The sequence below is a fragment of the Heptranchias perlo genome, unplaced genomic scaffold (genome assembly GCF_035084215.1).
Source record: "Heptranchias perlo isolate sHepPer1 unplaced genomic scaffold, sHepPer1.hap1 HAP1_SCAFFOLD_217, whole genome shotgun sequence".
In the NCBI taxonomy this organism is placed as follows: domain Eukaryota; kingdom Metazoa; phylum Chordata; class Chondrichthyes; order Hexanchiformes; family Hexanchidae; genus Heptranchias; species Heptranchias perlo.
Window position 1 is genome coordinate 61,806 of NW_027139231.1, and position 253,229 is coordinate 315,034.

Genomic DNA, 253,229 nt, shown 5'->3' on the forward strand with positions numbered 1-253,229 from the left:
AGTGATGGAGAGTGTGTTGTGGGAATGTAACTCAGGGATGGACAGTCTGTTGTGGGAATGTGACTCAGTGATGGAGAGTGTGTTGCAGGAATGTAACTCAGTGATGGAGAGTGTGTTGTGGGAATGTAACTCAGTGATGGAGAGTGTGTTGTGGGAATGTAACTCAGTGATGGAGAGTGTGTTGTGGGAATGTAACTCAGTGATGGAGAGTGTGTTGTGGGAATGTAATTCAGTGATGGAGAGTGTGTTTTGGGAATGTAACTCAGTGATGGAGAGTGTGTTGTGGGAATGTAACTCAGTGATGGAGAGTGTGTTGTGGGAATGTAACTCAGTGATGGAGAGTGTGTTGACAGAATGCAACTCAGTGATGGAGAGTGTGTTGTGGGAATGTTACTCAGTGATGGAGAGTGTGTTGACAGAATGTAACTCAGTGATGGAGAGTGTGTTGATAGATTGTAACTCAGTGATGGAGAGTGTGTTGTGGAAATGTAACTCAGTGATGGAGAGTGTGTTTTTGGGAATGCAACTCAGTGATGGACAGTGTTTTGTGGGAATGTGACTCAGTGATGGAGAGTGTGTTGTGGGAATGTAACTCAGTGATGGACAGTGTTTTGTGGGAATGTGACTCAGTGATGGAGAGTGTGTTGTGGGAATGTAACTCAGTGATGGAGAGTGTGTTGTGGGAATGTAACTCAGTGATGGAGAGTGTGTTGACAGAATGCAACTCAGTGATGGAGAGTGTGTTGTGGGAATGTTACTCAGTGATGGAGAGTGTGTTGACAGAATGTAACTCAGTGATGGAGAGTGTGTTGTGAGAATGTAACTCAGTGATGGAGAGTGTGTTGTGGGAATGTAACTCAGTGATGGACAGTGTTTTGTGGGAATGTGACTCAGTGATGGAGAGTGTGTTGTGGGCATGTTACTCAGTGATGGAGAGTGTGTTGTGGGAATGTAACTCAGGGATGGACAGTCTGTTGCAGGAATGTAACTCAGTGATGGAGAGTGTGTTGTGGGAATGTAACTCAGTGATGGAGAGTGTGTTGTGGGAATGTAACTCAGTGATGGAGAGTGTGTTGTGGGAATGTAATTCAGTGATGGAGAGTGTGTTTTGGGAATGTAACTCAGTGATGGAGAGTGTGTTGTGGGAATGTAATTCAGTGATGGAGAGTGTGTTTTGGGAATATAACTCAGTGATGGAGAGTGTGTTGTGGGAATGTAACTCAGTGATGGAGAGTGTGTTGAGAGAATGTCATTCAGTGATGGAGAGTGTGTTGTGGGAATGTAACTCAGTGATTGAGAGTGAGTTGTGGGAAAGTAACTCAGTGATGGAGAGTGTGTTTTGCGAATGTAACTCAGTGATGGAGAGTGTGTTGGTGGAATGCAACTCAGTGATGGAGAGTGTGTTGTTGCAATGTAACTCAGTGATGGAGAGTGTGTTGATAGAATGTAATTCAGTGATGGAGAGTGTGTTGTGGGAATGTAACTCAGTGATGGAGAGTGTGTTTTGCGAATGTAACTCAGTGATGGAGAGTGTGTTGGTGGAATGCAACTCAGTGATGGAGAGTGTGTTGTTGCAATGTAACTCAGTGATGGAGAGTGTGTTGATAGAATGTAATTCAGTGATGGAGTGTGTGTTGATAGAATGTAACTCAGTGATGGAGAGTGTTTCTTGGGAATGTAATTCAGTGATGGAGAGTGTGTTGTGGGAATATAACTCAGTGAATGAGAGTGTGTTGTGGCAATGTAACTCAGTGATGGAGAGTGTGTTGTGGGAATATAACTCAGTGATGGAGAGTGTGTTGTGGCAATGTAACTCAGTGATGGAGAGTGTGTTGTTGGAATGCAACTCAGTGATGGAGAGTGTGTTGTGGCAATGCAAATCAGTGATGGAGAGTGTGTTGTGGGAATGTAACTCAGTGATGGACAGTGTGTTGTCAGAATGTTACTCAGTGATGGAGAGTGTGTTGTGGGAATGTAACTCAGTGATGGAGAGTGTGTTGTGGGAATGTAACTCAGTGATGGAGAGTGTGTTGTTGGAATGCAACTCAGTGATGGAGAGTGTGTTGTGGGAATGTAACTCAGTGATGGACAGTGTGTTGTCAGAATGTTACTCAGTGATGGAGAGTGTGTTGTGGGAATGTAACTCAGTGATGGAGGGTGTGTTGTGGGAATGTAACTCAGTGATGGAGTGTGTGTTGTGGGAATGTAACTCAGTGATGGAGAGTGTGTTGTGGGAATGTAACTCAGTGATGGAGGGTGTGTTGTGGGAATGTAACTCAGTGATGGAGAGTGTGTTGTGGGAATGTAACTCAGTGATGGAGAGTGTGTTGTGGGAATGTAACTCAGTGATGGAGGGTGTGTTGTGGGAATGTAACTCAGTGATGGAGAGTGTGTTGTCAGAATGTAACTCAATGATGGAGGGTGTGTTGTGCGTATGTAACTCAGTGATGGAGAGTGTGTTGAGGGAATGTAACTCAGTGATGGAGAGTGTGTTGTGAGAATGTAACTCAGTGATGGAGGGTGTGTTGTGCGTATGTAACTCAGTGATGGAGAGTGTGTTGAGGGAATGTAACTCAGTGATGGAGTGTGTGTTGTGGGAATGTAACTCAGTGATGGAGAGTGTGTTGTCAGAATGTAACTCAATGATGGAGGGTGTGTTGTGCGTATGTAACTCAGTGATGGAGAGTGTGTTGAGGGAATGTAACTCAGTGATGGAGTGTGTGTTGTGGGAATGTAACTCAGTGATGGAGAGTGTGTTGTGGGAATGTAACTCAGTGATGGAGAGTGTGTTGTGAGAATGTAACTCAGTGATGGAGGGTGTGTTTTGGGAATGTAACTCAGTGATGGAGAGTGTGTTGTGAGAATGTAACTCAGTGATGGAGAGTGTGTTGATAGAATGTAACTCAGTGATGGAGAGTGTGTTGTGGGAATGTAACTCAGTGATGGAGAGTGTGTTGATAGAATGTAACTCAGTGATGGAGAGTGTGTTGTGGGAATGTAACTCAGTGATGGAGAGTGTGTTGATAGAATGTAACTCAGTGATGGAGAGTGTGTTGTGGGAATGTAACTCAGTGATGGAGTGTGTGTTGTGGGAATGTAACTCAGTGATGGAGAGTTTGTTGTGGGAATGTAACTCAGTGATGGACAGTGTGTTGTCAGAATGTTACTCAGTGATGGAGAGTGTGTTGTGGGAATGTAACTCAGTGATGGAGTGTGTGTTGTCAGAATGTAACTCAATGATGGAGGGTGTGTTGTGCGTATGTAACTCAGTGATGGAGAGTGTGTTGAGGGAATGTAACTCAGTGATGGAGAGTGTGTTGTGAGCATGTAACTCAGTGATGGAGGGTGTGTTTTGGGAATGTAACTCAGTGATGGAGAGTGTGTTGTGAGAATGTAACTCAGTGATGGAGATTGTGTTGTGGGAATGTAACTCAGTGATGGAGAGTGTGTTGATAGAATGTAACTCAGTGATGGAGGGTGTGTTGTGGGAATGTAACTCAGTGATGGAGTGTGTGTTGATAGAATGTAACTCAGTGATGGAGGGTGTGTTGTGGGAATGTAACTCACTGATGGAGAGTGTGTTGTGGGAATGTAACTCAGTGATGGAGAGTGTGTTGTGGGAATGTAACTCAGTGATGGAGAGTGTGTTGTGGGAATGTAACTCAGTGATGGAGAGTGTGTTGTGGGAATGTAACTCAGTGATGGAGAGTGTGTTGTGGGAATGTGACTCAGTGATGGAGAGTGTGTTGTGGGAATGTAACTCAGTGATGGACAGTGTTTTGTGGGAATGTGACTCAGTGATGGAGAGTGTGTTGTGGGAATGTAACTCAGTGATGGAGAGTGTGTTGTGGGAATGTAACTCAGTGATGGAGAGTGTGTTGACAGAATGCAACTCAGTGATGGAGAGTGTGTTGTGGGAATGTAACTCAGTGATGGAGAGTGTGTTGACAGAATGTAACTCAGTGATGGAGAGTGTGTTGTGGGAATGTAACTCAGTGATGGAGAGTGTGTTGTGGGAATGTAACTCAGTGATGGACAGTGTTTTGTGGGAATGTGACTCAGTGATGGAGAGTGTGTTGTGGGAATGTTACTCAGTGATGGAGAGTGTGTTGTGGGAATGTAACTCAGGGATGGACAGTCTGTTGTGGGAATGTGACTCAGTGATGGAGAGTGTGTTGCAGGAATGTAACTCAGTGATGGAGAGTGTGTTGTGGGAATGTAACTCAGTGATGGAGAGTGTGTTGTGGGAATGTAACTCAGTGATGGAGAGTGTGTTGTGGGAATGTAACTCAGTGATGGAGAGTGTGTTGTGGGAATGTAATTCAGTGATGGAGAGTGTGTTTTGGGAATGTAACTCAGTGATGGAGAGTGTGTTGTGGGAATGTAACTCAGTGATGGAGAGTGTGTTGTGGGAATGTAACTCAGTGATGGAGAGTGTGTTGTGGGAATGTAACTCAGTGATGGAGAGTGTGTTGTGGGAATGTAACTCAGTGATGGAGAGTGTGTTTTGGGAATATAACTCAGTGATGGAGAGTGTGTTGTGGGAATGTAACTCAGTGATGGAGAGTGTGTTGAGAGAATGTCATTCAGTGATGGAGAGTGTGTTGTGGGAATGTAACTCAGTGATGGAGAGTGTGTTGAGAGAATGTCATTCAGTGATGGAGAGTGTGTTGTGGGAATGTAACTCAGTGATTGAGAGTGTGTTTTGCGAATGTAACTCAGTGATGGAGAGTGTGTTGTGGGAATGTAACTCAGTGATGGAGAGTGTGTTGATAGATTGTAATTCAGTGATGGAGAGTATGTTGTGGGAATGTAACTCAGTGATGGAGAGTGTGTTGTGGGAATGTAACTCAGTGATGGAGAGTGTGTTTTGCGAATGTAACTCAGTGATGGAGTGTGTGTTGGTGGAATGTAACTCAGTGATGGAGAGTGTGTTGTGGGAATGTAACTCAGTGATGGAGAGTGTGTTTTGCGAATGTAACTCAGTGATGGAGAGTGTGTTGGTGGAATGCAACTCAGTGATGGAGAGTGTGTTGTTGCAATGTAACTCAGTGATGGAGAGTGTGTTGATAGAATGTAATTCAGTGATGGAGTGTGTGTTGATAGAATGTAACTCAGTGATGGAGAGTGTTTCTTGGGAATGTAATTCAGTGATGGAGAGTGTGTTGTGGGAATATAACTCAGTGAATGAGAGTGTGTTGTGGCAATGTAACTCAGTGATGGAGAGTGTGTTGTGGGAATATAACTCAGTGATGGAGAGTGTGTTGTGGCAATGTAACTCAGTGATGGAGAGTGTGTTGTTGGAATGCAACTCAGTGATGGAGAGTGTGTTGTGGCAATGCAAATCAGTGATGGAGAGTGTGTTGTGGGAATGTAACTCAGTGATGGACAGTGTGTTGTCAGAATGTTACTCAGTGATGGAGAGTGTGTTGTGGGAATGTAACTCAGTGATGGAGAGTGTGTTGTGGGAATGTAACTCAGTGATGGAGAGTGTGTTGTTGGAATGCAACTCAGTGATGGAGAGTGTGTTGTGGGAATGTAACTCAGTGATGGACAGTGTGTTGTCAGAATGTTACTCAGTGATGGAGAGTGTGTTGTGGGAATGTAACTCAGTGATGGAGGGTGTGTTGTGGGAATGTAACTCAGTGATGGAGTGTGTGTTGTGGGAATGTAACTCAGTGATGGAGAGTGTGTTGTGGGAATGTAACTCAGTGATGGAGGGTGTGTTGTGGGAATGTAACTCAGTGATGGAGAGTGTGTTGTGGGAATGTAACTCAGTGATGGAGAGTGTGTTGTGGGAATGTAACTCAGTGATGGAGGGTGTGTTGTGGGAATGTAACTCAGTGATGGAGAGTGTGTTGTCAGAATGTAACTCAATGATGGAGGGTGTGTTGTGCGTATGTAACTCAGTGATGGAGAGTGTGTTGAGGGAATGTAACTCAGTGATGGAGTGTGTGTTGTGGGAATGTAACTCAGTGATGTAGAGTGTGTTGTGGGAATGTAACTCAGTGATGGAGAGTGTGTTGTGGGAATGTAACTCAGTGATGGAGGGTGTGTTGTGAGAATGTAACTCAGTGATGGAGGGTGTGTTGTGCGTATGTAACTCAGTGATGGAGAGTGTGTTGAGGGAATGTAACTCAGTGATGGAGTGTGTGTTGTGGGATTGTAACTCAGTGATGGAGAGTGTGTTGTCAGAATGTAACTCAATGATGGAGGGTGTGTTGTGCGTATGTAACTCAGTGATGGAGAGTGTGTTGAGGGAATGTAACTCAGTGATGGAGTGTGTGTTGTGGGAATGTAACTCAGTGATGGAGAGTGTGTTGTGGGAATGTAACTCAGTGATGGAGAGTGTGTTGTGAGAATGTAACTCAGTGATGGAGGGTGTGTTTTGGGAATGTAACTCAGTGATGGAGAGTGTGTTGTGAGAATGTAACTCAGTGATGGAGAGTGTGTTGATAGAATGTAACTCAGTGATGGAGAGTGTGTTGTGGGAATGTAACTCAGTGATGGAGAGTGTGTTGATAGAATGTAACTCAGTGATGGAGAGTGTGTTGTGGGAATGTAACTCAGTGATGGAGAGTGTGTTGTGGGAATGTAACTCAGTGATGGAGAGTGTGTTGTGGGAATGTAACTCAGTGATGGAGAGTGTGTTGTGGGAATGTAACTCAGTGATTGAGTGTGTGTTGATAGAATGTAACTCAGTGATGGAGGGTGTGTTGTGGGAATGTAACTCAGTGATGGAGAGTGTGTTGATAGAATGTAACTCAGTGATGGAGAGTGTGTTGTGGGAATGTAACTCAGTGATGGAGAGTGTGTTGATAGAATGTAACTCAGTGATGGAGAGTGTGTTGATAGAATGTAACTCAGTGATGGAGAGTGTGTTGTGGGAATGTAACTCAGTGATGGAGAGTGTGTTGTGGGAATGTAACTCAGTGATGAAGAGTGTGTTGTGGGAATGTAACTCAGTGATGGAGAGTGTGTTGTGGGAATGTAACTCAGTGATGGAGGGTGTGTTGTGGGAATGTAACTCAGTGATGGAGAGTGTGTTATGGGAATGTAACTCAGTGATGGAGAGTGTGTTATGGGAATATAACTCAGTGATGGAGAGTGTTTCGACAGAATGTAATTCAGTGATGGAGAGTATGTTGTGGGAATGTAACTCACTGATGGAGAGCGTGTTGTGAGAATGTAACTCAGTGATGGAGAGTGTATTGTGGGAATGTAACTCAGTGATGGAGAGTGTGTTTATAGAATGTAACTCAGTGATGGAGAGTGTGTTTTGCGAATGTAACTCAGTGATGGAGAGTGTATTGATAGAATGTAACTCAGTGATGGAGAGTGTGTTGATAGAATGTAACTCAGTGATGGAGAGTGTGTTTTGCGAATGTAACTCAGTGATGGAGAGTGTGTTGTGGGAATGTAACTCAGTGATGGAGAGTGTGTTGATAGAATGTAACTCAGTGATGGAGAGTGTGTTTTGCGAATGTAACTCAGTGATGGAGAGTGTGTTTTGCGAATGTAACTCAGTGATGGAGAGTGTGTTGATAGATTGTAACTCAGTGATGGAGAGTGTGTTGTTAGAATGTAATTCAGTGATGGAGAGTGTTTTGTGGGAATGTAACTCAGTGATGGAGAGTGTGTTTTGCGAATGTAACTCAGTGATGGAGAGTGTGTTGATAGAATGTAACTCAGTGATGGAGAGTGTGTTCTGGGAATGCAACTCAGTGATGGAGAGTGTGTTGTCAGAATGTAACTCAGTGATGGAGGGTGTGTTGAGGGAATGTAACTCAGTGATGGAGAGTGTGTTGTGAGAATGTAACTCAGTGATGGAGGGTGTGTTGTGCGTATGTAACTCAGTGATGGAGAGTGTGTTGAGGGAATGTAACTCAGTGATGGAGAGTGTGTTGTGAGAATGTAACTCAGTGATGGAGGGTGTGTTTTGGGAATGTAACTCAGTGATGGAGAGTGTGTTGTGAGAATGTAACTCAGTGATGGAGAGTGTGATGTGGGAATGTAACTCAGTGATGGAGAGTGTGTTTTGCGAATGTAACTCAGTGATGGAGTGTGTGTTGTGGGAATGTAACTCAGTGATGGAGAGTGTGTTGAGAGAATATAACTCAGTGATGGAGAGTGTTTTGTGGGAATGTAACTCAGTGATGGAGAGTGTGTTGTGGGAATGTGACTCAGTGATTGAGAGTGTGTTGTGGGAATGTGACTCAGTGATGGAGTGTGTGTTGAGAGAATGTAACTCAGTGATGGAGAGTGTGTTGTGGGAATATAACTCAGTGATGGAGAGTGTTTTGTGGGAATGTAACTCAGTGATGGAGAGTGCGTTTTGCGAATGTAACTCAGTGATGGAGTGTGTGTTGTGGGAATGTAACTCAGTGATTGAGAGTGTGTTGTGGGAATACAACTCAGTGGCAGGGGGTTGGGAACCTGAGCAGGGAGAGAGAGGAAAGCGTAACAGGAAGGGACAGAAGGTATGGAGTAATAGGTAAAGTGTTAAAAAAGGAAAAAGCAGGAACTAAGCGTCACAAAACAGATTTGAAAGTTCTTTATCTGAATGCACGTAGCATTCGTAATAAAATGGACGAGTTAACGGCACAAATAACTACGTATGGGTATGATCTTGTGGCCATTACAGAAACATGGCTGCAGGGTGACAACGACTGGGAATTAAATATGCCAGGGTATTTAACAATCAGGAAGGACAGGCAGGAAGGAAGGGGAGGTGGGGTGGCTATGTTAATAAAGGAAGGAATCACTGTAATACAGAGAAATGATATTGGGACAAAGCATCAAGATAATGAAACAGTTTGGGTGGAGATAAGGAATAATAAGGGAAAAAAAACATTAGTGGGCGTAGTATATAGGCCTCCTAATAGTTGCAACTCTGCTGGAAGAAGTATTAATCAGGAGATAGTCGGGGCATGTAATAAGGGAACAGCCATAATTATGGGGGATTTTAATTATCATATTAACTGGACAAATCAAATTGGGCAGAGCAGCCTTGAGGACGAGTTCATTGAGTGCATCAGGGATGGATTTCTTGAGCAGTATGTAACTGATCCTACAAGGGGGCAGGCAACCTTGGACCTGGTCCTGTGTAATGAGTCAGGATTAATTAATAATGTCCTAGTTAAGGATCCCCTTGGAACGAGCGACCACAACATGGTTGAATTCCATATCCAATTAGAGGGTGAGAAGGTTGATTCTCAAACAAGAGTACTGAGCTTGAATAAAGGAGACTATGATGGTATGAGAGCGGAATTGATTAAAGTGGACTGGGAAAATAGATTAAAGGGTAAGACGGTACATGAGCAGTGGTGTTCATTTAGGGAGTTATTTTACAACTTTCAAAATAAATATATTCCACTGAGGAAAAAAGGGTGTAAAAGAAATGACAGCCACCCGTGGCTAAGTAAAGAAATCAAGGATAGTATCCGACTAAAAACAAGGACATATAAGGTAGCCAAACTTAGTGGGAGGATAGAAGATTGGGAATTCTTCAAAAGACAGCAAAAAGTAACTAAAGGATTGATTAAGAAAGGGAAGTTAGATTATGAAAAGAAATTAGCAAAAAATATAAAAACAGATAGCAAGAGTTTCTATAGTTATATAAAAAGAAAAAGGGTGGCTAAGGCAAACATAGGTCCCTTAGAGGATGAGACCGGGAAATTAATGGTGGGAAACATGGAGATGGCAAAAATGCTGAACAAATATTTTGTTTCAGTCTTTACAGTAGAGGACACTAAGAATATCCCAACACTGGACAAACAGGGGACTCTCGGGGGGGAGGAGCTAAATACGATTAAAATCACTCAGGAGATGGTACTCAGTAAAATAATGGGACTCAAGGCGGATAAATCCCCTGGACCTGATGGCTTCCATCCTAGGGTCTTGAGGGAAGTGGCAGTAGGGATTGTGGATGCTTTGGTGATAGTTTTCCAAAATTCCCTGGACTCAGGAGAGGTCCCGGCAGATTGGAAAACTGCTAATGTAACACCGTTATTTAAAAAGGGTAGTAGGCAGAAGGCTGGAAATTATAGGCCAGTTAGCTTAACATCTGTGGTGGGTAAAATTTTGGAGTCTATTATTAAGGAGACAGTAACGGAACATTTAGATAAGCATAATTTAATAGGACAAAGTCAGCATGGCTTTATGAAGGGGAAGTCATGTCTGACAAATTTGCTTGAGTTCTTCGAGGATATAACGTATAGGGTGGATAAAGGGGAACCAGTGGACGTAGTGTATTTAGACTTCCAGAAGGCATTCGACAAGGTGCCACATAAAAGATTATTACTTAAGATAAAAAATCACGGGATTGGGGGTAATATTCTGGCATGGGTGGAGGATTGGTTATCAAACAGGAAGCAGAGAGTTGGGATAAATGGTTCATTTTCGGACTGGCAACCAGTAACCAGTGGTGTTCCACAGGGGTCGGTGCTGGGTCCCCAACTCTTTACAATCTATATTAACGATTTGGAGGAGGGGACCGAGTGCAACATATCAAAATTTGCAGATGATACAAAGATGGGAGGGAAAGTAGAGAGTGAGGAGGACATAAAAAACCTGCAAGGGGATATAGACAGGCTGGGTGAGTGGGCGGAGATTTGGCAGATGCAATATAATATTGGAAAATGTGAGGTTATGCACTTTGGCAGGAAAAATCAGAGAGCAAGTTATTTTCTTAATGGCGAGAGACTGGAAAGTACTGCAGTACAAAGGGATCTGGGGGTCCCAGTGCAAGAAAATCAAAAAGTTGGTATGCAGGTGCAGCAGGTGATCAAGAAAGCCAATGGAATGTTGGCTTTTATTGCTAGGGGGATAGAATATAAAAACAAGGAGGTATTGCTGCAGTTATATAAGGTATTGGTGAGACCGCACCTGGAATACTGCATACAGTTTTGGTCTCCATACTTAAGAAAAGACATACTTGCTCTCGAGGCAGTACAAAGAAGGTTCACTCGGTTAATCCCGGGGATGAGGGGGCGGACATATGAGGAGAGGTTGAGTAGATTGGGACTCTACTCATTGGAGTTCAGAAGAATGAGAGGCGATCTTATTGAAACATATAAGATTGTGAAGGGTCTTCATCGGGTGGATGCAGTAAGGATGTTCCCAAAGATGGGTGAAACTAGAACTAGGGGGCATAATCTTAGAATAAGGGGCTGCTCTTTCAAAACTGAGATGAGGAGAAACTTCTTCACTCAGATGGTGGTAGGTCTGTGGAATTTGCTGCCCCAGGAAGCTGTGGAAGCTACATCATTAGATAAATTTAAAACAGAAATAGACAGTTTCCTAGAAGTAAAGGGAATTAGGGGTTATGGGGAGCGGGCAGGAAATTGGACATGAAGCTGAGTTCGGATCGGTCAATGCCCTGTGGGTGGCGGAGAGGGCCCAGGGGCTATGTGGCCGGGTCCTGCTCCGACTTCTTGTGTTCTTTAGATTTGTGGTTGGGATCAGATCAGCCATGATCTTATTGAATGGCGGAGCAGGCTCGAGGGGCCGATTGGCCTACTCCTGCTCCAATTTCTTATGTTCTTATGTTCTAATATAACTCAGTGATGGAGAGTGTTTTGTGGGAATGTAACTCAGTGATGGAGAGTGTGTTTTGCGAATGTAACTCAGTGATGGAGTGTGTGTTGTGGGAATGTAATTCAGTGATGGAGAGTGTGTTGATAGATTGTAACTCAGTGATGGAGAGTGTGTTGTTAGAATGTAACTCAGTGATGGAGAGTGTGTTAGAATGTAATTCAGTGATGGAGAGTGTGTTGATAGAATGTAACTCAGTGATGGAGAGTGTGTTGTGGGAATGTAAGTCAGTGATGGAGAGTGTGTTGTGGGAATGTAACTCAGTGATGGAGAGTGTGTTGTGGGAATGTAACTCAGTGATGGAGAGTGTGTTAGAATTTAATTCAGTGATGGAGTGTGTGTTGATAGAATGTAACTCAGTGATGGAGAGTGTGTTGTGGGAATGTAACTCAGTGATGGAGAGTTTGTTGTGGGAATGTAAGTCACATCGTTTCACATCGTTCACCTGACGAAGGAGGAAGCCTCCGAAAGCTTGTAAATTTAAAATAAAATTGCTGGACTATAACTTGGTGTTGTAAAATTGTTTACAATTGTCAACCCCATTCCATCACCGGCATCTCCACATCAGTGATGGAGAGTGTTTTGTGGGAATGTAACTCAGTGATGGAGAGTGTGTTGTGGGAATGTAACTCAGTGATGGAGAGTGTGTTGTGGGAATGTAACTCAGTGATGGAGAGTGTGTTGTGGGAATGTAACTCAGTGATGGAGAGTGTGTTGTGGGAATGTAACTCAGTGATGGAGAGTATGTTGTGAGAATGTAACTCAGTGATGGAGAGTGTGTTGTGGGAATGTAACTCAGTGATGGAGAGTGTGTTGTGGGAATGTAACTCAGTGATGGAGAGTGTTTTGTGGGAATGTAACTCAGTGATGGAGAGTGTGTTGTGGGAATGTAACTCAGTGATGGAGGGTGTGTTGTGGGAATGTAACTCAGTGATGGAGAGTGTGTTGTGGGAATGTAACTCAGTGATGGAGAGTGTGTTGTGGGAATGTAACTCAGTGATGGAGAGTGTGTTGTGGGAATGTAACTCAGTGATGGAGGGTGTGTTGTGGGAATGTAACTCAGTGATGGAGAGTGTGTTGTGGGAATGTAACTCAGTGATGGAGAGTGTGTTTGTAGAATGTAACTCAGTGATGGAGGGTGTGTTGTGGGAATGTAACTCAGTGATGGAGGGTGTGTTGTGGGAATGTGACTCAGTGATGGAGAGTGTGTTGTGGGAATGTAACTCAGTGATGGAGAGTGTGTTGTGGGAATGTAACTCAGTGATGGAGAGTGTGTTGTGGGAATGTAACTCAGTGATGGAGAGTGTGTTGTGGGAATGTATCTCATTGATGGAGAGTGTGTTGATAGAATGTACCTCAGTGATGGAGAGTGTGTTGTGGGAATTTAACTCAGTGATGGAGAGTGTGTTGATAGAATGTACCTCAGTGATGGAGAGTGTGTTGTGGGAATGTATCTCAGAGATGGAGAATGTGTTCTGGGAATGTATCTCTGTGATGGAGAGTGTGTTAGATGTGGGAATATAACTCAGTGATGGAGATAGTGTGTTCGATGTGGGAATGTTAACCAGTTGGGCCTTTTTCTGCTTCCCTTTTAGGTAATATTTTTATGAATACCAGGATTCCTGGCCACCAAGATCAAGTTTGAAGATTTTTGTCTATTTTCCAAGAAGGGTCTTGGTTTTAATCAATATTTTGATGTTCCCATGTAGTCACAGTTTGGTCAATAGATGTTTAACTGGCAGGAACACACATGCTCCCTGGGAGATTGGAGTACAACCCATTGCAGCATTGTATTTCTCACATATTAGATTAGTTTGAGAAATTCGGACTAATCTTCCACCTCCGAGAGATTTGTACCTGTAATGTTGGATTGGTTTCATTCATTGAGCACAGCAGGAGGCCGAGAAACACTGAGGTGAGTCTTATTCAAGGTAGTAGTTTTGATATGTAGCCCAGCAAGTAAATTCTCAACACGGGGAGTAGAGGGAGGGGTGGGGGTTCATGTTTTGGCTTTCCCTCTCTAAGTAGAAAACAAAAGTCTGCAGCAGGTTTGAATTTGCTAGAATGAGTGAGTGAGGTAAAAAGAGAGAGAGAGAGAGAGAGAGACAGAAAGAGGTCTTCATTCATATGCTGCATGTAAAATAAACCAGTTTGTTGTTTTATAATCGACTTATGAGAATGTTTATCAGTGCGGCTCACGAAATCTAGGAGAAGTGCACATGTGGATTTGTGCGGGATGACAATTAATAACTCAATACTCGACAGTAAATGTATACGCCAGATCACAGGGGACCTGAGCTCTGCGTATTTCAGTGTCTGATATTGCCGAACCCAAGAATATCCAGTGCAAAGCCAAAATGTGTATTAGCCATAAGCATTAATACAATAAATAAATCGACGTGTTGCTGATCATCACAAACTGACTTTCACAAGAAAGGGACGACAGAGAATAAATCTAAATAAACATGTCTTTATATTATCTACTGACTCGGAGAAGCTCATTGGTTTGTGTTAAGCCAGTTGATAGTTGCTATCTATCAATAAATGTTTTAAACTCAGGCAAAGCTGTGCAGAGATAACTGTTCGTGAGTTATGATTTGGTCCAAACCTGTAAACAAAATAAATCTGTGTGGGGGATATTATATCAGTCAAGAGAAACCCCACACCTTCTCTGATGAGTTATTATAGGACAGAAGACTAAATCTTTGTTGCATTCTCCCTGAATTAACTTTGAATTGAAGTTATAAGTGTCTTTGCTCAGAGAGACTTTCCAATCAGTGTTGACTGAACCAGTAGGAAGGGCTTAGCTTGAGACTCAAAACTGTAAAACAAAGTGAGGTGAAGAGATAGAGTGACCTTCTCATGATGCCAGCCATCTTGCTAAAGTTCCCAAAGATGGGAATTTCATCCTCATTTTTACTTAATTGTCAGCTAGTTCAATTCTTTGAAGTTTGTTCTGAGGCAAATTCCCTGTTGTTCACACCCCTCGCAGATGAGACTGAAAGTGATGTTAGAATTGTGGAAAGTCTTCAGTGTAAATGGGCAACACATGACCTCGATAAGGAAAGAGAAATGTCTTACAATCAATAATATGGAGGCCATGTATTGGTGGTTGATTAGAATCCTCCAGGATAACCCTTGAGAGAAACATGATAGAATCACAGAACCATAGAAGTTTCCGGCTCCGAGGGAGGCCACACAGCCCATCTAGCTTTTTGCTGGAACAATCAAAATATATTCCCGCTGCTCTGCTCTCTCTCATAGCAACAGGAGGAAGCCATTCAGCCCCCTCGAGCCTGTTTCACCCTTCAGTTAGATCATGGCTGATCTGTATCCTCAACTCCATTTACACATCTTTGCTCCATATCCCTTTTTCTTTATTCATTCATGGGATGTGGGCGTCGCTGGCAAGGCCGGCATTTATTGCCCATCCCTAATTGCCCTTGAGAAGGTGGTGGTGAGCCGCCTTCTTGAACCGCTGCAGTCCGTGTGGTGACGGTTCTCCCACAGTGCTGTTAGGATGGGAGTTCCAGGATTTTGACCCAGCGATGATGAAGGAACGGCGATATATTTCCAAGTCGGGATGGTGTGTGACTTGGAGGGGAATGTGCAGGTGGTGTTGTTCCCATGTGCCTGCTGCCCTTGTCCTTCTAGGTGGTAGAGGTCGCGGGTTTGGGAGGTGCTGTCGAAGAAGCCTTGGCGAGTTGCTGCAGTGCATCCTGTGGATGGTACACACTGCAGCCACTGTGCACCGGTGGTGAAGGGAGTGAATGTTTAGGGTGGTGGATGGGGTGCCAATCAAGTGAGCTGCTTTGTCCTGGATGGTGTCGAACTTCTTGAGTGTTGTTGGAGCTGCACTCATCCAGGCAAGTGGAGAGTATTCCATCACACTCCTGACTTGTGCCTTGTAGATAGTGGAAAGGCTTTGGGGAGTCAGGAGGTGAGTCACTCACCACAGAATACCCAGCCTCTGACCTGCTCTCATAGCCACAGTATTTATGGTCCAGTTAAGTTTCTGGTCAATGGTCACCCTCAGGATGTTGATGGTGGGGGATTTGGCGATGGTAATGCCGTTGAATGTCAAGGGGAGGTGGTTAGACTCTCTCTTGTTGGAGATGGTCATTGCCTGGCACTTGTCTGGCGCGAATGTTACTTGCCACTTATAAGCCCAAGTCTGGATGTTGTCCAGGTCTTGCTGCATGCGGGCTCAGACTGCTTCATTATCTGAGGGGTTGCGAATGGAACTGAACACTGTGCAATCATCACCGAACATCCCCATTTCTAACCTTATGATGGAGGGAAGGTCATTGATGAAGCAGCAGAAGATGGTTGGGTCAAGGACACTGCCCTGAGGAACTCCTGCAGCAATGTCCTGGGGCTGAGATGATTGGCCACCAACAACCACTACCATCTTCCTTTGTGCCAGGTATGACTCCAGCCACTGGAGGGTTTTCCTCCTGATTCCCATTGACGTCAATTTTACTAAGGCTCCTTGGTACCACACTCGGTCAAATGCTGCCTTGATGTCAAGGGCAGTCACTCTCACCTCACCTCTGGAATTCAGCTCTTTTGTCCATGTTTGGACCAAGGCTGTAATGAGGTCTGGAGCTGAGTGGTCCTGGCAGAACCCAAACTGAGCATCGGTGAGCAGGTTATTGGTGAGTAAGTGCCGCTTGATTGCACTGTCGACGATACCTTCCATCACTTTGCTGATGATTGAGAGTAGACTGATGGGGCGGTAATTGGCTGGATTAGATTTGTCCTGCTTTTTGTGGACAGGACATATGTGGGCAATTTTCCACATTGTCGGGTGATTACTCTTAACCAACAAAAATCTATCAATCGCAGTCTTGAACATTTCAATTGGCTCCCAGCATCCACAGACTTTTGGGGGAGAGAGCTCCCCCAGATTTCAACTACCTTTTGTGTGAAGAAATGCTTCCTGACATCACTCCTGAACGGCCGAGCTCTAATTTTAAGGTTCTGCCCCCTTGTTCTGGACTCTCCCACCAGAGGAAATAGTTTCTCTCTATCTACCCTATCAAATCCTTTAATCATCTTAAACACCTCGATTACATCACCCCTTAATCTTCTATACTCGAGGGAATACAAGCCTAGTCTGTGCAACCAGTCCTCATTATTTTAACCCTTTTAGCCCTGATATCATTCTGGTGAATCTCTGCTGCACCCCCTTCCATGGCCAATATATCCTTCCTGAGGTGCGGTGCCCAGAACTGAACTCCAGATAAGGTCTATCCAAGGCTCTGTACAGCTGAAGTGTAAGTGTGTCAGTTGGACTGCTCACGTTAGCCTAAGCAAGACCAGGTCAAAGTCCCTGAGAGGCTTCTCAGGCTCATATCTTTACAGGGTTAATTACATCTTCCTAGTGTGAAGCTGTTATGTCAATGGGTTGTGCCTAAGTCTGGTTGATACCTGAGTATGCTAATTTAGTTACCCACCATCTCAAGTGACATTCCTGTTTCTCCTTTCAATGGGTCTGTGCAATGCCATCGATCTTTTGCTCATTGTTCTCTCTGCCTGAGAAACCAGTCATGGCCTTCACCTCCTTATCTCCTATTGGTATATCTCAAACCTGGCTCTATTCAGTCTTTGTCTCCTGACTATCTGGCCTTAAGCCCAGAACATTTCTCATCTCTTCCCATAAACAGTTAGTGATTAATGTCTGTTATGCACCAGGTCCTGGCCCCGTCCTGTGTATGACCTCCGACAACTACTGCAGAGTTAGTTTAATCTGTGTGTGTTTTACATTAGCAAATGCTTATTCGGGTAATTCTTACTGGTATGCCTAGTCTTACAATCCCTTTATCCCTGCTTTCTATCTCCTATCTTCCAATTAATTACTGATCCATCTCAGTTTTGCCAATAATCTCTTGTACGGTACCTTATCAAATGCCTTCTGGAAGTCCATATAGACAACATCCACAGACACTCCCCCATCCACCATGCTGGTAACCGCCTCAAAATATTCAACTAGATTAGTCAGACTCAGCCCTGCATCTTACTCAACTACGAATATTTAGCCAGTCTTCACTTAAAAGATGCAATGGTCTCTGCCTCAAACACTTCCTGTGGTAAACCAGTCCCCGTGGTAAACCAGTCCCCGTGGTAAACCATTCCCTGTGGTAAACCAGTCCCCGTGGTAAACCATTCCCTGTGGTAAACCAGTCCCCGTGGTAAACCATTCCCTGTGGTAAACCATTCCCTGTGGTAAACCAGTCCCCGTGGTAAACCATTCCCTGTGGTAAACCAGTCCCCGTGGTAAACCAGTCCCCGTGGTAAACCAGTCCCCGTGGTAAACCATTCCCTGTGGTAAACCATTCCCCGTGGTAAACCAGTCCCCGTGGTAAACCATTCCCTGTGGTAAACCAGTCCCCGTGGTAAACCAGTCCCCGTGGTAAACCATTCCCTGTGGTAAACCAGTCCCCGTGGTAAACCAGTCCCCGTGGTAAACCAGTCCCCGTGGTAAACCATTCCCTGTGGTAAACCATTCCCCGTGGTAAACCAGTCCCCGTGGTAAACCATTCCCTGTGGTAAACCAGTCCCCGTGGTAAACCATTCCCTGTGGTAAACCATTCCCCGTGGTAAACCAGTCCCCGTGGTAAACCATTCCCTGTGGTAAACCATTCCCTGTGGTAAACCATTCCCCGTGGTAAACCAGTCCCCGTGGTAAACCATTCCCTGTGGTAAACCAGTCCCCGTGGTAAACCATTCCCTGTGGTAAACCATTCCCTGTGGTAAACCAGTCCCCGTGGTAAACCAGTCCCCGTGGTAAACCATTCCCTGTGGTAAACCATTCCCTGTGGTAAACCAGTCCCCGTGGTAAACCATTCCCTGTGGTAAACCAGTCCCCGTGGTAAACCAGTCTGTGCTCCAACACCATCTAAAGGAATGTTTAACAACTCTCCTCACTGGCAGAGTGTGGTCAGATATCAGAGTGGCCGCAGTGATGGGGAATTGGCAGGTGCAGCTGTTTGAGGCGATCTTCTCTGTGAAGTATTGTAACCTTGAGTATAATGAATAGAATCATAGAATCATGGAAGTTACAACATGGAAACAGGCCCTTCGGCCCAACATGTCCATGTCGCCCAGTTTATACCACTAATCTAGTCCCAATTGCCTACACTTGGCCCATATCCCTCTATACCCATCTTACCCATGTAACTGTCCAAATGCTTTTTAAAAGACAAAATTGTACTCGCCTCTACTACTGCCTCTGGCAGCTCGTTCCAGACACTCACCACCCTTTGAATGAAAAAATTGCCCCTCTGGACCCTTTTGTATCTCTCCCCTCTCACCTTAAATCTGTGTCCCCTCGTTATAGACTCCCCTACATTTGGGAAAAGATTTTGACTATCTACCTTATCTATGCCCCTCATTATTTTATAGACTTGTATAAGATCACCCCTCAACCTCCTACTCTCCAGGGAAAAAAGTCTCAGTCTATCTAACCTCTCCCTATAAGTCAAACCATCAAGTCCCGGTAGCATCCTAGTAAATCTTTTCTGCACTCTTTCTAGTTTAATAATATCCTTTCTATAATAGGGTGACCAGAACTGTACACAGTATTCCAAGTGTGGCCTTACTAATGTCTTGTACAACTTCAACAAGACATCCCAACTCCTGTATTCAATGTTCTGACCAATGAAACCAAGCATGTTGAATGCCTTCTTCACCACCCTATCCACCTGTGACTCCACTTTCAAGGAGCTATGAACCTGTACTCCTAGATCTCTTTGTTCTATAACTCTCCCCAACGCCCTACCATTAACGGAGTAGGTCCTGGCCCGATTCGATCTACCAAAATGCATCACCTCACATTTATCTAAATTAAACTCCATCTGCCATTCATCGGCCCACTGGCCCAATTTATCAAGATCCCGTTGCAATCCTAGATAACCTTCTTCACTGTCCACAATGCCACCAATCTTGGTGTCATCTGCAAACTTACTAACCATGCCTCCTAAATTCTCATCCAAATCATTAATATAAATAACAAATAACAGCGGACCCAGCACCGATCCCTGAGGCACACCGCTGGTCACAGGCCTCCAGTTTGAAAAACAACCCTCTACAACCACCCTCTGTCTTCTGTCGTCAATCCAATTTTGTATCCAATTGGCTACCTCACCTTCGATCCCGTGAGATTTAACCTTATGTAACAACCTACCATGCGGTACCTTGTCAAAGGCTTTGCTAAAGTCCATGTAGACCACGTCTACTGCACAGCCCTCATCTATCTTCTTGGTTACCCCTTCAAAAAACTCAATCAAATTCGTGAGAAATGATTTTCCTCTCACAAAACCATGCTGACTGTTCCTAATTAGTCCCTGCCTCTCCAAATGCCTGTAGATCCTGTCCCTCAGAATACCCTCTAACAACTTACCCACTACAGATGTCAGGCTCACCGGTCTGTAGTTCCCAGGCTTTTCCCTGCCGCCCTTCTTAAACAAAGGCACAACATTTGCTACCCTCCAATCTTCAGGCACCTCACCTGTAGCCGTCGATGATTCAAATATCTCTGCTAGGGGACCCGCAATTTCCTTTCTAACCTCCCATAACGTCCTGGGATACATTTCATCAGGTCCCGGAGATTTATCTACCTTGATGCGCGTTAAGACTTCCAGCACCTCCCTCTCTGTAATATGTACACTCCTCAAGACATCACTATTTATTTCCCCAAGTTCCCTAACATCCATGCCTTTCTCAACCGTAAATACCGATGTGAAATATTCATTTAGGATCTCACCCATCTCTTGTGGTTCCGCACATAGATGACCTTGTTGATCCTTAAGAGGCCCTACTCTCTCCCTAGTTACTCTTTTGCTGATAGTTTTTGATTGTGCTACAAGTAATGAACAGAGAAGATATTCTCCCCGAATGTTACTTGGGAGCATGTGTTTTTTGTTCTGTGACTTGCCTCTAATACCAGGGGGCCCTGGCTAAGGTGGGCCTCCATTCCAGTGTAGGGTTACTCACACCTGTCACCTCAGCTTTGTCACATTATTGCTGCTCGCTCTTTCTCTCGTTCTCTCTCCATCTCGTGCTCTCTCTCTCTCGCTCTCTCTCATTCTCTCTCTATCTCTCTCCATCTCGTGCTCTCTCTCTAGCTCTTTCTCTTGTTCTCTCTCCATCTCGTTCTCTCTCTATCTCTCTCGTGCTCTCTCTCTCTCACTCGCTCTCGTGCTCTCTCTCTCTCACTCTCTCTCATGCTCTCTCTCTCTCACTCTCTCTCGTGCTCTCTCTATCACTCTTCTCTTGTTCTGTCTCTATATCTTGTGCTCTCTATCTTGCTATCTCTCTCTATTGCTCTCTCTTTCTCTCTCTCTATCACTCTCTATCACTCTCTCTCTCTCTCTCTCTCACTCATTCTCTCTCTGGCCCAGATAATAACGGGGAGCGGGGGAGGGAGCCGGCCGGGGGGGGCGGGGGGGGGATGATTTAGCAGCCGGCAAACCTGGAAATCCCAGTAACGTGGAAGTCCTGCCGAATTTAACAGCAGGTCCTGCTTTAAATTTTCAAATTGGTTTCCTGACCACAGCCAGATTGAGAGGAGACGGGGAGCAGTGCGGAGGTGAGTCATACATGGGGGGAGGTTGGGCTTGGGGGGAGGGGTTCAGGCATGAGTGGGGGAGTCAGACATTGGGGGTCCAATTGTGGGGAGGGAAGCAGATTAGCTTGGGGGGCCAGGGGGGGCATCAATCCTGCTTCTCATGGCCCACAAGCTGTGCTGGAAAGGCACTCACCTGCTGGATCTGGCCATTCTCGCCTCCCATCAGCAGTCAGGTTTCCTGAGGCCTGGAGTTAAATGCGAAACAGAGGTTAAATTTGAGGCATGGAGCCTCATTAAAATATTTTAAGGACGGTGGTACGTCCCTCCCTCCAATCCGATCCATTCAACTGGAAGTGGGCGTGTTGGACGCTGGTTTGCCATTTTTCTATTTTTAACCCCCCACCTGTCCTGGGGTTAAAATTACTCCCTCTCTCCCTCTCTCTCTCTCTCACTCTCTGTCCCTCTCACTCTCTGTCCCTCTCTCACTCTCACTCTCTGTCCCTCTCACTCTCTGTCCCTCTCTCACTCTCACTCTCTGTCCCTCTCACTCTCTGTCCCTCTCCCTCTCTCTCTCTCTCTCACTCTCTGTCCCTCTCACTCTCTGTCCCTCTCTCACTCCCACTCTCTGTCCCTCTCACTCTCTGTTCCTCTCTCACTCTCACTCTCTGTCCCTCTCACTCTCTGTCCCTCTCTCACTCTCACTCTCTGTCCCTCTCCCTCTCTCTCTCTTGCATCTCTCTCTCTCTTGCTCTCTCTTTCTCTCCCTGTCACTCTCCCCCTTCTCCCTCTCTCTCTATCTCTGTCCCTCTCCCTCTCTCTCTCCTGCTCTCTCTCTCTGTCCCTCTCTCTCTCCCACTCTCTATCTCTATCTCTCTCTGTCCCTCTCCTGCTCTATCTGTGTCCCTCTACCTCTCTCTCTCCTACTCTCTCTCTCTGTCTCTTTCTCCTGCTCTATCTCTCTCTATCTCTCCCTTTCTGCCACTCCCTGTCTCTATCCCTCTCTCCTGCTCTATCTCTGTCTCTCTCCCTCTCTCTCTCCTACTCTCGCTCTGTCTCTTTCTCCTGCTCTATCTCTGTCACTATCTCTCCCTCTCTCTCTCTCCCACTCTCTGTCTCTATCTCTCTCTGTCTGTCTCCTGCTCTCTCTCTCTCCCTCTCTCTCTCCTACTCTCTCCCTCCCTCTCTCTCTCCTACTCTCTATCTGTCTCTTTCTCCTGCTCTATCTCTGTCTCTATCTCTCCCTCTCTCTCTCCCACTCTCTGTCTCTATCTCTCTCTGTCCCTCTCCTGCTCTATCTCTCTCCCTCTCTCTCTCCTACTCTCTCTCTGTCTCTTTCTCCTGCTCTATCTCTGTCTCTATCTCTCCCTCTCTCTCTCTCTCCCACTCTCTGTCTCTATCTCTCCCTCTCTCTCTCTCTCTCCCACTCTCTGTCTCTATCTCTCCCTCTCTCTCTCTCTCCCACTCTCTGTCTCTATCTCTCCCTCTCTCTCCCACTCTCTGTCTCTCTCTTTCTCCTGCTCTATCTGTCTCTATCTCTCCCTCTCTCTCTCCCTCTCTCTCTCCTACTCTCTATCTGTCTCTTTCTCCTGCTCTATCTCTGTCTCTTTCTCTCCCTCTCTCTCTCTTCCACTCTCTGTCTCTATCTCTCCCTCTCTCTCTCTCCTACTCTCTGTCTCTATCTCTCCCTCTCTCTCCCACTCTCTGTCTCTCTCTTTCTCCTGCTCTATCTCTGTCTCTATCTCTCCCTCTCTCTCTCTCTCACTCTCTGTCTCTCTCTCTCTCTCTCTCTCACTCTCTGTCTCTCTCTCTCTCCCACTCTCTCCCTCTCTCTCTCCCACTCTCTGTCTCTATCTCTCCCTCTCTCTCTCTCCCACTCTCTGTCTCTCTCTTTCTCCTGCTCTATCTCTGTCTCTATCTCTTCCTCTCTCTCTCTCCCACTCTCTGTCTCTATCTCTCCCTCTCTCTCTCTCCCACTCTCTGTCTCTCTCTTTCTCCTGCTCTATCTCTGTCTCTATCTCTCCCTCTCTCTCTCCCACTCTCTCCCTCTCTCTCTCTCCCACTCTCTGTCTCTATCTCTCCCTCTCTCTCTCTCTCTCCCACTCTCTGTCTCTATCTATCCCTCTCTCTTTCTCCCACTCTCTGTCTCTCTCTCTCCCACTCTCTCCCTCTCCCACTCTCTGTCTCTCTCTCTCTCCCACTCTCTCTCTCTCTCTCTCCCACTCTCTGTCTCTATCTCTCCCTCTCTCTCTCTCCCACTCTCTGTCTCTCTCTTTCTCCTGCTCTATCTCTGTCTCTATCTCTTCCTCTCTCTCTCTCCCACTCTCTGTCTCTATCTCTCCCTCTCTCTCTCTCCCACTCTCTGTCTCTCTCTTTCTCCTGCTCTATCTCTGTCTCTATCTCTTCCTCTCTCTCTCTCCCACTCTCTGTCTCTATCTCTCCCTCTCTCTCTCTCCCACTCTCTGTCTCTCTCTCTCCCACTCTCTCCCTCTCCCACTCTCTGTCTCTCTATCTCTCTCTCTCTCTCTCTGTGTCTCTCTCTGTCTCCCACTCTCTCCCTCTCTCTCTCTCCCACTCTCTGTCTCTCTCTGTCCCCCACTCTCTCCCTCTCTCTCTCTCCCACTCTCTGTCTCTCTCTCTCTTCCACTCTCTGTCTCTCTCTGTCTCCCACTCTCTCCCTCTCTCTCTCTCTCCCACTCTCTCTCTCCCACTCTCTGTCTCTCTCTGTCTCCCACTCTCTGTCTCTCTCTCTCTCTCTCTCCCACTCTCCCTCTCTCTCTCTCTCTCCCACTCTCTCCTGCTCTCTCTATGTCACTGTTACAGGCTGCTAACTAAGTGAGATTACTTGATATTTAAGTCTCAGGTCTAGCTTCTAGACAGATATGGACTGATATTCTGTTGAAGAATATTCTCTGACCAAGTGCGGACCTGTGGGGTCTCAGGGCGTGCTGTGCATTGCATTTGTGTTCAAAGCCCAACCTGAGCAAGAGCAGTGCTGGAAGCAGAATGCAGAACCCACCCTCTCCCAATGTGATAGTTATGATGTGGAGATGCCGGTGATGGACTGGGGTTGACAATTGTAAACAATTTTACAACACCAAGTTATAGTCCAGCAATTTTATTTTAAATTCACAAGCTTTCGGAGATTTTCTCCTTCCTCAGGCAAATGTTTCAAGATCTCCTTGAAGCGTAAATGCGTAGGCTTCAAGGAGATCTTGAAACATTTGCCTGAGGAAGGAGAAAATCTCCGAAAGCTTGTGAATTTAAAATAAAATTGCTGGACTATAACTTGGTGTTGTAAAATTGTTTACAAATGTGATAGTTAACACTTCTCTTCATTGATGAAATGATGGGATATAAAATTCTTTCTTATGTTACCTGAGTGATCTCACTGACCTTACCCTGCACCAGTGATATAAACAACTAAATGTAACTACCCACTGATCAAAGTCTAGGGCCTAACTCACAAAGGTCACTTGCCTATTGTGTCGGTTGTAACTATATAAATTATTATTTGATGTGCTGCCTAAAGTTTCATAGACAAGAGGTGAAGACTGGTGAACAGTGATTTACCACAGTGAGGCAGTGACTGCAGACAGGATCATTTGTCGCACATGGTAAATTATTACTGGCTCTCGAATCCTTTATCTAAATGAAGACATTTATTGCATTGGGCAGGTAGAGATACAAACACTGAGATTGCTGCGGGCACTTGGAAGCTGTTTCCAGTTAGTACTCAGTGTTTACTCAGCACACACCCTCTCAGGACTCCCCGTTTCACTCGAAGCACTGGGCCACCTTCTCCACTTAGTTATAGCTATAAAGTACACAATTGTATCATATTTCACAATTTAATGTTCACTCTGTCTCAGTGGACAGGTTGTGGCAGGGTTCCATTATACACAAAGATCTCAGAGCAATTATTCCAAACCTGAAGAATCCACCCTGTTTAATGTTTCCCAATCTTGATCCTTCAGGGAAATGTATCAGTGCCTCTCAAACAATGGGAACAAATATAAAGATCGCAGCTACTCACAGGATGATGTGAATTGTATGTTTTATAGCGGGGGTAAACGAGATAACAAAGTGTGCTCGAGGAGTGTAGGATTCACAAGTCCTGTGATTTCCATGTTTCTAATTCAGTCGCTTATACTCAGAATGTAAACAATTTTGCAACACCAAGTTATAGTCCAGCAATTTGATCTCCACACTCAGAATGTAAATAGAGGTCAGTTTTTCAGTACACAAACAGCGGCAGAATGTGTTAACAAGGTTCACAAAGGTTGTTTTGATGTCACCAGTTATTCGACCTTTGGTATTGGTAAGTTAAATTGTTGATTAATTCATTAATTCATTCACACTTAAATTGCAATTTCTTTAAAGGTGCTGCCCTTTATTTTTAACTACGTTTAACCTGCAAACCACAAAATGTGGAGCACAAGAGCTATGCAGAAAGTGCCACACAGCTCCTGCAACTAGTCCCACCGCCCGATCCACTTTCACATCTCATCTTCCCATTACCCTGGGGTTTCTGCCTTTTCGAATAGTTTTATGTAGGTTAGTCCAAACATTTATCATTGTGTAAAATCCTATTTCCTGATATCCATGCTTGCTTTTCACCAATTTCCATTTATGACCCTGGTTTTATTTGGTGTATTTTAAAGTAACAGGCTGGTGTCACCGTATCAACCCATTTGAGAGTTGATGTACTTTGAGATGTCCATTTAACTGCCTTCATATTCAGCAAGATATAAACTTTCATCATCTTTTTTTATCCATTCTCGGGATGTGGGCATCGCTGGCGAGGCCGGCATATATTGCCCATCCCTAATTGCCCTTGAGAAGGTGGTGGTGAGCCGCCTTCTTGAACCGCTGCAGTCCGTGTGGTGAAGGTTCTCCCACAGTGCTGTTAGGAAGGGAGTTCCAGGATTTTGACCCAGCGACGATGAAGGAACAGCGATATATTTCCAAGTCGGGATAGTGTGTGACTCGGAGGGGAACGTGCAGGTGGTGTTGTTCCCATGTGCCTGCTGCTCTTGTCCTTCTAGGTGGTAGAGGTCGCGGGTTTGGGAGGTGCTGTCGAAGAAGCCTTGGTGAGTTGCTGCAGTGCATCCTGTGGATGGTACACACTGCAGCCACAGTGCGCCAGTGGTGAAGGGAGTGAATGTTTAGGGTGGTGGATGGGGTGCCAATCAAGCGAGCTGCTTTATCTTGGATGGTGTCGAGCTCCTTGAGTGTTGTTGGAGCTGCACTCATCCAGGCAAGTGGAGAGTATTCCATCACACTCCTGACTTGTGCCTTATAGATGGTGGAAAGGCTTTGGGGAGTCAGGAGGTGAGTCACTCGCCGCAGAATACCCAGCCTCTGACCTGCTCTTGTAGCCACAGTATTTATATGGCTGGTCCAGTTAAGTTTCTGGTCAATGGTGACCCCCAGGATGTTGATGGTGGGGGATTTGGCGATGGTAATGCCGTTGAATGTCAAGGGGAGGTGGTTAGACTCTCTCTTGTTGGAGATGGTCATTGCCTGGCACTTGTCTGGTGTGAATGTTACTTGTCACTTATCAGCCCAAGCCTGGATGTTGTCCAGGTCTTTCTGCATGCGGGCTCGGACTGCTTCATTATTTGAGGGGTTGCGAATGGAACTGAACACTGTGCAGTCATCAGCGAACATCCCCATTTCTGACCTTATGATGGAGGGAAGGTCAGATTTCCAATGGTGCCAATCTGGATTTCAAAGACTGGATTTGGAGAGGAAGTGGCGCCACCTGCTCGTGAATAAATGTAGTGCAGGTAAGCTAACCCAAAGTGAAATTTGTGCTATTGTCCTTTGGTTGCATTGCAGTAGGGAGCAGCCGAATGTAACAAAAACAAGGCCTGGCATCTGATTCATTTCAACCTGGTGGGTAATAAACAGTGAGGAGGATAGTGATAGACTTCAAGAGGATATAGACAGGCTGGTGGAATGGGCGGACACGTGGCAGATGAAATTTAACGCAGAGAAATGCAAAGTGATACATTTCAGTCGGAAGAACGAGGAGAGGCAATATAAACTAGAGGGCACAACTCTAAAAGGGGTACAGGAACAGAGAGATCTGGGGGTATATGTGCACAAATCGTTGAGGGTGGCAGGGCAGGTTGAGAAAGTGGTTAAAAAAGCATACGGGATCCTGGGCTTTATAAATAGAGGCATAGAGTACAAAAGCAAGGAAGTCATGATGAACCTTTATAAAACACTGGTTCGACCACAACTGGAGTATTGTGTCCAATTCTGGGCACCGGACTTTAGGAAAGATGTGAAGGCCTTAGAGAGGGTGCTGAAGAGATTTACTAGAATGATTCCAGGGATGAGGGACTTTAGTTACGTGGATAGACTGGAGAAGCTGGGGTTGTTCTCCGTGGAACAGAGAAGGTTGAGAGGAGATTTAATCGAGGTGTTCAAAATCATGAAGGGTCTGGACAGAGTAGATAGAGAGAAACTGTTCCCATTGGCGGAAGGGTCAAGAACCAGAGGACATAGATTTAAGGTGATTGGCAAAAGAACCAAAGGTGACACAGTGAGTGGTTAGGATCTGGAATGCACTGCCCGAGGGGGTGGTGGAGGCAGATTCAATCATGGCCTTCAAAAGGGAACTGGATAAGTACTTGAAAGGAAAAAAATTGCAGGGCTACGAGAATTGCTCTTGCATCGAGCCAGCACGGACTCGATGGGCCGAATGGCCTCCCTCCGTGCTGTAACATTTCTGTGATGCTATGGTGCTTTCTTAGAACAGAGAAAAATATAAGATTCGAGGAGTGCTGCGGGCTGCAGGCACACAGTCCTCCTGCTATTGATATAAACATCCCAAGCTCAGGGAATCAGTGGCATTGGAGCTCCAGTAAAATGTTCATTTCCAATGTCCATCGAATGACAGCCGTCTGCTCCAACAAACTGAAGTCAGGTAACTGTATTTACAGCATTCTGGTCTTCATATGTTGCACTGAAGCCCAACAAACATATTTAAAAGAGAGAGCGCAGCACGCATGGGTCAGAGCATTCACCCGCCCAACACCAAGGGAAATTAACCACCTTTGGAGTCATCGTACTGGGCAACCAGCGGCCTTGTCACACATCTCCCACACTTCAACTCACCCAGCAGCAGGCCTGCTCCAGGAGTCGGTTAAATCTGCTTACAACTTTCTGAATTCAATATTCCACAACCAGGACGAGCAAGTCTGGAAAACTTTGCACCGGTTTTCTGCACACTTTTTGGAATAGGAACATAGGAGGAGGCCATTCAGCCCGTCGGGCCTATTCTGTTATTCAATTCGATTCTGGCTGATCTGTATCTGAACGCCGTCTACCTGCCCTGGTTCCATAACCCTTAATACCCTTAACCCAACAAAAATCGATCAATCTCAGTTTTAAAATTTTCAATTGACCCCCAGCCTCAACAGCTTTTCGGGGGAGAAAGTTCCAGATTTCCACTCCCCTTTGTGTGAAGAAGTGCTTCCTGACATCACCCCTGAACGCCTGGCTCTAATTTTAAGGTTCTGCCCCCTTGTTCTGGACTCCCCCCACCAGAGGAAATAGTTTCACTCTCTCTACCCTATCAAATCCTTTAATCACCTTAAACACCTCAATGAGATCACCCCTTAATCTTCTATACTCGAGGGAATACAAGCCCAGTCTATTGATACAGAATGCTCATTACTACTTTCAGTCCCTGATTGGAGTCCACAGATTACTCCTCCAGAAGTTACACATTGAATCACAATCTTCCTGTCCAGCCAGGGCTGAGGTCAAACTGATTGATATCTTCAGTGCATCACTGAGGATCTCAAAACTCACACTCCCAAAGATGGTCTGTTCACATCTGCTGCACCTTCAATGGTGGCTGGCTGGACATACGCAGCTCTAAGGCAAGCTGGTCAACTCCTGCATTTGGTGGGAGTCTCATGCATGAGATCAAAGTCTCATTCCTCTTTTAATGGTACTACTAATTCCAGGCATGTTACTCTGGAGAATGAGAGAAAGCAAGAGAACATTATCAAGGTAAGTTTATCCCAGCATCCATAGAGGAAATGAACGTTCCCTATTAAAGCTACAGGCTGTTACTTGCTACATCCTGTAAAAAGAAGCAAGAGAAACCCCTTGTACATTCCTGACGCAGATAGTTTGTCAAAAGAGAAAGAAAAAGGAGAGTGAGAAAAAGGATAGAGGGAAAGAGAAAAGGTCATAAGAAAAAAAGAGAGAAAAGGAAGACAGAGAGAACCAGAACCAGAACCAGAACCAGAGAGAGAACCAGAACCAGAACCAGAAAAGAGACTGAGAGAAGAGGGAATATATTAATACCCCCTGAGGTAGGGGTGAGATGGTGGAGAAGATATGGGGTCTGAAACTCAGATCAGGTTAAACAGAAGACATGGTTGCAGTCTACTTGAGCGCGAGACTGTGGCCAAGAAATGGGGTGGAATCATTGGCAAGAGAGTAGATTTTATATTGGAGACCAAAAGCAATGTCTTTAGTCTTCCAAATGTTTAGATGGATAAAGTTGTGACTTAACTTGATGTTGGACAAGCAGTCGGACAGTACAAGGGCAGTTAAGGTGTTCAGAGAGGTGATGGAGAGGTAGAGTTAGCTGCCATCAGCGTACATGTGGAAACTGACCCTATGTCTGTGTGTGATGTGGCCAAGGGGCAGCATGTAGATGAGAAATTAGCGAGGGCCAAGGATGGAGCCTTGGGGGATGTGGGAGGTGACAATGCAGGTTGGCAGAGAAGCCATTTCTAGGATCAGATAGTTTGGAATAGAACTATGTGAGGGAATTCCCAGGGAGCTGGAGAACAAAGCCAAGACATTAGAGGACAATGGAGGGAGAGAGAAAATAGGGAACTACAGACCAGTTAGCCTGAAATCAGTTGTCAGAAAAATGCTGGAATATCCTGGAAGTGGTAACAGGACGCTTAGAGAATCATAATATGATGAGGCAGAGTCAACATGGTGTTATGAAAGGGAAATCATGTTTGACAAATTTATTAGAGTTTTTTGAGGGTGTAATTAGCAGATAAAGGGGAACCAGTGGATATTTGGATTTTCAAAAGGCATTCGATAAGGTGCCACATGAAAGGTTGTTACACAAGGTAAGGGCTCATGGGGTTGGGGGTAATATATTAGCATGGATAGAGGATTGGTTAACGGACAGAAAACAGAGAGTAGGGATAAACGGGTCATTCTCAGGTTGTCAGGCTGTAACTAGTGGGGTACCAAAGGGATCAGTGCTTGGGCCTCAGCTATTTACAATCTATATTAATGACTTAGATGAAGGAACCGAGTGTAATGTATCCAAATTTGCTGACGATACAAAGCTAGGTGGGAAAGTAAGCTGTGAGGAGGACACAAAGTCTGAAAAGGGATATAGACACGTTAAGTGAGTGGGCAAGAAGGTGGCAGATGGAGTATAATGTGGGGAAATGTGAGGTTATTCACTTTGGTAGGAAGAATAAAAAGCAGAATATTTTTTAAATGGTGAGAAACTGTTAAATGTTGATGTTCAGAGGGATTTGGGTGCCCTTGTACATGAAACACAGAGAGTAAACATACAGGAACAGCAGGCAATTAGAAAGGCAAATGGCATATTAGCCATTTTTGCAAGGGGGTTGGAGTACAAGACTAAGGAAGTCTTACTACAGTTGTACAGGGCTTTGGTGAGACCTCACCTGGAGTACTGTGTACAGTTTTGGTCTCCTTATCTAAGGAAGGATATACTTGCCTTAGAGGTGGTGCAACCAGATTGATTCCTGGGATGAGAGGGTTGTCCTATGAGGAGAGATTGAGTAGAATGGGCCGATACTCTCTGGAGTTTAGAAGAATGAGAGGTGATCTCATTGAAACATATAAGATTCTGAGGGGACTTGACAGGGTAGATGCTGAGAGGCTGTTTCCCCGGCTGGAGAGTCTAGAACTAGAGGACATAGTCTCAGGATAAGGGGTCGGCCATTTAGGAACGAGATGAGGAGGAATTTCTTCACTCAGAAGGTTGTGAATCTTTGGAATTCTTTACCCCAGAGGGCTGTGGATGTTCAGTCAGTGAATATATTCAAGACTGAGATCGATAGATTTTTGGACTCTAAAGGAATCAGGGATATGGGGATCGGGCGGGAAAGTGGAGTTGAGGTCGAAGATCAGCCATGATTTTATTGAATGGAGGAGCAGGCTCAAGGGGCCTACTCTTGCTCCTATTTCTTATGTTCTTATGGTGTGGTCGACCATCTCAAACACTTGGCAGAAATGGAGAAGGACGATGAGGAATAAGGCCACGGAGGATGTTATTTATATAAAACAAAATACTCCAAATGTTAGAAATCTGAAACATGCATGGAAAAATACAAGAGGTCAGTCAGCACCTGTGAGGAGAAGAGATGGTCAGTGTGTCAGGGCTTTATCCTTCATCAGAGGTGAAAAATAAAAGATGGACAGACATAATAATAGAATCATAAGAAGGGGAGGGGAGAGGATGAGAGTGGAGGGGAGGGGAGGGAAGGGGAGGAGAGTGGAGGGGAGGGGAGGGAAGGGGAGGAGATGGGAATTATAAACACAGAGGAGGTATGAGTGGGATGATGTAGCGGGGCCTCCCATTACCCCCACTATTCACAGGTCGTGTTTCTTTAATGTCTTTTATTTCTTTAAAGCTTCTGGACGCTAAATTGGGCCGTGGACCCCCCTTGTTTTGGCGCTACACGGCCCCTCCGACATCCAAGATGGCGTCTTGCACGCGCACGCACATTTCCTGCGTGACGTGCGCCAGACGCCATCTTGGTATAGGAGTTTGCTCAGGCGCAGATAACGAACGCTGGAATCATGTAAAGTAGGAAGAAAATGGCTTCAATCAGTGAGCAACACTGATTTAAAGTGATAGACACCATTTTGGGACTTAACGCTCAACTCAACACACAGTCTTAAGCCCGACCATCTGAACGTGACTCAGAGTGCCTGGAGGACCCCCCACCGGTGCTATTTAAAGGGACCACGCACCGAACACCCGCAAAGGCTGGCTCCTCGGGGACAAGGGATACCCCCTGCACACGTGGCTCATGACACCTCAGAGGAACCCCACACCGAGCAACAGCATCAATACAACGACAGCCACATCGCCACCAGGTCTACAATTGAGCAGGCTATAGGGCTGCTCAAGATGCGCTTCAGGTGCCTTGATCGTTCTGGGGGAGCTCTTCAATACGCGCCACACAGAGTGGGACGCATTATAGTCATCTGCTGTGCCCTGCACAACGTGGCACAACAGAGAGGGGTGCCGCTGGAGGAGGCCCCATCCACATCTGCCACCCATATTGAGGAGGAGGAGGAAGAGGACGAGGAGGCAGAGGAGGAGCAGCCCATGGGCAGAACAGCGGCTCACCTGGCTGCTCGTGAGGCTAGGGAATCACTGATATGTGAACGGTTCTCCTAACATCAGGCAGTGTGAAGAGTCCAGTCCTCAGCACCTGGACAGAGGAGCGCCCACACCAGCCCCCTCCCCCGCCCACCCACTGTAGAGTGACTCAATGGGTGGCATCAAGTGTGCGTGTTCATGGTGAACCTCATGAAAGGGACTTATTGCACAAGCCAGTCAAGAATGGCCAAGACGTGGCAGTAGTGGTGACAATAATAATATTTAATGTGCCATTAACAAAAATCAAATATAAATAAAAAACATGACAAACCGTCAAACACCCTTGTGCATCCCCTTTGTGCTCACAAAACCTTCGCCTTATGATTACGACTACTCCTACATGGTGCTTCCCCTGTGGCTGCAACAGAGGTAGTGGCAGGTTGTTCATGCCCTGACCGATTAGATACTTTGGGCCTACGCCCCCTACGCCCGTGAGGGCCCCTCCAAAGACTGTTCCACCTGCTCCTGTGCAGGGGCAGACTCAGCCACCTGGAGAGGAGGCAGCATTGCAGGTACTGGTTGAGAGGGGGGCAACGAGTGAGACGTGGGAGACTCTTTGAGTGGTGTCCCCACTTCCATGTCCCCTTTCACCATCATCCCTCTCCTGGGCCAGGCCCACATCACTCCTACCACCCTCTGGATGACAGTTTGGAGGACATGTGTGAAGCCTGGTAAGACCAGTGCCTGTTTAAGGTGGCAGAAAGTTGCACACCCTGAGTCCAAAGGGCCATTGTTAGGGCCTCAATGGACTCATTGTTGAGCCATGCTTGAAGCTCGATGGAGGCTAGCCTGCAGACATTCCCGCACTTACCCGCTACACTATCTCAGAGATGCCCTCACGTCCCTGTGACAGTATCTCGGAGATCCCCTCCTTTACCTGTGCCACCATTCCACTCATGCAGGAGTTGGACTCCTCCATCCTCTGCGTGATTGTAGAGAGTGCGCCTGGCACCTGTTCCAGCATCTCGCAAATGTGCTGCTGCCCCTCGATCATTCTCCTTTTAAAGGATGGCCCCCAGGGTTCAGGATCTGTGTCCAGCTGAGCAGAGCCTGGAGAAGAGTGCTCCCACCGACACGGACTCTCCACAGCTGCCCCTGCCACCAGTGTCTGCTCGTGCTCACGTGTGTGTGGTGACTCACCATGTGCAACTAACTGGGGACGGGGACCCACCGAGGTGTGTGTATCTGCGCTGGTGAATGGCTCGCTCAGATGTGACGGTGCCCCCTCAGAAGCCGGCAGGCCCTCCGAGGAATCGCCCTCCGCTGAAGGCCCTGTAACAGAACAAAAGGCAATATTAAGCATGATGACAGATATTGAGGTGCTGAAGATTTGCTAAGGTGAGTGCTGAATGTTAACGATCTGTCGGGTGTTTCCGATCGTGTGAGGGTCATCCAGCCTTGCTGGTCACAACCAAACTCACTTATTTACGGTCGAAGGTTTGAGCTTATCCTCAGGAATCACACTGAAGGATGATGGGTAATGCAATCGAGACAGGTTTCAGATTTTGAACAGTAAAAGTATGTTTAATATTTACAGCAAATCTCAATATGGTCAAACCGATGCTAACGTTTCGAGAGGACTAGGAACAAACAGATTACTTCCCATTGGACTTGTTAAACTAAACCCCTCGTGTTCCCTCACTCATGGCTGTTAACTCCCAACACCACACTGCTGAGGTTTGGTCAGGACATGCAGAGGGAACTCTCCACACAGCTGTGAGTTGAGTATTCTACAGGCTGCGGTTGATATTCTCATCCTGCTGACTTTGGCTGCCGGGTCGTGTCTTTTACGATCGAAGTCCTTGGGGCCGTACCCGTTCCTTGGGGCATGTGACTTCCTGCGGTCCTGGTTGCAGAGAGAGCGGCCTGCTCTGATCTTCTGATACTGTAGAGCTGTGTGGCTGGTGTCCCTTTGACATCCACTGTTCGACCCCCTCCTTCCTGAGCCTGCAACAGTTATACTGTTTTCTGGCTGATCTAGTCAGACGGTGCAAAATGCTACGATTGGTCCCTGGAGAGAAAGCTTTGTTTGAATGTGTATTATTTTCCCGCCTCTCATCTAGCTGGTTTTGGGGGACGATGGGAACTGCTGACCTTGCGCACTACATGAGGTGTGAACTGTTTCCAGATAGTTTCTGTTGTCCCGACCGATAGAATTGAGTCAATCAACTGGTGGATTTCATTGTCTCCTTAGCCAACTTGGAGCCGGTGATGATGTACGGCAATGTCTCTGTTGGATGGGGTGGGTTTAGCTTGTCCTTTCTGGTCTGGGAATTGTGTTTTAAACAGGGTCCTTTTCACAGCCATTTTCCCAAAACTGGGGTTTTCCCCGGCGAATAAAATCTTGGATTAAAAATGATAATCCTTCATTCTGTCACCAGCCGTTTGTCGGGTGGCAGTCTCGACGTCCCCGATGGACAGGCACTCGAGGATTTGACTCACTTCAAGAGCCTCCTGCTCCGCGTCTGTGAGGACGACCTGATGTTGCGGCCCCCTCCGGTCTGCACCCTCTCCCGTGCATTCTGGGCTCTCTTCTCCTATAAGGGGAGAAAGTAGAGAGGCGTGAGTGAGGGATGGTGACATAAGAACATAAGAACATAAGAACATAAGAAATTGGAGCAGGAGTAGGCCAATCGGCCCCTCGAGCCTGCTCCGCCATTCAATAAGATCATGGCTGATCTGATCCCAACCACAAATCTAAAGAACACAAGAAGTCGGAGCAGGACCCGGCCACATAGCCCCTGGGCCCTCTCCGCCACCCACAGGGCATTGACCGATCCGAACTCAGCTTCATGTCCAATTTCCTGCCCGCTCCCCATAACCCCTAATTCCCTTTACTTCTAGGAAACTGTCTATTTCTGTTTTAAATTTATCTAATGATGTAGCTTCCACAGCTTCCTGGGGCAGCAAATTCCACAGACCTACCACCCTCTGAGTGAAGAAGTTTCTCCTCATCTCAGTTTTGAAAGAGCAGCCCCTTATTCTAAGATTATGCCCCCTAGTTCTAGTTTCACCCATCTTTGGGAACATCCTTACTGCATCCACCCGATGAAGACCCTTCACAATCTTATATGTTTCAATAAGATCGCCTCTCATTCTTCTGAACTCCAATGAGTAGAGTCCCAATCTACTCAACCTCTCCTCATATGTCCGCCCCCTCATCCCCGGGATTAACCGAGTGAACCTTCTTTGTACTGCCTCGAGAGCAAGTATGTCTTTTCTTAAGTATGGAGACCAAAACTGTATGCAGTATTCCAGGTGCGGTCTCACCAATACCTTATATAACTGCAGCAATACCTCCTTGTTTTTATATTCTATCCCCCTAGCAATAAAAGCCAACATACCGTTGGCTTTCTTGATCACCTGCTCCACCTGCATACCAACTTTTTGATTTTCTTGCACTAGGACCCCCAGATCCCTTTGTACTGCAGTACTTTCCAGTCTCTCGCCATTAAGAAAATAACTTGCTCTCTGATTTTTCCTGCCAAAGTGCATAACCTCACATTTTCCAATATTATATTGCATCTGCCAAATCTCCGCCCACTCACCCAGCCTGTCTATATCCCCTTGCAGGTTTTTTATGTCCTCCTCACTCTCTACTTTCCCTCCCATCTTTGTATCATCTGCAAATTTTGATATGTTGCACTCGGTCCCCTCCTCCAAATCGTTAATATAGATTGTAAAGAGTTGGGGACCCAGCACCGACCCCTGTGGAACACCACTGGTTACTGGTTGCCAGTCCGAAAATGAACCATTTATCCCAACTCTCTGCTTCCTGTTCGATAACCAATCCTCCACCCATGCCAGAATATTACCCCCAATCCCGTGATTTTTTATCTTAAGTAATAATCTTTTATGTGGCACCTTGTCGAATGCCTTCTGGAAGTCTAAATACACTACGTCCACTGGTTCCCCTTTATCCACCCTATACGTTATATCCTCGAAGAACTCAAGCAAATTTGTCAGACATGACTTCCCCTTCATAAAGCCATGCTGACTTTGTCCTATTAAATTATGCTTATCTAAATGTTCCGTTACTGTCTCCTTAATAATAGACTCCAAAATTTTACCCACCACAGATGTTAAGCTAACTGGCCTATAATTTCCAGCCTTCTGCCTACTACCCTTTTTAAATAACGGTGTTACATTAGCAGTTTTCCAATCTGCCGGGACCTCTCCTGAGTCCAGGGAATTTTGGAAAACTATCACCAAAGCATCCACAATCCCTACTGCCACTTCCCTCAAGACCCTAGGATGGAAGCCATCAGGTCCAGGGGATTTATCCGCCTTGAGTCCCATTATTTTACTGAGTACCATCTCCTGAGTGATTTTAATCGTATTTAGCTCCTCCCCCCCGAGAGTCCCCTGTTTGTCCAGTGTTGGGATATTCTTAGTGTCCTCTACTGTAAAGACTGAAACAAAATATTTGTTCAGCATTTTTGCCATCTCCATGTTTCCCACCATTAATTTCCCGGTCTCATCCTCTAAGGGACCTATGTTTGCCTTAGCCACCCTTTTTCTTTTTATATAACTATAGAAACTCTTGCTATCTGTTTTTATATTTTTTGCTAATTTCTTTTCATAATCTAACTTCCCTTTCTTAATCAATCCTTTAGTTACTTTTTGCTGTCTTTTGAAGAATTCCCAATCTTCTATCCTCCCACTAAGTTTGGCTACCTTATATGTCCTTGTTTTTAGTCGGATACTATCCTTGATTTCTTTACTTAGCCACGGATGGCTGTCATTTCTTTTACACCTTTTTTTCCTCAGTGGAATATATTTATTTTGAAAGTTGTAAAATAACTCCCTAAATGAACACCACTGCTCATGTACCGTCTTACCCTTTAATCTATTTTCCCAGTCCACTTTAATCAATTCCGCTCTCATACCATCATAGTCTCCTTTATTCAAGCTCAGTACGCTTGTTTGAGAATCAACCTTCTCACCCTCTAATTGGATATGGAATTCAACCATGTTGTGGTCGCTCGTTCCAAGGGGATCCTTAACTAGGACATTATTAATTAATCCTGACTCATTACACAGGACCAGGTCCAAGGTTGCCTGCCCCCTTGTAGGGGGCAGCCACTGAATGCATTGGTTTGGGTGAGGCTGACCGTCAAAGAGATGCATCAGAGGGTGAGTATGAGACAGAGCCATGACATTGTATGAGGATTGGGTTGAGTGGTAGTGGTGGGATGAGTACTGGGGTGGTGAGGAAGTGCAGGTAAGTTGAGGATGAGGTTTGAGTGGGTGTGAGGAGTGATGTGATAGAGTAGTGTTGGCAGTGCAGAAGGAGTTGTGGGGTGGGGGCGGTGATGTGGAAGATGGAATGTAGGAGAATGAGTAAGTGTACTCACTTTGACTGACCTGGTTAGGTCACTGAAGTGCTTCCTGCACTGGATCCATGTACGGGAGATGTTGCTGCTGCTGGTGACCTCCTCTCCCACCTATAGCCAGGCCTTCTTGTTGGCAGAAACAGGCCACTTCCTCCCTGCCGCCGAGTAGAAAATCTCCCTCCTCCTCCTCACCCCATCCAGTCGGACCTGGAGTGAGGCATCAGTAAATCTGGGGGCAGCCTTTCCCCTGGTCTGCTCCATGCTGTAATTTTGGTTGTTTGCTGCAGGAGCAACATTGGAGGACTGCCCCTTTAAATAGGGCACCTCCAGCTGACAGCCTGTGATGGGGGTGTGCAGTCCGCCCGCTGCGCAGGTTGACGCCGGGAAACCCGGAAGCCACGGTGAGTGGTTTCAATTTACCCGCGATCGCGTGGGGAACGGACGGATTTCACTGGACAGGTTACCCACACACCCAGTCACCCCCCCCCCCCACCCCGCTGCCATCCCGCCTCCCTGGTAATATCGGGGCCAACGTATAATTTACCGTTTGATTTACCGTTTGATTTTACTGTTAGATTTTCCTGTGTGATTTTCCTGATTGATTTTCCTGTTTGATTTTCCTGATTGATTTTCCTGATTGATTTTCCTGTATGATTTTCCTGATTGATTTTCCTGATTGATTTTCCTGATTGATTTTCCTGTTTGATTTTCCTGATTGATTTTCCTGATTGATTTTCCTGTATGATTTTCCTGATTGATTTTCCTGATTGATTTTCCTGTTTGATTTTCCTGTTTGATTTTCCTGATTGATTTTCCTGTATGATTTTCCTGTTTGATTTTCCTGATTGATTTTCCTGTTTGATTTTCCTGTATGATTTTCCTGATTGATTTTCCTGTATGATTTTCCTGTTTGATTTTCCTGTATGATTTTCCTGTTTGATTTTCCTGTTTGATTTTCCTGTATGATTTTCCTGATTGATTTTCCTGTTTGATTTTCCTGTATGATTTTCCTGATTGATTTTCCTGTTTGATTTTCCTGTATGATTTTCCTGTATGATTTTCCTGTTTGATTTTCCTGATTGATTTTCCTGTTTGATTTTCCTGTATGATTTTCCTGATTGATTTTCCTGTATGATTTTCCTGTTTGATTTTCCTGTATGATTTTCCTGTTTGATTTTCCTGTTTGATTTTCCTGTATGATTTTCCTGATTGATTTTCCTGTTTGATTTTCCTGCATGATTTTCCTGATTGATTTTCCTGTTTGATTTTCCTGTATGATTTTCCTGATTGATTTTCCTGTATGATTTTCCTGTATGATTTTCCTGTTTGATTTTCCTGATTGATTTTCCTGATTGATTTTCCTGTATGATTTTCCTGTATGATTTTCCTGTATGATTTTCCTGATTGATTTTCCTGTTTGATTTTCCTGTATGATTTTCCTGATTGATTTTCCTGTATGATTTTCCTGTTTGATTTTCCTGATTGATTTTCCTGATTGATTTTCCTGTTTGATTTTCCTGTATGATTTTCCTGTATGATTTTCCTGTTTGATTTTCCTGTATGATTTTCCTGTTTGATTTTCCTGTTCAATTATTTGTTTGATTTTGCTGTTTGATTTACTGTTTGATTTACCGTTGGATTTTGCTGTTTAGTTTTCCTCTTTGATTTTCCTGTTTGATTTGCTGCTTAATTTTGCTGTTTGATTTTGCTGATGAATTTGCTGTCAAATGAGAGACAGTGGAGGGGTCGAGGGAGGCGGTGGTGAGGTAGAGCTGGACGTCGTCAGTGTACATGTGGAGCCTGATGTTGTGTTTTCAGATGATGTCACCAAGGGGGAGCATGTAGATGAGAAATAGGAGGGGCCAAGGATAGATCCTTGGGGGACTCCAGAGGTAACTGTGCATTAGCAGGAAGAGAAGCCATTGTAGGTGTTTCTCTGGATAGTATCGGTGTGAGTATCAGTGTGACCATCAGTGTGAGGATCAGTGAGTAATAGTGTGAGGATCAGTATTATTACAAAGATCAGTGATGCATTAGTGTGAGGATCATGAGTATTAGTGTGAGAATTAGTGAGTAATAGTGTGAGTATTAGTGTATCAGTGAGTATCAGTATGAGTATCATGAGTATTAGTGTGCGTGAGTATAAGTGTGTGTATTAGTGTGAGTGTTAATGTGTATTGGTGTGAGTATCAGTGAGTATCAGTGTATAAGTGTGGGTATTAGTGTGAGTATTAATATGTATTAGTGTGAGTATCGTTTTGAGCATTAGTATATAAGTGTGAGTATCAGTTTGAGTATTAATGTGTATTAGTGTGAGTATCAGTTTGAGTAATCTGTATTAGTTTGAGTATTAATGTGTATGAGTGTGAGCATCAGTTTGAATATTAATGAGTATTAGTGTATCATTTTGAGTATTAATGAGTATTAGTGTGAGTTTCAGTTTGAGTATTAATGAGTATTAGTGTATCATTTTGAGTATTAATGAGTATTAGTGTGAGTTTCAGTTTGAGTATTAATGAGTATTAGTGTATCATTTTGAGAATTAATGAGTATTAGTGTGAGTATCAGTTTGAGTATTAAGGTATATTAGTGTATCAATTTGAGTATTAATGAGTGTTAGTGTGAGTGTCGGTTTGAGTATTAATGAGTGTTAGTGTGAGTGTTGGTTTGAGTATTAATGAGTATTAGTGTATCAATTTCAGTATTAATGAGTATTAGTGTATCAGTTTCAGTATTAATGAGTATTAGTGTATCAGTTTCAGTATTAATGAGTATTAGTGTATCAGTTTCAGTATTAATGAGTATCAGTTTGAGTATTAATGAGTATTAGTGTGAGTATCAGTTTGAGTATTAATGAGTATTAGTGTGAGTGTCGGTTTGAGTATTAATGAGTATTAGTGTATCAGTTTGAGTATTAATGAGTATCAGTTTCAGTATTAATGAGTATTAGTGTGAGTATCAGTTTGAGTATTAATGAGTATCAGTTTGAGTATTAATGAGTATTAGTGTGAGTATCAGTTTGAGTATTTATGAGTATTAGTGTGAGTATCAGTTTGAGTATTTATGAGTATTAGTGTGAGTATCAGTTTGAGTATTAATGAGTATTAGTGTATCAGTTTGAGTATTAATGAGTATTAGTGTGAGTATCAGTTTGAGTATTAATGGGTATTAGTGTGAGTATTGGTTTGAGTATTAATGATTATTAGTGTGAGTATCGGTTTGAGTATTAATGAGTGTTAGTGTATCAGTTTGAGTATTAATGTGTATTAATGAGTATCAGTTTGAGTATTTATGAGTATTAGTGTGAGTATCAGTTTGAGTATTAATGGGTATTAGTGTGAATATCAGTTTGAGTATTAATGAGTATTTATGTGAGTATCGGTTTGAGTATTAATGATTATTAGTGAGATTATCGGTTTGAGTATTAATGAGTATCAGTTTGAGTATTAATGAGTATTAGTGTATCAGTTTCAGTATTAATGAGTATTAGTGTGAGTATCAGTTTGAGTATTAATGAGTATTAGTGTGAGTATCAGTTTGAGTATTAATGAGTATCAGTTTGAGTATTAATGAGTATTAGTGAATCAGTTTCAGTATTAATGAGTATTAGTGTATCAGTTTCAGTATTAATGAGTATTAGTGTATCAGTTTCAGTATTAATGAGTATCAATTTGAGTATTAATGAGTATTAGTGTATCAGTTTGAGTATTAATGAGTATCAGTTTGAGTATTAATGAGTATCAGTTTGAGTATTAATGAGTATTAGTGTATCAGTTTCAGTATTAATGAGTATTAGTGTATCAGTTTCAGTATTAATGAGTACCAGTTTCAGTATTAATGAGTATTAGTGTATCAGTTTCAGTATTAATGAGTATTAGTGTATCAGTTTCAGTATTAATGAGTATTAGTGTATCAGTTTCAGTATTAATGAGTATTAGTGTGAGTATCAGTTTGAGTATTAATGAGTATTAGTGTGAGTATCAGTTTGAGTATTAATGAGTATCAGTTTGAGTATTAATGAGTATTAGTGAATCAGTTTCAGTATTAATGAGTATTAGTGTATCAGTTTCAGTATTAATGAGTATTAGTGTATCAGTTTCAGTATTAATGAGTATCAATTTGAGTATTAATGAGTATTAGTGTATCAGTTTGAGTATTAATGAGTATCAGTTTGAGTATTAATGAGTATCAGTTTGAGTATTAATGAGTATTAGTGTATCAGTTTCAGTATTAATGAGTACCAGTTTCAGTATTAATGAGTATTAGTGTACCAGTTTCAGTATTAATGAGTATTAGTGTATCAGTTTGAGTATTAATGAGTATTAGTGTGAGTATCAGTTTGAGTATTATTGAGTATCAGTTTGAGTATTAATGAGTATTAGTGTATCAGTTTCAGTATTAATGAGTATTAGTGTATCAGTTTCAGTATTAATGAGTACCAGTTTCAGTATTAATGAGTATTAGTGTATCAGTTTGAGTATTAATGAGTATCAGTTTGAGTATTAATGAGTATTAGTGTATCATTTTCAGTATTAATGAGTATTAGTGTATCAGTTTGAGTATTAATGAGTATCAGTTTGAGTATTAATGAGTATTAGTGTATCAGTTTGAGTATTAATGAGTATCAGTTTGAGTATTAATGAGTATTAGTGTATCAGTTTGAGTATTAATGATTATTAGTGTATCAGTTTGAGTATTAATGAGTATCAGTTTGAGTATTAATGATTATTAGTGTATCAGTTTGAGTATTAATGAGTATTAGTGCATCAGTTTGAGTATTAATGAGTATCAGTTTGAGTATTAATGAGTATTAGTGTATCAGTTTCAGTATTAATGAGTATCAGTTTGAGTATTAATGAGTATCAGTTTCAGTATTAATGAGTATTAGTGTATCAGTTTCAGTATTAATGAGTATTAGTGTATCCGTTTGAGTATTAATGAGTATTAGTGTATCAGTTTGAGTATTAATGAGTATCAGTTTCAGTATTAATGAGTATCAGTTTGAGTATTAATGAGTATCAGTTTGAGTATTAATGAGTATTAGTGTATCAGTTTGAGTATTAATGAGTATCAGTTTCAGTATTAATGAGTATCAGTTTGAGTATTAATGAGTATCAGTTTGAGTATTAATGAGTATTAGTGTATCAGTTTGAGTATTAATGAGTATTAGTGTATCAGTTTGAGTATTAATGAGTATTAGTGTATCAGTTTGAGTATTAATGAGTATTAGTGTATCAGTTTGAGTATTAATGAGTATCAGTTTGAGTATTAATGAGTATCAGTTTGAGTATTAATGAGTATTAGTGTATCAGTTTGAGTATTAATGAGTATTAGTGTATCAGTTTGAGTATTAATGAGTATCAGTTTCAGTATTAATGAGTATTAGTGTGAGTATCAGTTTGAGTATTAATGAGTATTAGTGTATCAGTTTGAGTATTAATGAGTATTAGTGTATCAGTTTGAGTATTAATGAGTATCAGTTTGAGTATTAATGAGTATTAGTGTATCAGTTTGAGTATTAATGAGTATTAGTGTATCAGTTTGAGTATTAATGAGTATTAGTGTATCCGTTTGAGTATTAATGAGTATTAGTGTATCAGTTTGAGTATTAATGAGTATTAGTGTATCAGTTTGAGTATTAATGAGTATCAGTTTGAGTATTAATGAGTATCAGTTTGAGTATTAATGAGTATTAGTGTATCAGTTTGAGTATTAATGAGTATTAGTGTATCAGTTTGAGTATTAATGAGTATCAGTTTGAGTATTAATGAGTATCAGTTTGAGTGTTAATGAGTATTAGTGTATCAGTTTGAGTGTTAATGAGTATTAGTGTATCAGTTTGAGTGTTAATGAGTATTAGTGTATCAGTTTGAGTGTTAATGAGTATTAGTGTATCAGTTTGAGTGTTAATGAGTATTAGTGTATCAGTTTGAGTGTTAATGAGTATTAGTGTATCAGTTTGAGTGTTAATGAGTATTAGTGTATCAGTTTGAGTGTTAATGAGTATCAGTGTATCAGTTTGAGTATTAATGAGTATCAGTGTATCAGTTTGAGTATTAATGAGTATTAGTGTATCAGTTTGAGTATTAATGAGTATTAGTGTATCAGTTTGAGTATTAATGAGTATTAGTGTATCAGTTTGAGTATTAATGAGTATTAGTGTATCAGTTTGAGTATTAATGAGTATTAGTGTGAGTATCAGTTTGAGTATTAATGAGTATTAGTGTATCAGTTTGAGTATTAATGAGTATTAGTGTATCAGTTTGAGTATTAATGAGTATTAGTGTATCAGTTTGAGTATTAATGAGTATTAGTGTATCAGTTTGAGTATTAATGAGTATCAGTTTGAGTATTAATGAGTATCAGTTTGAGTATTAATGAGTATTAGTGTATCAGTTTGAGTATTAATGAGTATTAGTGTATCAGTTTGAGTATTAATGAGTATCAGTTTCAGTATTAATGAGTATTAGTGTGAGTATCAGTTTGAGTATTAATGAGTATTAGTGTATCAGTTTGAGTATTAATGAGTATTAGTGTATCAGTTTGAGTATTAATGAGTATCAGTTTGAGTATTAATGAGTATTAGTGTATCAGTTTGAGTATTAATGAGTATTAGTGTATCAGTTTGAGTATTAATGAGTATTAGTGTATCCGTTTGAGTATTAATGAGTATTAGTGTATCAGTTTGAGTATTAATGAGTATTAGTGTATCAGTTTGAGTATTAATGAGTATTAGTGTATCAGTTTGAGTATTAATGAGTATCAGTTTGAGTATTAATGAGTATCAGTTTGAGTATTAATGAGTATTAGTGTATCAGTTTGAGTATTAATGAGTATTAGTGTATCAGTTTGAGCATTAATGAGTATCAGTTTGAGTATTAATGAGTATCAGTTTGAGTATTAATGAGTATCAGTTTGAGTATTAATGAGTATCAGTTTGAGTATTAATGAGTATTAGTGTATCAGTTTGAGTGTTAATGAGTATTAGTGTATCAGTTTGAGTGTTAATGAGTATTAGTGTATCAGTTTGAGTGTTAATGAGTATTAGTGTATCAGTTTGAGTGTTAATGAGTATCAGTTTGAGTATTAATGAGTATTAGTGTATCAGTTTGAGTATTAATGAGTATTAGTGTATCAGTTTGAGTGTTAATGAGTATTAGTGTATCAGTTTGAGTGTTAATGAGTATTAGTGTATCAGTTTGAGTATTAATGAGTATTAGTGTATCAGTTTGAGTATTAATGAGTATTAGTGTATCAGTTTGAGTATTAACGTTGACTCCATACACCTATCATTACGTCACTGGACCTGGCCCAATCGCAGTCGCTGTGGGTAGAGGTCACGGCGCAGGCGCGGTGCCGAGTGTTTGAGGTGCGGTGAGGGAGCGGGAACGATGCGGAGCTGGAGCTCGGTGTACCGGCAGCTGGTGAAGGTCAGGCGGGCCGGGGGGGCCGGGGGGACCGGGGGGACCGGGGGGACCGGGAGCAGCGGCCCGCGGGAGGGGCGGCCCTCACTCCGGGCCCTGTAACCTTGGGAAGGCCGCGGCTCCGCCTGGGCCCGACCGCTGTGGACGCCGAGCCGCCGGGCCGAGGTTGCAGGAGGCGGCGGGGTGCGGCTCAGCGCCCAGTCCCCCCGGGGGTCGGGCCTGTGTCCCACTGACTGTCACTGTTGGTGGTGCAGTGATTTACCGCTTTACTCGCTCACTGTCGGGCAGTTGTAAAAGTTTGAAAACACTAAGGATTATTATATTTCATGATTTCGTTAGCTGAATAATTTTTGAATTTATAAAGTTAAATATTTGAAAAAAATGTGTATAATAAAACAAACAGTGCTCAAATAAAATGTCAAATATTTTAATGAATATCCTAAAATCTTCAGGTCACAGACCCAGTGTGAATTTGCAGAAATATGTACAGTTTTAAATTATACAATTGGTTTTGTTGATTTTTTGTAGTTATATATAAACATACAGATTTAATCAATCCCACCTCTGACAGGTGCAGCATCTGAACTCAGAGATTGGACAGTGGGAATAACTGGGACACGAGCCAGAGTCTGCTCTGATCCTGCCTGGTGCAGTTGTTGACCGAGGTTATCTTGGTGGATTTTATATAAGAGGGAGTCTAGAACCTAGAAGATGGTGTATGGGATGATGGCAGAACTCTGAACATATACTGACTTATTCACCTTGTTTCTAATTTTACTGATATGGTGAGAAATTGTTTTTCCTAATGCAGAATGGACACGCTCGTCACAGGCTCCGAGGGCTTTCAGCAGTCACGCTGCGGACCTATGGTGATGTTGCACCAGGTATGGTATGTGCTGTTAAACCCTGTTGGGTGCAAATTTCTCGCCCTCCATGTATTCAGAGGTGCTGACTCTCCTGTCATTTTTCAACCTTTGTAACTTCAAGCTGTGATAGTTCACCAAATGACTTTTACTAGGGACCTCGTGACCCTGATTGGAAAATGATTACGGTTTGCAAAGGAGACAGAAAAATAATGTGGACATGTAAAGAGTGTGTGTGTTGGGGGGGTTGTGTACTGGGAATTAAGTGTTGACTGGTAGAAGTAAAGATGTAAGCACAGTTCCATTAGTGCTATTCTTTTTTTAAAAAAACAAAATAGTTTGCAAGAACATTTCTCAGTTTTTTTTTATTCGTTCATGGGATGTGGGCGTCGCTGGCGAGGCCGGCATTTATTGCCCATCCCTAATTGCCCTTGAGAAGGTGGTGGTGAGCCGCCTTCTTGAACCGCTGCAGTCCGTGTGGTGACGGTTCTCCCACAGTGCTGTTAGGAAGGGAGTTCCAGGATTTTGACCCAGCGACAATGAAGGAACGGCGATATATTTCCAAGTCGGGATGGTGTGTGACTTGGAGGGGAACGTGCAGGTGGTGTTGTTCCCATGCGCCTGCTGCCCTTGTCCTTCTAGGTGGTAGAGGTCGCGGGTTTGGGAGGTGCTGTCGAAGAAGCCTTGGCGAGTTGCTGCAGTGCATCCTGTGGATGGTGCACACTGCAGCCACAGTGCGCCGGTGGTGAAGGGAGTGAATGTTTAGGGTGGTGGATGGGGTGCCAATCAAGCGGGCTGCTTTATCTTGGATGGTGTCGAGCTTCTTGAGTGTTGTTGGAGCTGCACTCATCCAGGCAAGTGGAGAGTATTCCATCACACTTCTGACTTGTGCCTTGTAGATGGTGGAAAGGCTTTGGGGAGTCAGGAGGTGAGTCACTCGCCGCAGAATACCCAGCCTCTGACCTGCTCTCGTAGCCACAGTATTTATATGGCTGGTCCAGTTAAGTTTCTGGTCAATGGTGACCCCCAGGATGTTGATGGTGGGGGATTCGGCGATGGTAATGCCATTGAATGTCAAGGGGAGGTGGTTAGACTCTCTCTTGTTGGAGATGGCCATTGCCTGGCACTTGTCTGGCGCGAATGTTACTTGCCACTTATGAGCCCAAGCCTGGATGTTGTCCAGGTCTTGCTGCATGCAGGCTCGGACTGCTTCATTATCTGAGGGGTTGCGAATGGAACTGAACACTGTGCAGTCATCAGCGAACATCCCCATTTCTGACCTTATGATGGAGGGAAGGTCATTGATGAAGCAGCTGAAGATGGTTGGGCCAAGGACACTGCCCTGAGGAACTCCTGCAGCAATGCCCTGGGGCTGAGATGATTGGCCTCCAACAACCACTACCTTTGTGCTAGGTATGACTCCAGCCACTGGAGAGTTTTCCCCCTGATTCCCATTGACTTCAATTTTACTAGGGCTCCTTGGTGCCACACTCGGTCAAATGCTGCCTTGATGTCAAGGGCAGTCACTCTCACCTCACCTCTGGAATTCAGCTCTTTTGTCCATGTTTGGACCAAGGCTGTAATGAGGTCTGGAGCCGAGTGGTCCTGGCGGAACCCAAACTGAGCATCGATGAGCAGGTTATTGGTGAGTAAGTGCCGCTTGATAGCACTGTCGACGACACCTTCCATCACTTTGCTGATGATTGAGAGTAGACTGATGGGGCATTAATTGGCCGGATTGGATTTGTCCTGCTTTTTGTGGACAGGACATACCTGGGCAATTTTCCACATTGTCGGGTGGATGCCAGTGTTGTAGCTGTACTGGAACAGCTTGGCTAGAGGCGCAGCTAGTTCTGGAGCACAAGTCTTCAGCACTACAGCTGGGATGTTGTCGGGGCCCATAGCCTTTGCTGTATCCAGTGCACTCAGCCGTTTCTTGATATCACGTGGAGTGAATCGAATTGGCCGAAGACTGGCTTCCGTGATGGTGGGGATATCGGGAGGAGGCTGAGATGGATTATCCACTCGGCACTTCTGGCTGAAGATGGTTGCAGGCTAGAAAGCAGAGAGCAGTTTAGGAAGGATGTGAAGGCCTTAGAGAGGGTGCAGAAAAGATTTACTAGAATGATTCCAGGGACGAGGGACTTCAGTTACATGGATAGACTGGAGAAGCTGGGTGGTTGTTCTTAGAGCAGAGAAGGTTGAGAGGAGATTTGATTGAAGTGTTTAAAATCATGAAGGGTTTTGATAAAGTAAATAAAGAGAAACTGTTCCCATTGACGGAAGAGTCGCGAACCAGAGGACACAGATTTAAGGTGATTGGTGAAAGAGCCAAAGGTGACATGAGGAAGAGCTTTTTTATGCAGCGAGAGGTTCTGATCTGGAATGCTCTGCCTGACAGGGTGGTGGAAATAGATTTAATCGTGGCTTTCAAAAAGGAATTTGATAAATACTTGAAGGGAAAAAATTTTCAGGGCTACGGGGAAAGAGCGGGGAAGCGGGGCTAACTGGACTGCTCTTACAAAGAGCTGGCACGGGCTTAATGGGCCGAATGGCCTCCTTTTGTGTTGTAACCAATCTATGATTCTATCCTGTGAATCTGCTGCCAGCTTACTTTGCAATCCCTGTAAGAGAATAAATTGCTTGGAATCAGGTAACATTTGAAGTCCGAGGTAAAGTGTCAGGCCCCAAGTTATCCAACAAAGTTATTTATTTGAACCGAGTTTAATTTATTGGCTGACTACACTTGTTCCTCCTGTATCAGAGGGTCTTTAGTTGTGAGAATCCGTTAGGGCTCCAGTGGTTAATATGACCCTTCTACCCTCCCTCTCATTCTCCGATCTAGGGGTAAACCTAGAGTGTGGAATTGATGCTAATCCAGGTGTGACTTCGGGGATACCCAGTGATGGGGGGGGGGGTCATGGGGTCACTGGCTGGGGAGGTCACAGGTTACAGTTTTGGGGGGTGAGTCACGGGGAGGGGGGGGTCGAGATATGCAGGGCCCCTTTTATTATTGGCACAGTACCGGCACATTCCCTGATTGCTCCACCCAGTAATATTTCGAGAGCATAGGGCTAACAAACACCCTTGTCATTATCCTAAAGTGTGGTTTATACATTGAGGTGATGGCTCAGTTCTGCCCCATTTGTGTAAACGTACTTGTCTAGCATGAAATACTTGTTATCTTCCTAGTTAACTGTAGTGGTGACACCTGAGCACACATTGACTGCAGCATTGACCTATTCCCCTGAGCTGCTTCATGCTTAGCAACAGAGGGCATTTCAAAATTATAAAATATGTGAAACTGCAGGCACTGATTTAGACAAGTTACTTCCATCAAAAATTTTATCACTTAGCAGGTACTTCAAAGTAAGTTATTCCTCAGAAGGAATCTTCAAAGAAGCATAATAACAATAAGTAAATAATTTTAATTATTCAGCGATAACTTGATATGCGTATGTCAGGAGTCATAAATGTGATTTGTTTTGGAGAATGGGGAAACATGATTTCTATCTTACTGAATTTCAGTTTACATTTTACAGCAGAGGAGGTTTAAGATCGGTTGACCCTGATTACCTCTAGATTTAGTTTACCTATAGATTATTACACAGATCCTTATTGTACTTAACTCTAACCCACAGAAGTGTGTGCTGTTAAATAGCGTTCTGTTCATTTTGCCGTGCTTTAAAGTTCTTGTCCTGTTCCTGCTTCCTGTGGACTAGATCCCACCCTCCCTCATGATGCACTCCACGGCCGTGCTTTTGATGCTGCCATTATGTCCAAGATTGTGTCTGATGCACAAAGCTTTGTGTGCTCTGTCGAAGAGTGTTTGAGTAATGTTGGTTTGTTGTATCTGTTTAAAACGGCAGTGATGAAAGCTTCTGTTGAAAGGATTGTGTTTTTCATTCCAGTTGATGCAGATGTCACGGTTGTCGGCTCGGGCCCAGGAGGATATGTTGCTGCCATTAAGGCTGCACAGTTGGGCTTTAAGGTAAGTAAACGAATGGCTAGCTGAATATGAATTGGCATCATCTTTAATAGGAATTAAATGTGCAGTGTCTTGGAAAAACAACCAAATATGTATTTACGTTAATATCTAATATCTGACCTCTTCCAACTGCACTGTGGTACATTAAAGTCCTGTGAATATATAACCAGGAAGTTCCTCCTGGCTAGTTTAGCACCTGGAGTGCAGACTAAACATGATGGTGCTGTGGTGAATAGGGAGCCTTGGTCACATTTATAATAGTCTGTATGTTTTAAAATCTTGGTACAGGAGACCTGCAGCTCCTTGAAATGTTAGTTTTGAGGACACTAGTCGTGCCCTCGGGCTGCAGAGAATGCATGTTACAGTCTCCAAGTGAAAGGCCATTTCAGAGAGACATACACGAATCTTTACTGCTACCATCATTCCAAGATAACAGAACATGTTTCATTCAAAGTGTTTCTGGATCAGAAAAGGCAGAAGTACTACTGATATGGCCTTCAATGCTAGACAATTTCAAGAATAGAGTCGAGAACAAAACTTGGACCTTTCCCCTGTCTCTGGTGTTCCTCCTGGCTCGATTTGCACCTGGAGTGGAGATTAAACGTGAGTGGAAAATTGTACATTCTCTGCAGTCCAAACCTCGGACTTCTGGCGACCTTGATTGGGATCTCTTGTTTGCTGATGACTGTTCCCTTATTGCCCACAAAGGAGAGGACCATCAGGTTATCATGGACCATTTCTTGGATGCCTGTAAGAAATTTGGCCTCAATAGTAGCCTGAAGAAGACGGATGTTATATATCAGCCTGCTGCTGGAAAAACTTGTATCCCATTCATTATTACTGTGGAAGGCCACAGGCTGCCTGCAGTGGATGCCTACCTAGGATGGACCATGTCATGTGATGAGGTGACCCACAGATTGATTAAAGCCAGTGGTGCTTTTGGAAGGCTGTGTGTGAGGTTATGAGATAACGGGAGCATTAAACTGGCAACAAAACTTAATGTCTACGAGGCAATAGTTCTAACATCCTTACTGTATGTGTGCAGTAGCTGGACCACTTAGTGTCTACATCAGAAAACTCAATCACTTCCACAGGCTGCCTCAAAGATCATGAAAATTCGATGGTAGCACAAGGTTCAGGACACAGGTCCCCAGAAGAGTAAATGATAATAAAGGGGCAGCTAAGGTGAAAGAAAGAAAGACCTGCATTTCTATAGCACTTTTCACCACCTCAGGACATCCCAAAGCGCTTTACAGCCACTGAAGTATTTTTTGAAGTGTAGTCACGCTTGTAATATAGGACGGTGAGGTGGTCACTTAGTACGAATGCCTGATACAAGACGACTTGAGAAGGTGTTCTCCGGTGGGCTGAAGCTTGGGAAATGCTCTCATGGTGGTCAGTTCAAAAGATATACGGATTGCCTAAAGACTATTCTAATAAAATGAGGCGTCTCAACTGACACATGAGAGCATGATGCTTGTGGGAGGAAAAAGTGTCAAAAGATCATTCACGATGGCACAACAAAGATTGAAGCAAGTCGTATCCAGCTGGCCTACCATCGCTGGATGGAGCGTTCAGCCATCTTTGCCCCACCCTCAAACACTCTCCCAACACCCCCCCCTTACAATATCTTTCCTCACCTTCAAAAGCCTCTTTAAAACCTGTGACTTTGGCCAGCTCCCTCTAATTTCCCACCTACTCCAGCTCTGACCCCAACAGTGAGGCACTTTGGGATGTGTCCCTACATTAAAGGCCCTGTATAAATAGAAATTATTGTCCCCCTGAATGTTTCAGTTACATTCATAGTGGTAATTGAAATATTTTAATGATGTGAAGGAGATGTTGGTCAAATCTGGCAGGGTCATAGAGACTTGATGCAATAGCTGAAGGTCACTACTTCCCAAGCAGGCCGAGGGAATGAGAGCAAATTAATCTGTCTACATTTTTAAATTATAAAATATTTTGGAAAATTGAATAAAACAGTCTTAAAAGACTATTCACTTCCACAGGTACTGGTATCATGCTCATAATTACAACCAGATCCTAAAAGTGATTGACAGAAACAGCTTAACAAAGGGGAATGGTTGTCATAACATTGTGTAGTTACAGGCTAAGGGCTGATGTTACTCCAACTCACATTTTTAAAATACTTTCAATATGTTAACATTTATTTTTAAACCTTTTAGACTGTCTGCGTGGAGAAGAACGATACATTGGGTGGAACGTGTTTGAACGTGGGGTGTATCCCCTCCAAAGTAAGTCCTCGCTCAATGTGTGACATACTGCGCATTTTTAATTAATGCTGTATTGACGGGCCGCCGTGCGGGGCCGTGCGTTGGTACTTTATATATTGCCTGTAAGTTTAGCTGCTTAATGAAAGTTGTGGTTATTGTTCTAAGGCTTTATTGAATAACTCCCATCTCTATCACTTGGCCCATGGGAAAGACTTCGCCAGCAGAGGAATTGAAAGTAAGTAGATTTCTCATTCATTGCCCTCTGTCTTCCCTTCCCCTACCTTCTCCTGGAAAGTTAATAACTATTAGTTTTAGTACAATATTGAGATAGTAATTGAAAGTGAGTAGATGGAGTAAGTTGGGCTCAGTCCCAGCTCATCCTGTCCCTCACCCACTAATGGTTCCTCTTTATCATTGCTCTGTTTTATGTCAAATTTGGAGAACAACTTATTTTTTTCTTTAAGTGTTTCTTGCTATGTTACCCTGTCTCCCTGATTCTAAAACATAAATGAAAAGATTGAAGCCAGACATCTCATGGGTTACTTCATCACCATTGTTGTTAACTGGGAATGAGTGATGTGAGGGAGCTGATTTTGAACAGTGGAGGATGTCGAGGCAGGGACTGAGTTTTATTCGCATCCAGTTTGTTCAATTGAGGCAGATGTAGTTTGACAATATTGCTGACATCATGCAAGTATTTGCCATGGGAAATGCACCCCCAAACATCCCCTCCCTTGCAAGTTATGGTCTGGAAGTGTCAGTGGGAGGGGGATATTTTCAAACGTAACAGTTAAGCAGTGCAGAGTAGTTATTTATTTCATTCCTTACAATCTGTTTCATATTCACGTGCATTTGATAAAATATAGCTTAATGCACAATATTGAAGGTGTGTGAGAAGTGTTATTTTGATCTTTTAAATTACTTCATTTTGTTCTAAAGTCACCGGAATGAATCTTAATCTGGAGAAGATGATGGAACAAAAGAGCAGTGCGGTGAAGTCATTGACTGGTGGTATTGCTCATTTATTTAAACAAAATAAGGTTAGTTTCTGATAGCTGGCCTATAGATTCTCCAACTGTGGATTTTGTTTGTATAATTAGGCCCTCTACAGACAGTGTTTGGGGCGAGTCCCTGATCGGCCTGCTCCCCCGCCCCGTATTTCACCAACGAGTCGTGTAATAGAGAAGGCCACCCACTGTCGACCAGGGAGTTGTGACACAACATGTCTGAGTTTGATTAACTGCAACTTTTATATTTTCAATACCTCTGGTCTTTGTGTCCCTTGAGCACAGAACAAAATTATGCCTTTTAAAGATCAGAATTCAAGTTTTGTTTTTTACATTTTGGAATATATTTTAAAAATTCTTATTTCTAATTGGAGGAAATTCTGGCTGTTAAATTTTGCAATATTTGCAAATTTTAAATTTACCATAAAAGTTTTGGGCATGAGTGCAGAGAAACTCAGGTTGTACATTTATTTGTACTAATATTCCCAGATCTGTACTGTATGATGCTTCATTGCAGTGGGGCAGTCTGAAATCTCGAGCATGCTGTCTGCCTTATTTTCATTCACTGCACCTCATCCACACACAGACCATTCTTGCTGCAATTTTAGTGAGTATGATTGGCCAACTAGGAGAAGGAAAAGCACATCCGAATGATTGCTTCCAATGCTTCACTGTCCCAGACCAAACACAAACCTTTTAACTTGGATTATCAAATATGCTTTCTTTCTTTGTCACTAGGCAGCCATTAATAAATTGATCCTCCCACTCCCTACAAGGGGATGACGTTTTAAGCTTTGCTTATTTGAAAAGTTTTGACTCGCGTTTGGATAGAAGAATGAAGTGTCTTGATATTTGTCTGCGTCTTTCCATTTCTCCACAAGGTGACACATGTACAAGGGCACGGTAAGATTACCGGGAAAAACCAGGTCACAGCTCACTGCAACGATGGCAGCACACAAATCATCAACTCCAAGAATATCCTCATCGCCACGGGCTCGGAGGTTACACCATTCCCTGGGATCCAGGTACGTCTATCAGCTCTTCAACTAAAGGGAAAGAAAAACCTTTTCTTGAGTTGGTTTGAAAAGTTATAGAATCATAGAAGGTTACAGCACGGAATGAGGCCATTCGGCCCATCGAGTCCGCGCCGGCTCTATGCAAGAGCAATCCAGCTAGTCCCACTGCCCCACCCTATTCCCATAGCCCTGCACGTTTTTTTGTTTCAAGTACTTATCCAGTTCCATTTTGAAGGCCATGATTGAATCTGCCTCCACCACCCCCTCGGGCAGTGTATTCCAGATCATAAACACTCACTGTGTGTAAAAAAAAACAGTTTTTCCTCATATCACCTTTGGTTCTTTTGCCAATCACCTTAAATCTATGTCCTCTGGTTCTTGATCCTTCCACCAATGGGAACAGTTTCTCTCTATCTACTCTGTCTGGACCCTTCATGATTTTGAACACCTCGATCAAATCTCCTCTCAACCTTCTCTGTTCCAAGGAGAACAACCCCAGCTTCTCCAGTCTATCCACGTAACTGAAGTCCCTCATCCCTGGAATCATTCTAGTAAATCTCCTCTGCACCCTCTCTAAGGCCTTCACATCCTTCCTAAAGTGCGGTGCCCAGAATTGGACACAATACTCCAGCTGTGGTCGAACCAGTGTTTTATAAAGCTTCATCATGACTTCCTTGCTTTTGTACTCTATGCCTCTGTTTATAAAGCCCAGGATTCTGTATGCTTTTTTAACCACTTTCTCAACTTGCCCTGCCACCCTCAACAATTTATACACATACACCCCCAGATCTCTCTGTTCCTGTACCCCTTTTAGAGTTGTGCCCTCTAGTTTATATTGCCTCTCCTCATTTTTCCTACCGCAATGCATCACCTTGCATTTTTGTGTGTTAAATTTCATCTGCCACGTGTCCGCCCATGTCACCAGCCTGTCTATATCCTCTTGAAGTCTATCACTATCCTCCTCACTGTTCACTACCCTTCCAAGTTTTGTGTCATCCACAAATTTTGAAATTGTGCCCTGTACACCCAAGTCCAAGTCATTAATATATATCAAAAAAAGCAGTGGTCACCGACCCCTGGGGCACACCACTGTACACCTCCCTCCAGTCTGAAAAACAACTGCTCACCACTACTCTGTTTCCTGTCACTTAGCCAATTTTGTATCCATGTTGCTATTGCCCCGTTTATTCCATGGGCCGCAATCTTGATGATAAGCCTACCGTGCGGCACTTTATCAAACGCTTTTTGGAAGTCCATATATACCACATCAACTGCATTACCCTCATCAACCCTCTCTGTTACCTCATCAAAAAACTCCATTAAGTTGGTTAAACACGATTTGCCTTTAACAAATCCGTGCTGACTTTCCCCAATCAATCCACACTTGTCCAAGTGACTTAATTCTGTCCCGGATTATCGTTTCCAAAAGTATCCCCACCACCGAGGTTAAACTGACTGGCCTATAGTTGCTGGGTTTATCCTCACACCCTTTTTTGAACAAGGGTGTAACATTTGCAATTCTCCAGTCCTCTGGCACCACCCCCATATCTAAGGATGTTTGGAAGATTATGGCCAATACCTCCGCAATTTCCCTCCTTACTTCCCTCAGCAACCTAGGATGCATCCCATCCAGACTGGGTGACTTATCTACTTTAAGTACAGCCAGCCTTTCTAGTACCTCCTCTTTCTCGATTTTTAGCCCATCCAGTATCTTAACTATATCTTCCTTTACTGAGACTCTGGCAGCATCATCTTCCTTGGTAAAGACAGATGCAAAGTCCTCATTTAGTACCTCGGCCATCCCCTCTGCCTCCATGAGTAGATCTCCTTTATGGTCCCTAATCGGCCCCACCCCTCCTCTTACTACCCGTTTACTGTTAACATGTCTGTAGAAGACTTTTGGATTCCCTTTTATGTTGGCCGCCACTTTATTCTCATACTGTCTTTGCCCCTCTTACTTTCTTTTTCACTTCCCCTCTGAACTTTCTATATTCAGCCTGGTTCTCAATTGTGTTATCAACCTGACATCTGTCATATACCCCCTTTTTTCTGCTTCATCTTACTCTCTGTTTCCTTTGTCATCCAGGGAGCTCTGGCTTTAGTTGCCCTACCTTTCTCCCCCATTGGAATGAACCTTGTCTGTACCCGAATCATCTCCTTAAAGGCCGCCCACTGTTCACTTACAGTTTTGCCTGCCAATCTTTGATTCCAATTTACCCGGGCCAGATCTGTTCTCAAACCACTGAAATTGACCCTCCTCCAATTGAGTATTTTTACAAGTTTTTCTTGTTTTGACAGTTGATACTAAGTGCAGCATGCTGATCTGATAAAAAGCCCAGAAGGTGGCCATTCAGCCCATTGTGCTGGTACTGGCTGGAGTTGGCACTATCTACATTAACCCCGTTTCTCTGCCCATTCCCCAAGTTTAAGCCATCCTGTCCACTTTGAAGACTTGTGCTTGTATGTGTGGAGCCTGTTCATGTTCTTTACCTGAAAGTAAATTTCTTAAGAGTCTAAATTAACGATATAATATGTCGTACCCACAGATTGATGAAGAAACTATTGTGTCTTCGACGGGAGCCTTATCATTGAAGCAGGTTCCTGAGAAGATGGTGGTTATTGGCGCTGGTGTTATTGGTGTGGAGTTGGTAAGAAACTGAAAACGGAATAGATGAAATGTATTCTTTAAATGATGTCAGTGCACATGGAAACTGCAGAAATGAGGGCCCTCTGTTTAAGAATGTTTAACCATAGAATCATACAGCACAGGTGGAGGCCATTCGGCCTATCGTGCCTATGCTGGCTCTTCGAAAGAGCTGTCCAATTAGTCCCAATCCTAGCCCTGAGCTTTCCAATTATTCCCACTCCCATAGCTCTGCAATTTTTTCCCCTTCAACTATTTATCCAATTCCCTTTTGAAAGTTATTATTGAATCTGATTTCACCGTCCTTTCAGGCAACACATTCCAGATCATCATAACTCGCTGCGTAAAAAAATTTCTTCTAATCTCCCCTCTGGTTCTTTTGCCAATTACTTTAAACCTGTGTCGTCTGGTTACCGAGCCTCCTGCCAGTGGAAAAAGTTTCTCCCTATTTATTCTATCAAATCCCCTAATAATTTTGAACACCTCTATTAAACTGCCCATTAACCACCTTTGCTCTAAGGAGAACAACCCCAGCTTCTCCAGTCTCTCCACATAACTGAAGTCCCTCATCCCTGGAATCATTCTAGTAAATCTCTCTGCACCCTCTCTAAGGCCTCGACATCCTTCCTAAAGTGTGGTGTCCAGAATTGGTCACAATACTCCAGCTGAGGCCTAACCAGTGATTTATAAAGGTTTAGCATAACTTCCTTGCTTTTGTACTCTATGCCATTTATTAATGGAAGTAGAGTGTGGCAAAACGGTGTTTTGACCAAGACACTAATGTTAAAAATGCTGCTTGTCTGTCAGTAACCCCCTTTAATAATGGTTCATGTCAGCATAGTGTGATTCCCAGCCCCTGTGGGACAATGTTAATCTGCAAATCAAAACCACTCCTGGTCTCATGGATACTGGTATTCTGAAAATCCCAGTCTGGAATCTTTGAAACAGATATCCAGGCAAACAGTCATTGGTGTCATGGGTTTTGTCGGCAAGCTCCCACATTTAATAAAGGTGTGAATAATACGGAAAGTAAATCAGTAAATTGATGAAAACCTATTTAATGATTTAAAATAATGTATCAGGAGATCAATTTAAAAAAAAAAAATCTGTGCCCCTAAACACCAGGAGACAACATGTAAACTTTCACTTGTAAATTGAATGCTTTTAGAATCATCGAAAGGTTACAGCACGGAAGGAGGCCATTTGGCCCATCAAGTCCGTACCGGCTCTGTGCGAGAGCAATCCAGCCACTCCCCCGCCCCATCCCCGTAGCCCTGCAAATTTTTTCTTTCAAGTACTTATCCAGTTCCCTTTCGAAAGCCATGATTGAATCTGCCTCCACCACCCCCTCGGGCAGTGCATTCCAGATCCTAACCACTCGCTGTGTAAATAAGTTTTTCCTCGTGTCACCTTTGGTTCTTTTGCCAATCACCTTAAATCTACGTCCTCTGGTTCTTGACCCTTCCACCAATGGGAACAGTTTCTCTCTATCTACTCTGTCGAGACCCTTCATGATTTTGAATACCTCTATCAAATCTCCTCGCAACCTTCTCTGTTCCACGGAGAACAACCCCAGCTTCTCCAGTCTATCCAGGTAACTAAAGTCCCTCATCCCTGGAATCATTTTAGTAAATCTCTTTTGCACCCTCTCTAAGGCCTTCACATCTTTCCTAAAGTCCGGTGCCCAGAACTGGACACAATACTCCAGTTGTGGCCGAACTAGTATTTTGTAAAGGTTCATCATGACTTCCTTGCTTTTGTACTCTATGCCTCAATTTATAAAGCCCGGAATCCCGTATGCTTTTTTAACCGCTTTCTCAACCTGCCCTGCCACCTTCAACGATTTGTGTCCATATACCCCCAGATCTCTCTGTTCCTGTACCCCTTTTAGAGTTGTGCCCTCTAGTTTATATTGCCTCTCCTTGTTCTTCCTACCGAAATGTATCACCTCACATTTCTCTGTGTTAAATTTCATCTGCCATGTGTCCGCCCATTCCACCAGCCTGTCTATTTCCTCTTGAAGTCTATTACTATCCTCCTCACTGTTCACTACACTTTCAAGTTTTGTGTCATCTGCAAATTTTGAAATTGTGCCCTGTACACCCAAGTCCAAGTCATTAATATATATCAAGAAAAGCAGTGGTCCCAGCACTGACTCCTGGGGAACACCACTGTACACCTCCCTCCAGTCCGAAAAACAACTTCACCACTTCTCTCTGTTTCCTGTCCCTTAGCCAATTCTGTATCCATGCTGCCACTGCCCCCTTTATTTCACGGGCTTCAGTCTTGATGACAAGCCTATTATGCGGCACTTCAGCAAACGCCTTTTGAAAGTCCATATTCACCACATCAACTGCATTGCCCTCATCGATCCTCTCTGTTACCTCATCAAAAAACTCAATCAGGTTAGTTAAACACGATTTGCCTTTAACAAAACCGTGCTGACTTTCCCCAATCAATCCACACTTGTCCAAGTGACTGTTAATTCTGTCCCGGATTATCATTTGTAAAAGATTCCCCACCACTGAGGTTAAACTGACTGGCCTGTAGTTGCTGGGTTTATCCTTACACCCTTTTTTGAACAAGGGTGTAACATTTGCAATTCTCCAGTCCTCTGGCACCACCCCCGTATCTAAGGATGTTTGGAAGATTATGGCCAGTACCTCCGCAATTTCCATCCTTACCTCCCTCAGCAACCTAGGATGCATCCCAACCGGACCGGGTGACTTATCTACTTTAAGTACAGCTAGCCTTTCAAGTACCTCTTCTTCATCAATTTTTAGCCCATCCAGTATCTCAACTATGTCTTCCTTTACTGAGACTCTGGCAGCATCTTCTTCCTTGGTGAAGACAGATGCAAAGTAATCATTTAGTACCTCGGCAGTCCCCTCTGCCTCCATGTGTAGATCTCCTTTATGGTCCCGAATCGGCCCAACCCCTCCTCTTACTACCTGTTTACTGTTTACATGCCCATAGAAGACTTTTGGATTCCCTTTTATGTTGGCCGCCAGTCTATTCTCATACTCTCCCTTTGCCCCTCTTATTTCCTTTTTCACTGAACTTTCTATATTCAGCCTTGTTCTCACTTGTGTTATCAATTTGACATCTGTCATACACCCCTTTTTCTGCTTCATCTTACTCACTATCTCTTTTGTCATCCAGGGAGCTCTGGCTTTAGTTGTTCTACCTTTCTGCCTCATGGGAATGTACCTGGACTGTACCTGAACCATCTCCTCTTTAAAGGCCGCCCACTGTTCAATTACAGTTTTGCCTGCCAATTTTTGATTCCAATTTACCCGGGCCAGATCCATTCTCATCCCATTGAAATTGGTCCTCCTCCAATTGAGTTTTTACTTTAGAGTGGTCTGCGTCCTTTTCCATAGCTATTCTAAACCTTATGATACTATGATCGCTGCTCCCTAAATGTTCCCCCACTGACACTTGCTCCACTTGGCCCGCCTCATTCCCTAAAACCGAGTCCAGCAATGTCTCCTTCATCACTGGGCTGGAAACGTACTGGTCGAGAAAGTTATCCTGAACACAGTTCAAAAATTCCTCTCCCTCTGTGCCCCTTATTATTACTATTGCAGTCTGTGTTAGGATAATTGAAATCCCCCGTTATCACTACCCTGACTTCTGCACCTCTTTGTAATTTCCCTGCAAATTTGCTCCTCGATATCCTTCCCACTAGTTAGTGGCCTATAGAATACACCCAGTGGTGTAATGGCACCTCTATTGTTTCTTAACTCTAACCAAATAGATTCTGTCCTTGACCCCTCCAGGACATCCTCTCTCTCCGGCACTGCAATATTTTCCTTAATCGATACTGCCACTCCCCCTCCTTTCTTTCCTTCCCTATCTTTCCTGAACACCTTGTATCCAGGAATATTTAGTACCCAATCCTGCCCTTTTTTGAGCCAGGTCTCCGTTATCACCATGACATCATATTCCTATGTAATTTTTTGCGCCTGCAGCTCACTATCCTTGTTCACGTTTTGTGCGTTTACACACGTGCACCGCAAACCTAGACTTTCTTGTACTCTCTTAATCTGATCCCACCTAATACTGTACTATTTTTTACTCTAGTGCTGTCTGTCTCTCCTGATCCTTTGTGCACCTTGTTTCTCCTTTCCAGAGCTACATCCTGGTGCCCATCCCCTGCTAAATTAGTTTAACCCCCCCCCACACAGCACCAGCGAACCTCCCCACGAGGCTTCGTTGTGATGCAACCCGTCCGGCCTGTACAGGTCCCACCTCCCCCAGAACCTGTCCCAATGCCCCAGGAATCTAAAGCCCTCCCTCCTGTACCATCTCTCCAGCCACGCATTCATCTGCTCTATCCTCCTACTTCTATACTCACTAGCATGTGGCACCAGGAGTAATCCGGAGAGGTCCTGCTTATTAATCTCTTTCCTAACTCCTTAAGATCTTCCTGCAGGATCTCATCCCTCTATCTATGTAATTGGTACCGATATGGACCATGACCTCTGGCTGTTCACCCTCCCCCCTCCAGAATGTTCTGCAGTCGTTTGGTAACATCCTTGACCCTGGCACCAGGGAGGCAACATACCATCCTGGAATCACGTCTGCGGCTGCAGAAAAGCCTGTCTAATCCCCTAACTATAGAATCCCCTATCAGAATCGCTCTCCTGACCTTTCACCTTTCTCCTCTCTTTTCCCCCCCCCCCCCCCCCCCCCACCAACGTACAGCTGAGCCACCCATGGTGCTGTGGTCTTGGCTGTGGCTGCACTCCCCAGAGGAACCCTCTCCCTCACCAATATTCAGAGCTAATTACCAGTTAGAGGGTGAGATACCCTCGGGGGACTCCTGCACTACCTGCCTGGTCCTACTTGTCTGTCTGGGGTCACCTAGTCCCTCTCTGCCTGCACTCTCTTAAACTGCGGGGTGACCACCTCCTGAAACATGCTTTCCACGAAACTCTCAGCCTCGCAGATGTACTGCAGTGACGCCAGCTACTGCTCAAGCTCCGAGACCCGGAGCTCGAGCTCCTCCAGCTGACGACACTTCCTGCACCTGTGGTTGTCCAGGACACGGGGAGCGTCCTGGAGTTCCCACATGGCACAGGCCATGTATTCGACGGGTCTGAGGTGCCCTGCCATGCCTCGATTTATTAGATTATTAACTAAACTTAACAAAAATAAACTAAAGACTTAAAAAAAAAAATCACTCACCAGAATAAAAACCACTCAGCTCCTTCCCTTGTGCTGATGTCACTTTAGGTGTTTTTTCACCTCTCTCTCTCTTTCATTGCCGATCCTGTGCTCGCTCTCGCTCGCTCTCTCTCTCTCTCTCTCTCTCCTCCTTTAATCGCCGCTCCCGTGCTCCGCTCTCTCTCTCTCTCGCTCCTCTTTATTCTCTTCAATGATTGTCTGTGTATCGCTTTGTGTTTTTTCACTTGCTCATTCCAAATTGTACCACAAATCACCTTTGCTGAGCAAAATATCACGTGTCCTCAACAAAAACATGTTCAGAAACTCGGTGCATGTCAAAAAGTGGCAAATGCTCAGATCAGCTGTTGAATGAAGAGTCTAACAGGCCAAGCCTGGTGATGCAGGTTAATGCTCGCAAATTTATAAATAATATTCCAACTGATGGATGTGCGACTGACATCACTTACCCTGCAGGTACTCCTGTAAAGATTTCAGGTTTGCAAACAAAATGATTCCTGGACCTAGGAACTTAGGAACAGGAGTAGGCCATTCAGCCCCTCGTGCTGCTCCGCCATTTGATAAGATCATGGCTGTTCTGTGATCCAGCTCCGTATACCTGCTGTAGTAATTTATAGGCAGGTTTACTCGCAGTAGTTTTCCAACACACTAGTTAAACCTTCTGAAAAAAACACACTCCATACTGTGTTTGAAAGTTGTTTTCTGAAAGCTCGACCATTTGAGCAAGAGAAAATCTGCTGTATTTAAATTTCCCACCTGCCCACAGACCTCGAGACACACTTGTAAAGATTGTATTCTCCCCACCTGTTCCGGCACTGACCTGTGCCTGCTTCAGTCCGATGGGGCTAGCAGCCCTCTGGTACATTGCCCTCTGGCCCAAACAGTGAGTGTCAGCAGACTGTCAGAGCCAGCCCTGGTCTGGTCCCCAATAAACAAGCACACTGATGCCCTTTCCAGCAGGGCTGACTGCATGTCTATCAGGAGCAGGAACCTGGCTGTTGTTCTTTCTCCCACACAGCTGCCTAGCTGAGACCAGCTAACTCAGTGCAGACTGGAACTCACAGGGTGCCTTCTAACCCGTGTGGTTTAACTGTTGGCCGTGTTGAGGTGCTGGAACATTTGAAGAAATATCCGGATCTCGGAGTGATCCCAAGCATTGCTCCTAAAGTTGGCCCAACACTTGACTGGTCTCTCAGCTTCCAGACACTTGGGCCTAGGATTCTTTAGACCCCTCTTGTTTGCACTGACTGTTCTGACAGAATGGTGTCCCTGTCCTGTGAGGCAGCCCCACAAAAGAGTCAAACATTCTGCAGCATCTGCCTCCCACCCTCGCAATAAGATTCCACCAGTGTACAAAATGTCAGCTACCATCCATCACTGGCAGGGCGCCTTCACCGGAAAGGGGGAATGAAGCCTTGCTCTTGCTGCAGTGTCTGTTACAGTATTGAATGCGAGTCTGTGTGTATCTGGCAGTAGTGGGTGTTTGGTGGAAGCTGTAATGTTTCACTGTCTTCAGGGTTCTGTGTGGCAGCGCCTTGGTTCTGAGGTGACAGCTGTTGAATTCCTGGGACATGTCGGAGGGATAGGGATTGACATGGAGATCGCAAAGAATTTTCAGCGCATTCTTCAGAAACAGGGTCTGAAGTTCAAACTGAACACGAAAGTTACTGCGGCAACTAAGAGGCCCGATGGAAAGATTGATGTATCGTGAGTATGAAATGAGAATGTGTCTGGATTGGATTGATTTGGAATGTGTTGGAAGGAGGAGTCACTGTAAAACCTGTTTATATTTCTATGTGCAGAAAAGTGCATTGAGCTCACGTCAGACACACTTTGAAGTGTTTCATCTATTTCTCCAGTATTGAGGCTGCGGCTGGTGGGAAGTCGGATCTGATCACTTGTGACGTGCTCCTGGTGAGTATCGGGCGCCGTCCCTTCACTGGCAATCTGGGACTGCAGGAGATGGGAATTGAACTGGATAAGAAAGGTCGGATACCAGTCAACAATCGGTTCCAGACAAAAATTCCAACGTAAGTGGTCCTTGTGAATAGCTGTGGAAGTGTTACTGAATTCTCTGCACTACAGCAAACTTATCCCAGTAATTGTATCATCGTTGTGCACAGTTCAGTGTGTGAGAGTGTGTTACCGAGCTGTGCACAGTTCAGTGTGTGTGAGAGTGTGTTACCGAGCTGTGCACAGTTCAGTGTGTGTGTGTTACCGAGCTGTGCACAGTTCAGTGTGTGTGTGTTACCGAGCTGTGCACAGTTCAGTGTGTGTGTGTTACCGAGCTGTGCACAGTTCACTGAGTGTGTTACCGAGCTGCTTTTGAATTGAAGTCTCTGCATTAACTTCACATTCATGCCACTACACCATTTTCATAATTAAAGTAAGGTTCTGATTTATCCAGAGAACAAGGGCTGTTTTTTCTTATGTCACGTGGTCGGCCCTTCGTCCTTTGCCCATCTGATCTTTGCTTGTGGCCTTATTCGCTGCTCACAGAGTGTCGGAAGCGTGAGACAACTGAGAAATGGGGCTTGTGGCTTCAGGATCCAGTAGACGTTTGGCGGGAGCAGATTAGAGCAAGGGAGAAGGGGGCAATAGTTCTGTGCATTGGGGGCGTGGAGATTAAATATTTTCCCCAAATTAATTATTTTTGCCTTACTTTTATTCTGTTCTCTTTGGGACATGCACACCTGCAGATGAGTGAGCTGCTCTTGAACTGGCTGATAGAAGAGCAGTCCATTCCCTACGTTCTCTCCCTCACTGCCGCCCCTGATCCTAGCTGGGCTGTCTCTGGGGGACAGGTCATGATAAAGAGAATGAGTGCACGTGTCTGCCTTATTGTCGTAAATCTGTTGAGGGGTTTTATAGAATGGATTTTTAGTATGATTGACAAATAGTTCTAAAGGGCGCATTACAAGGGATCTGTGCTTAACAATTCCCATTAAACCATCCAACTTTACAGTCAAATTAATTTTAATATATGCTCTTTTTGAAAGACTTGTGTTTCATACGTTCACTTGTATGAAAGTTTTAAACTGATCTTTCTCTATGGTTAACATCACCCGAGTATTCCCACTCTGAGATTGGTACAGTTTACAATGTTGCTAAGCTTGTACTAATTTAGAGTAAATATCCATGCACCATGTTAATAGACTGAAGAGACTGTGAAAGGTGATGGAACTGTTTTTCCGTTCCCAGGATGTATTAGACCACTGTTGTACAGAGCAAAGATACGGCTGATCCCTCGGAGGGAGGCGACAAGGAATTTAAATCTAAATGGGGTCGGAACATTTATAAAATAGAGGGGTACCTGAAATAACAACTTTATTATAGTTAGAAGTTTTACAAAATATATTATCGGATACTTTTAATAGCATATATTAATATACAATATAGTATATATGTAGCATATGAATTGTGCTTCAGTACATGAAACCTCACTCTTGGACAATCACATCGAAAGTTGTCTCTTCCTTTCCACAGAATCTTTGCCATTGGGGATGTTATCGCCGGCCCCATGCTGGCCCACAAGGCTGAAGATGAGGGGATAATCTGTGTGGAAGGAATGGCTGGAGGAGCTGTTCACATCGACTATAACTGCGTCCCATCTGTTGTATACACTCACCCTGAGGTTGCTTGGGTTGGCAAATCTGAAGAGCAGTTGAAAGAGGAGGTAGATTCCCACTAGTTCTAAATCTTTGCACTATTGGCTCGCATCAGTGCATTCGACCCCAGCTCAGCTCCTGTCACCAAAAATGGATGTATTAAATCTGTACATTTATTCATTTCCCTAAAAACACTAAAGTGGTTGCTGATTAGTTTTTAAGCAAATTCAAGTAAATCCTGAACCCACCAGAATCATGAAGGAAGATTTGATCGTGGTGTTTGTCGAGTTGGGTAATCTCAGCGAGGGGGAGCAGACCACGGTCTGGGTCATCGAGGGGGGGCTGACTGAGGGGCGACTGACGGTGGTCCGGATCATCGAGGGGGGACTGACGGTGGTCCGGATCATCGAGGGGGGACTGACGGTGGTCCGGATCGTCGAGGGGCGACTGACGGTGGTCCGGATCGTCGAGGGGCGACTGACGGTGGTCCGGATCGTCGAGGGGCGACTGACGGTGGTCCGGATCGTCGAGGGGCGACTGACGGTGGTCCGGATCGTCGAGGGGCGACTGACGGTGGTCCGGATCGTCGAGGGGCGACTGACGGTGGTCCGGATCGTCGAGGGGGACTGACGGTGGTCCGGATCGTCGAGGGGCGACTGACGGTGGTCCGGATCGTCGAGGGGGGACTGACGGTGGTCCGGATCGTCGAGGGGGGACTGACGGTGGTCCGGATCGTCGAGGGGGACTGACGGTGGTCCGGATCGTCGAGGGGGGACTGACGGTGGTCCGGATCGTCGAGGGGGGACTGACGGTGGTCCGGATCGTCGAGGGGGGACTGACGGTGGTCCGGATCGTCGAGGGGGGACTGACGGTGGTCCGGATCGTCGAGGGGGGACTGACGGTGGTCCGGATCGTCGAGGGGGACTGACGGTGGTCCGGATCGTCGAGGGGGGACTGACGGTGGTCCGGATCGTCGAGGGGGGGACTGACGGTGGTCCGGATCGTCGAGGGGGGACTGACGGTGGTCCGGATCGTCGAGGGGCGACTGACGGTGGTCCGGATCGTCGAGGGGCGACTGACGGTGGTCCGGATCGTCGAGGGGGGACTGACGGTGGTCCGGATCGTCGAGGGGGGACTGACGGTGGTCCGGATCGTCGAGGGGGGACTGACGGTGGTCCGGATCGTCGAGGGGGGACTGACGGTGGTCCGGATCGTCGAGGGGGGACTGACCACGGGTTCCATGCTTGACTGCTGTCTAGCTGGAAGTTTACATGTGAGGACATTGGGTGAGAACAGCACTGGGCTGAGTTGTGATTTTCCTCCATCCCCCTTGGAAGAACCACCAGCCAGTGCTGGCAAATCAAGGCTCACCCTTGAGCAATGACTGGTGCCTGTGGGACTCTGCCCTCATACAAGGAGAGAAATGGCCACGGAGGGGGTGGGGCGTGCACGGAGGGGGTGGGGCGTGCACGGAGGGGGTGGGGCGTGCACGGAGGGGGTGGGGCGTGCACGGAGGGGGTGGGGCGTGCACGGAGGGGGAGGGAGGGTGGACTGCAGATCTGGAAGGATGTAGCCTACACATCGGGAGGGCTGTAGGGTGCAGGGACTGTGGATCGGGAGGGCTGTGGGGTGCAGGGACTGTGGATCGGGAGGGCTGTGGGGTGCAGGGACTGTGGATCGGGAGGGCTGTGGGGTGCAGGGACTGTGGATCAGGAGGGCTGTGGGGTGTGGTTTGGAGAGACTCCTCCTTAAACAGCTCCTGTGTGTGAACCAGGAAGCCTCTGCATGTGGTTTGTGTCCACTCCACTGATATCGGAATAAATGGAGGAATCAGTAATGGAAATGCCGGAAACGAACAGTGGGTCAGTCAGCCTCTGCCCCTTTCTTCGTTAAATGATGAAAGGGTCCGTACCGCTGGGTCCGTTTGTCTCTGCCGAGACTGACTGGATGTTTCCAATATTTTGGGTCTTTATTTCACTGCTATATAAAACTGGTGATTGAACATTGAAAATGTAAGTTTAAATAATTAAGATGTGTTGTTTTGTGTTTGGCATTTAAAGTAAAGATAAACAAGGCCTGTGACTTAGAACCAGATATTATTGGCTTGAGGTTTCATTTCTGTTTCAGGTCAAAAGCTGAATTTGGTCCCTCTGGTTATAACTGACTGTCGTTTAGCCCCAGGTTCGGGAACTTTGTCTATTTATTTTCCCCATGGTGTAGGTCACTTGGTACTGGGGGCAGGTTAGGGCCCCAGACATCTCCCCAGCTGGGAGTTACCTGTGAAGCTGGGAGAGCCTCTCCCTGAAGCTGGTCTCCCCTCTCGGTCTTAGTCGCCTTGGCCAATACCAACAGATTGTAGCCAGCTGATGCCCACCAATCAGTGATTGCTTACTGTACAGAGTAACCCAAGAGCTGCCACATTCAGAGCCAAGTGCACAAATGCTTGTGATACATTTATCAGGCTGCTGTATTGTTCAGTTCCTTCAATCATATGTCTGCCTTACATGTGAAGGGTTAATCCGAAGTGTGTTGCACTGTGTAGTTCACTTTATTCACTTCCCCCTCATAGGGGATTCCCTACAAGATCGGCAAATTTCCATTTGCTGCCAACAGCAGAGCGAAGACCAACAATGATACTGACGGTCTAGTGAAGATCCTTAGTCATAAAGAAACAGACAGAATGCTGGGAGCGCACATTCTTGGCTCAGTAAGTAGCGAAACCTGCTGTGTATCGAAGAATATATCCTGTGGATGCTGATTTTATCCTGTAGTTATACATGTGGCTTTCTTTATTTCAAGGGCGCTGGTGAAATGATCAATGAAGCAACCCTCGCTATGGAGTATGGAGCATCATGTGAAGATGTTGCCCGAGTGTGTCACGCCCATCCAGTAAGTGACACTGGGAAAGTAGGGAGTGGCAGGCGGGTATCGCGGGGCGACAGGGGCGGGCGGGTATCGCGGGGCGACAGGGGCGGGCGGGTATCGCGGGGCGACAGGGGCGGGCGGGTATCGCGGGGCGACGGGCGGGCGGGTATCGCGGGGGCGACACGGGCGGGCATCGCGGGGCGACACGGGCGGGCGGGTATCGCGGGGCGACACGGGCGGGCGGGTATCGCGGGGCAGGCGGGTATCGCGGGGCGACACGGGCGGGCGGGTATCGTGGGGCGGGCGGGTATCGCGGGGCGACAGGGGCGGGCGGGTATCGCGGGGCGACAGGGGCGGGCGTTAGAAAGTGATCTTGCCCAGGTGGATTGGAATCAAGAATTGGTGGGCAAAACAGTAAATGAACAATGGGAGGCCTTCAAGGAGGAGATGGTTCGGGTACAGAGTAGATACAGTCCCACGAGGGGGAAAGGAAGTACATGCAAAGCTAGAGCTCCCTGGATGACTAAAGGTATAGAGATTAAAATGAAACAGAAAAAGGAGGCTTATGATAAATGTAAAGTTCATAATAAAGTAGAGAACCAGGCTGAATATAGAAAGTACAGAGGAGATCTAAAAAAGGGAATAAGAGGGGCAAAGAGACAGTATGAGAATAGATTAGCCAGTAACACAAAAGGGAAAGTCTTTTATAAACATATAAGTAATAAAAGGATTGTCAAAGGAAGGGTGGGACCGATAGGGACAAAAAAATCTTCTTGTGGAGGCAGAGGGTTGGCTGAGATACTAAATGAATACCTCACATCGGTCTTCACTAGGGAAGAGGATGCTGCCACTGTAACAGTAAAGGAGGGGGTAATAGTGATATTGGAGAGGATAAAAATAGATAAAGAGGGGGTATTTAAAAGATTGGCAGTACTCAAAGTCGAAAAGTCACCTGGTCCAGATGAGATGCATCTTCGGTTACTGAGGGAAGTGAGGGTGGAAATTGCGGAGTCTCTGGCCACAATCTTCCAAACCTCCTTAGATATGGGGACGGTGCCGGAGGACTGAAGGATTACAAATATTACACCCCTGTTCAAAAAAGGGGAGAGGGATAAACCCAGCAATTACAGGCCAGTCAGTCTAATGTCAGTGGTGGGGAAACTTTTAGAGACAATAATCCGAGACAAAATTAATTGGCACTTGGAAAAGTCTGGGCTAATAAATGAAAGTCAGCATGGATTTGTTAAAGGAAAATCGTGTTTGCCTAACTTGATTGAGTTCTTTGATGAAGTAATGGAGAGGGCTGATGAGGGTAGTGCAGTAGATGTTGTGTATATGGACTTTCAAAATGCATTTGATAAAGTATCACATAATAGACGTGTTAGCAAAATTAAAGCCCACAGGATTAAAGGGACAGTGGCAGCGTGGATACAAAATTAGCTAGGGGACAGAAAACAGAGTGTAGTGGTAAATGGTTGTTTTTCAGACTGGAGGGAAGTATACAGTTTTGTTCCCCAGGGGTCAGTATTAGGACCACTGCTCTTTTTGATATATATATATTAATGACCTGGACTTGGGTATAGAGGGTATAATTTCAAAGTTTGCAGATGATACAAAACTCGGAAATGTAGTAAACAATGTGGAGGATAGTAACAGACTTCAGGAGGACACGGACTGATGAAATGGGCAGACACATGGCAGATGAAATTTAACACAGAGAAGTGTGTAGTGATATTTTTTGATAGGAAGAATGAGGAGAGGCAATCTAAATGAAATGGTACAATTCTGAAAGGGGGTGCAGAGAGATCTGGGGATGTACGTACACAAATCTTTGAAGGTGGCAGACAAGTTGAAAAGGCTGTTAAAGCATACGGGATCCTGGGCTTTATTAATAGAGGCATAGAGTACAAAAGCAAGGAAGTTATGCTAAACCTTTATAAAACACTGGTTAGGCCTCAGCTGGAGTATTGTGTTCAATTCTGGGCACCGCACTTTAGGAAGGATGTGAAGGCCTTAGAGAGGGTGCAGAGGAGATTTACTAGAATGGTTCCAGGGATGAGGGACTTCAGTTCTGTGGAGAGACTGGGAAGCTGGGGTTGCTCTCCATAGAGTAGAGAAGGTTAAGGTGAGATTTATTGAATCATAGAAAGGTTACAGCACGGAAGGAGACCATTCAGCCCATCGAGTCCATGCCGGCTCTATGCAAGAGCAATCCAGCTAGTGCCACTCCCCCGCCCTATCCCCGTAGCCCTGCAAATTATTTCCTTGTATGTATCCCAGGATGTTAAAAGAAGCAAGGGAGGAAATAGCGGAGACTTTGACCATCATTTTCCAGTCCTCCCTGGATACAGTGTGGTGCCAGAGGATTGGAGGACTGCTAACGTTGTACCGTTGTTTAAAAAGAGAGCGAGGGGTAGACAGAGTAATTACAGGCCAGTCAGTCTAACCTCGGTAGTGGGAAAATTATTGGAATCAATTCTGTGGCACAGGATAAACCGTCACTTGGAAAGGCACGGAGTAATCAAGGACAGTCAGTATGGATTGAATTTTTTGAAGAGGTAACAAGAAGTGTTGATGAAGATAGTGCATTTGATGTAGTGTAGATGGACTTTAGCAAGGCTTTTGACAAGATCCCACATGGCAGACTGGTCGAAAAAGTAAAAGCCCATGGGATCCAAGGGAATGTGGCAAATTGGATCCAAAATTGACTCAGTGGCAGGAAGCAAAGGGTAATGGTCGATGGGTGTTTTTGTGACTGGAAGGCTGTTTCCAGTGGGGACCCGCGAGGCTCAGTACTGGGTCCCTTGCTTTTTTGATATATATTAATAATTTGGACTTAAGTGTAGAGGGCACGATTAAGAAGTTTGCAGATGATACAAAAATTGGCCATGTGGTTGATAGTGAGGAGGAAAGCTGTAGACTGCAGGAAGATATCAATGGACTGGTCAGGTGGGCAGAAAAGTGGCAAATGGAATTCAATCCGGAGAAGTGTGAGGTAATGCATTTGAGGAGGGAAAACAAGGTGAGGGAATACACAATAAATGGGAGGATACTGAGAGGAGTAGAGGAAGTGAGGGACCTTGGAGTGCATGTCCACAGATCCCTGAAGGTAGCAGGACAGGTCGATAAGGTGGTTAAAAAGGCACAAGGAATACTTTCCTTTATTAGCCGAGGCATAGAATATAAGAGCAGGGAGGTTATGCCCGAACTGTATAAAACACTGGTTAGGCCACAGCTTGAGTACTGTGTACAGTTCTGGTCACCACATTACAGGAAGGATGTAATTGCACTAGAGAGGGTGCAGAGGAGATTTCCGAGGATGTTGCCAGGACTGGAGAATTTTAGCTGAGGAAAGATTGGATAGGCTGGGGTTGTTCCCTTTGGAACAGAGGAGGCTGAGGGGAGATTTAATTGTGGCATATAAAATTATGATGGGACTAGATGGAGTGGATAGGGAGGACCTATTTCCCTTCGCAGACAGGTCAATAACTAGGGGGCATAGATTTAAAGTGATTGGTAGAAGGATTAGAGGGGAGCTGAGGAGAATTTTTTTCACCCAGAGGGTGGTGGGGGTCTGGAACTCACTGTCTGAAAGGGTGGGAGAGGCAGAAACCCTCAACTCATTTAAAAAGTAGCTGGATGTGCATCTGAAGTGCTGTAACCTACAGGGCTACGGACCAAGTGTTGGAAAGTGGGATTAGGCTGGGTGGCTCATTTTCGGCCAGCAAGGACACGGTGGGCCGAATGGCCTCCCATTATTCTATATCACAGGGCGATAGTGATGGGCGGGTGTCACGGAGCGGTGGCGGTGGGCGGGTGTCACGGGGCGACGTTCGCAGGTTTTGTGGAACGGGGCGGTGGGCGGGTGTCACGGGGCGGTGGGCGGGTGTCACGGGGCGGTGGGCGGGTGTCACGGGGCGGTGGGCGGGTGTCACGGGGCGGTGGGCGGGTGTCACGGGGCGGTGGGCGGGTGTCACGGGGCGGTGGGCGGGTGTCACGGGGCGGTGGGCGGGTGTCACGGGGCGGTGGGCGGGTGTCACGGGGCGGTGGGCGGGTGTCACGGGGCGGTGGGCGGGTGTCACGGGGCGGTGGGCGGGTGTCACGGGGCGGTGGGCGGGTGTCACGGGGCGGTGGGCGGGTGTCACGGGGCGGTGGGCGGGTGTCACGGGGCGGTGGGCGGGTGTCACGGGGCGGTGGGCGGGTGTCACGGGGCGGTGGGCGGGTGTCACGGGGCGGTGGGCGGGTGTCACGGGGCGATGTTCGCAGGTTTTGTGTCACGGGGCGGTGGGCGGGTGTCACGGGGCGACGTTCGCAGGTTTTGTGTCACGGGGCGGTGGGCGGGTGTCACGGGGCGACGTTCGCAGGTTTTGTGTCACGGGGCGGTGGGCGGGTGTCACGGGGCGACGTTCGCAGGTTTTGTGTCACGGGGCGGTGGGCGGGTGTCACGGGGCGGTGGGCGGGTATCACGGGGCGACGGCGGTGGGCGGGTGTCACAGAGTGGTGTTCGCAGGTTGTGTGGAACGGGGCCCAGTTGTGTTCATGTTTAATTGCTAACTTACCTGTCCATTGAAGCCCTGCTGTTAGAGGTGGGAAGTCCAAGTCATTGTGACTGGTTATAAACTGCTGCAGTGATTCACGGGCAATTGCTTGTAACCTTCATGTTCCAGGTAAATGACTGGCATTCTCTTTGGTTAATGGTAGAGACAAGGCATCTGGTAGAGACAAGGCATTTTTAATCTATTCTCCTGTGGCAGTGCTGACAGTAAGTCAGGTGATGTGCCCGTTTTATAAGGGCCATGTTAAACTGTGCAGTGTATTATTCTGCTGCTGCTGATGTCTAATTGCTTTTACACAAACACAGGGTGAGGTGTGAGTTATTTGCTGCTGTCATGACCCTAGCTTCCTTTATTTAACATATTCGGTCAGATCAGTCCGAGGTTACAGGAATTCTGGTTCCTGTCACATGACTGCCTTTGTTTCTTTAAAGTGTGACACATTGGAGTGCAATACTTGGTGTGTGACGTACTGTGTACCAGACATACCATTTTTAACAGGTTTCCACAGACAGGGCAGATCATATTACCTTCGGGCGGGGCGGTGACCGTGCGGGGCCGTCCGGGGGCGGTGACCGTGCGGGGCCGTCCGGGGGCGGTGACCGTGCGGGGCCGTCCGGGGGCGGTGACCGTGCGGGGCCGTCCGGGGGCGGTGACCGTGCGGGGCCGTCCGGGGGCGGTGACCGTGCGGGGCCGTCCGGGGGCGGTGACCGTGCGGGGCCGTCCGGGGGCGGTGACCGTGCGGGGCCGTCCGGGGGCGGTGACCGTGCGGGGCCGTCCGGGGGCGGTGACCGTGCGGGGCCGTCCGGGGGCGGTGACCGTGCGGGGCCGTCCGGGGGCGGTGACCGTGCGGGGCCGTCCGGGGGCGGTGACCGTGCGGGGCCGTCCGGGGGCGGTGACCGTGCGGGGCCGTCCGGGGGCGGTGACCGTGCGGGGCCGTCCGGGGGCGGTGACCGTGCGGGGCCGTCCGGGGGCGGTGACCGTGCGGGGCCGTCCGGGGGCGGTGACCGTGCGGGGCCGTCCGGGGGCGGTGACCGTGCGGGGCCGTCCGGGGGCGGTGACCGTGCGGGGCCGTCCGGGGGCGGTGACCGTGCGGGGCCGTCCGGGGGCGGTGACCGTGCGGGGCCGTCCGGGGGCGGTGACCGTGCGGGGCCGTCCGGGGGCGGTGACCGTGCGGGGCCGTCCGGGGGCGGTGACCGTGCGGGGCCGTCCGGGGGCGGTGACCGTGCGGGGCCGTCCGGGGGCGGTGACCGTGCGGGGCCGTCCGGGGGCGGTGACCGTGCGGGGCCGTCCGGGGGCGGTGACCGTGCGGGGCCGTCCGGGGGCGGTGACCGTGCGGGGCCGTCCGGGGGCGGTGACCGTGCGGGGCCGTCCGGGGGCGGTGACCGTGCGGGGCCGTCCGGGGGCGGTGACCGTGCGGGGCCGTCCGGGGGCGGTGACCGTGCGGGGCCGTCCGGGGGCGGTGACCGTGCGGGGCCGTCCGGGGGCGGTGACCGTGCGGGGCCGTCCGGGGGCGGTGACCGTGCGGGGCCGTCCGGGGGCGGTGACCGTGCGGGGCCGTCCGGGGGCGGTGACCGTGCGGGGCCGTCCGGGGGCGGTGACCGTGCGGGGCTGTGCGGGGCCGTCCACTGATGGGAGCTGCAGGGATGACGGTCCCAGGCCGTGCAGCACACAGAGCATGTTTAACATCATCTAGACGTATGTTGGCAGATCTCGCGTGGTGCTGCTCATGGTCGCCTGGAGAATAGACTATTTGCCCAGGACTGGAGTATGATATTATACATCATACTGTTAGGTCAGGAGGTGTGATGCTGTGATCAATTGGAGCCTGATTGCTCTGATCAGATACTTGGCCAATTGGAGGTCAGACTGGCTATTTTTAAGCAGCTTTTTTAAACGTCCCGGAAGTATAATGTGGGGAAATGTGAGGTTATTCACTTTGGTAGGAAGAATAGAAAAACAGAATATTTTTTAAATGGTGAGAAAATATTCAATGTTGGTGTTCAGAGATTTGGGTGTCCTCGTACACGAAACACAGAAAGTTAGTATGAAGGTACAGTAAGCAATTAGGAAGGCAAATGGCATGTTGGCCTTTATTGCAAGGGGGTTGGAGTACAAGAGTAAGGAAGTCTTGCTACAGTTGTACAGGGCATAGTGAGACCTCACCTGGAGTACTGAGTACAGTTTTGGTCTCCTTATCTAAGGAGGGATATACTCGCCTTAGACGGGGTGCAACGAAGGTTCACTGGATTGATTCCTGGGATGAGAGGGTTGTCCTATGAGGAGAGAGTGAGTAGAATGGGCCGATACTCTTTGGAGTTGAGAAGAATGAGAGGTGATCTCATTGTAACATATCAGATTCTGAGGGGGCTTGAACAGGGTAGATGCTGAGAGGTTGTTTCCCCGGCTGGAGAGCCTAGGACTGGGGGCACAGTCTCAGGATAAGGGGTCGGACATTTAGGACTGAGATGAGGAGAAATTTCTTCACTGAGGGTTGTGAATCTTTGGAATTCCCTACCCCAGAGGGCTGTGGATGCTGAGTCGTTGAATATATTCAAGGCTGAGAGCAATAGATTTTTGGACTCTAGGGGAATCAAGGGATACGGGGATTGGGCAGGAAAGTGGAGTTGAGGTTGAAGATCAGCCATGATCTTACTGAATGGCGGAGCAGGCTCGAGGGACCGTATGGCCTACTCCTGCTCCTATTTCTTATGTTCTTAAATCAGAGCTGAACATGTAGGGAATTTTTAATTAGCAATTAGTAACTAGGATTGAAAACCAATGATCGTGCAGTTTAAAAAAGCCACAAATCAAAAATGGGCAATCGACAAAAAATTGCTCAAAATTCTTTGAAAATCCTTTCAGCTGACATCTTGGATTCTCACCAAGCTGTTTGGATAGTTTTGCTGTTTTAGGAATATGATATTTGAACCAAACAGGTATTTTAATCCACAATTTTATTACCCTACGTGAATTGGTGGCACTGCTTCCTACATTTCAGAAGTATTTCATTGGCTGTTAAGTGCTTTGTGGTGTCCTGAGCTTGTGAAAGTCTTTGTGTTTAAAAAAAAAATGTCCCTGACATCCCTTCTCACTCCTAACTTTCAAATTCTGCCTCCTGTTATTTATATCCTTTGCTGTAATGATCAATTTGTCCCAATCAGTGTCTCTCTCTTTAAAAACAAGTCCAAATTACTTAACCTTTCCTCATCACTGAATATTCCTGATCCGAGGAACCACCTTGATTACAAGACTAACGTTTCAAAGGCCGTAATAACCTTTCAATGATTAGATCACAAGGGCAACAGTAAACTGCCCACAGCGTTCAGTGGAGGTGCTTGTGAGCTCTACTCTCCCCATTTATAGGGCATCCCTTCACTAATGCTGACCATTACCTTATTTGCCATTTTTATTGCTGTTTGAAGTGTTTCCAATTTCACAGACTAATCCTCAAAAACCCTGGATTGTTCTTGCTGTGGCACTGTTCCATTTAATACACACTCCCTTTTGGTTCTTTACTTTCATTTTGCATTTTATATACATCTGAATCTTCCCTTCTGCCCAGATTCCCCGCCCGCCCTCCCTCCCGCCCGCCCTCCCTCCCTCCCTCCCGCCCGCCCTCCCATTTCGACACTTGCAATGACTGTTCCCTCAGTCACTGAGCCATGTTGATGAAAACAATCTTTTTAAACAGTCTCATGTCTGCATTATTTCCACGATATTCCTCCGTTCCTTTTCTGGGCTTTCCTTTCTTTGCTAGTTTGTTTAGTCTGGGAAAGGATGACAAACGATATACTGATGTCATTGTAAATCCAGCTCCAGGTGTTCACCAAGTCTGTGCTCTAACTGTCGGAGAGACCTGATCAAGTCCGATTCATTGTTTTTCTTTTCTCTTGCAGACGGTCTCGGAAGCTTTCAGGGAGGCAAACTTGGCAGCTTCATTTGGCAAAGCCATTAACTTCTAACGAGATTCAGGATTTGTACATAGATTGTAACTGGGCATTTGGACTGTTGGAACTTGACATTGTGACAAAGAATGATGTTAACTGTTGTCTTTAAGCGGAAGTGTATAAACAGTTTGTTTGTGTAATGATGGCACATCACTTGTATTTTAACAGTAATAAAACTGAGGGAATGATGCACAGATTTCAGTTTTAATAATTGCCAATTTTTGATCCAAAAGCGACAGTACCCCATTGCCCAGGTGTTCAAACTGATTAGCTCCGTGCACTGAGCGTATTGTGGATTTAATTTAACCTTTGCCAAACTTACTGAGTGGGGCCCTCAGCAGATGGAGCTCTGAGCTGGAGGCAGGGCTCCAAGCTAATTTTTAGAACTGCAATTTGTACAGAAGAATCTCCTTGGTCCCCTGGGGGACTTTAAGATGCAAACCCTCAGCTCTGGCCAACTTGATGTACAGTCTGTCACCCTTTTCGAGAGAGGCAGACTTCCTTTCAAACAAGGATGACTTACTGCAAGATTCTGATGTAACCCTCGAGATGGACTGGAGTTAACAGGAGAAGGGCGGGGATGCAGATTATAAGTGGAACCTTGTATATACAGTGTGGATTGGGAGATTGTGCTGGGAATGGTTATTTCCAGCGAGCAGGTCCCTCAGATTGGATAACGGCTTTTTTATTGGTACAAGGAGAATAACTGAGGGAAGGTAAAACAAATGGGAAATCAGGTCAGCTTATTGCTATGTTCATAGAATCATCGAATAATTACTGCACAGAAGAGGCCATTTGGCCCATCATACCTGTGCCGGCTCTTTGAAAGAGCTATCCAATTAGTCTCATTTCCCCCGCTCTTTCCCCATAGCTCTGCAGATTTTTCCACTTCAAGTATTTATCCAATTCCCTTTTGAAAGCTACTATTGAATCTGCTTCCACCTCCACCAGGCAGTGCATGGGACTCAGTACTCTTATTACCCATTCTGATCAATTTTCACATTGTACCAGGGTTTCCTGGCCCTGTAAAATCTGTTAATAATTATAACGCTGCCTCATTAAATACATGCCACTCTAAAATCTCAATACATTTTGATACCATTGGTGGGACTAACTTTCAGGCACTGATCTGTTGGTTGTTTCAGTGATATTATCTTCATCGAGTCTACACTGGATTGATGAAGTGCATCAACTCAGCTTTCTGGTAGAAATAAGCATCCTTGAAAGTTCTCTCATTGACATCTCGCTATCACTGAGGAAAGACTGATTTGTGTTGCTGAGTAAAAAGCTCTTAACGTCTGCAGGTGGAGCTGTTTGCTTTGAGCATCCTGTCCCTCTCGTAATTTCAGGCCAGTATTTTTCTCTCCTGATGTAACGAGGTCAGACTGGAGATGTTTGGCAGCGAGTGTTGCCCCTTTGTTCTCGTACATGGCTCACTCTGTTCTGGCCATTCCCACACATTCCTACTCTGGTTTAGGATGGCAGTGGGTGTGTATCAACCGCATACAGTGCAACCAGCCCATAGTAGGCAGATTCTCGGTGATCAGGGGATCGATAGCCCTTATCACTACTTCCTGTTGTAGCAGAGTCCTTGGGTCCAGTTCAAGGCTGTCTGTAACACTTGGGCCTCGGACTCCCAGATCAGTGAGTTTGGTTTGTGCACCTCACAGATTGGGAACCTGTGCTGAACGAGACATTCCACTTCTGAATTGAGCATCCAACAGAAATAGTCATATCTATCAAACAAGTAGGAACGTTGTTTACACATTTATTATTATATAACGGGAAAAATGCTCATTGTGTTGCACATAGACTAAGGTCTCTATTTTCTGTTTCTGGTGTCTTCCTGTTTTACTCTTTACTCTCCCCAGATTGTAATAATACACCCCACCCCAAGGAGTTGCTGTCCGCCCTCTGACCCCACCCTGGTCCAATTTGACCTCGCCCTTTGACCCCGTTTCACCTGAAGACGACATTTGGTTGTGACACCAATTGAAACTCAGCTACAGAAATATTCACCCACTGGATTAACATTCTCTAAATATGCCTGAACTGGTGCACCTTGAACACAGCAACTGAACAGAGAGCTTACGATTTGCACGTCAGACGGTATCTCAGTATCTATAGAGAGAAGAGATAAGTTAATGATTCGGGCCCTAAGGACTGAAAAAAGTGAAAGATGAACATTACTCTCTCACCCTGGTTATTCCCCCTGGTACCGCCCCCATCTCTGCTCCCTTAAAACCAAGGAACCCGGATTTAAATGTTTATGGCGGACAACTGGTTTAGCTATTCATTGTCAGATCTGGCTGGACCACATAAAACACTATCGGGTCCTGCTCTCCTCTGCCAAAACTGCTCACTATTCCAGGATCATCCTGGAATGCAAAAATAACCCCCGGCTTCTCCACTACAAACCATCTTCTTACCCCTCTCCCCGCCTCACCTCCAACAAGTGCGAGGAGCTCATGGACTTTTTTTGTCACTAAGATTGAGACCATCCATTCAGCTGCCTCTGCCACACCCCTCCCTTCACTTAAGGTTCCCCTCTGCCCTAGCCCTGAACTTGCATCTTTCTCTAGTTTCTCTCCTATCTCCCCTCACGCCCTCTCCAAGCTCATCTTGACCATGAGACTCATCTTGACCATGAGACTCATCTTGACCATGAGACCCATCTCCTGCTCCCTTGACCCTATTCCCATCACACTACTGACCACCCAATTTCCCTTCCATGTGAGCTGATAGTTAACTGTTCCTTCTCCTCAGGTACTGTCCCCCTCCCCTTCAAATCTGCCTTCATCAACCACGCTCAAAAATCCCACCCTTGACCCCCTCTCTCCTTGCAAACTACCACCCTGTCTCCAACCTCCCTTTCCTCTCCAGCCCTACAACCCTCCGAGATCTCTGCACTCCTCCTATTCTGGCCTCTTTCGCATCCCTGATTTTCGCTTCACCATTGGCGGCCGTGCCTTCAGCTGCTTAGGCCCTAAGCTCTGGCATTCCCTCCCTAAACCTCTCCGCCTCTCTCTCCTCCTTTAAGACGCTCCTTAAAACCTACCTCTTTGACCATGCTTTTGGTCACCTGTCCTAATATCTCCATATGCAGCTTGGTGTCAAATTTTGTTTGATAATCGCTCCTGTGAAGCACCTTGGGCCGTTTTACTAGTTAAAGGTGCTTTATAAATGCAAGTTGCTGTTGCTGAACAAGCATTTAAGTACACATGGAACAAAGTGGAGGGAAACAACACGTGGGCATCGCTGGCAAGGCCACATTTATTGCCCATTCATAGTTTCCCGGAGAAGTTGGTGATGGGCCGTCTTCTTGAACCACAGCAGTCCATGTGGAGATGATGCTCCCACAGTAGGAATTCCAGGATACCGAACCAGTGATGATGAAGTAACTGTAATTATGTCCATGTCAGGATGAATGGTGACGCAGAGGTGACAGTGTTCCTGTGAAATTGCTGCTCTCAATGCTAGAGGTCGTTGGTGAGGGAGGTGCTGTCCAGGTAATACTGTAGATTGCACATACTGCAGCCACAGTGAACTGATAAAGAATGGGGTGGGTATTGGGTCCAATGGCTTAAATGAAGTGAATGGCTCTGTCCTGGATGGCATTGATTTTCTTGCAGCTGCAATCATCCCGATGAGTGGTGAGAATTCCATCAATGGTGGAGTGGAGGGTCAGGTGATGAGCTACTTGTCACAGAGTAACCCGCCTCTGCCCTGCTCCTGTATCCACAAGTGTTGATGTGGCTCGTCCAGCTCAGCTTCTGCTCAATGGGCAAGGAGATGGTGGTCGGGCTTTTTCTTGTTGGAGATGTGGTGGGAACGTTACCGGTCACTGCCGGCCCGGCCGGGGTGGGGTCCGGCCCCGGTGTCCGGCCGGGGTGGGGTGGGGTCCGGCCCCGGTGTCCGGCCCGGCCGGGGTGGGGTGGGGTCCGGCCCCGGTGTCCGGCCCGGCCGGGGTGGGGTGGGGTCCGGCCCCGGTGTCCGGCCCGGCCGGGGTGGGGTGGGGTCCGGCCCCGGTGTCCGGCCCGGCCGGGGTGGGGTGGGGTCCGGCCCCGGTGTCCGGCCCGGCCGGGGTGGGGTCCGGCCCCGGTGTCCGGCCCGGCCGGGGTGGGGTGGGGTCCGGCCCCGGTGTCCGGCCCGGCCGGGATGGGGTGGGGTCCGGCCCCGGTGTCCGGCCCGGCCGGGATGGGATGGGGTGGGGTCCGGCCCCGGTGTCCGGCCCGGCCCGGCCGGGATGGGGTGGGGTCCGGCCCCGGTGTCCGGCCCGGCCGGGGTGGGGTGGGGTCCGGCCCCGGTGTCCGGCCCGGCCGGGGTGGGGTGGGGTCCGGCCCCGGTGTCCGGCCCGGCCGGGGTGGGGTGGGGTCCGGCCCCGGTGTCCGGCCCGGCCGGGGTGGGGTGGGGTCCGGCCCCGGTGTCCGGCCCGGCCGGGGTGGGGTGGGGTCCGGCCCCGGTGTCCGGCCCGGCCGGGGTGGGGTGGGGTCCGGCCCCGGTGTCCGGCCCGGCCGGGGTGGGGTGGGGTGGGGTCCGGCCCCGGTGTGAGCTGCTTCATTACCGTCAGATTGTGAATGGAGCTGAACCCTGGGGAATTGTCAATGAGCTGAGGATGGAGGAAGGTCATTGATGGGCGGGTGGAGGAGACCGGGGAAAGGAGTCCTCTGACCAGAATCCACCCCCCCCCATCGAGACCCCCTGACCCTGTGACCCCCTGACCCTGAGACCCCCCCTGACCCTGTGACCCCCTGACCCTGACCCTGAGACCCCCCCCCTGACCCTGGCCGGGTTTCCAGGGGTCTCCGGGTTGGGCTCCCGGCGGGGGGAGAGTCCCGGGGCCCGGGCCCGGTGTGGCGGCTCCTCCGGCCGGGAGGGGGCGGCCTGTCGCTCACCCACCGCGGGTGGGAGGCCTCGGCCTCGGCCTCACACGGATGGCGGCCAGCGGCAGCGGCGCGGCTCCGGCCGGGAGACGGGAGGCGAGGCGGTCGGCGGAGCTGCTGAGGGCGGGAAGCGGGCCCGGTGAGTGCGGGGAGGCCTCGGGCTCGGGCCCGGTGAGTGCGGGGAGGCCTCGGGCTCGGGCCCGGTGAGTGCGGGGAGGCCTCGGGCTCGGGCCCGGTGAGTGCGGGGAGGCCTCGGGCTCTCCCTGACGGCCGCCGGATTCCGCTACCCGGCGCCGCTCTCCCGTCCTCGGGTTTGCTGCTGAGGAGCCGCCTCGTGGGTCCGTGTCTGAGGGAAACTCGGCGGCTCCTCCCGCCCCCATGTTGATGTCCCCCCCCCCCCCCCCCCATGTTGATGTCCCCCCCCCCCCCCCCCCATGTTGATGTCCCCCCCCCCCCCATGTTGATGTCCCCCCCCCCCCCATGTTGATGTCCCCCCCCCCCATGTTGATGCCCCCCCCCCCCCATGTTGATGTCCCCCCCCCATGTTGATGTCCCCCCCCCCCCATGTTGATGTCCCCCCCCCCCCATGTTGATGTCCCCCCCCCCCCCATGTTGATGTCCCCCCCCCCCCATGTTGATGCCCCCCCCCCCCCATGTTGATGCCCCCCCCCATGTTGATGTCCCCCCCCATGTTGATGTCCCCCCCCCCCCCATGTTGATGTCCCCCCCCCCATGTTGATGCCCCCCCCCATGTTGATGTCCCCCCCCATGTTGATGTCCCCCCCCCCCCCATGTTGATGTCCCCCCCCCCCCATGTTGATGTCCCCCCCCCCCATGTTGATGTCCCCCCCCCCCATGTTGATGCCCCCCCCCATGTTGATGTCCTCCCCCATGTTGATGTCCCCCCCCCCCCATGTTGATGTCCCCCCCCCCCATGTTGATGTCCCCCCCCCATGTTGATGTCCCCCCCCCCCCATGTTGATGTCCCCCCCCCCCATGTTGATGTCCCCCCCCCCCCCATGTTGATGTCCCCCCCCCCCATGTTGATGTCCCCCCCCCCCATGTTGATGTCCCCCCCCCCATGTTGATGCCCCCCCCCCCCATGTTGATGTCCCCCCCCCCATGTTGATGTCCCCCCCCCCATGTTGATGTCCCCCCCCATGTTGATGTCCCCCCCCCATGTTGATGTCCCCCCCCCATGTTGATGTCCCCCCCCCATGTTGATGTCCCCCCCCCATGTTGATGTCCCCCCCCCCATGTTGATGTCCCCCCCCCATGTTGATGTCCCCGATGCCCTTTGTCCTGATGGACAGACCGTGTACTTTGTGTCCTTCGGTGAGATGTCACATTTAAACTCTGCTCTTTTCTGTCCCCAGGTTTTAACCAGAAGCTTCTGATCAATGCAGGAAGTCCCAGCACCTCTGCCCCTCCCCGGATGGTGAGGGTGCCCCGGAGTGGGGGTGAGTCTATCAGCTGCAGCTCCTGCCTCTATACTGGGACTGAGTCAAACTCCACAGCACGAGGAGTGACTGACGTTAAAGTTCTTGCGACAATCACATACTTTCCTGACACATCCTGTGTTTTATTAACAGATTATTTCACCTTAAACTGTATTGGTAGAGTTAGTGTTCGAGTGGGTTTAGACATGAACAAAATGATCACTGTGGGAATTACTGAACTGAATTATTAACTCTTCAGTCACTGAGAAGCTGGAACTTGGGGACTGAGGGATATAAACCAGAAGGTGGGGAGACCACAGGCCCTACAGTATCGAGGGGTTCAGGAACCGGACCAGCAGCCCAGAGGCTGAGAGTGTGAATCCCACCGTGTCAAAGTGTGAGCTTGGTGGGACTGGCACCAGGAAATCACAACTGGCCCCCGCCCCCAGGTCTGGTCCCCGCCCCCGCCCCCAGGTCTGGTCCCCGCCCCCGCCCCCAGGTCTGGTCCCCGCCCCCGCCCCCAGGTCTGGTCCTGCTCCCGCCCCCAGGTCTGGCCCCCGCCCCCAGGTCTGACCCCCGCCCCCGCCCCCAGGTCTGGTCCTGCTCCCGCCCCCAGGTCTGGCCCCCGCCCCCAGGTCTGACCCCCGCCCCCGCCCCCAGGTCTGGTCCTGCTCCCGCCCCCAGGTCTGGCCCCCGCCCCCAGGTCTGGTCCCCGCTCCCGCCCCCAGGTCTGGTCCCCGCCCCCGCCCCCAGGTCTGGTCCCCGCCCCCGCCCCCAGGTCTGGCCCCCGCCCCCGCCCCCGCCCCCAGGTCTGGTCCTGCTCCTTCCCCCAGGTCTGGCCCCCACCCCCACCCCCACCCCCAGGTCTGGTCCCCGCCCCCGCCTCTGCCCCCAGGTCTGGTCCCCGCCCCCAGGTCTGACCCCCGCCCCCAGGTCTGGTCCTGCTCCCGCCCCCAGGTCTGGCCCCCGCCCCCAGGTCTGGTCCTGCTCCACACCATGTGCTCAGCTGCTCAGTTCAGGTGACCCACCAACAAGCAATGGGAAATAACTGCAGCTTTACCACTGTCTGCCACAAATAAAAACAAATCCACAAGTTAAATCATTCCGAGATCTCTGGACAGACTCCGTGTGTTAAAATCTCGTGTGGCTGTGCTGCTTTGCTTCTAGTGTTGGACAAACTGCAGAGTTTCCTGCCACAGATGGCCAAAGCCAACGAGGAGCTCAGGAAACAAATGGAGACAACAGATGCTCGTCAGTTTGATATTGAGAACATCGAGAACTGTCCAAAGATCATTGAAATGGTGAGTGAGGAGCTCGGTCAGATCACACAGCGAGGTGCTGCTCATACTCCCTCATGGATTCCCTGTGAATTGCTGGTAGTCATAGTCCCACTGCCCCCCCACCCCGCTCGCTCGCCCCCCCCGTCCCTCTCTCCCCCCCCCCCCCCTCCCTGGCCCTCTCTCCTCCCCCCCCTCCCCTCTCTCCTCCCCCCCCCCCCCCCCCGGCCCTCTCTCCCCCCCCCCCCCCCAGGCCCTCTCTCCCCCCCCCCCCCCTCCCCGGCCCTCTCTCTCCCCCCCCCCCCGGCCCTCTCTTCCCCCCCCCCCCCCCCCCCGGCCCTCTCTCCCCCCCCCCCCCCGGCCCTCTCTCCCCCCCGCCCCGGCCCTCTCTTCCCCCCCTCCTCTCTTCCCCCCCCCGGCCCTCTCTCCCCCCCCCCCCGGGCCCTCTCTCTCCCCCCCCCCCCCCCGGCCCTCTCTCCCCCCCCCCGGCCCTCTCTCCCCCCCCCCCCCGGCCCTCTCTTCCCCCCCTCCTCTCTTCCCCCCCCCCCCCCCCTCTCTTCCCCCCCCCCGGCCCTCTCTTCCCCCCCCCCAGGCCCTCTCTCCCCCCCCCCCCCCCCCCCCGGCCCTCTCTCCCCCCCCCCGGCCCTCTCTCCCCCCCCCCCCCCCCCGGCCCTCTCTCCCCCCCCCCCCCCCCCGGCCCTCTCTCCCCCCCCCCCCCCCCCGGCCCTCTCTCCCCCCCCCCCCCCGGCCCTCTCTTCCCCCCCTCCTCTCTCCCCCCCCCCCCTCTCTTCCCCCCCCAGGCCCTCTCTCCCCCCCCCCCCCCCCCGGCCCTCTCTTCCCCCCCCCCCCCCCCCCCGGCCCTCTCTTCCCCCCCCCCCCAGGCCCTCTCTTCCCCCCCCCCCAGGCCCTCTCTTCCACCCCCCCCCCCCCCCCGGCCCTCTCTTCCCCCCCCCCCCCCCCCCGGCCCTCTCTTCCCCCCCCCCAGCCCTCTCTTCCCTCCCCCAGGCCCTCTCCCCCCCCCCCCCCGGCCCTCTCTCCCCCCCCCCCCCCCCCAGGCCCTCTCTTCCCCCCCCCCAGGCCCTCTCTTCCCCCCCCCCCCCCCAGGCCCTCTCTTCCCCCCACCCCCCCAGGCCCTCTCTCTCCCCCCCCCCCCCCCCCCAGGCCCTCTCTCTCCCCCCCCCCCCCCCCAGGCCCTCTCTCTCCCCCCCCCCCCCCCCAGGCCCTCTCTCTCCCCCCCCCCCCCCCAGGCCCTCTCTCTCCCCCCCCCCCCCCCAGGCCCTCTCTCTCCCCCCCCCCCCCCCCCAGGCCCTCTCTCCCCCCCCTTCACCTCACCCTCCCCTCATGACTTCCTCTCTCTCCATTCTCCCATTAACCCCCCCAAAGATCTATCGAATGGCAAGTTGTTGCTGTAGAAGTTCTCTCTGACCCTTTCCATATCCATTGCCCCTTTCAGAACGTGTCTCTATTTGAAATGAGCGGCTCTGATGAAGGTGGAGCGGACGAGGTGATGTCTGAGTGTGAGAGTGTTCACTCCGACAGTGAGCAGTTTGGGGAAGTGACAGAAGTGAATCTCAAACTACCCAGAACCCAGGGACAGCGGAGTAGTAAAATCGAAGTTGTGTCAGGCGATGACACTGAGTAACTGCCTGAGGGGCAGGACTTGGGACATTTATTTACTGCTGTATAAAGGGGGTGGGAGGACACGGATGTGATATCAGCTGAATTATGTCCGAGAATAGAATTGTATTGTTCAGTCCACAGTTTCACAGGTAAGGATCACATTGGATTCAGCAGCAAACAAATACCATCCCTGAATGGATCAATGCTGATCACTAACACCAGCAGGGCAATCCCAGGAGATGAAGGTACTGGTTTCTAACCAATCATCTTGCAAAAGGATGGAAATTAATAAGCAGCTGTCGGGCAAAGCAGCTCATCCCAGATGTTATTTTATGTCTTATATCAGCCTCTGCACTTTCAACAACTGAGCAGAGCAGATTGCCACTGGAAGCGGAGCGGGGCGTTCCCGGGCGGAGCGGGGCGTTCCCGGGCGGAGCAGGGCGTTCCCGCTTTTCTCTCTTTTGCTAATCATATTCGAATTGGATCGGCGACAGGGCCTCCCTTTAATCCGATGAAGCTTGGATTCAGAGTTAAACTCAGCAATGACCAGGAAATAGGTGGGTTCCACTTCAGTAATTGCTGCCCATTTAAGGGAGTCTGATGGTTCTTTCTGGCTGGAATTAGAAAGTGTTGTAAACAGATCGACAATAAGTGTCCTTATTAGATGAAAACTGAATCAATGAAAAGAGTTGAAACTTTAGAAAAAAGTGACATTAAAGTGATAACCAACAGCACATCACAGCTCACACTGCTGGAGGGAGTGTTGCAGCAAATGAACCCACTGTTCTTCAGAGACAATGATCTGTGAAATCTCACCTTGCTAAGCAGTCTGAGGCATCCCGTAATGTTACGAGCTGGTAGATAATTTAATTCATTCCTACAGGTCGTGGATGCAAATTCCTGTAAGTTCTCAAAAAATGTACTAGCTGTATTTAATACATTGTGCAAACTGATTTAACATTCACAATAATGTGTCCTGTAATTATTCCAAACCATCGTACTGCTCAGTGTGGCCTGAAGTGTGGGACCAAAGGCCAATTACCCGGCACTCTGGATAGTGCAGCGTTATTGCAGCGTACACAGCCAGTGAGTAAACGGGATTCCAGCACAGGCAATCCTACCCCATTTCATTTCTTAACTTCCAAGGATTAAGTGGCCTTATTCCACCTACCACACTCGCCGTATTGAATTTCATTTGCCATTTATCTGCCCACTCTATAAGCCTGTTTGTGTTTTCCTGTATTTTTGTGCATTCTCCACATTATTTGATATTTCCCCAATTTAGTATCATCAGCAAATTACTACACCATACCTTCAATTCCTGAGTCCAAATCATTTATGTATATGGCGCACAGCAGTGGTCCTATCCCAGGACTCGAAGACTCTGAGATACCTGTTTAATGGTGGTCTTTGTGTCACGTGTCCTGGAGCTGGATAACAAGGTGGGGACAGGATTTACCTCTCCCCTGCACCCTCCACATCGTCACCTCCTCCTCCTCCTCCTGCTGCTGTGTTGAAGGTTCTTTTGGCCCTTTGAACAGCTGTCACAGGTTTCAGGTTTTGTGCTGGATGTTCTCTCGTGTTCTGTAGGCAGACCTCAAGTTCTCTGTGATCCAGAGTGTGCCTTTTACTGCCTACCATCTGTTTACATGATAGCATAACCCAGGAATTGTAAAATACATGAAGGGGGTGAATTTCCTCAGGGCGTCTCTGATTCCTTATCCAGAACTTTTCTCATGGTTTAATTAACCCAGAATAGCCACCTATCAACAATGAATGAATCGAAACATTCTTTGTTGCTAGCAACGGATCTTTAAAATCAGTTTTTACCAGACTGTCAGGCCGTGCATTCCAGATCATAGAATGATTACAGCAGGAGGCCATTCGGCCCATTGAGCCTTTGTAAGAGCTATCTAGTTAGCATAGCTCTGCAATATTTTTCCCTTCAAGTATTTATCCAATTCCGTTTTGAAAGCCATTATTGAATCTGCCTCCACCACCCCCTCAGGCAGTGCATTCCAGATCCTAACCACTCGCTGTGTAAGAAAGCTTTTCTTCACATCACCTTTGGTTCTTTCTGCCAATCACCTTAAATCTGTGTCCTCTGGTTCTTGACCCTTCCGCCGATGGGAATAGTTTCTTTTTATTTACTTAATCTAAACCAGTCATGATTTTGAACACTTCTATCAAATCTCCTCTCAACCTTCTCTGTTCAAAGGAGAACAAACCCAGCTTCTCCAGTCTATCCATGAAACTGAAGTCCCTCATCTCTGGAATCATTCTAGTAAATCTCTTCTGCACCCTCTCTTAGGCCTTCACATCTTTCCTAAAGTGCGGTGCCCAGAATTGGACACAATACTGCAGTTGTGGCAGAACCAATGTTTTATAAAGGTTCATCATAACGTCCTTGCTTTTGTACTCTATGCCTTTATTTATAAAGCCCGGGATAACGTATGATTTTTTTCACCACTTTCTTAACCTGCCCTGTCACTTTCAATGATTTGTGTACATATACCCCCAGATCTCTCTGTTCCTGTACCCCTTTTAAAATTGTACCATTTAGTTTATATTGCCTCTCCTCGTTCTTCCTGCCAAAATGTATCACTTTGCACTTCTCTGCATTAAATTTCATCTGCCACGTGTCCGCCCATTCCACCAGCCTGTCTATGTCCTCTTGAAGTCTATCATTGTTCACTACACTTCCAAGTTTTGTGTCATCTGCAAATTTTGAAATTGTGCCCTGTACACCCAAGTCCAAGTCATTAATATATATCAAAAAAAGCAGTGGTCCCAGCACTGACCCCTGGGGAACATCACTGTACACCTCCCTCCAGTCCAAAAAACAACCGTTCACCACTACTCTCTGTTTCCTGTCACTTAGCCAATGTCTTGCTGTGTGTAAAAAAAATTCTCATTTCTTTTGCCAATTATCTTTAATCTGTGTCCTCTGGTGACTGACCTTTTTGCCAGGAAACAGTTTCTCTTTATTTATTCTATTAAACCCCCTCCTAACCTTCTCTGCTCGAAGGAGAACAATCTTTGCTTCTCTACTCCCGCCACATAACTGAAGGCCCTCATCCATCAGTTTCCATGATGGCTGTTTGAAAGTTTTTTTCTTTGTTCTGAGGTTGTGGGTGTCGCTGGCAATGCCCCATTTATTGCCCATCCCTCAATGCTCAGGTGGTGGTGGTGGGCCGTCTTGAACCGCTGTAGTCTGTGTGGCGATGCTGCTTCCACAGTGGTGTTTGGTGGGGAAGGGCAGAGTGAAGCTGTCTGCTCCTACGCGTCAGGAGTTTGATACCGTTTCCCCGGTGTGCGATGACAAGTCACTGAGCTTGTACTCTGCAGGTGAATTTCAACACCTCTGGGAACGTGAACTTGGAAAACTATTCCTGATAAAGCAACCGCCGGTTCTGTTTAAAACTGATATGAGCAGGAGGCAGAGTCACTCATTGTAACGTTGGAAAGGCAAAGCTGAGAAAGCATTACTGGGAGATTTATTTATTGAGTCAAAATAAGCTGACAGGACAGTGACCCTTCTCAGTGCCGGCAGTGTGACTGGGAGTTTGGTGCTCCCTGAATTTACACTATAGTCTCAGCATTCCGTAACCAACAATCCTGATACAAGAGCTGAGATATATACTGGTATTTCACTATATTCCCTGCTTCTTTTGTGGAATTATAAATAAATTAAAATGTGCAAACAAGCCATTTGGCCCAATCAGTGGAAAGGTGACAGGAAACAGGTTTGACCTCAGTCAGAATGCACAACAAAGCTTTACTCTCACTCAATAAAATCACACAATGCATGTTCAGACTGGGACTGGGAATTTTTACATACATGATGAATAAATTCTTACAAGAGAAATGTGAATACATACATTAAAGGATCTTTAAACTGTGTAAGAGTAGAACAGACTGGATGTTGGGCGGTTCTTCTTTTCCCAGAGAATAGTGAGCCTCTGGAATACACTGCCGGCTGGTGTGGGTGCTGACTCTCTGCCTTCAAAAGGGAGTTTACACGGCAGTGAGAGGGAGGGAAGACGTTAAAGGATCTGGTCACAATGCTCCGGCCATCTTGAGTGTGGGGCAGGCTTGATGGACCAGCTGGTTTCTCCTGCCCGTCAATTTTGTATGTCCGTTTGTATCTTTTTTATTCATTCATGGGATGTGGGCGTCGTTGGCGAGGCCGGCATTTATTGCCCATCCCTAATTGCCCTCGAGAAGGTGGTGGTGAGCTGCCTTCTTGAACCGCTGCAGTCCGTGTGGTGAAGGTTCTCCCACAGTGCTGTTAGGAAGGGAGTTCCAGGATTTTGACCCAGCGACGATGAAGGAACGGCGATATATTTCCAAGTCGGGATGGTGTGTGACTTGGAGGGGAACGTGCAGGTGGTGTTGTTCCCATGTACCTGCTGCTCTTGTCCTTCTAGGTGGTAGAGGTCATGGGTTTGGGAGGTGCTGTCGAAGAAGCCTTGGCGACAATACCAATAGATTTTACCTTCTCGGGGTTTCCAATCCAAAAACAATTTATTGTCGCACTATAAATCCAAGAACCCCCATCCCAATTTCAAACATTCTGTATTTAGGTTAGTTTTTCTCAATTAATAAAAGTCTGCGATTTTTCGACAGGAAACATAAAAGAGCATTTCGAGATCCTTTCGATGGATCCTTCAGACTGACAGGAAATGGTTATGAGCAAAGCAAATCTATTGCTGGTTTAGGATTTCATGCAAAAGCAAACCTAGTTCATGCATAAAAGAACCAAGTGTTCTTGAATAGACCGTTTGAACAGTATATGTAACATACTTTAGAAACACATGGGAATACTGGATTAACCAAATTGCAGAGCACAATCTTCATACATATGCCTCACTGAGTGGACATACAGCATTCCCCGAGAGCAGGTGTTCGAATTTAGAGGTACAAAATGTTGAAATTATTCTGATTTAAAGCTTATGTGCATAGTTCAAATGCTATGATGGTGACTTCTATCCTCACTGTAAAAAGATCCAAATTAAGGGCACTTCATTGTTATCATATACAAATAAATCTACAGTGAAACTTGGCGCAGCATTTGGACAAAATAAAGCAACATATGAAAATGTATTTTTGTTACAATTAATGAAATAAAATGCTTATGATTTGATGTCACCACTTCTCAGAGCTATTTAATCCATACCAGATTTTGGTGAACATTGAGAAATTATGTTTTAACTTCATTAAATTTACATAATTATTAAAAATCTTATACTTTTGACAACTTTTAACACTAAGAAGTGATATTTGAGATCCATTTGATAAGACATCGAGGCACATGGAGATGTTAAAGCATCAGCAATGTAACTGTGGACATGTTTTTTGTTTCTCTTTGGGGTGCCATGACTAAGAGGCAGATAAGTTACAGTTGCACTCTAGTGCTGAATCTACGGTTCAGCTGTACCCTAGTGTCCAATCTGTAAGGTTCAGTTGTACCCTAGTGCTGAATCTGTAAGGTTCTGTTGTACCCTAGTGCTGAATCTGTAAGGTTCTGTTGTACCCTAGTGCTGAATCTGTAAGGTTCTGTTGTACCCTAGTGCTGAATCTGTAAGGTTCTGTTGTACCCTAGTGCTGAATCTGTAAGGTTCTGTTGTACCCTAGTGCTGAATCTGTAAGGTTCTGTTGTACCCTAGTGCTGAATCTGTAAGGTTCTGTTGTACCCTAGTGCTGAATCTGTAAGGTTCTGTTGTACCCTAGTGCTGAATCTGTAAGGTTCTGTTGTACCCTAGTGCTGAATCTGTAAGGTTCTGTTGTACCCTAGTGCTGAATCTGTAAGGTTCTGTTGTACCCTAGTGCTGAATCTGTAAGGTTCTGTTGTACCCTAGTGCTGAATCTGTAAGGTTCTGTTGTACCCTAGTGCTGAATCTGTAAGGTTCTGTTGTACCCTAGTGCTGAATCTGTAAGGTTCTGTTGTACCCTAGTGCTGAATCTGTAAGGTTCTGTTGTACCCTAGTGCTGAATACTGGATGAAGCATGGTTGGTGAGAAAGGGATATCATTCTTGTAATGAGGATCTAATACTCCACAGTCACAGCTTTTGTTCGGAGATATTCATGAAGAGCTTCCTCGCCTAAAAACAGAAGAATAGGAAACTTACAAAAATTATTCAGATAAAGGGAATGCAGGTAAACTGGAGGGATGCAGAGTGAATTCACAAACTGCCTATACTTCCCTGGACTAGTTCATTGTACAATTATGGAAAATCTGTAGTTAAAAACAACACCATATCAATATCTCATAGCTACCAGTGCCTCTCCCCTTCCACGAAGCTCATGTCACATTCTTGTTGCACTTTTGTGTGAACTTTTTCCCATTATCAATTCCTATGTTCAGATTTATAATGGGAACTGCCTATGTAAACTTGCACTCTCCTGCCAGTGCTGGCATTGCAGTTTTGCATCTTCCAGCTCCTCAGCCTGTATTGCAGAGAAACTCCTTCCCTCCAACCAACTCTACTCCCCTGCTTCCCAAATTGCCATAACTTTTGCTATTTAACTATAAGCAATAATACAAAGACAAGACAGTATATAAAAATACGGTTAGAACAACCTTGAAGTGTGGACTGGTCCAATTATTTCCCATCATCTTATCCTACTTCACCTGAAGACTAACTTGGTTTGTGGAACTTCGGAACAGGAGGAGGCCATTCAGCCCTTCGATCAGGGCTGATCTTTAACTCAACCCCATTTACCCTCCTTTTCTCCATATCCCATGATACTTTCAGCTACAAAAATCTATCGATCTCAGTCTTGAAAGCTCCAACTGACCCCCAGCATCCACAGCCTTTTTGGGGGTGGGTGGGGAGAGAGTTCTAGATTCCCACTCCCCTTTGTGTGAAGAAGTGCTTCCTGACATCACCCCTGAACAGCCTGGCTCTAATTTTAAGGTTGTGTCCTCTTGTTCTGGACTCCCTCACCAGAGGAAATAGTTTCTCTCTATCGATCCTATCAAATCCTTTGAGCATGGGCAATGCCATAAAAGATCATCTGGTTATCTTGCTCATGGACCTCAGCAATGGTGATCCAGCAACTTGTGCATTTCTTGATGCCCCAGGAAATACTCTCAACATGCAGATCAGTGTAGCTACCAAGTCGATGTGAAACGCTTCATTCAACAATAATACATCCTTCATTTCTTGATATACTCAAAACCAAATGAAATATTATCAAACAGAAAAACCTACAGCAGTTACAAGCAGTGGAATTTATCATCCTGCAGCTCAAATCAGCCCTGAATCTGAAAATGGTTCGAGCTTCTCGACTCCAACTACATGGCCGTTTCACGGGAAGGTGAAAATCCCTCAAAATTGGTTGAAGTCCAAAGATCAACGAGCAAGGGTCAGTGAGACAATGCTCAGTCCCCCAGGGTCAGTCAGACAATGCTCAGTCCCCCAGGGTCAGTCAGACAATGCTCAGTCCCCCAGGGTCAGTCAGACAATGCTCAGTCCCCCAGGGTCAGTCAGACAATGCTCAGTCCCCCAGGGTCAGTGAGACAATGCTCAGTCCCCCAGGGTCAGTGAGACAATGCTCAGTCCCCCAGGGTCAGTGAGACAATGCTCAGTCCCCCAGGGTCAGTCGGACAATGCTCAGTCCCCCAGGGTCAGTCGGACAATGCTCAGTCCCCCAGGGTCAGTCGGACAATGCTCAGTCCCCCAGGGTCAGTCGGACAATGCTCAGTCCCCCAGGGTCAGTCGGACAATGCTCAGTCCCCCAGGGTCAGTCGGACAATGCTCAGTCCCCCAGGGTCAGTCGGACAATGCTCAGTCCCCCAGGGTCAGTCGGACAATGCTCAGTCCCCCAGGGTCAGTCGGACAATGCTCAGTCCCCCAGGGTCAGTCGGACAATGCTCAGTCCCCCAGGGTCAGTGAGACAATGCTCAGTCCCCCAGGGTCAGTGAGACAATGCTCAGTCCCCCAGGGTCAGTGAGACAATGCTCAGTCCCCCAGGGTCAGTCAGACAATGCTCAGTCCCCCAGGGTCAGTCAGACAATGCTCAGTCCCCCAGGGTCAGTCAGACAATGCTCAGTCCCCCAGGGTCAGTGAGACAATGCTCAGTCCCCCAGGGTCAGTGAGACAATGCTCAGTCCCCCAGGGTCAGTGGGACAATGCTCAGTCCCCCAGGGTCAGTCGGACAATGCTCAGTCCCCCAGGGTCAGTCGGACAATGCTCAGTCCCCCAGGGTCAGTCAGACAATGCTCAGTCCCCCAGGGTCAGTCAGACAATGCTCAGTCCCCCAGGGTCAGTGAGACAATGCTCAGTCCCCCAGGGTCAGTGAGACAATGCTCAGTCCCCCAGGGTCAGTCAGACAATGCTCAGTCCCCCAGGGTCAGTGAGACAATGCTCAGTCCCCCAGGGTCAGTGAGACAATGCTCAGTCCCCCAGGGTCAGTGAGACAATGCTCAGTCCCCCAGGGTCAGTCAGACAATGCTCAGTCCCCCAGGGTCAGTCAGACAATGCTCAGTCCCCCAGGGTCAGTCAGACAATGCTCAGTCCCCCAGGGTCAGTCAGACAATGCTCAGTCCCCCAGGGTCAGTCAGACAATGCTCAGTCCCCCAGGGTCAGTCAGACAATGCTCAGTCCCCCAGGGTCAGTCAGACAATGCTCAGTCCCCCAGGGTCAGTCAGACAATGCTCAGTCCCCCAGGGTCAGTCAGACAATACTCAGTCCCCCAGGGTCAGTCAGACAATGCTCAGTCTCCCAGGGTCAGTCGGACAATGCTCAGTCCCCCAGGGTCAGTCAGACAATGCTCAGTCCCCCAGGGTCAGTGAGACAATGCTCAGTCCCCCAGGGTCAGTCAGACAATACTCAGTCCCCCAGGGTCAGTCAGACAATGCTCAGTCTCCCAGGGTCAGTCAGACAATGCTCAGTCCCCCAGGGTCAGTCAGACAATGCTCAGTCCCCCAGGGTCAGTCGGACAATGCTCAGTCCCCCAGGGTCAGTCAGACAATGCTCAGTCCCCCAGGGTCAGTCAGACAATGCTCAGTCCCCCAGGGTCAGTCAGACAATGCTCAGTCCCCCAGGGTCAGTCAGACAATGCTCAGTCCCCCAGGGTCAGTCAGACAATGCTCAGTCCCCCAGGGTCAGTGAGACCGTACCCAGTCCCCAGGGTCAGTGAGACCGTACCCAGTCCCCAGGGTCAGTGAGACCGTACCCAGTCCCCAGGGTCAGTGAGACCGTACCCAGTCCCCAGGGTCAGTGAGACCGTACCCAGTCCCCAGGGTCAGTGAGACCGTACCCAGTCCCCAGGGTCAGTGAGACCGTACCCAGTCCCCAGGGTCAGTGAGACCGTACCCAGTCCCCAGGGTCAGTGAGACCGTACCCAGTCCCCAGGGTCAGTGAGACCGTACCCAGTCCCCAGGGTCAGTGAGACCGTACCCAGTCCCCAGGGTCAGTGAGACCGTACCCAGTCCCCAGGGTGAGCTATCTCATGCTGAACCCTGCCTGTCGATCAGAGGCAGAGTGAATCTCTAATCTGAAGGCACCAGTGATGTCCAACAAAAAGGGTGAAATCCACCCCATAACCCAGCAACTCCCGCCTGCCAATAAAGGTCTCACACTCGGCACGAGCTGGGATTCTGGATAATGAGGGTACAGGTATGAAGTGTAAACTTACCCAGATCTTTCCCGAATCCGGACTGTTTGAAGCCCCCAAAGGGAGCTGCCACATCGGTTTTATTGTAGGTGTTGATAAACACGGTTCCAGCAGCAAGTCCATCGCTCATATACATTGCCTTCCCAATGTCTCTTGTGAAAACTCCGGACGCTAAACCAAACTCTGTATCGTTTGCCCGATGAAGCACTCCATCAACATCTCTGCAACCAAGTGAACATAAGATTAAAACCAGCACTTCACGCTGGAATATACCTTTCATCCCATATTTACTGAAATATGTTCTTCGCAAACAGATTACAGTACTCTTAAAATTCTACTCTCATTTTATTTGATATGATATGACAAGGGAGATTCTCAGAGAACTACCCAGAGAAATCTTAGACAAAGTTTCCCCATAGACAGAGAAATCTTAAACAAAGTGGGGATTAAATTGGCACGTAACATTCGTGCTGCCTGCTGATTTAAATTTGAGGCAGTAACAAGGAGAGTCGATGAGGGTAGTGCCTTTGATGTAGTCTACATGGATTTTAGCAAGGCTTTTGACAAGGTCTCACATGGCAGACTGATCAAAAGAGTACAAGCCCATGGGATCCAGGGGAGAGTGGCAAGTTAGATACAAAATTGGCTCAGTGGCAGGAAGCAAAGGGTAATGGTTGACGAGTGTTTTTGTGACTGGAAGGCTGTTTCCAGTGGGGTTCCGCAGGGCTCAGTACTCGGTCCCTTGCTTTTTGTGGTATATATTAATGATTTGGACTTAAATGTGGGCAGCTTGATCAAGAAGTTTGCAGATGATACAAAAATTGGCCATGTGATAGATAGTGAGGAGGAAAGCTGTAGACTGCAGGAAGATATCAATGGACTGGTCAGGTGGGCAGAAAAGTGGCAAACGGAATTCAATCCGGAGAAGTGTGAGGTAATGCATTTGAGGAGGGAAAACAAGGCAAAGGAATACACAATAAATGGGAGGATACTGAGAGGAGTAGAGGAAGTGAGGGACCTTGGAGTGCATGTCCACAGATCCCTGAAGGTAGCAGGACAGGAAGATAAGGTGGTTAAAAAGACATGCGGGATACTTACCTTTAATAGCTGAGGCATAGAATATAAGAGCAGGGAGGTTATGCTGGAACTGTATAAAACACTAGTTAGGCCACAGCTTGAGTACTCTGTACAGTTCTGGTCACCACATTACAGGAAGGATGTAATTGCACTAGAGAGGGTACAGAGGAGATTTATGAGGATGTTGCCAGGGCTGGAGAATTTTATCTATGAGGAAAGATTGGATAGGCTGGGGTTGTTCTCTTTGGAACAGAGGAGGCTGAGGGGAGATTTAATTGAGGTGTATAAAATTATGATGGGACTAGATAGAGTGGATAGGGAGGACCTATTTCCCTTAGCAGAGGGGTCAGTGACCAGGGGGCATAGATTTCAAGTGATTGGTAGAAGGATTAGAGGGGAGCTGAGGAGAATTTTTTTTCACTCAGAGGGTGGTGGGGGTCTGGAACTCACTGCCTGAGAGGGTGGTTCAACTCATTTAAAAAGTACCTGGATGTGCACTTGAAGTGCCGTAACCCACAGGGCTACGGACCAAGTGCTGGAAAGTGGGATTAAGCTGGATAGCTCTTTTTCAGCAGGCGCGGACACGATGGGCCGAATGATCTCCTCCTGTGCCGTAACTCTCTGTGATTCTATGCTAGCTGAGTGCAGCCAGTGCTACCTGCGCTGTTGATTGGCTGCACACACCAGCAGGGGGCCCCAATATCGCGAGTGGTTCACTCTACTTAAAGGCTGCTTGCACCTCTTAAAGGGGAGGTTCACTGTGGCTGCAGGTTGTGGTGGGAGTCATGTGACAAGTGACTGCTTGGACGAATGGCTGCGCCTGCGAGAGAGGGTGCACCAAGTTTGTCTGATGATACAGAGGCCTTGGTGCAAGAGGTGGACAGAAGGAGGGGCATCCTGTATCCGCAGGGGAGCAAGAGGCCGTCCACACATATACTTCCGAGGCAGTGGGAGGAAGTAGTGGACGAGGTCAATGCCAGGAGCATAGCGCCAAGAACATGGATGCAGTACAGGAAGAAGTTCAATGATTTGACAAGAGTGGTTCAAGTGAATAAGATCAAGTTTCAAGTGGTGTCTCCAACCAACTGCACCACTGGCCGCATCCACTGCTCCACACACTACAACCCCCATCACCCACATACCAACAAACTCTTTACATCAGTACTTAATTCTTCAAATCAGATGCTTCATCTCACTCTCACACATTACCACTGTTGCAAGCCGCCCACCCACAACTCACAGACCACGCACAATGGCAGCTACTCAACCATGAGAGCCATATCACTCAAACATTTTACAGGGTACTCACTGACACACTTTCCTCTTTCTTGCAGGAGGAAGTGGCACATACCACACAGCAGCAATAAAGAACTGGAGGAGGACAGACATATCTACAAATTTTAACCCCCATGGAGGAGACAGTGCTGGCCATCATTGGATGGGCTGAGGCCGTGGCCACTGGTGGTGCTGCAGGGATCGATGATGTGGGTCTCTGCATACCTAATCCTCCTTCTCTCTTCCCACTTCTCCCTTATCCCACAATCTTTCCTGACTCGCGTGCTGCAGATGCTGTAAGCACTTCTTACTTTCTCCTCTCCCCTCACCACAACTCAACCCGTATCCTTTTGTCATTTCAGATACCCAAGGACTGGAATCTGCCCAGTCAGAGGAGGCAGAGGAAGATGACAATGATGATGCAGACATACCGTCACTCGATCTGACACTCGCAGCTACCAGCTCAGAGACTGACACTGCGCATCCTTTAAAGGCTAGGTTAGAGGAGGGATCTGCACATGGTGAGACACTGAGCACGACTGCGCAGGAGCCGGGGCAGGGGGAACGGATACCGCAGGTGCCAGCTTGCTAGAAGGCGAGGTTGCACACTAGTTCTGCTGCAGAGGAGTCAGATGATGACTTCAATGGGCCAGGCTACAGATGGTGGCTGATGGGCGTACACCAACAAATGCTTGGGGCACTGGAAAGCCTGCGCACAATGTCAAGGAGCATGGAGGAGTCCAGCTCCAACATGGCACAGGGCTTTGCGCAGAGCTTGGAGCCCATCCTTTGCCACATGGAACGGGTGGTCACCTCCATCAGCACACCTGTGGAACCCACCATGATGCAGCGTCTGATGACTGACATCACAGCGTCCATTGCAGCACAAACAGCTGCCACCCAAGGTCTGACTGCTGCATTGGGAGCTCAGGATAGCACGTTTCAGGATGTGGTCACCCAACAGCTTAGGAAAGTGCAAGCAGACAGGGACTGGGTGACTGCCAGACAGACAAGGAGAACCAGGCAGGTAGTGCAGGAGTCCTCTGAGGGCATCTCGCCTTCTAACCGGTATTCAGTTCTGAATACTGGTGAGGGAGAGGGTTCCTCTGGGGAGTGTAGCCAGAGCCAAGACCACAGCACCATGAATAGATCAGCTGTACTGCGGGGGGGGGGGGGGAAGACGAGAAATGTTAGGAGAGCAATAGTGATAGGGGATTCTATAGTTAGGGGAACAGACAGGCTTTTCTGTGGCTGCAGACGTGATTCCAGGATGGTATGTTGCCTCCCTGGTGCCAAGGTCAAGGATGTCACTGAACGGCTGTAGAACATTCTGGATGGGGGAGGGTGAACAGCCAGAGGTCGTGGTCCATATCGGTACCAATGACATAGATAGAGGGATGAGATCCTGCAGGAAGATTTTAAGGAGTTAGGAAAGAGATTAATAAGCAGGACCTCAAAGGTAGTAATCTCCGGATTGTTCCCGGTGCCACGCACTAGTGAGAATAGAAATAGGAGGATAGAGCAGATGAATGCGTGGCTGGAGAGATGGTGCAGGAGGGAGGGCTTTAGATTCCTGGGGCATTGGGACCAGTTCTGGGGGAGGTGGGACCTGCACAGGCCGGTTGGGTTGCACCTCAACAGAGGTGGGACCAATGTCCTCGCGGGGAGGTCCGCTAGTGCAGTGTGGAGGGGTTTTAAACTAATTTGGTGGGGATGGGCACCAGGATGTAGCTCTGGAAAGGAGAAACAAGGTGCACAAAGGATTGGGAGAGACAGATAGCACTAGAGTAAAAAATAGTACAGTATTAGGTGGGGTCAGACTGAGAGAGTACAAGTCTAGGACTGGTTTGCGGTGCATGTGTGTAAATACACAAAGTGTGGTAAACAAGGTTGGTGAGCTGCAGGCGCAAATAGCCACATGGGAATATGATAACGGAGACCTGGCTCAAAAAAGGGCAGGATATTCCTGGATATAAGGTGTTCCGGAAAGGTAGGGAAGGAAAGGAAGGAGGGGGGAGGGGGGTGGCAGTATTGATTAAGGAGAATATTGCAGTGCTGGAGAGAGAGGATGTCCTGGTGGGGTCAAAGACAGAATCTATTTGGTTAGAGTTAGGGAACAATAGAGGTGCCATTACACTACTGGGTGTATTCTATAGGCCACCAACTAGTGGGAAGGATATCGAGGAGTGAATTTGCAAGGAAATTACAGAGAGGTGCAAAAGCCATAGAGTAGTGATAACTGGGGGATTTTAACTATCCTAATATAGACGGGGATAACAATAATAATATAAGGGGCACAGAGGAAGAGGAATTTTTGAAATATTTTCAGGAGAACTTTCTCGACCAGTACGTTTCCGGCCCAGTGATGAAGGAGGCATTGCTGGATCTTGGTTTTGGGGAATGAGATGGGCCAAGTAGAGCAAGTGTCAGTGGGGGAGCATTTAGGGAGCAGCGATCATAGTATCATAAGGTTTAGAATAGCTACCGAAAAGGACACGGACCACTCTAAAGTAAAAATACTCAATTGGAGGAGGGTCAATTTCAGTGGGATGAGAACAGATCTGGCCCGGGTAAATTGGAATCAAAGATTGGCAGGTAAAACTGTAATTGAACAGTGGGTGGCATTTAAAGAGGAGATGGTTCAGGTACAGTCTAGGTACATTCCCACCAAGGGGAAAGGTAGGGCAACTAAAGTCAGAGCTCCCTGGATGACAAAAACACGAATAAGATGAAACGGAAAAAAGGGGCGTATGACAGATGTCAGGTTGATAACAGAAGTGAGAACAAGGCTGAATATAGAAAGTACAGAGGGGAAGTGAAAAAGGAAATAAGAGGGGCAAAGAGAGAGTATGAGAATAGACTGGCGACCAACATAAAAGAGAATCCAAAAGGCTTCTATAGGCATGTAAACATTAAACGGGTAGTAAGAGGAGGGGTGGGACTGATTAGGGACCAAATAGGAGATCTACTCATGGAGGCAGAGGGCATGGTCGAAGTACTAAATGATTACTTTGCATCTGTCTTTACCAAGGAAGAAGATGCTGCCAGAGTCTCAGTAAAGGAAGATATAGTTGAGATACTGGATGGGCTAAAAGTTGACAATTGTAAACAATTTTACAACACCAAGTTATAGTCCAACAATTTTATTTGAAATTCACAAGCTTTCGGAGGCTTTCTCCTTCCTCAGGTGAATGTTGTGGAAATGAAATCCTCGAACCCTTCGCATTTATAAATCACAGAACAATGCCTGGTGCTTACAGATAGCTATAATTACAGATAGAACACCTCGCTATGGCCATCCCCACACCTCCACTACTCGCCTTTAAACAGCCCCCCAACCTCAAACAGACCATCGTTCGCAGCAAATTACCCAGCTTTCAGGAGAACAGCGTCCACGACACCACACAACCCTGCCACGGTAACCTCTGCAAGACATGCCAGAACATCGACACAGATACCACCATCACACGAGAGGACACCACCCACCAGGTGCATGGTTCATACTCCTGTGACTCGGCCAACGTTGTCCACCTCATACGTTGCAGGAAAGGATGCCCCAGAGCATGGTACATTGGCGAGACCATGCAGACGCTGCGACAACGGATGAACGGACACCGCGCAACAATCGCCAGACAGGAGGGTTCCCTCCCAGTCGGGGAACACTTCAGCAGTCAAGGACATTCAGCCACCGACCTTCGGGTAAGCGTACCCCAAGGCGGCCTTCGAGACACACGACAACGCAAAATCGTCGAGCAGAAATTGATAGCCAAGTTCCGCACCCATGAGGACGGCCTCAACCGGGATCTTGGGTTCATGTCATGCTACACGTAACCCCACCAGCGAACATATGTTATCTGTTTTTAATATAACGGGTCATTTGCTGTCTTTTCTATGTTTCTGCCTCTCTCTCTCTGTTTTTTTTTTGGTGGTTTGTATATTCGGTGGCCTTTTAGGTAACACCTCTCTGTCTGCACACTGTGATTGCCGTGGCAGCGGGCAGTTGGAAAGACTATCTGTAATCACCAGGCATTGTTCTGTGATTTATAAATGCGAAGGGTTCGAGGATTTCATTTCCACAACATTCACCTGAGGAAGGAGGAAGCCTCCGAAAGCTTGTGAATTTCAAATAAAATTGTTGGACTATAACTTGTGTTGTAAAATTGTTTACAATTGTCAACCCCAGTCCATCACCGGCATCTCCACATCAGGGCTAAAAGTTGATAGAGGAGGTACTGGAAAGGCTGGCTGTACTTAAAGTAGATAAATCACCCGGTCCGGATGGGATGCATCCTAGGTTGCTGAGGGAAGGGTGGAAATTGCGAGGTACTGGCCATAATCTTCCAAACATCCTTAGATACGGGGGTGGTGCCAGACGACTGAAGAACTGCAAATGTTACACCCTTGTTCAAAAAAGGGTGTAAGGATATACCAGAAACTACAGGCCAGTCAGTTCAACCTCGGTGGTGGGGAAACTTTTAGAAACAATAATCCGGGACAGAATTAACAGTCACTTGGACAAGTGTGGATTGATTAGGGAAAGCCAGCACAGATTTGTTAAAGGCAAATCGTGTTTAACCAACTTGATTGAGTTTTTTGATGAGGTGACAGAGAGGGTCGATGAGGGCAACGCGGTTGATGTGGTGTATATGGACTTTCAAAAGGCATTTGATAAAGTGCTGCATAATAGGCTTGTCAGCAAGATTGAAGCCCATGGAATAAAGGGGGCAGTGGCAGCATGGATACAGAATTGGCTAAGTGACAGAAAACAGAGAGTAGTGGTGAACGGTTGTTTTTCAGACTGGAGGGAGGTGTACAGTGGTGTTCCCCAGGGGTCAGTGCTGGGACCACTGCTTTTCTTGATATATATTAATGACTTGGACTTGGGTGTACAGGGCACAATTTCCAAATGACACACAACTTGGAAGTGTAGTGAGCAGAGAGGAGGATAGTGATAGACTTCAAGAGGATAGAGACAGGCTGGTAGAATGGGGCAGATGAAATTTAATGCAGAAAAATACGAGGTGATACATTTCGGTGGGAAGAACGAGGCGAGGCAATATAATCTAAAGGGCACAATTGTAAAAGGGGTACAGGAACAGGGAGATCTGGGGGTATATGTGCACAAATCGTTGAGGGTGGCAGGGCAGGTTGAGAAAGCAGTTAAAAAAGCATACGGGATCCTGGGCTTTATAAATAGAGGCATAGAGTACAAAAGCAAGGAAGTTATGATGAACCTTTATAAAACACTGGTTCAGCCACAACTGCAGTATTGTGTCCAATTCTGAGCACCGCACTTTAGGAAAGATATGAAGGCCTTAGAGAGGGTGCAGAAGAGATTTACTAAAATGATTCCAGGGATGAGGGACTTTAGTTACGTGGATAGACTGGAGAAGCTGGGGTTGTTCTCCTTGGAACAGAGAAGGTTGAGAGGAGATTTGATCGAGGTGTTCAAAATCATGAAGGGTCTAGACAGAGTAGATAGAGAGAAACTGTTCCCATTGGCGGAAAGGTCAAGAACCAGAGAACATAGATTTAAGGTGATTGGCAAAAGAACCAAAGGTGACATGAGGAAAAACCTTTTTTTTTTACACACAGTGAGCGGTTAGGATCTGGAATGCACTGCCCGAGGGGGTGGTGGAGGCAGATTCAATCATGGCCTTCAAAAGGGAACTGGATAAGTAATTGAAAGGAAAAAATTTGCAGGGTTATGGGGATAAGGCGGGGGAGTGGGACTAGCTGGATTGCTCTTCCATAGAGCTGGTGCGGATTCGATGGGCTGAATGGCCTCCTCCCGTGCTGTAACTTTTCTATGATTCTATAATTCTATGACTGCTGCTATCGTGACTCTGGGAAGGGGCTTCCAGGGCGTCACAGCAGTGCAGCAATCCGTTCTCCAACAGATCTCCAGGATTGCTGAGGCGCTGCCCCGGGAGAGTTGCAGTGGTGCCATGGAACAGGAACCTGCTGTCCTCTCTCTGGACGACAGCATTCCTGCTCCCACCCCTGCCACTCCGCCAGTGCGCTCGCTGTTGCCTGTCAGCCAGCCAGGCCGAGATGGTGCAGTCTGAAGCCGGGCCCTCCCGGCCCAGAGCTGCTCGAGGTCGTCCTCCAAGGCCATCTGCACGCTCCTCCATTGAAGGCCAGCAGCCTCCCACCACCCATGCTCCAGCCACTGGGAATGCACCTCGTGGGAGCACTTGGAAAGGTAAAGGCACACGAACAAAAGGCACTGAGGGGATGTACAAGGGTGAATAGTCTCATTCTGTTTGAATTATTACATGAGTTAATTTATAAATGTGTCTTTGAATTTGTATTTGGTGGTGGTTTTTATTTCTATGATGAGCTGAGGGAGGAAGCAATGTGTAATCATAAGGAGGATGTGTTCATGTGGGAGCAGAAAGGTAAGGACTGATGGTGAATGGGGAGGTGTCGTTGAGGTTACTGGTATCGCTCATTAATCATCTGATCACGCAGAGCCTGTCTACGTTGCAGCCTCCCTGCCTCTTCCTCCACTTTCTGCAGCATTTCCTCCTCCACCTCTTCCACTTCCGCCTCTGGCTCTGGCTCAGGTTCTCGCCTGACAGGCGGTGGCAAGGGCTGTTCCCTCACAATGGCGAGGTTGTGCAGCATGCAGTGGAAAATGACAAATCTCGATACCCGCTCAGCTGAGTACTGCAGGGCTCCTTCAGAGAGGTCCAGGCAGCGGAAGTGTTGCTTGAGGATGCCTGGGATGTGCTTGATAATATTCCTTATGGCAGCATGGCTCTCGTTGTAGGCCTGCTATGCATGTGTGTGGGTTCCTGACCGGAGTCATGAGCCATTTCATGAGGGGTTAACTCTTGTCGCCCAGTAGCCAGCCTTTGACTTGCTGTGTTGGTTTAAATATAAGTGAAACAGAGGACTGCCTCAGGATGAAGGAATCATGACTGCTGCTAGGATAGCGGGCACTGACCTGCATGATGCACTGCGTGTGGTCGCACACCAGCTGCACATTGAGGGAGTGGAATTCCTTTATTGATTAATATGGCAGAGTTCAGATATGGATCACGCATGGCAATATGTGTGCAGTCAACGACACCCTGCACCATGGGGAAGCCTGCAATGCGAGCTAACCCTCGTGCTCACTCATGCAGCTTGTTTCTAGCAAGTGGGAATGAGATGAACCTGTTTGAGTGTGTACAGAGCCTCAGTGACCTCCCTTATATCGCAGTGCACTGCAAACTGCGATATGTTGCTTATATCTCCAGCAGCAGCCTGAAAGAAGCCAGAGCCGTAAAAATTAAGAGCCACAGTTACCTTGACAGCCACAGGCAATGCTGTTCTTGCCCCGCTTTGAGGCTGCAGTTGTGGCTGCAGCAGTTGACAAATCTCAATCACGACCTCTGCTGCACTGGTTGTCGCTGAAGTTGAGGTAGGAGAATTGGTCCCTGAAGACCCTCCTTGGATATGGCCTCCTGCTGAGTGGCTGCTCCTCCTCCTCCTCCTCCTGCCCCCTCTTCTAGCAATTTGCCCTGCTGTGCATGGCCGCTCTTCATTCTCCCAGTCATGTTCAATTCCCAGAGGAAGCCCTGCCAGGCCACCCATGTCTGGAAGCAACTTTTTTGAGCACAATATTTTAAATGCCACTAAATTACTGCAAGACCAGCCAGACCACTCTCTGTTGAAAATTCACCTGACGAAGGAGGAAGCCTCCGAAAGCTTGTGATTTTCAAATAAAATTGTTGGACTATAACCTGGTGTTGTAAGATTCTTTACATTTGTTGAAAATTTGGCCAAGTAGAGGAAACTTTCAAAAACACCTACAATTGCACCAGCAGCCAGAATAAATAATCTAGCAACTAATCTGTAAGTACTTCATGATCCCTTTAAATAGCACTGGTGGGGGTTCCTCGATGCTGTTTAGGTCCTGTTCAGCTGTGTGAGGTAAAGGCAGTACCATTGGCAGGAGCGGGGAGTTCCAAAATTTCACTGGCTGCTTCCAGTCAGTGTTGTACACTGATTCGTGTCATAATCTCTCTACTCTACAAGCTGTTGGCGGTTGTTAGGCGCACACGCACAAATCCCTTTACCAAAATAGCGTCCTGTGCCAGAAATGTGCATGCACATCTCGGGACTTAGGTGCCCACGAGGCACCTGCAAAATGGGTGCGAAACGGCCCAATTTTGTCCCCAGTATCTCTCCAGAGACAGGGAAATCTTAAATAAAGTCTCTCCACAGACAGGGAAATCTTAAATAAAGTCTCTCCATAGACAGGGAAATCTTAAATAAAGTCTCTCTCTCTATTGACAATTTCCCTATCCAGAGAGAGAGACTTTATTTACAATTTCCCTGTCTAGAGAGAGACTTTATTTACAATTTCCCTGTAGAGGGAGAGACTTTATTTACAATTTCCCTGTAGAGAGAGAGAATTTATTTACAATTTCCCTGTCCAGAGAGAGAGACTTGAATTACAATTTCCCTGTCGAGAGAGAGAGACTTTATTTACAATTTCCCTGTCCAGAGAGAGAGACTTTATTTACAATTTCCCTGTCTAGAGAGAGAGACTTTATTTACAATTTCCCTGTCCAAAGTCTCTCTCTCCAGACAGGGAAATTGTAAATAAAGTCTCTCTCTCTAGACAGGTAAATTGTAAATAAAGTCTCTCTCTCTAGACAGGGAAATTGTAAATAAAGTCTCTCTCGAGACAGGGAAATTGTAAATAAAGTCTCTCTCCAGACAGGGAAATTGTAAATAAAGTCTCTCTCTCTAGACAGGGAAATTGTAAATAAAGTCTCTCTCCAGACAGGGAAATTGTAAATAAAGTCAAGACAGGGAAATTGTAAATAAAGTCTCTCTCTAGACAGGGAAATTGTAAATAAAGTCTCTCTCTCTAGACAGGGAAATTGTAAATAAAGTCTCTCTCCAGAAAGGGAAATTGTAAATAAAGTCTCTCTCTCCAGACAGGGAAATTGTAAATAAAGTCTCTCTCTCTAGACAGGGAAATTGTAAATAAAGTCTCTCTCTCGAGACAGGGAAATTGTAAATAAAGTCTCTCTCCAGACAGGGAAATTGTAAATAAAGTCTCTCTCTCCAGACAGGGAAATTGGAAATAAAGTCTCTCTCTGTAGACAGGGAAATTGTAAATAAAGTCTCTCTCTCCAGACAGGGAAATTGTAAATCAAGTCTCTCTCCAGACAGGGAAATTGTAAATAAAGTCTCTCTCTCGACAGGGAAATTGTAAATAAAGTCTCTCTCTGGACAGGGAAATTGTAAATAAAGTCTCTCTCTGGACAGGGAAATTGTAAATAAAGTATCTCTCTGGACAGGGAAATTGTAAATAAAGTCTAGACAGGGAAATTGTAAATAAAGTCTCTCTCTCTAGACAGGGAAATTGTAAATAAAGTCTCTCTCTAGACAGGGAAATTGTAAATAAAGTCTCGACAGGGAAATTGTAAATAAAGTCTCTCTCTCTCGACAGGGAAATTGTAAATAAAGTCTCTCTCTCTAGACAGGGAAATTGTAAATAAAGTCTCTCTCTGGACAGGGAAATTGTAAATAAAGTCTAGACAGGGAAATTGTAAATAAAGTCTCTCTCCATTGACAGGGAAATTGTAAATAAAGTCTCTCTCTCTAGACAGGGAAATTGTAAATAAAGTCTCTCTCTAGACAGGGAAATTGTAAATAAAGTCGAGACAGGGAAATTGTAAATAAAGTCTCTCTCTCTAGACAGGGAAATTGTAAATAAAGTCTCTCTCTCCAGACAGGGAAATTGTAAATAAAGTCTCTCTCTCCAGACAGGGAAATTGTAAATAAAGTCTCTCTCTCTAGACAGGGAAATTGTAAATAAAGTCTCTCTCTCTGGACAGGGAAATTGTAAATAAAGTCTCTCTCTCTCGACAGGGAAATTGTAAATAAAGTCTAGACAGGGAAATTGTAAATCAAGTCTCTCTCTCCAGACAGGGAAATTGTAAATAAAGTCTCTCTCTCTAGACAGGGAAATTGTAAATAAAGTCTCTCTCTCTAGACAGGGAAATTGTAAATAAAGTCTCTCTCTCCAGACAGGGAAATTGTAAATAAAGTCTCTCTCTCTGGACAGGGAAATTGTAAATAAAGTCTCTCTCTCTCGACAGGGAAATTTTAAATAAAGTCTAGACAGGGAAATTGTAAATAAAGTCTCTCTCTCTTGACAGGGAAATTGTAAATAAAGTCTCTCTCTCCAGACAGGGAAATTGTAAATAAAGTCTCTCTCCAGACAGGTAAATTGTAAATAAAGTCTCTCTCTCTAGACAGGGAAATTGTAAATAAAGTCTCTCTCGAGACAGGGAAATTGTAAATAAAGTCTCTCTCCAGACAGGGAAATTGTAAATAAAGTCTCTCTCTCTAGACAGGGAAATTGTAAATAAAGTCTCTCTCTAGACAGGGAAATTGCAAATAAAGTCTCTCTCTCTAGACAGGGAAATTGTAAATAAAGTCTCTCTCGAGACAGGGAAATTGTAAATAAAGTCTCTCTCTCTAGACAGGGAAATTGTAAATAAAGTCTCTGTCTCTAGACAGGGAAATTGTAAATAAAGTCTCTCTCTAGACAGGGAAATTGTAAATCAAGTCAAGACAGGGAAATTGTAAATAAAGTCTCTCTCTAGACAGGGAAATTGTAAATAAAGTCTCTCTCTACACAGGGAAATTGTAAATAAAGTCTCTCTCCAGACAGGGAAATTGTAAATAAAGTCTCTCTCTCTAGACAGGGAAATTGTAAATAAAGTCTCTCTCTAGACAGGGAAATTGTGAATAAAGTCTCTCTCTCTCTAGACAGGGAAATTGTAAATAAAGTCTCTCTCTCTAGACAGGGAAATTGTAAATCAAGTCTCTCTCTCTAGACAGGGAAATTGTAAATCAAGTCTCTCTCTCCAGACAGGGAAATTGTAAATAAAGTCCAGACAGGGAAATTGTAAATAAAGTCTCTCTCTCTCGACAGGGAAATTGTAAATAAAGTCTCTCTCTCTCGACAGGGAAATTGTAAATAAAGTCAAGACAGGGAAATTGTAAATAAAGTCTCTCTCTCTAGACAGGGAAATTGTAAATAAAGTCTCTCTCTCGAGACAGGGAAATTGTAAATAAAGTCTCTCTCCAGACAGGGAAATTGTAAATAAAGTCTCTCTCTCCAGACAGGGAAATTGTAAATAAAGTCTCTCTCTGTAGACAGGGAAATTGTAAATAAAGTCTCTCTCTCTGGACAGGGAAATTGCAAATAAAGTCCAGACAGGGAAATTGTAAATAAAGTCTCTCTCTCTCGACAGGGAAATTGTAAATAAAGTCTAGACAGGGAAATTGTAAATAAAGTCTCTCTCTCTAGACAGGGAAATTGTAAATAAAGTCTCTCTCCAGAAAGGGAAATTGTAAATAAAGTCTCTCTCTCCAGACAGGGAAATTGTAAATAAAGTCTCTCTCTCTAGACAGGGAAATTGTAAATAAAGTCTCTCTCTCGAGACAGGGAAATTGTAAATAAAGTCTCTCTCCAGACAGGGAAATTGTAAATAAAGTCTCTCTCTCCAGACAGGGAAATTGGAAATAAAGTCTCTCTCTGTAGACAGGGAAATTGTAAATAAAGTCTCTCTCTCCAGACAGGGAAATTGTAAATCAAGTCTCTCTCCAGACAGGGAAATTGTAAATAAAGTCTCTCTCTAGACAGGGAAATTGTAAATAAAGTCTCGACAGGGAAATTGTAAATAAAGTCTCTCTCTCTCGACAGGGAAATTGTAAATAAAGTCTCTCTCTCTAGACAGGGAAATTGTAAATAAAGTCTCTCTCTGGACAGGGAAATTGTAAATAAAGTCTAGACAGGGAAATTGTAAATAAAGTCTCTCTCCATTGACAGGGAAATTGTAAATAAAGTCTCTCTCTCTAGACAGGGAAATTGTAAATAAAGTCTCTCTCTAGACAGGGAAATTGTAAATAAAGTCGAGACAGGGAAATTGTAAATAAAGTCTCTCTCTCTAGACAGGGAAATTGTAAATAAAGTCTCTCTCTCCAGACAGGGAAATTGTAAATAAAGTCTCTCTCTCCAGACAGGGAAATTGTAAATAAAGTCTCTCTCTCTAGACAGGGAAATTGTAAATAAAGTCTCTCTCTCTGGACAGGGAAATTGTAAATAAAGTCTCTCTCTCTCGACAGGGAAATTGTAAATAAAGTCTAGACAGGGAAATTGTAAATCAAGTCTCTCTCTCCAGACAGGGAAATTGTAAATAAAGTCTCTCTCTCTAGACAGGGAAATTGTAAATAAAGTCTCTCTCTCTAGACAGGGAAATTGTAAATAAAGTCTCTCTCTCCAGACAGGGAAATTGTAAATAAAGTCTCTCTCTCTGGACAGGGAAATTGTAAATAAAGTCTCTCTCTCTCGACAGGGAAATTTTAAATAAAGTCTAGACAGGGAAATTGTAAATAAAGTCTCTCTCTCTTGACAGGGAAATTGTAAATAAAGTCTCTCTCTCCAGACAGGGAAATTGTAAATAAAGTCTCTCTCCAGACAGGTAAATTGTAAATAAAGTCTCTCTCTCTAGACAGGGAAATTGTAAATAAAGTCTCTCTCTAGACAGGGAAATTGTGAATAAAGTCTCTCTCTCTCTAGACAGGGAAATTGTAAATAAAGTCTCTCTCTCTAGACAGGGAAATTGTAAATCAAGTCTCTCTCTCTAGACAGGGAAATTGTAAATCAAGTCTCTCTCTCCAGACAGGGAAATTGTAAATAAAGTCCAGACAGGGAAATTGTAAATAAAGTCTCTCTCTCTCGACAGGGAAATTGTAAATAAAGTCTCTCTCTCTCGACAGGGAAATTGTAAATAAAGTCAAGACAGGGAAATTGTAAATAAAGTCTCTCTCTCTAGACAGGGAAATTGTAAATAAAGTCTCTCTCTCGAGACAGGGAAATTGTAAATAAAGTCTCTCTCCAGACAGGGAAATTGTAAATAAAGTCTCTCTCTCCAGACAGGGAAATTGTAAATAAAGTCTCTCTCTGTAGACAGGGAAATTGTAAATAAAGTCTCTCTCTCTGGACAGGGAAATTGCAAATAAAGTCCAGACAGGGAAATTGTAAATAAAGTCTCTCTCTCTCGACAGGGAAATTGTAAATAAAGTCTAGACAGGGAAATTGTAAATAAAGTCTCTCTCTCGAGACAGGGAAATTGTAAATAAAGTCTCTCTCCAGACAGGGAAATTGTAAATAAAGTCTCTCTCTCCAGACAGGGAAATTGTAAATAAAGTCTCTCTCTAGACAGGGAAATTGTAAATAAAGTCTCTCTCTCTGGACAGGGAAATTGTAAATAAAGTCAAGGCAGGGAAATTGTAAATAAAGTCTCTCTCGAGACAGGGAAATTGTAAATAAAGTCTCTCTCCAGACAGGGAAATTGTAAATAAAGTCTCTCTCTCCAGACAGGGAAATTGTAAATAAAGTCTCTCTCTCTAGACAGGGAAATTGTAAATCAAGTCTCTCTCTCCAGACAGGGAAATTGTAAATAAAGTCCAGACAGGCAAATTGTAAATAAAGTCTCTCTCTCTCGACAGGGAAATTGTAAATAAAGTCTAGACAGGGAAATTGTAAATAAAGTCTCTCTCTCTAGACAGGGAAATTGTAAATAAAGTCTCTCTCTCGAGACAGGGAAATTGTAAATAAAGTCTCTCTCTCCAGACAGGGAAATTGTAAATAAAGTCTCTCTCTGCAGACAGGGAAATTGTAAATAAAGTCTCTCTCTCTAGACAGGGAAATTGTAAATCAAGTCTCTCTCCAGACAGGGAAATTGTAAATAAAGTCTAGACAGGGAAATTGTAAATAAAGTCTCTCTCTCTAGACAGGGAAATTGAAAATAAAGTCTCTCTCTCGACAGGGAAATTGTAAATAAAGTCTCTCTCTCTAGACAGGGAAATTGTAAATAAAGTCTCTCTCTCTAGACAGGGAAATTGTAAATAAAGTCTCTCTCTAGACAGGGAAATTGTAAATAAAGTCTCTCTCTCGACAGGGAAATTGTAAATAAAGTCTCTCTCCAGAAAGGGAAATTGTAAATAAAGTCTCTCTCTCCAGACAGGGAAATTGTAAATAAAGTCTCTCTCCAGACAGGGAAATTGTAAATAAAGTCTCTCTCTGGACAGGGAAATTGTAAATAAAGTCTCTCTCTCTAGACAGGGAAATTGTAAATAAAGTCTCTCTCTAGACAGGGAAATTGTAAATAAAGTCTCTCTCTCTCGACAGGGAAATTGTAAATAAAGTCTCTCTCTCTGGACAGGGAAATTGTAAATAAAGTCTCTCTCTAGACAGGGAAATTGTAAATAAAGTCGAGACAGGGAAATTGTAAATAAAGTCTCTCTCTCTAGACAGGGAAATTGAAAATAAAGTCTCTCTCTCCAGACAGGGAAATTGTAAATAAAGTCTCTCTCTCTGGACAGGGAAATTGTAAATAAAGTCTCTCTCTCTCGACAGGGAAATTGTAAATAAAGTCTCGACAGGGAAATTGTAAATCAAGTCTCTCTCTCCAGACAGGGAAATTGTAAATAAAGTCTAGACAGGGAAATTGTAAATAAAGTCTCTCTCTCTTGACAGGGAAATTGTAAATAAAGTCTCTCTCTCTAGACAGGGAAATTGTAAATAAAGTCTCTCTCTCCAGACAGGGAAATTGTAAATAAAGTCTCTCTCCAGACAGGGAAATTGTAAATAAAGTCTCTCTCTCGACAGGGAAATTGTAAATAAAGTCTAGACAGGGAAATTGTAAATAAAGTCTCTCTCTCTCGACAGGGAAATTGTAAATAAAGTCTCTCTCTAGACAGGGAAATTGTAAATAAAGTCTCTCTCTCCGGACAGGGAAATTGTAAATAAAGTCTCTCTCTCTAGACAGGGAAATTGTAAATAAAGTCTCTCTCTAGACAGGGAAATTGTAAATAACGTCTCTCTCTAGACAGGGAAATTGTAAGTAATGTCTCTCTCTCGAGACAGGGAAATTGTAAATCAAGTCTAGACAGGGAAATTGTAAATAAAGTCTCTCTCTCCTGACAGGGAAATTGTAAATAAAGTCTCTCTCTCCAGACAGGGAAATTGTAAATAAAGTCTCTCTCCAGACAGGGAAATTGTAAATAAAGTCTCTCTCTCTCGACAGGGAAATTGTAAATAAAGTCTCTCTCTCTCGACAGGGAAATTGTAAATTAAGTCTCTCTCTCGAGACAGGGAAATTGTAAATAAAGTCTCTCTCCAGACAGGGAAATTGTAAATAAAGTCTAGACAGGGAAATTGTAAATAAAGTCTCTCTCTCAAGACAGGGAAATTGTAAATAAAGTCTCTCTCCAGACAGGGAAATTGTAAATAAAGTCTAGACAGGGAAATTGTAAATAAAGTCTCTCTCTCAAGACAGGGAAATTGTAAATAAAGTCTCTCTCCAGACAGGGAAATTGTAAATAAAGTCTCTCTCTCTGGACAGGGAAATTGTAAATAAAGTCTAGACAGGGAAATTGTAAATAAAGTCTCTCTCTCGAGACAGGGAAATTGTAAATAAAGTCTCTCTCTGGACAGGGAAATTGTAAATAAAGTCTCTCTCGAGACAGGGAAATTGTAAATAAAGTCCAGACAGGGAAATTGTAAATAAAGTCTAGACAGGGAAATTGTAAATAAAGTCTCTCTCTCTCGACAGGGAAATTGTAAATAAAGTCTCTCTCCAGACAGGGAAATTGTAAATAAAGTCTTGACAGGAAAATTGTAAATCAAGTCTCTCTCTCCAGACAGGGAAATTGTAAATAAAGTCCAGACAGGGAAATTGTAAATAAAGTCTCTCTCCAGACAGGGAAATTGTAAATAAAGTCTCTCTCTCCAGACAGGGAAATTGTAAATAAAGTCTCTCTCTCCAGACAGGGAAATTGTAAATCAAGTCTCTCTCTCTGGACAGGGAAATTGTAAATAAAGTCTAGACAGGGAAATTGTAAATAACGTCTCGACAGGGAAATTGTAAATAAAGTCTCTCTCTCCAGACAGGGAAATTGTAAATAAAGTCTCGACAGGGAAATTGTAAATAAAGTCTCTCTCTCTTGACAGGGAAATTGTAAATAAAGTCTCTCTCTCCAGACAGGGAAATTGTAAATAAAGTCTCTCTCCAGACAGGGAAATTGTAAATAAAGTCTCTCTCTCCAGACAGGGAAATTGTAAATAAAGTCTCTCTCCAGACAGGGAAATTGTAAATAAAGTCTCTCTCTCTCGACAGGGAAATTGTAAATAAAGTGTCTCTCTCTGGACAGGGAAATTGTAAATAAAGTCTCTCTCTCTAGACAGGGAAATTGTAAATAAAGTCTCTCTCTCTAGACAGGGAAATTGTAAATAAAGTCTCTCTCTCCAGGGAAATTGTAAATAAAGTCTCTCTCTAGACAGGGAAATTGTAAATAAAGTCTCTCTCTTGACAGGGAAATTGGAAATAAAGTCTAGACAGGGAAATTGTAAATAAAGTCTCTCTCTCCAGACAGGGAAATTGTAAATAAAGTCTCTCTCTAGACAGGGAAATTGTAAATAAAGTCTCTCTCTCGACAGGGAAATTGTAAATAAAGTCTCTCTCTAGAAAGGGAAATTGTAAATAAAGTCTCTCTCTAGAAAGGGAAATTGTAAATAAAGTCTCTCTCTGGACAGGGAAATTGTAAATAAAGTCTCTCTCTCCAGACAGGGAAATTGTAAATAAAGTCTCTCTCTCCAGACAGGGAAATTGTAAATAAAGTCTCTTTCTCTAGACAGGGAAATTGTAAATAAAGTCTCTCTCTCTAGACAGGGAAATTGTAAATAAAGTCTCTCTCTAGACAGGGAAATTGTAAATAAAGTCTAGACAGGGAAATTGTAAATAAAGTCTCTCTCCATTGACAGGGAAATTGTAAATAAAGTCTCTCTCTCTCGAGACAGGGAAATTGTAAATAAAGTCTCTCTCTAGACAGGGAAATTGTAAATAAAGTCTCTCTCTCTGGACAGGGAAATTGTAAATAAAGTCTCTCTCTCGAGACAGGGAAATTGTAAATAAAGTCTCTCTCTCTAGACAGGGAAATTGTAAATAAAGTCTAGACAGGGAAATTGTAAATAAAGTCTCTCTCTCTAGACAGGGAAATTGTAAATAAAGTCTCTCTCTCTAGACAGGGAAATTGTAAATAAAGTCTCTCTCTAGACAGGGAAATTGTAAATAAAGTCTCTCTCCAGACAGGGAAATTGTAAGTAAAGTCTCTCTCTCTAGACAGGGAAATTGTAAATAAAGTCTCTCTCTCTTGACAGGGAAATTGTAAATAAAGTCTAGACAGGGAAATTGTAAATAAAGTCTCTCTCTCTTGACAGGGAAATTGTAAATAAAGTCTCTCTCCAGACAGGGAAATTGGAAATAAAGTCTCTCTCTCGACAGGGAAATTGTAAATAAAGTCTCTCTCTCGACAGGGAAATTGTAAATAAAGTCTCGACAGGGAAATTGTAAATTAAGTCTCTCTCCAGACAGGGAAATTGGAAATAAAGTCTCTCTCTCCAGACAGGGAAATTGTAAATAAAGTCTCTCTCTAGACAGGGAAATTGTAAATACAGTCTCTCTCTCTAGACAGGGAAATTGTAAATAAAGTCTCTCTCTCCAGACAGGGAAATTGTAAATAACGTCTCTCTCTAGACAGGGAAATTGTAAATAAAGTCTCTCTCTAGACAGGGAAATTGTAAATAAAGTCTAGACAGGGAAATTGTAAATAAAGTCTCTCTCTCGAGACAGGGAAATTGTAAATAAAGTCTAGACAGGGAAATTGTAAATAAAGTCTCTCTCTCTAGACAGGGAAATTGTAAATAAAGTCTCTCTCTAGACAGGGAAATTGTAAATAAAGTCTCTCTCTCTAGACAGGGAAATTGTAAATAAAGTCTCTCTCTCTAGACAGGGAAATTGTAAATAAAGTCTAGACAGGGAAATTGTAAATCAAGTATCTCTCTCTGGACAGGGAAATTGTAAATAAAGTCTCTCTCTCCAGACAGGGAAATTGTAAATAAAGTCTCTCTCTCTAGACAGGGAAATTGTAAATAAAGTCTCTCTCTAGACAGGGAAATTGTAAATAAAGTCTCTCTCCCCAGACAGGGAAATTGTAAATAAAGTCTCTCTCTCCAGGGAAATTGTAAATAAAGTCTCTCTCCAGACAGGGAAATTGTAAATAAAGTCTCTCTCTCTCGACAGGGAAATTGTAAATAAAGTCTCTCTCTAGACAGGGAAATTGTAAATAAAGTCTCTCTCTCTAGACAGGGAAATTGTAAATAAAGTCTCTCTCTCTGGACAGGGAAATTGTAAATAAAGTCTCTCTCTCCAGACAGGGAAATTGTAAATAAAGTCTCTCTCTCTAGACAGGGAAATTGTAAATAAAGTCTCTCTCTAGACAGGGAAATTGTAAATAAAGTCTCTCTCTCCAGACAGGGAAATTGTAAATAAAGTCTCTCTCTCCAGGGAAATTGTAAATAAAGTCTCTCTCCAGACAGGGAAATTGTAAATAAAGTCTCTCTCTAGACAGGGAAATTGTAAATAAAGTCTCTCTCTCTCGACAGGGAAATTGTAAATAAAGTCTCGACAGGGAAATTGTAAATAAAGTCTCTCTCTCTCGACAGGGAAATTGTAAATAAAGTCTCTCTCTAGACAGGGAAATTGTAAATAAAGTCTCTCTCTCTAGACAGGGAAATTGTAAATAAAGTCTCTCTCTCTGGACAGGGAAATTGTAAATAAAGTCTCTCTCGAGACAGGGAAATTGTAAATAAAGTCTCTCTCGAGACAGGGAAATTGTAAATAAAGTCTCTCTCTCGACAGGGAAATTGTAAATAAAGTCTCTCTCTCGAAAGGGAAATTGGAAATAAAGTCTCTCTCTCTAGACAGGGAAATTGTAAATAAAGTCTCTCTCCAGACAGGGAAATTGTAAATAAAGTCTCTCTCTAGACAGGGAAATTGCAAATAAAGTCTCTCTCCATTGACAGGGAAATTGTAAATAAAGTCTCTCTCTCGACAGGGAAATTGTAAATAAAGTCTCTCTCTCTGGACAGGGAAATTGTAAATAAAGTCTCTCTCTCTAGACAAGGAAATTGTAAATAAAGTCTCTCTCTCTAGACAGGGAAATTGTAAATAAAGTCTCTCTCTCTAGACAGGGAAATTGTAAATAAAGTCTCTCTCTCTAGACAGGGAAATTGTAAATAAAGTCTCTCTCTCTAGACAAGGAAATTGTAAATAAAGTCTCTCTCGAGACAGGGAAATTGTAAATAAAGTCTCTCTCTCTAGACAGGGAAATTGTAAATAAAGTCTCTCTCTCTAGACAGGGAAATTGTAAATAAAGTCTCTCTCTCTAGACAGGGAAATTGTAAATAAAGTCTCTCTCTAGACAGGGAAATTGTAAATAAAGTCTCTCTCTAGACAGGGAAATTGTAAGTAAAGTCTCTCTCTCTCGACAGGGAAATTGTAAATAAAGTCTAGACAGGGAAATTGTAAATAAAGTCTCTCTCTCTAGACAGGGAAATTGTAAATAAAGTCTCTCTCCAGACAGGGAAATTGTAAATAAAGTCTCTCTCTGGACAGGGAAATTGTAAATAAAGTCTCTCTCTCTAGACAGGGAAATTGTAAATAGAGTCTAGACAGGGAAATTGTAAATAAAGTCTCTCTCTCTCGACAGGGAAATTGTAAATAAAGTCTCTCTCTCTGGACAGGGAAATTGTCAATAAAGTCTCTCTCTCTAGACAGGGAAATTGTAAATAAAGTCTCTCTCTCTAGACTGGGAAATTGTAAATAAAGTCTAGACAGGGAAATTGTAAATAAAGTCTCTCTCTCTCGACAGGGAAATGGTAAATAAAGTCTCTCTCTAGACGGGAAATTGTAAATAAAGTCTCTCTCCAGACAGGGAAATTGTAAATAAAGTCTCTCTCTCTAGACAGGGAAATTGTAAATCAAGTCTAGACAGGGAAATTGTAAATAAAGTCTCTCTCTCTTGACAGGGAAATTGTAAATAAAGTCTCTCTCTCTAGACAGGGAAATTGTAAATAAAGTCTAGACAGGGAAATTGTAAATAAAGTCTCTCTCTCTAGACAGGGAAATTGTAAATAAAGTCTCTCTCTCTCCAGGGAAATTGTAAATAAAGTCTCTCTCCAGACAGGGAAATTGTAAATAAAGTCTCTCTCTCTCGACAGGGAAATTGTAAATAAAGTCCAGACAGGGAAATTGTAAATAAAGTCTCTCTCTCCAGACAGGGAAACTGTAAATAAAGTCTCTCTCTCTAGACAGGGAAATTGTAAATAAAGTCTCTCTCCAGACAGGGAAATTGTAAATAAAGTCTAGACAGGGAAATTGTAAATAAAGTCTCTCTCTTGACAGGGAAATTGTAAATAAAGTCTCTCTCTCGAGACAGGGAAATTGTAAATAAAGTCTCTCTCCAGACAGGGAAATTGTAAATAAAGTCTAGACAGGGAAATTGTAAATAAAGTCTCTCTCTCAAGACAGGGAAATTGTAAATAAAGTCTCTCTCTCTAGACAGGGAAATTGTAAATAAAGTCTCTCTCTCTGGACAGGGAAATTGTAAATAAAGTCTCTCTCTCTGGACAGGGAAATTGTAAATAAAGTCTCTCTCTCCAGACAGGGAAATTGTAAATCAAGTCTCTCTCTCTGGACAGGGAAATTGTAAATAAAGTCTAGACAGGGAAATTGTAAATAAAGTCTCTCTCTCCAGACAGGGAAATTGTAAATAAAGTCTCTCTCTCGAGACAGGGAAATTGTAAATAAAGTCTCTCTCCAGACAGGGAAATTGTAAATAAAGTCTAGACAGGGAAATTGTAAATAAAGTCTCTCTCTCAAGACAGGGAAATTGTAAATAAAGTCTCTCTCTCTAGACAGGGAAATTGTAAATAAAGTCTCTCTCTCTGGACAGGGAAATTGTAAATAAAGTCTCTCTCTCTGGACAGGGAAATTGTAAATCAAGTCTCTCTCTCCAGACAGGGAAATTGTAAATCAAGTCTCTCTCTCTGGACAGGGAAATTGTAAATAAAGTCTAGACAGGGAAATTGTAAATAAAGTCTCTCTCTCCAGACAGGGAAATTGTAAATAAAGTCTCGACAGGGAAATTGTAAATAAAGTCTCTCTCTCTCGACAGGTAATTGTAAATAAAGTCTCTCTCTAGACAGGGAAATTGTAAATAAAGTCTCTCTCTGGACAGGGAAATTGTAAATAAAGTCTCTCTCTGGACAGAGAAATTGTAAATAAAGTCTCTCTCCAGAAAGGGAAATTGTAAATAAAGTCTCTCGCTCTAGACAGGGAAATTGTAAATAAAGGCTCTCTCTCTAGACAGGGAAATTGTAAATAAAGGCTCTCTCTCTCGACAGGGAAATTGTAAATAAAGTCTCTCTCCAGAGAGGTAAATTGTCAATAAAGTCTCTCTCTCTAGACAGGGAAATTGTAAATAAAGTCTCTCTCTCTCGACAGGGAAATTGTAAATAAAGTCTCTCTCTAGACAGGGAAATTGTAAATAAAGTCTCTCTCTAGACAGGGAAATTGTAAGTAAAGTCTCTCTCGACAGGGAAATTGTAAATAAAGTCTAGACAGGGAAATTGTAAATAAAGTCTCTCTCTCTTGACAGGGAAATTGTAAATCAAGTCTCTCTCTCTAGACAGGGAAATTGCAAATAAAGTCCAGACAGGGAAATTGTAAATAAAGTCTCTCTCTAGACGGGGAAATTGTAAATCAAGTCTCTCTCTCTAGACAGGGAAATTGCAAATAAAGTCCAGACAGGGAAATTGTAAATAAAGTCTCTCTCCAGACAGGGAAATTGTAAATAAAGTCTGGACAGGGAAATTGTAAATAAAGTCTCTCTCTCAAGACAGGGAAATTGTAAAGTCTCTCTCCAGACAGGGAAATTGTAAAGTCTCTCTCTCGAGACAGGGAAATTGTAAATCAAGTCTCTCTCTCGACAGGGAAATTGTAAATAAAGTCTAGTCAGGGAAATTGTAAATAAAGTCTAGACAGGGAAATTGTAAATAAAGTCTCTCTCTCGACAGGGAAATTGTAAATAAAGTCTAGACAGGGAAATTGTAAATCAAGTCTCTCTCTCCAGACAGGGAAATTGTAAATAAAGTCTCTCTCTCCAGACAGGGAAATTGTAAATAAAGTCTCTCTCTCCAGACAGGGAAATTGTAAATAAAGTCTCTCTCTCTGGACAGGGAAATTGTGAATCAAGTCTCTCTCTGGACAGGGAAATTGTAAATAAAGTCTCTCTCTCTAGACAGGGAAATTGTAATTAAAGTCTAGACAGGGAAATTGTCAATAAAGTCTCTCCATAGACAGTGAAATTGTAAATAAAGTCTCTCTCTCTAGACAGGGAAATTGTAAATAAAGTCTCTCTCTCTAGACTGGGAAATTGTAAATAAAGTCTCTCTCTCCAGGGAAATTGTAAATAAAGTCTCTCTCTCGACAGGGAAATTGTAAATAAAGTCTCTCTCTCTAGACAGGGAAATTGTAAATAAAGTCTCTCTCTAGACAGGGAAATTGTAAATAAAGTCTCTCTCTAGACAGGGAAATTGTAAATAAAGTCTCTCTCTCTAGACAGGGAAATTGTAAATAAAGTCTCTCTCCAGACAGGGAAATTGTAAATAAAGTCTCGACAGGGAAATTGTAAATAAAGTCTCTCTCTCCAGACAGGGAAATTGTAAATAAAGTCTCTCTCTCTCGACAGGGAAATTGTAAATAAAGTCTCTCTCTCTAGACAGGGAAATTGTAAATAAAGTCTCTCTCTAGACAGGGAAATTGTAAATAAAGTCTCTCTCTCTCGACAGGGAAATGGTAAATAAAGTCTCTCTCTGGACAGGGAAATTGTAAATAAAGTCTCTCTCTCTCGACAGGGAAATTGTAATTAAAGTCGAGACAGGGAAATTGTAAATAAAGTCTCTCCATAGACAGGGAAATTGTAAATAAAGTCTCTCCATAGACAGGGAAATTGTAAATAAAGTCTCTCTCTCGACAGGGAAATTGTAAATAAAGTCTCTCTCTCTGGACAGGGAAATTGTAAATAAAGTCTCTCTCTCGAGACAGGGAAGTTGTAAATAAAGTCTAGACAGGGAAATTGTAAATAAAGTCTCTCTCTCTGGACAGGGAAATTGTAAATAAAGTCTCTCTCTAGACAGGGAAATTGTAAATAAAGTCTCTCTCTAGACAGGGAAATTGTAAATAAAGTCTAGACAGGGAAATTGTAAAAGTCTCTCTCTCTAGACAGGGAAATTGTAAATAAAGTCTCTCTCTCTCGACAGGGAAATTGTAAATAAAGTCTCTCTCTGGACAGGGAAATTGTAAATAAAGTCTCTCTCTCTAGACAGGGAAATTGTAAATAAAGTCTAGACAGGGAAATTGTAAATAAAGTCTCTCTCTCTAGACAGGGAAATTGTAAATAAAGTCTCTCTCTCTAGACAGGGAAATTGTAAATAAAGTCTCTCTCTAGACAGGGAAATTGTAAATAAAGTCTCTCTCTCTGGACAGGGAAATTGTAAATAAAGTCTCTCTCCAGACAGGGAAATTGTAAATAAAGTCTAGACAGGGAAATTGTAAATAAAGTCTCTCTCTCGAGACAGGGAAATTGTAAAAGTCTCTCTCTCTCGACTGGGAAATTGTAAAAGTCTCTCTCTCTCGACAGGGAAATTGTAAATAAAGTCTCTCTCTAGACAGGGAAATTGTAAATAAAGTCTCTCTCTCTGGACAGGGAAATTGTAAATAAAGTCTCTCTCCAGACAGGGAAATTGTAAATAAAGTCTAGACAGGGAAATTGTAAATAAAGTCTCTCTCTCTCGACAGGGAAATTGTAAATAAAGTCTCTCTCTAGACAGGGAAATTGTAAATAAAGTCTCTCTCGAGACAGGGAAATTGTAAATAAAGTCTCTCTCGAGACAGGGAAATTGTAAATAAAGTCTCTCTCTCTAGACAGGGAAATGGTAAATAAAGTCTCTCTCTCTAGACAGGGAAATTGTAAATAAAGTCTCTCTCTCTGGACAGGGAAATTGTAAATAAAGTCTAGACAGGGAAATTGTAAATAAAGTCTCTCTCTCTGGACAGGGAAATTGTAAATAAAGTCTCTCTCTAGACAGGGAAATTGTAAATAAAGTCTCTCTCTCTAGACAGGGAAATTGTAAATAAAGTCTCTCTCTAGACAGGGAAATTGTAAATAAAGTCTCTCTCTAGACAGGGAAATTGTAAATAAAGTCTCTCTCTCTAGACAGGGAAATTGTAAATAAAGTCTCTCTCCAGACAGGGAAATTGTAAATAAAGTCTCGACAGGGAAATTGTAAATAAAGTCTCTCTCTCCAGACAGGGAAATTGTAAATAAAGTCTCTCTCTCTCGACAGGGAAATTGTAAATAAAGTCTCTCTCTCTAGACAGGGAAATTGTAAATAAAGTCTCTCTCTAGACAGGGAAATTGTAAATAAAGTCTCTCTCTCTCGACAGGGAAATGGTAAATAAAGTCTCTCTCTGGACAGGGAAATTGTAAATAAAGTCTCTCTCTCTCGACAGGGAAATTGTAATTAAAGTCGAGACAGGGAAATTGTAAATAAAGTCTCTCCATAGACAGGGAAATTGTAAATAAAGTCTCTCCATAGACAGGGAAATTGTAAATAAAGTCTCTCTCTCGACAGGGAAATTGTAAATAAAGTCTCTCTCTCTGGACAGGGAAATTGTAAATAAAGTCTCTCTCTCGAGACAGGGAAGTTGTAAATAAAGTCTAGACAGGGAAATTGTAAATAAAGTCTCTCTCTAGACAGGGAAGTTGTAAATAAAGTCTAGACAGGGAAATTGTAAATAAAGTCTCTCTCTCTGGACAGGGAAATTGTAAATAAAGTCTCTCTCTAGACAGGGAAATTGTAAATAAAGTCTCTCTCTAGACAGGGAAATTGTAAATAAAGTCTAGACAGGGAAATTGTAAAAGTCTCTCTCTCTAGACAGGGAAATTGTAAATAAAGTCTCTCTCTCTCGACAGGGAAATTGTAAATAAAGTCTCTCTCTGGACAGGGAAATTGTAAATAAAGTCTCTCTCTCCAGACAGGGAAATTGTAAATAAAGTCTAGACAGGGAAATTGTAAATAAAGTCTCTCTCTCTAGACAGGGAAATTGTAAATAAAGTCTCTCTCTCTAGACAGGGAAATTGTAAATAAAGTCTCTCTCTCTAGACAGGGAAATTGTAAATAAAGTCTCTCTCTAGACAGGGAAATTGTAAATAAAGTCTCTCTCTCTGGACAGGGAAATTGTAAATAAAGTCTCTCTCTCGAGACAGGGAAATTGTAAAAGTCTCTCTCTCTCGACAGGGAAATTGTAAATAAAGTCTAGACAGGGAAATTGTAAATAAAGTCTCTCTCTCTCGACAGGGAAATTGTCAATAAAGTCTCTCTCTCTGGACAGGGAAATTGTAAATAAAGTCTCTCTCTAGACAGGGAAATTGTAAATAAAGTCTCTCTCTAGACAGGGAAATTGTAAATAAAGTCTCTCTCGAGACAGGGAAATTGTAAATAAAGTCTCTCTCGAGACAGGGAAATTGTAAATAAAGTCTCTCTCTCTAGACAGGGAAATGGTAAATAAAGTCTCTCTCTCTAGACAGGGAAATTGTAAATAAAGTCTCTCTCTCTGGACAGGGAAATTGTAAATAAAGTCTAGACAGGGAAATTGTAAATAAAGTCTCTCTCTCTGGACAGGGAAATTGTAAATAAAGTCTCTCTCTAGACAGGGAAATTGTAAATAAAGTCTCTCTCTCTCGACAGGGAAATTGTAAATAAAGTCTCTCTCTAGACAGGGAAATTGTAAATAAAGTCTCGACAGGGAAATTGTAAATAAAGTCTCTCTCTCTAGACAGGGAAATTGTAAATAAAGTCTCTCTCTAGACAGGGAAATTGTAAATAAAGTCTCTCTCTCTAGACAGGGAAATTGTAAATAAAGTCTCTCTCTAGACAGGGAAATTGTAAATAAAGTCTCTCTCTCTGGACAGGGAAATTGTAAATAAAGTCTAGACAGGGAAATTGTAAATAAAGTCTCTCTCTCTAGACAGGGAAATTGTAAATAAAGTCTCTCTCTAGACAGGGAAATTGTAAATAAAGTCTCTCTCTCTAGACAGGGAAATTGTAAATAAAGTCTCTCTCTAGACAGGGAAATTGTAAATAAAGTCTCGACAGGGAAATTGTAAATAAAGTCTCTCTCTCTGGACAGGGAAATTGTAAATAATGTCTCTCTCTAGACAGGGAAATTGTAAATAAAGTCTCTCTCTCTAGACAGGGAAATTGTAAATAAAGTCTCTCTCTAGACAGGGAAATTGTAAATAAAGTCTCTCTCTCTGGACAGGGAAATTGTAAATAAAGTCCAGACAGGGAAATTGTAAATAAAGTCTCTCTCTCTAGACAGGGAAATTGTAAATAAAGTCTCTCTCTCTAGACAGGGAAATTGTAAATAAAGTCTCTCTCTCTAGACAGGGAAATTGTAAATAAAGTCTCTCTCTCTAGACAGGGAAATTGTAAATAAAGTCTCTCTCTAGACAGGGAAATTGTAAATAAAGTCTCTCTCCAGACAGGGAAATTGTAAGTAAAGTCTCTCTCTCTAGACAGGGAAATTGTAAATAAAGTCTCTCTCTCTTGACAGGGAAATTGTAAATAAAGTCTAGACAGGGAAATTGTAAATAAAGTCTCTCTCTCTTGACAGGGAAATTGTAAATAAAGTCTCTCTCCAGACAGGGAAATTGGAAATAAAGTCTCTCTCTCGACAGGGAAATTGTAAATAAAGTCTCTCTCTCGACAGGGAAATTGTAAATAAAGTCTCGACAGGGAAATTGTAAATAAAGTCTCTCTCTCGACAGGGAAATTGTAAATAAAGTCTCTCTCCAGACAGGGAAATTGGAAATAAAGTCTCTCTCTCTCCAGACAGGGAAATTGTAAATAAAGTCTCTCTCTAGACAGGGAAATTGTAAATACAGTCTCTCTCTCTAGACAGGGAAATTGTAAATAAAGTCTCTCTCTCTAGACAGGGAAATTGTAAATAAAGTCTCTCTCTCCAGACAGGGAAATTGTAAATAACGTCTCTCTCTAGACAGGGAAATTGTAAATAAAGTCTCTCTCTAGACAGGGAAATTGTAAATAAAGTCTAGACAGGGAAATTGTAAATAAAGTCTCTCTCTCGAGACAGGGAAATTGTAAATAAAGTCTAGACAGGGAAATTGTAAATAAAGTCTCTCTCTCTAGACAGGGAAATTGTAAATAAAGTCTCTCTCTAGACAGGGAAATTGTAAATAAAGTCTCTCTCTCTAGACAGGGAAATTGTAAATAAAGTCTCTCTCTCTAGACAGGGAAATTGTAAATAAAGTCTAGACAGGGAAATTGTAAATAAAGTATCTCTCTCTGGACAGGGAAATTGTAAATAAAGTCTCTCTCTCCAGACAGGGAAATTGTAAATAAAGTCTCTCTCTCTAGACAGGGAAATTGTAAATAAAGTCTCTCTCTAGACAGGGAAATTGTAAATAAAGTCTCTCTCCCCAGACAGGGAAATTGTAAATAAAGTCTCTCTCTCTGGACAGGGAAATTGTAAATAAAGTCTCTCTCTCCAGACAGGGAAATTGTAAATAAAGTCTCTCTCTCTAGACAGGGAAATTGTAAATAAAGTCTCTCTCTAGACAGGGAAATTGTAAATAAAGTCTCTCTCTCCAGACAGGGAAATTGTAAATAAAGTCTCTCTCTCCAGGGAAATTGTAAATAAAGTCTCTCTCCAGACAGGGAAATTGTAAATAAAGTCTCTCTCTAGACAGGGAAATTGTAAATAAAGTCTCTCTCTCTAGACAGGGAAATTGTAAATAAAGTCTCGACAGGGAAATTGTAAATAAAGTCTCTCTCTCTCGACAGGGAAATTGTAAATAAAGTCTCTCTCTAGACAGGGAAATTGTAAATAAAGTCTCTCTCTCTAGACAGGGAAATTGTAAATAAAGTCTCTCTCTCTGGACAGGGAAATTGTAAATAAAGTCTCTCTCGAGACAGGGAAATTGTAAATAAAGTCTCTCTCGAGACAGGGAAATTGTAAATAAAGTCTCTCTCTCGACAGGGAAATTGTAAATAAAGTCTCTCTCTCGAAAGGGAAATTGGAAATAAAGTCTCTCTCTCTAGACAGGGAAATTGTAAATAAAGTCTCTCTCCAGACAGGAAAATTGTAAATAAAGTCTCTCTCTAGACAGGGAAATTGCAAATAAAGTCTCTCTCCATTGACAGGGAAATTGTAAATAAAGTCTCTCTCTCGACAGGGAAATTGTAAATAAAGTCTCTCTCTCTGGACAGGGAAATTGTAAATAAAGTCTCTCTCTCTAGACAAGGAAATTGTAAATAAAGTCGAGACAGGGAAATTGTAAATAAAGTCTCTCTCTCTAGACAGGGAAATTGTAAATAAAGTCTCTCTCTCTAGACAGGGAAATTGTAAATAAAGTCTCTCTCTCTAGACAGGGAAATTGTAAATAAAGTCTCTCTCTAGACAGGGAAATTGTAAATAAAGTCTCTCTCTAGACAGGGAAATTGTAAGTAAAGTCTCTCTCTCTCGACAGGGAAATTGTAAATAAAGTCTAGACAGGGAAATTGTAAATAAAGTCTCTCTCTCTTGACAGGGAAATTGTAAATAAAGTCTCTCTCTCTCGACAGGGAAATTGCAAATAAAGTCTAGACAGGGAAATTGTAAATAAAGTCTCTCTCTCTAGACAGGGAAATTGTCAATAAAGTCTCTCTCTCTAGACAGGGAAATTGTAAATAAAGTCTCTCTCTCTAGACTGGGAAATTGTAAATAAAGTCTAGACAGGGAAATTGTAAATAAAGTCTCTCTCTCTCGACAGGGAAATTGTAAATCAAGTCTAGACAGGGAAATTGTAAATAAAGTCTCTCTCTAGACGGGAAATTGTAAATAAAGTCTCTCTCCAGACAGGGAAATTGTAAATAAAGTCTCTCTCTCCAGACAGGGAAATTGTAAATAAAGTCTCTCTCTCTAGACAGGGAAATTGTAAATCAAGTCTAGACAGGGAAATTGTAAATAAAGTCTCTCTCTCTTGACAGGGAAATTGTAAATAAAGTCTCTCTCTCTAGACAGGGAAATTGTAAATAAAGTCTAGACAGGGAAATTGTAAATAAAGTCTCTCTCTCTAGACAGGGAAATTGTAAATAAAGTCTCTCTCTCCAGGGAAATTGTAAATAAAGTCTCTCTCCAGACAGGGAAATTGTAAATAAAGTCTCTCTCTCTCGACAGGGAAATTGTAAATAAAGTCCAGACAGGGAAATTGTAAATAAAGTCTCTCTCTCCAGACAGGGAAACTGTAAATAAAGTCTCTCTCTCTAGACAGGGAAATTGTAAATAAAGTCTCTCTCCAGACAGGGAAATTGTAAATAAAGTCTAGACAGGGAAATTGTAAATAAAGTCTCTCTCTTGACAGGGAAATTGTAAATAAAGTCTCTCTCTCGAGACAGGGAAATTGTAAATAAAGTCTCTCTCCAGACAGGGAAATTGTAAATAAAGTCTAGACAGGGAAATTGTAAATAAAGTCTCTCTCTCAAGACAGGGAAATTGTAAATAAAGTCTCTCTCTCTAGACAGGGAAATTGTAAATAAAGTCTCTCTCTCTGGACAGGGAAATTGTAAATAAAGTCTCTCTCTCTAGACAGGGAAATTGTAAATAAAGTCTCTCTCTCCAGACAGGGAAATTGTAAATCAAGTCTCTCTCTCTGGACAGGGAAATTGTAAATAAAGTCTAGACAGGGAAATTGTAAATAAAGTCTCTCTCTCCAGACAGGGAAATTGTAAATAAAGTCTAGACAGGGAAATTGTAAATAAAGTCTCTCTCTCTAGACAGGGAAATTGTAAATAAAGTCTCTCTCTAGACAGGGAAATTGTAAATAAAGTCTCTCTCTCTCGACAGGTAATTGTAAATAAAGTCTCTCTCTAGACAGGGAAATTGTAAATAAAGTCTCTCTCTCTCGACAGGTAATTGTAAATAAAGTCTCTCTCTGGACAGGGAAATTGTAAATAAAGTCTCTCTCTCTGGACAGGGAAATTGTAAATAAAGTCTCTCTCTAGACAGGGAAATTGTAAATAAAGTCTCTCTCTGGACAGGGAAATTGTAAATAAAGTCTCTCTCTGGACAGGGAAATTGTAAATAAAGTCTCTCTCCAGAAAGGGAAATTGTAAATAAAGTCTCTCGCTCTAGACAGGGAAATTGTAAATAAAGGCTCTCTCTCTAGACAGGGAAATTGTAAATAAAGGCTCTCTCTCTCGACAGGGAAATTGTAAATAAAGTCTCTCTCCAGAGAGGTAAATTGTAAATAAAGTCTCTCTCTCTAGACAGGGAAATTGTAAATAAAGTCTCTCTCTCGAGACAGGGAAGTTGTAAATAAAGTCTAGACAGGGAAATTGTAAATAAAGTCTCTCTCTAGACAGGGAAGTTGTAAATAAAGTCTAGACAGGGAAATTGTAAATAAAGTCTCTCTCTCTGGACAGGGAAATTGTAAATAAAGTCTCTCTCTAGACAGGGAAATTGTAAATAAAGTCTCTCTCTAGACAGGGAAATTGTAAATAAAGTCTAGACAGGGAAATTGTAAAAGTCTCTCTCTCTAGACAGGGAAATTGTAAATAAAGTCTCTCTCTCTCGACAGGGAAATTGTAAATAAAGTCTCTCTCTGGACAGGGAAATTGTAAATAAAGTCTCTCTCTCTAGACAGGGAAATTGTAAATAAAGTCTAGACAGGGAAATTGTAAATAAAGTCTCTCTCTCTAGACAGGGAAATTGTAAATAAAGTCTCTCTCTCTAGACAGGGAAATTGTAAATAAAGTCTCTCTCTCTAGACAGGGAAATTGTAAATAAAGTCTCTCTCTAGACAGGGAAATTGTAAATAAAGTCTCTCTCTCTGGACAGGGAAATTGTAAATAAAGTCTCTCTCCAGACAGGGAAATTGTAAATAAAGTCTAGACAGGGAAATTGTAAATAAAGTCTCTCTCTCGAGACAGGGAAATTGTAAAAGTCTCTCTCTCGACAGGGAAATTGTAAATAAAGTCTAGACAGGGAAATTGTAAATAAAGTCTCTCTCTCTCGACAGGGAAATTGTCAATAAAGTCTCTCTCTCTGGACAGGGAAATTGTAAATAAAGTCTCTCTCTAGACAGGGAAATTGTAAATAAAGTCTCTCTCTAGACAGGGAAATTGTAAATAAAGTCTCTCTCGAGACAGGGAAATTGTAAATAAAGTCTCTCTCGAGACAGGGAAATTGTAAATAAAGTCTCTCTCTCTAGACAGGGAAATGGTAAATAAAGTCTCTCTCTCTAGACAGGGAAATTGTAAATAAAGTCTCTCTCTCTGGACAGGGAAATTGTAAATAAAGTCTAGACAGGGAAATTGTAAATAAAGTCTCTCTCTCTGGACAGGGAAATTGTAAATAAAGTCTCTCTCTAGACAGGGAAATTGTAAATAAAGTCTCTCTCTCTCGACAGGGAAATTGTAAATAAAGTCTCTCTCTAGACAGGGAAATTGTAAATAAAGTCTCGACAGGGAAATTGTAAATAAAGTCTCTCTCTCTAGACAGGGAAATTGTAAATAAAGTCTCTCTCTAGACAGGGAAATTGTAAATAAAGTCTCTCTCTCTAGACAGGGAAATTGTAAATAAAGTCTCTCTCTAGACAGGGAAATTGTAAATAAAGTCTCTCTCTCTGGACAGGGAAATTGTAAATAAAGTCTAGACAGGGAAATTGTAAATAAAGTCTCTCTCTCTAGACAGGGAAATTGTAAATAAAGTCTCTCTCTAGACAGGGAAATTGTAAATAAAGTCTCTCTCTCTAGACAGGGAAATTGTAAATAAAGTCTCTCTCTAGACAGGGAAATTGTAAATAAAGTCTCGACAGGGAAATTGTAAATAAAGTCTCTCTCTCTGGACAGGGAAATTGTAAATAATGTCTCTCTCTAGACAGGGAAATTGTAAATAAAGTCTCTCTCTCTAGACAGGGAAATTGTAAATAAAGTCTCTCTCTAGACAGGGAAATTGTAAATAAAGTCTCTCTCTCTGGACAGGGAAATTGTAAATAAAGTCTAGACAGGGAAATTGTAAATAAAGTCTCTCTCTCTAGACAGGGAAATTGTAAATAAAGTCTCTCTCTAGACAGGGAAATTGTAAATAAAGTCTCTCTCTCTAGACAGGGAAATTGTAAATAAAGTCTCTCTCTAGACAGGGAAATTGTAAATAAAGTCTCGACAGGGAAATTGTAAATAAAGTCTCTCTCTCTGGACAGGGAAATTGTAAATAAAGTCTCTCTCTAGACAGGGAAATTGTAAATAAAGTCTCTCTCTAGACAGGGAAATTGTAAATAAAGTCTCTCTCTCTAGACAGGGAAATTGTAAATAAAGTCTCTCTCTAGACAGGGAAATTGTAAATAAAGTCTCTCTCTGGACAGGGAAATTGTAAATAAAGTCTCTCTCTCTAGACAGGGAAATTGTAAATAAAGTCTCTCTCTAGACAGGGAAATTGTAAATAAAGTCTCTCTCCATTGACAGGGAAATTGTAAATAAAGTCTCTCCATTGACAGGGAAATTGTAAATAAAGTGTAACTATAGAAATTCATACAATCCAGGAAACCTTCAGCCTCCCTTATGCTCTGCAGTGACTCCAGCCGCCCCTCAAGCCCAGAGGGATAAACTAGCAAGAAATATAAATTCTCTTCCAAGAAATATAAAAAGGATTGAAGAGCTTCTACAAGTATGTAAAAAGGAAGAGAGTAGCAAAAGTAAACGTTGGTCCCTTAGAGGCTGAGACAGGAGAAATTATAATGGGGAATCAGGAAATGGCAGAGACTTTAAACAAATATTTTGTATCTGTCTTCACAGTAGAAGACACAAAAACATACCTGAAATAGTGGGGAACTAAGGGTCTAATGAGAGTGAGGAACTTAAAGTAATTAATATCAGTAGAGAAAAAATACTGGAGAAACTAATGGGACTAAAAGCTGATAAATCCCCTGGATCTGATGGCCGACATCCGAGGGTTTTAAAAGAGGTGGCTGCAGAGATAGTGGATGCATTGGTTATGATCTTCCAAAATTCCCTGAATTCTAGAACGGTCCCAATGGATTGGAAAGTAGCAAATGTAACCCTGTTATTCAAGAAAGGAGGGAGAGAGAAAACAGGGAACTATGACCAGTTAGCCTGACATCAGTCGTCAGGAAAATGCTGGAATCCATTATTAAGGAAGTGGTAACAGGGCACTTGGAAAATCATAATATGATTGGGCAGAGTCAACATGGTTTGATGAAAAGGAAATCGTGTTTGACAAATTTATTAGTTTTTTGAGTATGTGACGAGCAGGGTCGATAAAGGGGAACCAGTGGATGGAGTATATTTGGATTTTCAAAAGGCATTCGATGAGGTGCCACATAAAAGATTGTTACACAAGGTAAGGGCTCATGAGGTTGGGGGTAATATATTAGCATGGATTGAGGATTGGTTAAAGGACGGAAAACAGAGAGGAGGGATAAACGGGTCATTCTCAGGTTGTCAGGTTGTAACTAGTGGGATGCCACAAGGATCAGTGTTTGGGCCTCAGCTATTTACAATCTATATTAATGACTTGGATACATTACACTCGGTTCCTTCATCTATGTTTGCTGATGATACAAATTTGGGTGGGAAAGTAAGCTGTGAGGAGGACACAAAGAGTCTGCAAAGGGATGTTAAGTGAGTGGGCAAGAAGGTGGCAGATGGAGTATAATGTGGGGAAATGTGAGGTTATTCACTTTGGTAGGAAGAATAGAAAAACAGAATATTTTTTAAGTGATAAGAAACTATTAAATGTTGGTGTTCGGAGAGACTTCAGTGTCCTCGTACAAGAAACACAAAAAGTTAGTATGCAGATACAGCAAGCAATTAGGAAAGCAAATGGCATGTTGGCCTTTATTGCAAGGGGTTTGGAGTTCAAGAGTAAGGAAGTCTCCGCTCCGCTGCCTCTTTTACACTGATACCTGGGGCTCCTCCCCTAGTGCTCAGGACCGATTCTCCCCACTCCGCTCCGCTGCCTCTTTTATACTGATACCTGGGGCTCCTCCCCTGGTGCTCAGCACCGATTCTCTCCACTAAATAATCTATTTATTTATAGACAATTACTTCTTAGTTTGTTTTATTATTTTTCGCTTTTTATTTAATTTTTTTTTTTTATTCGTTCACGGGATGTGGGCGTCGCTGGCAAGGCCGGCATTTATTGCCCATCCCTAATTGCCCTCGAGAAGGTGGTGGTGAGCCGCCTTCTTGAACCGCTGCAGTCCGTGTGGTGAAGGTTCTCCCACAGTGCTGTTAGGAAGCGAGTTCCAGGATTTTGACCCAGCGACGATGAAGGAACGGCGATATATTTCCAAGTCGGGATGGTGTGTGACTTGGAGGGGAACGTGCAGGTGGTGTTGTTCCCATGCGCCTGCTGCTCTTGTCCTTCTAGGTGGTAGAGGTCGCGGGTTTGGGAGGTGCTGTCGAAGAAGCCTTGGCGAGTTGCTGCAGTGCATCCTGTGGATGGTGCACACTGCAGCCACAGTGCGCCGGTGGTGAAGGGAGTGAATGTTTAGGGTGGTGGATGGGGTGCCAATCAAGCGGGCTGCTTTATCTTGGATGGTGTCGAGCTTCTTGAGTGTTGTTGGAGCTGCACTCATCCAGGCAAGTGGAGAGTATTCCATCACACTCCTGACTTGTGCCTTGTAGATGGTGGAAAGGCTTTGGGGAGTCAGGAGGTGAGTCACTCGCCGCAGAATACCCAGCCTCTGACCTGCTCTTGTAGCCACGGTATTTATATGGCTGGTCCAGTTAAGTTTCTGGTCAATGGTGACCCCCAGGATGTTGATGGTGGGGGATTCGGTGATGGTAATGCCGTTGAATGTCAAGGGGAGGTGGTTAGACTCTCTCTTGTTGGAGATGGTCATTGCCTGGCACTTATCTGGCGCGAATGTTACTTGCCACTTATGAGCCCAAGCCTGGATGTTGTCCAGGTCTTGCTGCATGCAGGCTCGGACTGCTTCATTATCTGAGGGGTTGCGAATGGAACTGAACACTGTGCAGTCATCAGCAAACATCCCCATTTCTGACCTTATGATGGAGGGAAGGTCATTGATGAAGCAGCTGAAGATGGTTGGGCCGAGGACACTGCCCTGAGGAACTCCTGCAGCAATGCCCTGGGGCTGAGATGATTGGCCTCCAACAACCACTACCATCTTCCTTTGTGCTAGGTATGACTCCAGCCACTGGAGAGTTTTCCCCGATTCCCAATGACTTCAATTTTACTAGGGCTCCTTGGTGCCACACTCGGTCAAATGCTGCCTTGATGTCAAGGGCAGTCACTCTCACCTCACCTCTGGAATTCAGCTCTTTTGTCCATGTTTGGACCAAGGCTGTAATGAGGTCTGGAGCCGAGTGGTCCTGGCGGAACCCAAACTGAGCATCGGTGAGCAGGTTATTGGTGAGTAAGTGCCGCTTGATAGCACTGTCGACGACACCTTCCATCACTTTGCTGATGATTGAGAGTAGACTGATGGGGCGGTAATTGGCCGGATTGGATTTGTCCTGCTTTTTGTGGACAGGACATACCTGGGCAATTTTCCACATTGTCGGGTGGATGCCAGTGTTGTAGCTGTACTGGAACAGCTTGGCTAGAGGCGCAGCTAGTTCTGGAGCACAAGTCTTCAGCACTACAGCTGGGATGTTGTCGGGGCCCATAGCCTTTGCTGTATCCAGTGCACTCAGCCGCTTCTTGATATCACGTGGAGTGAATCGAATTGGCCGAAGACTGGCTTCCGTGATGGTGGGGATATCGGGAGGAGGCTGAGATGGATTATCCACTCGGCACTTCTGGCTGAAGATGGTTGCAAACGCTTCAGCCTTGTCTTTTGCACTCACGTGCTGGTCTCCGCCATCATTGAGAATGGGGATGTTTGCAGAGCCTCCTCCTCCTGTTAGTTGTTTAATTGTCCACCACCATTCACGACTGGATGTGGCAGGACTGCAGAGCTTTGATCTGATCCGTTGGTTGTGGAATCGCTTAGCTCTGTCTATAGCATGTTGCTTCCGCTGTTTAGCATGCATGTCGTCCTGATTTGTAGCTTCACCAGGTTGGCACCTCATTTTTCGGTACGCCTGGTGCTGCTCCTGGCATGCTCTTCTACACTCCTCATTGAACCAGGGTTGATCCCCTGGCTTGTTGGTAATGGTAGAGTGAGGAATATGCCGGGCCATGAGGTTACAGATTGTGCTGGAATACAATTCTGCTGCTGCTGATGGCCCACAGCACCTCATGGATGCCCAGTTTTGAGCTGCTAGATCTGTTCTGAATCGATCCCATTTAGCACGGTGGTAGTGCCACACAACACGTTGGATGGTGTCCTCAGTGCGAAGACGGGATTTCATCTCCACGAGGACTGTGCGGTGGTCACTCCTACCAATACTGTCATGGACAGATGTATTTACGACAGGTAGATTGGTGAGGACGAGGTCAAGTAAGTTTTTCCCTCGTGTTGGTTCGCTCACCACCTGCCGCAGGCCCAGTCTAGCAGCTATGTCCTTCAGGACTCGGCCAGCTCGGTCAGTAGTGGTGCTACCGAGTCATTCTTGGTGATGGACATTGAAGTCCCCCACCCAGAGTACATTTTGTGCCCTTGCTACCCTCAGTGCTTCCTCCAAGTGGTGTTCAACATGGAGGAGGACTGATTCATCAGCTGAGGGAGGACGGTAGGTGGTAATCAGCAGGAGGTTTCCTTGCCCATGTTTGACCTGATGCCATGAGATTTCATGGGGTCCAGAGTCAATGTTGAGGACTCCCAGGGCCACTCCCTCCTGACTGTATATCACTGTACCGCCACCTCTGGTGGGTCTGTCCTGCCGGTGGGACAGGACATACCCAGGGATGGTGATGGAAGTGTCTGGGACGTTGGCTGAAAGGTATGATTCTGTAAGTATGGCTATGTCAGGCTGTTGCTTGACTAGTCTGTGGGACAGCTCTCCCAATTTTGGCACAAGTCCCCAGATGTTCGTAAGGAGGACCTTGCAGGGTCGACTGGGCTTGGTGTTTTGCCGTTGTCGTGTCCGGTGCCTAGTGGTCCGATGCCGGGTGATCCGTCCGGTTTTATTCTTATTATGACTTTTCGTAGCGAGATTTTACAACTGAGTGGCTTGCTAGGCCATTTCAGAGGGCAATTAAGAATCAACCACATTGCTGTGGGTCTGGAGTCACATATAGGCCAGACCGGGTAAGGACGGCAGGTTTCCTTCCCTAAAGGACATTAGTGAACCAGATGGGTTTTTACGACAATCCGGTAGTTTCATGGCCATCATTACTGATACTAGTATTTTAATTCCAGATTTTTATTTAATTAATTGAATTTAATTAATTGAATTTAAATTCGCCAGCTGCCGTGGCGGGATTTGAACTCATGACTCTGGATTTTAGTCCAGGCCTCTGGATTACTAGCCCAGTAACATAACCACTATGCTACCTTCCCCCTCTACACCTAATTGCCATTCTCAACAAATTCTCAAGTTCCCACTCAGTTCACGAACCACTCTCGTTGCCATCTGCTTTGTGATTTCGCCCTCTTAATCATAAACAAAGTCTCTCTCTACCCAGAGAAACCTTAATCAAAGTCTCTCAATAAACAGAGAAATCTTAAACACAGTCTCTCTACAGATAGGGAAATCTTAAACACAGTCTCTCTACAGATAGGGAAATCTTAAACACAGTCTCTCTACAGATAGGGAAATCTTAAACACAGTCTCTCTACAGATAGGGAAATCTTAAACACAGTCTCTCTACAGATAGGGAAATCTTAAACACAGTCTCTCTACAGATAGAGAAATCTTAAACACAGTCTCTCTACAGATAGAGAAATCTTAAACACAGTCTCTCTACAGATAGGGACATCTTAAACACAGTCTCTCAATAAACAGAAATTTTAAACGAAGTCACTTTACATAGGATCATAGAAACAGGAGGCCATTCAGCCCCTCGAGCCTGTTCTGCCATTCGATGAGATCATGGCTGATCTGTGACCTAAGTCTGAGTTCCATATCCATTAATACCTTTGGTTAATAAAAATCTATCAATATCAGATTTAAAATTAACAATTGAGCTAGCATCAACGACCGTTTGCAGAAGAGAATTCCAAACTTCTACCACCCTTTGTGTGTAGAAGTGTTTCCGAACTTCACTCCTGGCTCGAATATTTAGACTATGTCCCCTAGTCCTAGATTCAACAACCAGCAGAAATAGTTTCTCTCTATCTACCCTATCAGTTCCTCTTAATATCTTGAAAACTTCAATCAAATCATCCCTTAACCTTCTAAATTCCAGGGAATACAACCCTAGTTTGTGTAATCTCACCGAGTAATTTAACCCTTGGAGTCCAGGTATCATTCTAGTAAACCTGCACTGCACTCCCTCCAAGGCCAATATGTCCTTCCAAAGGTGCGGTGCCCAGAACTGAACCCAGTACTCCAGGTGTGGTCTAACCAGAGCTTTGTAAAGCTGCAGCATAACTTCTACCCCCTTGTATTCTAGGGGGAAATAAAGGCCAGCGTTCCAAAAGCCCTTTTTTTTTCTGTACCTGTCCATGACATTTTAATGATCTATATACATGGACCCCTAAGTCTCTTTGGACCTCCACTGTTTTGAGCTTTTCACCATTTAGAAAGTACTCTGGTCTATCCTTTTTAGATTATCTCACATTTGCCTACATTGAAATCCATTTGCCACAGTTTTGCCCATTCACTTAATCTATTAATATCTCTCTGTAATTTTATGCTTCCATCTACACTGCTTACAATGCTGCCTATCATTATGTCATCAGCAAACTTGGATATGTGGCTCTCTATCCTGTCATCTAAGTAATTAATAAATACAGTGAATAGTTGAGGCCCCAACACAGATCCCTGTGGACACCACTAGTCACATCCTGCCAATTTGAGTACCTGCCCATTATCCCTACTCACTAGGCTTCGTTTTAGCACCAGCTATCAGGTGCGTTCCTGGCGGGGGGCAGGGGGGGGGGGGGCTCCGAAAATCGGGGAACCCCGGATCGGGTCCAGAGCCCGGCTCCAACCCGCCCACTTCCGGGTTCCCCACAGACGCGCCGACGTGCATGCGCAGCCCACACATGTGGGACTCCCGCAGGTAATTAAAGCCAGCGGGATGCCACTTAACAGTATTTACTTAGCTATTTCAGGTCATTGACTGACCTGATTAAGGGAATATGTGAGGAGGAGTGGGATTTTAGAGACTACTGGGACTGTTTCCCATACTGGGGGAAACACTCCCAGTTGAAATGGACGTAGCTGTGGTAGCTGCAAAGGTCCATTTGATAGGTGGGGGGGGGTGGGGGAGAGACCCTCACTCATTGCAGGAGGCCACTCTGTCACTTGGGACAAAGTTTGGCCTCCACCACCCTCCTCCTGACAACAAAAGTCACCAACTTGCACACTTACCCCGGGGTCCAGAGACATGTACCTACCTTGCGGACTCCCTCAGATGTACATCTTCCAGATGGGGGCCACCGTAGCTGCAGTCATGACCTCCTCGGAGGGCGAACAGCCTCACCAGCCTCGCCATCCACGCCTTCCACCTCTGACACGTGGAGCTCCACAACACAGTGCTGTGACACATCCATCCGTACAGCAGGAGGGAGGGCAACCGCAGAGAGAGATGCGTCGCAGAGGGCACTACCCTCGCCACAGGGTCCACAGACCGAGGCTCAGCTTCCTGGACCTCTCTGAGCAGCAGTGCACACGGAGGCTCAGAGTCACTCAACATGTAGTCGTGGACATCAGCAGCCTCTTTCATGCCGAGCTGCTCCCGGCTGGCCCGAGCACCATCTTCTTAGCTGTCACTGTCAAAGTCACCACTGCCCTCAACAACTTCTCCTCCGCATCCTTCCAGGGTGCCACCGGGGACATCGCCGACGTCTCTCAGTGGTCTGCACAAAAGAGCCTTGCAAATACACTTACACCCACTCTGCAGTGACACAATGGGTGGCATCAGTGGTGAGTCTTCATTGTGATCCTCAGGAAAAGGCATTATTGCACAAACCAGACAAGATTCGCAAAGACGTGGCAGTAGTGGTGCCAATATAATATGTGATGTGAGTTGGTCAGAAATTCAATATAAGTAAAAACCATGACAAACCCTCAAACACCCTTGTGCATCCCCTTCAAGCTCATGACACGTTTGCCTTACACTGCCTACTGCACATATGTGATGCATGCCCTGTGGCTGCTGCACAGGTAGTGGCAGGTTAAGTGAGGCTGACCATGAAAGAGATGCACGAGAGGGTGAGTATGAGATAGAGCCATGAGATTGTATGAGGATTGGGTTGAGTGGTAGTGGTGGGATGAGTACTGGCGAGGTGAGTAGGTGCAGGTAAGATGAGGATGAGCTTTGAGTGGGTATGAGGGGTGATGTGACAGAGTAGTGTTGGCGGTGCAGAAGGAGATGTGGGGTGGGGACGGTGGTGTGGCAGAAGGAGTGTAGGGGAAAGACTACGTGTACTCACTGTGGCTGACCTATTGAGGTCATAGGACCGCCTCCTGCACTGTGTGCAGGTGGGCGATATGTTGGTGGTGCAGGTGACCTCCTCTGCCACCTCGAGCCAGGCCTTCTTGGTGGCAGAGGCAGGCCGCTTCCTCCCGCCCGCCGGGGAGCGGGGGGGGGGGGGGGGGGGGAGATCTGTCCTCCCCCTCCTCCTCACCCCATCTAATGATACCTGGGGTGAGGCATCATTAAACTGGGAGCAGCCTTCCCCCTGGGCTGCTCCATACTGTAATTTTTGTTATTTGTTGCAGCATCTGTCAGTGGAGGACTGCCCCTTTAAATAGAGCTCGTCCAGCTGACAGATCTTACTGCGCATGCGCAGCCCGCCCGACGCGCAGATCAGCAGTGGGGAACCCGGAAGACCAGGTAAGTGGATCCAATTAGGCTGCGATCGCGCGGGGGGCAGACTGATTTCGCCGGGCGCGTTACCCATGCGCCACAATAGCGCCCCCCGCCGCGAACCCGCAGCCCTGGTAACATCGAGCCCACTGTCTCCTGCCACTCAGCCAATTTCCTAACCAGGTCAATAATTTGCCCTCAATTCCATGAGCTTCAACTTTAGCTAACAGACTCTTAAGAGGGACTTTCTTGAATGCCTTCTGGAAGTCCATATAAACAACATCCATCGACATTCCCCTGTCCACTACTTTAGTCACCTCTTCAAAAAATTCAATCAGGTTCATCAGGCATGACCTACTAATTAATCCATGCTGGCTCTCTCTGTTCAGCTGAACATTTTCACGGCTCTATACCCAGAGAAATCTTGAACAAAGTCTCTCAATCCTCACAGAAATCTTAAATAAACTCTCTCTATAGACAGATAGATCTTAAGTAAAGTCTCTCTACATCCAGAGAAATCTTTAACAAAGTCTCTCGAGAGGCAGAGAAATCTTAAACAAAATTTCTCTATATTCACAGAAATCTTAAACAAGGTCTCTCTGCAGATAGACCTTAAACAAAGTCTCCATAATTGTAAACAATTTTAAAACACCAAGTTATAGTCCAACAAATTTATTTTAAATTCCACAAGCTTTCGGAGGCTTCCTCCTTCCTCAGGTGACTGGTGTGGAAGGAGGAAGCCTCCGAAAGCTTGTGGAATTTAAAATAAATTTGTTGGACTATAACTTGGTGTTGTAAAATTGTTTACAATAGTCAACCCCAGTCCATCAACGGCATCTCCACATCAAAGTCTCCATAGACAGAGAAATCTTAAATAAAGAAATCTAAAACAAGGGCATAAATTTTAACCCCATGACTGGGTGGGTTGGGGGCGGTGGGAAAGTAAAAATTGTAAAATCGTAAAACCCGCCTTCACTCCGATTTTAATGAAGGCAAGTTGAGAGGCGGGTGACCAACTCACTCTCAGGAAACGGGTCAGTCAGTGAAATCTTTTAAGGAGGCCATGGGTCTCCATTTTGACAGGTTTTTTATTTTTAACTCCTGGGGGCCGGGATTCCCGGGCTCTCTGTTTCACACCACGTGAGAGGAGGAGAGAAGGCCCAGATCAGCAGGTAAGTGCCTTTATTGCACAGCTTGTGGGCCCGGAGGAGCAGCAATGTTTCCCCAGGCCCAACAAGCCTACTTGCCACAATCCCACACATGCGATCGGCCAACCTCCCCCCACCACGATCTCTGACCCCCTCCCCACGATCTCCAACCCGACCCCCTCCCCACGATCTCCGACCCGACCCCCTCCCCACGACAGGCGTTTCTGCGGCCGCAACCGAGACTCCAGGATGGTGTGTTGCCTCCCTGGTGCAAGGATCAAGGATGTCTCGGAGCGGTTACAGAACATTTTGGAGGGGGAGGGCGAACAGCCAGCTGTCGTGGTGCACATAGGCACCAACGATATAGGTAAAAAAGGGGATGAGGTCCTAAAAGCAGAATATAGGGAGTTAGGAGGTAAATTAAAAAATAGGACCTCAAAGGTAGTAATCTCAGGATTGCTGCCAGTGCCACGTGCTAGTCAGAGTAGAAATAGGAGGATATTTCAAATGAATACGTGGCTAGAGGAATGGTGCAAGGGGGAGGGATTCAAATTCCTGGGACACTGGAAACGGTTCTGGGGGAGGTGGGACCAGTACAAACCGGATGGTCTGCACCTGGGCAGGGCCGGGACTACTGTCCTAGGAGGAGTGTTTGCTAGTGCTGTTGGGGAGGGTTTAAACTAAAGTGGCAGGGGGTTGGGAACCTGAGGAGGGAGAGAGAGGAAAGCGTAACAGGAAGGGACAGAAGGTATGGAGTAATAGGTAAAGTGTTAAAAAAGGAAAAAGCAGGAACTAAGCGTCACAAAACAGATTTGAAAGTTATTTATCTGAATGCACGTAGCATTCGTAATAAAATGGACGAGTTAACGGCACAAATAACTACGTATGGGTATGATCTTGTGGCCATTACAGAAACATGGCTGCAGGGTGACAACGACTGGGAATTAAATATGCCAGGGTATTTAACAATCAGGAAGGACAGGCAGGAAGGAAGGGGAGGTGGGGTGGCTATGTTAATAAAGGAAGGAATCACTGTAATACAGAGAAATGATATTGGGACAAAGCATCAAGATAATGAAACAGTTTGGGTCGAGATAAGGAATAATAAGGGAAAAAAAACATTAGTGGGCGTAGTATATAGGCCTCCTAATAGTTGCAACTCTGCTGGAAGAAGTATTAATCAGGAGATAGTCGGGGCATGTAATAAGGGAACAGCCATAATTATGGGGGATTTTAATTATCATATTAACTGGACAAATCAAATTGGGCAGAGCAGCCTTGAGGACGAGTTCATTGAGTGCATCAGGGATGGATTTCTTGAGCAGTATGTAACTGATCCTACAAGGGGGCAGGCAACCTTGGACCTGGTCCTGTGTAATGAGTCAGGATTAATTAATAATGTCCTAGTTAAGGATCCCCTTGGAACGAGCGACCACAACATGGTTGAATTCCATATCCAATTAGAGGGTGAGAAGGTTGATTCTCAAACAAGCGTACTGAGCTTGAATAAAGGAGACTATGATGGTATGAGAGCGGAATTGATTAAAGTGGACTGGGAAAATAGATTAAAGGGTAAGACGGTACATGAGCAGTGGTGTTCATTTAGGGAGTTATTTTACAACTTTCAAAATAAATATATTCCACTGAGGAAAAAAGGGTGTAAAAGAAATGACAGCCATCCGTGGCTAAGTAAAGAAATCAAGGATAGTATCCGACTAAAAACAAGGACATATAAGGTAGCCAAACTTAGTGGGAGGATAGAAGATTGGGAATTCTTCAAAAGACAGCAAAAAGTAACTAAAGGATTGATTAAGAAAGGGAAGTTAGATTATGAAAAGAAATTAGCAAAAAATATAAAAACAGATAGCAAGAGTTTCTATAGTTATATAAAAAGAAAAAGGGTGGCTAAGGCAAACATAGGTCCCTTAGAGGATGAAACCGGGAAATTAATGGTGGGAAACATGGAGATGGCAAAAATGCTGAACAAATATTTTGTTTCAGTCTTTACAGTAGAGGACACTAAGAATATCCCAACACTGGACAAACAGGGGACTCTCGGGGGGGAGGAGCTAAATACGATTAAAATCACTCAGGAGATGGTACTCAGTAAAATAATGGGACTCAAGGCGGATAAATCCCCTGGACCTGATGGCTTCCATCCTAGGGTCTTGAGGGAAGTGGCAGTAGGGATTGTGGATGCTTTGGTGATAGTTTTCCAAAATTCCCTGGACTCAGGAGAGGTCCCGGCAGATTGGAAAACTGCTAATGTAACACCGTTATTTAAAAAGGGTAGTAGGCAGAAGGCTGGAAATTATAGGCCAGTTAGCTTAACATCTGTGGTGGGTAAAATTTTGGAGTCTATTATTAAGGAGACAGTAACGGAACATTTAGATAAGCATAATTTAATAGGACAAAGTCAGCATGGCTTTATGAAGGGGAAGTCATGTCTGACAAATTTGCTCGAGTTCTTCGAGGATATAACGTATAGGGTGGATAAAGGGGAACCAGTGGACGTAGTGTATTTAGACTTCCAGAAGGCATTCGACAAGGTGCCACATAAAAGATTATTACTTAAGATAAAAAATCACGGGATTGGGGGTAATATTCTGGCATGGGTGGAGGATTGGTTATTGAACAGGAAGCAGAGAGTTGGGATAAATGGTTCATTTTCGGACTGGCAACCAGTAACCAGTGGTGTTCCACAGGGGTCGGTGCTGGGTCCCCAACTCTTTACAATCTATATTAACGATTTGGAGGAGGGGACCGAGTGCAACATATCAAAATTTGCAGATGATACAAAGATGGGAGGGAAAGTAGAGAGTGAGGAGGACATAAAAAACCTGCAAGGGAATATAGACAGGCTGGGTGAGTGGGCGGAGATTTGGCAGATGCAATATAATATTGGAAAATGTGAGGTTATGCACTTTGGCAGGAAAAATCAGAGAGCAAGTTATTTTCTTAATGGCGAGAGACTGGAAAGTACTGCAGTACAAAGGGATCTGGGGGTCCTAGTGCAAGAAAATCAAAAAGTTGGTATGCAGGTGCAGCAGGTGATCAAGAAAGCCAACGGAATGTTGGCTTTTATTGCTAGGGGGATAGAATATAAAAACAAGGAGGTATTGCTGCAGTTATATAAGGTATTGGTGAGACCGCACCTGGAATACTGCATACAGTTTTGGTCTCCATACTTAAGAAAAGACATACTTGCTCTCGAGGCAGTACAAAGAAGGTTCACTCGGTTAATCCCGGGGATGAGGGGGCGGACATATGAGGAGAGGTTGAGTAGATTGGGACTCTACTCATTGGAGTTCAGAAGAATGAGAGGCGATCTTATTGAAACATATAAGATTGTGAAGGGTCTTGATCGGGTGGATGCAGTAAGGATGTTCCCAAAGATGGGTGAAACTAGAACTAGGGGGCATAATCTTAGAATAAGGGGCTGCTCTTTCAAAACTGAGATGAGGAGAAACTTCTTCACTCAGAGGGTAGTCGGTCTGTGGAATTTGCTGCCCCAGGAAGCTGTGGAAGCTACATCATTAGATAAATTTAAAACAGAAATAGACAGTTTCCTAGAAGTAAAGGGAATTAGGGGTTACGGGGAGCGGGCAGGAAATTGGACATGAAGCTGAGTTCGGATCGATCAATGCCCTGTGGGTGGCGGAGAGGGCCCAGGGGCTATGTGGCCAGGTCCTGCTCCGACTTCTTGTGTTCTTTAGATTTGTGGTTGGGATCAGATCAGCCATGATCTTATTGAATGGCGGAGCAGGCTCGAGGGGCCGATTGGCCTACTCCTGCTCCAATTTCTTATGTTCTTATGTTCTCCCCACGATCTCCGGCCCGACCCCCTCCCCACGATCCCCGGCCCGACCCCCTCCCCACGATCCCCGGCCCGACCCCCTCCCCACGATCCCCGGCCCGACCCCCTCCCCACGATCCCCGGCCCGACCCCCTCCCCACGATCCCCGGCCCGACCCCCTCCCCACGATCCCCGGCCCGACCCCCTCCCCACGATCCCCGGCCCGACCCCCTCCCCACGATCCCCGACCCCCTCCCCACGATCCCCGACCCCCTCCCCACGATCCCCGACCCCCTCCCCACGATCCCCGACCCCCTCCCCACGATCCCCGACCCCCTCCCCACGATCCCCGACCCCCTCCCCACGATCCCCGACCCCCTCCCCACGATCCCCGACCCCCTCCCCACGATCCCCGACCCCCTCCCCACGATCCCCGACCCCCTCCCCACGATCCCCGGCCCCTCCCCCTCCCCACGATCTCCGGCCCCTCCCCCTCCCCACGATCTCCGGCCCCTCCCCCTCCCCACGATCTCCGGCCCCTCCCCCTCCCCACGATCTCCGGCCCCTCCCCCTCCCCACGATCTCCGGCCCCTCCCCCTCCCCACGATCTCCGGCCCCTCCCCCTCCCCACGATCTCCGGCCCCTCCCCCTCCCCACGATCTCCGGCCCCTCCCCCTCCCCACGATCTCCGGCCCCTCCCCCTCCCCACGATCTCCGGCCCCTCCCCCTCCCCACGATCTCCGGCCCCTCCCCCTCCCCACGATCTCCGGCCCCTCCCCCTCCCCACGATCTCCGGCCCCTCCCCCTCCCCACGATCTACGGCCCCTCCCCCTCCCCACGATCTCCGAGACCGCTCCCCACGCCACGATCTCCGACCCCTCCCCCCGCCACGATCTCCGACCCCTCCCCCGCCACGATCTCCGAGACCCCTCCCCCCGCCACGATCTCCGAGACCCCTCCCCCCGCCACGATCTCCGAGACCCCTCCCCCCGCCACGATCTCCGAGACCCCTCCCCCCGCCACGATCTCCGAGACCCCTCCCCCCGCCACGATCTCCGACCCCTCCCCCCGCCACGATCTCCGACCCCTCCCCCCGCCACGATCTCCGACCCCTCCCCCACCACGATCTCCGACCCCTCCCCCACCACGATCTCCGACCCCTCCCCCACCACGATCTCCGACCCCTCCCCCACCACGATCTCCGACCCCTCCCCCACCACGATCTCCGACCCCTCCCCACACCACGATCTCCGACCCCTCCCCCCACCACGATCTCCGACCCCTCCCCCCACCACGATCTCCGACCCCTCCCCCCACCACGATCTCCGACCCCTCCCCCACCACGATCTCCGACCGCTCCCCCCACCACGATCTCCGACCGCTCCCCCCACCACGATCTCCGACCCCTCCCCCCACCACGATCTCCGACCCCTCCCCCCACCACGATCTCCGACCCCTCCCCCCACCACGATCTCCGACCCCTCCCCCCACCACGATCTCTGACCCCTCCCCCACCACGATCTCCGACCGCTCCCCCACCACGATCTCCGAGACCGCTCCCCCCACCACGATCTCCGACCCCTCCGCCCACCACGATCTCCGACCCCTCCGCCCACCACGATCTCCGACCCCTCCCCCCACCACGATCTCCGACCCCTCCCCCCACCACGATCTCCGACCCCTCCCCCCACCACGATCTCCGAGACCCCTCCCCCCACCACGATCTCCGACCCCTCCCCCACCACGATCTCCGAGACCGCTCCCCCCACCACGATCTCCGACCCCTCGCCCCACGATCGCCGACCCCTCCCCCACCACGATCTCCGACCCCTCGCCCCACGATCGCCGACCCCTGTAGACAGAGAAATTAATGAAGTGTTGCTATACCCACAGAAATTTTCAACAAAGTCTCTATACCGAGAAAAATGAACTAAGTCTCTCTATAGACAGAGAAATGTTAAGCAAAGTCTCTCTATACTCTCAGAAAAATTAAACAAAATCTCTGTATAGACAAAGAAATCTGAAACAAAGTTTCTCTGTAGACAGAGAAATCTTAAATTATTTCAGCCCCTGTTTCTGATTATGCTACTCAGCGAGCAGCGAGCTCTCATGGAATCATACAAAATTTACCGCACAGAAGGAGGCCATTCGGCCCATCGTGTCCACGCTGGCCGAAAATAATCCACTTTCCAGCACTTGGTCAGGGAGGTTCGCTAGTGCTGTTTGGTGGGGGGGGGTCGTTTAAACTAGCTTGGTAGGGGGATGGGAACCTGAGCGTAGATTCAGATGGGACAGAATCAGAACTGGAAATGGAAGGCAGAAAATTAGTAAGTGATTTAGGAAGGCAGAAGAAACAAAGGTTAGAAAATAAACAGCAAGGGAGTTTGGCAGTGTTTAATGGTATATACCTCAATGCAAGGAGTGCAGTGAATAAGGCGGATGAGCTGAGGGCACAGATAGACACGTGGCAGTACGATATCGTAGTTATTACAGAAACATGGCTTAAAGAGGGGCAGGAATGGCAGCTCAACGTTCCTGGTTACAGGGTTTTCAGATGAGATAGAGAGGGGGATAAAAAAGGATGGGGAGTGGCAATTTTGGTTAAAGGAACAATTACAGCCATGAGGAGGGATGATATGTTAGAAGGATCATCAAATGAGGCCATCTGGGTTGAACTAAAGAACAAAAAAGGGCAGTCACACTGCTGGGAGTGTACTATAGACCCCCAAACAGTCAGAGGGAGATAGAGGAGCAAATATGTCGGCAAATTTCTGAGAAGTACAAAAACAATAGGGCAGTAATAGTAGGGGATTTCAACTACCCTAATATTAACTGGGATAGAATCAGTGTGAAGGATATAGAGGGTGCAAAATTCTTGAACTGCATTCAGGAGAACTTTTTTAGCCAGTACGTAGCAAGCCCAACAAGAAATGGGGCAGTTCTGGATTTAGTTTTAGGAAATGAGGCTGGGCAGGTGGAAGGAGTATCAGTAGGAGAGCATTTTGGTGGTGGTGATCATAATTCAGTTAGTTTTAGCATAGTTATGGAAAAGGACAAAGACAGAGCAAGAGTTAAAGTTCTCAATTGGGGAAAGGCCAATTTTACTAGGCTAAGAAGTGATTTAGCAAAAGTGGACTGAAAACAGCTACTTGAAGGTAAATCAGTGTCAGAGCAGTGGGAGGCATTCAAGGGGAAGATTCAAGGGGTGCAGAATAAATATGTTCCCACAAAGAAAAAGGGAGGGGCTCCAAATCTAGAGCCCTCTGGATGTCAAGGAGCATACAGTGTGAGATAAGGCAAAAAAGGAAAGCTTATGCAGACACTGAGAACTCAATACTACAGAAAGCCTAGAGGAGTATAGAAAGTTCAGGGGTGAAATTAAAAAGGAGATGAGGAAAGCAAAGAGAGGGCATGAAAAAATATTGGCAACTAAAATCAAGGAAAACCCAAAGACGTTTTATAAATATATTAAGAGTAAGAGGATAACTAGAGAAAGAGTAGGGCCTATTAGAGACCAAAAAGGTGGAGGCGGAAGATACTTTGCGTCTGTCTTTACAAAAGAGAGGGACAATGCAGACATTGTAGTTAAGGAGAAGGAGTGTGAAATATTGGATAGGATAAACTTAGTGAGAGAGGAAGTATTAAGGAGATTAGCATCCTTGAAAGTAGATAAATCACCAGGGCTGGATGGAATGTATCCCAGGCTGATAAAAGAAGCCAGGGAGGAAATAGCGGAGGCTCTGACCAACATTTTCCAATCCTCACTGGACACAGTGTGGTGCCGGACGATTGGAGGACTGCTAACGTTGTACCATTGTTTAAGAAGGGAGCGAGGAATAGACCAGGTAAGCATAAGCCAGTCAGTCCAACCTCGGTGGTGGGCAAATTATTGGAAACAATTCTGAGGGACAGGATAAGCCGTCACTTAGAAAGGCACGGAGTAATCAAGGACAGTCAGCACGGATTTGTTAAGGGAAGGTACCAATGACATAGGTAGAAAGAGGGATGAGGTCCTGCAGGCAGAGTTTAAGGAGTTAGGAAAGAGATTAACAAGCAGGACCTGAAGGGTAATAATCTCCGGATTACTCCCAGTGCCACGCGCTAGTGAGTATAGAAGTAGGAGGATAGAGCAGATGAATGCGTGGCTGGAGAGATGGTGCAAGAGGGAGGGCTTTAGATTCCTGGGGCATTGGGGCCGGTTCTGGGGGAGGTGGGACCTGTACAGGCCGGGGGAGGTGGGACCCAACAGGGTCGGGAGCAATATCCTTGTGGGTAGGTTTGCTAGTGCTCCCGGGGGAGGGTTTAAACTAACTTGGCAGGGGGATGGGAACCTAAGAGGAGATTCAGACAGGAGAGTAACAAAACTGGAAATGGAAGACAGAAAAGTAGTAAGTGAAATTGGAAGGCAGCGGAAACAAAGGCCAGCAGCAAATAAGGTCAAAATAGGAAAAAATGTTAAAAAGGCAAAATTAAAGGCACTTTATCTGAATGCACACAGCATTCACAACAAGGTAGATGAATTGACGGCACAAATAGAAATAAATGGGTCTGATCTAATTGCCATTACAGAGATGTGGCTGCAGGGTGACCAAAGCTGAGAACTGAATATTCAAGGATATTCGACATTTAGGAAGGACAGGCAAAAAGGAAAAGGAGGTGGAGTGGTGCTGTTAATAAAGGATGAAATTAGTACAATGGTGAGAAAGGATCGTGGCTCAGAAAATCAAGATGTAGAATCAGTTTGGGTGGAGCTAAGAAACAGCAAGGAGCAGAAAACATTGGTGGGAGTTGTTTATAGGCCAAACAGTAGTGGTAATGTAGTGCACGGTATAAAGCAGGAAAATAGAAGTGCATGTAACAAGGATAATGCAGTAATCATGGGGGACTTTAATCTACATACAGATTGGGCAAACCAAATTAGCACTAATACTGTGGAGGACAAATTCCTGGAATGTAGACGAGATGGTTTTCTAGATCAGTATGTTGAGGAACCAACTAGGGAACAGGCTATTTTAGATTCAGTATTGTGCAATGAGAAAGGGTTAATTAATGATCTTGTTATAAAGGAGTCATTAGAGAAGAGTGACCATAATATGATAGAATTCTTCATTCAGTTTGAAAGTGATGTAGTTCAATCCGAAACTAGGGCCTTAAATCTAAACAAAGGAAACTACGAAGGTATGAGGCTCAAGTCGGCTGTGGTTGATTGGGGAACTACATTAAAAGGTATGATGGTAGACAGGCAATGGCTAGCATTTAAAGAATTAATACATAATTTACAACAAATATATATTCCTTTAAGGCACAAAAACCCAACAGGAAAAGTGGTCCAACCGTGGCTAACAAAAGAAATTAAAGATAGGATTAAATCAAAGGAAGAGGCATATAAAGTTGCCAGAAAAAGCAGTAAGCCCGAGGATTGGGAGCATTTTAGAATTCAGCAAAGGAGGACCAAGAAATTGATAAAGAAAGGGAAAATAGACAGAGAGTAAACTAGCAAGAAACATAAAAACAGACCATAAAAGCTTCTATACGTGTGTAAAAAGGAAAAGACTGGGGAAGACAAATGTGGGTCCCTTACAGACAGACGGGAGAATTTATAATGGGGAATAAGGAAATGGCAGAGAAATTAAACAAATACTTTGTATCTGTCGTCACGGAAGAAAACACAAAAAACCTCCCAGAAATAATGGAGAACCAAGGGTCTGGCGAGAATAAGGAACTGAAAGAAATTAGTATTAGCAAAAAAAATAGTACTAGAGAAATTAATGGGACTGAAAGTCGATAAATCCCAAGGATCTGATGATCTACATGGATTTATGAAAGGGAAATCATGTTTGACAAACCTATTGGAGTTCTTTGAGGATGTAACTAGTAGAATAGATAAGGGGGAACCAGTGGATGTGGTGTATTTGGATTTTCAGAAGGCTTTCGATAAGGTCCCACACAGGAGGTTGGTGAACAAAGTTAGAGCACATGGAATTGGGGGTAATATACTGGCATGGATTGAGAATTGGTTATCAGACAGAAAATAGAGAGTAGGAATAAACGGGTCTTTTTCAGGTTGGCAGACTGTGACTAGTGGGTACCGCAGGGATCAGTGCTTGGGCCTCAGCTATTCACAATCTATATCAATGATTTGGATGAGGGAACCAAATGTAATATTTCCAAGTTTGCTGATGACACAAAACTAGGTGGGAATGTGAGTTGTGAGGAGGATGCAAAGAGGCTTCAAGGGGATATAGACAGGCTAAGTGAGTGGGCAAGAACAAGGCAAATGGAATATAATGTGGAAAAATGTGAAGTTATCCACTTTGGTAGGAAAATCAGAAATGCAGAGTATTTTTTAAATGGTGAGAGATTGGGAAATGTTGATGTTCAAAGGGACCTGGGTGTCCTTGTACATGAATCACTGAAAACTAACATGCAGGTGCAGCAAGCAATTAGGAAGGCAAATGGTATGTTGGCCTCTATTACAAGAGGATTTGAGTACAGGAGTAAAGATGTCTTACTGCAACTACACAGGGCCTTGGTGAGACCGCACCTGGAGTATTGTGTACAATTTTGGTCTCCTTACCTAAGAAAGGATATACTTGCCATTGAGGGAGTGCAACGAAGGTTCACCAGACTGATTCCTGGGATGGCGGGATTGTCATATGAGGAGAGATTGAGTGGACTAGGCCTGTATTCTCTGGAGTTTAGAAGAATGAGAGGTGATCTCATTGAAACACAAAATTCTTACAGGGCTCAACAGGGTAGATGCAGGGAGGGTGTTTCCCCTGGCTGGGGAGTCTAGAACCAGGGGTCACAGTCTCAGAAAAAGGGGTAGTCCATTTAGAACTTTCTTCAGTCAGGGAGTGGTGAATCTTCGGAATTCTCTACCCCAGAATGCTGTGGAGGCTCAGTCATTGAATACATTCAAAACAGAGATTTCTAGATATTAAAGGCATCGAGGGATATGGGGATGGTGCAGGAAAATGGCATTGAGGTAGAAGATCAGCCATGATCTTGAATGGCGGAGCAGGCTCAAGGGGCCGGATGGCCTACTCCTGCTCCTATTTCTTATGTGTCTGACTAACTTGATTGAATTTTTTGAGGAGGTAACAAGGAGGGTCGATGAGGATAGTGGATTTGATGTAGGGTAGATGGATTTTAGCAAGGCTTTTGATGAGGTGCCACATGGCAGACTGGTCAAAAAAGTACAAGCCCTGCAGTCTACAGCTTTCCTCCTCACTATCAACCACACAGCCAATTTTTGTATCATCTGCAAACTTCTTAATCATGCCCTCTACATTTAAGTTCAAATCATTAATATATATCACAAAAAGCCAGGGGCTTAGTACTGAGCCCTGCGGAACCCCACTGGAAACATCCTTCTAGTCACAAAAACACCCGTCGACCTTTGCTCCCTGCCACTGAGCCAATTTTGGATCCAACTTGCCACTCTCCCTTGGATTTCATGGGCTTGTACTTTTTTGACCAGTCTGCCATGTGGGACCTTGTTAAAAGCCTTGCTAAAATCCATCTACACTACATCAAATGCACTACAGTCATCGAACCTCCTTGTTATCTTTTCAAAAAATTGATTCCAATAATTTGCCCACCAAGGTTAGACTGACTGGCCTCTCCCCACATTCTGCCCTTCCCAATCATTCACTGCATGGCCCATGATAAAAAACAGAGGGATATCAGAAGGTATAGAGTGCACTGTGGGTTGTACCTGTAACATTATATTAAAAAGCCCCTCGATGTATAGTACAGTACTGGCCATAACCTCTTCCTGCTCACTCAGCATGTCAGTAGGTACAATTTAACATCTAACTCACCCGTCTTTGAATTTAGAAATGACCATCACTGGTCCAAATGATTCCTCTTTGGCAATGAACATGTCATCCTCCACATCAGTGAATACTGTTGGCTCCATGAAGAAACCTAGAGCAATAATAAATATGAGAGGTGAGAGTCACTACCACTGAGCCAAGGCTGACATCTGAGAGGAGACTTTCATCCATGGCCTTACAATATAGATTGTACCTGAACTCATGTCCTGTCCTCAGGTGAAAGGACTCAATGCCTCACACAGCCTCCTCCTCCCATCTACTGAACTAATGGATTTTGGGTTAAGATAATGTGACAGTTGTTACTGTGGATTTTTATACCCAGCAGTCAATCTACTATCTGCACATTAACGACTTTTGGCAAAATTTGGATTTTAATTTCAGAAAATGGAGAAAGTAAAATGTAGATTCATCAAAATATCCATTTTGCACAAGAGTAAACCATTTGTTCGTTTCTATAGGTTTTGTTTTTGTATCACGCGTCCTTTGTGTATCTTGATTAGCCATTACTAACTCAAATAAACTGCCCACATAATAGTTAGACCACTCAGTCCATTTCACACAAAGCCTAGTTGCAAACTGCTCTCTCATTAGCACTGAAAAGCCCCCCCAATATGGTTTAACTGTTGTCCTGCTGGCAGTACACACACTTTGCTCTGTATTGCATTTTATCTCCTAATAGTCATCCAGACTTTTGTTTTTCCATATCAGACACTGCTCCTGCCTTCGATTTAATTTGAAAGGTGAGTGTGAAAATGAGAGCACTAAACACTGTTCAACTGAATCATAAGAAAATTAAACAGGAAACATTTTGAGCTTGCTCTTTGAATCCATTTCTATAAAGTAAAGGCCTTCATACCAGGCCTTGGAACGGATTTCCCGCCATAAACCAGGGTCGCCCCCTCTTTCACTCCGATTTCACAATATTCAAGCAGCTTTTCTAGATGAGCTTTATGGTTTTGTGGTCCATGATCTGTTGACCTGTTCAAAGGATCACCAATTTTCATCTTCTTAATCTCCTCAACCTGTATAATAACAGGATGGGACGTATAACATAGGACTGCTACAAACAAACATTGTGCATTAATAGATCTTACACCTTTCTGTTGTGCTGTAGAACACTAAGAATTTCATGGTGACTTACCACTCGCCGAACAAATTCATCATGGACAGACTCTTCAACAAACAACCGGCCAGCTGCAATGCAGTTCTCTCCCTTATTGAAATATACTGCTCCCATACCCTGCAGGGAAGGAAAGGTTAGAATTACATTAAGAGAATTGCTATATTCGGTGAGCAAGAATTGGGATCAGTTCTTGTTCTCCGAAATGCTGAGAACACAGCAGAGTTGGAGTGACTGGGATGCGTTAGACAGCACTCACCATTCTCACAGCCTTGTCAAGGTCACAGTCACTGAAGATGATGAGAGGAGATTTCCCACCCAGTTCCAGAGAGACCTTTTTCAGATTACTCAAAGCACAGCTGTTAAACGGATGTTAAAGATCAGTTATTATCGCTTGTTCAAGACTAGTGTAACATTCTTCTCCAATAACCATCTATTTTTGCAGGAACTGATTCTATCAGAAAGAAGATTTCTGTTTCAATCTGACCCACACTACTGAGGAGAGGCTCCATAATTGTATAATTGTAGTAAAAACAGAAAACGCTGGAAATACACAGCAGAGCTGTCAGATCTGAAAAAAGAAAAGACAGGTTAATGCTTTGGGTATAGATCCTTTATCTATTACCCAGTCTTTGTACTTCCAACATTTTCTGTTTTTATTCCAGATGTCAAGCACTTGGATGTTTTTCTTTATATTTCTGCATGGAGGTAGTTTCACACAGGAGCATAGTACACCAGTGTACATCTTTGTGAGCCAATTGTATACCAGTGTATATCTTTGTGAGCCAATTGTATACCAGTGTATATCTTTGTGAGCCAATAGTACACCAGTGTATATCTTTGTGAGCCAATAGTACACCAGTGTATATCTTTGTGAGCCAATTGTATACCAGTGTATATCTTTGTGAGCCAATAGTACACCAGTGCTGCAAATGCAGGAGACAAGTTGTAACCGGCAGCTAATTCAGAAATGATCCAAATCATCGACAGACGGTTCTGAAAAACACGCATATTTGTTGTATGTTTCATGAATGCTAGAAAGTTGCAGAACCCCAAAATGTCCAGTATTTAAAGCGCTAAATCCATTGGGATTGGGCTAAAAATTCGTTAGGAAAGTAGATCGGACACCTGGTACAGATTGTCAAACAAATAATCTATAGAACTGGAGTCAATCTAAACGATTCACAATCTGTTCCATCGGGACCTATAGGTTTTAAACAGAAAATGTGTTTTATATGATTCCACCAGAGAACAACTGTTAAATGTACCTTTTCATAATCTGTTTTCCAATTGGGGTGGATCCTGTGAATCCAAGTTTGCGTATGTCTGGGTGTTCAGACAGCCGCTGTCCTACAAGGCCGCCTAGGGTTAAATGTGAAAAGTTAGAAAATGCTTGTGATGCTCAGACTATAAACGTAGTTTGACAGCTGTTAAATGTCATTAATAACGAATTTGTGTAGTTTCATTCTGATTTGTAGCAGTTTGAACTGCAGGATAAACCTGCCATTAATTAGCTGCACAGATTGCTATGGAGATGGTTAATTTAGCAATAGAATGGCTGCACTGATCGAGGGGGTTGGTGGTGCCGTATGTGAACGGACTTCCAGACCATCATGTCCCACAAAGGCTTCAGCACGCTCCCCATTGAGGGGTGAGAGATGCTCGAAAGGAAAATCATTGCTAAGGTACCATAACAGTGAGCAGCACTGACAGTGGCCTCAAACAACTCCCCTTATGGGGTAGAAGGGAACTCCTTCTCTCCATGGCAAGCTTTATTCTAACTTTACTTTTTAAATGTTCAGTCATTGTCCTGCTCCCTCCTCACTCCATACAATTCCACGGCTAGTCTCTGTTTGCCACGTTTCCATTCACTGGGGGTTTCATCTGATTTCCCTTCCCTGAGGAAGTACATCAATTCCACTTGGTCTCTCCTCCTGCAGGTCTTAGTATGGGGGGTATGTAAAGAATAAAGCCCCTCACTGTGTGTACTGCATGGGGCTACGCCAACATTCACTTACAAGCCTCCCCGCACCCAAAATATATTTTACAGCTTATTGATTTCATTGAGGGAGGAGTTTGGCAGCTCACCTGATCCAGGAAGAATATTGACGACTCCTTTCGGGAAGCCAGCTTGTGCTGCTAGCTCGGCAAACTTCAACGCAGTCAGTGGAGTCACCTGGGATGGAATAAAACCCAGACAGACAGTCATCACAGGGAAACCTGGGGTAATTGTAACCTAACTCGCCCAGGGGGAACCTGGGGGGAATTGTAACCTAACTCGCCCGGGGGGAACCTGGGGGGTAATTGTAACCTAACTCGCCCGGGGGGAACCTGGGGGGTAATTGTAACCTAACTCGCCCGGGGGGAACCTGGGGGGTAATTGTAACCTAACTCGCCCGGGGGGGAAACTGGGGGGTAATTGTAACCTAACTCGCCCGGGGAGAACCTGGGGGTAATTGTAACCTAACTCGCCCGGGGGGAACCTGGGGGTAATTGTAACCTAAATAAGAGTGTGGTATGCATAAATATTAAATAAAGAAATAGTGATTGGAGTTAAAGGGGTACTAAGATAAAACATATAAATAACATGATATATATTTTAATATAAGTAGACTCTAAATAGAATGATGGGACAGCTGGGACCTGCTGCCTACAGTTCCTGCGCCATGTGGGAACTCCAGGACTCTCCAGGTGACCATGGGTGACCATGTGTACAGGAAGTACCTCCGGCTGCTCGAGCTCAAGGTTTCTGAGCTTGAGAAGTGTCTGGAATCACTGCAGGGCATATAGGAGGCTGAAAATCTCCTGGATCGTACATTCCAGGGGGTAATCACCCGACAGCTACAGAGAGCTCAGGACAGTAAGTGGGTGGCCATCCGGCAGGGTAGGAAGAGGCAGGCAGAGCAACGAGGAAGGAAGCAGTGCTGGATCTAGTTTTGGGGAATGAAGTGGGGCAAGTGGAGCATGTTTCAGTGGGGGAGCATTTGGGGAACAGTGATCATAATATCATTAGGTTTAGAATAGTTATGGAAAAGGACAAGGAACAATCAATGTGAAAATACTTAAATGGAGGAGGGCTAATTTCAGTGAGTTAAAAAGGGATCTTGCCCAGGTGGAGTGGAATTGAAAATTGGTCGGCAAAACAGTAATTGAACAATGGAGGATTTTCAGCAGGAGATGGTTCAGGTACAGAGTAGACAAATTCTCACCGGGGGCAAAGGAAAGGCATTCAAAGCTAGAGCTCCCTGGATGACCAAAGATATAGAGATTAAAATGAAACAAAGGAGGCTTATGACAAATGTAAAGTTTATAATACAGTAGGAAACCAAGCTGAATACAGAAAGTACAGAAGAGGTCTAAAAAGGGGAATGAGGGGCAAAGAGAGAGTATGAGAATAGATTAGCAACTAACATAAATGGGAACCAACTTTAAAGGGGGTGCAGGAACAGAGACACCTGGGGGTGTATGTGCACAAATCTTTGAAAATGGCAGGACAAGTTGAGAAGGCTGTTAAAAAAGCATATGGGATCCTGGACTTTAGTAATGGAGTAATAGGGCGCTAAATTGGGCTGTGTAGTGCCTGTTGTTTCGGCGCTACACGGGCTCTCTGACATCCAAGATGGCGTCGATACGCACGTACGTTTCCAGCGTGATGTGCGCCGGACGCCATCTTGCTACAGGAGTTAGCACACGCGCAAATACCGAATGCTGGCAGCATGTAAAGTAGGGAGAAAGTGCGTGCAATCAGTGTGCAACGCTGATTTAAAGTGATAGACACCATTTTGGACCTTAACGCTCAACTCAACGCACAGTCTTAACCCCAACCATCTTTCAGTGCCTGGAGGACCCCCCACCAGCGCTATTTAAAGGGACCATGCGGGTGTTGCAGGTTAGTTGCTGGATTATTGCTTCTGGCTGCTGGTGGAGTAGGAAGTGTTTTTTGAAGCTCCCTATTCTTATTCAGAGTTCCTAGAGTACATTGAGAGTGGTTTGGCAGGTACTGCCTTACAGTTTGGAAAGATACAACCGTGTTGAACAACATTCCTGCCAACCATGGGCAGTCTGCTAGGGCTCCCACTGGGCATTGAGCATGACTGGGAGCATGCAGAGAGGCCACGCCTAGCGGGTCAAGCTGTGAGGAGCTGGAGGACGAGGAGGCGCAGGGCACTGAGAAGGAGGCCCTACCCAATGACGGCCTTCTGGGATCAATTCTCTTACCTCAACATGACCGAGGAGGATTGTATCCGATGCCTGAGGTTCACCAAGGAAGCCGTGACCGAGATCTGTCAACTGGTGCGGCCACAACTGCAGCCCCAGAGCAGGGCGAGGACAGCATTGCCTGTGGCTGTGAAGGTCACCGTGGTGCTGAATTTCTACGGCTCAGGATCATTTCAGGCCTCTGCTGGTGACATGTGCAACATCTCGCAGTATGCAGTGCACTGCTGCATAAGGGAGGTCACAGACGCACTGTACCACGTGAGGAGCAGGTTCATCACCTTCCCCCTCCACAGAGACAAGCAGAATGAGCGAGCACGGGGGTTCGCTCACCCATGGTGCAGGGTGCCACTGACTGCACGCATATTACCCTGCGTGCCCCACACATCAACTCAGCTGCCTTCATCAACTGAAAGGGCTGCCACTCCCTCAATGTGCAGCTGGTGTGCGACCACACGCATCGAATCACGGAGGTCGATGCCCGCTACCCTGGGAGCAGTCACAACGCCTTCACCATATGGCAGTCCAACGTGCCAGCAATCTATCACCCGACTCGGCAAGTCAAAGGCTGGATACTGGGCGACAAGGGCTAGCCCCTCATGACGTGGCTCATGACTCCGGTCAGGTGCACAGCAGGCCTATAATGAGATGCATGTTGCCACACGCAACATCGTGGAGCACACCATAGGCCTCCTCAAACAACGCTTCCGCTGCCTGGACTGGTCTGGAGGAGCCCTGCAGTACCTCACTGAGCAGGTGGGCAGATTCATGGTGGTCTGCTGCATGCTGCACAATCTCACCATCATCAGGGACCAGCCTTTGCCACCAATGATCGGAGAAGACCCTGAGCCAGAAGTGGAGGAGGAGGAGGAGGAGGTGGAGGAGAGGCGGAGGAGTAGGAGGAGGGGGTGGAGCCGGAAGAGGAAGTGGAGCAGATGCAAGGGTGCAACAGGAACCACACGCCTTGTCTGTAAGGGCTCTGCGTGCTCGCCTGATCCATGCCCGCTATCAATAATGTCAACTACATCCCCCAACTCACCAACAGTCCTACACTCTCCACCTTTCCCCTCCCACAAGACAATCAAATCGCCCTCCATCTGTTTACACATTGGTTTCCCCCTCAGCTCATCGCACAAATAAAAACCACCACCAAATGTAAATTCAAAGTCTCATTTATCAATGAATAAACTATGGAAACATAACAGAACTATTCACCCTTGTGTATTCCCTTAGTGCCTGTTGTCCGTGTGCTTTTACCTATCCCAGTGCTCCTACGAGGTGCTTCCCCAGTGGCTGGAGCATGGGTGGTGGGAGGCTGCTGGCCTTCAATTGAGGAGCATCCAGATGGCCTTGGAAGACGACCTCGAGCAGCTCTGGGCCAGGAGGGCCCGGCTTCAGACTGCACCATCTCAGCATGGGCTGCAGCAGTCTGGCCTGGCTGGCCGATAGGCAACAACAGGGGCACTGGCGGAGTGGTAGAGGTGGGAGCAAGAATGCTGTCCTGAGAGAGGACAGCAGGTCCGACTGCCATGGCTCCACGGCCACTCTCCCAGGGCGGTGCCTCAGCAATCCTGGCGATCAGCTGGAGAACGGATTGCTGGAGTGCTGTGACGCCCTGGAAGCCCCGTTCCACATTGGTCCCCAGACCCACGAAGCAGCAGTCTGAGCTGCATATGCAGTAGTCAGACCTTAGATGGCAGATGTTTGTGCTGCAATGGAAGCTGTGACATCAGTCATCAGACGTTGCATCATGGTGGGTTCCACAGGTGCGCTGATGGAGGTGACCACCCGTTCCATGTGGGAAAGGATGGGCACCAAGCTCTGCACATAGCCCTGTGCCAAGTTGGAGCTGGACTCCTCCATGCCCCTTCTCATTGTGCGCAGGCTTTCCAGTGCCCCAAGCATTTGTTGGTGTACACCCATCAGCCGTCTTCTGTAGCCTGGCCCATCGAAGTCCTCATCTGACTCCTCTGCAGCAGAACTAGTGAGCGACCTCGCCCTCCGGCGAGCTGGCACCTGTGGTATCCGTTCCCCCCGCCCCGGCTCCTGTACACTTGTGCTCGGTGTCTCACCATGTGCCGATCCCTCCTCTAACCTAACCTCTAAAGGACGCACAGTGTCAGTCTCTGAGCTGGTGGAAACAAGTGTCAAATTGAGTGACGGTGTGGCTTCAGTGTCCCCTCCTCCTCCTCCTCCTCCTCGGCTGGCGCCATGTGTTCTTGGGTCTGCAATGACAAAGGGAAACAGGTTGAGTTAAGGAGTGGGGAGAGGAGCAAGTAAGACGTGCGTGCTGACAGCATCTGCAGCACGTGAGTTAGAAAAGATTATGGGAGGAGGGAGATGTGGGAAACACGAAGGAGCATTAGATATGCAGAGACCCCCTTCACCGGGACTTCCATGGCATGTTGTGACGGCTGCAGCGATGACCCGCCCAATGATCCAAAGCACAGTCTCCTCTAGGGGGGTGAGGACATGTAGACGTGCCCGTCCAGCCTCAGGTCCCTCTTGCTGCCGGCTGTTTTACGCCACCTTCTCCTGCAAGACAGAGGACAGTGTGTCAGTGAGTGTCCTGCAAGGTGGGTAGGTGATGTGCCTGTCATGGTTGAATAGCTGTCAGTTTGTGTAACATGAGAGTGGTGGTTGTGTGGCCTGCAAGTGTGGTACTATGTGCGGGTGAGATGCAGCATGCCGAGTGCAGCGTTGCGTATGGATGGACAGTGTTTGTTGGTGGGTGGGTGACAGGGAGTGTGATGCGTGGAGCAGTGGTGCAGTTGGTAGGATGTGCCACTTGACACTGGCATTCACTCACCTCGACCACTCGTGTCAAATCATTGAACTTCTTTCGGCACTGCACCCACGTGCGTGGCGCAACGCTCCTGACGTTGACTTCCTGGGCCACAGCCTGCCAATGCCTGCGGAGCTGCAGTCTGGAGGGTCTCCGGCCACCCTGCGGGTACATGTTGGCCCTCCTTTCGTCCACCCCTTCCATCAGGGCCTCGAGTGCATCATCAGAGAAGCGTGGAGCCTTCTCTCGTGCCAGTCCCGCTATCCTCGTGGCCATCTTTCCCTCCTCCTTGTAAACTGTGTACCTGCCATTTGAAATGTGCACCTGCAGCTTTAAGAGGTGCAGGCTGCCGATGACGTGCGCAGTGCACGCCCCATTTCCAACTTCCTCATTCTCCGTGCAGCGCGGGTTGCGCTGGCTGCACGGAGATTTCACGGTCAGTAGCAGGCAGCACGAAGTTCACATGCTGCCTGCGTAGGGGCCATCGGGCGTGGGGTGGTAGTGCATCACGCTACCCCTGCCCGAAAACGGCCCTTATCGAATTTTTCCCTCCATAAGAGTACAAAAGCAAGGAAGTTATGCTAAACCTTTATAAAACACAGCTTAGGCCTCAGCTAGAGTATTGTTCTGGGCACCACACTTTAGGAAAGAAGTCAAGTCCTTGGAGAGGGTGCAGAGGAGATTTACTAGAATGGTACCAGGGATGAGGGACTTCAGTTATGTGGAGAGATTGGAGAAGCTGGGGTTGTTCTCCTTAGAACAGAGAAAGTGAAGGGGAGATTTAATAGAGGTGATCAAAATCATGAAGGGTTTTGATAGAGTAGATTGGGAGAAATTGTTTCCAGTGGCAGGAGGCTCAGTAACCAGAGGACACAGATTTAAGGTGATCGGCAAATGAACCAGAGGGAGATGAGGAGACATTTTTTTACGCAGCGAGTTGTGATGATCTGGAATGCACTGCCTGAAAGGGCGGTGGAAACAGATTCAATAATAACTTTCAAAAGAGAATTGGATAAATATTCGAAGGGAAAAAATGACAGGGCTATGGGGAAGAAGCAGGGTAATGGGACTAATTGGATAGCTCTTTCAAAGAGCCGGCACAGGCACGATGGGCCAAATGGCCTCTTTCTGTGCTGTATGACTCTATGATTCTATGTTTTAAAACTTGAATTAACCGAGACAGTTGAAGTATTCTTGCTGGTTCCTGCAGTCCCCGCATGGTGAGTTCTGGGTTTGCCGGGACATTAGTGAAGGTAAAATTTGGCCCCTCCTCCATATGGAGATCAATCATGTCAAGCTGTTCTTGTGTAGATCTTTGGGGCTGGTTAGACAGCATCATAAGCAAAGTACTGACAGTAAACTACTAACCTGCCCTGTCTGCTGACAAATTAACCCAAAAAGGAGATAATATTAAATTAAATTGGTGCTGAGTTACCTGCGCTGGCTTCAATACTAATGTGTTGCCAGCGGCCAGGCACGCTGCACTCTTCCACGCCAGCATCATGAGCGGGTAATTCCAGGGAATAATAATCGCACAGACACTGGAAAACACCAATAATTAGCAGTCACATTAAACCTAATCACTGCTCAGATGAAACATTCTTCCTTGAAAGGAATTTTACATTACAGGGATATTTACCAAATAGAGTCGCAGAATCATAGAAAATTTACGGCACAGAAGGAGGCCATTCGGCCCATCGTGTCCCCGCCGGCCAAAAATGAGCCACCCAGCCTAATCCCACTTTCCAGCACTTGGTCCGTATCCCTGTAGGTTACGGCACTTCAGATGCACATCCATGTACTTTTTAAATGAGTTGAGGGTTTCAGCCTCTCCCACCCTCTCAGGCAGTGAGTTCCAGACCCCCACCGCCCTCTGGGTGAAAAAAATCTTTCCTCAGCTCCCCTCTAATCCTTCTACCAATCACTTTAAATCTATGCCCCCTGGTTATTGACCTCTCTGCTAAGGGAAATAGGTCCTTCCTATCCACTCTATCTAGTCCAGTCTTAATTTTATACACCTCAATTAAATTACTCCTCAGCCTTCTGTTCCAAAGAGAACAACCCCAGCCTATCCAATCTTTCCTCAGAGTTAAAATTCTCCAGCCCTGGCAACATCCTCGTAAATCTCCTCTGTACCCTCTCTAGTGCAATTACATCCTTCCTGTAATGTGGTGACCAGAATTGTACACACTGTGGCCTAACCAGTGTTTTATACAGTTCCAGCATAACCTCCCTGCTCTTATATTTTATGCCTCGGCTAATAAAGGAAAGTATTCCTTGTGCCTTCTTAACCACCTTATCTATCTGTCCTGCTACCTTCAGGGATCTGTGGACATACACTCCAAGGTCCCTCACTTCCTCTACACCTCTCAGTATCCTCCCATTTATTGTGTATTCCTTTGCCTTGTTTGCTCTCCCCAAATGCATTACCTCACACTTCTCTGGATTGAATTCCATTTGCCACTTTTCTGCCCACCTGACCAGTCCATTGATATCTTCCTGCAGTCTACAGCTTTCCTCCTCACTATCAACCACACAGCCAATTTTTGTATCATCTGCAAACTTTTTAATCATGCCCTCTACGTTTAAGTCCAAATCATTAATATATACCACAAAAAGCCAGGGACCCAGTACTGAGCCCTGAGGAACCTCACTGGAAACAGCCTTCCAGTCACAAAAACACCCGTCGACCATTACCCTTTGCTTCCTGCCACTGAGCCAATTTTGGATCCAACTTGCCACTTTCCCTTGGATCCCATGGGCTTTTACTTTTTTGACCAGTTTGCCATGTGGGACCTTGTCAAAAGCCTTGCTAAAATCCATGTAGACTACATCAATTGTGCTAACTTCATCGATCCTCCTTGTCACCTCCTCAAAAAATTCAATCAAGTTAGTCAGACACGACCTTCCCTTAACAAATCCTTGCTGACTGTCCTTGATTACTCCGTGCCTTTCTAAGTGACAGTTTATCCTGTCGCTCAGAATTGATTTCAATAATTTGCCCATCACTGAGGTTCGACTGACTGGCCTGTAATTAGTCAGTTTGTCCCTCGCTCCCTTTTTAAACAACGGTACAACGTTAGCAGTCCTCCAATCCTCCAAACAAAACGATTGACAAATGAATTCGCCATCTTACCCCAGTGGTTCCTTCTTTGTAAATGTTAAATTTCGATTGGGACGTGCTTGGTTAATGGGGATTGTAGAACCCTAAAAGACATCAAAAATTACTCAGGTTAAATTTTAGTTTGGAAACAATTTTTTAATAAAATAACCAAGTCAGATTTCAAGTTCCTTCATTAAGTGAAACATTATCACAATAAGGAGTGGTAATCCATGTGTGATCAGGGGAGTTGAACTAGTTGGGACAGTGGCATATATGAAGAGAGAAGCAACATAAATGTTTGTTCTGGAATCTCTCTTTGCTCATGGAATTTACCACACACAGCAGCACCTTCGAATAGTGGAAACAAGCCTTCAGCTCTCCTGAGCAAAAATGGATCCGATTTAGGAGAAACAAACTGAATTTTTTTTTAAAAGAAACAATTTCAAAATGTGCAGAACATTATTCTGCGTTTTACTGCAGACTGAGAAAGAAAAATGCATTAGAATCAAGCTGTAGAACTACTGCAGTTAAACAAAGAGGTACCATTCAGTGTTTCCATTCTTTATAATAAAGAATATATCTTTATAATGGAAGGTCCAACGGACGTGTTAGTTTTGTACCTGAATCTTGTCGCACCAGCCTGCAAAGTATCTGAATGTTTGAATGGACATTCCAACGTGTGTCTTCAGTGCGAGTGTGTACACAGCCCCTGAATCAATGGCCTCAATGGTGGCAAGTTCTTCCTGGTGCTCCTCCATCAGATCTGCAAGTCTACAGTTGAAACAAAATAAGCATAGGAGCATTGGAACATGAGTAGACGATTCAGTTCCTCAAGCCTGTTCCACTATTCAATTAGATCATATGCCTGATCTGCACCTTAACTCCATTTACCCACCGCAGGGATCCCAGCATTGGGCCCATAAAAGGGGTGGCTCTGTGATCCAGGGCTCCCAGAGGGGAGTGGCAGGGAGCACATCTCAGGAGACTGCTGGTGTACAGCTTGTGATTCCCCACGGTTTTATGGGATGCTCTCTCAGCAAGCGAGGAATCACCCCTTTCCAATATTAAAATATTGAAGGCTGCAATCAGGAAATTACACCCATTCAGCTGATATCAACTTACAGCCAAATTTCCTGCCAATCTCATTAACATGAACTGGAATGTAAAAATGGACGTAAACAATCAGAGCCCAAGGAAAGGGTGAACTCACAGCACAAAGTCCTTCTTTAAGCGGGGCACGAAGCACAGAGAGAGAGAGAGAGAGAGAGAGAATTGCTAACAGAGTGAATTGCAAAAAAAAGTGAGGACTTTCAAACGGGCGTTTGGTGAGAGTGGGAATTAGGTGCTAAGTAATTTAAACCAAGGGACAACAGTAAATAAGTAAATATATAAATAAATAATCAGAGCAATTAATTAAATCTTGGGGGATAAAATTAAATAAGTAGAGGATAAATCAAAGGATCTGAATTGCATTAAATAAAAATCTGGTATACATAAATAATAAATAGGAGTTAAGGGGATACTAAACTAAAGCATATATACATATATAGGTATATATAGATAACATAAGTAGACCGACTTTTAAGTAAATGATGGGACAGCTAAGACCCATTGCCTGCAATTCCTGCGCCATGTGGGAACTCCAGGACTCTCCAGGCACCCTGGTGTGTGCAGAAAGTGACTCCAGTTACTCGAGCTCGAGCGCAGGGTTTCTGAGCTTGAGAAGCGTCTGGAGTCACTGGAGGGCCCATGGGACCTGCTTTCCAGAGGCAGGCCTGTCATTTCATAGAATCATAGAATGGTTACCGCACGGAAGGAGGACATTCGGCCCATCGAGTCCGCGTCCGCTCTATGTAAGAGCTAGTCCCACTCGCCCACCCTATCCCCGTAGCCCTGCACATTTTTTCATTTCAAGTACTTATCCAGTTCCCTTTTGAAGGCCAAGATTGAATCTGCCTCCACCACCCCCTCAGGCAGTGCATTCCAGATCCTAACCACTCGCTGTGTAAAAAAGTTTTTCCTCATGTCACTTTTGGTTCTTTTGCCAATCACCTTAAATCTATGCCCTCTGGTTCTTGACCCTTCCGGGGTCATATATTTTCATGAAGCTGCGTGCCTCAAATTTTAGGACAGTTTTAAATTTAATGGCTGAGGGCTGAGACAAATTGAGAAGGTTGTTAAAAAAGCATATGGGATCCTGGGCTTTATTAATAGAGGCATTGAGTATAAAAACAAGGAAGTTGTGCTAAACCTTTATAAATCACTGGTTAAGTATTATGTCCAATTCTGGGAACTATACTTTAAGAAGGATGTGAAGGCCTTAGAGAGGGTACAGAGGAGATTTACTAGAATGATTCCAGGGATGAGGGACTTCAGTTACGTGGAGAGACTGGAGAAGCTGGGATTGTTCTCCTTAGAACAGAGAAAGTTAAGGGGAGATTTAAACAGTAGCAGAAGGGTTGGTAACCAGAGGACAGAGATTTAAGGGAATGGCCAAAAGAGCCGGAGGGGAGATGAGGAAACATTTTTTTACGCAGTGAGTTGTAATGATCTGCAATGCACTGCCTGAACAGGCGGTGAAAGCAGATTCAATAATAACTTTCAAAGTTATTATTGGATAAATACTTGGGGGGAGAAAAATTTGCAAGGCTGTGGGGACAGAGCAGGGAAATGGGACTAATTGGATAGCTCTTTCAAAGAGCCGGCACAGGGACGATGGGCCCAATGGCCTCCTTCTGTGCTGCATCATTCTATGATTCTATGAAGTATGCCAATAAAATTTCAAGCCATCTAACTATCATTCATATACAATCGGCACAGCATGTTTAAGAAAATGCAGTTGTGGAAGCCATGAAAATGCATTCTAAGAAATGGAAAATACAGTGAGGAGAAATTAAAAACAATTGTTCAAAAAAAAATCGCTATAAAACACCAGCTGAGAATCTGGCTCTAACTTTACACCCGTTTTGAACCAGCATAGTTGCAGGAAATTTGCATATACAGCTCATTAACCTGGGGGCTGGAGCCATTATAATGAGGCGGGATGTGTTCAGGGGCAGGGATCAATAAATGGGCATAAAAGAGTGAAGAAATTGAAGCATAGTGTAATTATGTACATAACACTTGTGGTGGAGTCTCCTCGATCTTCTACGCTGGGTATTTGCTTTACACCCTGATTGTGCAATTGTTGGTACAAACACACAGGAAGTTGTACCCCTGTCTTCATAACAAATGCTTTTTTGTGGAGATGAATGCAAAATGAATTTTCAAATTGGCACCTGCTAATGTCGAACAGACACTGCACCAGACATGGTAACATATGGCTTTCATTAACCAATGACTGAATCCCGTTTGCTAGTGTTTTGCACACCAACACTCAGCTGTTTTTGAAGTGAGGAGTGACAACTGCCTGAAATAGTCATCGAATCGAACAACTTGCATAATTACACTACATATTCTCACAGATTACTTGTATTTAATGGGAATATCAGAAAGCACTTACTGGTACAACAATCTCCCTCTATCTCTTGCATTCATCTTTCCCCACTGCCCATTTTCAAACGCATCTTTGGCTGCTGCCACAGCTTTATCAACATCTGCATCCGATGAATACGACACCTCACAGATCACCTGCCGGAACAATCCCATGAATTTATTAACCCACTAGCCTGGTATCACTCTACATTTACAGGCCGTTACAAATCGCAAGTATCACCATTTTCGTTAGTTATATGGTTGTCACCATCAGTTATTTATAGGACAAAGATTACAATAATATTGTCCTACCTAAAGATTCTAGTTTATTTTGTCGTATGAATGAGCTTCACTGAAAGATCTGCTACTCACGGATCCGTCGGTGGGATTGATGGTGTTGTATGTCTTTCCATTCTCCGAATTTATAAACCTGCCATCGATGAAGCATTGGTGTGGCATTTTCACAGTCATGTCATTTATATCCATCGTAACCTTAAAATTAGAACCAAATTATCATAAAGATCTTTACTCAGAACCGTCTGGAAAGGTGGTTTTGGAAATTCTTTCGGAATTTCTGAAGTACAATCGCAAACGATTAACAAAGTAAACAGCGGTTTAGAAATTCAAAGATGGTGGAGAGGTCAGAGGCTTCTCAAATGATGCATGAAAGCTGCAACTTTAATAAGGTTCAAAAATGTCTTCATTCTAAGAGCTGCAGACAGACCAATCACACTACTGACTGGAATGGGGCTAGTCAGGTGCGATCGTAATGATAGGTCTCCCTCTGTATATCAGAGACTGGGACACTAACCAGTCTACTGATCAATAAACAGATATCGTAGTACTTACATAATCCACCTCCAGCTCCTCCTCTTTATCTTCTCCTCTCAGTTTTCTCACAACCATCTGAATGAAATCCTCGAACTTTGTTGCCATGTAAACATCTTCATTCTGCAGCTGCAGGTCACTGCATTTCTGTTTGATTTCTTCAACCAGCCTAAGCATACACCAATGTTTTTAATTATGCTGAGCTCATTTTATAAAGTACTTCAGAAAGAAAAGTGTTCTCATAAGAACTCGTTCTTAACCATTAAAGGTCCTCCAACAGTGATTAAGATGCATCTAGTCCTTGTCAGCACATTTCTAGTGAGAATCAATACATTCCTGATTCACAGGGACAAGCCACCATCATTTCATCATCTGTACACAACAATATGCAGGATAGTTACAGATGTTAAAATTGTAATGTTCCTGATCATTTCATTATGTGGAGAGATGAATGATCACCAGGGGTCACATGTTCAACACATTTAGATAAGTTGTGATAATTCACTGCAGCTCACAGATACTGGATCCATTTACCTGTGGGCTAAAGCTGACAGATATTGGATCCATTTACCTGTGGGCTAAAGCTGACAGATATTGGATCCATTCACCTGTGGGCTAAAGCTGACAGATATTGGATCCATTTACCTGTGGGCTAAAGCTGACAGATATTGGATCCATTCACCTGTGGGCTAAAGCTGACAGATATTGGATCCATTTACCTGTGGGCTAAAGCTGACAGATATTGGATCCATTTACCTGTGGGCTAAAGCTGACAGATATTGGATCCATTTACCTGTGGGCTAAAGCTGACAAGTGCCAATATTACATTAAAATGAAAATCAGCTATTTGCTGAAATTTAATGTTGATGCAGATTTCATATAAACAAAATAATGTGGGTTATAGGATCACTACTGGTTGCAGGTAGGATATCAGGGCATTAGTCCATATGTAACTGGTAGTATAGGTCTATCAGTGAGTTATTGTATTACTGTTGATTATGAAAGGAATCTGACTGTTACCATTATTAGTTATCAATATTTTGTGCAGAATCGGCAAAAAGTGGTCAATACACTTTATAAATGGAATTGGGTTTTCATGTGTTAGTGCTATCAGTGAGATGCTGAAGTGCTTACTGTGTCCTGCACATAGCTCCACACAAATGGCCAAAGTAAGTTTAAAAAGAGTATGAAAATTACCTGACCACATCCATCGAAGCTGCTCCAGATTTGAAGAAATCTGTGGAATCCTCAATGGCACCAACGTTGCTGAGAATTCCTTTCCAGATGGCCTGGAACACAGTAAAAATAAACAAATTAAGGTGTGTGCATAAAAGAACAACCTCTATTCTAGACGGATGCTGCAGTGAGCCGAGGGTCCCCAGCTCTCCCGGAATGACCGGGAATTTCCCGGAATTGGGGATTCCTCCCCCGAGTACTGCCTCCAGCGGCCCAGGGAGCAGAGTGATTAAACCTTCCCAACACCCCCCAGGGGGAGAAGAGTGATTAAACCTTCCCAACCCCCCCCCCCACACCGGGGGAAGAGTGATTAAACCTTCCCAACACCCCCCCCCACACCGGGGGAAGAGTGATTAAACCTTCCCAACACCCCCCCCCAGGGGGAAGAGTGATTAAACCTTCCCAACCCCCCCCCCCCACACCGGGGGAAGAGTGATTAAACCTTCCCAACCCCCCCCCCCACACCGGGGGAAGAGTGATTAAACCTTCCCAACACCCCCCCCCAGGGGGAAGAGTGATTAAACCTTCCCAACACCCCCCCCCCAGGGGGAAGAGTGATTAAACCTTCCCAACACCCCCCCCCAGGGGGAAGAGTGATTAAACCTTCCCAACACCCCCCCACAGGGGGAAGAGTAATTAAACCTTCCCAACCCCCCCCCCCACACCGGGGGAAGAGTGATTAAACCTTCCCAACCCCCCCCCCCCACACCGGGGGAAGAGTGATTAAACCTTCCCAACACCCCCCCCCAGGGGGAAGAGTGATTAAACCTTCCCAACACCCCCCCCCAGGGGGAAGAGTGATTAAACCTTCCCAACACCCCCCCACAGGGGGAAGAGTAATTAAACCTTCCCAACCCCCCCCCCCCCACACGGTGGGGAAGAGTGATTAAACCTTCCCAACACCCCGCCCCCCCGGGGGAAGAGTGATTAAACCTCTTGCCCCCACCCCCGCCTCACCACCCTGCTCATGGGAGGGCTCCTGGTTCTTGGAGCTTCTCACACGACAGCTGCTGGCGCGAAACCACAGCAAAAGTACTCGGGGTAGAGTTTATGTTTTCGGTGCAATCGGGAAATTGCGCCCAAATTGCACTGATTCGGTTACAGATCAAGTTTCCAATAAAAATCATTTGAATAATCACAAGCGTAAAATCTTCCATGAAGCAGTGCAATCGGGCAGTGGAACAGAACGTGATTATTTTTTATTTTTTTCTTTCCATTAAGAAGTATCCCTCGATGTATTTAAGAGTAGTGACCTGGTGCAGTTTTATTGATACAACTGGTTTATCACAAAAAATAAGCATTTTTATTAAGGGTGTCATCCTCCACCTGTGAATAACCTGATTTAAAATCAGTAAAAATGACTTAAAAAAACTATACTGAACCATTTACTCATTGGTCAAGTCAATTTCTTAGTAAATTAAATATTTTTTTATATGAAAAATCTTTTAAAACGAGCCTCTAGTGCCTGTGCACCTAAGAAAATGAGCCCAATTTGAAGAACCTTCCCGAACCGAACCAACAGAGTTGGTAACCCTAAGTGAGCCTACGATATAACAGTTTGGCATTCCACTTACCCACAGGTTGACTTTTTTTAAACTCCTCACCTATACTACTAATTCCAGTAGGACAGCTGGCCCATTCCAAAATATAACTGACACTCTCTGTAATGAGTTCCTTCAGCTCCTGATAAACAGAACTTACTGTCCATACAATCTGGTTCTCCTCAGACTTACACTGGCAGATGTTACTCAAAGATTAAAGATTTTATTTGAAAAATCAAAAAATCACAGAAGGAGGCCATTTGGCCCATTGTACCAGAAGGCATTTGATAAAGTCCCACATAAGAGACTGTTAGCTAAGATAGTAGCCCATGGAATCGAGGGAAAAGTACGGACTTGGTTAGGAAGTCAACAGAGAGTAGGGATAATGGGTAGGTACTCACATTGGCAGGATGTGACTAGTGGAGTCCCGCAGGGATCTGTCTTGGGGGTCTCAATTATTCACAATATTTGTTAACGACTTAGATGAAGGCATAGAAAGTCTCATACCTAAGTTTGCCGATCACACAAAGATTGGTGGCAAACATAAAATTATAAAGGGATATTGATAGATTAGGTGAATGGGCAAAACTGTGGCAAATGGAATTCAATGTAGGAAAATGTGAGGTCATCCACTTTGGATCAAAAAAGGATAGAACAGGGTACTTTCTAAATGGTAAAAAGTTAAAAACAGTGGATGTCCAAAGGGACTTAGGGGTTCAGGTACATAGATCATTGAAGTGTCATGAACAGGTGCAGAAAATAATCAATAAGGCTAATGGAATGCTGGCCTTTATATCTAGAGGACGAGAGTACAAGGGGGCAGAAGCTATGCTGCAGCTATACAAAACCCTGGTTAGACCGCACCTGGAGTACTGTGAGCAGTTCTGGGCACCGCACCTTCGGAAGGACATATTGGCCTTGGAGGGAGTGCAGCGTAGGTTTACTAGAATGATACCCGGACTTCAAGGGTTAAGTTACGAGGAGAGATTACACAAATTGGGGTTGTATTCTCTCGAGTTTACAAGGTTAAGGGGTGATCTGATCGAAGTTTATACGATAGTAAGGGGAACAGATAGGGTGGATAGAGAGAAACTATTTCTGCTGGTTGGGGATTTTAGGAGTAGGGGGCACAGTCTAAAAATTAGAGCCAGACCTTTCAGGAGTGAGATTAGAAAACATTTCTACACACAAAGGGTGGTAGAAGTTTGGAACTCTTTTCCGCAAACGGCAATTGATACTAGCTCAATTGCTAAATTTAAATCTGAGATAGATAGCTTTTTGGCAACCAAAGGTATTAAGGGATATGGGCCAAAGGCAGGTATATGGAGTTAGATCACAGATCAGCCATGATCTTATCAAATGGCAGAGCAGGCACGAGGGGCTGAATGGCCTACTCCTGTTCCTATGTTCCTATGTGCTAGTGTTGGCTCTTTGAAAGAGCTCTCCAATTAGTCCCACTTCTCTGTTTTTTCCCCATAGCCCTGTAAATTTCTCTTTTTCTAGTATTTATCCAATTCTGTTTGAAAGTTACTAGTCAATCTGTTTCCACCACCCTTTCAGGCAGTGTGTTCCAGATCATAACAACTCGCTGGGTAAAAATATTTTTCATCGACATAGGTAGAACTAGGAATGAGGTTCTGCTAAGACAATTTGAGGAGCTAGGGTCTAAATTAATAAGCAGAATATCAAAGGGAATAATCTCTGGTTACTACCTGAGCCACGTGCAAATTGGCATAGGGACAAACAAATCAGAGAGTTAAATCATAGAATCATAGAAGTTACAACATGGAAACAGGCCCTTCGGCCCAACATGTCCATGTCGCCCAGTTTATACCACTAAGCTAGTCCCAATTGCCTGCACTTGGCCCATATCCCTCTATACCCACCTTACCCATGTAACTGTCCAAATGCTTTTTAAAAGACAAAATTGTACCCGCCTCTACTACTGCCTCTGGCAGCTCGTTCCAGACACTCACCACCCTTTGAGTGAAAAAATTGCCCCTCTGGACCCTTTTCTATCTCTCCCCTCTCACCTTAAATCTATGCCCCCTCGTTATAGACTCCCCTACCTTTGGGAAAAGATTTTGACTATCTACCTTATCTATGCCCCTCATTATTTTATAGACTTCTATAAGATCACCCCTTAACCTCCTACTCTCCAGGGAAAAAAGTCTCAGTCTATCCAACCTCTCCCTATAAGTCAAACCATCAAGTCCCAGCAGCATCCTCGTAAATCTTTTCTGCACTCTTTCTAGTTTAATAATATCCTTTCTATAATAGGGTGACCAGAACTGTACACAGTATTCCAAGTGTGGCCTAACTAATGTCTTGTACAACTTCAACAAGACATCCCAACTCCTGTATTCAATGTTCTGACCAATGAAACCAAGCATGCCAAATGCCTTCTTCACCACCCTATCCACCTGTGACTCCACTTTCAAGGAGCTATGAACCTGTACTCCTAGATCTCTTTGTTCTATAACTCTCCCCAATGCCCTACCATTAACGGAGTAGGTCCTGGCCCGATTCGATCTACCAAAATGCATCACCTCACATTTATCTAAATTAAACTCCATCTGCCATTCATTGGCCCACTGGCCCAATTTATCAAGATCCCGTTGCAATCCTAGATAACCTTCTTCACTGTCCACAATGCCACCAATCTTGGTGTCATCTGCAAACTTACTAACCATGCCTCCTAAATTCTCATCCAAATCATTAATATAAATAACAAATAACAGCGGACCCAGCACCGATCCCTGAGGCACACTGCTGGTCACAGGCCTCCAGTTTGAAAAACAACCGTCTACAACCACCCTCTGTCTTCTGTCGTCAAGCCAATTTTGTATCCAATTGGCTACCTCACCTTGGATCCCGTGAGATTTAATGCGTGGCTCAAAGAGTGGTGTGAGGGACAGGGGTTTCAATTCATGGGGCACTGGCACCAGTACTGGGGAAAGAGGGAGCTGGTCTGATGGGACGGGCTCCACTTAAACCAGGCTGGGACCAGCGTCTTGGAGAATCAAATAATTAGGGCTGTGGACAGGGCTTTAAACTAAATAGGGGGAGGGGAGGAGTCAGGTGAGGGGAAATTTAGAAATCTAATGAGAAAAGTTAAGGCAGTGAGAACAGTGTAGTGATTTGGGTAAAGATAAGCAGAGTGTGGCAGGAAGGGACAGAGAGTTTACCAATAATAGTGCAACAACAAGTAAGGTCAAAGCAGGGAAAAATGGTAAAAAGTCAAAATTAAAGACTCTTTATCTGAATGCACGGAGCATTCGTAACAAGATAGATGAATTAGTTGCATAAATAGAGATAAATGGGTTTGATCTAATAGCCATTACATAGATGTGGTTGTAAAGTGACCAAGGTTGGGAACTAAATATTCTAGGGTACATGATATTTGGAAAAGACAGGCAGAATGGAAAGGGAGGGGGTGCAGCCCTAATAATAAAGGATGAGATAAGGACCATGGTGACAAAGGACCTTGGCTCAGAGGATCAGGAAGTAGAATCAGTACGGGTGGAAATAAGAACTAACAAGGGGCAGAAAACACTGGTGGGAGTAGTTTATAGGCCCCCTAATAGAAGCTATACCATTGGACAGAGTATGAATCATGAAATAATAGGAGTTTGTAACAAAGGCAATGCAGTAATTATGGGGGACTTTAATCTGCATATAGACTGGGCAAATCAAATTGGCAAAGGTAGTTTGAAGGACGAGTTCCTGGAATGTATTCGAGACTGTTTCCTAGAGCAATACATCATGAAACCAACCAGGGGACAGGCTATTTTAGATCTTGTATTGTGTAATGAGATAGGGTTAATTAGTAATCTTACAGTAAAAGAACCTCTGGGAAAGAGTGATCATAATATGATAGAATTTCACATTGAGTCTGAAAGTAACGTACTTAAGTCAGAAACTAGAGTCTTAAACTTAAATAAAGCCAATTACATCGGTATGAGGGGCGAGTTGTCAAAGGTAGATTGGGAAATTAAATTAAACAGTTTGACAGTTGAAAAGCAATGGCAAACATTTAAAGAAATATTTCAATATTCTCAACAAATATACATTTCATTGAGAAATAAAAACTCCATGGGAAAAGTGATCCATCCGTGGCTAACTAAAGAAGTTAAGGAGAGTATTAGATTAAAAGAAGAGGCCTATAATGTTGCCATGAAGAATAATAAGCCTGGGGATTGGGAGAGTTTTAGAAACTAGCAAAGGACAACCAAAAAATTGATAAAAAGAGAGAAAATAGAATATGAAAGTAAACTAGCAAGAAATATAAAAACAGATTGTAAGAGCTTCTACAAGTATGTAAAAAGGAAGAGAGTAGCAAAAGTAAATGTTGGTCCCTTAGAGGCTGAGACAGGAGAAATTATAATGGGGAATCAGGAAATGGCAGATGCGGAAAACAAGTATTTTGTATATAACAAATATTTTTGTGTCTTCACAGTAAAAGAAACAAAAACTATACCAAAAATAATGGGGAACCAAGGGGCAAATGAGAGTGAGGAACTTAAAACAATTAATATCACTAGAGAAAAAGTACTGGACAAACTAATGGGACTAAAAGCCGTCAAATCCCCTGAACCTGATGGCCGACATCCTGGGGTTTTAAAAGAGGTGGCTGCAGAGATAGTGGATGCATTGGTTATGAACTTCCAAAATTCTCTTGATTCTAGAATGGTCCCAGTGGATTGGAAGGTAGCAAATGTCACCCCGCTATTCAAGAAAGGAGAGGAAGAGAAAACAGGGAACTACAGGCCAGTTAGCCTGACGTCGGTCGTCGTGAAAATGCTGTAATCCATAAATAAGGAAGTGATAACAGGGCACTTAGAAAATCATATGATAGTCAGAGTGAACATGGTTTTATGAAAGGGAAATCATGTTTGACAAATTTATTAGAGTTCTTTTGAGGATGTGACGAGCAGGGTAGATAAAGGGGAACCAGTGGATGTAGTATATTTGGATTTTCAAAAGGCATTCGATAAGATGCCACATAAAAGATTAGGAATCTTACAACACCAGGTTATAGTCCATAATCTCCGAAAGCTTGTGATTTTAAAATAAATTTGTTGGACTATAACCTGGTGTTGTAAGATTCCTTACATTTGTCCACCCCAGTCCATCACCGGCATCTCCACAACATAAAAGATTGTTACACAAGGTAAGGGCTCATGGGGTTCGGGGTAATATATTAGCATGGATAGGGGATTGGTTAACGGACAGAAAACAGAGAGTAGGGATAAATTCTCAGGTTGTCAGGCTGTAACTAGTGGGGTGCCACAAGGATCGGTGCTTGGGCCTCAGCTATTTACAATCTATATTAATGACTTGGATGAAGGGACCGAGTGTAATGTATCCAAGTTTGCTGACGATACAAAGCTCCCACCGAAAGTAAGCTGTGAGGAGGACACAAAGAATCTGCAAAGGGATATAGACAGGTTAAGTGAGTGGGCAAGAAGGTGGCAGATAGAGTATAATGTGAGGAAATATGAGGTTATTCACTTTGGTAGGAAGAATAGAGAAACAGAATATTTTTTAAATGGTAAGAAACTATTCAATGTTGGTGTTCGGAGAGACTTCAGTGTCCTCGCACAAGAAACACAAAAAGTTAGTATGCAGGTACAGCCAGCAATTAGGAAGGCAAATGGCATGTTGGCCTTTATTGCAAGGGGGTTGGAGTACAAGAATAAGGAAGTCTTACTACAGTTGTACAGGGCTTTGGTGAGACCTCACCTGGAGAACTGCATAGAGTTTTGGTCTCCTTATCTAAGGAAGGATATACCTGCCTGAGAGGCAGTGCAATGAAGGTTCACTAGATTAATTCCTGGGATGAGAGGGTTGTCCTATGAAGAGATAATGAATAGAATGGGCCTATACTCTCTGGAGTTTAGAAGAATGAGAGGTGATCTCATTGAAACATATAAGATTCTGAGGCGGCTTGAACAGGGTAGATGCTGAGAGGTTGTTTCCCCTGGCTGAAGAGACTAGAACAGGGGCATAATCGCAGGATAAGGGGTCGGCCATTCGACTGAGATGAGGAGGAATTTCTTCACTCAATGGGTTGTGAATCTTTGGAATTCTCTACCACAGAGGGCTGTGGATGTTGAGTCATTGAATATATTCAAGGCTGAGATGGATAGATTTTTGGACTCATGGGGAATCAGGGATATGGGGATCGGGCGGGAAAGTGGAGTTGAGGTCGAAGATCAGCCATGATCTTATTCAAAGCAGGCTCGAGGGGCTGTATGGCCTACTCCTACGCCTATTTCTTATGTTCTTATCTCCCCTCTGGTTCTTTTGCCAATTACCTTAAATCTGTGTCCTCTGGTTACCGACCCTGGAAATAGTTTCTCCTTATTTATCCTATTAAAACCCTTCATAATTTTGAACACATCTATTAAATCTCACCTTAACATTCTCTGCTCTAAGGAGAACAATCCCAGCTTCTCCAGTCTCTCCACATAACTGAAGTCCCTCATCCCTGGTGCCATTCTAGTAAATCTCTTCTGCGCCCTGACATCCTTCCTAAAGTGTGGTGCCCAGAATTGGACGCAATACTCTAACTGAGACCTAACCAGTGTTTTATAAAAGGTTTTTCATGGCAACAACAACTTGCATTTATATAGTGCCTTTAATGTAGTAAAACGTTCCAAGGCGCTTCACAGTAGCGTTATCAAATTTGACACCGAGTCACATAAAGTGATATTAAGACAGGTGACCAAAAGCTTAGTCAAAGAGGTAGGTTTTAAGGAGGGTCTTATAGGAGGAGAGAGAGGTAGACAGGCGGAGAGGTTTAGGGAGGGAATTCCAGAGCTTAGGGCCCAGGCAGCTGAAGGCATAGCCATCAATGGTGGAGTGATTAAAATCGGGGATGTGCAACAGGCCAGAATTGGAGGAGCGCAGAGATCTGGAGGGGGTTACAGAGATAGGGAGGGGCGAGGCCATGGAGGGATTTGAAAACAAGGATGAGAATTTTAAAATCAGGGAGTTGCCAGACCAGGAGCCAATGTAGGTCAGCAAGCACAAGCACGATCACAGAATTATACTGAAATTTGTTACAGCTAGAAACATTCAAAAGTCTCCCCTACGGTGTGCATTTTCATAGTAAAGGAAGTAAGTTAGAATTGGGAGCAATTAGTAAATGAAAATAAACATTTGAATAAAAAAAAATCGAAGGTCATCTCTCGAGTATATCAACTCAGTCACTATGGTATCTAATTGTATTTCGAATAACCCGAATACCTTTACCCTAATTAACTACATTAATGAATTATTCCAAACATTTATCAAAACGTACAATGAACTACTGGTTTAATGGCAGTGACTGTTCTTTAGGCAATTACTGCAGCCATCTTGTAAAGTCCCATAAACAGCAACGAGACCAATGATCAGTTGGTTGAGGGGTGAATGTCGGATAGGACACCAGGAGAACACCCTGCTAACTTGACTTTTGTTCTAAATTTACTTTGCACTAATTCACCACACTTGACACAACTGTGTTTAACCCTCCTCCACTCTACCCCTCCACCGTGCCAACCAACAACTATTTGGATTTTTCTGCATGTCGTGCAGAACATCCTTATGATAATGTGTCACAAACAGTTCCAGTGGATGCACTAGACTGTCAGATAGAGGGGGTCAGGTAACAAACACCTACAATGAGAAACACATTTTGGAAAAGTAAATACACTGTACCTTTATATCCTCAGCAATCTTCTTTTCTTCTTCTGTCAGTTCCACAGCGACAGTGTCACCAGAAGAGAAATATCTGGAGGCGGGAATCATTTTCCCGTCTTCAAACTGAAGGTTTCGAACCACCAGCTGCAAAAATCAATGGTCATCACTGATCTAATATTGCAAATACAGATGTTCCACCAAAAGCACAGAATGACTTTGCTGCCTTCTACATGCACTGCCACTCATAGTAAACCAAAAGCTCCGATCCCTGGCCTCTGCTGTGTAAGAGGCCAACTCAGCTAGGCCAGTGTTGAGACACTTTACAATCAATTTCAGAGACTTAGAGCTGGGAAGCTGGCTCTCCAAATCCCACCCCTCCTGTTGGAAGGTGCTTGTGTGGACAGTACCCAGCAGTGATCTGAGAGTCTCCGTAAGTCCACTGACACTATCTGAGTTCAATCGTGCAGAATGGGCAGTGGGTGCAGCATAGAGGGAGTTGTACCATTGAACTAGCACTTTAAGAGGAGGGGGGAAAACTGAAAAAATAAAATTCTTTGAGAAAAAGTACAAAGATATTTGGATATGGAGCAGCTTCATTTAGTGAATAAGAACTCCATTAATATCCAGATGCTCATTTCTATCCTTACACGCCTACAAACCGGCTTTAAAAAAAGCTTTCAGAAACAAATACTTTGGCCTGTTACTATCGTTAGTTCTCAACCAATTACATTTCATGACCAAACTTTCTTTACTTTTTCATAAAGCTTGGTTGTGATTACTTTTAATGTAAGAGTTGATTTGGAGAAAGCAATTACATCTCCACAGGGCTCAGCAGAATTTCAGAAGTCTTAGATTAAGAAACACCCATCTCATGATTACAATAGGTCAGTGTAACAGAGTCTTACCATATTTCCATCATTGCCGAAGAGCAGCAGTCCATCGTTGGTTACCAGGCCAGGCTTGCTGGCACCACTCACCTCCAATGGCTGGCCTGATGGTATCGCACCTTTATACATGGATGAACCATACAAAGTGACTGCCTGAAATGGGCAAGAAACAGTGCACAACGCTTACTGGTATACTGTAGAAACCAACGAATCCCTCGACTATGCAAAAAATTAACACTTACCATTCTTTAGATTAGAAAACTCAACAGCAATCAGACACTGCCCTTTGTAATATATTGTATAATGTATTCTCAGCAATTGTGATCACCTGACTCAGGTTTCCTGATTTGATCTCGGTTTGATCTGCCACCTGGTGGCAAACTAACAGTGTACGGTCAACAATTGACATAACATTCTACAAACGCGTGTGGCCTGAGGACATCCTGACATGTCCTGCTGGTGTTCCAGCCTCTGACAATCCTGACGGAGCCATGGATCATCACTGATGGAGCAGGTAGTGAACACACCTGTATCCAATTCCTGCTACAATCCCTTTCAATATTCCAGGACCTCCAACCAACACTATACACCAGATACATCGACGACATTTTCTTTCTATGGACCCACGGCGAAGAATCACTAAAGAGACTACACGATAACGTTAACAAGTTCCATCCCACCATCAAGCTCACCATGGACTACTCCTCAGAATCAGTTTCTTTCTTGGACACACGAATCTCCATCAAAGATGGGCACCTCAGCACCTCACTCTACCGCAAGCCCACAGACAACCTCACGATGCTCCACTTTTCCAGCTTCCACCCAAACCACGTCAAAGAGGCCATCCCCTATGGACAGGCCCTGCGAATACACAGGGTCTGCTCAGACGAGGAGGAACGCGATGGACACCTACAGATGCTGAAAGACGCCCTAGTAAGAACGGGATATGACGCTCGACTCATCGATCGACAGTTCCGACGGGCCACAGCGAAAAATCGCATAGACCTCCTCAGAAGACTAACACGGGACGCAACCAACAGAGTATCCTTCGTCCTCCAGTACTTCCCCGGAGCGGAGAAACTACGCCATGTTCTCCGCAGCCTTCAACATGTCATCAATGAGGACAAACACCTCGCTATGGCCATCCCCACACCTCCACTACTCGCCTTTAAACAGCCACCCAACCTCAAACAGACCATCGTTCGCAGCAAATTACCCAGCTTTCAGGAGAACAGCGTCCACGACACCACACAACCCTGCCACGGTAACCTCTGCAAGACATGCCAGATCATCGACACAGATACCACCATCACATGAGAGGACACCACCCACCAGGTGCATGGTTCATACTCCTGTGACTCGGCCAACGTTGTCTACCTCATACGTTGCAGGAAAGGATGCCCCAGAGCATGGTACATTGGCAAACGCAAACGCTGCGACAATGGATGAACGGACACCGCGCAACAATCACCAGACAGGAGGGTTCCCTCCCAGTCAGGGAACACTTCAGCAGTCAAGGACATTCAGCCACCGACCTTCGGGTAAGCGTACTCCAAGGCGGCCTTCGAGACACTCGACAACGCAAAATCGTCGATCAGAAATTGATAGCCAAGTTCCGCACCCATGAGGACGGCCTCAACCGGGATCTTGGGTTCATGTCACGCTACACGTTACCCCACCAGCGAACAAATGTTATCTGTTTTTAATATAACGGGTCAATTGCTGTCTTTTCCTTCCGGATGTTTCTATGTTTCTGCCTCTCTCGCTCTGTTTTTTTTAATTGGCATCTCCACATCATCTGTTTTTTTTAGTTCTGGCCGTTTGTATATCCGGTGGCCCTGTAGGTAACACCTATCTGTCTGAACACTTTGGTTGCCTTGAAAAGACTATCTGTAATCACCAGGCATTGTTCTGTGATTTATAAATGTGATAGGTTCGAGGATTTAATTTCCACATTCACCTGAGGAAGGAGGAAGCCTCCGAAAGCTTGTGGATTTTAAAATAAAATTGTTGGACTATAACTTGGTGTTGTAAAATTGTTTACAATATTCCACAGCAGAGATGCTAGTGGAGTTCTCCAATATTCCAAGCATGGATTGGCAATGTTCCACAGGTAGGACTGGGAATCAAATATCATGAAGTGCTTTGGACACACATAATTCTCAAGGAGATGAAGGTTTCCATGTTGATCATTTCATGTTCATCTACTTCTCAAGTACCAGACACAATTGAGCATCTTACTAGATGCACCATTCTCTTAATTCAATACTTTAAAATGCACAGGAGCATTTGCAATCTCCTTCACAATTTGTAGTGACCAGGGTATATGGTTTTTGGTGATGGTCAAATTCCATTTTTATTAAATAGGTTTCTGGGAATTTTACCAGTGTCCTGGGATCAAATTCCACAATTTAGTTCATTTTTCCATGAAAACCATTAATTAGTGCTCATCCAGCAGTGATTTCTGTACACTTGGGTACGGCAGCATAGTGGTTATATTACTGGACTATTAATCTAGAGGCCTGGACTAACAATCCGGAGACGTGCGTTCAAATCCGGCCATGGCAGCTGGGGAATTTAAATTCAGTTAATTAAATTAAATCTGGAATAAAAAAGCTAGTATCAGTATCATGGTGAGCATGAAACTACTGCAGTGTTGTGAAAACCCATCTGGTTCGCTAATGTCCCTTTAGGGAAAGAAACCTGCCGTCCTTACCTGGCCTATATGTAACCCCAGACCCACAGCAATGTGGTTGATTCTTAACTGCCCTCTGAAATGGCTTAGCAAGCCACTCAATTCAAGAAGGCAGCTCACTACCACCTTCTCAAGGGCAATTAGGGATGAACAATAATGAATGAATAAAAAAAAACATGGACCCAAAATCTCTCTGTTCCACCACAGTTCCTAGTTTCTCACTATTAAGAAAATAATCTGATTAATTAGGTTCATTAGACATGACTTACTGTTTACAAATCCATTCTGACTCTCTCTCTGATCAGTTCATGTTGGTCCAAGTGTTCAGTCACTCTGTCCCTAATGACAGATTCTAGAAACTTCCCCACAACAGAGATTACACTCATAGGTCTATAATTTCCTGGTTTATCTCTCCCACCCATCTTAAATAGTGGTATGACATTGGCAGTTTTCCAATCCAAGGGGACAATTCCTGAATCGGGAGAGTTTTGGACGATCATGACCGGAGTATCTACAATTTCCTCACCTATTTCTTTAAATACTCTGGGGTGGACACCATCGGGTCCTGGAGATTTGTCGATCTTCAGTCTCACTATTTTCTCCATTACCATTTTTTTAAACTTATATTGAATCTAATAAGTTCCTCCCCTTGATTTATTTGTATTTTTCGTCGTATCTCTGGTATTTTATCCTCTTCCTCTACTGTGAAGACCAATACAAAGTAATTATTTAGTAAGTCTGACATTTCCTGATTTCCAATTACAATATCACCTGTGTCTGTCATTAAGGGCCCACATTACCCTGGGCCCCCCTCTTTCTCTTAATATAGAGTGAAACCTGTGAATTACGAAACCTAAGTGATTGGTATCAGCTGTCCATTTGTTGCAATATTTTCCAAATGGTTATTGTACTGTATGTAGTTTTAGCCAAGTTGTACGTAGACAGCCATCAGTTGATGACTTTTACTCGGTAAATACTCATATATTCCTGCAAACAAATCTCTTATTAAAATGGTGCTTCTATTTTCATAATATCAGCAATTAATAAGCACAATCAATTACCCATTCATACAAATGAAAGACATTCATTCATCATTCATGAATGATGGAGATGGAGTGATGGGTGCAGAATGATTCCAGCCACTCATTGGAGACCTTGAACACGATGATACCTGGGGGCTGAGTGTGCCGGACGGGGGGCTTTGTGTTGAAGGAGTGCAGTGGAGATGGGGATGGATTGTGGCCGAGCACGTTGGAACCACTCCCACACCGTGGAATTCACTGTGGACAGGTCAGATCTGTAACAGAGACGCTTTCTGGCAGGACAGCAGTAGGATCCACAGCATCAAGAAGCTCATGTTCACGCTTCAGGATGCTGGAAACTCGAGTTTTACCACACCAGAGAGTTTTTGCCAACTCACGGAGGCTTTGGCTGTCACGCTCCTGCTGATTAATGAGCTTGATTTTTTGGTCCAGTGTTAACTCATTACACTTGGATTTAGCAGCCATAGTATCATAGTCGGTGCAGCACAGGAGGAGGCCATTTGGCCCATCATGCCTGTGCTGGCTCTTTGAAAGAGCTATCCAATTAGTTACATTCCCCTGCTCTTTCCCCATAGTCCTACAAATTAATTCCCCCACAAGTATTTATCCAATTCCCTTTTGAAAGTTACCATTGAATTTGTTTCCACCAGAGGGTAGCCTTTCAGGCAGCACATTCCAGATCATAACAACTTGCTACCTAAGAAAATGTTTCCTCATGTCACCGCTGGTTCTTTTGTCAATCACCTTAAATCTGTGTCCTCTGGTTACCGACCATTCTACCCTCATCAACCCTCTCCAATACTTCATCAAATAACTCAATCAAGTTAGTCAAACATGATTTTCCTTTAACAAATCTGTGCTGACTTTCATTTATTAGCCCAGACTTTTCCAAGTGCCAATTAATTTTGTCCCGGATTATTGTCTCTAAAACTTTCTCCACCACCGACGTTAGACTGGCTGGCCTGTAGTTGCCCTCTCCTTCTATTTGAACAGGGGTGTAACATTTGCAATCCTCCAGTCCTCTGGCACCACTCCCATATCTAAGGAGGATTGGAAGATTGTGGCCAGAGTCTCCACAATTTCCACCCTTACTTCCCTCAGTAACCGAGGATGCATCCCATCCGGACCAGGTGACTTTTCCACTTTGAGTACTGCCAATCTTTTAAGTACCTCCTTTATCTATTTTTATCCTATCCAATATTGCTATTCTCTCCTCCTTTACTGTTTCATTGTGTGGAGATGCCGGTGATGGACTGGGGTTGACAATTGTAAACAATTTTACAACACCAAGTTATAGTCCAGCAATTTTATTTTAAATTCACAAGCTTTCGGAGATTTTCTCCTTCCTGCAACATCGCTGCAACAGCATCAATACTCAACACCAACAACAGCCAATCTCCGGAAGCCATCCTACAACTCATCCGCTTCATCCTGGATCACAATGTCTTCACCTTCGATAACCAGTTCTTTACCCAAACACACGGAACAGCCATGGGGACCAAATTCGCACCCCAATACGCCAACATTTTCATGCACAAGTTCGAGCAGGACTTCTTCACTGCACAAGACCTCCAACCAACACTATACACCAGATACATCGACGACATTTTCTTTCTATGGACCCACGGCAAGGAATCACTAAAGAGACTACACGATAACATCAACAAGTTCCATCCCACCATCAAGCTCACCATGGACTACTCCTCAGAATCAGTTTCTTTCTTGGACACACGAATCTCCATCAAAGACGGGCACCTCAGCACCTCACTCTACCGCAAGCCCACGGACAACCTCACGATGCTCCACTTTTCCAGCTTCCACCCTAACCACGTCAAAGAGGCCATCCCCTATGGACAGGCCCTGCGAATACACAGGGTCTGCTCAGACGAGGAGGAACGCGATGGACACCTACAGACGCTGAAAGACGCCCTAGTAAGAACGGGATATGACGCTCGACTCATCGATCGACAGTTCCGACGGGCCACAGCAAAAAATCGCATAGACCTCCTCAGGAGACTAACACGGGACGCAACCAACAGAGTACCCTTTGTCGTCCAGTACTTCCCCGGAGCGGAGAAACTACGCCATGTTCTCCGCAGCCTTCAACATGTCATCAATGAGGACAAACACCTCGCTATGGCCATCCCCACACCTCCACTACTCGCCTTTAAACAGCCACCCAACCTCAAACAGACCATCGTTCGCAGCAAACTACCTAGCTTTCAAGAGAACAGCGTCCACGACGCCACACAACCCTGCCACGGTAACCTCTGCAAGACATGCCAGATCATCGACACAGATACCACCATCACACGAGATGACACCACCCACCAGGTGCATGGTTCATACTCCTGTGACTCAGCCAACGTTGTCTACCTCATACGTTGCAGGAAAGGATGCCCCAGAGCATGGTACATTGGCGAGACCATGCAGACGCTGCGACAACGGATGAACGGACACCGCGCAACAATCGCCAAACAGGAGGGTTCCCTCCCAGTCGGGGAACACTTCAGCAGTCATGGACATTCATCCACCGACCTTCGGGTAAGCGTACTCCAAGGCGGCCTTCGAGACACACGACAACGCAAAATCGTCGAGCAGAAATTGATAGCCAAGTTCCGCACCCATGAGGACGGCCTCAACCGGGATCTTGGGTTCATGTCACGCTACACGTTACCCCACTAGCGAACAAATGTTATCTGTTTTTAATATAATGGGTCATTTGCTGGCTCTCTCTGCCTTCCGGATGTTTCTGCCTCTCTCTGTGTTTTTTTTTTCTCTGTTTTTTTTCCCTGTTTGTTTTTTTGTTGAATGTGTATTCGGAGGTTCTGCAGGTAACACCTCTCTGTCTGAACACGGTGATTGCCTTGGCAACGGGCAGTTGCAGGGGCAGTCTGTAAACACCATGTATTATTGTTCAATATGTATAAATGCGTAGGCTTCAAGGAGATCTTGAAACATTTGCCTGAGGAAGGAGAAAATCTCCGAAAGCTTGTGAATTTAAAATAAAATTGCTGGACTATAACTTGGTGTTGTAAAATTGTTTACTACTGTTTCATTGGCAGCATCCTCTTCTCTAGTGAAGACCGATGCAAAGTATTCATTTAGTACCTCAGCCAACCCTCTGCCTCCACAAGATGATCTCCTTTTTGACCTTAATTGGTCCCACCATTCCTTTGACTACTCTTTTACTATTTATATGTTTATAAAAGACTTTTGGGTTCCCTTTTATGTTAGCCGCTAATCTATTCTCATACTCTCTCTTTGCCCCTCTTATTCCCTTTTTTAGATCTCCCCTGTACGTTCTGTATTTAGTCTGGTTCCCTACTTTATGATGAACTTTACATTTATCATAAGCCTCCTTTTTCTGTTTCATTTTAATTTCTGTATCTTCAGTCATCCAGGGAGCTCTAGCTTTGGATGCCCTTCCTTTCCCCCTCGTGGGAATGTGTCTACTCTGTACCCGAACCATCTCCCCCTTGAACGCCTCCCATTGTTCAATTACTGTTTTGCCCACCAATTTTCAATTCCACTCCACCTGGGCAAGATCACTTTTTAACTCACTGAAATTTGCCCTCCTCCAGTTAAGTATTTTCATATTTGATTGTTCCTTGTCCTTTTCCATAACTATTCTAAACCTAATGATATTATGATCACTGTTCCCCAAATGCTCCCCCACTGAAACATGCTCCAATTGTTCCACTTCATTCCCCAGAACTAGATCCGGCATCACTTCCTTCCTCGTGGGCTGGAAACACACTGTTCAAAAAAGTTCTCCTGTACACATTTCAGGAATTCCTCCCCCTCTTTGCCCTTAACACTGTTACTATCCCAGTCTATATTGGGATAATTGAAGTTCCCCATTATCACTACTCTATAGTTCTTGCATCTTTCTGTAATTTGCCTGCAAATTTGCTCCTCTATCTCCTTCCTACTATTTGGTAGCCTATGGTATACACCCAGTAGTGTAATAGCTCCTCTATTGTTCCTTAATTCTAACCAAATAGATTCTGTCTTTGACCCCTCAACTACATCATCCCTTTCCAATGCTATAATAGTTTCTTTGATCAATACTGCTCTCCCTTTCTTTCCTTCCTTATCTTTCCTGAATACCCTGTAGCCAGGAATATTAAGTATCCAATCCTCCCCTTTTTTGAGCCAGGTCTCTGTTATTGCCACTATATCATAGTCCCATGTGGCGACTTGAACCTGCAGTTCACCAGCCTTATTCACCACGCTCCGTATATTTACACACATGCACTCCAATCTCATCTTAGATTGCCTTGCATTTGCCCCGTGTCTGATCTCTCCTATTTCTGAACTATTCTTTACTCTGGTGATATTTGTCCCTCCCAGTCCTCTGTGCACCTTGTTTCTCCTCTCTAATGTTTCATGCTAGTACCCATCCCCCTGCCAAATTAGTTTAAATCCTCCCCAACAGCACTAGTGAACCTCCCCGTGAGGACATTGGTCCCAACTCTATTGAGCTGCAACCCGTCCATCTTGAACAGATCCCTCCTGCCCCAGGACTGGTTCCAATGCCCCAGGAATCTGAAGCCCTCCCTCTGCACCATTGCTCCAGCCGCACATTTACCTGTCTTATCCTACTATTCCTATACTTACTCGCACGTGGCACTGGGAGTAATCCAGTGATTATTACCTTTGAGGTCCTGCTTTTTAACTTCCTCCCTTGCTCCTGAAACTCTGACTGCAGGACCTCGACCCTTTTCCTTTCTATGTCACTGGTTCCCACATGGACCACGACTTCTGGCTGTTCCCCTTCCCTCCTCAAAATATTCTGCACCGTGATGTCTTTTACCCTGGCACCAGGGAGGCAACGCACCATGTGGGACTCATGTTGGTGGTTGTAGAAACGCCCGTCGAGCCCCCCAACTATCGAATCCCCCATTACAACTGCATTTCTTTTACCCCCCCCGTGCAGCTGAATCCTCCACGGTGCCGTGGATTTGCTCCTGACTGCACTCCCCCGAGGTGTCAACACTGAATACGGTTAGGGGACTCCTGCACTGCCTGCCTGTTCCTCCTAGTCTGTCTGGTGGCACTCCCTGTCCGCCTAAGCTCTCGTAGCTGCGGGGTGACCACCTCCTGAAAGGTACGACCCACTAAACTCTCAGCTTCCCGTATGCACCGTAGCGACGCCAGCCGCCCGTCAAGCTCAGAAACTCGGAGCTCGAGCTCGAGCAGTTGGCGGCACTTCCTGCACACGTGGTTTTCCAGGATACACAAAGTGTTCTGGAGCATGGGTCGGGCCCTAGCTGTCCTGCCATGTTAGATAATAGTTATTTAAACTGTTCTTTTTTAGCTTTAAGGCACTTTACTGTTTAGCTAACACTAAAACACTAACTAATCACTAAATCATAGAATCATAGAAAATTTACAGCACAGAAGGAGGCCATTCGGCCCATTGTGTCCGTGCCGGCTGAAAATGAGCCACCCAGCCTAATCCCACTTTCCAGCACTTGGTCCGTATCCCTGTAGGTTACGGCACTTCAGGTGCACATCCAGGTACTTTTTAAATGAGTTGAGGGTTTCTGCCTCTACCACCCTTCAGGCAGTGAGTTCCAGACCCCCACCACCCTCTGGGTGAAAACATTTTTCCTCAACTCCCCTCTAATCCTTCTACCAATCAGGTTAAATTAATGCCCCCTGGTTATTGACCTCTCTGCTAAGGGAAATAGGTCCTTCCTATCCACTCTATCTGGGCCCCTCATAATTTTATACACCTCAATTAAATCACCCCTCAGCCTCCTCTGTTCCAAAGAGAACAACCCCAGCCGATCCAATCTTTCCTCAGAGCTAAAATTCTCCAGTCCTGGCAACATCCTCGTAAATCTCCTCTGTACCCTCTCTAGTGCAATTACATCCTTCCTGTAATGTGGTGACCAGAACTGTACAGAGTACTCAAGCTGTGGCCTAACCAGTGTTTTATACAGTTCCAGCATAACCTCCCTGCTCTTATATTCTATGCCTCAACTAATAAAGGAAAGTATTCCATATGCCTTCTTAACCACCTTACCTACCTGTCCTGTTACCTTCAGGGATCTGTGGACATGCACTGCAAGGTCCCTCACTTCCTCTACAGCTCTCAGTATCCTCCCATTTATTGTGTATTCCTTTGCCTTGTTTGCTCTCCCCAAATGCATTACCTCACACTTCTCTGGATTGAATTCCATTTGCCACTTTTCTGCCCACCTGACCAGTCCATTGGTATCTTCCTGCAGTCCACAGCTTTCCTCCTCACTATCAACCACACAGCCAATTTTTGTATCATCTGCAAACTTTTTAATCATGCCCTCTACATTTAAGTCCAAATCATTAATATATACCACAAAAAGCAATGGACCAAGTACTGAGCCCTGAGGAACCCCACTGGAAACAGCCTTCCAGTCACAAAAACGTCAACCATTACCCTTTGCTTCCTGCCACTGAACTAATTTTGGATCCAACGTGCCACTTTCCCTTGGATCCCAAGGGCTTTTACTTTTTTGACCAGTCTGCCATGTGGGACCTTGTCAAAAGCCTTGTACACTTACATCAAACGCACTACCCTCATCGACCCTCCTTGTTGCCGCCTCAAAAAATTCAATCCAGTTAGTCAGACACGACCTTCCCTTAACAAATCGACTTTCCTGGATCACTCTGTGCCTTTCGATTGATCCGATCCCTCAGAATTGATTCCAATAATTTGTCCACCATCGAGGTTAGACTGACTGGCCAGTAATTACTCAGTATATCCCTCACTCCCTTTTTAAAGGCACTAACCACCAATAAGAATAACCACTAACAACATTAATCAATAAACTAAATTGTGATTGACTTACCATCGGTGCTACTCCTTGCACTGTGACCTCACTTTTTGACAACTTCTTGATTTTTTCATTCAGCTCTTCCGCCCCTCCCTCAGTTTCACAGCTCTCTCTACACTCCCCGGGTCTCCCTCTCCGTCCCCTCTCTCAGTTTCACAGCTCTCTCTACACTCCCCGGGTCTCCCTCTCCGTCCCCTCCCTCAGTTTCACAGCTCTCTCTACACTCCCCCCCTCAGTTTCACAGCTCTCTCTACACTCCACTGGTCTCCCTCTCCATCCCCTCCCTCAGTTTCACAGTTCTCTCTACACTCCCCGGGTCTCCCTCTCCGTCCCCTCCCTCAGTTTCACAGCTCTCTCTACACTCCCCGGGTCTCCCTCTCCGTCCCCTCCCTCAGTTTCACAACTCTCTCTACACTCCCCGGGTCTCCCTCTCCGTCCCCTCCCTCAGTTTCACAGCTCTCTACACTCCCCTGGTCTCCCTCTCCATCCCCTCCCTCAGTTTCACAGCTCTCTACACTCCCCGGGTCTCCCTCTCCGTCCCCTCCCTCAGTTTCACAGCTCTCTCTACACTCCCCGGGTCTCCCTCTCCGTCCCCTCCCTCTGTTTCACAGCTTTCTCTATACTCCCCTGGTCTCCCTCTCCGTCCCCTCCCTCTGTTTCACAGCTCTCTCTACACTCCCCTGGTCTCCCTCTCCGTCCCCTCCCTCTGTTTCACAGCTCTCTCTACACTCCCCTGGTCTCTCTCTCCGTCCCCTCCCTCAGTTTCACAGCTCTCTCTACACTCCCCGGGTCTCCCTCTCCGTCCCCTCCCTCAGTTTCACAGCTCTCTCTACACTCCCCGGGTCTCCCTCTCCATCCCCTCCCTCAGTTTCACAGCTCTCTCCACACTCCCCGGGTCTCCCTCTCCATCCCCTCCCTCAGTTTCACAGCTCTCTACACTCCCCGGGTCTCCCTCTCCGTCCCCTCCCTCAGTTTCACAGCTCTCTACACTCCCCTGGTCTCCCTCTCCATCCCCTCCCTCAGTTTCACAGCTCTCTACACTCCCCGGGTCTCCCTCTCCGTCCCCTCCCTCAGTTTCACAGCTCTCTCTACACTCCCCGGGTCTCCCTCTCCGTCCCCTCCCTCTGTTTCACAGCTCTCTCTACACTCCCCTGGTCTCCCTCTCCGTCCCCTCCCTCTGTTTCACAGCTCTCTCTACACTCCCCTGGTCTCCCTCTCCGTCCCCTCCCTCTGTTTCACAGCTCTCTCTACACTCCCCTGGTCTCCCTCTCCGTCCCCTCCCTCTGTTTCACAGCTCTCTCTACACTCCCCGGGTCTCCCTCTCCGTCCCCTCCCTCTGTTTCACAGCTCTCTCTACACTCCCCGGGTCTCCCTCTCCGTCCCCTCCCTCTGTTTCACAGCTCTCTACACTCCCCGGGTCTCCCTCTCCGTCCCCTCCCTCAGTTTCACAGCTCTCTCTACACTCCCCGGGTCTCCCTCTCCGTCCCCTCCCTCAGTTTCACAGCTCTCTCTACACTCCCCTGGTCTCCCTCTCCGTCCCCTCCCTCTGTTTCACAGTTCTCTCTATACTCCCCTGGTCTCCCTCTCCGTCCCCTCCCTCAGTTTCACAGTTCTCTCTATACTCCCCTGGTCTCCCTCTCCGTCCCCTCCCTCTGTTTCACAGCTCTCTCTATACTCATGATTTTCTCAAATCTTTCCTGAAATTGTCTTAAAACATACGCCTTACATTTCATGGTCATTAGACACGGGAAAATATAATTGCAATCAGCCCGTTGTAATTAGGCACTGGTGACATCCTCCGTGAAAAACTTTACAGGGGCCGGTGTCCCATGTGTTAAGGTGTAAAATACACTAAGTAAATAGGGCCTGGTGCATTGAAGGCTGTCCACTGTCTGTAATTTGCCAGTGTTCATGGTTTCAGAGTGCCTCTTGTATCTTTTCTAATGTGAAACAATGGTTGTTGGAGGCCAATCATCTCAGCCCCAGGACATTGCTGCAGGAGTTCCTCAGGGTAGTGTCCTCGGCCCAACCATCTTCAGCTGCTTCATCAATGACCTTCCCTCCATCATAAGGTCAGAAATGGGGATGTTCGCTGATGATTGCACAGTTCCAGTTCAGTTCCATTCTCAACCCCTCAAATAATGAAGCAATCCGTGCCAGCATGCAGCAAGACCAGAACAACATCCAGGCTTGGGCTCATAAGTGGCAAGTAACATTCGTGCCAGACAAGTGCCAGGCAATGACCATCTCCAACAAGAGAGAGTCTAACCACCTCCCATTGACATTCAACGGCATTACCATCGCCAAATCCCCCACCATCAACATCCTGGGGGTCACCATTGACCAGAAACTTAACTGGACCAGCCACAAAAATACTGTGCTACAAGAGCAGGTCAGAGGCTGGGTATTCTGGGGCGAGTGATTCATTTTCTGACTCCCCAAAGCCTTTCCACCATCTACAAGGCACAAGTCAGGAGTGTGATGGAATACTCTCCACTTGCCTGGATGAGTGCAGCTCCAACAATACTCGAGAAGCTCGACACCATCCAGGACAAAGCAGCCCGCTTGATTGGCACCCCATCCACCACCCTAAACATTCACTCCCTTCACCACCGGCGCACAGTGGCTGCAGTGTGCACCATCCACAGGACACACCTCCCAAACCCGCGACCTCTACCACCTAGAAGGACAAGGGCAGCAGGCACATGGGAACAACACCACCTGCACGTTCCCCTCCAAGTCACACATTCCTAACATCAGGCCCAACACCACTATCCCTCCCTCTCAAGGGTGATGGGATTACACATTGCACAAGAGTGTATCAAAGTTAGGCCCCAAATCCACAGACCGCTATAGCCAATTCCATCGTGCTTATGGAGGATGAGAAGCTGTTGCACCAACTGGTCACTAATTTTGTGTGAGATCAAATCAGTTGAACGGTGTGATTTATTTAACAGTAATATAAAAATAATTGAAAAAGGGTACCCCAGTTTATTATAGATGATAAAATGCATTCATCCAATCCCATCAGAGGGCATTCATTCATCCAATCACATCAGAGGGCATTCATTCATCCAATCCCATCAGAGGGCATTCATTCATCCAATCACATCAGAGGGCATTCATTCATCCAATCACATCAGAGGGCATTCATTCATCCAATCACATCAGAGGGCATTCATTCATCCAATCACATCAGAGGGCATTCATTCATCCAATCACATCAGAGGGCATTCATTCATCCAATCACATCAGAGGGCATTCATTCATCCAATCACATCAGAGGGCATTCATTCATCCAATCCCATCAGAGGGCATTCAGTCATCCAATCCCATCAGAGGGCATTCAGTCATCCAATCCCATCAGAGGGCATTCATTCATCCAATCCCATCAGAGGGCATTCAGTCATCCAATCCCATCAGAGGGCATTCATTCATCCAATCCCATCAGAGGGCATTCATTCATCCAATCCCATCAGAGGGCATTCATTCATCCAATCCCATCAGAGGGCATTCATTCATCCAATCCCATCAGAGGGCATTCATTCATCCAATCCCATCAGAGGGCATTCATTCATCCAATCCCATCAGAGGGCATTCATTCATCCAATCCCGTCAGAGGGCAGTCAACCAATCCCGTCAGAGGGCATTCATTCAACCACTCAAAAGAGTCTATTTCAGTGACAGGCCTGGTATCTGTCTACAATATACTGTAGCCCAGATTCGAGCCATATTACTGCAGAATTGCTTTTACTGCACTCTAACAAGCTGTAAAAAAAAACCACACGGTTACTCTGTGCTGCACATTACAGGCTTTAAGCTAAAAACACTTATAAAGATGAATGTTCCAAGTACCTGTCCATCAATGATTGTCCAGGCTCCAGGTACCTTATCATGGCCACGGATCCAGTTATGTATGGCTTCTGCTGACTGGTCCCAGGAAATCTGAAGAAAGAATATTAGCGCAGGAACTGAATCGAGTTTTTTAATGTCCTCAATAAATGTTGACCTTGCAGAAAACAAACAGGCTTCTCATCAACACCTCCAGGTGTCCAAATAGAATCATAGAATGATACAGCACAGAAGGAGGTCATTTGGCCCATCGTGCCTGTGCTGGCTCTTTGAAAAAGCTATCCAATTAATCCCATTCCTCTGCTCTTTCCCCATAGCCCTGCAAATTCTTCCTTTTCAAGTATTTATCCAAATCCCTTTTGAAAGTTACAATTGAATCAGCTTCCACCGCCCTTTCAGGCAGCGCATTCCAGATCATCATAACTCAGAGTAAAAACATTTCTCCTCATTTCCCCACTGACTTTTTTGCCAGTTATTAGACTTGCACTAGAAAATCAATTTGCAGACTTGGTACCATTTTCCCCTTTGGACCTGTTCAGATGGAACAGGGGGATTAATGTTTCTAATGATCCTGATCTTGTTACATTAACAAAAAAATCTCACTCTTCTTATGTTGCCTGGGCCATAAGTGCTGGAATTCTCTCCCTACACCTCTCCACCTCTCTCTCCTCCTTTAAGACCCTCCTTAAAACCCTCCTTAAAACCAACCTCTTTGTCCAAGCTTTTGGTCACTTGTCCTAGTATCTCCTTATGTGGCTCGGTGTCAAATTTTGGTCCATAATTGCTCCTGTGAAGCGCCTTGGGGTGTTTTATTACATTAAAGGAGATATATAAATGCAAGTTGTTGTTGTTTAGTAACCTTAGCCAAAAGATCCACATGAGTAGAGTGGAGGAACATCAGGAGAAAAACAATTTTTCTGCATTTAGCACTTTGAGCATTCCCACCATCCAAAACAAAAGGTGAACATAAAGTGAGGAGAAATGGTCAAAATAAGTTAAAGGTGAAACACTCGTGCAGTATTCCAGTTAAAGAATCACAATGAGAGGTGTACTTTCCTCCAGGCCAGAACTGGAGTGACAGAGTTTTGCAATGGGATTTGATACATCACCACAGCAGTGAGAGAAATGCTCAGGGGAGCTTTCTGTGAGAGAGATAGGCAGAGCAACCAATAATGTTGTAGTATTATACGGAGATATCTTTCCCCATAGTCTGCAGTGAAAACACTGCATTTAAAAACAGCAACATTCTGGATTCCATTTCCCTCAGTCAAACCTTGTGTTTACACAGTGTAATGGAACCTGCTCCCTCCAGCTCGTTACTAGCAGTTCAACAACAAATGGATGGGTCAGTGACCCAGATTCAGTGCAGGTTGTTTTGAAATTAACTGATTATGAAACATGGGTTTAAAATTGTAGCTTGTGTCAGAATGAACATTATATTCATTAAAGTTTTATCATTTGTATCAGTTTGACTAACTCACACTCAATTAAATTAGTCGTTAAAAGATATCCAAAGTACCTTTTCTCACTGGTATTGAAAGTAATTGGTGCAGAGCTGCTTATCACTCTCCAGTTTAGAATATGCTGAAGTGACATTTAAAGTGAGACTGAGAACTGGCTGTAATTTAAGCACAACATTAGAAGCCACTACAGTTCTGGGAAGAAGATATTGACTGCCAGCTGTTGTCCTCAATCACAGTCTGTGCCACTGTTAATAAAAAGCGGCTATCAAGCAATGTAAGCACCCATGTTTCATAATCAGTTAATTTCAAAACAACCTACCCTGAATCTGGGTCACTGACCCATCCATTTGTTGTTGAACTGCTAGTAACGAGCTGGAGGGAGCAGGTTCCATTACACTGTGTAAACACAAGGTTTGACTGAGGGAAATGGAATCCAGAATGTTGCTGGTTGCATAAGCCCAACAACAGCAGATAAGACCATTCGATAAACACTGTGAAAGTTATGATCTACTTACATGTCACCAACATCTTCTAAGGATTGCAATGGAAATGATTACAAAGTGAATATGAATTTTGTTATTAATGTTGGTGGTTGCCCATTTTTGGTTCATGTTTATTTACGCTGAAGGGTCAACCTAGATTATCCCTAAATCCTAAATCCTTGGAATGGGGCTTGAACCCACAACCTTCTGACTAAAGAGGTGAATGTTACCACTGAGCTGATCAATATCGATCTAACAGAAGCCGATAGGGAAAGTATTATTTATTTATTTTCCAGGAATCAAGCAAAAAAATACTTCTCTGGGAGATTTCATACAAACATCTTTCCAAATTCTTGCACTGGATAGAAAGAACTTGCATTTATTTTCATGACCTCAGGACGTCCCAAAGTGCTTCACAGCCAATGACATACTTTTGAAGTGTAGTCATTGTCGTGATGTAGGGAAACATGGCAGCCAACTTTTGCACAGCGAGATCCCACAAACAGCAATGTGATAATGACCAGATAATCTGTTTTAGTGATGTTAGTTAATGGATAAATATTAGCCAGGACACCGTGGAGAACTCCCCTGCTCTTTTTTGGATAGTGCCATGGGATCTTTTACATCCACCTGAGAGCGCAGATGGGGCCTCAGTTGAACGTCTCATCCGAAAGACAGCACCTCCATGAAATATCAGCTTGGATTATGTGTTCATGTCTCTGCAACCTGAACCCTGCCCTCACCACAGCTCTCTCCCTTGCATCAGCATAGCTTCTGCCTCAATTCATACAGCTCCATGCAGCACGACAATGCATCAGATGTTTTAATTTAAAATCTGATGCAAAACAAGTTTTTACTCCAAGACAATGCAGAGTATCTGGGAAAATTATGTCCAGGTATCATGTATACACACCTGTCTCTACAATAAAGTCATTTTTAGTTGTTCTTTCCAAAGTTATTTGTAAAATATAATCTAGTTTGGATACTAAACCAGTCAGGAGTTGTTTAATTAAGGGAACATTAAAGTAATTAATACCAATAAACATTAATACACAAACCTCAACTCTTAAGCCAGGTTGAGTAAAGTAGCGAGGTCATCAACTCACACTTCCTGCTTTTTATATCGAATCTACAGCACACAAACTGGCCATTCGGCCCAACTATTCTGTGTTGGTGTTTATACTCCACACGAGCCTCTTCCCACCCTGCCGTCCAATCCCTTTTCCCTCATGTATGCATCAAGCCTCCCCTTAAATGCATCAATGCTCTCTGCTTCAACCACTCCATGAAGCAGCGCGATCCACATTCTCACCACCTTCTGTGTAAAGAAATTCCTGCTAAATTCTTTACTGAATCTGTCAGCGACGACCTTTTTTTTTTATTCGTTCATGGAATGTGGGCATCACTGGCAAGGTCATCATTTATTGCCCATCCCGAATTGCCCTTGAGAAGGTGGTGGTGAGCCGCCTTCTTGAACCGCTGCAGTCTGTGTGGTGAAGGTTCTCCCACAGTGCTGTTAGGAAGGGAGTTCCAGGATTTTGACCCAGCGACGATGAAGGAATGGCGATATATTTCCAAGTCGGGATGGTGTGTAACTTGGAGGGGAATGTGCAGGTAGTGTTGTTCCCATGTGGTGGAGGTCGTGGGTTTGGGAGGTGCTGTCGAAGAAGCCTTGGCGAGTTGCTGCAGTGCATCCTGTGGATGGTACACACTGCAGCCACTGTGCGCCGGTGGTGAAGGGAGTGAATGTTTAGGGTGGTGGATGGGGTGCCAATCAAGCGAGCTGCTTTGTCCTGGATGGTGTCGAGCTTCTTGAGTGTTGTTGGAGCTGCACTCATCCAGGCTAGTGGAGATAACTCCATCACACTCCTGACTTGTGCCTTGTAGATGATGGAAAGGCTTTGGGGAGTCAGGAGGTGAGTCACTCGCCGCAGAATAACCAGCCTCTGACCTACTCTTGTAGTCACAGTATTTATGTGGCTGGTCCAGTTAAGTTTCTGGTCAATGATGACCCCCAGGATGTTGATGGTGGGGGATTCGGCGATGGTAATGCCGTTGAATATCAAGGGGAGGTGGTTAGACTCTCTCTTGTTGGAGATGGTCATTGCCTGGCACTTGTCCAGCACGAATGTCACTTGCCACTTATCAGCCTAAGCCTGGATGTTGTCCAGGTCTTGCTGCATGCGGGCTCGGACTGCTTCATTATTTGAGGGGTTGTGAATGGAACTGGACACTGTGCAATCATCAGCGAACATCCCCATTTCTGACTTTATGATAGAGGGAAGGTCATTGATGAAGCAGCTGAAGATGGTTGAGCCGAGGACACTGCCCTGAGGAACTCCTGCAGCAATGTCCTGGGCCTGAGATGATTGGCCTCCAACAACCACTACCATCTTCCTTTGTGCTAGGTATGACTCCAGCCACTGGAAAGTTTTCCCCCTGATTCCCATTGACTTCAATTTTACTAGGGCTCCTTGGTGCCACACTCGGTCAAATGCTGCCTTGATGTCAAAGGCAGTCACTCTCACCTCACCTCTGGAATTCAGCTCTTTTGTCCATGTTTGGACCAAGGCTGTAATGAGGTCTGGAGCCGAGCGGTCCTGGCAGAACCCAAACTGAGCATCGGTGAGCAGGTTATTGGTGAGCAAGTGCCGCTTGATAGCACTGTCGACAACACCTTCCATCACTTTGCTGATGATTGAGAGTAGACTGATGGGGCGGTAATTGGCCAAATTGGATTTGTCCTTCTTTTTGTGGACAGGACATACCTGGGCAATTTTCCACATTGTCGGGTGGATGCCAGTGTTGTAGCTGTACTGGAACAGTTTGGTTAGAGGCGCGGCTAGTTCTGGAGCACAAGTCTTCAGCACTACAGCCGGGATGTTGTCGGGGCCCATAGCCTTTGCTGTATCCAGTGCACTCAGGTTTCTTGATATCACGTGGAGTGAATCGAATTGGCTGAAGACTGGCTTCTGTGATGGTGGGGATATCAGGAGGAGGCCAAGATGGATCATCCACTCGACACTTCTGGCTGAAGATGGTTGCAAATGCTTCAGCCTTGTCTTTTGCACTCACGTGCCGGACTCCGCCATCATTGAGGATGGGGATGTTTGCAGAGCCTCCTCCTCCCGTTAGTTGTTTAATTGTCCACCACCATTCACGACTGGATGTGGCAGGACTGCAGAGCTTTGATCTGATCCGTTGGTTGTGGAATCGCTTAGCTCTGTCTATAGCATGTTGCTTCGCTGTTTAGCATGCATGTAGTCCTGAGTTGTAGCTTCACCAGGTTGGCACCTCATTTTTAGGTACGCCTGGTGCTGCTCCTGGCATGCTCTTCTACACTCCTCATTGAACCAGCGATGATCCCCTGGCTTGTTGGTAATGGTAGAGTGAGGAACATGCCAGGCCATGAGGTCACAGATTGTGCTGGAATACAATTCTGCTGCTGCTGATGGCCCACAGCGCCTCATGGATGCCCAGTTTTGAGCTGCTAGATCTGTTCTGAATCTATCTCATTTAGCACGGTGATAGTGCCACACAACACGTTGGATGGTGTCCTCAGTGCGAAGACGGGACATCGTCTCCACGAGGACTGTGCGGTGGCCACTCCTACCAATACTGTCATGGACAGATGCACCTGCAACAGGTAGATTGGTGAGGACGAGGTCAAGTCGGTTTTTCTCTCATGTTGGTTCGCTCACCACCTGCCGCAGGCCCAGTCTAGCAGCTATGTCCTTCAGGACTTGGCCAGCTCGGTCAGTAGTGGTGCTACCGAGCCACTCTTGGTGATGGACATTGAAGTCCCCCACCCAGAGTACATTCTGTGCCCTTGCTACCCTCAGTGCTTCCTCAAAGTGGTGCTCAACATGGAGGAGGACTGATTCATCAGCTGAGGGAGGACGGGAGGTGGTAATCAGCAGGAGGTTTCCTTGCCCATGTTTGACCTGATGCCATGAGATTTCATGGGGTCCAGAGTCAATGTTGAGGACTCCCAGGGTCACTCCCTCCCGACTGTATATCACTGTACCTCTGGTGGGTCTGTCCTGCCGGTATGTCACACACCCAGAGACGATGATGGGAGAATTTGGGATGTTGGCTGAAAAGGTATGATTCTGTGAGTATGGCTATGTCAGACTGTTGCTTGACTAGTCTGTGGGACAGCTCTCCCAATTTTGGCACAAGTCCCCAGATGTTAGTGAGGAGAACTTTGCAGAGTTGACTGGGCTTGGTTTGCTTTTGTCGTGTCCGGTGCCTCGTGGTCCGATGTCGGGTGGTCCATCCAGTTTTATTCTGATTTTGACCTTTTTTTTTTAAAAGTGAGATTGTACAACTGAGTGGCTTGCTAGGCCATTTCAGAGGGCAATTAAGAATCAACCACATTGTATTTATGGCCCCTTGTTCTGGATTCACCCTCAAGTGGAAACAGTTTCTCCACATCCACCTTACTGAACCCCCTCGCAGGTCTCCTCTTACCCAGAGATAAGAACCCCAGCCTATTCTCCACATCAATCTTTCCTGATCACTGTACCCTCTCAGTTCTCGTGACATCCATGGGACTTAAAAAATGCATCAGGAAAGGAACATCCTGCCTGAAAACAAATCTCCACGTTCTGATGGCAGATCCTAAGGGCCTGAACATCATTCTTGTTGTGTACGCTGTCACCTGAGTCCCTAAAATAGATTCTTGCCCTGTAACTATTTCTAACTATCCAATCTTCATTTTTTACCACTCAGATACTGAAAACATAATTTGCATTAATTTAAAGTAGATTTGTTTTGTCATTATATTTTACATAGAATTACATAGATTGAATAGCACAGAAACAGGCCATTCTGCCCAACTGGTCTGTGCCGGTGTTAATGCTCCACACAAGCCTCCTCCCTCCCTATTTCATCTCACCCTGTCACCATATCCTTCTTTTCCTTTCTCCCTCATGTTTATCTAGCTTCCCCTTAAATGTATCTATGTTATTCGCCTCAACTACTCCTTGTGGGAGCGAGTTCCACATTCTCACCACTCTCTGGATGAAGAAGTTTCTCCTGAATTCCCTATTGGATTTATTAGTGATTATCTTATATTGATGGCCTCTAGTTTTGGACTCTCCCACAAGTGGAAACATTTCTCGACTTCTATTCTATCGAACCCTTACATAATCTTAAAGACCTCTATCAGGTCACCCCTCAGTCTTCTCTTTTCTGGAGAAAGGAGCCCCAGCCTGTTCAATCTTTCCTGATATTCTATCCTTCTAGAAATTAACCCCAATTGTTGGTTTGCTTTTTTAAAAATGGTCTTATTAAGCTGTGTCACTATTTTTAGTGATTTGTGTATCTGTACCCTCAGATCCCTCTGCTGCTCTACCCCATTTAGACTCTTATTATCCATGGAATATGCGGCCTCCTTATTCTTCCTACCAAAATGCACCACCTCACACTTGTCTATATTGAAATTCATTTGCCAATTACATGCTCATTTTAAAGTATTTTAACTACAATCAAAGGAGAAAGAGAAAGAAAAGAAAGACTTTGCATTTATATAGCGGCTTTCATAGCCTCAGACTGTCCTCAATGCCAATGAATCAGTGCCAGACTGATCTCCTGGATTAGTTTCAATCGCCTAAGAGAGTCAGACAGGAAATTTCCAGATTTTTTCCCCCTAACTGGCCTTGGTTTTTATCTGTTTTTTCGCCTCTCAAAGGAGATAAAATGGTTTTGGGTGAGGTGGGGAGTGTCTGTATTGTGATACATAAAGTATCATAATTGTGTGGGACAGGCTGGATGGACCAGAGGGTCTTTTCCTGTCTGTCATTGAACGCATGATCGTATGAATTACACTGGAAACACAGTCACTGTTCTGGAGGAAAGTTATATTTAACCGCAAACTATAGACCAGTACACTACCTTAGAATTCTCTTTCCTCTGGATTCCTTCATACGTTGCACCTTCCTCAGCCTGAGTTACTCGAGGTGCCTTCTCATCAGCAATTAGCTGCACAGCCTCCACCTGAAATAAACAGGGTGAATCGAGGTCACATTCATTGCTCAAGTAAGCGTTTTCACAGTAAACAAATGCAAATCTGATTCTCCAGAACCAATCAGAAATCAAATTTCACTGGAATCCTGGGTTATATTATAATAGGATGTTGGCCAAACAAGATTGCACAAGAGGTCGTCACTTGTTACACCAAACTCTGTTCTACTCCAACACCCAATGGGACATAAGAAGGGTACAGACTCAAACCCACAGGAGTGCTTAGTACGGGAAGGTGAAAATGGCATGGAAATTGTTTTTCAGAGTTTGGGGGTGGGGGTGGGGGTGGGGGTGGGGGGTCACGGAGTTCAATGGGAACTTTGTCTGCATCTGCCATGCAAACCTGACTGGAGGTGCTGTATGGTGACTCTCGATATGAAAAATATGTGTCTATTTCGTATCGCAAATGTCTCCCAGCTGATACAAAAATCAATTCATGAGATCAAAGTGAACATTGTAAAACTGGATTGGACTTATTTGTTTGGAAGGCCGACCATTAGCCAATTCCCAACGAGCGCTCTTGCGTTTTAGATTCTTCCCTATGATGGAGGTAACTGCACCTGGTTTATACATCAAAGGGCAACAAATCCTAATCGAAACATAGGCCATATTTTCTGATGCTGCAGCATTCATGGAACCTCCTGACATCTCCTCCCTGAGGGAATGCAAAATCTTCCCACATCCCAACATGAGCAGAGTCTTTCAACAAAGACCCTCAAGGTATAAACATGCTGCTCAAAGTCATGTCCTATAGAGCAACTGACTGTCACGTTGTCTCCCCGGGCCCCTCCCCCGCAGCAAGCAGTTGGACTCCAGACTTTGACACCGGCTGATGGAGCAAAGAAATTCCATCCTGGTTACACAATATTGGCACAACTCGGAGGGAATCTATCACCAAACTTGCTCTTCTTCGTGATGTTTTCCACGGGGTGCATTACTCAGGTAATTATGGATGCCTCTGATCGATGCCAAGAAGAAAAAGCTATTTTTAAATTTTCTTATGCTACAATAGTGAAAGGAGGCAGGAACAGGTGTAAGGGAATGTCGGCTAATGCACACCAAACTCCAACTTACCTTCCAAATCCATGTCACTGTTGCCATATAATCTTAATGCACCAGCTCTGGTTATCTGAAAACCTCCATTGTAACAGCTTAAAAATAAATGTGGCATAGAAAATATCTACACATGACATGATTCATATTTAACTCTGTTAGAAATAATGATTAAAGTTCTGCTGTTCCTGTTTGTGGCACTGAAACTGGAGTGGGGCTCCTCGATCTCACCTAGCAGGAACTGGCCTATCAACATATACCATGGACAGTTTCACACTTCTTAGGGAGCTCCAAACCTGGTTAACAAGTAGAAAGTGTGAGAAAATGACGTTATTCACAACCTGTTGTAGATCTTGGTTTGTTCCTAGATTCCCCTCCAGGTACGTGTGAGCGAGCGGCTTTAACTCTGTCCCACTCAACACGACAACCCTGGGAGAAACTCCCGCTTTGGGACACGCACTGAATCCCCCAACGATGCATTTCAGTGTGGGTTGACAACTCGACCCTCTTCATATGTGAGAATCATCAATAGATCCTGGTCTCTGAAGTTGACAGTTGTTAAAAAAGTTAATCTCCAATCTAGGAATGACTGGCTGATCCATGAAGTGGTAGTGGAGAAATGAGTCATTCTTAAATGGAGTGGATGAACATTAATGTAGGCTAAGTTCAGAATTATATGAGGCAGATTCTGACGAGGAATTAAGGTACAGCCAACTTCATTTCATTGGGCACGTGTGATCTGGTATTGGGCGAGGGCTTTTGCAGAGGGCGGCCTAGCAGTGTAGTGGTAGCAGGGCTGAGATGGGACCTGTTGGCTGCAATCAGTTGGAGGTGATCAGCAAAAGGGATGTGCTGGAAACTGCCACAATGCTGGGCCCTGCACTCACAAACTAACAGCACATCCATTGAGAATGTCACACTCTCCATTGACAAAAGTACCAACTGCTTTCACGCAAAAAGCTTCAGCAATATGTTCCTGACATTAACCGTCAATCAACAAGCTTTTTTCTGACTCCGTTCTTATTTGAATCTGGGCACACAGGAGAAAATTACATTTGGGGAATAAAAATGAAATCACACAGGTCTTTTATGGAAGTGGTCAGATCTCTTCAGCAGTTTAAGCACTGCACCTTTTGTGAAAAGAGTTTATATCAAAAGGAGAATACAGACTATACTGGTGCTACGTACGCTGCTATTATATCGAGTCCTTACCATTGCTGTAATCCCTTCAGGGTACAGGAAGCGGTTGTACAGCGTATCTACAGTATCTTTCGGGTCTACGTCACATTCTCTTTGCAGAAGAATGGGACCAGTATCCAGTCCATCATCAGCCCAGAAGATGGAGAAACCTCCTTTTTTATCTCCATGAATAAGAGTCCTACACACAAAGAATCGGCGGTTAGGAGTTTCTCTGTACAGACTCTAACTAAAGGTCAAAAACTAAAGCTTCAATGTTTTTGTTTAACTGATGATTACACTCCAGTTAGTGTCCCAAAATATGTACTCACACACGATTCCTCACATGGAAAGAGGCTGAATTTGGCCTTATCAGATGCCAATTAGAAAACTCCTCCCCCATTCTGGTTTTAATTTCGACAATAGGTTTCATAACAACAGGAGGAGGCCAGCCAGCTCCTCAAGCCTGTTCTGCCATTCAGTTAGATCATGGCTGATCTGTATCTTAACTCCATTTACCCGCCTTGGTTCCGTAACCCTTAATATCCTTAACCCAACAAAAATCTATCAATCTCAGTTTTCAATTTTCAATTGACCCCCAGCCTCAACAGCTTTTCAGGGAGAGAGTTCCAGATTTCCACTCCCCTTTGTGTGAAGAAGTGCTTCCTGACATCACCCCTGAACGCCCTGGCTCTAATTTTAAGGTTATGCCCCCTTGTTCTGGACTCCCCAACCAGAGGAAATAGTTTCTCTCTATCTCTCCTATCAAATCCTTTAATCATCTTAAACACCTCAGTTGGATCACCCCTTAATCTTCTATACTCGAGGGAATACAAGTCTAGTCTATGCAACCAGTCCTCACTATTTAACCCTTTTAGCCCTGGTATCATTCTGCGCTGTACCCCCTCCAAAGCCAATATATCCTTCCTGAGGTGCAGGGCCCCGAACTGAACGCAGTCTCCAGATGGGGTCGAACCAGAGCTCTGTACAACTGGAACATCACTTCCACCCCTTTGTATTCCAGTCCCCTCGAGATAAAGGCCAACATTCCATTTTTATTAAAATTTTAACTATTTTTTGTACCTGTCCACTAGCTTTTAGTGATTTCTGTACTTGGACCCCTAAATCCCCCTGCTCCTCCACAGTTCTGACCTTCTCACCATTTAGGAAATACTCTGATCTATCTTTCTTAAGTCCATAGTGGATGACCTCACACTTTCCCACATTGAACTCCATCTGCCACAGATTTGCCCACTCACTTAATCGATCAATGTCCCTTTGCAACTTTCTGCTCCCATCTACACTATTTACTGTGCCACCTGACTTAGTGCCATCAGCAAACTTAGATATACGGCTCTCTATTCCTTCATCCACTGATTTGATAGAAGTGTTTAAAATCATGACGAGTTTCGATAAAGAAACTGTTCCCATTGGAGGAAGGGTTGAGAACCAGAGAACACAGATTTAAGGTGATTGGTAAAAGAATCAAAGGAGGTGAACCAAAGTGAGGAAAAATATTTTTTATGCAGCGAGTAATTATGATCTGGAATGCGCTGCCTGATAGGGTGGTGGAAGCAGATTCAATCGTGGCTTTCAAAAAGGAATTGGATAAATATTTGGAGAGAAAAAATTTGCAGGGCTATGGGGAAACAGCGGGGGAATGGGACTAACTAGATTGCTCTTACAGCACAGGCTCGATGGGCCGAGTGGCTTCCTTCTGTGCTGTAACGATTCTATGATTCTATTCTATCCAAGTAATTTATAAATATAGTGAAAAGCTGCAGCCCCAATACAGATGCCTGGAGGACACCACCAGTCATATCCTGCCAGTCGGACTACATTATCCCTACTCTCTGTCTCCTACCTTCTAACAAATTTCCTATCCACGCCTCCAATTCCATGCACTCTCATGTTTGTTAACAGTCTCTTATATTTCAATTACAGAAGCATCTGCTATATAATTTTGAAATGTACTAAAATGAAAAGTCAAATTACAGTAATATCCAAACACTCTAAACATAATCGATAAAGAACAAGATTCAACTATCTCCATTAATAAAAATTTGGGGAGGGGGAGGGGAGGAGCTGGGGGAAGAAGGGTGTTGCACCCAATCTGAAGTCAGCACGTCACTATCTCTGTACCTGTGTTACATCCCTGGTAAAGACGTGTAGTCGTCTCCCAAATCCGTGCCCATCTTTCCAGCAACTCCATGCTTGAACACCTCCAATCAGGTTTCCACCCCTGCTGCAGCAGTGAAATGGCCCTAATCAAAGTCACAAATGAACTATGTGACCGTAGTAAACTATCCCTCCTCATCCTTGTCGACCTGTCTGCAGCCTTTGACATAGAATAGTTCAGAAACAGGACAGATCAGACAGGGTGCAAATGCGAGGCAATCGAAGATGAGTTTAGAGTGCACATGCGTAAATGCACACAGCGCAGTAAATACGATAGGTGAGCTGCAGGTTCAAGTCGTCACATTGCCACATATAGTGGCAATATCAGAGAGCTGGCTCAAAGAAGGAGAGGATTGGGTACTTAATATTCCTGACAAGGTATTCAGGAAAGATAGGGAAGGAAAGAAAGGAGGGGGGAAGGAGATGGCAGTATTGAGCAATAGTACTGGAAAGAGATGATGTAGTTGAGGGGTCAAAGACAGAATCTATTTGGTTAGAATTAAGGAACAATAGAGGAGCTATTACACTGCTGGGTGTATACCATAGGCCACCAAATAGTGGGAAGGAGATAGAGGAGCAAATTTGCAGGCAAATTACAGAAAGATGCAAGAACTATAGAACAGTGATAATGGGGGACTTCAATTATCCCAATATAGACTGGGACAGTAACAGTGTAAAGGGCAAAGAGGGGGAGGGATTCCTGAAATGTACAAAAGAACTTTCTTGAACAGTGTGTTTCCAGCCCAACGAGGAAGGAAGCAGTGCTGGATCTAGTTCTGGGGAATGAAGTGGGGCAGGTGGAGCATGTTTCAGTGGGAGGAGCATTTGGGGAACAGTGATCATAATATCATTTGATTTACAATAGTTACGGAAAAGGACATGGAACAGTCAAATGTGAAAATATTTAACTGGAGGAGGGATAATTTCAGTGAGTTAAAAAGGGATCTTGCCCAGATGGATTGGAATCAAAAACTGGTGGGCAACACAGTAATTGAACAATGGGAGGCCTTCAAGAGATGGTTCGGGTGCGGAGTAGACACATTCCCACGAGGGGGAAAGGAAGGGCATCCAACGCTAGAGCCCCCTGGATGACTAAAGATATAGAAATTAAAATAAAACAGAAATGTAAAGTTCATAATACAATAAAAAACCAGGCTGAATACAGAGGAGATCTAAAAAAGGGAATAAGATGGGGAAAGACAGTATGAGAATAGATTAGCGGCTAAAACAAAAAAGGAACCCAAAAGTCTTTTACAAACATATAAATAGTAAAAGGATAGTCAAAGGAAGGATGGGGCCGATTAGGGACAAAAAATATATTCTTGTGGAGGCAGAGGGCATGGCTGAGGTACTAAATGAATACCTCACATCGGTCTTCACTGGAGAAGAGGATGCTGCCATGGTAGCAGTAAAGGAGGGGGTAATAGCAATATTGGAAAGGATAAAAATAAAGAGGCAGTACTTAAAAAGTTGGCAGTACTCAAAGTAGAAAAGTCACCCAGTCCAGATGGGATGCATCCTAGGTTATTGAGGGAAGCAAGGGTGGAAATTGTGGAGACTCTTGCCACAATCTTCCAATCCTCCTTAGATATGGGCATGAGAGGACTGGAGGATTGCAAATGTTATACCCCTGTTCAAAAAAGGGTAGAGGGATAAACCTGGTAATTACAGGCCAGTCAGCCTAACGTTGGTAGTGAGGAAACCTTTAGAGGCAATAATCTGGGACAATAATAATTGGCACTTGGAAAAGTCTGGGCTAATAAATGAAAGTCAGCACGGATTTGTTAAAGGAAAATCCTGTTTGACTAACTTGATTTGAGTTCTTTGATGAAGTAACGGAGAGTGTTGATGAGGGGAGTGCGGTTGATGTATATGGATTTTCAAAAGGCATTTGATAAAGTACCAAATAATAGACTTGTTAGCAAAATTACAGCCCATGGGATTAAAGGGACAGTGGCAGCAGGGATACAAAATTGGCTAAGGGACAGAAAGCAGAGAGTAGTTGTAAACATTTTTTTTTAGACTGGAGGGAAGTATACAGTGGTGTTCCTCAGGGGTCAGTATTAGGACCACTGCACTTTTTGATATATATTAATGACCTGGACTTGGGCACAGAGGGTATAATTTCAAAGTTTGCAGATGATATGAAACTCAGAAATGTAGTAAACAATGTGGAGGATAGTGACAGACCTCAGGAGGACGTAGACAGACTGGTGAATTGGGCAGGCACATGGCAGATAAAATTTAACCCGGAGAAGTGTGATGTGTTACATTTTGGTAGGAAGAATGAGGAGAGGCAATATAAACTAAATGGTACAATTTTAAAGGGCGTTCAGGAACAGAGACACCTGGGGGTGTATGTGCACAAATCTTTGAAGATGGCAGGACAAGTTGAGACAGATGTTAAAAAAGCATATGGGGTCCTGGGCTTTATTAATGAAGGCATAGAGTACATAAGCAAGGAAGTTATTTAACACTGGTTAGGCCACAGCTGGAGAATTGTGTTCTGGGCAGCACACTTTAGGAAAGATGTCAAGGCCTTAGAGAGGGTCAGAAGAGATTTACTGGAGATTGGAGAAGCTGGGGTTGTTCTCCTTAAAGCAGAGAAGGTTAAGGGGAGATTTGATAGAGGTGTTCAAAATCATGAAGGGTTTTGATAGAGTAAATAAGGAGAAACTGTTTCCAGTAGCAGAAGGGTCGGTAACCAGAGGGCACAGATTTAAGGTGATTGGCAAAAGAGCCAGAGGCGACATGAGGAAACATTTTTTTTTACACAGCAAGTTGTTATGATCTGGAATGCAGTCCCTGAAAGGGTGGTGAAACAGATTCAATAATAACTTTCAGAGGGAATTGGATAAAAACTTTAAAGGGAAAATATTTACAGAGCTATGGGGAAAGAGCAGGGCAATGGGTTCTGATGTTGCCATTTACAGCTCCTCTAGACCCATCTTTTGTTTCTTTACTTGTCCCATTAACATCCTCCTTGCCTTGCACCATCATCCCTTTTGTCATTTGATCACTCCTGCCCTCCACCCTATCACATACCTTCCCTTTTGTTCTTGCCTCCCCCTCCTTCCTCCCCCATTTTCCCAAGTTCTGTACTTGCTTAAAAACTGTTTAATCTTCAACTTCTTCCAGTTCTGATGAAGGGTCATCGACCTGAAACGTTAACTCTGTTTCTTTCTCCACGGATGCTGCCTCACTTGCTGAGTACTTCCAGCATTTTCTGTTTTTATTTTAGATTTCCAGCATCCGCAGTACTTTGCTTTTGATTTAGGGGAGTGGAACTAATTGGATAGCTCTTTCAAAAAACCAGCACAGGCAAGATGGGCCGAATGGCCTCCTCCTGTGTTGTACCAACTATAATACTACGACACGGTTGGCCACACCATCCTCCTCCAATGCCTCTCCTCCATTGTCCAGCTGGGTGGGGCTGACCTTACCTGGTTCCATTCTTATCTCTCCAGTCGTAGCGCACCATTACCTCTGGAGTTCCCCAAGGATTTATCCTTGGCCCCCTCCTATTCCTCATCTACATGCTGCCCCTCGGCGATATCATCCGAAAACATGACGTCAGGTTTCACATGTACGCTGACAACACCCAGCTCTACCTCACCACCACCTCCCTTGACCTCTCCACTGTCTCTCACTTGTCACACTGCTTGTCCAACATCCAGTACTGGATGAGCAAAAATTTCTTCAAACTAAATATTGGGAAGACTGAAGCCATTACCTTTGGTCCCCGTCACAAACTCTGTTCCCTAGCCATTGACTCCATTCCTCTCCCTGGCCACTGTCTGAGGCTGAATCAGACTGTTCGCAACCTTGGTGTCCTATTTGACCCCGAGATGAGCTTTTGACCCCATAATCCTCTCCATCACCAAGACCGCCTACTTCCACCTCCATAATATTGTCCATCTCCGCCCCTGCCTCAGCTCATCTGCTGCTTAAGCCCTCATATCCATGCATTTGTTACCTCTAGACTCGACTATTCCAATGCTCTCTTGGCTGGACTCCCATCTTCCACCCTCTATAAACTTGAGCTCATCCAAAACTCTGCTGCCCGTATCCTAACTCATGGCAAGTCCCGTTCACCCATCACTCCTGTGCTTGCTGAACTACATTGGCTTCCGATTCACCTGCGCCTCAGATTTATCTCATTCTCATGTTCAAATCCCTCCATGGCCTCCCCCCTCCCTATCTCTGTAGCCTCCTCCAGTTCTACAATTCTTCCTCCAACACTGGCCTCTTACACATCCCCCACTCCCTTCACCCCACCATTGGGGGCCGTGCCTTCAGCCGCCTTGGCCCTAAGTTCTGGAATTCCCTCCCTAAACTTCACCGCCTCTTCCCTTCTCTCTCTTCCTTTAAGACCATCCTTAAAATCTATCTCTGACCAAGCTTTCAGTCATCGCTCCAAATGTTTCCTTCTTTGGCTCAGTGTCAATTTCTGTCTGATTATGCAGCTGTGATGTGCCTTGGCACATTTCCTACATTAAAGGCACAATATTGTTGTAGTAAATGATAAAAATGTTAAAATAATCTGCAGAAACAAATATTTTCAATCTCAATAGTACACACACTAGCGAAGCACTGCGTGACTACTAAGGAGATAGGGAAGATTTGGTGAAACAAATGTCCTGGGGAGGGTGGAGAGAATGGTAAGGAAGTTTTAACTGTATCCTAGTCGATCTCCTGTAGTGGCCATGGGGAGTTAACACAAAGTGCAGGTGAAAGATGGGGGAGGGCAGGGGACAATTGAAGCAGGGTGCAGTGGGCATAATTCAACCCCCATTTTAACATCATATGTTCTATTTTAATTTTTATATGATACTTTGACAAAACTTACAGCAATTTAGGACGCTAAGTAGTAGAGTTGTTTGGAACATAGAGATATATCTGCAGTATAGGCTGTGGAGCTGGGAAATGCAAACCTGAGGGACTAACCATCTGTGGCAGGAGTGTGACAAGTTTACATCAGCAGTGTCATTATAAATTAGACTAACAATTCATCAAAAATTAAGATTTTGGATTCTCCAACAATTTGGCAGTAATTGCGGAGCAGGATCTAACAGTCTTGTCAGAAACTCTGGATCCAACTGCCATTGGCCCCTTTTGAACCATCAGGCCTCGACCCCACACTGTGTCAGCCTCCTCCCCCAAGCCGTTCTCAGCCTCTCTTGTACCCTCAGATAAAATTAACACTTTCCCCATTGTCAGCCAGTTCAAAGCCAATCTCAACTCTCAGCCTTAACTTAAACAACTCCCAATACTGAGAGATTGCCAGAATCATTAGCAGCCAGTCCAAGGGGTGTCTAACCACTGGGGACTGCTTTCCATCTCCCATTCACATTTTAAGGAGTTAAATAATAAGAATAAAAATATCTGCAGCAAATCATGGTGGCTGCAGTGTCAATTTATTTGGAATATGCTCAATCTGCCTCAGTGTCAGTTTGGCTCAGTCGGTAGCACTCTCTTCTCAGAGGGTTCAGGGTTCAATCCCTACTCCATGACTTGCACACACAATACAGGCTGCCACTCCAGTGCAGCACAGCTCAATTGTCAGAGATGTGCTTTGGATGGAGTGATAAACCCCCACCCCGATCAGGGGGATAAAGAAACCCCATCCCCGATCGGGGGGGTGATAATCCCTAGCCAATTGGGGGGGGGGGGGGGGTGTGGAGTGATAAACCCTAGTCCCGATCGAGGAGGACCCATCCCCCACCTCCTCATCCCTCACTTCCTCGTGCTTCACCCTCACCTCCTGGTCCCTTCCCTCCTCCCACTCCTCGACCCTCTCGCCCCCCCCCTCCCCCCAACCCCACATTGCATCTCGTCGGTCCTCCTGGTAGAGGGTTGTGAGTCAGGCTTTCGACCTGCCCATGTAAAAAGGGACTGCGTTATGGAAACAACCCAGGTCAGCAAGTAGTCATTGCTGACTGACCAAGAAACAAGAGTAAAATTACTGTTCGGAATAAAGGTGTAAACGCAAATATAACCAAAGGTTTAAACAGAGAGAAGGCAGCATTAATGGAAAAGTTTTTACACTACTGCAAGGACTATCAAAATTAAGTGAACATCCACATCTTTGCTGGGATTACACTATTGAGTCGATCTCAGCAGGAGTCAGTTACCAGGACAGTCTGGTGAGAATTCAGGGAGTTCGGGGTGGGGGGAAGAGACGGCGATAGTGATCAGGAACCAAGCCCCATGTCCTGTACTGAGAAGCAACAAAAAGAGTAAAACCCACGGCCATTCAATTGCTCAGGCTGAGAGGCAGGCCCTGGGCGTTGAGACAGGCAGAGGCCGATCAAAAACAAAGATAAATTCAAAACTTGCAACTCATGCCCACCATTCAGAATAGCGTAGTGCAGTTTGATGTTTTCTAAGTCACGTGAAGCATTATGGAAGTAATTAAGAAAGTTGGGAAATTCTATCCTGTTCAGTATGTGTGATACCAAAATAAAGAAGCTCCTTGATTTACAATGACCTCGTCTCCCCCGTACGTTTAACAGTTTTGCCGACCAGAAGATTGGAAAAGTGCATGTGTGAAAGGGATGAAATCCAGGTCATAGGACAAGAGGGATACATTGCCACATGTCCTGGGTTATGCTATTCTATAGGTCGATATTGAGCAGTGGGAGTTAACGCCAAAGAGCCAGAGACAAGGGGGTAGATTTTGATAGCTGCGGGACTATACACACACAAGGTCCAGCTTTGGTTCATGAGAAGCAAGGATCTGGTTCCAGAAGCCTACATGTGCAGTGAGCACGCGTGGACCTATTGTGTCATGGCCTGAATTGTAACAGTGACGTTGAAATTAAACAAGATAGGCCTCTCTCCTGAAAGGGGATGGATGGGTGGCATTTTGCATTCAAAATCTTTTGGACTTCCTTTTGGAGATTTTTCTCAAGTGTTTTTTTTATTCGTTCATGGGATGTGGGCGTCGCTGGCAAGGCCGGCATTTATTGCCCATCCCTAATTGCCCTTGAGAAGGTGGTGGTGAGCCGCCATCTTGAACCGTTGCAGTCTGTGTGGTGAAGGTTCTCCCACAGTGCTGTTGGGAAGGGAGTTCCAGGAGTTTGACCCAGTGATGATGAAGGAACGGCGTTATATTTCCAAGTGGGAATGGTGTGTGACTTGGAGGGGAATGTGCAGGTGGTGTTGTTCCCATGTGCCTGCTGCCCTTGTCCTTCTAGGTGGTAGAGGTCACGGGTTTGGGAGGTGCTGTCGAAGAAGCCTTGGCGAGTTGCTGCAGTGCATCCTGTGGATGGTGCACACTGCAGCCACAGTGCGCCGGTGGTGAAGGGAGTGAATGTTTAGGGTGGTGGATGGGGTGCCAATCAAGCGGGCTGCTTTGTCCTGGATGGTGTCGAGCTTGAGTGTTGTTGGAGCTGCACTCATCCAAGCAAGTGGAGAGTATTCCATCACACTCCTGACTTGTGCCTTGTAGATGGTCCAGTCCAATTAGGTATCCAGCATTAACAGACCCATCAGTACCTTTTTTTAAAAATACATTATCTTATCACTTCTAAGATAAAATGAAAGATCATGAAGGTGCTCAATGACATCTTCTAACATTGCACTTAATCTCAAATAATCAACAAGCCTATTTATACAAGACTGCACATCAGAGAAGGAGGCCATTCAGCCCATCATGTCTGTGCTGGCTCTTCGAGCAATTGAAAACTAATCCCACTGCCCCATTCTCTCCCCACAGCCCTGTATCAAACCCACACTAATCGTGCATCCCGCTCTCCCCCATAGCCCTCTATCAATCCAAAACTGATCCCACTGCCCCGCCCTGTCCCCATGGCCCTGCATCAATCCCAAACTAACCCCACTGTGCTGGCCTCTCCACATAGCCCTGTCATTTGCTTTGTTTCAAATATTTATCCGATTTTCCCATAAAAGATGTAATGAAATATAACGACACTCTGTAAAAATAATCCTCACTGTCCTAACGAAGAACAAGAAATGGAGGTAAAGTAACATTTTCTTTCATAGATGCAGTGTTAGGAACATAGGAACAGGAGGAGGTCATTTAGCCCCTCGAGCCCTGTTCTGCCATTCAATGAGATCATGGCTGATCTGTGACCTAACTGCATCTACCAGCCATAGCCCCATATCCATTAATACCTTTGGTTAACAAAAATCTATCAATATCAGATTTAAAATTAACAATTGAGCTAGCATCAACTGCCGTTTGCAGAACACCCTTTGTGTGTAGAAGTGTTTCCTAACTTCACTCCTGAAAGTCCTGGCTCGAATATTTAGGCTCTGTCCCCTAGCCCTAGACTCCCCAACCAGAGGAAATAGTTTCTCTCTATTTACCCTATCAGTTCCTCTTAATATCTTGAAAACTTCAATCAAATCATCCCTTAACCTTCTAAATTCCAGGTAATACAACCCTAGTTTGTGTAATCTCACCGAGTAATTTAACCCTTGGAGTCCAGGTATCATTCTAGTAAACCTGCACTGCTATCCCTCCAAGGCCAATATGTCCTTCCAAAGGTGCGGTGCCCAGAACTGAACCCAGTACTCCAGGTGTGGTCTAACCAGAGCTTTGTAAAGCTGTAGTATAACTTCTACCCCCTTGTATTCTACTCCTCTAGATATAAAGGCCAGCGTTCCATAAGCCTTTTTGATTATTTTCTGTACCTGTCCATGGCATTTTAATGATCTATGTATGGGGGGGACCCCGAAGTCTCTTTGGACCTCCATTGTTTTGAGCTTTTCACCATTTTGAAAGTACTCTGATCTGTCCTTTTATAGGTCCAAAGTGGATGACCTCACCCTTGCCTATATTGAAATCCATTTGCCAGAATTTTGCCCATTCACAATCTATTAATATCTCTGTAATTTTATGCTTCCATCTACACTGCTTACAATGCTGCCTATCTTCGTGTCATCGGCAATCTTGGCTATGTGGCTCTCTATCCCTTCATCTAAAGTTGTTAATAGTTGAGGCCCCAACACAGATCCCTGTGGACACCACTCGTCACATCCTGCCAATTTGAGTACCTGCCCATTATCCCTACTCTTTGTCTCCTGCCGCTCAGCCAATTTCATAATCAGGTCAATAATTTGCCCTCAATTCCATGAGCTTCAACTTTAGCTAACAGTCTCACATGAGGGATTTTATTGAATGCCTTCTGGAAGTCCAAATAAACAACACCCATAGACATTCCCCTGTCCACTACTTTAGTCATCTCTTCAAAAAAAATTCAATCAGGTTCTGGCAAAATTTAAAATTATAGTTTATCTGGAGAAAATAATCTTTATATTACAACTGTCTCAAGCCCCCTTCTGTGTGAATATATTAATAAAAGTAGCTAAAATACACGAAACAAAATGTGGAAACTAAAAGCTGCATCAAGAAGGGCGAACAGACGACATGGTGTAAGTTTCAAATTTGTATGAAATAGGAATGGAACAAGCAGGGACAAGAAAAAGACAAGACGCTGAATCATTGAGAGCTGTATAAAATTCTAAAACGGTAAATATCTTTTTTGTATTTTGAAACAAAGTGCCATTAAATTCACTACAGTACCTTTAAAACAATCTGCAACAGTCAAAAGAAAATAGCTTTCTCCCTAAAACTATGCACTCCTTTTATATTTGCAGAATTTACGAGCTTGATGTTTGGGAGGACCCATTATTTAAAAGACCCTCCACACAGTGATTTCAGACACTAGATACTGGTTTCTCAGGCACCATAGAAAGGCTTTCACAAAACTGCAGAACTCGCCAGGGCAACATTCCCAGCTGGGAGGGAGGCGTTTACTGATTTTTGTCCAATGTGGTAAGCAGATTAACCGATAAGTCAAGCTGCTTCACCCACTATTCCTTAGCCAAGTTAAATAGTTATGCAATTGTTGTGCACTGTGCACCTGAAAGCAACACACAGTGTACTAGACAATGTACTCCTCCAGTTTACTATGTGGGGCTAGGATGATAAAGGGCCAGGACATGCTCCCTGCAGCTGATGTGCCACCTTCATACCACAGGTACAAAGCCCCAGCATCGTTTGACAACACAGCTTAACATCTGGTCACAGACCCCTTGTTTTTGGGGGTGTGATATTCATCCTCCACCTCAGGTAATCTTGGAACAACACTGAGGAAATTAAAGTGAAAGGATCACCTGTGGAGACATGAAAGAATACTGTACAATTATATAAAGCAAGACATTAGGTATAAAGTTAGCAAGAGTGACAATTAGCATTGGCGAACCTTTTATAGACAATTTTTTATAGACAGTTTTTTTAAAAATTCACAGTACGCAACACTTACCAGAATCAGAACACTTGGAGGATGTGCAGGTTCCCACACTCGAGGAGTACAACAATTGTTTCTCAGGACAGGCGGTTCTTCCTCTATTGCAGATCCCCCTACCCAGATGTTCCTGTCCCTCCCTCCAGACTATGAATCATTGTGAGGTGGGGTTCTACACAGCAAAACCTCACCTAAATGGCTATTCTACGTACCAGCCTCAACAGTGGGTGGTGAGGGGCTATTTGACTCTGGAAGACATCACTGAGCATAGTCCTGTTCTCACGCAATATGTGCACAGACACATTCCAACAAGCATCAGCCACTGGAGAACTGGTTAATTTTCCCCTTCCATAGCCGGGACCTCAGACTATTTGGCGAGATCAGTCAACTCAGCACAGAGCAGGGAGTGAAGCCCAGGCCTTTAAGGTCAGTATGTCTCAGTTACTCATTATGAAGCACAATTACCCACAGAGGCATCAGGAACTACTCATTTATTTTATTTTTAAAAAAATTGTGCAGTTTAAATTCAAACACACATTTTAAATCAACATACTCATAAATCCTCTGCATTTAGACATATTGGGCCTGATTTTAACAGTGGAAAACGGGTGGGTTGGGGGCAGGGGGCATTCAAAATTGCAACCATTTCAGACCCACCCCCAACTTGCCCATTTCTGGTTTTCACCAGGGCGGTCGACCAACCCGCTCCCTGGAGGTGAGGAAGCTTCGGGCCTCCATTTTTCCTACAGTTTCTGATTTCAACCCTGGGGGGGGTGCCAGGGCTCCTGGACCGTCTCTTTCACGCCCTGTGAAAGAAGGCAAGAAGGCCCGAGACAAACAGGTAAGTGCCTCTCTGGCACAGCTTGTGAGCCCGGAGGAGGAGGAGTGCTTCCCCCAGGTCCAACAAGCCTACCTGCAGTGACTCCCCAACGATCACGAACCCTCGATCACAACCACCTCCCCCCCCACCCCCCAATCAAGGACCCCTGCCCCCGATCCTCCCTCTCAACGATCGCAGACCCCCGCAATGACCTCCGATCCCAACACCCCTCCCGTGACTGACCCCTGATCTCTCCCCACATGACTAACGACCCCCGTGCCAACCCGTGATCCTCGTGCCATCCATACATTCAAAGACTTACCTGAACATGCCCTCTCCCTGGCTGCTCTCCCGTCCAACTGAGGCCAGCCTGTCAATCAGGCCAGTCAGTCGGACAGCAAACCGACAAAAAAACAAAAAAACCCGTACTTCCGGGTTTCCCATCCATTATTTGAACCCCCTGCCCGGCTCGGGGTCAAAATCATGCCCATTCACTTTAACGACTGTGCAAGGGTTTGGTGGCCTTCTGTCACTGAGAATCAGGGTCTGTTTCCAAGGAAAGGGACATTTGAATTTGACAGGTTGCTTCACAGATCAGCCCTAGTTGAACATAGGATCTTATGTACCTTCACTTTAGTTGTCATTTTCTGCCCTTGAATGGCGCTGTGCTATAAATAACATTAATTTCCCCAGCAGTAAATACCTTCATTCTGCTGGTTAGAGTAAGTGTGAATAATTTCAACAACTGGTAATTGGCGAAAGAACCACAGAGGAGATGAGGAGAATTTTTTTTTAGTGCAGCAAGTTATGATGATCTGGAATGCAAGGGCGGTGGAAGCAGATTCACTAACAACTTTCAGAGGGGAATTGGATAAATACTTGAAGGTGAAAAAATTTGCAGGACCATGGGGAAAGAACAGGGGAGTGGGACTAATTGGATAGCTCTTTCAAAGAGCCAGCACAGGCACAATGGGCCGAATGGCCTCCTTCAGTACTGCACGATTCTATGAACAACCTATTGGGTGTCTTAAAGTTACCACCAGCAGCAAGTTTAGCAGCTTTGCTGTAAATGTATCCTATTAATAGCACTCCGCTCTCTGAAGCATCTTTTCTCCCAGCACTCAGAATACTTGCTCTGAATGTGAGACGATACATTTTGGGAAGAATAAGAAGGAGGGAATACATACTTAAATAGTAAAATTTTAAACGAAGTAGTGGAGCAGACAATTCGGGATTCAGATACACAAATCCTTAAAAGTGAGAAGGACTAGTTTTTAAAGCTGTAAAAATAAACATATGGAATCCTAAATTTCATAAATAGGGGTATGGAGTACAAAAGCAAAGAGAAAATGCTAAACCTAAACAAATCATTGGTTAGGGCACAGTTAGAACATCGTGCCCAGTTTTGGGCGGCTTAAAGAACGCGCCCGTATATCGCGCCTTTCACAACCTCAGGACGTCCCAAAGAGCTTCACAGCCAATGAAGTACTTTTGAAGCGTCGTCACTGTTGTAATGCAGGAAACACGACAGCCAATTTGTGCACAGCAAGATCCCACATACAGCAATGAGATGATGACCAGATAATTTGTTTTAGTGATGTTGGTTGAGGAATATTCTATAAAGCATTTGGACAGTTACATGGGTAAGATGGGTATAGAGGGATATGGGCCAAGTGCAGGCAATTGGGACTAGCTTAGTGGTATAAACTGGGCGACATGGACATGTTGGGCCGAAGGGCCTGTTTCCATGTTGTAACTTCTATGATTCTATGAATATTGGCCAGGACACCGGGGAGAACTCCCCTGCTCTTCTTTGAATAGTGCCATGGGATCTTTTATATCCACTTGAAAGGGTAGATGTGGCCTCGGTTTAATATCTCATCCAAAAGACAGCACAGTGCAGCGCTCCCTCAGTACTTCACTGGAGTTTCAGCCTGGATTATGTACACAAGCCTCTGAAGTGAGTCTTGCACCCACAACATCTGACTCAAGAGGAGAGAGTGCTACCACTGAGCCACGGCTGACACCTTTAAAAATAAGTGGATTAAATCTATTAAGCATCTATCTGTTCAATTTAAAAAAGGTATGGGGAATGGGACTGAGTAGATAGTTTTTTTTAAAAAAAAGAGCAGGCACATGTGCAACAGGCCAAATGGCCTCCTTTGGTGTGGTCAAATTCTAGAATTCTGAATATGTACATGACACCTGAACCAAAGTACGATACACTCAGGTAAGGAAATAGGAGAGGCTCTAGCCAACATCTTCAGTAGCTTCACAAACACAGGCATGGCACATAGGATTGGAAATGGCCAGTGTTACCCGATAGTCAAAAAGAGCGAGACAAACCAATGCATCTAATACTGGCAGTGGAAAAATAGCTGAAGATTTTTTTTAAAAAGAGGATACCAGCAATTTTTAAAGAGCACGAGGAGCAGTCAGCATGTTTTTAGAGCACTGGAACTCGCTGAACAGGCAATGTGATCATTAGGTGGGATTTACTTGGATTTTCAGAAAGCAGCGGATAAATTTCCATGTGATGCATTTAAGATTAAGGTTAATTAAATTATTTGCAAATTAGCCAGATGGATTAAAATTAGCTTGTAAACAGTAAGCTTGAAGCTGGGTGGGGAGAAAGCTACCTGAAGACTGTGGTAAGCAGAGGAGGATCTAGTCTAAACTCACTACTGCTCACAACACAAAGGCAGTTGCTGTAAAAACAAACTGTATACCCAAACTGTGTTGGAGAATGTAAGTGACATGGCGAGCTTTCAAAAGGGGTCTCAATACATTAAGCAGTTATGGTAAGGAACCCATGATTAATTTTAATTTGGGCAAACATTGATATGAGCATAAATAGGCATATAATTAATTCAACTACAAACTGTAATAGTCATTTTAACCATAACATTTAACATTTTATGTGGAATGCTGGGTATGTAACCTTCAATAAGGGGATTAATGTGTAGGGGACAGTTCATAGAAGAGCAATTAAGAGGATTCTGGATTTAGGGCTCCAGGTTATGAAGAGACTGACAGAACTGAGCTCATTTTCACAGGAGAAAAAAATTGAGGGGCAAAACAATTGAGGTCTTTAAAATAGAGAGATGTGAATAATGTACATTAATAGGTCTAACTTAGACTGAGAGCACAGCGCTACAAGAGTACAAAATTAATGGCATCATATGTAGAAGATTCCCAGAAATAATCGGTTTATGCAACGCCAATTAACTTATTGAAAATAGGAAGGGAGATGAATATCCACTTAAGAACGTGAATTAAAGTCATTACAATAGACACAGCTTTTCAAACAAACACTCAATACAGTTACTGTGCATTCACAATTTTTTTTAATATATAACCTTTGCCCTTCTACAGTTTTTAATCTCACTACCTCATAGCTTCTCTCTTTCCCTTTCCCTGATAATATTTTCCTTATTTATTTCAACAAAAGCCTTCTGCTTCTATTACTACAGCTATACTAATCCTGCTCTCCCTCTTTGGAGTCCCCACCCTTTTATTTTAATTCTCGAAATGTGGGCAAGGCCGGCATTTATTGCCCATCCTAGTTGCCCTGAGAAGATAGTGATGAGCCTTCTTCTCTGTAGTGAGTTTGATACAACTGAGTGACTTGTTAGGCCACTTCAGAGGGCAGTTAAGAGTTAACCATGTTGCTGTGGGTCTGGAGTCACATATAGGCCAGACCGGGTAAGGACGGCAGGTTTCCTTCCCTAAAGAACATTAGGGAACCAGTTGGGGTTTTACGACAATCCAACACCTGGGAGTGTAGTTTCCCTCCGCGGATGGTCAACCGTTTCTCTTCTTCTACATTATTCGTGTCCTGATCTCTCTAGCACTGCCTCATTCAGGAGAATACGATTCAGAAGCTCCTCTTCCTCTCTGATTCTGCAGTGTGCGGCCACTTGCTACTTGAGCACAGAGATCCTCTGTGACAGAGGATTAATTTTCCGACACTTGTGTGTTGCCCGAGTAGACTGAGGATTCACGGTGTCCCACATATCGCACACATCACGAGGACTCAATGTACTGCCCTCACGCTGTGTCTAACTTAAAAACATAGTGTTAAACTGAATATCACCGAAACTCTCAAGAATCAAATACCACTTACTTCACACAAGAATAAGACAGAAAAATCTCACTCATCAATCTTCATTCTGCAGCTTCAGGCCAAAGGTTCCTTCACTGCCAATTTCTGAATTGAGCAAAACTTTTTTCCTTATATTCACTCACTTTTGTCTTTCATCAAAAATAAAAAGCAGGTAGCTCCCTCCTAAATTGTTGGGTGGGGGAAAGAATCCAGAAATTGATCAAAGAAACTATTATAGCACTGGAAAGGGATGATGTAGTTGAGGGGTCAAAGACAGAATCTATTTGATTAGAATTAAGGAACAATAGAGGAGCTATTACACTACTGGGTGTATACTATAGGCCACCAAATAGCGGGAAGGAGATAGAGGAGCAAATTTGCAGGCAAATTACAGAAAGATGCAAGAACTATAGAGTAGTGATAATGGGGGACTTCAATTATCCCAATATAGACTGGGATAGTAACAGTGTAAAGGGCAAAGAGGGGGAGGGATTCCTGAAATGCACACAGGAGAACTTTCCTGAACAGTGTGTTTCCAGTCTAACGAGGAAGGAAGCACTGTTGGATCTAGTTCTGGGGAATGAAGTAGGGCCAGTGGAGCATGCATTTGGGGAACAGTGATCATAATAACATTAGAATAGTTATGGAAGAGGATAAGGAACAATCAAATGTGAAAATACTTAACTGGAGGAGGGCGAATTTCAGTGAGTTAAAAAGGGATCTTGCCCAGGTGGATTGAAATCAAAAATTGGTAATTAGCAAAACAGTAATTGAATAATAAGAGGCCTTCAAGGAGGAGATGGTTCGGGTACAGAGTAGATACAGTCCCACGAGGGGGAAAGGAAGGAAATTCAAAGCTAGAGCTCCCTGGATGACTAAAGGTATAGAGATTAAAATGAAACAGAAAAAGGAGGCTTATGATAAATGTAAAGTTCATAATACAGTAGAGAACCAGGCTGAATATAGAAAGTACAGAGGAGATCTAAAAAAGGGAATAAGAGGGGCAAAGAGACAGTATGAGAATAGATTAGCGGCTAACATAAAAGGGAAACCAACAGTCTTTTATAAACATATAAGTAGTTAAAGGATAGTTAGAGGAAGGGTGGGACCAATTACGGACAAAAAGGAGATCTTCTTGTGGAGGCATAGGGAATGGCTGAGATACTAAATGAATACTTCACATCGATCTTCACTAGGGAAGAGGATGCTGCCAATTTAACAGTCAAGGAGGGGGTAGTAGTGATATTGGAGAGGATAAAAATAGATAAAGAGGAGGTACTTAAAAGATTGGCAGTACTCAAAGTAGAAAAATCACCGGGTCCAGATGGGATGCATCCTCAGTTACTGAGGGAAGTAAGGGTGGAAATTGCAGAGTCTCTGGCCACAATCTTCCAAACCTCCTTAGGTATGGGGACGGTGCCGGAGGACTGGAGGATTGCAAATATTACACCCCTGTTCAAAAAAGGGGAGAGGGATAAACCCGGCAATTACAGGCCAGTCAGCCTAATATCAGCGGTGGAGAAACTTTTAGAGACAATGATCCAGAACAAAATTTATTGGCATTTGGAAAAGTATGGGCTAATAAATGAAAGTCAGAATGGATTTGTTAAAGGAAAATTGTGTTTGACTAACTTGATTGCGTTCTTTGATGAAGTTACGGAAATAATTGATAAGGGTAGTGCAATTGATGTTGTATATGCAGACTTTCAAAAGGCATTTGATAAAGTACCACATAATTGTTAGCAAAATTAAAGCCCATGGGATTAAAGAGCAGTGGCAGCAGGGATACCAAATAGTCTAAGGGTCAAAAAGCAGAAAGTAGTGGTTGTTTTTCAGGCTGGAGGGAAGTATACAGTGGTACTCCCCAGGGGTCAGTATTAGGGCCACTGCTCTTTTTGCTACATATTAATGACCTGGACTTGGGAATAGAGCGTATAATTTCCAAGTTTGCCGATGACACGAAGCTGAGAAGTGTAGTAAACAATGTGAGGACAGTAACAGACATAGACAGACTGGTGAAATGGGCAGATGAAATTTATCGCAGTGAAGCTTGAATTGATACATTTTGGTAGGAAAAATGAGTAGAGGCAATATAAACTAAATGGAACAATTTTAGAGGGAGTCCGGAGACAGAGAGACCTGGGGTGCATATACACAAGGTGGCAGGACAAGTTGAGAAGGCTGTTAAAAAAGCATATGGGATCCTAGGCTTTATTAATAGAGGCATAGAGTACAAAAGCAAGGAAGTTATACTAAACCTTTATAAAACACTGGTTAGGCTTCAGTTGGAGTATTGTGTTCAATTTAGGAAAGATGTGAAGGCCTTGGAGAGGGTGCAGAAGAGATTTACTAGAATGGTGCCAGGGATGAGGGACTTCAGTTTAGTGGAGAGATTGGAGAAGCTGGGGTTGTTCTCCTTAGAACAGAGAAGGTTAAGGGGGAGATTTGATGGAGGTGTTCAAATCATGAAAGGTTTTGATAGTTTCTCCTTATTTACTCTGTTTCCAGTGGCAGAAGGGTCGGTAACCAGTGGACACAGATTAAGATGATTGGCAAAAGAGCCAGAGGCGACATGAGGAAACATTTTTTTTAACGCAGTGAGGTGTTATGATCGGGAATGCACTGCCTGAAAGGGTGGTGGAAGCAGGTTCAATAGTAACTTTCAAAAGGCAATTGGATAAATACTTGAAGGGAAAAAAATTACAGGGCTATGGGGAAAGAGCAGGGGTTAGGGACTAATTGGATAGCTCTATCAAAGAACAGCACAGGCACAATGAGCTGAATGGCCTCCTCCTGTGCTATACCTACTGAGCTAATGGATTGTTAGGATTTTACTTATGAATCAATGACGATTAAGTAGTTTTAAACATAAACCTGAAATTAGAAAGATCACAAGAGGCTTTTCAATGTCTAGAGCAAGGCAAAATAATGCTTAAAGCTCATTGTTTCTTCCTCATAATAAGCTTCATACAGATCTTTCAGATCTTCACTATACACTCAATTGAAACTGCTCTAAGGAAGTTAAATACCAATGTCTTGCGGATCACTATTCTCACCAGTTTATAGCAGAAGCGCCCCTGTGGCGAGGAAGCAGCGATGGATGGTAGATTATCGATCCATTCCTCGGATGGTTAATAACGTCCATAGGAATAAACTGGCTGCAGAACGGGAGCACGTTTAGTTCTGCTCCTACCGATTTATAGGCCTCAACAACATCAGCAATAGGTTTTCCCTTCAGCCTCCACTTGGGAAACTTAAATACTGGTGTTCCGTCCTTCTCCGCTGCAACAGCTGTGGAGAAAATAAAATTACAAGAACCACAAACTTCTGTAATATTTGCATTTATGTTTGTTTTTTCCCCCAACCCAAACATTCCATTTGCCTTTCATTAGATAGGTTACTATTTATTAATTAAAAGATATTGAAATGCTATCTGGCGTGACTGGACGGAGATTAATCAATGGACGGTACCAATACCTGTAACGTAACATCACTTAGGACCAGTATCTTCTGACTGCAGAGAAAAATACAAAGGCTAGATTTGCAGATATAGTTCACAATGATCCTACTGACAGATCAATGATTTTAAACAATGGGCCGGATCTTGCTGGAGCAGGGCATCTTGCAGCGTGCGCCATTAGTTAGACTTTTTTCTGCACCCTTTTGCACTGTAAGTTGCTGGAAGTGCGAGCTGATAACGGCACGGTGAGGGCAACGGGGCATCGGGGACCTTAGTGAACAACGGGACAAACTGCATATCATCTTAACCAATGAGATTTAAGGATTGAGCAATAAACACAGGATGGACTGAGAAGGAGGGTGAATTAGAGTGGGTGAATTCAATGTCAAATCAGGCACAGAAAGAGAAAGAAAGAAAGAAAGGGAAAGAAAGATTAGATTAAGAGAGAAAAAATAGACAAATGAAAAGTAAGAAAAAAATTGAAAAATTTAAATTTTGACTTTTTAAAGAAAATAGCTAACAACAATTTACTACATGCAGGAATGAGACTGAACAGTTCCAACTGTTCCCTTTCTGGGTCAGAGAGGTTGACTGGCATTGCATTAACAATTACCATGTCGTTAGAGGTACTTACACTGTTAAGATCCAGCCCTATCTTTCTGCGCCAAGTTTAATGGGCAATTAATGTGCAAATCCAGCAAGTTAAAGTACTGCAGTACAAAGGGATCTGGGGGTCCTCGTGCAAGAAAATCAAAAAGTTAGTGTGCAGCAGGTGATCAAGAAGGCCAACGGAATGTTGGCTTTTATTGCTAGGGGGATAGAATATAAAAACAGGGAGGTATTGCTGCAGTTATATAAGGTATTGGTGAGACCGCACCTGGAATACTGCATACAGTTTTGGTCTCCATACTTAAGAAAAGACATACTTGCTCTCGAGGCAGTACAAAGAAGGTTCACTCGGTTAATCCCAGGGATGAAGGGGCGGACATATGAGGAGAGGTTGAGGAGATTGGGACTCTACTCATTGGAATTCAGAAGAATGAGAGGCGATCTTATTGAAACATATAAGATTGTGAAGGGGCTTGATCGGGTGGATGCGGTAAGGATGTTCCCAAGGATGGGTGAAACTAGAACTAGGGGGCATAATCTTAGAATAAGGGGCTGCTCTTTCAAAACTGAGATGAGGAGAAACTTCTTCACTCAGAGGGTGGTAGGTCTGTGGAATTTGCTGCCCCAGGAAGCTGTGGAAGCTACATCATTAAATAAATTTAAAACAGAAATAGACAGTTTCCGAGAAGTAAAGGGAATTAGGGGTTACGGGGAGCGGGCAGGAAATTGGACATGAATTTAGATTTGAGGTTAGGAATTTTTTAATTTTTTTTTATTCGTTCACGGGATTTGGGCGTCGCTGGCAAGGCCGGCATTTATTGCCCATCCCTAATTGCCCTCGAGAAGGTGGTGGTGAGCCGCCTTCTTGAACCGCTGCAGTCCGTGTGGTGACGGTTCTCCCACTGTGCTGTTAGGAAGGGAGTTCCAGGATTTTGACCCAGCGACAATGAAGGAACGGCGATATATTTCCAAGTCGGGATGGTGTGTGACTTGGAGGGGAACGTGCAGGTGGTGTTGTTCCCATGCGCCTGCTGCCCTTGTCCTTCTAGGTGGTAGAGGTCGCGGGTTTGGGAGGTGCTGTCGAAGAAGCCTTGGCGAGTTGCTGCAGTGCATCCTGTGGATGGTGCACACTGCAGTCACAGTGCGCCGGTGGTGAAGGGAGTGAATGTTTAGGGTGGTGGATGGGGTGCCAATCAAGCGGGCTGCTTTATCTTGGATGGTGTCGAGCTTCTTGAGTGTTGTTGGAGCTGCACTCATCCAGGCAAGTGGAGAGTATTCCATCACACTCCTGACTTGTGCCTTGTAGATGGTGGAAAGGCTTTGGGGAGTCAGGAGGTGAGTCACTCGCCGCAGAATACCCAGCCTCTGACCTGCTCTCGTAGCCACAGTATTTATATGGCTGGTCCAGTTAAGTTTCTGGTCAATGGTGACCCCCAGGATGTTGATGGTGGGGGATTCGGCGATGGTAATGCCGTTGACTGTCAAGGGGAGGTGGTTAGATTCTCTCTTGTTGGAGATGGTCATTGCCTGGCACTTATCTGGCGCAAATGTTACTTGCCACTTATGAGCCCAAGCCTGGATGTTGTCCAGGTCTTGCTGCATGCAGGCTCGGACTGCTTCATTATCTGAGGGGTTGCGAATGGAACTGAACACTGTGCAGTCATCAGCGAACATCCCCATTTCTGACCTTATGATGGAGGGAAGGTCATTGATGAAGCAGCTGAAGATGGTAGGGCCAAGGACACTGCCCTGAGGAACTCCTGCAGCAATGCCCTGGGGCTGAGATGATTGGCCTCCAACAACCACTACCATCTTCCTTTGTGCTCGGTATGACTCCAGCCACTGGAGAGTTTTCCCCCTGATTCCCATTGACTTCAATTTTACTAGGGCTCCTTGGTGCCACACTCGGTCAAATGCTGCCTTGATGTCAAGGGCAGTCACTCTCACCTCACCTCTGGAATTCAGCTCTTTTGTCCATGTTTGGACCAAGGCTATAATGAGGTCTGGAGCCGAGTGGTCCTGGCGGAACCCAAACTGAGCATCGGTGAGCAGGTTATTGGTGAGTAAGTGCCGCTTGATAGCACTGTCGACGACACCTTCCATCACTTTGCTGATGATTGAGAGTAGACTGATGGGGCGGTAATTGGCCGGATTGGATTTGTCCTGCTTTTTGTGGACAGGACATACCTGGGCAATTTTCCACATTGTCGGGTGGATGCCAGTGTTGTAGCTGTACTGGAACAGCTTGGCTAGAGGCGCAGCTAGTTCTGGAGCACAAGTCTTCAGCACTACAGCTGGGATGTTGTCGGGGCCCATAGCCTTTACTGTATCCAGTGCACTCAGCCGTTTCTTGATATCACGTGGAGTGAATCGAATTGGCCGAAGACTGGCTTCCGTGATGGTGGGGATATCGGGACGAGGCTGAGATGGATTATCCACTCGGCACTTCTGGCTGAAGATGGTTGCAAATGCTTCAGCCTTGTCTTTTGCACTCACGTGCTGGACTCCGCCATCATTGAGAATGGGGATGTTTGCAGAGCCTCCTCCTCCCGTTAGTTGTTTAATTGTCCACCACCATTCACGACTGGATGTGGCAGGACTGCAGAGCTTTGATCTGATCCGTTGGTTGTGGAATCGCTTAGCTCTGTCTATAGCATGTTGCTTCTGCTGTTTAGCATGCATGTAGTCCTGAGTTGTAGCTTCACCAGGTTGGCACCTCATTTTTCGGTACGCCTGGTGCTGCTCCTGGCATGCTCTTCTACACCCCTCATTGAACCAGGGTTGATCCCCTGGCTTGTTGGTAATGGTAGAGTGAGGAATATGCCGGGCCATGAGGTTACAGATTGTGCTGGAATACAATTCTGCTGCTGCTGATGGCCCACAGCACCTCATGGATGCCCAGTTTTGAGCTGCTAGATCTGTTCTGAATCGATCCCATTTAGCACGGTGGTAGTGCCACACAACACGTTGGATGGTGTCCTCAGTGCGAAGACGGGATTTCATCTCCACAAGGACTGTGCGGTGGTCACTCCTACCAATACTGTCATGGACAGATGCATTTGCGACAGGTAGATTGGTGAGGACGAGGTCAAGTAAGTTTTTCCCTCGTGTTGGTTCGCTCACCACCTGCCGCAGGCCCAGTCTAGCAGCTATGTCCTTCAGGACTCGGCCAGCTCGGTCAGTAGTGGTGCTACCGAGCCACTCTTGGTGATGGACATTGAAGTCCCCCACCCAGAGTACATTTTGTGCCCTTGCTACCCTCAGTGCTTCCTCCAAGTGGTGTTCAACATGGAGGAGGACTGATTCATCAGCTGAGGGAGGACGGTAGGTGGTAATCAGCAGGAGGTTTCCTTGCCCATGTTTGACCTGATGCCATGAGATTTCATGGGGTCCAGAGTCAATGTTGAGGACTCCCAGGGCCACTCCCTCCTGACTGTATATCACTGTACAGCCACCTCTGGTGGGTCTGTCCTGCCGGTGGGACAGGACATACCCAGGGATGGTGATGGAAGAGTCTGGGACGTTGGCTGAAAGATATGATTCTGTGAGTATGGCTATGTCAGGCTGTTGCTTGACTAGTCTGTGGGACAGCTCTCCCAATTTTGGCACAAGTCCCCAGATGTTAGTAAAGAGGACCTTGCAGGGTCGACTGGGCTTGGTGTTTTGCCGTTGTCGTGTCCGGTGCCTAGTGGTCCGATGCCGGGTGGTCCGTCCGGTTTTATTCTTATTATGACTTTTCGTAGCGAGATTTTACAACTGAGTGGCTTGCTGGGCCATTTCAGAGGGCAATTAAGAATCAACCACATAGCTGTGGGTCTGGAGTCACATATAGGCCAGACCGGGTAAGGGCGGCAGGCTTCCTTCCCTGAAGGACATTAGTGAACCAGATGGGTTTTTACGACAATCCGGTAGTTTCATGGCCATCATTACTGATACTAGTATTTTAATAGGATCAGATCAGCCATGATCTTGTTGAATGGCGGAGCAGGCTCAAGGGGCCGATTGGCCTGCTCCTGCTCCTATTTCTTATGTTCTTATGTTCTAAGTTCTTAAAAAGGTTGAGGGTGAGATGCAGTTTGCGTGAAGCAAACGGTGCAGCGATGTAAATCGACCAGCAAGTTCTGGAGATTTGCGACTCACAGCGTATCTCTTATGCGTCGTTAACATGCGGTTATCTTTCCAGCAAGATTCAGCCCAATGTATTTTCTTCCCTCTCCAATGATGGAACAAGATGAAAATTGTTGCTTGTTTATTTAGAATTTCTTTCTTCCTCCAATGACAATTCACTTCACTGATTTAATGAATCATTTGGAAATTGTAATGAATTTTTAAAAATCTAAATAGAGAAGATTAATTTTCCACCTCAGTGGCCCCGTGTCCGATAACCCTTTGCTACAAACACTTCAGTCAGCAGATTCTCACCATCTGTTCTTTCCATGATAAACCATGAGGTCCCGCCTCATGGCTACAAACAGTTCACATTTTATACTGCAGCTTCAAGAGGAAAGCGAGCAGCTCTGAGGGGCTCATCATCGGCCAAAGACACAACTAATAACCAGTAGCAACATCGATTCAGATCTACCAATAAATGTGGAGAATTTTCTGCAAAGTGGGGCTGCTAAGCACGTCTTTACATTGTGGTAAAAGAGATCCTGCAAATACTGACTGGAATTCTTGCCTGTATCAAAGCGGGGTGAATCATTTCTGGTACCAAAGGCCCGCACATTCCAATCCACCCCCAACCCTTTGGGTCATCGGCTTCATTATAAACAAACCTCAAAGTCTCTGAGCCCTTACTCCACTCGCAGAGCAGGTGGTGAGAGACGTGATCAGGCCCTATGGACTAGCCCTTCAAAGGCTGTGAAATACGAGTCAATAGTTCCCAAAGCACAAAACTCCAACTTGTTGCATCATTCTGTCCAAACAGGTACACAAAACAAACCAATACACAAGGCACAGCAGGAAATATGGTCCCAGGCACAGGACTTCGAGCCTCAGCTTCGCCTCCTCACTGGAACCCCCATGAGCTGTGAACCAATTACAATGGCTTAGAGCCACGACCCTCAGGCTTTCAACCAATAGCATTCACTAAAAATCTGATCATTACTGTGAGCAAGTAAAAGCTTCCTCTCCGGAGGTGCTGCCTCTCACTGGGGCAGGGTCCACGGGCAGCTGTACTCGGGTACCTCAACAAATTGCCCTTGGTCATAGGTGAGCCTAAATTGCTAAATGGATGGGCACCAGTCCAACCCCATCCTCCCCTCACTAGGGGCACCAGTCCAACCCCATCCTTCCCTCACTGGGGGCACCAGTCCAACCCCATCCTCCCCTCACTGGGGGCACCAGTCCAACCCCATCCTCCCCTCACTGGGGGCACCAGTCCAACCCCATCCTCCCCTCACTGGGGGCATGAGTCAAACCCCATCCTCCCCTCACTGGGGGCACCAGTCCAACCCCATCCTCCCCTCACTGGGGGCATGAGTCAAACCCCATCCTCCCCTCACTGGGGGCACCAGTCCAACCCCATCCTCCCGTCACTGGGGGCACCAGTCCAACCCCATCCTCCCGTCACTGGGGGCACCAGTCCAACCCCATCCTCCCGTCACTGGGGGCACCAGTCCAACCCCATCCTCCCCTCACTGGGGGCACCAGTCCAACCCCATCCTCCCCTCACTGGGGGCATGAGTCAAACCCCATCATATCCCAAGAATGGGATGTGATGCTCGACTCATTGATCGACAGTTCCGACGGGCCACAGCGAAAAATCACGTAGACCTCCTCAGAAGACTAACACGGGACGCAACCAACAGAGTACCCTTCGTCCTCCAGTACTTCCCCGGAGCGGAGAAACTACGCCATGTTCTCCGCAGCCTTCAACATGTCATCAATGACGACGAACACCTCGCTATGGCCATCCCCACACCTCCACTACTCGCCTTTAAACAGCCACCCAACCTCAAACAAACCATCGTTCGCAGCAAATTACCCAGCTTTCAGGAGAACAGCGTCCACGACGCCACACAACCCTGCCACGGTAACCTCTGCAAGACATGCCAGATCATCGACACAGATACCACCATCACACGAGAGGACACCACCCACCAGGTGCACGGTTCATACTCCTGTGACTCGGCCAACGTTGTCCACCTCATACGTTGCAGGAAAGGATGCCCCAGAGCATGGTACATTGGCGAGACCATGCAGACGCTGCGACAACGGATAAACAGACACCGTGCAACAATCGCCAAACAGGAGGGTTCTCCCCCAGTCGGGGAACACTTCAGCAGTCATGGACATTCATCCACCGACCTTCGGGTAAGCATACTCCAAGGCGGCCTTCGAGACACGCGACAATGCAAAATCATCGAGCAGAAATTGATAGCCAAGTTCCGCACCCATGAGGACGGCCTCAACCGGGATCTTGGGTTCATGTCACACTACACGTAACCCCACCAGCGAACAAATGTTATCTGTTTTTAATATAACGGGTCATTGACTGTCTTCCTTCTCTCTTTTTTTGGGGGGTTTGTATATTCGGTGGCCTTTTAGGTGACACCTTTCTGTCTGCTCACTGTGATTGCCTTGGCAACGGGCAGTAATCACCAGTCATTGTTCTGTGATTTTCAAATGCGAAGGATTCGAAAATTTCATTTCCACACCATTCACCTGAGGAAGGAGGAAGCCTCCGAAAGCTTGTGGAATTTAAAATAAATTTGTTGGACTATAACTTGGTGTTGTAAAATTGTTTACTATTTTCACAACGTCACCTTGCTGCAGGAGTTCCTTTTGCCTTTAACAAACAGAACATTTTCAAAACAGTCTTTTCTAACATAGCAAGAAAATCTCCACAAAACTGCTAATCAACATTTAATCTATCTTCAAAACCAACACCTCACGTCACGTTCCATTGGCAACTAGGCTGATTAGTTGTTGGAAGTAAACCAATTTATAGCAGCACGACACTTTGCCTTAACTCCCCTTTATGAGTAGAAAGTGTCGGGAAACGATAAAATCAATACATTAGATATCCTTGCCTCCACTGACAAAGTATTTTTTCCTCACAGCCCAAAATGTGACAGATCCTTTAAGAAATTAAGCTGTCCTCAATATAACAGTCTGACAGGTGGTGAGTATGAGCCTATATAAAGCATAGTGTAGACAGTCTGGGAAGTAAGAGGTGTTGGGGATCAGGTTTAAATAACGATGGATCTGAACTAGCTGTTGTACAATAAATCTGTTTAAGATCCAAGCTGACCACAGATTTTCTTTCTGCAAAAGCAGCCTGTAGTAATTCATAAAATTATTTATTGCAGCTAGGAGTCACAAGCCCAATGGATAAATTTGCAGATGATACAAAGCTAATGAAGGTGGTAGACTCCAAGGGTGAACAGGATAAGCTGCAGGAGGATTTGAACATACATAGGAATTGGCCAGACAAGTATCACAGTATTTTACATCGCAGAAGGAGGCCATTCAGCCCATCGTGCCCATGTCGGCTCTTTGAAAGAGCCAGCCTATTAGTCCCACTCCCCTGCTCTTTCCCCATAGCCCTGTAAATTTTCTCCCCTCAAGTATTTATCCAATTCTCATTTGAAAGTTACGATTGAATCTGCTTCCACCACCTTTTAAGGCAGTGTATTTCAGATCATAGCAACTCTCGGCATAAAAAAATGTTTCCTCATGTTGCCTCTGGTACTTTTGCCAATCACCTTAAAACTGTGTCCTCTGGTTACATAAGAGATCGGAGCAGGAGTAGGCCATTTGGCCCTTCGAGCCTGCTCCACCATCCAATGAGATCATGGCTGATCTGATTCTGGTCTCAACTCCACTTTCCCGCCCTTTCCCCATATCCTTTGACTCCCTTGCTGATCAAAAATTTGTCGAATTCAGCCTTGAATATTTTCAATGACTCATCCTCCGCTGCTCTTTGAGGCAAAGAATTCTAAAGGTTCACAACCCTCAGAAGAAATTTCTCCTCATCTCCGTCGTAAATGGGCGACCCCTTATTCTGAGACGATGCCCCCTAGTTCTAGATTCCCCTATGAGGGGAAACATCTTACCGACCCTTCTGCCACTGGAAACAGTTTCTCCTTATTTGCTCTATCAAAACAGTTCATGATTTTGAACACCTCTATCAAATCTCCCCATAACCTTCTCTGCTCTCCGGAGAACAATCCCAGTTTCTCCAGTCTCTCCACATAACTGAAGTTCCTCACCCCTGGTACCATTCCAGTAAGTCTCTTCTGCATCCTCTCTAAGAATACTGTGTACAGTTCTGATTACTGCAGTACAAAAGTATATTGAAAGGATACAGAACAGAACAACCAGAAAGATTGAGAGGATGGAGGGATTGGATTATGAGTGATTATGTAAATTGGGCATGTTCTCACTGGAAAAGAGAAGGTTGAGCGATGATATGAAAGCTGTTTTTAGGATTCTAAAAGGACTAGATAATATCGATCATGACAAGTTGTTTCACCTTGTCCAGAGCAGTAGAGCCAGAGGACACGGCCTGTGCTTGAAGGGGAGTATGTACAAAACTAATCCACGGAAACAATATTTCAGTGAACGAGTGGTCAATCTATGGAACAGGCTCCCTGGGGAGACGGTGAAACAGATAGTATTGATTCATTCAAATGCAAATTAGAAAGATTTCTTTCAGAAAATAATATTTTGGGTTACGGTATATGAGTAATTTAAGACATGACGTGTGTTGAGTGTAACAGGCTCGGGAGAAACAGGTGACTTTGGACCTATGGATCCCAAAGCTCTCCATCACTGGGGGTTTTCCTCACCTCATGTCTGGGTCTGTTGGAGACTCACTGATAGAGATTGATCGCTCTGATTCGTCAACAACTCCATTATCATTGGATCATGTGATTACAGAGACAGAATCTATTTGGTTAGAATTAAGGAACAATAGAGGAGCTATTACACTACAGGGTGTATACGATAGGCCACCAAATAGTGGGAAGGAGATAGAGGAGTAAATTTGCAGGCAAATTACAGAAAGATGCAAGAACTATAGAGTAGCGATAATGGGGGGACTTCAATTATCCCACTATAGACTGGGACAGTAACAAGAGAACTTTCTGGAACTGTGTGTTTCCAGCCCAACGAGGAAGGAAGCAGTGCTGGATCTAGTTCTGGGGAATGAAGTGGGGCAGGTGGAGCACGTTTCAGTGAGGGAGCATTTGGGGAACAGTGATCATAATATTAGGTTTACAATAGTTATGAAAAAGAACAAGGAACAATCAAATGTGAAAATACTTAACTGGAGAAGGGCTAATTTCAATGAGTTAAAAAGGGATCTTGCCCATCTTGGAATCAAGCAAATCAAAAGCAAAATACTGCAGATGCTGGAAATCTGAAATAAAAACAGAAAATGCTGGAAATACTCAGCAAGTCAGGCAGCATCTGTGGAGAAAGAAAGAGTTAACGTTTCAGGTCAGATCTTCAACTTAGATCTTCAACTTCTTCCAGTTCTGACGAAAGGTCATTGACCTGAAACTTTAACTGTGTTTCTTCCTCACAGATGCTGCCTGACTGGATTGGAATCAAGAATTGTTAGGGAAAACAGTAATTGAACAAAGGGAGGCCTTCAAGGAGATGGTTCAGGTGCAGAGTAGACACATTCCCACGAGGGGGAAAAAGAAGGGCATCCAAAGCGAGAGCTCCCTGAATGACGAAAGATATAGTGATTAAAATGAAACAGAAAAAGGAGGCTTAAAACAAATGTATGGTTTGTAATACAGCAGAGAACCAGACTGAATACAGAAAGTACAGAGGAGATCTAAAAAAGGGAATAAGGGGCAAAGAGAGAGTACGAGAATAGATTAGTGTCTAACATTAAGGGGAACCCAAAAGTCTTTTATAAACATATAAATAGTAAAAGGGTAGTCAAAGGAAGGGTGGGACCGATTAGGGACAAAAAAGATCTTGTGGAGGCAGAGGGAATGAGAGACACTAAATGAATACCTCACATCGGTCTTCACTAGAGAAGAGGATGCTGCCACTGTAGCAGTAAAGGAGGGGGTAGTAGTGATATTGGATAGGATAAAAATAGATAAAGAGGGGGTACTTAAAAGATTGGCAGTACTCAAAGTAGACAAGTCACCCGGTCCGGATGGGATGCATCTTCGGTTACTGAGGGAAGTAAGGGTGGAAATTGCGGAGTCTCTGGCCACAATCTTCCAATCCTCGTTAGATATGGGAACAGTGCCGGAGGACTGGAGGATTGCAAATGTCATACCCCTGTTCAAAAAAGGGGAGAGGGATAAACCCGGCAATTACAGGCCAGTCAGCCTAATGTTGGTGGTGGGGAAACTTTGAGACACAATAATCCGGGACAAAATTAATTGGCACTTGGAAAAGTCTGGGCTAATAAATGAAAGTCAGCACAGAATTTCTAACGCAAAATCACATTTGACTAACTTGATTGAGAGGGTTGATGAGGGTAGTGCGATTAATGTTGTGCATATGGACTTTCAAAAGGATTTGGAAAAGTATTACATGTTAGCAAAATTAAAGGCCACAGGATTAAAGGGACAGTGGCAGCGTGGATACAAAACTGGCGAAGGGACAGAAAACAGAGTGGTGAACGGTTGATTTTCAGGTAGCATAGTGGTTATGTTACTGGACTAGTAATCCAGAGGCCTGGACTAAAATCCGAAGTCATGAATTCAAATCCTGCCACGGCAGCTGGTGAATTTAAATTCAATTAATTAATTAATTAAATAAAAATTTGGAATTAAAATACTAGTATCAGTAATGGTGGCAACGAAACGACCGGATTGTCGTAAAAACCCATCTGGTTCACTAATGTCCTTTAGGGTAGGAAACCTGCCGTCCTTACCCGGTCTGGCCTATATGTGACTCCAGACCCACAGCAATGTGGTTGATTCTTAATTGCCCTCTGAAATGGCCCAGCAAGCCACTCAGTTGTAAAATCTCGCTACGAAAAGTCATAAGAAGAATAAAACCGGACGGACCACCCGGCATCGGACATGACAACGGCAAACCAAGCCCAGTCGACCCTGCAAGGTCCTCCTTACAAACATCTGGGGACTTGTGCCAAAATTGGGAGAGCTGTCCCACAGACTAGTCAAGCAACAGCCTGACACAGCCATGCTCACAGAATCATACCTTTCAGCCAACGTCCCAGACTCTTCCATCACCATCCCTGGGTATGTCCTGTCCCACCAGCAGGACAGACCCACCAGAGGTGGCGGTACAGTGATATACAGTCAGGAGGGAGTGGCCCTGGGAGTCCTCAACATTGACTCTGGACCCCATGAAATCTCATGGCATCAGGTCAAACATGGGCAAGGAAACCTCCTGCTGATTACCACCTACCGTCCTCCCTCAGCTGATGAATCAGTCCTCCTCCATGTTGAACACCACTTGGAGGAAGCACTGAGGGTAGCAAGGGCACAAAACGTACTCTGGGTGAGGGACTTCAATGTCCATCACCAAGAGTGGCTCGGTAGCACCACTACTGACCGAGCTGGCCGAGTCCTGAAGGACGTAACCGCCAGACTGGGCCTGCAGCAGATGGTGAGCGAACCAACACGAGGGAAAAACTTACTTGACCTCGTTCTCACCAATCTACCTGTCGCAAATGCATCTGTCCATGACAGTATTGGTAGGAGTGACCACCTCGTGGAGATGAAGTCCTGTCTTTGCACTGAGGGCACCATCCAACGTGTTGTGTGGCACTACCACCGTGCTAAATGGGATCGATTCAGAACAGATCCAGCAGCTCAAAACTGGGCATCCATGAGGCGCTGTGGGCCATCAGCAGCAGCAGAATTGTATTCCAGCACAATCTGTAACCTCATGACCCGGCATATTCCTCACTATCATTACCAACAAGCCAGGAGATCAACCCTGGTTCAATGAGGAGTGTAGAAGAGCATGCCAGGAGCAGCACCAGGCGCACCTAAAAATGAGGTGCCAACCTGGTGAAGCTACAACTCAGGACTACATGCATGCTAAACAGCAGAAGCAACATGCTATAGACAGAGCTAAGCGATTCCACAACCAACGGATCAGATCAAAGCTCTGCAGTCCTGCCACATCCAGTTGTGAATGGTGGTGGACAATTAAACAACTAACGGGAGGAGGAGGCGGCTCTGCAAACATCCCCATCCTCAATGATGGTGGAGTCCAGCACGTGAGTGCAAAAGACAAGGCTGAAATGTTTGCAACCATCTTCAGCCAGAAGTGCCGAGTGGATGATCCATCTCGGCCTCCACCCGATATCCCCACCATCACAGAAGCCAGTCTTCAGCCAATTCGATTCACTCCACGTGATATCAAGAAACGGCTGAGTGCACTGGATACAGCAAAGGCTATGGGCCCCGACAACATCCCAGCTGTTGTGTTCCAGTACAGCTACAACATTGGCAGCTACCCGACAATGTGGAAAATTGCCCAGGTATGTCCTGTCCACAAAAAGCACGACAAATCCAATCCGGCCAATTACCGCCCCATCAGTCTACTCTCAATCATCAGCAAAGTGATGGAAGGTGTCGTCGACAGTGCTATCAAGCAGCACTTACTCACCAATAACCTGCTCACCGATGCTCAGTTTGGGTTCCGCCAGGACCACTCGGCTCCAGACCTCATTACAGCCTTGATCCAAACATGGACAAAAGAGCTGAGTTCCAGAGGTGAGGTGAGAGTGACTGCCCTTGACATCAAGGCAGCATTTGACCGAGTGTGGCACCAAGGAGCCCTAGTAAAATTGAAGTCAATGGGAATCAGGGGGAAAACTCTCCAGTGGCTGGAGTCATACCTAGCGCAAAGGAAGATGCTAGTGCTTGTTGGAGGCCAATCATCTCAGGCCCAGGACATTGCTGCAGGAGTCCCTCAAGGCAGTGTCCTAGGCCCAACCATCTTCAGCTGCTTCATCAATGACCTTCCCTCCATCATAAGGTCAGAAATGGGGATGTTCGCTGATGATTGCACAGTGTTGAGTTCCATTCGCAACCCCTCAAATAATGAAGCAGTCCGAGCCCGCATGCAGCAAGACCTGGACACCATCCAGGCTTGGGCTCATAAGTGGCAAGTAACATTCACGACAGATAAGTGCCGGGCAATGACCATCTCCAACAAGAGAGAGTCTAACCACCTCCCCTTGACATTCAACGGCATTACCATCGCCGAATCCCCCACCATCAACATCCTGGGGGTCACCATTGACCAGAACCTTAACTGGACCAGCTACGAGAGCAGGTCAGAGGCTGGGTATTCTGCGGCGAGTGGCTCACCTCCTGACTCCCCGAAGCCTTTCCACCATCTACAAGGCACAAGTCAGGAGTGTGATGGAATACTCTCCACTTGCCTGGATGAGTGCAGCTCCAACAACACTCAAGAAGTTCGACACCATCCAAGATAAAGCAGCCCACTTGATTGGCACCCCATCCACCACCCTAAACATTCACTCCCTTCACCACCGGCGCACTGTGGCTGCAGTGTGTACCATCCACAGGATGCACTGCAGCAACGTGCCAAGGCTTCTTCGACAGCACCTCCCAAACCCACGACCTCTACCACCTAGAAGGACAAGAGCATCAGACACATGGGAACATGCACGTTCCCCTCCAAGTCACACACCATCCCAACTTGGAAATATATCGCCGTTCCTTCATCGTCGCTGGGTCAAAATCCTGGAACTCCCTTCCCAACAGCACTGTGGGAGAACCGTCACCACACGGACTGCAGCGGTTCAAGAAGGCGGCTCACCACCACCTTCTCAAGGGCAATTAGGGATGGGCAATAAATGCCGGCCTTGCCAGCGACGCCCACATCCCATGAACGAATAAAAAAAAAATCATTGGATCTTGCGATTACCAGGATGGCAGAAGGTGAACTAGATGGACCTTGGTCCTTTATCGTCCAGCAATTCCTAAGTTCCTATGCACAATGTTGTAACATATGAAGATGCCATTTCACAGAGTAAAGTATTTCAAAAGAAACAAAAGCCAGATTTAATTTTGTGCACGAAATTATAAAACCGTACAGGTTTAAGACAAGGAACAAGGCATGGGTGATAGAGGTTATATCAATAAGTCTCGGAGCATTTGGGGTTTCTAAAATATGCTTTTCCCACTGCACAGCTTTTAAAAATTAAGAAAAAAGAATTCAAATAAATGTGAAATTATATATTTGATGGTGGAATCCGCACTTTATTTCACAAATGAGAAAGATTAGTTTATTAAACTTCTGAAAGTGCTCACAATAGAGGGTAAGAGGAGCTGCACTTTAGATTAAATGTTGACTTGCACCAGCTACACAAATAGGTTTGTGGAGGCATAATTCAGGCAATACTGCAGTTTCGTACTGCAGGTCAAGCTCTGTAAAAACACACATTCAATGTATCACAACTAAATCCTCTGACATCAGTACGACCAACACACTGATTAGAGTACGGTACAGAGTGATTGACCCTTCTCACGAGCACAAATGTGATGCTGGGAAGTTGTTTAGCGATATAGTTTTTGTCCATTTATTTCAATCCCATTTTTGTGATCATCTCCAAGTCTCTCCCCCCAATAATTATGCCCTGAAGGAAGGTTGCCAGGGGGCTGCTCCTCCTGAGCTACGTGCTGCAGTAGTTGGGCGAGTGACGTGCTAAGGACACGAGTGGTTTGGGGACTTATTCCTGTTGTCTACATACAAGGATAAAAAGAGCACCAAAAATAAAACTATGCAAACCTGCATTGGTATGTTTTATACCAACTTAATTTTGATTATTCAGTAGTGAGGAAGCACAATGTAAAAATTACAACCTATTTTCTTAAGGGTTATTTAAAATTCAATGTAAAAATATTGGGCCGGATTTTACTGGAGTGGGGCATCTCGGGGTGTACGCTGTTAGTTGGACTCCTTCCTGCACCCTTCAGCTCGAAGTGTTTTGTGCTGTAACTTGCTGGAAGTGGAGCTGATAAGGGAGCGGTGAGGGCAATGGGACATCAGTGGGACCTTAGTGAATGGCAGGACCAACAGTCTATCTCCTTAACCAATGAGATTTAAGGATTGAGAAATATACAGAGGACGGACGGAGATGGAGGGTGAATTAGAGTCAAATCAGGGAAAGAAAGAGAAATAGAGGGAGGGAAAGAAAGATTAGATTAAGAGAGAAAAAAAAGGGACAGAAAGACAAGGTAAGAAAATAAAATTTTAAACTTTTTAAATCTCTAAGAATAATTCATTACCTGAAGGAATGAGACTCCATAGTTTAAATTATTCCCTTTCTGGGCCAGAGAGGTTATCGGCATTACTTTAGCCGTGAAAGAGGTACTTACACTGTTGAGTTCCAGCCCTAACTTTCTGAGTTTAATGGGCAATTAATGTTCAAATCCAGCAAGTTCTTATAAATAACGGGGAGGTTGAGGGTGAGATGCAGATTGTGAGAAGCAATCGGTGGAGTGACCGAAATCGACCAGCAACTTCTGGAAATTCACAACTCACGGCGGTTCTCTTCATCCCTGAACCTGCTGGCCGATTTGCACATTAATAATGGCGTGCGTCATTAACACACCGTTAGTTTTCCAGCAAAATCCAACTCATTAGTTGTTAAAAAAACCCATAAAATCCACCAATCGTAAGATTGCTAAGAAGAAAAGACGCCACAATTATTACAGCAGATTAATGGTCAGCGGTGTCTGCACTCACCTAAAGGATCAGCCTTCCCATCCCGGTCAGGGACCGTGAAGACTCCCACCACCTTGTGCCCTTCTTTCCGCAGGTTACTGTAAACCTCCTGACCGAACAAACTCTGGCCGATTAAAGCTACTTTCAGTTTGTTCTGGTAACGTACCTGTTAAAACATCAGAAGAAACATTAACTGAATTAAAGCACGGAGCAGAGACCCAGACACATGGGGGGTGGAGGTACAGAGGGAGGGGGACGGGAGGGTGTGAGGGGGACAGGGTGGAAGGAGGGAGAGGGTAGGGGAGGGAGGGTGTGGGTGGACGGGATGGAGGGGGGGACGGGGAGACAGGGTGTGGGGAGACGGGGTGTGGGTGGACGGGATGGAGGGGGGGACGGGGAGACAGGGTGTGGGGGAGACAGGGTGTGGGGGAGACAGGGTGTGGGTGGACGGGATGGAGGGGGGGACGGGGAGACAGGGTGTGGGGAGACGGGGGGACGGGGGACGGGGGGACGGGGGAGTGGAGATGGGGTTAAGCTCAGCCCTCAGCACCGGGGTCTGTTGCCGAATGTGAGCCGCAGTCTGAAAGCGCTCCCGCGGATCCGTCGCGAGTGCCGCTGCTGTCAGGGGGGTCGGGCCGCTGATGCAACGTGTACACTCGGAAGCGGCTGGTGCAACTCGGCCAGAGGGAGGGAGGGAGAGCCCGGGGTCGGAGGGAGGGAGAGCCCGGGGTCGGAGGGAGGGAGAGCCCGGGGTCGGAGGGAGGGAGAGCCCGGGGTCGGAGGGAGGGAGAGCCCGGGGTCGGAGGGAGGGAGAGCCCGGGGTCGGAGGGAGGGAGAGCCCGGGGTCGGAGGGAGGGAGAGCCCGGGGTCGGAGGGGAGACAGCCCCGGGGAGGGGGAGAGGAGAGGAGTCCCCCCGGGGGGCAGAGGACGGACCCCAGGGGAGAGAGCGAGCCCGTCCCCGGGGCCAGCTGTGGCCGGGCGGCCCGGTCCCCGGTCCCTGACCCGTCCTCACCGCGGAGGTGTGGAGTCTCCTGACGGCCCGGCCGGCGGCCCACAGCATGGTGCTCGGTGCTCGGTGCTCGGTGCTCGGCGATCGGGAGCGGGAGCGGCACCAACACAGCTCCAACCGGCCGCGCGTGCCCGAGACTGGCGGCGCGCGAGGCCCGGACAGCCCATCACCGGGGGCGGGGCGGGGCCTGTCGCTATGGAGACTGGCCCCGCCCCCAGGTCCCTTTAAACCTGAGCACCCCGGGACACGTCACCCCCACCCCCACCCCCGGGACACGTCACCCCCACCCCCGGGACACGTCACCCTCACCCCCACCCCCACCCCCGGGACACGTCACCCCCACCCCCGGGACACGTCACCCCCACCCCCACCCCCGGGACACGTCACCCCCACCCCCGGGACACGTCACCCCCACCCCCACCCCCGGGACACGTCACCCCACCCCCACCCCCACCCCCGGGACACGTCACCCCCACCCCCGGGACACGTCACCCCCACCCCCACCCCCGGGACACGTCACCCCACCCCCACCCCCACCCCCGGGACACGTCACCCCCACCCCCACCCCCGGGACACGTCACCCCCACCCCCACCCCCGGGACACGTCACCCCCACCCCCGGGACACGTCACCCTCACCCCCACCCCCACCCCCACCCCCGGGACACGTCACCCCCACCCTCACCCCCATCCACGGGACACGGCGCCTCACCCTCACCCCCGGGACACGTCACCCTCACCCCCACCCCCGGGACACGTCACCCCCACCCCCACCCCCGGGACACGTCACCCCCACCCCCACCCCCGGGACACGTCACCTTCACCCTCACCCCCACCCCCGGGACATGTCACCCTCACCCCACCCCCGGGGCACGGCGCCTCACCCTCACCCCCGGGGCACGTCACCCTCACCCCCACCCCCGGGACACGTCACTCTCACCCCCACCCCCGGGACACGTCACTCTCACCCCCACCCCTGGGACACGTCACCTTCACCCTCACCCCCACCCCCGGGGCACGGCACCTCACCCTCACCCCCACCCCCGGGACACGTCACCCTCACCCTCACCCCCGGGACACGTCACCCTCACCCCCACCCCCAGGACACGTCACCCTCACCCCCACCCCTGGGACACGTCAGCTTCAACCTCACCCCCACCCCCGGGACACGTCACCCTCACCCTCACCCCCAGGACACGTCACCCTCACCCCCACCCCCGGGACACGTCACCCTCACCCCCACCCCCGGGACACGTCACCTTCACCCTCACCCCCACCCCCGGGACACGTCACTCTCTCCCCCACCTCTGGGACACGTCACCTTCACCCTCACCCCCACCCCCAGGGCACGGCGCCTCACACTCACCCTCACCCTCACCCTCACCCCCGGGACACGGCGCCTCACCCTCACCCTCACCCCCGGGGCACGGCGCCTCACACTCACCCTCACCCTCACCCTCACCCCCGGGACACGGCGCCTCACCCTCACCCTCACCCCCGGGGCACGGCGCCTCACACTCACCCTCACCCTCACCCTCACCCCCAGGGCACGGCGCCTCACACTCACCCTCACCCTCACCCCCGGGGCACGGCGCCTCACACTCACCCTCACCCTCACCCTCACCCCCGGGGCACGGCGCCTCGCATTCACCCTCACCCCCAGGGCACGGCGCCTCACCCTCACCCTCACCCCCGGGGCACGGCGCCTCACACTCACCCTCACCCTCACCCTCACCCCCGGGGCACGGCGCCTCACACTCACCCTCACCCTCACCCCCAGGGCACGGCGCCTCACACTCACCCTCACCCCCAGGGCACGGCGCCTCACACTCACACTCACCACCGGGGCACGGCGCCTCACCCTCACCCCCGAGGCACGGCGCCTCACACTCACCCTCACCCTCACCCCCAGGGCACGGCGCCTCACACTCACCCTCACCCTCACCCTCACCCCCGAGGCACGGTGCCTCACACTCACCCTCACCCTCACCCCCGGGGCACGGCGCCTCACACTCACCCTCACCCTCACCCCCGGGACACGGCGCCTCACCCTCACCCTCACCCCCAGGGCACGGTGCCTCACACTCACACTCACCCTCACCACCGGGGCACGGCGCCTCACACTCACCCTCACCACTAGGGCACAGCGCCTCAAACTCACCCTCACCCTCACCACCGGGGCACGGCGCCTCACACTCACCCTCACCCTCACCACCGGGGCACGGCGCCTCACACTCACCCTCACCACCGGGGCACGGTGCCTCACACTCACCCTCACCACCGGGGCACGGCGCCTCACACTCACCCTCACCACCGGGGCACGGCGCCTCACACTCACCCTCACCACCGGGGCACGGCGCCTCATACTCACACTCACCCTCACCACCGGGGCACGGCGCCTCACACTCACACTCACCACCGGGGCACAGCGCCTCACACTCACCCTCACCCTCACCACTGGGGCACGGCGCCTCACACTCACCCTCACCACCGGGGCACGCTGCCTCACACTCACCCTCACCACCGGGGCACGGCGCCTCACACTCACCCTCACCCTCACCATCGGGGCATGGCGCCTCACACTCACACTCACCACCGGGGCACGGCGCCTCACACTCACCCTCACCCTCACCACCGGGGCACGGCGCCTCACACTCACCCTCACCCTCACCACCAGGGCATGGCGCCTCACACTCACCCTCACCCTCACCACCGGGGCATGGCGCCTCACACTCACCCTCACCACCGGGGCACGGCGCCTCACACTCACCCTCACCACCGGGGCACGGCGCCTCACACTCACCCTCACCCCCGGGGCACGGCGCCTCACACTCACCCTCACCCTCACCACCAGGGCATGGCGCCTCACACTCACCCTCACCACCGGGGCATGGCGCCTCACACTCACCCTCACCACCGGGGCACGGCGCCTCACACTCACCACCGGGGCACGGCGCCTCACACTCACACTCACCACCGGGGCATGGCGACTCACACTCACCACCGGGGCACTGCGCCTCACACTCGCATTCACCACCGGGGCACCGCACCTCACACTCACCACCGGGGCGTGGGCATCACACTCACACTCCCCACCGGGGCACGGCGCCTCACACTCACAACCGGGGCATGGCGCCTCACACTCGCATTCACCACCGGGGCACGGCGCCTCACACTCGCACTCACCACCGGGGCATGGCGCCTCACACTCACCACCGGGGCACGACGCCTCACACTCACACTCACCACCGGGGCATGGCGCCTCACACTCACACTCACCACCGGGGCACGGCGACTCACACTCGCACTCACCACCGGGGCACGGCGCCTCACACTCACCCTCACCCTCACCCCCAGGGCACGGCGCCTCACACTCACCCTCACCCTCACCCCCGAGGCACGGTGCCTCACACTCACCCTCACCCTCACCCCCGGGGCACGGCGCCTCACACTCACCCTCACCCTCACCCCCGGGACACGGCGCCTCACCCTCACCCTCACCCCCAGGGCACGGCGCCTTACACTCACACTCACCCTCACCACCGGGGCACGGCGCCTCACACTCACCCTCACCACTAGGGCACAGCGCCTCACCCTCACCCTCACCCCCAGGGCACGGCGCCTCACACTCACACTCACCCTCACCACCGGGGCACGGCGCCTCACACTCACCCTCACCCTCACCCCCGGGACACGGCGCCTCACCCTCACCCTCACCCCCAGGGCACGGCGCCTCACACTCACACTCACCCTCACCACCGGGGCACGGCGCCTCACACTCACCCTCACCACTAGGGCACAGCGCCTCACCCTCACCCCCAGGGCACGGCGCCTCACACTCACACTCACCCTCACCACCGGGGCACGGCGCCTCACACTCACCCTCACCCTCACCCTCACCACCGGGGCACGGTGCCTCACACTCACCACCGGGGCATGGCGCCTCACCGTCAACGTCACCCTCACCCTCACCACCGGGGCACGGCGCCTCACACTCACCCTCACCACCGGGGCACGGTGCCTCACACTCACCCTCACCACCGGGGCACGGCGCCTCACACTCACACTCACCACCGGGGCACAGCGCCTCACACTCACCCTCACCCTCACCACTGGGGCACGGCGCCTCACACTCACCCTCACCACCGGGGCACGCTGCCTCACACTCACCCTCACCACCGGGGCACGGCGCCTCACACTCACCCTCACCATCGGGGCATGGCGCCTCACACTCACACTCACCACCGGGGCACGGCGCCTCACACTCACCCTCACCCTCACCACCGGGGCACGGCGCCTCACACTCACCCTCACCCTCACCACCAGGGCATGGCGCCTCACACTCACCCTCACCACCGGGGCACGGCGCCTCACACTCACCCTCACCCCCGGGGCACGGCGCCTCACACTCACCCTTACCCTCACCACCGGGGCACGGCGGCACACACTCACCCTCACCCTCACCACCGGGGCACGGCGCCTCACACTCACCACCGGGGCACGGCGCCTCACACTCACACTCACCACCGGGGCATGGCGACTCACACTCACCACCGGGGCACTGCGCCTCACACTCGCATTCACCACCGGGGCACCGCACCTCACACTCACCACCGGGGCGTGGGCATCACACTCACACTCCCCACCGGGGCACGGCGCCTCACACTCACAACCGGGGCATGGCGCCTCACACTCGCATTCACCACCGGGGCACGGTGCCTCACACTCGCACTCACCACCGGGGCATGGCGCCTCACACTCACCACCGGGGCACGACGCCTCACACTCACACTCACCACCGGGGCATGGCGCCTCACACTCACACTCACCACCGGGGCACGGCGACTCACACTCGCACTCACCACCGGGGCACGGCGCCTCACACTCGCACTCACCACCGGGGCACGGCGCCTCACACTCACTCTCACCACCAGGGCACGAAGCCTCACACTCACACTCACCACCGGGGCACGAAGCCTCACACTCACCACTGGGGCACGGCGCCTCACACTCGCACTCACCACCGGGGCACAGCACCTCACACTCACCCCCGGGGCACGACACCTCATGCTCACACTCACCACCGGGGCACGGCGCTTCACACTCACCACCGGGGCACAGCGCCACACACTCGCACTCACCACCGGGGCATGGTGCCTCACACTCACACTCACCAACGGGACACGGCGCCTCACACTCACACTCACCATTGGGGCACGGCGCCTCACACTCGCACTCACCACCGGGACACGGCGCCTCACACCTTGCACTCACCACCGGGGCACGGCGCCTCACACTCACCACTGGGGCATGGCGCCTCACACTAACTCTCACCACCGGGGCGCTGCGCCTCACACTCACCTCCGGGGCGTGGGCCTCACACTCACACTCACCTCCATGGCGTGGGCCTCACACTCACACTCACCACCGGGGCATGGCGCCTCACATTCGCCCACATCACCAGGACACGCGCCTCACACTCACACTCACCACCAGGGCGTGGGCCTCACACTCACACTCACCACCGGGGCACGGCGCCTCACACTCACACTCACCACCGGGGCACGTCGCCTCACACACCAACTCACTACCGGGGCACGGCGCCTCACACTCACCATCAGGACACGGTGCCTCACACTCATACTCACCACCAGGGCACGGCGCCTCACACTCGCACTCACCACCGGTGCACGGCGCCTCACACTCACACTCACCACCGGGGCACGGTGCCTCACACTCACACTCACCACCGGGGCACGGCGCCTCACACTCACACTCACCACCGGTGCACGGCGCCTCACACTCACACTCACCACCGGGGCACGGCGCCTCACATCACACTCACCACCGGGGAACGGCGCCTCACACTCACCACCCGGGCACAGCGCCTCACACTCACACTCACCACTGGGGCACAGCGCCTCACATCACACTCACCACCGGGGAACGGCGCCTCACACTCACCACCCGGGCACAGCGCCTCACACTCACATTCACACTCACCACTGGGGCACAGTGCCTCACACTCACACTCACCACTGGGGCACAGCGCCTCACACGCCCACTCACCACCGGGGCACGGTGCCTCACACGCCCACTCACCACTGGGGCACAGCGCCTCACAATCGCACGCCACCATGGCACGGCGCCTCACACTCACTCTCACCACTGGGGCGTGGGCCTCACACTCACACTCACCTCCGGGGCATGGCGCCTCACACTCACACTCACCACCGGGGCACGCGCCTCACACTCACACTCACCACCGGGACACGGCGCCTCACACTTGCACTCACCACCAGGGCACAGCGCCTCACACTCACCACCGGGGCACAGCGCCTCACACTCGCACTCAGCACCAGGGCACGGCGCCTCACACACCCATTCACCACCGGTGCACGGCGCCTCACACTCACACTGACACTCACCATCGGGGCACGGCGCCTCACACTCACACTCACCACCTGGGCACGGCGCCTCACATCACACTCACCACCGGGGAACGGCGCCTCACACTCACATTCACCACCGGGGCACAGCGCCTCACACGCCCACTCACCACTGGGGCACAGCGTCTCACACACCCACTCACCACTGGGGCACAGCGTCTCACAATCGCACGCCACCATGGCACGGCGCCTCACACTCGCACAGCCCCTCACACTCGCACGCCACCGGGGCATGGCGCCTCACATTCGCACGCCACCAGGGCACGGCACCTCACACTCGCACTCACCACGGGGGCACGGCTCCTCACACTCACCACTGGGGCACAGCGCCTCACACTCACCATCGAGCATGGCACCTCACACTCACCACCGGGGCACGGCTCCTCACACTCACCACTGGGGCACAGCGCCTCACACTCACCATCGAGCATGGCACCTCACACTCACCACCGACTCACGGCGCCTCACGCTCACCACTGGGTACTGCACCTCACACACCCACCACCGGGGCATGGCACCTCACACTCGCACACACCACCGGGGCACAGCGCCTCACATTCGCCTACATCACCAGGGCACGCGCCTCACACTCGCACACACCACCGGGGCACGACGCCTGACACTCGCACACACCAGTGGGCACGGCGCCTCACACTCACACACACCACTGCGCACATCGCCTCACACTCACACACACCACCGGGACACGACATACTCACAAGTGCCACCGGGGCACAGCACCTCACACTCGCACGCCACCGGGGCACGGCGCCTCACACTCGCACGCCACCGGGGCATGGCGCCTCACACTTGCATGCCAACGGGGCACCGCCTCACACTCGCAAGCCACCGATGCACGGCGCCTCACACTCGCACGCCACCATGGCACGGCGCCTCACACTCGCACACCACCGGGGCACGGCGCCTCACACTCGCACGCCACCATGGCACGGCGCCTCACACTCGCACACCACCGGGGCACGGCGCCTCACACTCGCACGCCACCATGGCACGGCGCCTCACACTCGCACACCACCGGGGCACGGCGCCTCATACTCGCACGCCACCATGGCACGGCGCCTCACACTCACACACCACCGGGGCACGGTGCCTCACACTCGCATGCCACCATGGCACAGTGCCTCACACTCACACGCCACCGGGGCATGGCGCCTCACACTCGCACGCCACCGGGGCACGGCGCCTCACACTCGCACGCCGCCGGGGCATGGCGCCTCACACTCGCACACCAACGAGGCACCGCCTCACACTCGCGCGCCACCGGGGCACGACGCCTCTCACACTCCGCTACCGGTGCATGGCGCCTCACACTTGCATGCCAACGGGGCACGGTGCCTCACACTCGCACGCCACCATGGCACGGTGCCTCACACTCACACGCCACCGGGGCACGGCGCCTCACACTCGCACGCCACCATGGCACGGCGCCTCACACTCGCACGCCACCATGGCACGGTGCCTCACACTCACACGCCACCGGGGCATGGCGCCTCACACTCGCACGCCACCGGGGCACGGTGCCTCACACTCGCACGCCGCCGGGGCATGGCGCCTCACACTCGCACACCAACGAGGCACCGCCTCACACTCGCGCGCCACCAGGGCACGACGCCTCTCACACTCCGCTACCGGTGCACTGCGCCTCACACTCACACTCAACCGGTCAGTGCTCTGCGCCTCATACACACCCTACTGGTGGTCTACGCATCGCACTCGCCCTCTACAGGCGCTCTGCTCGAGCCAGATGGAAAAAGGTGTTTATTTTAAATCTTAGCCAGTGTTGCCTTTTAATAAGTCCCCAAATATAATTGTCTAGTGGAAATATCAAAGTTTGTCTTCTCATATTGCCTTTTGTAGAGCGATTGTGTGCTGGCGAGATACTCAGGCCCTATTCAGGGTGAAAGTCCCACAGTGTCATAATATTGTTTTTGTCTCTTTTTAAATACAAAATTTATACATTGGTTTGCATTTTAAGCACAGGACACTGCAGTGGCCAAAAGAATCATCGAAGTGTAGTTGGCATTGAGGCCCGCTGCTAACTTTATCACTATGGGCAATCCCTCTTCCGTAAAACAAGATTTTGACAGGAGTCAAGATGGCTGTTCACATCTTGCGCTTAATGTTGTGACTTTTCTCCTTTGGCGTGTGGTCTAATATAGAAATCAACCTCTTCAAAGCTAAGAGGTGTTAACGTTTATTAAAAAATGTCTAAAACAAGAGTTTCCCTTTGTGACCCATTTCTCATATGCACAACTATAAAACTTGAGATAAAACTAGTGCCACATACATTTACACATGAAACAAGATGCGTTGTGAAAGGAAGAGTTGTAATTATGGAGAACCTTATCACTTCTCTCACAGACATTTCAGAGCACTTCATATACAATGGATTGCGTGACAGGCGAACATAGCAATCATGTTACACATGAGCAATAAGATGAATGGCCAACTCATCTATTTTTGGTGGTGTTGGTTGAGGGAGGAATGCTGACCAGAGAATTCCTTGTTCTTCTTCTCAAGTGGAATCTTTAAATTGTACCAGACCCACTGAAGGAGGCAGATAGGACCTCGGATTATCTTCTCATCCGAGGCTAGATGCAGCCCAGGGGGGCAATCGCTCTGACTGTCTGCCTCTCCTCTGCGGCATCCCCAGCGCCCAGATGGCCCTGGAGAAGGAGCACATGGTGTTTGCCGGTACACTTAAGGCTTTCCGGGACCAGTGAGCACCGCAGGGACTGGAGTGCATCATCGGCACTGATAATAAAATGATGATTTAATTTGGTTTCCTTTGATTAATTATTGATCAGTCAAGATGACATGGGTTGAAGCCCAGTGTCATTGGCGGAGGGGCATGTTTGTGCCTAAACCCCCACCCCACTTTTTAAGGGGTTTAAAAAAATACAAAAAGAAGAATATTCTCATCCGAAGGGCGGCTCCTTCGATAATAAAGCACTCCCTCAGTACTGCACTGGAATGCCAGCCTGGATTATGTGTTCAAATTCCGGAGCTTGAACCCATGACCTCAGAGGTGAGAGTGCTACCAGTGGACTAAACTGATACTATGCACCAGCTGGAGAACCCGAGGCTAAAACATACATACAGGGGCCTTGACTTGTAGATACAATGGGACAAGCATAGAACCCAAGCCCTTAAGACGTGTATGAGTATTAGTCTGTAAATTTAATTTGAAAGATTTCTCATCTTGCCCTGGTGGTTGTCTGATTTCTAATTTGATTTACCACATTCATCCTGTTCAGTGGCTCCTTTCAAAGTTCTTTACTGTGTCTATAAAACAAATTCCTTATTTTTAGTATTGAGGCTCAGTGTGTATAATTTCTCCTTATTTACGTGAGACGGATCGTACATGTTCTCAGTACAGCTGGACTTCACAGGCATGATGGGCCAAATGGCCTCCTTCTGTACTGTATTAATCTCTGTTCCATTCCAGACCTGGCCTGTGGGTCATCAGACATTCTAATGGGTACAGCATATGCTGGGCTTTATAACCATTTCCTGGATCAAAGAATCACTCATTAATGCTGCCCTGTGCACCTAACCTTTTAGTAACTGAAAGGGAATAGTCCTACAGTATGACACACCAACTCTGTTAACTTCAAAATATGTGGATTTTAAAAATCCTTGTTAAATGAAGATTTTGCATCTATTTTTACAATGGAGGAAGATGACAAAATATTAGCGGTACAATGGAACCTAAAAATAAGTCAAGGGCAGGAACTTATTGGATTTAATATAAGTAAGAAAATGGTAATGGAGAAAATAATGGGACTTAAGATAAACCAATCTCCAGAACCTGATGGTTTCCACCCCAGTGTATTAAAAGAAACAAGTGAGGAAATTGCAGATGTGTTAGTCAGAATTTTCTAAAGCTCTCTTGATTCAGGAATTATGTCTTGAATTGGAAAATTGCAAATGTCACTCTGTTATTTAAGAAAGGAGGGAGGGAGAAAACTGGTAACTACAGACCTGTCAGTTTAACATCAATTGTGGGGAAATTACTGGAATCTATCATCAGGGATAGAGTGACTGAGCACTTGGACAAGTTTGAGCTGATTAAAGAGAGTCAGCGTGGATTTGTAAAGGGTTGGCCTTGTCTGACTAATTTAGTTGAATTTTTTGAGGAGGTCACTAGCATGGTGGATGGGGGAGTGCCTGTGGATGTTGTCTGTATGGACTTCCAGAAGGCATTTGAAAGGTCAATGCCCTGTGGGTGGCGGAGAGGGCCCAGGGGCTATGTGGCCGGGTCCTGCTCCGACTTCTTGTGTTCTTTAGATTTGTGGTTGGGATCAGATCAGCCATGATCTTATTGAATGGCGGAGCAGGCTCGAGGGGCCGATTGGCCTACTCCTGCTCCAATTTCTTATGTTCTTATGTTCTTATGTTCCGCACAAGAGATTATTAGCAAAAATAAAAGCACACAGAATTGGAGGTAGCCTTGTGACATGGGTTGGTAATTGGTTAGGAGGTAGTACACAGGGAGTACGGATAAAGGGTTTGTTCTCTGACTGGTGGGATGTGACAAGCTCTTCAAGGATCTGCACTGGGGCCTCAGCTTTTCATCATGTATATCTCCCAACCCTGTGATCTCTATCTCCTAGAAGGACAAGGGCAGGAGGCGCATGGGAACACCATTACCTCTAAGTTCCCCTCCAAGTCACACACCATCCTGACTTGGGTATATATCGCTGTTCCTTCATCATTGCTGTGTCAAATTCCTGGAACTCCTTATATAACAGCACTGTGGGAGTACCTTCACCACACGGACTGCAGCAGTTCTAGAAGGTAGCTCACCACTACTTTCTCCAGGGCAACTAGGGATGGGCAATAAATAAATTTGCTAGCAAAGCCCACATTCCAAGAATGAAAAAAATCAATATCAATGATTTGGATGAAGGAATAGAGAGAGAGTTGTATATCTAAATTTACAGATGACACTAGGCTAGGAGGCACAGTAAATTGTGTAGATGGGAGCAG

The 253,229-nt window shown here is 46.2% G+C and overlaps 3 protein-coding genes across 3 annotated transcripts; 2 read left to right on the forward strand and 1 right to left on the reverse strand.

The window, feature by feature from the left end:
• The first annotated feature begins 45,257 nt into the window (after positions 1-45,257).
• Positions 45,258-77,465, forward strand: LOC137310105 (dihydrolipoyl dehydrogenase, mitochondrial). The gene is made up of 14 exons (XM_067978064.1): positions 45,258-45,357; positions 46,163-46,235; positions 50,126-50,205; positions 52,389-52,457; positions 52,602-52,671; positions 53,376-53,476; positions 54,325-54,468; positions 57,006-57,107; positions 63,810-64,000; positions 64,153-64,323; positions 65,780-65,969; positions 68,471-68,608; positions 68,701-68,790; positions 77,219-77,465. Exons 1-14 carry the CDS (start codon positions 45,319-45,321, stop codon positions 77,282-77,284), a joined length of 1,524 nt encoding a protein of 507 aa, XP_067834165.1. The 5' UTR covers positions 45,258-45,318; the 3' UTR covers positions 77,285-77,465.
• Positions 77,466-82,047: 4,582 nt separating this feature from the next.
• Positions 82,048-87,458, forward strand: LOC137310108 (NOP protein chaperone 1-like). Its single transcript, XM_067978067.1, has 4 exons — positions 82,048-82,291; positions 83,529-83,612; positions 84,759-84,892; positions 86,322-87,458. Exons 1-4 carry the CDS (start codon positions 82,204-82,206, stop codon positions 86,508-86,510), a joined length of 495 nt encoding a protein of 164 aa, XP_067834168.1. The 5' UTR covers positions 82,048-82,203; the 3' UTR covers positions 86,511-87,458.
• A 2,777-nt stretch (positions 87,459-90,235) lies between these two features.
• Positions 90,236-241,912, reverse strand: LOC137310107 (mitochondrial 10-formyltetrahydrofolate dehydrogenase-like). Its single transcript, XM_067978066.1, has 23 exons — positions 241,773-241,912; positions 240,781-240,925; positions 224,087-224,321; positions 203,687-203,852; positions 201,293-201,394; positions 193,453-193,542; positions 179,051-179,185; positions 178,164-178,289; positions 168,877-168,968; positions 167,701-167,848; positions 167,224-167,343; positions 166,880-167,007; positions 163,998-164,148; positions 163,411-163,481; positions 161,710-161,815; positions 155,363-155,450; positions 154,543-154,636; positions 153,534-153,633; positions 153,296-153,394; positions 153,011-153,176; positions 152,140-152,245; positions 96,135-96,334; positions 90,236-92,593 (listed from the first exon to the last, which is right to left on the reverse strand). The coding sequence occupies exons 1-23, from the start codon at positions 241,818-241,820 to the stop codon at positions 92,538-92,540; spliced, it is 2,772 nt and encodes a 923-aa protein (XP_067834167.1). The 5' UTR covers positions 241,821-241,912; the 3' UTR covers positions 90,236-92,537.
• Positions 241,913-253,229: the final 11,317 nt, after the last annotated feature.

Bases quoted from the DNA above. Each gene is read 5' to 3' on its own strand.
- LOC137310105 (XM_067978064.1), top strand. From the start codon at position 45,319: ATGCGGAGCTGGAGCTCGGTGTACCGGCAGCTGGTGAAG. The intron at 45,358-46,162 runs GTCAGGCGGGCC...TTCCTAATGCAG, and splicing joins TGTACCGGCAGCTGGTGAAG to AATGGACACGCTCGTCACAG. The intron at 68,609-68,700 runs GTAAGTAGCGAA...CTTTATTTCAAG, and splicing joins GAGCGCACATTCTTGGCTCA to GGCGCTGGTGAAATGATCAA.
- LOC137310108 (XM_067978067.1), top strand. From the start codon at position 82,204: ATGGCGGCCAGCGGCAGCGGCGCGGCTCCGGCCGGGAGACGGGAGGCG. The intron at 82,292-83,528 runs GTGAGTGCGGGG...TTCTGTCCCCAG, and splicing joins GAGGGCGGGAAGCGGGCCCG to GTTTTAACCAGAAGCTTCTG. The intron at 83,613-84,758 runs GTGAGTCTATCA...CTTTGCTTCTAG, and splicing joins GAGGGTGCCCCGGAGTGGGG to TGTTGGACAAACTGCAGAGT.
- LOC137310107 (XM_067978066.1), bottom strand. From the start codon at position 241,820: ATGCTGTGGGCCGCCGGCCGGGCCGTCAGGAGACTCCACACCTCCGCG. The intron at 224,322-240,780 runs GTGAGTGCAGAC...TTTTCTCCACAG, and splicing joins TGGGAAGGCTGATCCTTTAG to CTGTTGCAGCGGAGAAGGAC. The intron at 153,177-153,295 runs GTAAGTCACCAT...GTTATTATACAG, and splicing joins ATGAATTTGTTCGGCGAGTG to GTTGAGGAGATTAAGAAGAT.